General features: G+C 52.0%; 7 protein-coding genes, 1 long non-coding RNA gene and 1 pseudogene across 17 annotated transcripts; 3 read left to right on the forward strand and 6 right to left on the reverse strand.

Annotated features, from left to right (window-relative positions):
- Positions 1-5071: 5071 nt before the first annotated feature.
- Positions 5072-7082, reverse strand: LOC138846281 (secretoglobin family 1D member 1-like). Its single transcript, XM_070061651.2, has 2 exons — positions 6851-7082; positions 5072-5310 (listed from the first exon to the last, which is right to left on the reverse strand). The coding sequence occupies exons 1-2, from the start codon at positions 6903-6905 to the stop codon at positions 5087-5089; spliced, it is 279 nt and encodes a 92-aa protein (XP_069917752.2). The 5' UTR covers positions 6906-7082; the 3' UTR covers positions 5072-5086.
- An 8880-nt stretch (positions 7083-15962) lies between these two features.
- Positions 15963-19069, reverse strand: SCGB1D1 (secretoglobin family 1D member 1). Its single transcript, NM_001082139.1, has 3 exons — positions 18943-19069; positions 17231-17418; positions 15963-16111 (listed from the first exon to the last, which is right to left on the reverse strand). Exons 1-3 carry the CDS (start codon positions 18995-18997, stop codon positions 16064-16066), a joined length of 291 nt encoding a protein of 96 aa, NP_001075608.1. The 5' UTR covers positions 18998-19069; the 3' UTR covers positions 15963-16063.
- A 54082-nt stretch (positions 19070-73151) lies between these two features.
- INCENP (inner centromere protein) lies at positions 73152-104480 on the reverse strand. 4 transcript variants are annotated; one of them, XM_008274395.5, is made up of 19 exons: positions 104319-104480; positions 100453-100603; positions 100038-100151; positions 98562-99322; positions 92078-92129; positions 91273-91327; positions 91046-91163; positions 89941-89992; positions 89468-89585; positions 89265-89399; positions 88780-88791; positions 83420-83529; positions 83226-83346; positions 82754-82876; positions 81763-81917; positions 80125-80203; positions 79871-79978; positions 77381-77531; positions 73152-75510 (listed from the first exon to the last, which is right to left on the reverse strand). In XM_008274395.5, the coding sequence occupies exons 2-19, from the start codon at positions 100590-100592 to the stop codon at positions 75296-75298; spliced, it is 2619 nt and encodes an 872-aa protein (XP_008272617.4). In that variant the 5' UTR covers positions 100593-100603; positions 104319-104480; the 3' UTR covers positions 73152-75295. The 4 variants fall into 4 exon arrangements, with proteins under 4 accessions (XP_008272617.4, XP_051689170.3, XP_008272619.4 ...); XM_051833210.3 differs by lacking the exon at positions 104319-104480 and adding an exon at positions 103652-103781; XM_008274397.5 differs by lacking the exon at positions 88780-88791.
- A 14558-nt stretch (positions 104481-119038) lies between these two features.
- Positions 119039-119566, reverse strand: LOC100341380 (heterogeneous nuclear ribonucleoprotein H3 pseudogene; annotated as a pseudogene).
- Positions 119567-130106: 10540 nt separating this feature from the next.
- On the reverse strand, positions 130107-134071 carry LOC127487478 (uncharacterized). Its single transcript, XR_007914322.3, has 2 exons — positions 133582-134071; positions 130107-132422 (listed from the first exon to the last, which is right to left on the reverse strand). It is a non-coding gene; the product is annotated as an uncharacterized LOC127487478 (long non-coding RNA).
- Positions 134072-177279: 43208 nt separating this feature from the next.
- On the forward strand, positions 177280-179973 carry FTH1 (ferritin heavy chain 1). The gene is made up of 4 exons (XM_008274404.5): positions 177280-177591; positions 178986-179132; positions 179434-179559; positions 179656-179973. The coding sequence occupies exons 1-4, from the start codon at positions 177478-177480 to the stop codon at positions 179818-179820; spliced, it is 552 nt and encodes a 183-aa protein (XP_008272626.1). The 5' UTR covers positions 177280-177477; the 3' UTR covers positions 179821-179973.
- Positions 179974-180062: 89 nt separating this feature from the next.
- On the reverse strand, positions 180063-192358 carry BEST1 (bestrophin 1). 3 transcript variants are annotated; one of them, XM_070069666.2, is made up of 11 exons: positions 192187-192358; positions 191039-191204; positions 189573-189667; positions 188973-189206; positions 188293-188447; positions 187851-187928; positions 187342-187494; positions 185164-185244; positions 184754-184905; positions 181233-181862; positions 180063-180428 (listed from the first exon to the last, which is right to left on the reverse strand). In XM_070069666.2, the coding sequence occupies exons 2-11, from the start codon at positions 191188-191190 to the stop codon at positions 180410-180412; spliced, it is 1749 nt and encodes a 582-aa protein (XP_069925767.1). In that variant the 5' UTR covers positions 191191-191204; positions 192187-192358; the 3' UTR covers positions 180063-180409. The 3 variants fall into 3 exon arrangements, with proteins under 3 accessions (XP_069925767.1, XP_069925768.1, XP_089163909.1); XM_070069667.2 differs by lacking the exon at positions 187851-187928 and having other exon boundaries at positions 192187-192317; XM_089307783.1 differs by having other exon boundaries at positions 180063-181862; positions 192187-192317.
- Positions 192359-214374: 22016 nt separating this feature from the next.
- On the forward strand, positions 214375-235576 carry RAB3IL1 (RAB3A interacting protein like 1). Of its 4 annotated transcripts, none has more exons than XM_008274398.5 (11): positions 214451-214671; positions 226728-226980; positions 227636-227731; positions 227817-227894; positions 228432-228650; positions 229264-229410; positions 229821-229949; positions 230052-230164; positions 231646-231745; positions 233538-233604; positions 234589-235576. In XM_008274398.5, exons 1-11 carry the CDS (start codon positions 214517-214519, stop codon positions 234669-234671), a joined length of 1440 nt encoding a protein of 479 aa, XP_008272620.4. In that variant the 5' UTR covers positions 214451-214516; the 3' UTR covers positions 234672-235576. The 4 variants fall into 4 exon arrangements, with proteins under 4 accessions (XP_008272623.4, XP_008272620.4, XP_051689178.3 ...); XM_051833217.3 differs by lacking the exon at positions 214451-214671 and adding an exon at positions 217634-217776; XM_008274401.5 differs by lacking the exon at positions 229264-229410 and having other exon boundaries at positions 214375-214671.
- Positions 235577-242116: 6540 nt separating this feature from the next.
- Positions 242117-258163, forward strand: FADS3 (fatty acid desaturase 3). Of its 2 annotated transcripts, none has more exons than XR_016216480.1 (12): positions 242117-242578; positions 250298-250408; positions 250927-251124; positions 252817-252918; positions 253048-253170; positions 253412-253472; positions 253841-253917; positions 255756-255853; positions 256116-256365; positions 256487-256566; positions 256692-256817; positions 257805-258163. XR_016216480.1 is itself a non-coding variant. In XM_089307854.1 (12 exons), exons 1-12 carry the CDS (start codon positions 242354-242356, stop codon positions 257854-257856), a joined length of 1350 nt encoding a protein of 449 aa, XP_089163980.1. In that variant the 5' UTR covers positions 242117-242353; the 3' UTR covers positions 257857-258163. The 2 variants fall into 2 exon arrangements, 1 of the variants encoding a protein (XP_089163980.1); XM_089307854.1 differs by having other exon boundaries at positions 256269-256365.
- The last annotated feature ends 3520 nt before the right edge of the window (positions 258164-261683 follow it).

A 261683-nucleotide genomic window follows, 5' to 3' on the forward strand; every position in this document is an offset into this window, starting at 1 on the left:
CTGGAGCTAGAGAGCTTGGCAATGCAATGCATATATGAATGGCCTGTGAACAACTACACAGATCAGAGAGCTCCTGGGTGAAGAGGGAGATGAGGTAAGGGTGGGAGGCAGAAGCTGAGTCTCGGAAGTCCCCAGAAACACAGTGTCCCATGGGAAGAGTCAGTCCTCTAGGAGTAGTCAGGTCTGGATTTCTTAACGTATTACAGGGTCCTTACGAATCCTCATGACCACCAAGCATATAGACTGAATGCGGAATGAGTTTCACACATTTAGGTACTGTTTAAAGTGTTCATGTGCCCTCATGTGATTAAAAATCAAATTTTTTCTAATCAATGTTAAATTCATAAAACTTCTGTGTACTCTTTTCTCAAATAATTGTGCAAATACACGAATCATGATATGACAGGGCGCTGAGGAATAAAATGAGGCCTCTTACTTGAAACTTGTGGCAACTCTCTCTCGAGTCCTTTGAGGGCTCCTGAAAATGTAGCAGGTCCACATTTTGAACGGAGAACACTCACTTCCACATAAATGGGAGGATGTGTGCAGGAAGGGTGCCCCATGAGGAGGAAGGGTGCCCCATGAGGAGGACGGGCCTTTGAGAGACTTCCTCTGAGCCTGAAAGCACACGGATGAGACTGTGACGATGGCTGTGTGCGTGGCTGGGCAGGACTCGCAGAGGTGATGCCATTGCAGTGTAAGGTCAGGGAATGTTAGGGCCGACCGCCCGAAAAACGTCACCAAGACACGTCTCTTACGCAAACAGCAAGGGGAAGCTTTATTGATTACCCAGCATGCTGGGACTGTCTGATCATACATGAGCAGAGCAGCCCCGAATAACCAAAGGTTAGGGTTTATAAAGGCAAAAACTGCAAAACCGGGAAGGGGGAGAGAATACACGGTTGCTAAGCGGTTGCTAATATCTTACAATCAGCAATTATGATCTTAAGACATAGACAAATCACATCTTCATTATTAGCTCAGGTAACCCAGGTGTAACCTTTTTATTTTTAAGCTTGAGCAATCATGCTAGGGGGTTTTTGTGCGTTGCCAAGGGTGATGTAGTGTACTGCTATTGTCTGACTATTTGAGATCATAGTTTCAGACCAGAATCTCACGGGGGCCGGAAGGGGGGGGGGGGTTGCTTTCCCAGAATGCAGTCTCAAGTGCTCCAAAATGGAGTCCCTACTGTCAAGGTGCTACTTTACTCTTATTTTCACAGCTGCACCAGGAAGGTTTAAACCTGTAAGCTTAAGCTTAACTTTTTACACTCGCACATATACAAGTTTAACTCTTCAGGAACAGGGTCAGGGAACAGCAGGGGTCAATGCTGTGGCATAGGAGCCTAAGCCTCTGCCTGCAGTGCCAGCATCCACATTGGCACTGGTTTGAGTTCCAGCTGTTCCACTTGTAATTCAGCTCCCTGCTGATGCATCTCGGAAAACAGCAGAGAATGGCCCAAGTCCTTGGGCCCCTGAACCCATGTGGGAGACCTGGAGGAGGCTCCTGGCTCCTGGCTTCATATTGACCCAGCTCTGGCGATTGTGGCCATTTGGGGAACAAACCAGCAAATGGAAAACCTTTCTCTCTATCTCTATCTCTATCTCCATAGCTCTGCCTCTCGAATAAATAAAATCTTTTTAAAAAAGAAATGAAAAAATAGCCAAAGCAAATATAATAGATGGAGTGTAGCCCCTCAAAAGTTATCCATATCCTAGCCGGCGCCGCAGCTCACTAGGCTAATCCTCCGCCTAGCGGCGCCGGCACACCGGGTTCTAGTCCCTGTTGGGGTGCCGGATTCTGTCCCGGTTGCCCCTCTTCCAGGCCAGCTCTCTGCTGTGGCCAGGGAGTACAGTGGAGGATGGCCCAGGTGCTTGGGCCCTGCACCCACATGGGAGACCAGGAAAAGCACCTGGCTCCTGGCTCCTGCCATCAGATCAGCGCGGTGCGCCGGCCGCAGCGCGCCGGCCACGGCAGCCATTGGAGGGTGAACCAACGGCAAAGGAAGACCTTTCTCTCTGTCTCTTTCTCTCACTGTCCACTCTGCCTGTCAAAAAAAAAAAAAAAAGTTATCCATATCCTAATGCCTGGAATTTACAGATATTCCCTTACATGACCAAAAAAAAAGAGTTTATGGATATGATTAAGGATTTTGAAATGAGGAGTCTCATCAATGATCCAATGTCCTTTAAATGCAATTCTAAATATTTTAGAAGGTGGCAGAGGAATAGTTAACCCAGGAAAGATGATGGCATAGATTATAATGATGCATCCAAAGACAAGAATGGCCATCAGTTATCAGAAGCTGCAAGCAGTCATGAACATGTCCCACCTAGAGCCTCCAATGGAGTGTGACCCTGATGACAATTTGATTCTGCCACAGTGACACCAATTTGGACTTTGTCTTCCAGGGTTATGGGAGAGTGAGTTGTTTAAAGCAATCAAGTTTATGATACTTTGTGAGAGCATCATGGGAAACTAAGATTAGTATAAAATGTCTCATATTACTTGTTGGGTGGTAGATCCATTAGCCAGGATGGAGTTCATGGAAGGAAGAGTAGATTAAAGATTCTCGGTTTTTATACTTTCCTTCTGGAATGACGGTACAGTGCTTTAGTGAAACTGTCTAGCTGACAGCTGGGTGCTTGTTTATGGGGCCCTTGGCAGAAGTTGAGGGAGAAGGCATTAGCCTAGGATGTGAGTGAGTGATTAGATATTGATTAATTCTCCTACAGGGTAGAGTGAACAAAAGAAAAGCTAGTTCCACCTATGATTGTGAAAAATGTCAAATAGGGGCCGGCACTCTGGCTCAGTGGGTTAAAGCCCTGGCCTGAAGTGCCAGCATCCCATATGGGCGCTGGTTCTGGTCCCGGCTGTGCCTCTTCCGATCCAGTTCTGTGCTGTGGCCTAGGAAAGCAGTGGAGGATGGCCCAAGTCTTTGGGCCTCTGCACCCACATGGGAGACCAGGAGGAAGCTCCTAGCTCCTAGCTTCGGATCGGCGCAGCTCCGGCCATTGCGGCCATCTGGGGAGTGAATCAGTGGATGGAAGACCTTTCTCTCTGTCTCTACCCCCTCTGTGGCTCTGTCTCTCAAATGAATAAAGTAAATATAAAAAAAGAAAGAAAAAAAGAAAAATGTCAAATAGTTGCCACCAGACATGAATAGGGTCAGACCATAGTGAGGAGGAGGGGACGACCAACAAATTCAATTGCAAGGATGATGAAGACATCACACTACAGCGACTACAGGAAGTAAACAAATGTGATGCCTAGGTCATGTCTAAACCTGGAAGTGATCTTCGTACAAAACCAAAAGAGACATTTTTAGAGAGTTTTATTTAGTTATTTATTTGAAAGGCAAAATGTGAGACAGATAAACAGACAAGGAGGTAGAGATCCAAAATGGCTTCAACATTCAGGAATGGTCCAGGCAAAAGCTAGGAGCCTGGAACACCATCCAGGTGGGTGGCAGGAACACAAGTACTTGGATCATCATCCACTGCTTTCCCAGGTTCACTAGCAGGAAGCTAGATCAGAAGTAGAGCAGCCAAGACTCCAACCTGCACTCGGATATGGGATGGTTTAACTCACTGGACCACAATGCTCGTCCCCAACAGGAACATTTTAATTGCTTTTTACCATCATATTTACTCATTGCCATATGAATGGCATTCTGTGAAATAACACAAGATGACTCCTGACCACATATGTGTTTTTGTGATGCCTGAACCTCAGACACCCATTGGTGTCTCTGCAATTGATCACTACCAACACCAAAAGACCGCTGGATTATTAAAATCACTCTTTACTGAAGACCCAAGACTATGGGGCAATAACAAGACAAACAAAAGTGCGAGATAGTGCAAGATAAGTAATTTATTAAAGCAAGATGTTGAAACCTTTACATTTCCTGTAAAAATCAAAGTATCCTTGAAAGATAGTAGAAAGCAAGACTAAATATTTGCTTCATCGTACGCAGAACATTTAGCCAATACTTTTCCCTGGAAAAAAAAAAAAAAGAAGGAAGGGAAGGTTAGTCATGCCACTCATGGAGATAACAGGTTCACACAATCAAGATGGAATTATGCCTCAAAAGCTATTTTCTTTGGAAGGCCAGAGGGAGAAAAAAAAAGGCGTGTGTGATTAGGCATGGCCCTAGTACAATTATAACAAACCATGCACATTAGAAAGTAGCCTTCCCAAAATCAAACAAATAAACACTGAGATGATCCAAGAGTGTGGTTTAGGTCACTTTGGAAGTAGGAAGGAAGAGCAATGGACACAGCAGTGCAAGAAGTACTTTCTCTGGTGTCTCAGGATTGTGGACTCTTCTTTGTCTTCCAATAGGGAACCCAGGGCTGAGAGACCAGGAGCAGAAATTGGAGGGGACTTTGCAATGCACTGGGTTCAAGAGATTCCCAGCTTCCCAAGGGGGGAATTCTCCTTCACAGCCTATGTTCTTCTCAGTATTGAAACTCCAGCTTCTGAGAGCATTTTCAACTGAACCTCACAGGTAGACAGACTCAAGGATCCCTTTAAAAAGATCTGATTGCTTAATACATAGCACAGATGTTCCAGCTTTGCATGCAACTACGGGAGCTAATACAGTCAGGGTGTCTGCCCACTGGCAGTTATAAGGAAGACAGTTTGAAGGACAAAGGGCAAAGGTGGAACACTGGGAACTAGGAGTGAACTCCTGGCTCTGCAAGAAGCTGGCAGAGAAACCCACCAAGCCGCTACTGGCAGGCGCTGGCTTCAATTCCCTCCTTCCCATCTGTCTCCACGTTTAACTCTCCCCAGGAGATTTCACATTGACTGTGACCTAATTCATCCTCAAGAAAGCTCTCAGGCAGCAATACTTGACCCTTTAGCATCTCTGCCTGGTTCCCCAACTGTCCTCCTCCTCAGGACACCGTGAGGAATGACCCAAAGAGGGAATTCCCCCAGGATGCTGTGTGCACCTGAGTATAATTCAGCAGGCATACTACTAGCATCCATCCTGTGGACTGGGTCCACGGTCAAGATGTAAATGGCACAGTATGTGTTCCCCATACAACAGCCACCTCATTCTTGTCTAAGTTGCTGATCAGAATCTTCCATATGTAAAAAAGAAAGAAATTACCAATATTGTATCTATAAGGAGTAGTTTCCCTCTGGATAACTCATCTACGCATCTCTTCACATTCATCTTTGCTTCAACAGCTTCTGCAGGAGCATTAAATATCTCAATTTGTAACCTGAACAAAACGTCGGAAGCCAGTAAGAAGCCTGTCAATTCAGTAGCAAAGGCTGGGCAGACCGATGAATTGGCTGGAATATGAGAGCAAAAATAGGGGCAAATTTTATTGATAGAATTAATTTTAGAAAAAAGAAATGCTGGTTCTCATAGTTATACTAGTTCTGTTATTACTAGCAAGACTAGAAAACTAGTAGTACTATAGATATATTGAGCGTTGATTGTTCACAAAGCCCATTGAATTGTTCATTATTCAGAGATACAGCAAACGTTTGCTCTTCTTCGTCTGGAAGTCTCCAAATAGCCTTCCAGCTGCAACATTTTATGCATCTGAATTAATGAGTTAGAAGATGTGGACTGGCAATGGTGGCATCAAGGGTTAAGCCACCACCTGCTCTGCCAGCATCCCATGAGAGCTGGTTTGAGTCCTGACTGCTACCCTTCCAATCCAGCTCCCTGCTAATGTACCTTGGAAAGTAGAGGAAGATGGCCCAAGTACCTGGGGCCCTGCCACCCGTATGGGAGACCCAGATAGAGCTCCAGGCTTCAGCTTGGCCCACTGTTTCAGCCATCTGGGGAGTGAACCAATGGATGGCAAATCTCTATCTCTCTCTCCCTCTCTCCCTCTCTCCCTCTCTCCCTCTCTCCCTCTCTCCCTCTCTTTCTCTCTTTCTTTAATTTTGTCTTTCAAATAAATAACTCTTTTTTAAAAAATAAGAAGATGTGGACTCGATTGGCATCCAAACGTCTTTGAGGAGGAGACTATCTGAGAAACACAAATCCTTGCCTGATGTCTACAGCTGGGCTCTTGAAATCGTCTCACTCCATTCTCACAGCTACACATCCTGGTAGCCATAAGCACCAGAGATAAGAAGGGGCTCATGGAAGTTGAGCAGTTGAGCATGTGACTCCAAGTCAAAGGGCTGGCGGGGCAGAATTGAGATTCATGCTCAGGCTTCCCATCACATTGTGCGGCATCGAAAGCACAGACTGCCATCAAAGAGTGAGGCTCCAGGCAGAATTGGTATAATCTATCTGCAGTGCTTTCTCTTGCCAAAGTTCCTAGATGTGGGGGGCCAGCATTGTGGTGCAGCAGGTAAAGCCACTGCCTGCAGTGCCAGCATCCCATATGGGCGCTGGTTTGAGTTCCAGCTGCTCCACTTCCGATCCAGCTCTCTACTATGGCCTGGGAAATCAGTAGAAGATGGCCCAAGTCCTTGGGCCCCTGAACCTGCATGCTTCGGAAGACCCAGAAGAAGCTCCTGGCTCCTCACTTCAGACCAGTACAGCCCCAGCTGTTGTGGCCATCTGGGGAGTGAATCAGCAGATGGAAGACCCCTCTCTCTCCCTCTCTACCTCTGCCTATGCCTTTCTGTAACTCTGTCTTTCAAATAAACAAATAAATCTTTTTTTTAAAAAAAAGTTCCTAGATGTTGTAAAACTGATAAAAATGAATCCTTGGCCTTTGGGGAACTACTTCAACAAATTCCAGGAAAAGTTTAGAATTTGGGTCTTTTCCAGATTTCGGGCCCCAATCCAAGTAAGTTTACCTAGTGTTTAGCAAAAAGTAATTAACCAGGGGCTGATGGTAAACTCGGTAGAAATGATACTCACCCTCATAGCAGCAAAGGGCCAGAGTGATCAGCAGGAGAGACACCGACAGCCTCATGGTGGCTTATATTGCTTTGAGCTCTCAGCTTTAGAAGACAGTGAGGGATTTGTCCTCTACTGTAGGAAATGTGGAGCCACAGGAGCCCAGGGCTATTTGTATGTAGTGAGCCTCACTGGCCCTGCCCACAGAGACACTTGGCAGGTCACAAGGCCTGGCTTCCAGTCCTGCCTCACTGAAGGCTGATGCTATCCATCAGTATCACATACCTACTTCTCCTGCCAATAGGACTGGGGCAGAGAACAGGAGAGAAACCCTGAGAGAATTCTGCTTTGCCCTCAAGGAGAACAGCCAGTGGCCTCTAGAAATGAGTCCTGGAGCTTCACTTTGTGTTGGTGCTTTAATGATTTTTGTTATTTGTGGCAATGCAGTGGCACAATGGGGTTGGACATCAGAACAGACTCTGCGGGCAGATGAAACTGGGGGTCTGCACTTTGGTTATGGGAAGGCAGGTGCCTAACTGCCCACTCTGACCCCCTCTGCCTGCCTGCCTGCCTGTCAATCATGTTTGATCATGATTAAATAAACCCATTTTTTTCATCTACAAAAGGTCTACTATCTGCCTGTATTATAGTACTGATAGATGACTTAGTTTTAGCTGTGCATTGATCAAGGTCAAACAAAGCCTAAGCCTCTTCCATCACCACTATCTCCCTCACTCCCTACCAACACCACCTTAAAACATTGCTGAATACAGCTAGCTTTGGAGACTGTCTTTGGGATAAAAATAACTGCTACCTGTTCTCTACCTGGCCTCTCTCTATGACCTGAGTCAGTCTATGGGTAGAGTCCTCATTATAGGCCTGTTTATTTATTTTGGTGACATTGTAAATAGGATTTTTTTTAACTTTTATTTAATGAATATAAATTTACAAAGTACAACTTATGGATTACAATGGCTTCCCCCCAATACCGTCCCTCCCACCCACAACCCTCCCCTTTCCCACTCCCTCTCCCCTTCCATTCACATCAAGATTCATTTTCGATTATCTTAATATACAGAAGATCAGCTTAGTATACCTTAAGTAAGGATTTCAACAGTTTGCTCCCACACAGAAACATAAAGTGAAAAATAACAGATGATTTTTTTTAAATGATGATGAAATCAGATCAGACCTATTGTCATGTTTAATCCCAGTGAGAGTCAAGTTGGGAATTGATAATTTCTTTTTTTTTTTTTTTTTTTACAGAAGATCAGTTTAGTGTACATTAAGTAAAGATTTCAATCGTTTGCACCCCCATAGAAACACAAAGTGAAATATACTGTTTGAGTACTCGTTATAGCATTAAGCCTCAATGTACAGCACATTAAGGACAGAGATCCTACATGAGGAGTAAGTGCACAGTGACTCCTGTTGTTGACTTTACAAATTGACACTCCTGTTTATGGCATCAGTAATCTCCCTATGCACCAGTCGTGAGTTTCCAAGGCTATGGAAGCCCCTTGAGTTCTCCGACTCTTATCTTGTTTAGACAAGGTCATAGTCAAAGTGGAGGTTCTCTCCTCCCTTCAGAGAAAGGCACCTCCTTCTTTGAAGACCTGTTCTTTCCACTGGGATCTCACTCACAGAGATCTTTTTGCCAGAGTGTCTTGGCTTTCCATGCCTGAAATACTCTCATGGGCTTTTCAGCCAGATCCGAGTGCCTTTAGGGCTGATTCTGAGGCCAGAGTGCTATTTAGGACATCCGCCATTCTATGAGTCTGCTGAGTATCTCACCTCCCATGTTGGATCACTCTCCCCTTTATTTATTCTATCGGTTAGTGTTAGCAGGTACTAGACTTGTTTATGTGCTCCCTTTGACTCTTAGTCCTTTCATTATGATCAATTGTGAACTGAAATTGATCACTTGGACTAGTGAGATGGCATTGGCACATGCCGCCTTGATGGGATTGAACTGGAATCCCCTGGTATGTTTCCAACTCTACCAACTGGGGCAAGTCAGCCCGACCATGCCCCAAATTATACATCTCTTCCCTCTCTTATTCCCACTCTTATGTTTAACAGGGATCACATTTCAGTTAATTTTCAACACTTAAGAATAACTGTGTGATAATTACAGAATTAAACCAGTCATATTAAGTAGAACAGACAAAAAAAATACTAAGAGGGATAATGTATTAAGTTGTCCATTAACAGTCAGGGCTATGCTGATCAAGTCACCATTTCTCATAGTGTCCATTTCACTTCAGGAGGTTTCCTTTTTGGTGTTCAGTCAGTTGTCACCGATCAGGGAGAACATATGGTATTTGTCCCTTTGGGACTGGCTTACTTCACTCAGCATGATGTGTTCCAGATTCCTCCATTTTGTTGCAAATGACTGGATTTCGTTGTTTCTTACTGCGGTATAGTATTCTAAAGAATACATATCCCATAATTTCTTTATCCAGTCTACCGTTGATGGGCATTTAGGTTGGTTCCAGGTCTTGGCTATTGTGAATTGTGCTGCAATAAACATTAGGGAGCAGACCGCTTTTTTGTTTGTCAATTTAATCTCCTTTGGGTAAATTCCAAGGAGTGGGATGGCTGGGTCGAACGGTAGGGTTATATTCAGGTTTCTGAGGAATCTCCAGACTGATTTCCATAGTGGCTTGACCAGTTTGCATTCCCACCAACAGTGGGTTAGTGTCCCTTTTTCCCCACATCCTCTCCAGCATCTGTTGTTGGTAGACTTCTGTATGTGAGCCATTCTAACCGGGGTGAGGTGAAACCTCATTGTGGTTTTGATTTGCATTTCCCTGATTGCTAATGACCTTGAACATTTTTTCATGTGCCTGTTGGCCATTTGGATTTCCTCTTTTGAAAAATGTCTATTGAAGTCCTTGGCCCATCTCTTAAGTGGGTTGTTGGTTTTGTTTTTGTGGAGTTTCTTGATCTCCTTGTAGATTCTGGTTATTAACCCTTTATCTGTTGCATAGTTTGCAAGTATTTTTTCCCATTCTGTCGGTTGTCTCTTCACTCTCCTGACTGTTTCTTTTGCAGTGCAGAAACTTCTCAATTTGATGCAATCCCAATAGTTGATTTTGGCTTTGACTGCCTGTGCCTCCCGGGTCTTTTCCAGAAACTCTTTGCCTGTGCCAATATCTTGAAGGGTTTCTCCAATGTTCTCTAGTAACTTGATGGTGTCAGGTCGTAGATTTTGGTCTTTAATCCATGTTGAGTGGATTTTTGTGTAAGGTGTGAGGTAGGGGTCTTCCTTCATGATTCTGCACGTGGAAATCCAATTTTCCCAGCACCATTTATTGAATAGACTGTCCTTACTCCAGGAATTAGTTTTAGATCCTTGATCAAATATAAGTTGACTGTAGATGTTTGGGTTGATTTCTGGTGTTTCAATTCTGTTCCATTGGTCTATCCATCTGTTTCTGTACCAGTACCATGCTGTTTTGATTACAACTGCCCTGTAGTATGTCCTGAAATCTGGTATTGTGATGCCTCCAGCTTTGTTTTTGTTGTAAAAGATTGCTTTAGCTATTCGAGGTCTCTTGTGCCTCCATATGAATTTCAGCACCATTTTTTCCAGAACTGAGAAGAAGGTCTTCGGTATCTTGATTGGTATTGCATTGAATCTATAAATTGCTTTTGGGAGAATGGACATTTTGATGATATTGATTCTTCCAATCCATGAGCATGGAAGATTTTTCCATTTCTTGGTATCCTCTTCTATTTCTTTCTTTAAGGTTTTGTAATTTTCATCGTAGAGATCTTTAATGTCCTTGGTTAAGTTTATTCCAAGGTATTTGATTGTTTTTGTAGCTATTGTGAATGGGATTGATCTTAGCAGTTCTTCCTCAGCCATGGCATTGTCTGTGTATACAAAGGCTGTTGATTTTTGTGCATTGATTTTATACCCTGCTACTTTGCCAAACTCTTCTATGAGTTCCAATAGTCTCTTAGTAGAGTTCTTTGGGTCCCCTAAATAAAGAATCATGTCATCTGCAAAGAGGGATAGTTTGAGTAGGATTTTTTTTAAAGATTTATTTCTTGAAAGTAAATTTACTTGAAAGTCAGAGTTACACAGAGAAAGAAGGAAAGGGAGAGAGAGCAAGAGATAGAGAGAGAGAGAGAGGTCTTCCATCCACTGGTTCACTCCCTAGATGGCTGCAATGGCCGGAGCTGTGCCGATCCAAAGCCAGGAGCCAGGAGCTTCTTCTAGGTCTCCCACCCAGGTGCAGGGGCCCAAGGTCTTGGGCCATCTTCTACTGCTTTCCCAGGCCATATCAGAGAGCTGGATCGGAAGCAGAGCAGCCGGGACTCAAAACAGCGCCCATATGGGATGGCAGCACTCCAGGCGGTGGCTTTTACCTGCTATGCCACAGTGCCAGCCCCTGTAAATAGGATTTGATTTAGGGGCTGGTGCCGTGGCACAGTAGGTTAATCCTCCACCAGCAGTGCCAGCATCCCATATGGGTGCCGGGTCTAGTTCCAGCTGCCTCTCTTCAATCAAACTCTGTGCTGTGGCCTGGGAAAAAAGATGGCCCAAGTGCTTGGGCCCTGCACCCGCGTGGAAGACCAGGAAGAAGCTCCTGGCTCCTGGCTTCGGATAGGCGCAGCTCCAGCTGTTGTGGCCATCTGGGGAGTGAACCAACGGAAGGAAGACCTTTCTCTCTCTCTCCCTCTCATTGTCTGTAACTCTACCTCTCAAATAAATAAATAAATAAATAAAATCTTTAAAACAAAAAAAAAGAGAGAAATTTATTTCTCACAATTCTAGAAACACAAAAGTTCAAGACCAAGGTGCCAGCAGGCTTTGTGTCTAGTTCAGGTCTAGTTCTGCATCCAGGGTGGAGCCTTCAGTGCTGTAGTCTGCAGCAAAAAGGAACACTACATCGTCACATTGCAGAAAAGAGGAGAGAGAGTCCACTCCCTCAGTCCTTTTCAGAGTGGTGCTGATGCCTCCATGATGTTAGAGCCCTTGTGACCTAAACACCTCTCATTAGGCTCTAGCACCCAGTAGTGCTGAACTGGGGATTAAGCTACAACCTGAATTATGGAGGAGACAAAATATTAGCAATATATTTCATTTCCTTTCTATGGGGTGTGGTACATGTGTGTGTAGTGTGTCCAAATATGTGTCTGTGTATAGAGATATAAGAGGGAATCTCAGAGAACATTTTGTAGAGGAGAAGACATGCGTAAGGTATTCCACAGCTATTTCACACAGGGAAGTACAGAGAGGCTGAGGGAGAACTTTGCATGCTGGAGCTAGAGAGCTTGGCAATGCAATGCATATATGAATGGCCTGTGAACAACTACACGGATCAGAGAGCTCCTGGGTGAAGAGGGAGATGAGGTAAGGGTGGGAGGCAGAAGCTGAGTCTCGGAAGTCCCCAGAAACACAGTGTCCCATGGGAAGAGTCAGTCCTCTAGGAGTAGTCAGGTCTGGATTTCTTAACGTATTACAGGGTCCTTACGAATCCTCATGACCACCAAGCATATAGACTGAATGCGGAATGAGTTTCACACATTTAGGTACTGTTTAAAGTGTTCATGTGCCCTCATGTGATTAAAAATCAAATTATTTTCTAATCAATGTTAAATTCATAAAACTTCTGTGTACTCTTTTCTCAAATAATTGTGCAAATACACGAATCATGATATGACAGGGCGCTGAGGAATAAAATGAGGCCTCTTACTTGAAACTTGTGGCAACTCTCTCTCGAGTCCTTTGAGGGCTCCTGAAAATGTAGCAGGTCCACATTTTGAACGGAGAACACTCACTTCCACATAAATGGGAGGATGTGTGCAGGAAGGGTGCCCCATGAGGAGGAAGGGTGCCCCATGAGGAGGACGGGCCTTTGAGAGACTTCCTCTGAGCCTGAAAGCACACGGATGAGACTGTGACGATGGCTGTGTGCGTGGCTGGGCAGGACTCGCAGAGGTGATGCCATTGCAGTGTAAGGTCAGGGAATGTCAGGGCCGACCGCCCGAAAAACGTCACCAAGACACGTCTCTTATGCAAACAGCAAGGGGAAGCTTTATTGATTACCCAGCATGCTGGGACTGTCTGATCATACATGAGCAGAGCAGCCCCGAATAACCAAAGGTTAGGGTTTATAAAGGCAAAAACTGCAAAACCGGGAAGGGGGAGAGAATACACGGTTGCTAAGTGGTTGCTAATATCTTACAATCAGCAATTATGATCTTAAGACATAGACAAATCACATCTTCATTATTAGCTCAGGTAACCCAGGTGTAACCTTTTTATTTTTAAGCTTGAGCAATCATGCTAGGGGGTTTTTGTGCGTTGCCAAGGGTGATGTAGTGTACTGCTATTGTCTGACTATTTGAGATCATAGTTTCAGACCAGAATCTCATGGGGGCCGGAAGGGGGGGGGGGGGTTGCTTTCCCAGAATGCAGTCTCAAGTGCTCCAAAATGGAGTCCCTACTGTCAAGGTGCTACTTTACTCTTATTTTCACAGCTGCACCAGGAAGGTTTAAACCTGTAAGCTTAAGCTTAACTTTTTACACTCGCACATATACAAGTTTAACTCTTCAGGAACAGGGTCAGGGAACAGCAGGGGTCAATGCTGTGGCATAGGAGCCTAAGCCTCTGCCTGCAGTGCCAGCATCCACATTGGCACTGGTTTGAGTTCCAGCTGTTCCACTTGTAATTCAGCTCCCTGCTGATGCATCTCGGAAAACAGCAGAGAATGGCCCAAGTCCTTGGGCCCCTGAACCCATGTGGGAGACCTGGAGGAGGCTCCTGGCTCCTGGCTTCATATTGACCCAGCTCTGGCGATTGTGGCCATTTGGGGAACAAACCAGCAAATGGAAAACCTTTCTCTCTCTCTATCTCTATCTCTATCTCCATAGCTCTGCCTCTCGAATAAATAAAATCTTTTTAAAAAAGAAATGAAAAAATAGCCAAAGCAAATATAATAGATGGAGTGTAGCCCCTCAAAAGTTATCCATATCCTAGCCGGCGCCGCGGCTCACTAGGCTAATCCTCCGCCTAGCGGCGCCGGCACACCGGGTTCTAGTCCCTGTTGGGGTGCCGGATTCTGTCCCGGTTGCCCCTCTTCCAGGCCAGCTCTCTGCTGTGGCCAGGGAGTGCAGTGGAGGATGGCCCAGGTGCTTGGGCCCTGCACCCACATGGGAGACCAGGAAAAGCACCTGGCTCCTGGCTCCTGCCATCGGATCAGCGCGGTGCGCCGGCCGCAGCGCGCCGGCCACGGCAGCCATTGGAGGGTGAACCAACGGCAAAGGAAAACCTTTCTCTCTGTCTCTTTCTCTCACTGTCCACTCTGCCTGTCAAAAAAAAAAAAGTTATCCATATCCTAATGCCTGGAATTTACAGATATTCCTTTACATGACCAAAAAAAAAAGAGTTTATGGATATGATTAAGGATTTTGAAATGAGGAGTCTCATCAATGATCCAATGTTCTTTAAATGCAATTCTAAATATTTTAGAAGGTGGCAGAGGAATAGTTAACCCAGGAAAGATGATGGCATAGATTATAATGATGCATCCAAAGACAAGAATGGCCATCAGTTATCAGAAGCTGCAAGCAGTCATGAACATGTCCCACCTAGAGCCTCCAATGGAGTGTGACCCTGATGACAATTTGATTCTGCCACAGTGACACCAATTTGGACTTTGTCTTCCAGGGTTATGGGAGAGTGAGTTGTTTAAAGCAATCAAGTTTATGATACTTTGTGAGAGCATCATGGGAAACTAAGATTAGTATAAAATGTCTCATATTACTTGTTGGGTGGTAGATCCATTAGCCAGGATGGAGTTCATGGAAGGAAGAGTAGATTAAAGATTCTCGGTTTTTATACTTTCCTTCTGGAATGACGGTACAGTGCTTTAGTGAAACTGTCTAGCTGACAGCTGGGTGCTTGTTTATGGGGCCCTTGGCAGAAGTTGAGGGAGAAGGCATTAGCCTAGGATGTGAGTGAGTGAGTGATTAGATATTGATTAATTCTCCTACAGGGTAGAGTGAACAAAAGAAAAGCTAGTTCCACCTATGATTGTGAAAAATGTCAAATAGGGGCCGGCACTCTGGCTCAGTGGGTTAAAGCCCTGGCCTGAAGTGCCAGCATCCCATATGGGCGCTGGTTCTGGTCCCGGCTGTGCCTCTTCCGATCCAGTTCTGTGCTGTGGCCTAGGAAAGCAGTGGAGGATGGCCCAAGTCTTTGGGCCTCTGCACCCGCATGGGAGACCAGGAGGAAGCTCCTAGCTCCTAGCTTCGGATCGGCGCAGCTCCGGCCATTGCGGCCATCTGGGGAGTGAATCAGTGGATGGAAGACCTTTCTCTCTGTCTCTACCCCCTCTGTGGCTCTGTCTCTCAAATGAATAAAGTAAATATAAAAAAAGAAAGAAAAAAAGAAAAATGTCAAATAGTTGCCACCAGACATGAATAGGGTCAGACCATAGTGAGGAGGAGGGGACGACCAACAAATTCAATTGCAAGGATGATGAAGACATCACACTACAGCGACTACAGGAAGTAAACAAATGTGATGCCTAGGTCATGTCTAAACCTGGAAGTGATCTTCGTACAAAACCAAAAGAGACATTTTTAGAGAGTTTTATTTAGTTATTTATTTGAAAGGCAAAATGTGAGACAGATAAACAGACAAGGAGGTAGAGATCCAAAATGGCTTCAACATTCAGGAATGGTCCAGGCAAAAGCTAGGAGCCTGGAACACCATCCAGGTGGGTGGCAGGAACACAAGTACTTGGATCATCATCCACTGCTTTCCCAGGTTCACTAGCAGGAAGCTAGATCAGAAGTAGAGCAGCCAAGACTCCAACCTGCACTCGGATATGGGATGGTTTAACTCACTGGACCACAATGCTCGTCCCCAACAGGAACATTTTAATTGCTTTTTACCATCATATTTACTCATTGCCATATGAATGGCATTCTGTGAAATAACACAAGATGACTCCTGACCACATATGTGTTTTTGTGATGCCTGAACCTCAGACACCCATTGGTGTCTCTGCAATTGATCACTACCAACACCAAAAGACCGCTGGATTATTAAAATCACTCTTTACTGAAGACCCAAGACTATGGGGCAATAACAAGACAAACAAAAGTGCGAGATAGTGCAAGATAAGTAATTTATTAAAGCAAGATGTTGAAACCTTTACATTTCCTGTAAAAATCAAAGTATCCTTGAAAGATAGTAGAAAGCAAGGCTAAATATTTGCTTTATCGTACGCAGAACATTCAGTCAATACTTCTCCCTGGAAAAAAAAAAAAGAAGGAAGGGAAGGTTAGTCATGCCACTCATGGAGATAACAGGTTCACACAATCAAGATGGAATTATGCCTCAAAAGCTATTTTCTTTGGAAGGCCAGAGGGAGAAAAAAAAAGGCGTGTGTGATTAGGCATGGCCCTAGTACAATTATAACAAACCATGCACATTAGAAAGTAGCCTTCCCAAAATCAAACAAATAAACACTGAGATGATCCAAGAGTGTGGCTTAGGTCACTTTGGAAGTAGGAAGGAAGAGCAATGGACACAGCAGTGCAAGAAGTACTTTCTCTGGTGTCTCAGGATTGTGGACTCTTCTTTGTCTTCCAATAGGGAACCCAGGGCTGAGAGACCAGGAGCAGAAATTGGAGGGGACTTTGCAATGCACTGGGTTCAAGAGATTCCCAGCTTCCTAAGGGGGGAATTCTCCTTCACAGCCTATGTTCTTCTCAGTATTGAAACTCCAGCTTCTGTGAGCATTTTCAACTGAACCTCACAGGTAGACAGACTCAAGGATCCCTTTAAAAAGATCTGATTGCTTAATACATAGCACAGATGTTCCAGCTTTGCATGCAACTACGGGAGCTAATACAGTCAGGGTGTCTGCCCACTGGCAGTTATAAGGAAGACAGTTTGAAGGACAAAGGGCAAAGGTGGAACACTGGGAACTAGGAGTGAACTCCTGGCTCTGCAAGAAGCTGGCAGAGAAACCCACCAAGCCGCTACTGGCAGGCGCTGGCTTCAATTCCCTCCTTCCCATCTGTCTCCACGTTTAACTCTCCCCAGGAGATTTCACATTGACTGTGACCTAATTCATCCTCAAGAAAGCTCTCAGGCAGCAATACTTGACCCTTTAGCATCTCTGCCTAGTTCCCCAACTGTCCTCCTCCTCAGGACACCGTGAGGAATGACCCAAAGAGGGAATTCCCCCAGGATGCTGTGTGCACCTGAGTATAATTCAGCAGGCATACTACTAGCATCCATCCTGTGGACTGGGTCCGCGGTCAAGATGTAAATGGCACAGTATGTGTTCCCCATACGACAGCCACCTCATTCTTGTCTAAGTTGCTGATCAGAATCTTCCACATGTAAAAAAGAAAGAAATTACCAATATTCTCTCTATAAGGAGTAGTTTCCCTAAGGATAACTCATTTACGCATCTCTTCACATTCATCTTTGCTTCAACAGCTTCTGCAGGAGCATTAAATATCTCAATTTGTAACCTGAACAAAACGTCGGAAGCCAGTAAGAAGCCTGTCAATTCAGTAGCAAAGGCTGGGCAGACCGATGAATTGGCTGGAATATGAGAGCAAAAATAGGGGCAAATTTTATTGATAGAATTAATTTTAGAAAAAAGAAATGCTGGTTCTCATAGTTATACTAGTTCTGTTATTACTAGCAAGACTAGAAAACTAGTAGTACTATAGATATATTGAGCGTTGATTGTTCACAAAGCCCATTGAATTGTTCATTATTCAGAGATACAGCAAACGTTTGCTCTTCTTCGTCTGGAAGTCTCCAAATAGCCTTCCAGCTGCAACATTTTATGCATCTGAATTAATGAGTTAGAAGATGTGGACTGGCAATGGTGGCATCAAGGGTTAAGCCACCACCTGCTCTGCCAGCATCCCATGAGAGCTGGTTTGAGTCCTGACTGCTACCCTTCCAATCCAGCTCCCTGCTAATGTACCTTGGAAAGTAGAGGAAGATGGCCCAAGTACCTGGGGCCCTGCCACCCGTATGGGAGACCCAGATAGAGCTCCAGGCTTCAGCTTGGCCCACTGTTTCAGCCATCTGGGGAGTGAACCAATGGATGGCAAATCTCTATCTCTCTCTCCCTCTCTCCCTCTCTCCCTCTCTCCCTCTCTCCCTCTCTCCCTCTCTTTCTCTCTTTCTTTAATTTTGTCTTTCAAATAAATAACTCTTTTTTAAAAAATAAGAAGATGTGGACTCGATTGGCATCCAAACGTCTTTGAGGAGGAGACTATCTGAGAAACACAAATCCTTGCCTGATGTCTACAGCTGGGCTCTTGAAATCGTCTCACTCCATTCTCACAGCTACACATCCTGGTAGCCATAAGCACCAGAGATAAGAAGGGGCTCATGGAAGTTGAGCATGTGACTCCAAGTCAAAGGGCTGGCGGGGCAGAATTCAGATTCATGCTCAGGCTTCCCATCACATTGTGCGGCATCGAAAGCACAGACTGCCATCAAAGAGTGAGGCTCCAGGCAGAATTGGTATAACCTATCTGCAGTGCTTTCTCTTGCCAAAGTTCCTAGATGTGGGGTCCAGCATTGTGGTGCAGCAGGTAAAGCCACTGCCTGCAGTGCCAGCATCCCACATGGGCGCTGGTTTGAGTTCCAGCTGCTCCACTTCCGATCCAGCTCTCTACTATGGCCTGGGAAATCAGTAGAAGATGGCCCAAGTCCTTGGGCCCCTGAACCTGCATGGGAATACCCAGAAGAAGCTCCTGGCTCCTCACTTCAGACCAGTTCAGCCCTAAATGTTGTGGCCATCTGGGGAGTGAATCAGCAGATGGAAGACCCCCTTCTCTCCCTCTCTGCCTTTGCCTATGCCTTTCTGTAACTCTGCCTTTCAAATAAACAAATAAATCTTTTTTTAAAAAAGTTCCTAGATGTTGTAAAACTGATAAAAATGAATCCTTGGCCTTTGGGGAACTACTTCAACAAATTCCAGGAAAAGTTTAGAATTTGGGTCTTTTCCAGATCTCGGGCCCCAATCCAAGTAAGTTTACCTAGTGTTTAGCAAAAAGTAATTAACCAGGGGCTGATGGTAAACTCGGTAGAAATGATACTCACCCTCATAGCAGCAAAGGGCCAGAGTGATCAGCAGGAGAGACACCGACAGCCTCATGGTGGCTTATATTGCTTTGAGCTCTCAGCTTTAGAAGACAGTGAGGGATTTGTCCTCTACTGTAGGAAATGTGGAGCCACAGGAGCCCAGGGCTATTTGTATGTAGTGAGCCTCACTGGCCCTGCCCACAGAGACACTTGGCAGGTCACAAGGCCTGGCTTCCAGTCCTGCCTCACTGAAGGCTGATGCTACCCATCAGTATCACATACCTACTTCTCCTGCCAATAGGACTGGGGCAGAGAGCAGGAGAGAAACCCTGAGAGAATTCTGCTTTGCCCTCAAGGAGAACAGCCAGTGGCCTCTAGAAATGAGTCCTGGAGCTTCACTTTGTGTTGGTGCTTTAATGATTTTTGTTATTTGTGGCAATGCAGTGGCACAATGGGGTTGGACATCAGAACAGACTCTGCGGGCAGATGAAACTGGGGGTCTGCACTTTGGTTATGGGAAGGCAGGTGCCTAACTGCCCACTCTGACCCCCTCTGCCTGCCTGCCTGCCTGTCAATCATGTTTGATCATGATTAAATAAACCCATTTTTTTCATCTACAAAAGGTCTACTATCTGCCTGTATTATAGTACTGATAGATGACTTAGTTTTAGCTGTGCATTGATCAAGGTCAAACAAAGCCTAAGCCTCTTCCATCACCACCATCTCCCTCACTCCCTACCAACACCACCTTAAAACATTGCTGAATACAGCTAGCTTTGGAGACTGTCTTTGGGATAAAAATAACTGCTACCTGTTCTCTACCTGGCCTCTCTCTATGACCTGAGTCAGTCTATGGGTAGAGTCCTCATTATAGGCCTGTTTCAAATTTTCTGTGCACTAAGAGCAATCTTTCCCTGGCAATAACCACCCACATTTCACGGGGCTGATGTGACAACTAAATGACCCATGCTCCTTCCCAGGAAGTGCCTGGTGTGTCAGGAGCCAGGTGAGCATCGGAGCTGTTCAATGTTCATCTGTTTGTGGCTTCCATGCAAGGAACAAGGGGAGTGAAAAGACAGATGAGCAGTGTGGGTGCTCACTACCCCTTACCCCCTTGAGCTCAAGTCTTCCACTTCAAACCTAGCCTTGCTGCCTGGGTCAATCTCATTCTTTGGATGACAAAGTTTTCCCTGCCAGAGCACCACACTCCCCACCTGCCATTCCACTATTGAGCTATCATGTTTTCTGTGAGGAGGAAGAATTGTCTATCATTAGAAACTACCTGCTTACATGAAAATATATTAGGGAGAAGTCACAGCCCTGGGCAGAATCTTCCAATCTTGGCTTTACAATAAAATCACTTGGGAATATTTTTAAAAATACAGATTCCCTGGTCTCCCCCTCTGGAGATTCATCCAACAGGTCTGGAGTCCAGGGCCAGAAACCTGTGCTATTTAAATCTCCTCTAGTGATTGTGTTGGGCAGGAGAACTGAGCACCACTGATAAAGCTCTCTACTAACAAAGATAGTCTCATAATTCAAAGTATACATTTGATTGTTATGTGATGTGACACAAGAATTCAATACTAAAAATTACTTGCCTATTAAAAATTTTTGTAAACATATTTATAAATATGAGTATGCAAACTTTAAAAAGATATTTATTCTCAAATTAGCCTACGCATTTAAATAGCTCCAAACAGAATCTTAATTGAATGGTTGCATGCCTGTTTTGAATTTTTAAGTGCTGTTTGGATCTTTTAAAATTAGAATGCATTCATTGACTGAGGAGAGGGAAGGTGCCCAATCTGGGGGCAAGAGCACCTCGATTCAAGTTCAGTTCTAGTATTTTCCACTAGTAGAATCTTCAAGAAGTTGCCTAAAAAATATCCTACACAACGGATCTCTGTGAGACCCCAGTGGAAAGAAGGGGCCATCAAAGAAGGATGTACTTTTCTCTGAAGGGAAGAGAGAACATCCACTTTGCTTATGACCATGTCCAAATACTGATGGAGTCTATGGTCACAAAAGGCTTCCATAGCCTTGGCAGCTCATGGCAAGAGCCTCAGGTAATCGCTGACATCATAAATGAGAGTGTTATTTGTTAAATGAACAACAGAAGTCACTGTGCACTTACTCCCCATGTAGAATCTCTGTCCTTAATGAGTTGTACTGTGAGAATTAACTGAAAAACTTGTTCTCAAACTGAACTTTATATATGTTGGGGGGGGGCGCAAACTGTTGAAATCTGTACTTAGCATAGAGTTGATCCTCTGTGTATAAAGTTAAACTAAAAATGAACCATAAGGAAGAATGGGATGGGAGAGGGAGTAGGAGGTGGACGGGAGTTGGGGTGAGAGGGTGAGTACGGGAGAAAGAACCACTATATTCCTAAAGCTGTACCTATGAAAAATACATTCATTAAATAAAAGCTTTTAAAAATATATACAGTGACTCTAGAATGCAAAAATTTTTGAAAGTCTCATATATATTACATTTTACAATACAATAAGAAGGCTGTATTCTTTCTCTCTTATGCTACCTCTTGTCAAATTTGTTAGTACATGATTATCCTATTTTCCAAAGTATGGAGCTTAGATTTAAAGATTTCTTTTTTTTTTATCTTTTATTTAATGAATATAAATTTCCAAAGTACGACTCATGGGTTACAATGGCTTCCCCCCCCCAACACTCCCTCCCACCCACAACCCTCCCCTTTCCCACTCCCTCTCCCCTTCCATTCACATCAAGATTCATTTTCGATTATCTTAATATACAGAAGATCAGCTTAGTATACCTTAAGTAAGGATTTCAACAGTTTGCTCCCACACAGAAACATAAAGTGAAAAATAATAGATGATTTTTTTTAAATGATGATGAAATCAGATCAGACCTATTGTCATGTTTAATCCCAGTGAGAGTCAAGTTGGGAATTGATAATTTCTTTTTTTTTTTTTTTTTTACAGAAGATCAGTTTAGTGTACATTAAGTAAAGATTTCAATCGTTTGCACCCCCATAGAAACACAAAGTGAAATATACTGTTTGAGTACTCGTTATAGCATTAAGCCTCAATGTACAGCACATTAAGGACAGAGATCCTACATGAGGAGTAAGTGCACAGTGACTCCTGTTGTTGACTTTACAAATTGACACTCCTGTCTATGGCATCAGTAATCTCCCTATGCACCAGTCATGAGTTTCCAAGGCTATGGAAGCCCCTTGAGTTCTCCGACTCTTATCTTGTTTAGACAAGGTCATAGTCAAAGTGGAGGTTCTCTCCTCCCTTCAGAGAAAGGCACCTCCCTCTTTGAAGACCTGTTCTTTCCACTGGGATCTCACTCACAGAGATCTTTTTGCCAGAGTGTCTTGGCTTTCCATGCCTGAAATACTCTCGTGGGCTTTTCAGCCAGATCCGAGTGCCTTTGGGCTGATTCTGAGGCCAGAGTGCTATTTAGGACATCTGCCATTCTATGAGTCTGCTGAGTATCTCACTTCCCATGTTGGATCACTCTCCCCTTTATTTATTCTATCGGTTAGTGTTAGCAGGTACTAGACTTGTTTATGTGCTCCCTTTGACTCTTAGTCCTTTCATTATGATCAATTGTGAACTGAAATTGATCACTTGGACTAGTGAGATGGCATTGGCACATGCCACCTTGATGGGATTGAATTGGAATCCCCTGGTATGTTTCCAACTCTACCAATTGGGGCAAGTCAGCCCGAGCATGCCCCAAATTATACATCTCTTCCCTCTCTTATTCCCACTCTTATGTTTAACAGGGATCACATTTCAGTTAATTTTCAACACTTAAGAATAACTGTGTGATAATTACACAATTAAACCAGTCATATTAAGTAGAACAGACAAAAAAAATACTAAGAGGGACAATGTATTAAGTTGTCCATTAACAGTCAGGGCTATGCTGATCAAGTCACCATTTCTCATAGTGTCCATTTCACTTCAGGAGGTTTCCTTTTTGGTGTTCAGTCAGTTGTCACCGATCAGGGAGAACATATGGTACTTGTCCCTTTGGGACTGGCTTACTTCACTCAGCATGATGTGTTCCAGATTCCTCCATTTTGTTGCAAATGACTGGATTTCGTTGTTTCTTACTGCGGTATAGTATTCTAAAGAATACATATCCCATAATTTCTTTATCCAGTCTACCGTTGATGGGCATTTAGGTTGGTTCCAGGTCTTGGCTATTGTGAATTGTGCTGCAATAAACATTAGGGAGCAGACCGCTTTTTTGTTTGTCAATTTAATCTCCTTTGGGTAAATTCCAAGGAGTGGGATGGCTGGGTCGAACGGTAGGGTTATATTCAGGTTTCTGAGGAATCTCCAGACTGATTTCCATAGTGGCTTGACCAGTTTGCATTCCCACCAACAGTGGGTTAGTGTCCCTTTTTCCCCACATCCTCGCCAGCATCTGTTGTTGGTAGACTTCTGTATGTGAGCCATTCTAACCGGGGTGAGGTGAAACCTCATTGTGCTTTTGATTTGCATTTCCCTGATTGCTAGTGATCTTGAACATTTTTTCATGTGCCTGTTGGCCATTTGGATTTCCTCTTTTGAAAAATGTCTATTGAGGTCCTTGGCCCATCTCTTAAGTGGGTTGTTGGTTTTGTTTTTGTGGAGTTTATTGATCTCATTGTAGATTCCGGTTATTAATCCTTTATCTGTAGCATAGTTTCAAATGTTTTTTCCCATTCTGTCAGTTGTCTCTTCACTCTCCTGACTGTTTCTTTTGCAGTACAGAAACTTCTCAATTTGATGCAATCCCAATAGTTGATTTTGGCTTTGACTGCCTGTGCCTCCCGGGTCTTTTCCAGAAATTCTTTGCCTGTGCCAATATCTTGAAGGGTTTCTCCAATGTTCTCTAATAACTTAATGGTGTCAGGACGTAGATTTAGGTCTTTAATCCACGTTGAGTGAATTTTTGTGTAAGGTGTAAGGTAGGGGTCTTGCTTCATGCTTCTGCACGTGGAAATCCAGTTTTCCCAGCACCATTTATTGAATAGACTGTCCTTGCTCCAGGAATTAGTTTTAGATCCTTGATCAAATATAAGTTGGCTGTAGATGTTTGGATTGATTTCTGGTGTTTCAATTCTGTTCCATTGGTCTATCCATCTGTTTCTCTACCAGTACCATGCTGTTTTGATTACAACTGCCCTGTAGTATGTCCTGAAATCTGGTATTGTGATGCCTCCGGCTTTGTTTTTGTTGTAAAAGATTGCTTTAGCTATTCGAGGTCTCTTGTGCCTCCATATGAATTTCAGCATCATTTTTTCTAGATCTGAGAAGAAGGACTTTGGTATCTTGATTGGGATTGCATTGAATCTATAAATTGCTTTTGGGAGAATGGACATTTTGATGATGTTGATTCTTCCAATCCATGAGCATGGAAGATTTTTCCATTTCTTGGTATCCTCTTCTATTTCTTTCTTTAAGGTTTTGTAATTTTCATCGTAGAGATCTTTAACGTCCTTGGTTAAGTTTATTCCAAGGTATTTGATTGTTTTTGTAGCTATTGTGAATGGGATTGATCTTAGCAGCTCTTTCTCAGTCATGGCATTGCTTGTGTATACAAAGGCTGTTGATTTTTGTGCATTGATTTTATATCCTGCTACTTTGCCAAACTCCTCTATGAGTTCCGATAATCTCTTAGTAGAGTTCTTTGGATCCTCTAAGTACAGAATCATATCGTCTGCAAAGAGGGATAGTTTGACTTCTTCCTTCTTGATTTGTATTCCTTTGATTTCTTTTTCTTGTCTGATGGCTCTGGCTAAAACTTCCAGAACTATGTTAAATAGCAGTGGTGAGAGTGGGCATCCCTGCCTGGTGCCAGATTTCAGTGGAAATGCTTCCAACTTTTCCCCATTCAATAGGATGCTGGCTGTGGGTTTTTTATAAATTGCTTTGATTATATTGAGGAATGTTCCTTCTATACCCAATTTGCTTAGAGTTTTCATCATGAAAGGGTGTTGAATTTTATCAAATGCTTTCTCTGCATCAATTGAGATAATCATATGGTTTTTCTTCTGCAGTCTGTTAATGTGGTGAATCACATTGATTGATTTGCGAATGTTGAACCATCCCTGCATACCAGGGATGAATCCCACTTGGTCTGGGTGGATGATTTTCCTGATGTGTTGTTGTACTCTATTGGCCAGAATTTTATTGAGGATTTTTGCGTCTATGTTCATCAGGGATATTGGTCTGTAATTTTCTTTCAGTGCTGCATCTTTCTCTGGCTTAGGGATTAAGGTGATGCTGGCTTCATAGAAAGAATTTGGGAGGATTCCCTCTTTTTCGATTGTTCTGAATAGTTTGAGAAGAAATGGGATTAGTTCTTCTTTAAATGTCTGGTAGAATTCAGCAGTGAATCCATCTGGTCCTGGGCTTTTCTTTGTTGGGAGGGCCTTTATTACTGTTTCAATTTCTGTTTCAGTTATGGGTCTATTTAGGTTTTCTATGTCTTCATGGTTCAATTTTGGTAGATTGCATGTGTCCAGGAATCTATCCATTTCTGATAGGTTTTCCTGTTTGCTGGCATACAGGTCCTTGTAGTAATTTCTGATGATTCTTTTTATTTCTGTGGTGTCTGTTGTTACGTTTCCTTTTTCATCTCTGATTTTATTGATTTGTGTCTTTTCTCTTCTTTTTTTAGTTAGTTGGGCCAATGGGGTGTCAATTTTGTTTATTTTTTCAAAAAACCAGCTTCTCGCTTGGCTGATTTTTTGTAATGTTTTTTTGGATTCAATCCTGTTAATTTCTTCTCTGGTTTTAATTATTTCTCTTCTCCTACTAGATTTGGGTTTGGTTTGCTGCAGTTTTTCTAGGTCCTTGAGGTGTGCTGAAAGTTCATTTATTTGGTACCTTTCCAATTTCTTGGTATAGGCACCTATTGCTATAAATTTGCCTCTCAATACTGCTTTTGCTGTATCCCATAAGTTTTGATATGTTGTGTTGTTGTCTTCATTTACTTCCAGAAAGTTTTTGATTTCTCTTTTGATTTCTTGAATGACCCAGTGTTCATTCAGGAGCATGTTGTTCAATCTCCATGTGTTTGCATACTTTCTGGGGTTTCCTGAGTTGCTAATTTCCAGCTTCATCCCGCTGTGGTCTGAGAAGCTGCATGGTATGATTCTAATTCTTTTAAATTTGCTGAGACTTGCTTTATGGCCTAGTATGTGGTCAATCCTAGAGAAGGTTCCATGCACTGCTGAGAAGAATGTGAAGTCTGTAGATGTAGGGTTGAAAGTTCTGTAGATATCTGTTAGATCCATTTGGGCAATAGTGTCAATTAAATCTGCTATTTACTTGTTGATCTTCTGTCCGGATGATCTGTCTATTTCTGAGAGTGGAGTATTGAAGTCCCCCAGTACTATTGTATTGAAATCTAAATCTCCCTTTAAGTCCCTTAACATATCTTTTAAATAGACCGGTGCCCTGTAATTAGGTGCATATACATTTATAATAGTTACATCTTCCTGTTGAATTGAACCCTTAATCATTATATAGTGTCCCTCTTTGTCTCTCTTAACAGTTTTTGTATTAAAGTTTATTTTGTCTGATATTAATATGGCTACACCTGCTTTTTTTTGGTTTCTGTTGGCATAGAATATCTTTTTCCAACCTTTCACTTTCAGTCTGCATGCCTCTTTGTTAGAGAGATGTGTTTCTTGTAGGCAACAAATAGTTGGGTTGTGTTCTGTGAGCCAGTCAGCCAAACGGTGTCTTTTAACTGAAGAATTCAGACCATTAATGTTCAATGTGACTATTGATACGTAGTGACTTTGCCCTGCCATTTTCCCGGAAATATTTTCTAGTATATGCTTTGAGCTTCCCATGCTCTTTTACTGGTAGGTGTTCTTCCTTTCCCTTCTTTCATATTGATGGCCGTGTTTCTGTGTTTCTGAGTGTAGCACATCTTTAAGTATCTTTTGCAGGGCCAGACGAGTGGTCACAAAGTCTTTCAATTTCTGTTTGCTATGAAAGGTCTTTATTTCACCTTCATTCACAAATGAGAGCTTGGCAGGATATAATATTCTGGGCTGGCAATTTTTCTCTCTTAGCACCTGTGCTATGTCTCGCCATTCCCTCCTAGCCTGTAGTGTTTCTGATGAGAAGTCTGCTGTGAGTCTGATTGGAGATCCTCTGAGAGTAATCTGACGTTTCTCTCTTGCACATTTTAGGATCTTTTCTTTATGTTTCACTGTGGTAAGTTTAATTACCACGTGTCGTGGTGAGGATCTCTTTTGGTCATGTTTATTGGGGGTTCTATGAGCTTCCTGTACTAGGATATCTCTGTCCTTCTCCAAACCTGGAAAGTTCTCTGCTAGTATCTCACTAAAAAGGCCTTCCAATCCTTTCTCTCTCTCCATGCCTTCAGGAACTCCTAGAACTCGAATGTTGGTTTTTTTAATAGTATCCTGTAGATTCCCAATAATATTTTTTAAGTTTCTAATTTCCTCTTCTTTTCTTTGGTTTGACTGTATGTTTTCCTGTGCTCTATCTTCTAAGTCCGATATTCTCTCTTCTGCTTCACCCATTCTGTTTTTAAGGCTTTCTAATGTGTTTGTCATTTGATCTATTGAGCTCTTCATTTCATTTTGATTTCTCTTCACTATAACACTTTCCTGTTCTACTAGTTTCTGAGTTTCATTTTGACTCTTCCTTAAAATTTCATTTTCACGGGAGAGATTTTCAATCTTGTCCGTTAAGGATTTCTGTAGTTCAAGGATTTGCTTTTGAAAACTTCTAAATGTTCTTATCATAAATTTTTTGAAATCCGTATCTTGCATTTCTTCTATCTCATCATCTTCATACTCTTGGCTTGGGGTGTTTTGCTTATTTGGAGGCATCATAGTGTCATCGTTGATCTTGCTCCCTCTATTTCTGTGTTTGTTACTTGGCATAGTTAATTCTTCTTGCGTCACTGTGCGTTTTTTTTTTCTTTTTTTTTTTTTTATACTGTGTCCGTGTTAAGTGGACTGCCTGCTGTTGGAGGAGCCTTGGAGGCTTGAGATGGGTGCGGCCTGAGAGCTCTGCCTGGTTCTTCCAGGTTAAGGGTGTGCAAAGGTGACACCCTCAGGTTATGCGTGGTAAATCTCTCTCTTTTTATTTATTTATTTATTTTATTTATTCAGGGGGTAAGTAACACCGCAGGGCACGGCTGTGCAGAATTGATGGTATTTAGGTTCCAGTCTTTGGCTCCTCTGGACTCCCACTGGGTTGCCTAGGCTACTGAATTGTAGTGACTCAGTTCCTTAGCTCTCCCCCATTGATATGTAAATCCAGAGAGGAGGCCTGCTCTTTGTCTCTTGGGATTTCTTCTAGCCTTGCAGCCTTGTAACCTTTGCAAGGTTAGGGGGAAGAGAAACCCCGAAGCTTTTTTTTTTCCCTTCTTTCCGGTAGTGAGTTTGCTGCACTTTCCGGCCCCCCTCTAGATTCTGACCCCCGTTTCCCCACCAATGTCTCGGGTTATTGAGCTCACCTCCCCTTCCAGCGCCGATGTGTGGACTCGGAGCCCTGAGCGTCCCAAGTCTCCCCGCTGTTGTCTGTGTGGCATGCACTCCCCTTGGAGCACTGGGGCTTCTGCGGCTCGGTCCCGCGACTTGGCTTCCGCGCGGTGGGCAACCTTGTTCTCCAAGTAGGTCCTCCGATACACGATTCCCGTGCAGTTTTTCCTGGTTCTTTTTTCTGCGGCTACCGTAACTCCCCTTTTATTAAACTAAATTTTCCCGGACTATTGGTGCGCGCCCTCACTATTCCGCCATCTTGGCTCCGCCCCTGTTGGCATAGAATATCTTTTTCCAACCTTTCACTTTCAGTCTGCATGCCTCTTTGTTAGAGAGATGTGTTTCTTGTAGGCAACAAATAGTTGGGTTGTGTTCTGTGAGCCAGTCAGCCAAACGGTGTCTTTTAACTGAAGAATTCAGACCATTAATGTTCAATGTGACTATTGATACGTAGTGACTTTGCCCTGCCATTTTCCCGGAAATATTTTCTAGTATATGCTTTGAGCTTCCCATGCTCTTTTACTGGTAGGTGTTATTCCTTTCCCTTCTTTCATATTGATGGCCGTGTTTCTGTGTTTCTGAGTGTAGCACATCTTTAAGTATCTTTTGCAGGGCCAGACGAGTGGTCACAAAGTCTTTCAATTTCTGTTTGCTATGAAAGGTCTTTATTTCACCTTCATTCACAAATGAGAGCTTGGCAGGATATAATATTCTGGGCTGGCAATTTTTCTCTCTTAGCACCTGTGCTATGTCTCGCCATTCCCTCCTAGCCTGTAGTGTTTCTGATGAGAAGTCTGCTGTGAGTCTGATTGGAGATCCTCTGAGAGTAATCTGACGTTTCTCTCTTGCACATTTTAGGATCTTTTCTTTATGTTTCACTGTGGTAAGTTTAATTACCACGTGTCGTGGTGAGGATCTCTTTTGGTCATGTTTATTGGGGGTTCTATGAGCTTCCTGTACTAGGATATCTCTGTCCTTCTCCAAACCTGGAAAGTTCTCTGCTAGTATCTCACTAAAAAGGCCTTCCAATCCTTTCTCTTTCTCCATGCCTTCAGGAACTCCTAGAACTCGAATGTTGGTTTTTTTAATAGTATCCTGTAGGTTCCCAACAATATTTTTTAGATTTCTAATTTCCTCTTCTTTTCTTTGGTTTGACTGTATGTTTTCCTGTGCTCTATCTTCTAAGTCCGATATTCTCTCTTCTGCTTCACCCATTCTGTTTTTAAGGCTTTCTAATGTGTTTGTTATTTGATCTATTGAGTTCTTCATTTCATTTTGATTTCTCTTCACTATAACACTTTCCTGTTCTACTAGTTTCTGAGTTTCATTTTGACTCTTCCTTAAAATTTCATTTTCACGGGAGAGATTTTCAATCTTGTCCGTTAAGGATTTCTGTAGTTCAAGGATTTGCTTTTGAAAACTTCTAAATGTTCTTATCATAAATTTTTTGAAATCCGTATCTTGCATTTCTTCTATCTCATCATCTTCATAATCTTGGCTTTGGGTGTTTTGTTTATTTGGAGGCATCATAGTGTCATCGTTGATCTTGCTCCCTCTATTTCTGTGTTTGTTACTTGGCATAGTTAATTCTTCTTGCGTCACTGTGCGTTTTTTTTTTTTTAATACTGCGTCCGTGTTAAGTGGACTGCCTGCTGTTGGAGGAGCCTTGGAGGCTTGAGATGGGTGCGGCCTGAGAGCTCTGCCTGGTTCTTCCTGGTTAAGGGTGTGCAAAGGTGACACCCTCAGGTTATGCGTGGTAAATCTCTCTCTTTTTATTTATTTATTTATTTTATTTATTCAGGGGGTAAGTAACACCGCAGGGCACGGCTGTGCAGAATTGATGGTATTTAGGTTCCAGTCTTTGGCTCCTCTGGACTCCCACTGGGTTGCCTAGGCTACTGAATTGTAGTGACTCAGTTCCTTAGCTCCCCCCCATTGATATGTAAATCCAGAGAGGAGGCCTGCTCTTTGTCTCTTGGGAATTCTTCAAGCCTTGCAGCCTTGTAACCTTTGCAAGGTTAGGGGGAAGAGAAACCCCGAAGCTTTTTTTTTCCTTCTTTCCGGTAGTGAGTTTGCTGCACTTTCCGGCCCCCCTCTAGATTCTGACCCCCGTTTCCCCACCAATGTCTCGGGTTATTGAGCTCACCTCCCCTTTCAGCACCGATGTGTGGACTCGGTGCCCTGAGCGTCCCAAGTCTCCCCGCTGTTGTCTGTGTGGCATGCACTCCCCTTCGAGCACTGGCGCACAGACCCTGGGGCTTCCGCGGCTCGGTCCCGCGACATGGCTTCCGCGCGGTGGGCGACCTTGTTCTCCCAGTAGGTCCTCCGATTCATCCAGAAGGGTTTCCCCTGCAATATTTTCCTGGTTCTTTTTTCTGCGGCTACTGTAACTCCCCTTTTATTAAACTAAATTTTCCCGGACTATTGGTGCGCGCCCTCACTATTCCGCCATCTTGGCTCCGCCCCCAGATTTAAAGATTTCTTTTCAATTATAATATTTTAATGTAAGTCCAAGAACTGTATATGACTATGTATAAATTTCTACATAAATTTATTCTCTTTCATTATCTATTAATTGCTTATGATTTTTGCATTCACATCTTTTAAATCATTTTAGTGACATATTATTCAAATGTTAAAAATAAAGTGACTTTCAATCACTTAATCTGTATCTACATAACATGCAAAGCTGTGGAATGGGGGGTGAACCAACGGCAAAAGGAAGACCTTTCTCTCTGTCTCTCTCTCTCACTGTCCACTCTGCCTGTCCAAAAAAAAAAAGAATATAAATACATAAGAGTTGAAGGATTACATAAATAAAATAAAACCAGTTCATTTTCCACCTGTGGAAATTAAAGTTGCCTAACCTTGTAGTGTTTCCTCACCTGTGGAAAAAGAGATGATAATAATAGTTCCTGTTTCATAGGAATTGTGAAAGAAATAAATGCATTAACAGAAAAAATATTCAGCACATGAAACTTAACTGAAAAGTGATCGCTGTTAAATATAAGAGTGGGAATAAGAGAGGGAAGAGATGTGCAATTCGGGACATGCTCAAGCTGACTTGCCTCAAACGGTAGAGTTAGAAACATACCAGGGGACTCCACTTCAATCCCAACAAGGTGGCATGTACCAATGCCATCTCACTAGTCCCAGTGATCAATTTCTGTTCACAATTGATCATAATGATAGGACTAAGAACCAAAGGGATCATATAAACAAGAACAGTGTCTGCAAATACTAGCTGATAAAAAAAGGGGGGGGAGAGAATGATCCAACGTGGGAAGTGAGATACACAGCAGACTCATAGAATGGCAGATGTCCTAAACAGCACTCTGGCCTCAGAATCAGCCCTTAAGGCATGCGGATCCGGCTGAAATGCCCATGAGAGTATTTCAGGCATGGAAAGCCAAGACACTCTGGGGGGGGGGGGCAAGGAAAGAAAGGAGGTACCTTTCTCTGAAGGGAGGAGAGAACTTCCACTTTGACCATGGCCTTGTCTAAATATGATCAGAGTCGGTGAACTCAGGGGGCTTCCATGGCCTTGGCAGCTCATGACAAGAGCCTAGGGTGATTACTGAGGCCATAAACAAGAGTGTCAATTTGTTAAGTCAACAACAGGAGTCACTGTGCACTTACTCCTCATGTAGGATCTTTGTCCTTAGTGTGCTGTACATTGAGATTTAATGCTATAACTAGTACTCAAACAGTATTTTTCATTTTATGTTTCTGTGTGGGAGCAAACTGTTGAAATTTTTACTCAATGTATGCTAAACTGATCTTCTGTATATAAAGAGAATCGAAAATGAATCTTGATGTGAATGGAAGGGGAGAGGGAGTGGGAAAGGGGAGGGTTGTGGGTGGGAGGGACGTTATGGTGGGGAAGCCATTGTAATCCATAAGCTGTACTTTGGAAATTTATATTCATTAAATAAAAGTTAAAAAAAAATTAAAAAAAAAATTCAGCACAGTATCTGTCAGTAGAGGTCAATTACTACAATTTTGCAACAAAATGCAGGAGAAAGTCAAACAAAATAAATCACCTAAATCCCACAGTAAAATATGACACTGGATTTCACTGACTCAATCAACAAGGGATGTTTCTTTATACGGAACATTTATTTATAACTAAATGTTAATGAAATATGCTTCAGACTCTGGCTCTCGTACCACTGACATCCTGCACACTTAAGATGAGATGATAACTTTTTGATAACTTGATGTATTGCTTAAAGTCAAATATAAGGAATATTTTTAAAAGGTGGTCTCATAGAAGATAAAAGTATAGTGGTGGTTACCAGAAGCTGAGCAGGAAAGTGAAAAGTTTCATTACCGGGTACTATATTACAGTTAAATAGGAGTGAGACATTCTGGGGTTCTATTTCTCAACAGGGTGACTATAGACAACGTAAATGTATTGCACCATTCTCTATTAAAACCTAGAAGGTATGATTTTGAATGTTTTCAGCATAAAGAAATGTTGAATGTTTGAGTCGATATATTTACCCTGACTTAACATTATGCGATGTACTACATAAATATGTACAGTTTGTATGCGTTTGCCAAACACTTTAATAAAGGATTAAATATTTTGAAATAGACATCATAATGAATATTAAAACTCAGGATGCAGGCCATCGCCACGTCTCACTAGGCTAATCCTCCGCCTTGCGGCGCCGGCACACCAGGTTCTAGTCCCAGTCCGGGCGCCGGATTCTGTCCCGGTTGCCCCTCTTCCAGGCCAGCTCTCTGCTGTGGCCAGGGAGTGCAGTGGAGGATGGCCCAAGCACTTGGGCCCTGCACCCCATGGGAGACCAGGATAAGTACCTGGCTCCTGCCATCGGATCAGCGCGGTGCACCGGCCGCAGCGTGCTGGCCGCGGCGGCCATTGGAGGGTGAACCAACAGCAAAAGGAAGACCTTTCTCTCTCTGTCTCTCTTTCTCACTGTCCACTCTGCCTGTCAAAAATAAAAAAATAAAAAAATAAAAACTCAGGATGCAAGTGGGAGATGAGGAAGGGTAGATACTGTTTCTTCCCAAGGAACACAAAGTCTCTGAACTCATGTTCTCAGCAGGATGTGCACAGTCGTGTTCTCTTTGGCTGAGAGTACAGTCCCAAGGGTTCTCTAAATATTGGTCTTCCAAGGGATAGACATGTTTGGCGGTTGCAGGGCTTAACGTCCACAGAGATCTTTAATACGCATGAATCATGAGCTCACTTGGGTTCTTGTTGCCAGATCCACTTTCACATTCATTCTTGTTCCAATTTACCAAAGACAGAGGTACATACATTCTCCATTTGAATCTTGACACACAGCACTGGCTCTGCATGGAGAAATCTCTAGACTTCAGAGACAACTTAAAGTAATATTTTGTGATACACAAAATTTTTCTATATCAAGTGGTTTCTGTTTCCTTGCTTACAATAAAATCAAAGGAAGTTTGACTTCCAATGACTGAGAAATCATTGAGAATAATTTTTCCCAGAAACCTTTTATTGAAGGTATTCAAACTTCATGCATTTCATCAACACAAATTTAGGAACACAGTAATTCTTCCCACCCTATCCTCCCTCCCACTCACACTCCCACCCTTCTTCCTCCTCTCTCTCCTATTCCCATTCTTATTTTTTACTAAGATTTATTTTCAGTTAACTTTATACACACAGATAACCCTACACTAAGTACAGAGTTCAACAAACAGTATGGAAAAGAAATTGCTCCTCAACAGTCAAGATAAGGTCTGTTCAAAGTCATCGCATCTTAATGTAACAATTTCACTTCTATAGATTATCTTTAAGGTACTCTATTAGTTACCACAGATCAGGGAGAACATATGGAATTTGTCCTTTTGGGAATGGCTAAGTATGATGTTTTCCAGTTGCATCCATTTTGTTGCAAATGATAGGACTTCATTTTTTTACCACTGTGTAGTATTTCATGGTGTACATATCCCATAATTTCTTTATTCAGTCTTCAGTTGACAGGTATCTGGATTAATTCCATATCTTAGCTATTGTGAGTTGAGTTGCAGACAATAATTTTGAGGGACATATCCCAGTCATTTTTACCCTATAGCTCAGAGGAATTCAGAGTAGAGGATATCATGACCACAAAATTCATTCTTTTCTCACCTGCCTATTTATATGATAATTATCCTCAAAGTTTATGTATAAAGGAGAAAGCATGAATTTCACAATAAATAACATTAAATAAATTTATTTCACAATAAATAGCATTTTTCATGGATATATAATTCAAAAATGCTTTATTGTGCTCATTATTAGATGTACTAACATTTTACTTATTTAATGCTTGTCAAATATGAAAATATGTATGTCAAGTCAAAGTAGTCATAGTCAAAGCTGCGAGAATCTCTGGTGGGACCCAAATCACCAATTCACCTTACGTTCAGGATGTCACTTCATTACTTTTCCCTTTTACCACTGCCACCCTGATTCTACAAAAGTCATGCCATGAGGTTCACTGGAGAAATGTGTGAGTTGATACGGCCACTACCTACAGCTCTCACTGACCAGCTGCCAGCAACTCTAGCAGATCTAATGCCCTCTGAGGCCTTTCGCTGCTAGCTAAGGGCTGCAGAGTAAGGCCCATGGCCTTGTAAGGGTCATTAGACAACTGAGATTATTTCCTTCACCTATTCGCCAACTCTTGCTATGATCACGTGGTCTCTGAAGTCTGCTATGCCCAAGCAGCAAGAATGAGGCGGCAAAATTAGAAATGTCTGATTTCTCCCTTAATTTCCAGAATAAGTGCACTGCCCTACTTATGCTGTTCATAACTCTGGGAGACAGTCCTACTTCCATTTGAGCCACACCTAGGATCTGGGAACATTCTATCCACCAGAAAATTGGCTTCATGCGTCATCTCCTACCATTCAGGTACCCTCAAGACCCAGCTGTAACTTGTATGTCTGGATGGCCTACGTAGTCTCAGCAAAACAGAAGCTTTCTCATCAGGATACATTTTGTCTCAATCGTACAAATCTTGACTTTGTATTTGGAAATAATTTCATAGGAACATTGCAAGAATATGCATCATTGAATACCTGTTACACCTTCACCCAAATTCATTTATTGCTAATGTGTTGTTCCTTTTACTTCAGCAATACAGTTTCCTTGGAGAAAATTCTACTCGACAAAGACCTGGGGCAAGGTTCTTAATTCACAAGAAAGATTTCCCAACAGGTACGCAAAGCCTTCAACATCAAGTTACAACCATATAATATCCCACACCATCCCTAGAGCTCTTGCAAAGTCATGCACCAATCCCATAGCCAAAGATGAAATAAACTGCAATGAACATGCCTCCCTGAAGCCTTCCCCATGTTATGATGGACCTGCAGACTGAATCCAGATGAGCTGTGGGGTTCTGATCGTGTGATACTGTCACCAGATCATGAGAGATCCAAGTAGCATCCCAGTGATCTTCCTTAACCACACGGAAGATACGTGCATGTCAAGGACACTCCTTCCATACTAAATTCTTTTCCCACATGAGTCAAGACTGTCAGACTGATCTGAGCCTCTGTTTCAGCACACATTCTACCTGGGAGACCAAATTACATAATAATTCCAGAGGGCAAACTGCATTTCCATGATCTGTTCCAATCCAGTTCCCTGCTAATGAACCTAGGAAAGCAGGTGGCTCAGGTCCTTGGATCCCTGCACCCACAGGGGAGACCCAGGTGAAGCTCCTGACTTTGGCCTGGTCTAGCCTGGGCCATTGCAGCCATTTGGGGAGTGAACCAGTGGATGGAATACCTCTCTATCTCTCCATCTCTCTTTCTCTGTAACTCTTCCTTTCAAATAAGTGAAATAAATCTTTAAAAAATAAGAAGAATGGGACCAGAACTGTAGGTTAATCCTCTGCCCGTGGCACTGGCATCCCATATGGATGCTGGTTCTAGTCCCAGCTGCTCCTCTTCCAATCCAGCTCTCTGCTGTGGCCTGGGAAAGCAGTGGAAGATGGCCCAAGCTCTTGGGCCCCTGCACCCATGTAGGAGACCCGGAAGAAGCTCCTGGCTCCTGGCTTTGGATCAACGCAGCTCCAGCCATTGCAGCCTTTTGGGGAGTGAACCAGTGGATGGAAGACCTTTCTCTCTGTCTCTCCCTCTCACTATCTGTAACTCTATCTCTCAGATAAATTTTTTTTAAAATCTTTAAATAGTAATAATAATAACAACAAGGACAAAGTTTGAGGGTAAAGGAAAGAGAACATTTAATGTATTGATAGATAAGGACAATAGCAGACTTCCATCTCAAGAACTACTGTTCCCCTTAGGATTGTCTGGGGCTTTTAAGGAGGCTGCAAAGGATTTCAGGATACTGAGCCTGGTGCAGGTCTGATAACACGTATCTCAGGCATTAGTGCAGTTTCTTGGGAAACCTGATGGCTTGACTTTATCATGGGGCAGGAATGGCAGGATATTATATACAACTAAGCAGCTACAAATCATTATTTGGTTGAGGTCTGCAAGAAGCATAGTATTGTAGGGCCGGCACCGTGGCTCAATAGGCTAATCCTCCACCTTGCGGCGCTGGCACACCGGGTTCTAGTCCCGGTCCGGGCGCCAGATTCTGTCCCGGTTGCCCCTCTTCCAGGCCGGCTCTCTGCTGTGGCCAGGGAGTGCAGTGGAGGATGGCCCAAGCACTTGGGCCCTGCACCCCATGGGAGACCAGGATAAGTACCTGGCTCCTGCCATCGGATCAGCGCGGTGCACCGGCCGCAGCGTGCTGGCCGCGGCGGCCATTGGAGGGTGAACCAACGGGAAAAGGAAGACCTTTCTCTCTGTCTCTCTTTCTCACTGTCCACTCTGCCTGTCAAAAATAAAAAAATAAAAAAAAAACTCAGGATGCAAGTGGGAGATGAGGAAGGGTAGATACTGTTTCTTCCCAAGGAACACAAAGTCTCTGAACTCATGTTCTCAGCAGGATGTGCACAGTCGTGTTCTCTTTGGCTGAGAGTACAGTCCCAAGGGTTCTCTAAATATTGGTCTTCCAAGGGATAGACATGTTTGGCGGTTGCAGGGCTTAACGTCCACAGAGATCTTTAATACGCATGAATCATGAGCTCACTTGGGTTCTTGTTGCCAGATCCACTTTCACATTCATTCTTGTTCCAATTTACCAAAGACAGAGGTACATACATTCTCCATTTGAATCTTGACACACAGCACTGGCTCTGCATGGAGAAATCTCTAGACTTCAGAGACAACTTAAAGTAATATTTTGTGATACACAAAATTTTTCTATATCAAGTGGTTTCTGTTTCCTTGCTTACAATAAAATCAAAGGAAGTTTGACTTCCAATGACTGAGAAATCATTGAGAATAATTTTTCCCAGAAACCTTTTATTGAAGGTATTCAAACTTCATGCATTTCATCAACACAAATTTAGGAACACAGTAATTCTTCCCACCCTATCCTCCCTCCCACTCACACTCCCACCCTTCTTCCTCCTCTCTCTCCTATTCCCATTCTTATTTTTTACTAAGATTTATTTTCAGTTAACTTTATACACACAGATAACCCTACACTAAGTACAGAGTTCAACAAACAGTATGGAAAAGAAATTGCTCCTCAACAGTCAAGATAAGGTCTGTTCAAAGTCATCGCATCTTAATGTAACAATTTCACTTCTATAGATTATCTTTAAGGTACTCTATTAGTTACCACAGATCAGGGAGAACATATGGAATTTGTCCTTTTGGGAATGGCTAAGTATGATGTTTTCCAGTTGCATCCATTTTGTTGCAAATGATAGGACTTCATTTTTTTACCACTGTGTAGTATTTCATGGTGTACATATCCCATAATTTCTTTATTCAGTCTTCAGTTGACAGGTATCTGGATTAATTCCATATCTTAGCTATTGTGAGTTGAGTTGCAGACAATAATTTTGAGGGACATATCCCAGTCATTTTTACCCTATAGCTCAGAGGAATTCAGAGTAGAGGATATCATGACCACAAAATTCATTCTTTTCTCACCTGCCTATTTATATGATAATTATCCTCAAAGTTTATGTATAAAGGAGAAAGCATGAATTTCACAATAAATAACATTAAATAAATTTATTTCACAATAAATAGCATTTTTCATGGATATATAATTCAAAAATGCTTTATTGTGCTCATTATTAGATGTACTAACATTTTACTTATTTAATGCTTGTCAAATATGAAAATATGTATGTCAAGTCAAAGTAGTCATAGTCAAAGCTGCGAGAATCTCTGGTGGGACCCAAATCACCAATTCACCTTACGTTCAGGATGTCACTTCATTACTTTTCCCTTTTACCACTGCCACCCTGATTCTACAAAAGTCATGCCATGAGGTTCACTGGAGAAATGTGTGAGTTGATACGGCCACTACCTACAGCTCTCACTGACCAGCTGCCAGCAACTCTAGCAGATCTAATGCCCTCTGAGGCCTTTCGCTGCTAGCTAAGGGCTGCAGAGTAAGGCCCATGGCCTTGTAAGGGTCATTAGACAACTGAGATTATTTCCTTCACCTATTCGCCAACTCTTGCTATGATCACGTGGTCTCTGAAGTCTGCTATGCCCAAGCAGCAAGAATGAGGCGGCAAAATTAGAAATGTCTGATTTCTCCCTTAATTTCCAGAATAAGTGCACTGCCCTACTTATGCTGTTCATAACTCTGGGAGACAGTCCTACTTCCATTTGAGCCACACCTAGGATCTGGGAACATTCTATCCACCAGAAAATTGGCTTCATGCGTCATCTCCTACCATTCAGGTACCCTCAAGACCCAGCTGTAACTTGTATGTCTGGATGGCCTACGTAGTCTCAGCAAAACAGAAGCTTTCTCATCAGGATACATTTTGTCTCAATCGTACAAATCTTGACTTTGTATTTGGAAATAATTTCATAGGAACATTGCAAGAATATGCATCATTGAATACCTGTTACACCTTCACCCAAATTCATTTATTGCTAATGTGTTGTTCCTTTTACTTCAGCAATACAGTTTCCTTGGAGAAAATTCTACTCGACAAAGACCTGGGGCAAGGTTCTTAATTCACAAGAAAGATTTCCCAACAGGTACGCAAAGCCTTCAACATCAAGTTACAACCATATAATATCCCACACCATCCCTAGAGCTCTTGCAAAGTCATGCACCAATCCCATAGCCAAAGATGAAATAAACTGCAATGAACATGCCTCCCTGAAGCCTTCCCCATGTTATGATGGACCTGCAGACTGAATCCAGATGAGCTGTGGGGTTCTGATCGTGTGATACTGTCACCAGATCATGAGAGATCCAAGTAGCATCCCAGTGATCTTCCTTAACCACACGGAAGATACGTGCATGTCAAGGACACTCCTTCCATACTAAATTCTTTTCCCACATGAGTCAAGACTGTCAGACTGATCTGAGCCTCTGTTTCAGCACACATTCTACCTGGGAGACCAAATTACATAATAATTCCAGAGGGCAAACTGCATTTCCATGATCTGTTCCAATCCAGTTCCCTGCTAATGAACCTAGGAAAGCAGGTGGCTCAGGTCCTTGGATCCCTGCACCCACAGGGGAGACCCAGGTGAAGCTCCTGACTTTGGCCTGGTCTAGCCTGGGCCATTGCAGCCATTTGGGGAGTGAACCAGTGGATGGAATACCTCTCTATCTCTCCATCTCTCTTTCTCTGTAACTCTTCCTTTCAAATAAGTGAAATAAATCTTTAAAAAATAAGAAGAATGGGACCAGAACTGTAGGTTAATCCTCTGCCCGTGGCACTGGCATCCCATATGGATGCTGGTTCTAGTCCCAGCTGCTCCTCTTCCAATCCAGCTCTCTGCTGTGGCCTGGGAAAGCAGTGGAAGATGGCCCAAGCTCTTGGGCCCCTGCACCCATGTAGGAGACCCGGAAGAAGCTCCTGGCTCCTGGCTTTGGATCAACGCAGCTCCAGCCATTGCAGCCTTTTGGGGAGTGAACCAGTGGATGGAAGACCTTTCTCTCTGTCTCTCCCTCTCACTATCTGTAACTCTATCTCTCAGATAAATTTTTTTTAAAATCTTTAAATAGTAATAATAATAACAACAAGGACAAAGTTTGAGGGTAAAGGAAAGAGAACATTTAATGTATTGATAGATAAGGACAATAGCAGACTTCCATCTCAAGAACTACTGTTCCCCTTAGGATTGTCTGGGGCTTTTAAGGAGGCTGCAAAGGATTTCAGGATACTGAGCCTGGTGCAGGTCTGATAACACGTATCTCAGGCATTAGTGCAGTTTCTTGGGAAACCTGATGGCTTGACTTTATCATGGGGCAGGAATGGCAGGATATTATATACAACTAAGCAGCTACAAATCATTATTTGGTTGAGGTCTGCAAGAAGCATAGTATTGTAGGGCCGGCACCGTGGCTCAATAGGCTAATCCTCCACCTTGCGGCGCTGGCACACCGGGTTCTAGTCCCGGTCCGGGCGCCAGATTCTGTCCCGGTTGCCCCTCTTCCAGGCCGGCTCTCTGCTGTGGCCAGGGAGTGCAGTGGAGGATGGCCCAAGCACTTGGGCCCTGCACCCCATGGGAGACCAGGATAAGTACCTGGCTCCTGCCATCGGATCAGCGCGGTGCACCGGCCGCAGCGTGCTGGCCGCGGCGGCCATTGGAGGGTGAACCAACGGGAAAAGGAAGACCTTTCTCTCTGTCTCTCTTTCTCACTGTCCACTCTGCCTGTCAAAAATAAAAAAATAAAAAAAAAACTCAGGATGCAAGTGGGAGATGAGGAAGGGTAGATACTGTTTCTTCCCAAGGAACACAAAGTCTCTGAACTCATGTTCTCAGCAGGATGTGCACAGTCGTGTTCTCTTTGGCTGAGAGTACAGTCCCAAGGGTTCTCTAAATATTGGTCTTCCAAGGGATAGACATGTTTGGCGGTTGCAGGGCTTAACGTCCACAGAGATCTTTAATACGCATGAATCATGAGCTCACTTGGGTTCTTGTTGCCAGATCCACTTTCACATTCATTCTTGTTCCAATTTACCAAAGACAGAGGTACATACATTCTCCATTTGAATCTTGACACACAGCACTGGCTCTGCATGGAGAAATCTCTAGACTTCAGAGACAACTTAAAGTAATATTTTGTGATACACAAAATTTTTCTATATCAAGTGGTTTCTGTTTCCTTGCTTACAATAAAATCAAAGGAAGTTTGACTTCCAATGACTGAGAAATCATTGAGAATAATTTTTCCCAGAAACCTTTTATTGAAGGTATTCAAACTTCATGCATTTCATCAACACAAATTTAGGAACACAGTAATTCTTCCCACCCTATCCTCCCTCCCACTCACACTCCCACCCTTCTTCCTCCTCTCTCTCCTATTCCCATTCTTATTTTTTACTAAGATTTATTTTCAGTTAACTTTATACACACAGATAACCCTACACTAAGTACAGAGTTCAACAAACAGTATGGAAAAGAAATTGCTCCTCAACAGTCAAGATAAGGTCTGTTCAAAGTCATCGCATCTTAATGTAACAATTTCACTTCTATAGATTATCTTTAAGGTACTCTATTAGTTACCACAGATCAGGGAGAACATATGGAATTTGTCCTTTTGGGAATGGCTAAGTATGATGTTTTCCAGTTGCATCCATTTTGTTGCAAATGATAGGACTTCATTTTTTTACCACTGTGTAGTATTTCATGGTGTACATATCCCATAATTTCTTTATTCAGTCTTCAGTTGACAGGTATCTGGATTAATTCCATATCTTAGCTATTGTGAGTTGAGTTGCAGACAATAATTTTGAGGGACATATCCCAGTCATTTTTACCCTATAGCTCAGAGGAATTCAGAGTAGAGGATATCATGACCACAAAATTCATTCTTTTCTCACCTGCCTATTTATATGATAATTATCCTCAAAGTTTATGTATAAAGGAGAAAGCATGAATTTCACAATAAATAACATTAAATAAATTTATTTCACAATAAATAGCATTTTTCATGGATATATAATTCAAAAATGCTTTATTGTGCTCATTATTAGATGTACTAACATTTTACTTATTTAATGCTTGTCAAATATGAAAATATGTATGTCAAGTCAAAGTAGTCATAGTCAAAGCTGCGAGAATCTCTGGTGGGACCCAAATCACCAATTCACCTTACGTTCAGGATGTCACTTCATTACTTTTCCCTTTTACCACTGCCACCCTGATTCTACAAAAGTCATGCCATGAGGTTCACTGGAGAAATGTGTGAGTTGATACGGCCACTACCTACAGCTCTCACTGACCAGCTGCCAGCAACTCTAGCAGATCTAATGCCCTCTGAGGCCTTTCGCTGCTAGCTAAGGGCTGCAGAGTAAGGCCCATGGCCTTGTAAGGGTCATTAGACAACTGAGATTATTTCCTTCACCTATTCGCCAACTCTTGCTATGATCACGTGGTCTCTGAAGTCTGCTATGCCCAAGCAGCAAGAATGAGGCGGCAAAATTAGAAATGTCTGATTTCTCCCTTAATTTCCAGAATAAGTGCACTGCCCTACTTATGCTGTTCATAACTCTGGGAGACAGTCCTACTTCCATTTGAGCCACACCTAGGATCTGGGAACATTCTATCCACCAGAAAATTGGCTTCATGCGTCATCTCCTACCATTCAGGTACCCTCAAGACCCAGCTGTAACTTGTATGTCTGGATGGCCTACGTAGTCTCAGCAAAACAGAAGCTTTCTCATCAGGATACATTTTGTCTCAATCGTACAAATCTTGACTTTGTATTTGGAAATAATTTCATAGGAACATTGCAAGAATATGCATCATTGAATACCTGTTACACCTTCACCCAAATTCATTTATTGCTAATGTGTTGTTCCTTTTACTTCAGCAATACAGTTTCCTTGGAGAAAATTCTACTCGACAAAGACCTGGGGCAAGGTTCTTAATTCACAAGAAAGATTTCCCAACAGGTACGCAAAGCCTTCAACATCAAGTTACAACCATATAATATCCCACACCATCCCTAGAGCTCTTGCAAAGTCATGCACCAATCCCATAGCCAAAGATGAAATAAACTGCAATGAACATGCCTCCCTGAAGCCTTCCCCATGTTATGATGGACCTGCAGACTGAATCCAGATGAGCTGTGGGGTTCTGATCGTGTGATACTGTCACCAGATCATGAGAGATCCAAGTAGCATCCCAGTGATCTTCCTTAACCACACGGAAGATACGTGCATGTCAAGGACACTCCTTCCATACTAAATTCTTTTCCCACATGAGTCAAGACTGTCAGACTGATCTGAGCCTCTGTTTCAGCACACATTCTACCTGGGAGACCAAATTACATAATAATTCCAGAGGGCAAACTGCATTTCCATGATCTGTTCCAATCCAGTTCCCTGCTAATGAACCTAGGAAAGCAGGTGGCTCAGGTCCTTGGATCCCTGCACCCACAGGGGAGACCCAGGTGAAGCTCCTGACTTTGGCCTGGTCTAGCCTGGGCCATTGCAGCCATTTGGGGAGTGAACCAGTGGATGGAATACCTCTCTATCTCTCCATCTCTCTTTCTCTGTAACTCTTCCTTTCAAATAAGTGAAATAAATCTTTAAAAAATAAGAAGAATGGGACCAGAACTGTAGGTTAATCCTCTGCCCGTGGCACTGGCATCCCATATGGATGCTGGTTCTAGTCCCAGCTGCTCCTCTTCCAATCCAGCTCTCTGCTGTGGCCTGGGAAAGCAGTGGAAGATGGCCCAAGCTCTTGGGCCCCTGCACCCATGTAGGAGACCCGGAAGAAGCTCCTGGCTCCTGGCTTTGGATCAACGCAGCTCCAGCCATTGCAGCCTTTTGGGGAGTGAACCAGTGGATGGAAGACCTTTCTCTCTGTCTCTCCCTCTCACTATCTGTAACTCTATCTCTCAGATAAATTTTTTTTAAAATCTTTAAATAGTAATAATAATAACAACAAGGACAAAGTTTGAGGGTAAAGGAAAGAGAACATTTAATGTATTGATAGATAAGGACAATAGCAGACTTCCATCTCAAGAACTACTGTTCCCCTTAGGATTGTCTGGGGCTTTTAAGGAGGCTGCAAAGGATTTCAGGATACTGAGCCTGGTGCAGGTCTGATAACACGTATCTCAGGCATTAGTGCAGTTTCTTGGGAAACCTGATGGCTTGACTTTATCATGGGGCAGGAATGGCAGGATATTATATACAACTAAGCAGCTACAAATCATTATTTGGTTGAGGTCTGCAAGAAGCATAGTATTGTAGGGCCGGCACCGTGGCTCAATAGGCTAATCCTCCACCTTGCGGCGCTGGCACACCGGGTTCTAGTCCCGGTCCGGGCGCCAGATTCTGTCCCGGTTGCCCCTCTTCCAGGCCGGCTCTCTGCTGTGGCCAGGGAGTGCAGTGGAGGATGGCCCAAGCACTTGGGCCCTGCACCCCATGGGAGACCAGGATAAGTACCTGGCTCCTGCCATCGGATCAGCGCGGTGCACCGGCCGCAGCGTGCTGGCCGCGGCGGCCATTGGAGGGTGAACCAACGGGAAAAGGAAGACCTTTCTCTCTGTCTCTCTTTCTCACTGTCCACTCTGCCTGTCAAAAATAAAAAAATAAAAAAAAAACTCAGGATGCAAGTGGGAGATGAGGAAGGGTAGATACTGTTTCTTCCCAAGGAACACAAAGTCTCTGAACTCATGTTCTCAGCAGGATGTGCACAGTCGTGTTCTCTTTGGCTGAGAGTACAGTCCCAAGGGTTCTCTAAATATTGGTCTTCCAAGGGATAGACATGTTTGGCGGTTGCAGGGCTTAACGTCCACAGAGATCTTTAATACGCATGAATCATGAGCTCACTTGGGTTCTTGTTGCCAGATCCACTTTCACATTCATTCTTGTTCCAATTTACCAAAGACAGAGGTACATACATTCTCCATTTGAATCTTGACACACAGCACTGGCTCTGCATGGAGAAATCTCTAGACTTCAGAGACAACTTAAAGTAATATTTTGTGATACACAAAATTTTTCTATATCAAGTGGTTTCTGTTTCCTTGCTTACAATAAAATCAAAGGAAGTTTGACTTCCAATGACTGAGAAATCATTGAGAATAATTTTTCCCAGAAACCTTTTATTGAAGGTATTCAAACTTCATGCATTTCATCAACACAAATTTAGGAACACAGTAATTCTTCCCACCCTATCCTCCCTCCCACTCACACTCCCACCCTTCTTCCTCCTCTCTCTCCTATTCCCATTCTTATTTTTTACTAAGATTTATTTTCAGTTAACTTTATACACACAGATAACCCTACACTAAGTACAGAGTTCAACAAACAGTATGGAAAAGAAATTGCTCCTCAACAGTCAAGATAAGGTCTGTTCAAAGTCATCGCATCTTAATGTAACAATTTCACTTCTATAGATTATCTTTAAGGTACTCTATTAGTTACCACAGATCAGGGAGAACATATGGAATTTGTCCTTTTGGGAATGGCTAAGTATGATGTTTTCCAGTTGCATCCATTTTGTTGCAAATGATAGGACTTCATTTTTTTACCACTGTGTAGTATTTCATGGTGTACATATCCCATAATTTCTTTATTCAGTCTTCAGTTGACAGGTATCTGGATTAATTCCATATCTTAGCTATTGTGAGTTGAGTTGCAGACAATAATTTTGAGGGACATATCCCAGTCATTTTTACCCTATAGCTCAGAGGAATTCAGAGTAGAGGATATCATGACCACAAAATTCATTCTTTTCTCACCTGCCTATTTATATGATAATTATCCTCAAAGTTTATGTATAAAGGAGAAAGCATGAATTTCACAATAAATAACATTAAATAAATTTATTTCACAATAAATAGCATTTTTCATGGATATATAATTCAAAAATGCTTTATTGTGCTCATTATTAGATGTACTAACATTTTACTTATTTAATGCTTGTCAAATATGAAAATATGTATGTCAAGTCAAAGTAGTCATAGTCAAAGCTGCGAGAATCTCTGGTGGGACCCAAATCACCAATTCACCTTACGTTCAGGATGTCACTTCATTACTTTTCCCTTTTACCACTGCCACCCTGATTCTACAAAAGTCATGCCATGAGGTTCACTGGAGAAATGTGTGAGTTGATACGGCCACTACCTACAGCTCTCACTGACCAGCTGCCAGCAACTCTAGCAGATCTAATGCCCTCTGAGGCCTTTCGCTGCTAGCTAAGGGCTGCAGAGTAAGGCCCATGGCCTTGTAAGGGTCATTAGACAACTGAGATTATTTCCTTCACCTATTCGCCAACTCTTGCTATGATCACGTGGTCTCTGAAGTCTGCTATGCCCAAGCAGCAAGAATGAGGCGGCAAAATTAGAAATGTCTGATTTCTCCCTTAATTTCCAGAATAAGTGCACTGCCCTACTTATGCTGTTCATAACTCTGGGAGACAGTCCTACTTCCATTTGAGCCACACCTAGGATCTGGGAACATTCTATCCACCAGAAAATTGGCTTCATGCGTCATCTCCTACCATTCAGGTACCCTCAAGACCCAGCTGTAACTTGTATGTCTGGATGGCCTACGTAGTCTCAGCAAAACAGAAGCTTTCTCATCAGGATACATTTTGTCTCAATCGTACAAATCTTGACTTTGTATTTGGAAATAATTTCATAGGAACATTGCAAGAATATGCATCATTGAATACCTGTTACACCTTCACCCAAATTCATTTATTGCTAATGTGTTGTTCCTTTTACTTCAGCAATACAGTTTCCTTGGAGAAAATTCTACTCGACAAAGACCTGGGGCAAGGTTCTTAATTCACAAGAAAGATTTCCCAACAGGTACGCAAAGCCTTCAACATCAAGTTACAACCATATAATATCCCACACCATCCCTAGAGCTCTTGCAAAGTCATGCACCAATCCCATAGCCAAAGATGAAATAAACTGCAATGAACATGCCTCCCTGAAGCCTTCCCCATGTTATGATGGACCTGCAGACTGAATCCAGATGAGCTGTGGGGTTCTGATCGTGTGATACTGTCACCAGATCATGAGAGATCCAAGTAGCATCCCAGTGATCTTCCTTAACCACACGGAAGATACGTGCATGTCAAGGACACTCCTTCCATACTAAATTCTTTTCCCACATGAGTCAAGACTGTCAGACTGATCTGAGCCTCTGTTTCAGCACACATTCTACCTGGGAGACCAAATTACATAATAATTCCAGAGGGCAAACTGCATTTCCATGATCTGTTCCAATCCAGTTCCCTGCTAATGAACCTAGGAAAGCAGGTGGCTCAGGTCCTTGGATCCCTGCACCCACAGGGGAGACCCAGGTGAAGCTCCTGACTTTGGCCTGGTCTAGCCTGGGCCATTGCAGCCATTTGGGGAGTGAACCAGTGGATGGAATACCTCTCTATCTCTCCATCTCTCTTTCTCTGTAACTCTTCCTTTCAAATAAGTGAAATAAATCTTTAAAAAATAAGAAGAATGGGACCAGAACTGTAGGTTAATCCTCTGCCCGTGGCACTGGCATCCCATATGGATGCTGGTTCTAGTCCCAGCTGCTCCTCTTCCAATCCAGCTCTCTGCTGTGGCCTGGGAAAGCAGTGGAAGATGGCCCAAGCTCTTGGGCCCCTGCACCCATGTAGGAGACCCGGAAGAAGCTCCTGGCTCCTGGCTTTGGATCAACGCAGCTCCAGCCATTGCAGCCTTTTGGGGAGTGAACCAGTGGATGGAAGACCTTTCTCTCTGTCTCTCCCTCTCACTATCTGTAACTCTATCTCTCAGATAAATTTTTTTTAAAATCTTTAAATAGTAATAATAATAACAACAAGGACAAAGTTTGAGGGTAAAGGAAAGAGAACATTTAATGTATTGATAGATAAGGACAATAGCAGACTTCCATCTCAAGAACTACTGTTCCCCTTAGGATTGTCTGGGGCTTTTAAGGAGGCTGCAAAGGATTTCAGGATACTGAGCCTGGTGCAGGTCTGATAACACGTATCTCAGGCATTAGTGCAGTTTCTTGGGAAACCTGATGGCTTGACTTTATCATGGGGCAGGAATGGCAGGATATTATATACAACTAAGCAGCTACAAATCATTATTTGGTTGAGGTCTGCAAGAAGCATAGTATTGTAGGGCCGGCACCGTGGCTCAATAGGCTAATCCTCCACCTTGCGGCGCTGGCACACCGGGTTCTAGTCCCGGTCCGGGCGCCAGATTCTGTCCCGGTTGCCCCTCTTCCAGGCCGGCTCTCTGCTGTGGCCAGGGAGTGCAGTGGAGGATGGCCCAAGCACTTGGGCCCTGCACCCCATGGGAGACCAGGATAAGTACCTGGCTCCTGCCATCGGATCAGCGCGGTGCACCGGCCGCAGCGTGCTGGCCGCGGCGGCCATTGGAGGGTGAACCAACGGGAAAAGGAAGACCTTTCTCTCTGTCTCTCTTTCTCACTGTCCACTCTGCCTGTCAAAAATAAAAAAATAAAAAAAAAACTCAGGATGCAAGTGGGAGATGAGGAAGGGTAGATACTGTTTCTTCCCAAGGAACACAAAGTCTCTGAACTCATGTTCTCAGCAGGATGTGCACAGTCGTGTTCTCTTTGGCTGAGAGTACAGTCCCAAGGGTTCTCTAAATATTGGTCTTCCAAGGGATAGACATGTTTGGCGGTTGCAGGGCTTAACGTCCACAGAGATCTTTAATACGCATGAATCATGAGCTCACTTGGGTTCTTGTTGCCAGATCCACTTTCACATTCATTCTTGTTCCAATTTACCAAAGACAGAGGTACATACATTCTCCATTTGAATCTTGACACACAGCACTGGCTCTGCATGGAGAAATCTCTAGACTTCAGAGACAACTTAAAGTAATATTTTGTGATACACAAAATTTTTCTATATCAAGTGGTTTCTGTTTCCTTGCTTACAATAAAATCAAAGGAAGTTTGACTTCCAATGACTGAGAAATCATTGAGAATAATTTTTCCCAGAAACCTTTTATTGAAGGTATTCAAACTTCATGCATTTCATCAACACAAATTTAGGAACACAGTAATTCTTCCCACCCTATCCTCCCTCCCACTCACACTCCCACCCTTCTTCCTCCTCTCTCTCCTATTCCCATTCTTATTTTTTACTAAGATTTATTTTCAGTTAACTTTATACACACAGATAACCCTACACTAAGTACAGAGTTCAACAAACAGTATGGAAAAGAAATTGCTCCTCAACAGTCAAGATAAGGTCTGTTCAAAGTCATCGCATCTTAATGTAACAATTTCACTTCTATAGATTATCTTTAAGGTACTCTATTAGTTACCACAGATCAGGGAGAACATATGGAATTTGTCCTTTTGGGAATGGCTAAGTATGATGTTTTCCAGTTGCATCCATTTTGTTGCAAATGATAGGACTTCATTTTTTTACCACTGTGTAGTATTTCATGGTGTACATATCCCATAATTTCTTTATTCAGTCTTCAGTTGACAGGTATCTGGATTAATTCCATATCTTAGCTATTGTGAGTTGAGTTGCAGACAATAATTTTGAGGGACATATCCCAGTCATTTTTACCCTATAGCTCAGAGGAATTCAGAGTAGAGGATATCATGACCACAAAATTCATTCTTTTCTCACCTGCCTATTCATATGATAATTATCCTCAAAGTTTATGTATAAAGGAGAAAGCATGAATTTCACAATAAATAACATTAAATAAATTTATTTCACAATAAATAGCATTATTCATGGATATATAATTCAAAAATGCTTTATTGTGCTCATTATTAGATGTACTAACATTTTACTTATTTAATGCTTGTCAAATATGAAAATATATATGTCAAGTCAAAGTAGTCATAGTCAAAGCTGCGAGAATCTCTGGTGGGACCCAAATCACCAATTCACCTTACGTTCAGGATGTCACTTCATTACTTTTCCCTTTTACCACTGCCACCCTGATTCTACAAAAGTCATGCCATGAGGTTCACTGGAGAAATGTGTGAGTTGATACGGCCACTACCTACAGCTCTCACTGACCAGCTGCCAGCAACTCTAGCAGATCTAATGCCCTCTGAGGCCTTTTGCTGCAAGCTAAGGGCTGCAGAGTAAGGCCCATGGCCTTGTAAGGGTCATTAGACAACTGAGATTATTTCCTTCACCTATTCGCCAACTCTTGCTATGATCACGTGGTCTCTGAAGTCTGTTATGCCCAAGCAGCAAGAATGAGGCGGCAAAATTAGAAATGTCTGATTTTTCCCTTAATTTCCAGAATAAGTGCACTGCCCTACTTATGCTGTTCATAACTCTGGGAGACAGTCCTACTTCCATTTGAGCCACACCTAGGATCTGGGAACATTCTATCCACCAGAAAATTGGCTTCATGCGTCATCTCCTACCATTCAGGTACCCTCAAGACCCAGCTGTAACTTGTATGTCTGGATGGCCTACGTAGTCTCAGCAAAACAGAAGCCTTCTCATCAGGATACATTTTGTCTCAATCATACAAATCTTGACTTTGTATTTGGAAATAATTTCATAGGAACATTGCAAGAATATGCATCATTGAATACCTGTTACACCTTCACCCAAATTCATTTATTGCTAATGTGTTGTTCCTTTTACTTCAGCAATACAGTTTCCTTGGAGAAAATTCTACTCGACAAAGACCTGGGGCAAGGTTCTTAATTCACAAGAAAGATTTCCCAACAGGTACGCAAAGCCTTCAACATCAAGTTACAACCATATAATATCCCACACCATCCCTAGAGCTCTTGCAAAGTCATGCACCAATCCCATAGCCAAAGATGAAATAAACTGCAATGAACATGCCTCCCTGAAGCCTTCCCCATGTTATGATGGACCTGCAGACTGAATCCAGATGAGCTGTGGGGTTCTGATCATGTGATACTGTCACCAGATCATGAGAGATCCAAGTAGCATCCCAGTGATCTTCCTTAACCACACGGAAGATACGTGCATGTCAAGGACACTCCTTCCATACTAAATTTTTTTCCCACATGAGTCAAGACTGTCAGACTGATCTGAGCCTCTGTTTCAGCACACATTCTACCTGGGAGACCAAATTGCATAATAATTCCAGAGGGCAAACTGCATTTCCATGATCTGTTCCAATCCAGTTCCCTGCTAATGAACCTAGGAAAGCAGGTGGCTCAGGTCCTTGGATCCCTGCACCCACAGGGGAGACCCAGGTGAAGCTCCTGACTTTGGCCTGGTCTAGCCTGGACCATTGCAGCCATTTGGGGAGTGAACCAGTGGATGGAATACCTCTCTATCTCTCCATCTCTCTTTCTCTGTAACTCTTCCTTTCAAATAAGTGAAATAAATCTTTAAAAAATAAGAAGAATGGGACCAGAACTGTAGGTTAATCCTCTGCCTGTGGCACTGGCATCCCATATGGATGCTGGTTCTAGTCCCAGCTGCTCCTCTTCCAATCCAGCTCTCTGCTGTGACCTGGGAAAGCAGTGGAAGATGGCCCAAGCTCTTGGGCCCCTGCATCCATGTAGGAGACCCAGAAGAAGCTCCTGGCTCCTGGCTTTGGATCGACGCAGCTCCAGCCATTGCAGCCTTTTGGGGAGTGAACCAGTGGATGGAAGACCTTTCTCTCTGTCTCTCCCTCTCACTATCGTTAACTCTATCTCTCAGATAAATTTTTTTAAAATCCTTGAATAGTAATAACAATAACAACAAGGACAAAGTTTGAGGGTAAAGGAAAGAGAACATTTAATGTATTGATAGATAAGGACAATAGCAGACTTCCATCTCAAGAACTACTGTTCCCCTTACAATAGTCTGGGGCTTTTAAGGAGGCTGCAAAGGATTTCAGGATACTGAGCCTGGTGCAGGTCTGATAACATGTATCTCAGGCATTAGTGCAGTTTCTTGGGAAACCTATCTGATGGCTTGACTTTATCACGGGGCAGGAATGGCAGGATATTATATACAACTAAGCAGCTACAAATCATTGTTTGGTTGAGGTCTGCAAGAAGCATAGTATTGTAGGGCCGGCACCGTGGCTCAATAGGCTAATCCTCCACCTTGCAGCGCTGGCACACCAGGTTCTAGTCCCGGTCCGGGCGCCGGATTCTGTCCCGGTTGCCCCTCTTCCAGGCCAGCTCTCTGCTATGGCCCGGGAGTGCAGTGGAGGATGGCCCAGGTGCTTGGGCCCTGCACCCCATGGGAGACCAGGAAAAGCACCTGGCTTCTGGCTTCAGATCAGCACAATGCACCGACCGCAGCAGCCATTGGAGGGAAAACCAACAGCAAAAGGAAGACCTTTCTCTCTGTCTCTCTCTCTCTCTCTCTCTCACACTGTCCACTCAGCCTGTCAAAAAAAAAAAAAAAAGAAGAAGAAGCATAGTATTGTATTAACATATTCCAGTGACTCCTGTGGAACTGTGGTTTGTCTACTTTTTACTTATTCAACATTATGGATAGTGGTGCATTAAGCCTGTCATCGTGGAGTGGATTGAAATTATGTTTTTGCAAAAATTACAAAACAAAAGAAAGGAAGGAAGAGTGCATTGAGGGAGGGAGAGAGAGAGAAAGAAAGAAATTCAGTTAGCTTCTTAGAATTGTATCTATGAGCCGGCGCCGTGGCTCAATAGGCTAATCCTCCACCATGCGGCGCCGGCACACCGGGTTCTAGTCCCGGTTGGGGCGCCGGATTCTGTCCCGGTTGCCCCTCTTCCAGGCCAGCTCTCTGCTATGGCCAGGGAGTGCAGTGGAGGATGGCCCAGGTGCTTGGGCCCTGCACCCCATGGGAGACCAGGAAAAGCACCTGGATCCTGGCTCCTGCCATCGGATCAGCGCGGTGCGCCGGCTGCAGCGGCGGCCATTGGAGGGTGATCCAACGGCAAAGGAAGACCTTTCTCTCTCTCTCTCTCTCTCACTGTCCACTCCTCTGCCTGCAAAAAAAAAAAAAAAAAAAAAAAAAAAAAAAAAATTGTATCTATGAAATACATGAAATCTGTTCTCTTTATGTTAATAAAAAAAAAAACTTTTTAAAAGGCCAGCATTGTGGCACAGTGGGTAAAGCCACCAACTGTGATGTCAGCATCCAATATGGGTGCTGGTTCATGTTCCCACTGCTCCACTTCCAATCTAACTCCCTCCTGATGAGCTGGGGAAAGCAGCATAAGATTGCCCAAGTGGCTGGGCCCTTGCTACCCATGTGGGAGACCTGGAAGAAGCTCCTGGCTCCTGGCTCTTGGTTCCTGGCTCCTGGCTTCAGCCTAGCACAGTCCAAATCATTGCAGCCATCTGGAGAATGAACCAGCAGATGGAAGACCTCTTTCTGTTTCTCCCCCCAACTCTCTTTCTCTGTAGCTGACTTTCAAATAAACAAAATAAATATTTTTGGAAAAAATTAAATAGAACAGATTGCAGTGTTTTGTTAATCAGGATGAAGTCCACTCAGTCTAGAGCCCATGTCCTTAGTTATTCATACCTCTGCGTTTTGTCACAACAATTTCAAACATCAGGCCCTGCTAACCAGGGAGGGCCAGATTACCTTGTAACCACAGCTGGCTTTCTCAAGACCAGTGTCTGGAATTCACAAGCAAGCATTATTTATCTGTTTGAACAGACACTCTAGTCATCACAGATTCAGAAGTTTGCCTTTGTTCATCAGAATATGAAAAGGAAAAGAAACACATATATTGGTCCAGTTCCATTAAGACACCATGTCCCACATGACAGTGCCTGGGTCCAGTGCCTGGCTCTGGCTCCTAACTCCAGTTTCCTGTTAGTGCAGACCCTAGGAGGCAGCAGTGATGGCTCAAGTAATCGGGTTCCTGCCACACACACAGGGGGAACTTTGATTGAGTTCCTGACTCCCAGCTTCAGCTGTGGGCATTTGGGGAGAAAACCAGTGTATGAGAGTTTGCTATTTCTGTCTGTCTCTCTGCCTCTCAATTAAATAAACTTTTTAATGAAGTAAAGGAAGAATTCTGGGAAAAACTGCTCAGAGAAGCAGGCCAAATAACCTCAGAGCTTGAGATAGCAACAAAGAAACGTCTGAGCTGACACTCACTTTGAATCGTTGGTGCTGTCTGCTTTGATGAAGCGCACAGTTTGCTATCATTGACCAGAAAGACCTCTCTCCCCAGTGCTCCTTTGCACTGAACAGGACCATAAAAGCCCTGTGTGAAAAATCACATATTGAGAAAGACATCAGGAATTGGAATTCCATCAAAGACATCTGTTCATGTGTTTTTACTCTCATTCTTCCCCGTTTGCAGTTTCAATAATTATTCAAGTCCAAACCTAAATCACATTTTCTCTTTTCCACAAAAAGCTCTTGCTCTAAAGGTTTTTGCCTCTGCCACATCTGTATTCCAGTTTCCTCCATTCATTTCTCTGCAGGCTTCACGCCATCTGCACTCCGTCGTCATGAGGATCTTTGAACAATTCTGATTGAATTGTGGCACTTTCTTTCCGCTACTCTCTAGAGCATACTGTTTTCTATTTTTGTTGTACTTTCGACTTCATTTTGAAAGTGTTTGAGATTTCAAAGGAGGTTGGGAGGGAGATCAAACTCAGGCTCACTCTGAGGGCCTGATCCACTTTCAGGTGAGGCACTGTTCCTGTTGATTTTCGTTGTGGACATGTGCTTGCACTGACAGGTGCTTTGACTGATGATCCTAGATTACGGTGGCGAAGGCACAAATTACCCCCCCCCCCCGTAAATCTCCTTTTGACGCTTTCATCAGTACACAGAAACCCTGAGCTTCCTTGATCTGTGGTTTTGACAAAGAGGAAGACAACTCCAGGGGAAACCATTGCAGCAACTTCAGGGAAAGGTGTTCCAATACAGTTTACTAAAGACAATAAGCTCAGATTTCCATCATCCAATGCAGAATTTGTCTATCAATAAGACACCACTAGCTGGGTGTCCTGATGCCTTCCAAGGTTAGCAGGGAAAAGGCAGGGAGGCCATCAGTACAGCCAAGGGTCTGGAATCTGGATGTAACTTTTCCTCACTGGGTTATGTGGAATATATGAGCTTGAAGAGCCATATATTTCTAAACCTTAGTAAATGAAGACTATACTGTCTTTACAGGAAATCTCTAGAGATTTAGTATCTGTGTCAGTCAGCATCCCTTTAACATGAACTTTCCAAATAAGGCACTTCTGGGGGCCGTGCTGTGGTGTAGCAGGTAAAGCCGCCACCCTGCATTGCCAGCATCCCATATGGGCACCGGCTCGAGTCCCACTGCTCCACTTCCAATCCAGCTCTCTGTTATGTTCTGGGAAAGCAGAAGATGGCCCAAGAGTTTGGGCTCCTGCACTCATGTGGGAGATCTGAAGGAAGCTCCTGACTCCTGGCTTCAGATCGGTGCAGCTCCAGCCATTGCAGCCAACTGGGGATTGAACCAATAGATGGAAGACCTCTTTCTCTCTCTCTCTCTCTCTCTCTCTCTGCGCCTCTCCTTTTCTTTGTGTGTAACTCTGACTTTCAAATAAATAAATTTAAAAAATAAGGCACTTCTGAGCTATCCTCATTCTCTTCCTTGTTTCATCTTTTAATTCCTACTTCCTCTACCTTCCACACAACACCAGCCATTTTCCCTCTATGTCCCCTTTGCCAACAAGGGCCAATCCTTACCATGGTCTCTATCAGTTTCTGTCTCACAATTTCATCAACCCCTGCTGCTTTTGATTTCTTATCTCTGCTTCGTGAAACCCAAGAACCATTATATACACCTGACATCATAATACAGAACTCTCTTCTGTCAAGAAAAAGTGTTCAGTTGCTTCTAACTGATGCAAGTTGACATCTCATTTTGGTCACTTCTAGCGTAGTCTCTAGAATTGGAACCTAAGAGCTCCCCCTAGTGTTCAATGGTGAATTGGAAATGCTCAGCTTCTCCCTGAAACAATGCCACCTTGTGGTTCAAATCTTACACACTTGTGTTTGGTTTATGAAAAAATGCGCACATTTCCTACTTTATACCAATTCCTGTGCTAGGCTTTGGTGATTAAAAGCATGAAAATATCCATTCTTATGGGGGAAGCAGATATATAAATACACAAATGGTCTTCAAAAAGTTCATGAAAATGTGTATTATGAAAAAACTACATATGAATTTAAGATTTTTATTAACAATACTGTACATACTATGGGATTCCTCAATAAAATGTAATCAGGGCTCTGTGCTGTGGCGTACCAGGTTAAGCCACCACTTACAGTGCCAGCATCCCATACAAGTGCCAGTTCCAGTGCCATCTGCTCCACTTCCGATCCAGCTCCCTGATAATGAGCCTGGGAAAGCAGTGGAGGATGGCCCACATGCTTGGGCCCCTACACCCTTGTGGGAGACACAGCTAAAATTCCTAACTCCTGCCTTCAGCCTTGCCTAGCCTTGGCCACTGTGGCCATTTGGGGAGTGAACCAGTGGATGGAAGATTCTCTCTCTGTAACTCAGCCTTTCAAATAAATAAAATGAATCTTTTTTTTTTTAAGAAAAAATGTTATGATAAAATCAGGATAAGTATTTCCTCCTCCTTGATACTGCTTTGGGATTAGAGCTGTGTAGCTCCTCTTTTCTTTTGCTTATAAAATAAATAATAGGTTATGATGAGCTATAGTCACCCCCACTGTGCTGTGTAACACCAGGAATTATTCTTTTTACATAATCTGGTTTGGTACCCACCATCCAACCTTCCTCTATGCCCCTAGACTCTAGTAACTACTAGACCATACTCACATTGAAGCTTTTTTAAGCTTGCACATATGAAGGAGAACATGCAGCATTTGTCTATGTCTGGATTATTTCTCTTAGTGTAATGTACTCAGGTTCCAGCCAGTTTACTACAAATGATATTATTTCATTCTTTCAATGGATGAATAATATTCCATTGTGTACACAATACATTTTCTGCATCCACTCACCTGTTGATGGACACCTTTGTTGACTCCATATCTTGCCTATTGTGAACATTGCTGCTGTAAGCATAGTAGGGCAGCTAGCTAGCTCTTTGATAAAATGCCATGTCTATTGGATATGAAACCAGTAGTGAGATTGCTGGATCATATGGCAATGCTATGTACAGGCTTTTAAGGAAGCTCCACTACCTTTTCCATAGTAACTACCAATTTACATTCCCATCACCATTATATGAGTTCCTGTTTGTCTCCATCCTCGCCAGCATTTTTTAAAATGTTTTATTTCAATTTTCAATTAGTTTTTAACAGATTCAATGTGATTTGTAGATACAACTCTAAAATTTGACTATGGCCTTGTCTAAATTAAGATTGGAGTTTGTGAACTCAAGAGGCTTCCATAGCCATGGCAGCCCATGACAAGAGCTTCGGGTGATTACTGACGTCATAAATACGAGTGTCAGTTGTTAAATCAACAACGGAAGTCACTGTGCACTGACTCCCCATGTAGGATCTCTGTCCTTAATGTGTTGTACTATGTGAATTAACTGTAACACTACTACTCAAACAGTACTCTATATTTTGTGTGTCTGTGTGGGTGCAATCTGTTGAAATCTTTACTTAGTATATACTAAGTTGATCTTCTGTATATAGATAATTGAAAATGAATCTTGATGAAGAATGGGATGGGAGAGGGAGTGGGAAATGGGGTGGTTGCGGGTGGGAGGGAAGTTATGGGGGGAAAAGCCGCTATAATCCTGCTGCTAGTCACAGGGCAGCAGGTCTGATAGAGCTCCTCAGGGCCAGCCTGGGGAGCTCAGGGGCCGAACGGGATGATGAGTGTCGACGGCAAAGGAACCACACCAGAGCCAGGAGATCAGTCAATGCCCAGGGTGCAGCCGGGTTCTCAACTTTATTGGGAGGGAAGGAGCCTTTATAGACACAGAAAGGCGGCTCTCCAGGGCACAAGGGAACCGAGCCAACCAGCAGAAAGGTAAGGCAGGATACAAGCAGGGCACGCCCTCAAGGGCCTATCACAGCTGAGCACACATATTGTTCACGAATACGGAAGTCTCCTGTCAGGCTAGGTACCTCCCCCGTGGGCCATCTTAGATTGTTGGAAACGCTGAGTCACTGGGATGCGAAGTGCAGCAAACTCGAGCAAAGGCTTAGCGGCCTTGTCGAGCGAAGATTTAGCAACTTTGTTTCCTTTTTGATTGGAGCCCCCGCATAATCCAAAATTTGTACTTTCAAAATTTATATTTATTAAATAAAAGTTGAAAAAAATAAAAACATAATGATATTCCCTTTCTCCCCCACTTCCTCTCTCCCTCCACGCCTCTTTCCTTCTCCCTTTTTTTTTGTTTTTGAGAAAACATATTTAAAATTACATTACAGTAAAAAGGCTTAATATTTCACCAAATAATATTAACAAGTAAAAAAAAAGCCATGGATCACTAAGCTAATCCTCCACCTGTGGGGCCATTACCCCGGGTTCTAGTCACGGTCAGGGTGCCGGATTCTGTCTTGGTTGCTCTTCTTCCAGTACAGCTCTCTGCTGTGGCCCAGGAGGGCAGTGGAGGATGGCCCAAGTGCTTGGGCCCTGCACCTGCATGGGAGACCAGGAGGAAGCACCTGGCTCCTGGTTTCAGATCAGCGCAGTGCACCGGCCATAGCAGCCATTTGGGGAGTAAACCAACGGAAGGAAGACCTTTCTCTCTGTCTCTCTCTCACTGTCTATAACTCTCTGTCTCTCTCCCTCACTGACTAACTCTGCCTGGCCAAAAAAAAAAAAAAAAAAAAAAAAAAAAAAAAAAAAAAACCCTGGTTTAGTGGGAATAGAGACAGAACTATAAACAATAATTGAATGTAAAAATTAAAAATGATCATTTCACCCATGTATAGTAAATTTTAAAGTAACCACAAATCATTACAACTATAGTAGTATAACATTCTTAACCACTGATTTGACAGTTATTAAACAAAGTTTTACAAAACTATATTTGCAGCAACACTGATACACACAGATATCTCTTTCTTTTTTCTTTCTTTTGGGTTTGTTTTTTAAATTTTAGTTCCCACATAAAAGGGAGAACATTCTCATTCTGGGACCAGTTTATTTCATGCAACATGACGTCCTCCAGTGGTGTCCATTTTGCTGCAAATGGTAGAATTTCATTCTTTTTTGTAACTGAATATATACCACATTTTCTTTATCTTTTCATCTGATGATGGATACTTTGGTTGGTTCCAAACTTTGGTTATTGTGAACATTGCTGCTATAAACATGGTGGTGCAGGTATCTCTTTGATACATTGCATTCAAGTCCTTTGGGTATATACTCAGTAGTGGGATTGTTGGATCATATGGCAAGTCTATTTCTAGTTTTTTAAGAAATCTCCATATTATTTTCCACAGTAGCTGCACTAATTTACATTCCTACCAACAGTATATAAGTGTTCCCTTTGTCCACATCCTCATCAGCATTTGTTTCTCTGTTTTGGATTTTAGTCATCCTGATAGGGGTGAGGTGATGTCTCATTGTGGTTTTGATTTGCATTTCCCTGATGGCTAGTGATGTTGAGTATTTTTTCATATATTTGCTTGCCATTTGTATTTCTTCTTTGAGAACTGTTGATTGAAGTCATCTACCCATTTCTCAACTGGATTGGTTGTTTTGTTTTTTTGTTGTGGAATTTTTTGATAGTATCTCTTAAATCTCAAACTGTTCTTAATTTTTCTGATGTCTCTTTTCTTTTTTTTTTTTTTTTTTTTTTTGGCCTGACAGATATTTCTAAAGGTTTGTGTTCTAGCTCAGATATTCTTTCTTCTGCCTCACCAAATCTGTTGTTAAGGCTTTCCACTGTATTTTTTATTTGAAATATTAATTCCTCATTTATAATATTTCAGCTTATTTCCCTTAAAAATCTCAATCTCATGGGAAAATTTTTCATCCATGTCATGTATAATTTCTTTAACTCATGAATTTGTTTCTCATTGCCTCTGAATAATCCTATGATCATTTATTTGAATCTCTTCATCTTCACATTATAATATTGAAGTGCCATTGTGTCCCTTTGAGGGAGTCATGTTGTCTTCTTTGCTCTTGTTTCTTGTATTTCTGCATTTATCTTGGGGCATTTGTGGAAATACTTGGTTTTCTCCTCTGATGGGTTTTATATTTAAACTATGCCTTGCGGCTTAATGGAGTGTCTGCTCTTTTAGTGAATGCCCAGAGGCATGTGCAGGGTGGGGCCAGGGAACTCTGGTCAGTGCTCAAGGGTGAGATGAGAATCCAGGGTAACACTCAAGTTGGTCATAGTAGACCTCTGTTGTCAGCAAGGGAGAGAATATCATCATGCCTGTTGGCATAATCACAGCCTCTCCACCTCTCTTCCCAGGTGATCAATGATCAGCATTAGCCTAGAGTGGATACAGCTCCCATCCATGCTGGCACATGAACATCGCAAAGTCTTCAGTGTGAGCAAAGAACCATCTGCAATGACACACTCCAAGCCGCCAGGGAGCCCTGAGCCCCTGACACCAGATAGAGTGATTGCCCAGAGACCCAGCAGCACCCTACGCCATACCGTGCCATGACAGAATTCCCACAATCACAGTGCACAAGGTTCTGTTGTTGATGCATTTGGGATATTAATCCTTTGTCAGATATGTAGCTCAAAAATATTTTTGCCCATTCTGTTGGATGCCTCTTCACTCTACTGATTGTTTCTTTTGCTATGCAAAAGCTTCTGAATGTGATATAGTCCAATTTTCTTTGTTCTGCTTTTGTTGCCTATGCCTTAGAGGTCATGTCCAAGAAGTCATTCCCTACACCAACATTGTGAAGTGTCCCCGTACATTTTCTTCCAGCAACTTCATGGTCTTAGGTGTTTGATCCACCTTGAGTTGTGTTTTTCTTTTTAGTTGACTTTTGTGTATGGTGACAGGTATGGATCTAATTTCATTCACACACATCCAATTTTGCCAGTACAATTTGTTAAAGAGATTATACTTACTCCAATGTATGGTCTGGGCATTTTTGTCAAAAATCAGTTGGTTATATGTCCATGGATTAATTCCTGGGCTCTCTATTCTGTTCCATTGATCTATGTATTGTTTTTTATGCCAGTACCAAGCTGTCTTAATTATGATAGCTTTGTCGTATGCTTTGAAATCAGGTGTTGTAATGCCTCTAGCTTGGTTTTTCTTGCTCAGGATCACTGGGTCTTCTGTGTTTCCATATGAATTTTAGAAGCACTTTTTCTAACTCTGTTAAGGATGCCACTGGTGGGGCTGGCGCTGTAGCATAGTGGATAAAGCTGTCACCTGCAGTGCCAACATCCTATATGGGCACAAGTTCGAGTCCTGGCTGCTGTACTTCCAATCCAGCTCTCTGCTGTGGCCTGGGAAAACAGCGGAAGATGGCTCTAGTTCTTGGGGCCCTGCACCCACATGGGAGACCGGGAAGAAGCTCCTGGCTCCTGGCTTTGGATTGGCCAAGTTCCATTGTTGTGGCCATCTAGGGAGTGAACCAGCAGATGGAAGACCTCTTTCTCTCTCTCTCTTTCTCGCTCTCTCTCTCTCTGCCTCTACTACTCTGCAACTCTGCCTCTCAAATAAATAAATAAATCTTTATTTAAAAAAAAATGTTATTGGTGTTTTGAGAGGTAGATAGTATAGATATTTTAATGATATTGATTCTTCCAATCCATGAATAAGGAATAGCTTTCTGTTTTCGTGTCTTTAATGGATTCTTTTATTAATGTTTGATATATAATTTTCCTTATAGAGATTTTCCACATCTTTGATTACATTTATTCCTAAATATTGGGGGGGGGGGGGGTTGTGGCTATTGTGAATGAGATTTCTTTCTTGATTACTCTTTTGTGTGATTTCATCAATAGCATACAAAAAAGCTTTTCTGCATGCTTGTTTTATAACCTGCAACTTTACTGAATTGGTTTATCAGTTCAAGCAGCTTTAAGATTCTATTTATTTTATTTGAAATTCAGAGTACAGAGAGAGAAGAGGAGAGACAAAGAGAGATATTCCATCTGCTGGTTCACTCCCCAGATGGCCACAATAGCCAGGGTTGGACCAGGCCAAAGCCAGAATCCAGGAGTATCTTCCAGGTCTCTCACATGGGTACAGGGGCCCAAGCACTTGAGCCATCTTCTGCTACTTTCCTAGGTGCTTTAGCAGGGAGGTGGATCAGAAGAAAACAACTGGGATCTGAATTTTGTGTCTGTGTGGGATGCCAGCATTGCAGATGGAGGCTTAACCCACCTTGCCACAGCACAGGCCTCTCAATCAGCTTTTCAATGGATTGTTTAAGGTATTCCCATGTACATTGTGTCATCTGCTATCATGGATATTTTGGCTCTTTTCCAATTGTGATGCCCTTTATTTCTTTCCCTTCCCTAATTGCTCTTGCTAATACTTCCAATACAATCTTGAATAAGAGTGGTGAAAGTGGGTATTCTTGTCCTGTTCCAGATCTCAGGGAAGTGATTTCAGTTTTCCCACAATCAGTATGATATTGGCTGTTGGTGTGTGGAATATAGCCTTTGTAATTTTGAGGAATGCTCCTCCTATGCTTAATTTATGGAAAGTTTTTCTCATGAAAGGATGTTGAATCTTATCAAATGCTTTCTCTGCATCTATTGAGATGACTATCTAGTTTTTGTTCTTCATTCTATTGATGTTCTTTATGACACTTATTGATTTGCAAATCTTGAACCACTGTTGCATTTCTGGTATAAATCATACTTGATTGTGATGTATGATTTTTTATGTGGTTTTGGGTTTGACTTGTTAGTATTTTGTTGAGAATCTTTGCATCTATGTTTGTTAAGGATACAGGTCTATAGTTTTCTTTCTGTGTTGTATCTTCGGTTTTGGTATCAAAGTAATGCTGGCCTCATAAAAAGACTTTGGCAGAATTCCACTCTGTTCAATATTTTGGAATAGTTTGAAGAGTATTGGAGTTACTTCCTCTTTGAATGTTTTGTAAAATTCAGTAGTAAAGCCATCAAGTCATAGACTTCCTTGATGGAAGACTTGATTATTGCTTTAATCTCATTGCTTGTTACAGGTCTGTTTAGGTAGTCTATACCTTCTTGATTTAATCTTGGTAGACTATATGAATCCATGAATTTATCCATTTCTTCGAGGTTTTCCAGTTTATTAGCATATAGTTCTTCACAGTAGGTTCTTCTGATCCTCTGTATTTCAGTGGTGTCAATTGTAATGTCCCCTTTTTCATCTCTAATTTCTCTATTTTTCTTTGTCTGCCTAGAGGTTTATCTATTTTGTTTACCTCCTCAAAACAACAAATGGTTTTTTTTTTTTGTTGATGTTTTGTATTGTTTTTAGCTTCAATTTCACTTATTTCTCTTCCGATCCTTATTATTTCTCACCTCCTACTGATTTGGTTTATTATTGTTTTTCTAAGTCTTCAAGATTCATCATCAGATCTTTAACTTGAGACATTTCCCTTTTTTTAATGTAAGCACCTAACGCTACACACTTCCCTCTTAATATTGCCTTTGCTGTATCCCATGTTTTGATATGTTGCTTTCATTTTCATTTGTTTAATTTCTTCAATTACCCATTAATCATTCAGTAGCCTGTTGTTTAATTTCCAAGCATTTGTGAGTGTTTTATTGATCTTCTTGTTGATTTCTAGTTTTATTCCCCTATGATCTGAGAAGACACTTGGTATGATTTCAATCTTTTTAACTTTGCTGAGACTTGATTTGTGGCCTAATATGTGGTCTATCCTAGAAATGTCCCATGTGCTGATGACTAGAATGTGTGGTCTGTAGCTGCTGGTGAAATGTCCTGAAAATGTCTGTTATGTCCATTTGCTCCAGAGTATGTTTCAGCTCCAATGTATCTTTTTTTTTTTTTTTGACAGGCAGAGTGGACAGTGAGAGAGAGAGACAGAGAGAAAGGTCTTCCTTTGCTGTTGGTTCACCCTCCAATGGCCGCCGTGGCCGGCGCACTGCGGCCGGCACACCGCGCTGATCCGATGGCAGGAGCCAGGTACTTATCCTGGTCTCCCATGGGGTGCAGGGCCCAAGCACTTGGGCCATCCTCCACTGCACTCCCTGGCCATAGCAGAGAGCTGGCCTGGAAGAGGGGCAACCGGGACAGAATCCGGCGCCTCGACCGGGACTAGAACCCGGTGTGCCGGCGCCGCAAGGCGGAGGATTAGCCTAGTGAGCCACGGCGCCAGCCAATATATCTTTATTGATGTTTTGTCTGGATGATCTGTCCATTGATGAGAGTGGGGTTTTGAAGTTACCCACTATTATTGTATTGGATTCTATCTCTCCCTTTAGGTCTAATAGTATTTTCTGTATATATCTGAGTGATCTTGTGTTGGGTTATATATATTTATGATTGTTATGTCTTCTTGCTGAAATGAACCTTTTCTCAAAACATATGGTCCTTTTTAGTCTCTTGTAACAGTTTTTTATTTAAAGTATGTTTTATTTGCTATCAGGATAGCAATCCTGCTCAGTATTTTTTCCAATCCTTCACTTTCGGTGTGTGTGTATCTTTGTGAAGTGAGTTTCTTGCAGGCAGCACAGAGTGGGATCATGGTTTTTTTATCCATTCAGCCAGCCTAAGTCTTTTGGTTCATGAATTTAATCCATTTACATTCAAGGTTAGTATTTATATATATGAACTAAGACCTGTCATTTTGTTGACTGGAAGATGATTCTACCTGCTCTGTTAGTGCATTTGGTCACATGTTTTCATGTCTACCACTAATGCAGGATGTGCTTCAGAACTTCTTGTAAGGTTGGTCTGGCGGAGGTGAATTCTCTCAGTTTTTGCTTATCTAGAAAATATTTTATTTTGGCTTCGCTTTCAAGGAATAGCTTCACTGGATATAATATTCTTGGTTGGAAGTTTTTGTCTTTTAAGACCTTGGATATGTCATCCACTTTCTTCTGACCTGTAGGGTTTCCACTGAGAAGTCTGATGTTAATCTAATTGGTTTTCCTTTATATGTAGCTTGATGCTTTTCTCTTACTGTCTTTAGGATTCTCTCCTTGTCTTTAACTTTTGACAATTTGACAATATGCCTTGAAGAAGACCTTTATTGGTTGAGTCTTTTGCGGTTCTTTAAGCTTCTTGTATCTGAATGTTCATGTCTTTCAAGACCTGGAACATTTTCAACTATTATTTCATTTAGCAGGTTCAGTTCCTTCAGTTCAGGATCTAATTTGTTGGAGTAGTATTATGGCTTTTTGGAAACATCATTCTTCATGTCTCCTGTGTCCCTATGTTGATGTCTTCTCATCTGATATATTTGTCCCTTCTTCTTTATGCAATAGGTTTTATTGTAAAAGAGTTTATGGTTAGGGGCCAGCGCTGTGGTTTATCAGGTAAAGCCACAGCCTGCAGTGCTGGCATCGCATATGGGCACCAGTTCGAGTCCCTGCTCCACTTCCAATCCGACTCTCTGCTGGTGGCCTGGGAAAGCAGTAGAAGATAACCCAAGTGCTTGGACCCCTGCAACCATGTGAAAGACCTGGAGGAAACTCCTGGCTCCGGCTTCTAATCTGCCCAGCTCTGGCCATTGCAACCATTTGTGGAGTGAGCCAGCAGATGGAAGACTTTTTTCTGCCTCTCCCTCTCTTTCTGAAACTCTGCCTCAAATAAATAAATAAATCTTTTTTAAAAAATTTATGGGGCCAGTAATATTGCATAGCAGGTAAAGCTGCCCCTACAGTGCCAGCCACCCATATGGCTGCCAGTTCAAGTTCTGGCTGTGCCACTTCTAATCCAGCTCCCTGCTAATGCACCTGGGAAAGCAGTGGAAGATGGCCCAAATCCTTGGGTCCCTGCACCCACATGGGAGACCAGGAAGAACCTCCTGCCTCCTGACTTTGAATCTCTCTCCCTCTCCCTCTCCCTCTCCCTCTGCCTCGCTATAACTCTGTCTTTCAAACAAATAAATCTTTTTTAAAAAAAGTTTAGGGGCCGGCACCATGGCTCACTAGGTTAATTCTCCACCTGTGGTGCCAGCATCCCATGTGGGTGCCGGGTTCTAGTCCCAGTTGTTCTTCTTCCAGTCCAGCTCTCTGCTGTGGCCCAGAGGGCAGTGGAGGATGGCCCAAGTGCTTGGGCCCCTGCACCCACATGGGAGACCAGGAGGAAGCTCCTGGCTCCTGGTTTCAGATTGGCATAGCTCTGGCCATAATGGCCATTTGGGGGTGAACCAATGGAAGGAAGACCTTTCTCTCTGTCTCTCTCCCACTGTCTAACTCTGTCTGTCAAATAAACAAATTTTTTTAAAAAATTAAAAAAAATAAAGTTCATGGTTTAGCTGGTATGTAGAGTAATACTGGGCTTGTTTCTTTGACTTTGGTTCTAGATGAGCCCAAGAGTGCAGTCTCTGAGTAGTTTCCTCTTCTTGATGGCCTGTTCTTGTTGCTGAGGGAGACAGGGGTGGCTGCCCCCTTGTCCTACTGACAAGCATGGGTGAAGGTATGGCGTGTGGCACCAAGTGCTGTCAGACTAGGACTGTGTGATATGGATGGCCCCTTCCTCAGGTCCTGCTCAGGTGCTGTGGCTTAAAACACCCACATCCCTAGTCCCAGGACTAACAGACGTGAACTTGACCCTGTTCCAGTCCTACGGGGGGGGGGGGGGGGGGGGATAAGGTACACAGGAGATTTTACTCTAGAGGATATGAGTTCAGAGAGGTGGAATGCAGGTAAGTTCTTTCCTATGTCCAGTGGGTAGATTCCAGTGACACCAGAAAGGTAGAATGAATTGTTACAGTCCTGGTGAGCAGGGTATAGTGGATTCGTCACCCAGATCATCCAGGGTGGAGCAGAGTTTTTTACAGGCTGCTTCTGGTATTAGTCCCCAGAAGCTAAGGTGAATCCCTCTTGCACACAGAGTTCATAAGCATAGCTCTGGAGCTAATGCCCCAACTGCCACAGTTGCATAATGCAGATCTGTCCTTTGCCCCTCACACTGTCTGACTTTGAGATGCTGGTAGAAATGGAGCATGCTGCACAACTTTTCCCTGCTGAGTAGGGCACTCTGCACGAGTCAGGAAGAGGAAGGAAGCCAGGAAGCTTCCCTGCTCCAAGCCCAGCTCTGACCCCACTCAGCTCTTCAGACAAGTAAAAATCAGTGGTGACTGTGGAATTCCTTCTCAACTAAAGCTGTGAGCAGCAGGGCACACGGTGTGGTAAGACGGTGGCTCGGGCTGCAGTGGTGTCTGACTTCTCTCCTCTTGTACAGGGAGCCTCCGTTGATTTTATCACTTCTTCACTGAAAATTCCCATTGGTCAGATCCTGGAAACAGAGCCTCTTCCTTTGTTCTTTTCATATCCCAGAGCAGCATAAGTTAGTGTGGCAACACCCTATTTAGCTATCTTGGATCTCTCTACATTTTATCTTTCTAATAACAGTCATTCGAACTGAGGTGAGGTGATATCTCATTGTGATTTTCATTTGCATTTCCTTCACAGCTAGTGATCTTGAGTATTTCTTCATATATATACATTCCCCCACCAATAAATCCTCTCAGGACAGAGACAAAGCTGCAGGGAAAATAAACAGAGAACTAAAAAAGTATCAAAACACTCAATGTTATTGCCTCTTGTTCCTTTGTAGGAAACCACAAAATGGTTAACCTGGAATCAATCTGATATTATCAAGTTTCCTATTTCTTAAAAGCAGAGAGATGGAGATTATTTTAAAAAACAAAGTGACAAAAGTAGGAGTGTGTGTGGATTTTTCTTTGTGTAAAAAAGACAAAAGTTTCATGGATTTAGACAACTACATCTGAATCATGTCAGCCTTCATGTCTACTCTTTCAGGTTTACTAAATTGCAATAAAAGTACCCCTACTAAGTAGGTACGATTTTAAAACACCCTGAAATTTCCACCTTATAAGAGAGTTTGGGGCCAGCATTGTGATACAGTGGGTAAAGCAGCCACCTGCATCCCATATGGGAGCTGGTTCAAGTCTCAGCTGCTCTACTTCTGATTCAGTTCCCTGGTAAAGCAGCAGAAGATGGCCCAAGTGCTTGGGCACCTGCGCCTGAGTGGGAGACCCAGAAGAAGCTCCTGGCCCCTAGTTTCAGACTGGCCCAGCTCTGGCCATTGCAACCATTCGGGGAGTGAACCAGCACATGTTAGACCTCTCTCTCTCTCTCTCTAATAAATAATTTTTTAAAAAATTAAAAAGAAAAATAAAGTGAGTTCACTTCCTCCCTCCAATGTGCACAGGAGAGGGGATGTGGTTGAGGTTGGCCATGCAACTCATTTTCTACTTTGCTGGCTGGAGACACAAGCTCAATAAGAAATGCAAGCATGTGCTAGGCCTCTTTTTGATTCTTCAGATGTCTAGGAGAGCCTCAAAATTGAGCTTATGAAATCTCAGGTAAGACAGTAACCTGGATCTCTATAGTTTGCAGTCCCCTCGAAGTCACATTAGTGCCTTCTTCCCTTCCCATGCCTGCTCTCCCGTCCCTAAACCTTCAACAGAGATGTTTGCATCAAGGAAGCCCAGAGGGAGACAAACTGCTCTGGCTCTTGCTCAAGCAGAGTTTACCCAGCATTCACTGTTGCTCAGCAGACCCAGTGACAGGGAATGCCCATGGCTGATGGCCACAACCCCGCTGCAACACATGGATTTAGGCTTGTGCTGCTAAATGCCCAGAGCAGTCAGAAGGAGCTATGCTGTGGTCCACCTGATTAGACACAGGAAAAGCCTCACAGAGCAGGTCACCACCTGTGGCTCAGGAAGAAGTGTGCAGGTGGATAAGGGCCTAGGGGAACCTGTTTCTTCCCCATTCTGAGCAGATGGTTAAGTTGGGCCCAGTTCTATTCCTAGAAATACAGTAGGATAGGTTATTCCCTTCCATGGGAGAATACATGAAAGAAGCTGAATAACCGACTTTAATAGAGCCAAGTTTTTAACTTGATGAAGTCCAATCAAATTGGTTGACTTTCTATTATAAGTCACACTTTTTGAATCCTAAGAAATCTCTGCCAAATACAAACACACTAAAAATTTGGTTCTGTTTTCTTCTTCTTATAATTTTAGCTGTTAAATTTAATCCTATGATATTTTATGAATTAAATCTGAAATACAGTGTGAGGAAAGTTTGGAGATATTTTTAGACATACATATTTAATTGTTCCAGGACAATGTGTTGAAAAAAAATCATGCTTTCCACGTTGAACTGCCTTTTGACCTTTGTCAAAAACCAAAGTGATGGTTTATTCCTGGACCCTAAAAATTTCAGGGGCTGGCATTGTGGCACAGTGAGCTAAGCTGCCACCTACAACACTAGCATCCCATATCAGAGCATAGGTTCGAGTCCCAGCTGCTCCACTTACAATCCAGCTCCCTGCTAATATGCCTGGGAAAGCAGTGGAGAATGGTCCAGGTGCTTGGGTTCCTGCACCCACAAGGGAGACTTGGAAGAAGCCTCTGGCTCCTAGTTTCAGCTTGGCCTAGCCCTGGCCATTGTGGCCATCTGGGGAGTGAACCAAAAGATGGATGACCTATCTGTCTCTCTCTCTCTCAGTAACTCTGGCTTTCAAATTTAAAAAAAAAAAAAAAAACTTGGGGCCAGCGCTTGGCACAGCAGGTTAATGCCTGGCCTGAAGCACCAGCATCTCATATGGGCACCGGGTTCTAGTCCCGGTTGTTCCTCTTCCAGTCCAGCTCTCTGCTGTGGCCCGGGAAGGCAATGGAGGATGGCCCAGGTGCTTGGGCCCCTGCACCGGCGTGGGCGACCGGAAGAAGCTCCTGGCTCCTGGCTTCAGATCACCGCAGCTCCAGCCATTGAGGCCAATTGGGAAGTGAACCATCAGATGGAAGACCTCTCTCTCTTTCTGCCTCTCCTCTCTGTTTAACTCTTTCAAATAAAATAAATAAATCTTAAAAAATAAATAAACAAATCTTAAAAAAAGTTAAATCTTTCTGGGGGAGATTAACACCTTAAGAACATTATATCCGGGGCTAGCACTGTGGCTTAGCAAGTAAAGCCACATGGCCTAAGATGCTGGCATCCCACATGGGTGCCAGTTTGAGTCCGATTGGACGCTGCTCCACTTCCAATCCAGCTCCCTGCTAATGGCCTGGGAAAAGCAGCAGAAGATGGCCCGAGGACTTGGGCCCCTGCCACCCATGTAAGAGACGCAGAAAAAGTTCCCGTATTCTTGGCCTCAGCCCTGGCATAGCCCTGGCTGTTGGGGCCATCTGGGGGTGAATCAGCAGATGGAAAATCAATCTCTCTCTCTCTCTCTCTCTCCCCCTATCTCTCTAATGCTTTCAAATAAATCTTTTTAAAAAACCATTAAATCCATGAACATGGTATATATCCCATTTAAGTCTTGAATAATTTTCTAATCAATGTCTTGTGGTTTTTCTCCACACACATCTTTCAGACTGTAAAATTTACCACTAAAACTTTTTGCAATTGTCAACATCATCATAAATTATTTTGAGTGCACATGGCAAATACAAGTTTTTTTGTGAAAGTCTTACATACTACAGTCAAGCTAAACTGATTTATTTGTCCCAACAGCTTTTTGGTAGCTATCAGATTTTCCAAAAATTATCTCTGAGTTTTAACTGTTCTTTTCCAGTGCTTTTTGTTTGCTTTTTGCCCTGCTGCACTGTCTTACACCCTCTGGTAAAATGTTCACAAGAGTGGGCATCCTTGCCCTGGAGCTGGTAGTAACAGGAATGCATCCACATGAAGTATCACGTTGAGATTTTTGTAGAAGTGCTTTATCAAACTGAGTGAATTTCCTTTGACCCCTACTCACTAAGGACTTTTTTTTTTTTTTTTTTGACAGGCAGAGTGGACAATGAGAAAGAAAGACAGAGAGAAAGGTCTTCCTTTGCCGTTGGTTCACCCTCCAATGGCCACCGCGCTGTGGCCAGAGCACCGCGCTGATCCGATGGCAGGAGTACTTATCCTGGTCTCCCATGGGGTGCAGGGCCCAAGCACTTGGGCCATCCTCCACTGCCCTCCCTGGCCACAGCAGAGAGCTGGCCTGGAAGAGGGGCAACCGGGACAGAATCTGGCGCCCCGACTGAGACTAGAACCCAGTGTGCCGGCACAGCAAGGCGGAGGATTAGCCTAGTGAGCCGCAGAGCCGGCCCATTCACTTAGGACTTTTATTGTGAATTGTTAGTGTTGAACTGTCAGATTCCTGCCTCTGTTAACCATATTGTTTGTTTGCACAGTTAACATAGTGAATTATACTAATAAGCTTTCAAATGTTAAACATTTTGCATGCCTCGGGTAAACCTCATTTTGTCAAGATGGTCTTTTTTTATAAGGATAATTTATTAAGGATTGGATCTGCTAGAACTTTTGTGTTAATATTTCTGCAATGTTTGGTTGGGGGTCAGGGAAATGCTGGCCTCCCAGAATCGAGAACTATTCTTTCCACTTCAGTTGGCTGGCAGAACTTGTGTAGACGTGGTACCATTTTTTCAAATGTGTGGTAACATTTACCAGTACAGCCTTCTAGGCTTACAGCTTTCTTTGTGAGATTTTTAACTAAAATTTCTATTTCTTTCATTGATAGTAGTGTTTAGGTTTTCTATTTTTTTCTTGAATGACCTGAGATAATCTGTATCTTCCAAGGAACTTGTGAGTTCATTTCACCTAAACTGTCAAACATATTAACATAAATTGTTCAGAACAGTTTAACTCCTAAAAACTCTGTAGTTGATGCCCCCTCTCTCATTCCTGGCACTGGTAATTTTTATCTTGTCTTTTTCCCCTGATCAGTCTAGATACAGGTTTGCAAATTTCCCTAAGCTTCTCAGAGACCCAGCTTTTGGGTTATCCATTTCTACAACACCATTTATCTTTCCATTGTCACTGATTCCTGCTCTTTGCTATTTCTCTTGTCTTCCATTTTTTTAAATTTACTCTTCTTTTTCTAATTTCTTAGAGTAGAAGCTAAAAATCACTGATTTGAGACCCTTTGTTCTAAACCAGGCATTTAGTGCTATGCATTTCCCACAGAGTCCTGTTGTAGATGCATCAGAAGGCACATCAACACAAAAAAATCAATTGTTTTCTATATACCAGCAATAAACAAGTAGAAACCAAAGTCAGAAAAATAACACATTTACAACAGCTCCAAGAAAACAGCTATAAATCTAACAATGTATGTGTAGGATCTGTGTGCTGGAACTGCAAAATGCTGATGAAACTTGAGCTGTAAATAAACACCTTCTGTTCATGGATTAAAGGCTCCCTGTCATAAAAATGTGGATTCTTTCCAAATTTGACTTTAGATTTAATGCAATTCCAATCGAAATCTCAGGAGAAATTTTGTACAGATAAACTGATTCTAAAATTCACATGGAAAAGTAAAACCTGATAGAATAGCTGAAACAATACTGAAAAGGAAAAATAAAGTTGAAGAAATTTCACTACTAGGTTTTTAGACTTATTACAAAGCTACAGTAAACTTGACCACATGGCATTGACCAAAGGAGAGACACAGATCAATGGAAGAGAATAAGACATCCAGAAAACAGGCCCAACAATATGGCTAATTGGTTTTTGACAAAAAGGCAAAAGGGATTCAGTATCGAAAGGCCAGCCTTTTCAACAAGTGGTGCTGGACCAACTTAGACATCCACGCATATGCACTCAAACACAAACAAAAACCATAAACTTCACACTTTTAAAAATGCTAACTCAAAATAGATCATAAATCAAAATGCAACAAGTACAAAAATAAAACACTTACAGAGTCTTTGGTGGTAGACCAAGATTTTTTAGTCATGACACCAAAAAATCACAACCCATAAAGGAAAACAAAATTGATAAATTGAAATTCGCCAAATTAAAAGTTCTGCTCTGTGAAAGACACTGTTAAACAAAAAGATACACTGCAGACTGGGAGAAAATGCTACAAAGCACAAATCCAACAACAGACTTGTATTCATAATAAGAAAGATTCATAAACTCGACAGTGAGAAAGAAAACATCCCAATTTAAAAAGGTACAAAAGACTTGAGAACACTCTTCACCAAAGATACACAGACGGCAAATAAATACATGGGAAAACATTCACCCTCCCCAGCCATAGGGAAATGCAAATTAAAACCATGAGGAGTGATCACTACACACCTGCTAGAATGGCTAAACTAGGAGCACCTGGAATTACCTTTCTGCTGAGTAACAACCTTGTCTTGAACACACTGCATCAATATGCACACAAAAATATTTTGCTACTGGCTTTTAGACAAAAACACACCCTCCAGCTTACACAACTATCCATTCAGAACATAAGGAACAAATGTAAATTGGATACCATATTCCAATCAACCATAAATGCTTTGCTTTGCATTGATAATGCTCCCAAGTCAGGAAGATGTTTAAACCCGTCTCATATCAATGGCGTCAGAGGGGCAATGTGTGATCCAACTGAAGGCAAGGTCTTTGGGAAGTGACTGGATTGGATTAGTTGCTAGGGTGGAGTCCCCAGGATCAAATCACGGTGGCTTTATACAGACTCGTGGACATGGACAGATGAGTGAGCTCCAGGTCTCTGCTCACCGTGTGATGCTCCCTCTGCACTCACTCCACCATCCACCTCTGTTACCACCCACAAACCAGTGAGGCTGCCCACCTTGGACCATGAACCTCCAAAGCTGTCATCCAAAATACACCTTCTGCCTTCCTAAAAACTTCCTCTCAGGACAAAAGGCTTCCTAAAACAGGTAGAATCTTCCAGACTCCAGTCTACTGTTCTGTGTTCATTATTTTCTCACTTATTAAAGGCTCTGGTGTTTAGCCTTTATTTTGTCCTGAAGCAAGGGTCAGCATGCTTTTTCTGTAAAGGTTCAGATCATAAATGTTTTCAAGTCTGCAGGCCACCTGGCTTCAGCTGCATGACCCATCTGCCCTGGAAGCAGAGCATCTGACGTAACCAGTGAAGAAGGACAGAGTTCCCATTAAATGTGTTCCAAAAAACTTCAGAAAGCTGAATGCAACTTGACGTGGCCCATGGGTTCTGGCTTGCCAGGCCCTCTTCTACGGATAGAGCAGCAGAGGGTGTGCACCAAGAACGCAGCAGGCAGCTAGTGGGCAGGACCAGGGCCAGCCTACACTGCCACTAAGCACTGAGTTAGTGGCTGTCTGCTTTGGTTGGGGAAACCTCTCAGCCTGCAAGCACTGGTCCCAAGATGGTTCTGGGGGACCCTCCCCCCTTCCTAAGGTCAGCCATGTTTCAGCAGTACACACAGACTTCCTCAGGTTCCTTGACCACCATGCAGCGAGGGTGAAGCTTGGGGAACGACAGAGCTGTCAAGATCCAGGTCTTTCCCAGGGAACAAGCTCCTCTTGACAAACAAGGAGCACCAGAAATACAGGAAGCACCTTCACCTGCTCCATCGTGAAAGGAACGGGTGTGCTTTTCCCAGGGGTTGTCCAGGCACCAGGATTCCCACTACATCACTATCTCTGGGGGTAGGATCTCCCAACAGGCAATCTTGATGCCCAACCTCCAAGGGGCCCCCAGCTGCAGGGCATGGTGCTGAGGCCCCCCAGTTTTCACAATACCCACGCAGGCTTGAAGGAATACACTTTATTAATCTAGCTCTCAAGACACTAGAGACAAAAACTCAGCTGAATTACAACCTATTTACAGAGTGCTGCCTGTGGGCAGGCTGGGGCTCAGCCTGGTTCCTCCCCAACCACCCACCACACCCATCCTCCAAACAAGCCTGGAGCCACCTTCCACCTACAGCAGAAACATCTGGCACATGGAAGACGTTTATATAAAACTCACCAAGCCCTCAGCCTGGCACACCAGGCGGGCGGACACCAGACCGACACAGAGAGACAGACGGACAGCGACAGGAGCAGAGACTGCCAAGGAGGCCGTAGCCTGCCTCAGTGCTTCTTGAGGCTGTAGGTCAGGCTGCCAGGGGCCCTGGGGCCCTGCAGAGGAGGTGAGTTCCAGACAGCAGAGCTGGTGCGCTTGTGATAACGGGGCTTGCTCTTTTTGAAGATGTCCTCCAAGTCCAGTGGGAGAATGGTTCCAAAGAGCTCCAGAAGGTTTGGGGGGTGGTAGTACTGGTGGACGATGGCCTGGCTGAGCTGGGTGCCTGCAGGGGCAAGTGGAGGTCCAGGTCACTCTCCATTAGCCTCCTATCCCTTCCCTGCTACCCACAGTGCCCTGGCATCCTCTTCACCCCTGCCTACCCCAACCCCAAAAATCAGCTCGTCTACCGGAGCCCTCCCCCGCCCACCCACACCAAGCACTGGTAATGCTCTTATTCACATCCTTACTGCCGGCTGCTTGCAGACAGACCACAAGAGCTCACATGAGCCAGGCTCTCGGCTGACCTCTCCACCACATGAGGTCACTGTCCTCACCATGACTGGGACGCAGGGGCTTTATTCTCCCCAGAGGCCAAGGCTAATAACTGCAGCCCCAGCAGAAAGATGAGTCCATCTCCAGAACTCGAGCATGAGAGGCTGCTCTCGACCTCCCTGTTTGCTGCTTCACATCACAGTGCAGCCTGACAGAGGCCCCAGGGCGGGGCCGTGGGAGGGCACTGCTCCACCAATGAGGCTAGGGAAGGCCCTAGGGTGTGAGGGAGCAGGAACCTGCCTTCAGTGCTTGCTCTGCACCAGCCCTGTGCTAATTCAGTTCTTTCTCAATAACCCTTCCTGGCTAGGTCTCAGCACCCCCGTGCTGTTTCAGCAAAGCCACCCAAGGCCAGCCATGATTAGGTGCTGTTGCTGCTGGCCTGGCTCTGCAGTGACACCTGCTCACTGCCACTTCCCAAGTGACTTAACACTAGCACTAGGGACACCAAGCCGGAACCCAGTGACTGAGGGGCTCGAATGAGGTGAAACCCACACCAGCAAGCCGTCCGCTGTAGAATGTTGATCCCTATGGGAAGTCCAGGCCCTTCCCTCTGGGGAAGCTGCCTTCCACTGCAGCCTGTACCTCAGAAAATGCTGCAAGGCACCTACTGTGTGCACTGATGCCTACTCCCTCCAGCAGCACCTACTGTGTGCCAATGCCCCTGCTCCATCCAGCACACCCCACACCCAGGTCTGAGACAGCACAGTCTCACTTGCCCACACCCAGTTGTTTTTTTGGTTTTGGTTTTTGTTTTTTTGTTTTTGTTTTTGTTTTTTTTTTTTTTTTGACAGGCAGAGTGGACAGTGAGAGAGAGAGACAGAGAGAAAGGTCTTCCTTTTGCCGTTGGTTTACCCCCCAATGGCCGCCGCAGCCAGTGCAATGCGGCTGGCGCACCACGCTGATCCGATGGCAGGAGCCAGGAGCCAGGTATTTATCCTGGTCTCCCATGTGGGTGCAGGGCCCAAGCACTTGGGCCATCCTCCACTGCACTCCCGGGCCACAGCAGAGAGCTGGCCTGGAAGAGGGGCAACCGGGACAGAATCCGGCACCCCGACCGGGACTAGAACCTGGTGTGCCGGCGCCGCAAGGCGGAGGATTAGCCTAGTGAGCCGCGGCGCCGGCCCACACCCAGTTTTAATGCTGGGGTCTGTGAACTCCTGCATCAAATCCTGCTCAAGTGCCCCAGGCCCTTCCTCATCCTTGCAACTTCCCCAGCAGGATCCAGCTCTCAGCATTCTGCCTACATCCAGTTACCACTCCCAGCTCTACTCCCACCCCAGGTGTTTATTTGGGTCCAAGTTTCAAGAGCCCTGCTGGGCAAGACTCCAAGGAAGGGCCTCAAGTCCATGTCAGAACACCCAGCAGTGGATCTCACTTAGTCCACCCGCACAGGTCTCCTCCTCAGATGAGCCCTCAGGCCACAGGACGCCACACCTTCCCCAAGGCCTGATGCAGGCTCAAGAGGCTGATGCCTCAAGCCACCATCCCACAGCACAACAGCCTGCTGCCACCTGCAGTAGCTAAACCACCACCCTCAGGCCCCTAGAAGGCGAGGACGGTCAAGGACCAGAGTCTCCCGGGGAGCTTCGGGCCCTGCTCACCTCGGGCCCAAGTGGGGATGGGCTTCCGGGGATGCGCCTCGTCATCAGTGGAGTCATCGCTGTTGAGGTCCATCCCGTAGTTATCTGGGTTGATCTTGGGGGGAGCCCTGTGCCCTTGTGGAGTCATCTGATACGAGGTGCAAGCTGGAGACTGAAAAAAAACCAACACAGCCGTCATCTCCTCCTCTGTGCACCCCTGCAACTCTCACGGCTGAGGGGCACTGGGGCTCATGACCTCCCCTCATTTCACAGGAGACTAGAAGGTTCAGGAGCCAGCGCTGTGGTATGGCAGGTGCTACCACCTGCAGCACCAACATCCCACATGGGCACCAGTCCAAGTCCTGGCTCTCCACTTCCAATCCAGCTCCCTGCTAATGTGCCTAGGAAAGCAGAAGATGGCCCAGGTCCTTCAGCCCCTGCCACCCACATGGGAGACCTGGAAGAAGCTCCTGGCTTCAGCCTGGCCCAGCCTCAGCCATTGCAGCCATTTGGGGAGTGAACCAGTAGAGAGAGTCTCTCTCTCTCTTTCTCTCTATTTTTCTCTCTCTCAGTCTCTCACCTCTCTAACTCTGCCTTTCAAATAAATAAAATCTTAAAAAGAAAAAAAAGTAATAAAGAAACTAGAGGTTCAGGGGTCACTCTTTCATTGTAAAAAAGTCACAGAACACACACTACTCAGTAGCTTCCTTTTTCACGTTACAATAGGTGGCAAATTTTCTTCCAGGGGCCAGCGCTGTAGCGTAAGCAGGTAAAGCCTCTGTCTGCGGTACTGACATCCCATACGGGCATCAGTTTAAGTCCTGGCTGCTCCTCTTCCGATCCAGCTCTCTGATATGACCTGGGAAAGCAGTGGAGGATGCCCCAAGTGTTTGGGCCCCTACACCCGCATGGGAGACCCAGAAGCTCCTGGCTCCTGGCTTCAGATCACCCAAGCTCCAGCCGTTGCAGCCATTTGGGGAGTGAGCCAGAGGATGAAAGATGTCTCTCCGTCTCTCCCTCCTCCTCTCTGTCTATAACTGTACCACTCAAATAAATAAATAAATAAATCTTTTTAAAAAGTTTTTTTCTTCCAAGTCAGCAAGACAAGGCTTACTTCCTTTGATACAACTCCGGGAGACTTCAGGAATCGCAATTTCATGTCCATCAGATGTGAGCATTCAGCAAACTCCCAAGTTTTCAACATCTTTTTTTTTTTAAGATATTATTTTATTTGAGAGTTAGTTACAGACAGTGAGAGGGAGAGACAGAGAGAAAGGTCTTTCTTCCGTTGGTTCACTCCCCAAATGGCCGCAACGGCCGGAGCCGTGCCGATCCGAAGCCAGGAGCCAGGAGCTTCTTCCCAGTCTCCCACGCGGGTGTAGGGGCCCAAGGACTTGGGCCATCCTCCACTGCCTTCCCAGGCCATAGCAGAGAGCTGGATTGGAAGAGGGGCAGCCAGGACTAGAACCGGCGCCTATATGGGATGCCGGCACCACAGGCAGAGGATTAACCTACTGCGCCACTGCACCAGCCTCTCAACATGTTAGCTACATTGCCAGGAAAGCCCCTGCCCATTCCATGTTTTATTTGGTAATGGCACTGAACTAAAAATAGCAAAAATGATCATCAACAGGTGCTAATAACATCCCAGTACAACTAACTGGAACATAGCCACCAAAAAGTAGAAGTTTACACGTGCTGAAACAGAGAGACGTCTACAATACGCAAAGGAAAGAGAGCATCCAAGCTGCCAAGTGGTTTGTTTGGTCTGTGCCCATGTGTGCATGTATCGGAGACTGTGTAAACACTTAATGGTCATCTCCGCAAACAGACACTGAGCTTGGTAGTTTCTCCTGTGGGTACCTTTCCAGCTTTCTATATAGTTTGGAATTTTAACAAATTCTACCTTCAGAATAAGAATATACATGCACAACATATGTACAAAACATAGTACAGGGGCCAGTGCTGTGGCTAAGCGTGTAAAGCCACCGTCTTCAGTGCCAGCATCCCATGTGGGCACCCATTTGAGCCCCGGTTGTTCCACTTCCGATCCAGCTCTCAGCTATGGCCTGGGAAAGCAGTAGAAGATGGTCCAAATCCTTGGGCCACTGAACCCATGTGGGAGAACTGGAAGAAGCTCCTGGCTCCTGGTTTCAGATCAGCACAGCTTTGACTGTTGCAGCCAATTGAGGAGTGAGCCAGTGGATGGAAGACCTCTCTTTCTCTCTACCTCTCCTTTCTGTGTGTAACTCTGACTTTCAAATAAATAAATCTTTTTTAAAAAATAGTATATATAAAAACTACAATATGTATAAAATACAGAAAAGTAGAAATTATACTAAAATATAGTATGTATAGAAAAATAGTAAAAACCCCCATTGGGCCAAGAGCAACCTTCATATTTCTTAAGGCCCTAACACATATAGCTGGCGCCTGCAACTACTGGGAAGCTAACAAGCCAAGAGGGGCCCTCCCACCCCGAGTCCTTCTCATCAGAGGCCCAGGCCTCACCTGCACATCCATGGTCACATTCAGGCCCTTGCTGGTCCCCGCGGCTTCCCTGGCTTTCTTCTCCTGCTCCTCCTGCAGCCTCCGCTCTGCCAGACGCTGCTGCTCTTCCTGGGACACAGCCAGCACCGGTGGTAGAGGTGGGTGTGCCTCCCCTTCTCCCACTGCCACCCACACAAGGCAGGCCAGGCAGCCCCCCCTTCCCAGGGCACGGCTCAGTGTGGAACCTGCCAGGATGGAACCTCAGCGCTCCTCACCTTCTTCTTCTTCTCCTCCAGTTCCCTCTGCAGCCGCTCCTTCTGCAGCTGCAGGGCCTTCTCCCTCTCCTGCAGCTCCCTGAGGACCCAGAGAGAAACGTCACGGCAGGAGGCAGAGCCCTGGCCCTGTTCCCATCCCTGCCAGGGAAGCCAGGACCCACACGGCAAGGACAGCAGAATGGGCACATGGGCCAGAGGCAGCGTGCAGGGTGCACAAGCCGGACCGCGGCTTTGGAGGTGGCCAACACGCGGCCCCTGCTCTTCCACACAACCTAGGTCTCTGAGCCTCTCTCTTCTTTTTTCTTTTATGTGATGTGGACTACAGCACCTTTACTCCAAGACAGTCCTAAGAATCAAATGGGACAGTTCGTGCTGCCCCCTACAACACCCTGTCCCACAGGGCAGACACTTGGCTCCAAGCACGAAGCAGGACAGGGGCTGCCGACTTCTGAGCTCATGACCCTGAACAAGGCATGGACGCGTCTGACTTGCTTCCCCACTGTCAGGGACAGCTGATGGCTCCCAGACTCCAGTGGGCTTCAAGCAAGGATTAAGCAAGGAAACGTGTATTAAGAATGTAAGCCAGTACCCACCAAAGCTGCCCATCACGACCATCACTCTGCTGACCCCCGGCCCCCACCCAGGCCCCCAGCACTGCCTGGCACCACCCACTGCTTTCAGCCCCCCTACTCCCCTTGCCAGACTCCTATCTCTGACTGCCCACAGGACCAGGGACACCCGGGTACCAACAGGCACAGGAGATGAGCTGACACAGCCCAGGCCTCTGGCTATGAGTCCTCTTTCTCCATGAAGCCTGTTTCCCGAGCGGGGCAGCACCAAGGACAGTGCTGGGCCTGCAGGTCTGCACACCCAGGGCACTTTGCTGTGTCTGCACTCACAGCCACAGGACCCAGAGGTCTCCTGGCCAACACTGAGTGTGGCTCCTGGATAAAGACTTCTAAAACCAACAGCAGCACTACTGTCTGCCCCACAAGGACCACTGTGCTGGAGAACTGCAGGTGCCAATCAGGGACCGCCTGGAAATGTGGGGGGCAGGAAGTACCAGGGCCATCATGGCCGGGGAGGTACACGTAGTCAGCAGTGGCCAAGGTTGCTGAGCCCCTGGCACAGCTCACAAAGCTCTCTCCTGCCAAAGCGCCCGTGCGGACCCTACTGAGAATGCGCTCCTGCTACCAGACCCCGCCCGTGTTGGCTGAGGAAGGCTCCAGGCACGTAGGCAAGGGCCACATCTACCCACCCTCACACACTCAGCGCAGGCCCGGCCAGCCCCGCCCTCACACAGTCAGGGGAGCCCAGCCAGCGGCCGCCCTCACACTCAGGGGGGGCCTGGCCTTGGCCGCCCTCGCACAGTCGGGGGAGCCTGGGCAGCGGCCGCCCTCGCACTCAGCGCAGCCTGGCCAGCGGCCGCCCTCGCACAGTCGGGGGAGCCCGGCCAGCCCCGCCCTCACACTCAGGGGGAGCCCAGCCAGCGGCCGCCCTCACACTCAGGGGGTGCCTGGCCTTGGCCGCCCTCGCACACTCAGGGGGGCCCGGCCGGCGGCCACCCTCGCACAGTCCGGGGAGCCTGGGCAGCGGCCGCCCTCGCACTCAGTGCGGCCCGGCGGCAGCCGCCCTCACCTCTCGGCCTGCAGCCGCTCCTGCTCCCTCCGGCGCTCCTGCTCGCGCTGCTCCGCCAGCCGCCTGGCCTCGGCCGCCTTGCGCAGCCGCTCCTGCTCCTCCTCCTCCTTCCTTTTCTTCTGCAGCAGCTCCTGGTGCCTCCGCTCCTCCTCCTCCTGAGATGGCAACAGGGCAAGGTCAGGACGCTCTGGCCAGGCCTGGGCACAAAGGGAGGGAAGAGAGGCCGGCAGGAGGCGCAGAGGGCCGGCGCCCACCCAGCAGCCGCCACTGCAGAGGACGGCGGGGGCCGGGCTGCAGGATGCCCCAAGCCAGACGCTGCAGAATCCCCAGGGGCCAGCCTGACGCCTGCAGGCAGGGAACCGACCCGGAGTCAGACTCGAGCTGGGTGAGGCTGGGTGGGCCACTTAACTCCTCATGCAAACACAGGAACGCAGCACCCACACCCCGGGGGGCTGCCGGGGCTGCACACAGGACACACTTGGCACAGGGTAAACAATACACCCTAGTTATCAGTGGCAGAGCACTTGGAGTGGGACGGTTCCCCTACTCTCACAGGCGGAGCATCCTGGGACAGATCGTGCGGAGAACACAGCATTCGCCAGACAGTGCCCGACCACTACGCACACTTACACAGTTAGCCACCACAAGGACTCCATCGGGTTAATACCACTGCTACACGAAGTAACAGAGCACAGAGAGGTCGAGTGACCTGCCCAAGGTCACACAGCTAATAAATGGCAGAGCAGAAATGAGAAGCCTGGCTCCAAGCATGCACTTCACCCTCCAATTGCTGACTCTACAGAACACGAGAGGCAGGCTGTTGTCACTCTCCCTGCCCCCACACTTTGCTGGATCTCCTCTGGGCTTAAGGCAGCAAGAGCCACCAGGATCAGTCCTCACAGCAGGGTGTGCCGGCAGGGCTTCCTGGCACTTCCTGGACGGCCGCGGCCCTCCTGCTCCACCCCTACCTGATGGCCACCAGCATTCGCACCTGTTGCAGCCACCGGAGCCTGCGGGCCTCCTCCTCCTGTTTCCTGCGCGCCTCCACCTCCTCCATCTTCTTGGCTGCTGCCTTCCTTTTGGCTTTCTCCTCGGCCAGCCGCTCCTCCTTGGCCTGCAGGGCCCACCCACATGTGCTCAACGGGGCAGCCCCTCTAGGCTGGGGCCTGGAGCTCAACACGATGGGCACCCATTCCCTGGGCACCCTGCTCACCCCCCGCTGCCACAGCCCAGGGGGAGGGCACTGGAAGCCAGTTCCGCCCAGGAACACCTGACCCCACCTCCCTGCCAGGAGCAGCCAGGAGACCCACGGCAGAGACCCTCAACCCTCAGCGTGCCCATGGGGAAGGCAGCAAAGGGGTGCAGGGTCTCAAACTCCACGCGGCCCACTGGGTCCACTCTGAGTCTCTCCGGCCCAGGGGCACGGCCCCGACCCCCTGGCCGCCAGCAGCCCAGGCTCTCACCTTCTCGGTCTTCTCATCGATCTGAGCAAACTTCTGCTCAATCTGCTTCTTCTTCTCCTCCTTCATCTGCTCCACCCGCTCGCGGGCCTGCAGCACCTTGCGGAGGCGCTCCTCTCGCTTCCTGCGGGGCACAGGCCGGTCAGGGGAGCCCGGCTGCGGCAGCGCGGGCCGGGGGCCGGGGCCAGGCCACTTACAGCTTCACCTCCTCCAGCCGCCGCCGCTTGTCCTCCTCCACCTTCTGCCTGCGCAGCTGCTCGGCCTCCTCCTTCCGCCGCAGGTTCTCCAGGCGCTGCCGCTCCTTCTCCTTGGGGGGCAGGGGGCGTGGGGACGTGAGCGAGGACAGCGCTGTGACCCCAGCAGTGCCCCACGGCCCTCGGCCAGGCGGGCAGCAGCAGCAGAGCCCTTCCCACAGGCATCGCTCCTGCGAGCCCTCTGTGCCCACCTGGGCCAGGCCTGCGCCTTCAGCCCCGCCACCCCCCCAGTGCCTCCAGAGGCCTGAGTCACCAGCGCTCTCTGCTGGGCCCTGCAGAGCCATGGGCAGCACAGACACTCAGCTCAGAAGGACGTGCTGATGGTAACTCCACACATTGTACCACTGAGAAGAGAATGAAGAATGAGATTGGGAAGGGACAGCAGGGCAGCTTCAACCGTCCAGGATAATGCTCTGCTTAAGGAGGTTCTGGGTACCCAAGGGTGGGGCCAGCGCTGCGGTATAGCAGGATAAGCTGCCGCCCATGACACCAGCAGCCCATAGGAGCACCAGTTCGAGTCCTGGCTGTTCCACTTCTGCTACAGCTCCCTGACAATGCACATGTGAAGGTGGCAGAAGATGGCCCAAGTGCTTGGGATCTTGCCGCTCATGTGGGTGACCCAGATGGAGTTCCAGGCTCCTGGCTTCTGCCTGGCCCAGCCCCAGTCATTGTGGCCATTTGGGGAGTGAGCCACCAAATGGAAAACCTCGGTATCCCACTCTCTCTGTAACTCTTTCATATAAATAAATAATAAGTCTTTAGAAAAATAATAATTAATATACTTCATACACAGAGTGAATGTCTCTTACCCCAAAGGCTAAGTCTCAAAGAGTTTCAGATTTGGGGATAACTGCACAGACTACCAGTCAAGCATCCCTGATGTGAAAATCTGAAAAACCGAAATGCTGCAACTTGAGTGCCACGTTGTGCTTGGATACACAAAAACATACTCTTTTGTATATGTGCATTATTTCCTACGAGTTGAAAAAAAAATCAAATCAAATAGAGCCAAATGCTAACCAGGACTTCCATAGAGAGACTGACTTTATTTTGCAAACTTCCTGGGATACTGCTACTCTAATGCTAAACCCAGCTCTTTAACAACAGTAGCTGGTTGTATAGCAGACTGATGCTGGCACCCCCTCCTGGGCAAACTCACAAAGCCCTGAGGGGCAGGGCCACAGCAGCGAGCCAGCTTTAGGGACAGGCAGGGGTTCTGGTCAAGGACACCACATTTCGCCTGAATGATCTTGTGTGGGCAGTGGCAGCCTGGAGGCCTGCGCCCACCACGCCAACCTGGCTCTCACCTCTGGGCTCAGCCTCAAATAGCAGCCTCGCTCTCCCTGTGGTGGTTACTAGGGATTTCTCCCTGGAGGCTGGCTCTTGGCCCCGACTTCAGGAGCATTGCCATCCAGAAATCTGGTCCCCCACCTGGAGATGGGGAGGACACTCGGTTACAGAGAGATGGAGCGGACGCTCCACCTGTCTCTCCACTGCACCTGTCCACACACCCTGGACAGATTCAAGGAACAGCTATTTGAGGCCTCTGAAAAGCAAATGCAGCAGGCAGACTGGAGAAGACCTGACTTTTAGACACCAGGGAGTTCGCCAGGTTTTTTTTCCTTGCAGCCTAAACTCAGAGCAGCCTGAAACCCTAAAGGGGTCAGCAGGGCACAGACAGAGAGAAGGCTGGGGAAAGCCCTCTGGTGCTGACTCAGGGAGTGGAAGGGAACGTCTGTGCTCAGAGGACCAAAACCTCGTTTCTGCATCTTCCTCTTTTCCTCTTTCCCTGGCGGCCTGGCCCACAAGCAGCCCCACGGCAACAGGGCAGCAGCGGTCACAGGAAGCTGCAGAGGCGAGACTCTGAAGCAGAAGCTCCTCTCCAGACGCTGACGCTGTGACCCCCAAAGTCTGGGCCAAAGCCTGTTTGCTGCTCTCTTCCCTATCCCCTGCCAGGGGGCCCTGGACGTGGCAGTGAACACACGGCAGAGCAGGGTCACTACAGCCCCAGCCACAGGACACGAAAGGGAGCCCCCAGAAAACCACCAAGTCCTGGAGAGACCAGGAAGGGATCCCATAGGTTACCGGTGAACTCCTGAGCTCAGCTCCAAGCTGCGAAAGGAAGGACCTGACCCTAATTATGACACCAAAAACATGGAGAACCAAAGGAGCAGACAGACCCCTGTGCAGGGCCCAGAGCAACTGCTGTGCAGCACACATACCAGAGACTGACCCAGTGCACAGCAAGGGTGTTGCTGTGGGAACCACACTCCCTAGAAGCCAGGTTGGAATCTACCCAGCTCAACTGCTATTCAACTGCAACGTGCATAAAAATATGAACATTCTCCACAAGATTTGAACAAGACCCAGGTCTCACAGCACAACAGCTCAAAAGTCAAGGACACAATCCAGAATGCACAGAACCAGGAAACCTCAACATGCATGGGAAAAGGCAATCAGCAGACAGAATGGCCGGGGGCAGAGATGCTGCAATTACCTGATAAAGACTTTAAAGCAGCTCCTACAAAAATGTCCTTCAGACATCTTAACACAACCAGGAAAAAATTTCAACACAGTAACTGAAGTTTTAAAACCCAATGCATGGGGGCCGGCACCGTGGCACAGTAGGTGCCAGCATCCCATGTGGGCACCAGTTCTAGTCCCAGCTGCTCCACTTGCAATCCAGCTCTCTGCTATGGCCTGGGAAAGCAGTAGAAGATAGCCCAAGTCCTTGGGCCCCTAAACCCATGTGGGAGACTGGGAAGAAGCTCCTGGCTCCTGGCTTCAGATCAGCACAGCTCCAGCCATTGCAGCCATTTGGGGAGTGAACCAATGGAACAAAGACCTTTCTCTCTGTCTCTCCCTCTCACTGTAACTCTAACTCTCAAATAAAATAAATAAAATCTTTAAAAAAAAAAAAAATGCATGGTCTCAACAGTAGAATGGAAAGGACATTGCAAAGATACAGCAAGAAAGTGACTCAATCAGGCAGGTGTTCGGGTCTCCAGCACCCCATACTACAGTGACTGAGTTTGAGTTCCAGCACAGCTCCCACGCCAGCTTCCTGCTAATGCACACCCTGGCACGGAGCTGGTGACCACTCAAGTATTTGGGCTCCTGCTCCTCATCCATGTGAGAGATGCAGACAGAGGCTCCGGCCTGGCCCAGTCCCAGCTGTTGTGGGCATCTGAGGAATGAATCAGCAGATGGGAGATCTCTGGGCCTATTGTCCGTCTCCTCGCTTTTCGGATAAAATGAAAATAAAGCTAACACAGCCTCAGGAAACTGGGAGACACCACCAAAAGGTCTACACGCTTGGCACTGGCATCCCAGAACAGGACAAAGGGTGATGCTGAAAAGAACATTTCAAGAAATAACAGCTAAAAAAGTCTCAAATCTGATGAAACACAGAGACCTATGATTCAAGGTCAGCAAACCACAAACACAATAAACCCTAAGAAATCCAACACCAGACACATTAAAGACAAAGGAAAATGCCAAAAGCCACCAGAGAAAAAGGACAAGCAGCTCAGAGTAGAAGATTTCCCATCAGAAATCACCGAGGCCAGAGGACTTTTTAAAGTGCGGAAAGAGGGGCCAGCACTGTGGCGCAGCGGGTTAACACCCTGGCCTGAAGCACTCCAGCTGCTCCACTTCCAATCCAGCTCTCTGCTATGGCCTGGGAAAGCAGTAGAAGATGGCCCAAGTCCTTGGGCCCCTGTACCCCTGTGGGAGACCTGGAAGAAGCTCCTGGCTCCTGGCTTCAGATCGGCACAGCTTCGGCCTTTGCAGCCAAGTGGGAAGCAAACCAGTGGATGGAAGACCTCTCTCTCTCTCTCTCTCTCTCCCTGCCTCTCCTTCTCTCCCTGTGTAACTCTGACTTTCAAATAAGATAATAAATAAATCTTTAAAAAACAAATAAATAAATAAAAATAAAGTGCAGAAACAAAAGAGCTTTATATCCAGTGGCATATTCTGCGGAAAGAAAACAGGAACCAGCAATCTTCAGATGAAGGAAAACTAGAGAATCAGCTGCCAGCCAACCTGTTCCAAAAGAATTGCTACAGGAAGTGCCTCAGGGAGAAGAGAAACGATACCAGAAGGAAACGCTTAAAACACCAGGAACAAAGGCAGAGCGACAGAAGTGAAGACTTGAAGAAATATAATAGAGTAGCCTTGTACTCTTTTCCCTTTTTGTTCAATTGGTCATTAATTCGGGGGGGGGGGGGGGGGGCGGCCAGACAGAGTTCTCATGTGCTGGTTGACTCCCCCAAATACCCACAACAGCCAGGATTCAGCCAGACTAAAGCCAAAACGGGGAGCCCGGGACACAGTCCAGGTCTGCCATTCAGAGGCAGGAGCACAGTCACTGGAGCCTCCCAGGGTGTGCATCAGCAGGACGCGGAGTCAGGAGCAGAGCAAGTACTGAACCCAGGCACTCTGACGTGAGTGAGGCATCCCAACCACTAGGCAAACGCCTGTGCCCTAATCGTTCTACAATTCTACAACTGAAAGAAAAATTACAACACGTCTAACATGGCAGTGACCATCGGTAGAAGTGATGTCTTAGACTATCACAGCACACAGTGGGGGACAGTAAAGGGGCAGGTGTGGTGCTGGGTTCTGCACTCCAGCTGAACAGCACGGACTCTCGATACCATCAAGGGCTGAGTATGGAACACTAGAACAACCACTAAATGACTCTAAAGTGCTAGATGTCATTTGGTCAAAATCACAACAGACAAGTTAGAATGGAACGGTGAAAATATTCACGAAAACCCCGGAAAGGACCAGGAGAAGTAGACAGGAGCAGACAGAGGCCCTGAGGTGTCTGAGAAGAGAGCAGCTTCTGCAGCCAGGTTTCCAGAAGCCACGGCTGACAGCCCCACTGCCACCCACACAGCAAGACCCAGACTCCAAGCACAGTGCAGTCAGACCTGCCCTGCCCTGCCCCCTCCCTCTGCGCCTCCGGGCTGCACTCAGGCCCAGTGGCTCTGGAAATCCCAGAAAGTTGTCTGTTCTCTTCACAGACCCCAGAGGGACCCAGTGCTAGAGAGGGGCAGGGAGGAAACACCGCAGGTCACACCCTTGCTCGCCTCCCTCTGGGAGCAGTGTTACAGGCAGAGGGGGCGGGCTCTGCAGAGGGAGGACACGCGGCCCCCAAACTGCGGTATCTCCAGCCAGCCACCCCCACCTCCCAGCACGATGTTAGCGCTTCTACAGTGCGTCAGTTATGTAACAGGGCTATGGCGGGAAAGCACCCGGTGGAGCTCAGTCACAGGACAGGAAGAGGCTTTACTTACGACAAAGCTGCTCTGTGGAGGAGAAGAGGAGACAAGGAGAAAGCCAAGAGTTAATGCCAGGCTGGGGGTCGTCCTGCAAGGCACACCACACGCCAGCTGGGCCAGTGGGTCTGCCCGGGGCTCACACCCTTTCAGGACCTCCTTCCTTGTCTCAGCTCATGCACCCCCTCCAATTGTCCCATAAAGTGAAGGCAAACATGTGTGCCTCTCTCCCCACTAAGACTGGGGGATCGGTGGGCAATGCAGGGGGTCTGCTTAGCCAATCCTGCACCTTCCCAGCACAGGGCCTGAGACCCAGCTCACACCAACTGGCCCAGCCCCTGGGCTATGACTGCAGCCCAGGACAGTGTCCCCAAAATACAGGGCTGCCCGCGGCCACATGGCTAAAGCTGGCCCTTGACCAGGGCCAGGCCATGCCCTCCTCTACCCCAACCCATGCTATTCACAGCAGCCTCGTGCCAGCTGTGGGGCGGGGGCCCACTCACCTTGGGGTCCACGCGCAGGGGAGTGTTGCGCTTGATGAAGGACTTCATGACGCTGCTGCGCGAGGCCGAGGTCGGGGTCATGAGCATCTGGTTCCTCTGCACTGTGTGCAGGAAGGTCCGGAGAGGCCGCACCACCTGCAGACCAGCAAGGTCAGGTCTCGGCAGGTGGGGCGGACCCTGAGTGGGGCAGAAGCCTGGCTCACCTTGCTGGCGGGGCAGGGCGGGGAAGGGGTCTTGCTCCTGGGGGGCTGCAGCTCCTCGTCCTCCAGGTGCTGCTCCTCATCCAGCTCACACATGGCCTGCTTGTAGCTGCGTTTCCTCCTGTCGAGGTGCAGGGAGCAGCAGCGTGGGGTCACAGGGCTGATCACTGCAGCCCAGCCACTCCCCAAAAAGCTGGCCCCAGTGAAGAACCAGGCCCAGGCCGTAGGGCTTGCTACTAAAAGGGGCTGCACCCGCTGCTGCCCAGGGGTAGGGAGGTGGCTGATCTGAGGTCACACAGCCAGCAGGTCAGAGGGATGCGGCCAACACTCTGGTCACTGACTCCCACGCCAGCACCCACCTGCAGCATCAGCACCAGGCTACGCCCCAGCAAGAGGCCACAGAGCCTCAACCACACACCGCCCTCCCTGAGCCAGGACCCAGGTTCGTGCCTGCATGCCCCCTCCCAGATGCAAACCTGACGCTCTGAGGTGGCTCTCTGGGTTCATCTGCTTGGTCAGCCGTGGCCTCTGTGGAGAGAGCAATTTCAGCGGGGCTGCAGGAATGGCGGGGGGGGGGGGGGGGGGTGGCCGTGGAGGAATTAGAGAGGTGCCCACCAGTGGCAGCAGCATTGGTGGGGGCGCAGCTCCCTTACTGGCAGCCCCCAGGGTAGCCAGCAGCAGACGCATCAGTCTCCGCACTGATGGCCTTGAGGAACCCAGGGGTGTTCAGAGCCCAGCGCGCTCTCCCCAGCCCAGTCCCCTCACCCCGGAGCCTGGCTTTCTGCAGCAAGGACAGAGGAGCAGCCTCCGGAGCCAGCCCCAGGCCATGCTACCCACTCCAGCGCTGCGTGTACAGTTTCACACCACCGCAGCCCCAACATCTCCCCACACAGATGCCGGTCCCACCCCTGGTCCTTTCTGCTGGTGCCGCCCTGACAGGAGGTGGGGAGAACTCCTGCTGCCGGGTGGCCATGTGGGGTGTGGCACGTTGGGTCAGTGCACTGTTTCACTATTAGGAAAAAGCACCCCTTCCTCCACAGGGCGCTTGCATCAACCCTGAGGGCCATGGAGCTGGCATGACCACCGCACTTGACCCCACTATAAAGAGGAAGAAGCCATGTTCAAGTTCTCACAGCTCCAGCATTCTTCCTACCAGAGGGGGAAGCGCTCTTCCCAGGGAAGCGTGAATCAGCACACAGGACACCCCCACCCCCAGGCTGGGAAGCCGGGAGGGCTCCAGGCCAGCTCTCCTGCATCTCCCAAGAAGGGCCCACAATGACAGCAGTCAGCCTCTGGCAGAGACAAAGCAAGAGGCTGGGAGGGTGTTCAGTCCATGGTTCTTCCCACTCAAGGCCTTGATCCGCACCTTCACACAACTGTCTCAGTGCAGGCCCTCTACCCCGCTTCCTGCTCCAGCCGGCCCTGGCCACTCCACATGGCACTCAGCAGCAGCTCCAGCCGAAACTCCCAAGTTCCTTGCACCTTTGGCCTGCTATCAGCCCAGGGAATCCTGCCCAGAGAGAGAGCCAGGCCGAGGCCAGTGCAGCTCTGGGTCTGCACACAACAGGTCAGGAGACTCACCTTGCTGCCCTTCAGAGGGCGTGTCCTGGCCACCAGCTGCAGGCTTCGAGCCTGGTGTACTAATGGTGGTCTTGGTGGCACTGTGTGGCCACGAGGTATTCCCTTCATTGCTGGGGACCTGCGGGAAGATCCAGGGTATCTGCGTCCCCACCTGGAACCTGAGCTCAGGACGGCCATGGGGCGCAATAGGGCCCAGAGTCATCCCACCCTAGGCCTGCCCACCTTACCTCCGGCTCAGCTGCCTCCAGGGGCTCGGCCTCCTTGCTGGGCTCCTGTGTGGGGCTGAAAGCAGAGCAGGGGCACTCTGGGGACTGGCTAGAAAGCTCCAGCCCTCTCCACAGGGGCAACATGAGAGGCCCCGGCCTGGGCCGCAAACCCACAGCCCCAGTCAGGAGGCAGGATGGCAGCTGCAGCCAGGGGCTCCCTGGGCTTCCACAGCTGGCTCCCTGTCACCCCCGTCAGAGCTCTGATTCAGGATGGAAACACCATCCCCACTCTACCTCAACCTCTTGGGCCCCGATGAGTCTCTTTTGAGGTCTGCCCTCTACTTCCCATGGCGCAGCAAAGCCAGGGCTGCCCAGTCACCATCCCCCAGCCTAGGTGCTGACCCACTGCTCCAAAGCCAGGAGGGAGAGGCCAGCTTAGTGCTGGCAGCACATGGCCCCAGGGGAAGGAGCCATAACCCTGCCCTCAGCAGCACCAGGTGCCATCCTGGAGCAGGGAGCACCCCCACCCCTGGGCAGCCCCCTTTCTGCCCCACTCCCATCTGAACGTGGCCCCTCATGGCTGCTCTTCGTCGTCCACAACCCATGGAGCTCCCCGCTCATGCCCAAAGGACCAGGCCAGCCAGAGCTGACCAGCACTGCAGGAAGATCTGAAACCCACAGCACCACCTGGCCGGTCAGCCCAGAAGGCAGACGGCAGAAAGCCGGGTGGCCAGGCTGGACAAAGGCTCCGCGCCAGGAAGTGCCTCCACACTGAGGTTCACCCGGACTCCCTGGGAAGGCCCCCAAGGCCTAGGACGCAACTCACCTGACTTTCTGGGGTACCTCGACATTCAGGAGCCTCTCCAGGTAACTATGGCCTGCGGGGAAACAAGGAAACAAAGCAGGCATCAGAGAGCAGTCAGGGGCCACTCCAGGAGACGCGGGCAATCGGTGGCTAGGCTGTGGCTCCCTTCACCGGCCTGGGGCTCACCCTCAGCACTCATGCGCCATCCCCAGTGGCTCTGGTAGGTCTCCTGCTGTCTCCTGGCAGGGAGCATGGTCCTCTCAGGACAGAAATATACAAAAGCATCCCAAAAAAAAAACTAAAATATCTTGGGAAGAAGGCCAATGATACAGCTCCAGGTCCCCAGCTCCCAGCACTGGGCCCAACACAAAGCAAGCTGTTCATTCAGGAATCCTCACCGAGTGCCTACCATGCACTGGGCCCTGGCCCAGCCTCTAGGGACCAGCGGTGAGCAAAACGTCAGGGCTGCCTTTCAGTCCTGATGACCGGCGTCAGTCCCAGAAACCACACTGCGACACGTGCAGTGACAGAAAAGGGCAGAGGATAGCGGAGTCAGCCCGGAGGACCGACACACAGACCAGGAATCCACAGACAAGACGGGAGGAGGCAGCAGTTCCCAAAATGCCTTCTCCAACCCCTTGCAAGATCCAGGAGACGGACACTACTTTCATCACAATATTAATATGCTATTTTCCTCTCACTGCAAAGACACCAGCCTTCACAATGCAGACGACGAGAGCAAATGCCCTGGTGTGAGTCAAGGGCGAGGCATCCAACGCTGTGTCAGACATGGTTAAGGCGCTGACACAAAGACAGCAGCTGTCCTGTCTCACGCTCACAGCGAAGCACTGTCCAGCTTCATCTGAGAATGTCCTTGTCAAAGAAGTAAAATATTTATTAAATCCAGACTCAAGTGCATGGCTCATTAATATCCTGAGAGATTAAGTGGACAGTGTGCAAAAATGCCCTGATGCCACAGATCCGAGTCTCCAAGGGCGCGGTGTGAGTAGCCAACTGAACTAGCCACTCTTCCTCATGGGCCTCATGCGTAATCAAGAGAACCCACAAGCCCTGGCGATTCCATCTTCGGTATCAGAAAACATTTTGTTAACAATGAATGGAGTGATGCTCTCACTTAAAACAATAGTATTTGTGGGGCCGGTGTCGTGGCACAGTGGGTTAAGCTGCCTGAGAGGCTGGCATGCCATACAGACACCAGTTCAAGTCCCAGCTGCTCCACTTCTGATCCAGCTTCCTACTGTATTTTCCTAGAAAGGTAGCAAGATGGCCCAAGTGCTTGGGCCCTGCCACCCACATGGGAGACCCAGATGGAGTTCCCTGATGCACTTCAGCCTGGTCCAGCCCTGGTCGTTACAGCCATTTGGGGAGTTAACCAGCAGATGGAAGATCAATCTCTCTCTCTGCCTCTCCCTCTCCCTCTGTAATTAATTCTGCCTTTCAAATAAGTCTTTTTTTAAAAAAAGTATTTGCTTTAAAATTGTTGCTATTATTGGCAATAAAAAAACTGAACCAAAAAACGTCAAAGGCAGACTGTTGGGAGATGTGTATCCACCAGCAGAGGCTTCACAACTCCTGCTATCAAACGACTTTTCTGATGAAATCAGAAATGTGCTTTTTATTTTTTATATTATACAATGAAGTATGTTGACATTTAAAAGACATGAGGCCGGTGCCGCGGCTCAGTAGGCTAATCCTCCACCTAGCGGCGCTGGCATACCGGGTTCTAGTCCCAGTCGGGGCGCTGGATTCTGTCCCAGTTGCCCCTCTTCCAGGCCAGCTCTCTGCTGTGGCCCGGGAGTGCAGTGGAAGATGGCCCAGGTGCTTGGGCCCTGCACCCCATGGGAGACCAGGATAAGCACCTGGTTCCTGGCTCCAGATCAGCGTGGTGCGCCAGCCGCAGCGCACCGGCCACTGGAGGGTGAACCAACGGCAAAAGGAAGACCTTTCTCTCTGTCTCTCTCTCTCACTGTCCACTCTGCCTGTCCAAAAAAAAAAAAGGACATGCACAACTTGGTAAAATAATCTTTTCCAAATAACCATACTGGAGGTTATAAAGATCACACATGGCTAAAAGACACATTGCAGGTGTGCGGTGGACCAGTGTGGGACCGGCAGAGTGCGCCCTGCCGTGAGCCTCGCAGAAGGACCCCTGTGCTGGTGGGTGTGGTGACAGTGAATACGCAGTTCCTGAAAGTGCTACCATGAAGCTCCCGCTCTCCCAGCTGCCCCTGTGTGAGGGGTCAGGCGTTCCCCACTTCAACCCCAACATCGCAGCACAGACCTGTCTGCCTTCCGCCAGGCCACAACAGAGGGGTTACGGAGTGCAGAGTAACAAGAGGCTCCTCGCTACATCTTTACTCTGGAGAAGTCATTTTTCTGAGAAATCTGAGGTTAGCAGGCAGCAGGCCTGGTAGCGCTCCTCTTGGTGCTGTGCTCCATGGCTGTGCAGCACGATGGCCACCAGGGAACCTCGCGGCAGGGTTGGCTGCGCAAAGGAAGAGCCGGGCCCGAGCTCTGAACGAGCAAACACAGCTCAGCCCCGACCCGCTCAGCAGAGCTGCCTCGCCTGTGCACCCACAGTGACGTCATCAATCTCCCCAATAATCAGCACACAGAATGGGGGTGCCGGTGGCCAAAGGGGATCACAAGGAGCCTTTTCTAGAGCCTTCCTGCCCTCTGTAAACATGACCCGGCCGGGGTAAAGACAACTGGGCTTCTCAAAGGCCAGCAGGGGTCCATAACAGTCACATGTTCTACACGATTCTCCGGGGCCCTAGGTGTTCTCCTTTTTCAGAATAAAATAGTAAAGAATGCTTTAAAATCCTCTAATACTAAAGAATTAACTAATATTCAATAAGTCTTAAATAATATTTAAAGGGCCGGTGCTGTGGTGTAGCAGGTAAAGCCACCACCGGCAGTGCCAGCATCCTATATGGGTGCCGGTTTGTGTCCCGGCTGCTCCACTTCCCATCCAGCTCTCTGCTATGGCCTGGGAAAGCAGTAGAAGATGGTCCAAGCCCTTGCTCCCCTGCACCCGTGTGGGAGACCCAGAAGAAGCTCCTGGTTCTTGGCTTTGGATTGGCACAGCTCCAGCCACTGTGGCCAGTTGGAAAGTGAACCAGCGGATAGAAGACCTCTCTCTCTCTCTGCCTCTCCTTCTCTCTGTAACTCTTTCAAATAAATAAATAAATCTTTAAAAAATAATAATAATATTAAGAAATTTTTTAATTCCTCAGTTTTCATTTCTAATACAGTAACTATCAGTACATAAAAACTCATTATCAAAAGCTTTTCGGGGGCCGGCGCCGTAGCTCACTTGGTTAATCCTCTGCCTGTGGCACCGGCATCCCATATGGGCACCGGTTCTAGTCCTGGTTGCTCCTCTTCCAGTCCAGCTCTCTGCTGTGGCCCAGGAGGGCAGTGGAGGATGGCCCAAGTGCTTGGGCCACTGTACCCGCATGTGAGACCAGGAAGAGGCACCTGGCTCCTGGCTTCGGATCGGTGCAGCTCCGGCCATTGTGGCAATTTGGGGAGTGAACCAGCGGAAGAAAGACCTTTCTCTCTGTGTCTCTCTCACTGCCTGTAACCCTACCTGTCAAATAAATTTAAAAAAAAAAAAAAAAGCTTTTCTATCTCCTTGGTTATTTTTAAAACAGGAAGCAGGTGCTGAGACCAAAACGTGAGAGCCACTATTCTAGAAACAAAGAAAAGCATCTGGCAAAGACATGAGGCATGGGCCTGGCGCTGTGGTGCAGCGGGTTAAGCTGCCACCTGCAACACCGACATGCCACATGGGCACCAGTTCCTATCCAGGCTGCTCCACTTCTGATCCAGCTACCTGCTGGCAGCCCAGGAAGGCAGCAGAGGATGGCCCCTGCACCCACGTGGGAGACCTATAAAAAGCTCCTAGTCTTGGCCCAGCGCAGCACCAATCATTGTGTTTTCTCTCTCTAACTCTGCCTTTCAAATAAACAAATCTTTACCAAAAAAAGAGCAAAAAAAAAAAAAGCCACACGAGGCAGGAAAAGTTGTTTTCGGAGGACGTCTGAGTCAGAAGAGTGACAGGCAAGGCTGAGAGGCAGCCACGGTCAGAGCAGAAGCCAGCAGGAGGGAGCAGCTGCGAGACTGGGACGTGGCCCAGGCCCTCCCCACACAGCCCCAGTGCTCCTGCACAATTCTGCACCTGCACCAGGACTTCTCTGGAATGGTAAGTGCCATCTGCACGCTATTCAGGCTTCCAGGGCAGGTCTGGAGGCAGGGAAATGGCCCAAGGCAGGGGTGAGGAATGTCCGGCCCTTAGGCCAGTGAAATCACAAGGTCTGGCCCTGCCAAGTCCTAATGCAGGCAGGATTCGAAATTCAATAAATCTACAGCAGGTTAAGGTTATAAATATCCAATGGCCCTTGCTAGAAAAATGGTTCCCACACCCGGCCAAAGGCCTGAGGCCTGAGGGGCTGTTCCCCAATGCAGAGGCAGCTGGGGAGCTCCAAATAGGAGCCTGGCCCTTCGGAAACCTAAAACAGCAGCCCCAGGCCTCTGCCCAACCCCCTCAGAGCCCACCTGCCAGTCAAAGACAGCCCAGTGGCCCTCTCTGGCTGATGCATGGAGCAGTCCTCACCCAGTCCCCACACTGGCTCCCAAGGTCCCCACACCCACCTTTACCACAGTCTTTCCCTGCCTGACTTCCCCACGCCCCTGCTCCAGGTGTTTCCTTTGCCAGAAAATTCACAGGTTGTACCCAGGGGCTGCTTGCAGGGGGACTGAAACAACATCCCATCTGACTTGCCCTCCCAGCCACACAGCAGAGCCGCTCCCCTAGGGACCCACATCCAGACTCCCTTGCAGTTCCTCATTCAGGACCCCCTGGCCATACCTACAGTGAGCTGCAGGGGCACAGCCCTTACAAAACAGTCACTGAGCACACACCATACCCAAGCACTGAGGTGGGTCTCTTTACCCCAGGCAAGAGGTGTTGCTACCATTTCACGGATGGAAAAACAGAGGTTGGGAGAAGGGGTGAGCAAAAGGTCAGTCAGCGAGCCCGTGTGACTCCAGATGCTGGACCCTGCCTCCTCCTCTCCCTCTTTCTTCTGCTGGGGGGAGCACTGGGCTTAGAGTCAGACAGATCTGGAATCAGAAGCAGCCCAGACAAGGACGTCTGCTCCGCATACACGGGTGTTCCAGAGTCCATCTCTCCCCCGCCATCTGGCCCTCTCTCTGTTGGGGAGGAAGTCAGAAATGAGCCTTCGTGTATGAGAGGGGCCGAAGGAGAACGCATCACCCACAGAAGCGCACCTTGGGGGTAGCCCAGGATTTTACACAAGCTAACAGTGCTGCGGCAAGGACCAAATGAGATGATGTTTTCTTTCATAAATGTTAAAGACGCCAGCTGCTGTGTAACACACACTGATATAAAACCCAGCCCATCCTCCACCTGCCCTCCCTCCCACCTTTCCCCTTGGCCAGAATCCTGTAACAACCATCACCAGGCCACTTCCACTCCAGTGGGGTCCAGCCCATGCTCCTGGACATGAGCCCGCCTGTCATTCACCTCAAGGCTGCACCAGCTGTCTCCCCTGCCGGGGCTGCCCACCCCCAAATTTCCTTCCACCTGGCAAAAGCCCAGCCCACCTTCAAGGCCCTCCTATCTCAGGCTCCGCCTCCTCACTCAGCCAACCCTGGCTCTGAGGTGCCTGTCTCTGCTCTGGGGCTCACAACACCTGCTCCCACCAGGGCAATGTTGGGCTGAGGTTGGTTTTGATGATGACAAAAGCAGCGAATGTTACCCATCGATTCTACGTGCCAGGCATGGTTCTAAACACCCTCATGGGCTAATCACAGAAAACCACACAACCATCGTGGCAAAGGAGTCTAGTAGTAGCCCAGAGGGATACAAGCAAGAACTGAGGCCCGAGGGTGCAGGTGGGTGACCGGCACCCAGCTCAAGAACCTTTGCTGCACCCCCTCCGGCTTCCCCACGACACTCAGCCACGGGTTCCCACAGGAGCCGGCTGTGCTGAGTTGCCAGGGCAAACAGGTTTGCTCAGATGAGGTAGCACGCACCAGCACAGTGATGCCACCGCAGCTCCTGCCCGACCGGGGAGCAGGGCGCAGGCTGGCCCTGGAGAAGGGCTCAGGTCCCAGCCCCCAGGTGCCTGCTACCCAAAAGGCACTGGGGCCAAGCCCCTGGGCCTCAAGTTTTCTCACTTGCTTAACAACAAGGCTGCACTAGGTCTGCTTCCTTCACTATTGTAGCCACTGGCTCTATGCGGCTGTTATCTAAGATTCAGTTGTCAGACCAGCCACGTTCCAAAGGCTCAACAGCCAGACAGGGCTCGCTAGTGGTCACGGGGTAGGACAGTCCAGAGAGGGACTGCAGGAGTGTCCTAGGCCAGCCCCTGGAGGCACGGTTCTCAGAAATTCTGCTCAGCAGCCAGGGTCAGCCACCAGCCACCGCCTCCCTCACCCCCGGCCCCAGACTCACAGATGATGCGGGCAGAGGCAGCTGGTTCCTGGGCAGCTTTCTTGGTAATCCTGCTTGACCTGCGGAGGTTGCTTTCCTGTTTGGCCACCAGGGAGTACTTCTGGGCCAGGGAAACGCGGGCACGCGGGGAGGTGGAGGCGATGAGGCTGCGCCGCACCGGCCGAGTCTCTGCACGCTGGCCCGTGGGCGTGGAGCAATTACCAGGCAGGATGGGAGCCAGCACCCGCTCCCGCCACGGAGAATCCCGAGAGTCTGGAGAGCCCGGGGAGGCCCGCGCGATCCTCAGCTTGGAGGCCGACCGCCCTGCCCCAGCCCCTCGGCTCCTGGGGTCCTGGGGGGTGGCCACCAGGGAGCTCACTGTGACCAACTCCAGTCTCCCGGCCTCAGCCTTCTTGGGTGTGGCTTCCTCATCGGATGTCGGGATGGCCTGGGAGGCCGGTGTCCTGGCCGGAGACCCAGACCGCGCCCGGACGGCCAGGACCTGCTGCAGGTGCTGCTCCGCGCTGCGGCGCTCGCTGGCGCTGATCTCCACCAGGGGCACGGCAGGCTTCCTGGTGGGCTCTGTGGGAGACTCGGCGAGCGGCGAGGGGGCCGCAGACGGCGCCGTGGAGGCGGCAGCTGCGGCTGCGGCGGCGCGGGTGACCCGCCGCAGCACGGGCGAGCAGTTCTCCCCGACCACCGTGGCCAGCTTCTCCACCTTGTCCTTGCTGCGCAGGTGCCGGGAGCTCCGCAGGCTGCTCCGTGTCCTTCTGCGCGACAACCTGCAGGGGGCAGCAAAGCAGCGGCTGAGCTGGTTCAGCATGGGAAGGGGACAGTCCAGCTTCGCCAGGAGCCCCTGGAATGGCCGGTGTACAATTCAGAGAGCTTGGAGGCAAAAGACCCGGGGTCCAGGCCAGGCTCTGCTCCCTCCAGCCGTGAGACCCTGGGCTGCTCCTCTTCCAGCCTCAGTCTCCCTAAGGGAAACCGGGGACAAAGCTACAGAACTCACAGAAGTGCTGAAAAAATGAAATTCCCATGAGACCGCCTGCAGAGAAGGCTCTTCACACAGGCTCTCTCTCAGTCCACAGAATAGCCCCGCGGGGCAGGCATGGGCATTCCCACTTTAGAAGTGCGCACTTAACCCGGGAACACACAGCTGCCAAGGGCCAGGCCAGGGTTCACGGCCAGGACCACCCGACCCCAAGACCCTGCAGCCTGACATCCCTATGGGGAATTACAACAAGCGTGGCAACAGGCTTGGTCATGCTCCCCGGAAGAGCAGCGGCTTCTCTCTCCTCCCCACCTCCGGCTCAACACACACTGACACACCCCACTCTGACCTCCACAGTCTGGGCTAAGGCTTCATCTCTCCGTGGCATTCACCCACGGCCTCTCCTGCAGGCTGCTGCCCCCGTGAACACCTTCAGAATCAAACTCTCCCAGGACCCACCAGCCCAGCCCAGCCCAGCCCAGTCCAGCCTCCCCGGCCACTCCTACCTTTTCCTAATGGGGTCTCTATTTTCATCCTGAACATAAGAAATCCGTCTCTTCTTCCGTCTGTTCTTCTGAGAAGGTGTTTTGGGCATCAGCTCCGGCTCTTTGCTGAACTCTCTACTTGGAACAGGGAGGGTGACACTCAGGGCTGCCTGGGAACCCCCAGCCCCCTCTGCCAGCTGGCTTGGCACCTGCCCATCTGTTGGCAGCAACAGATCAAGCCGCGGTGACCAGCACCAAGCAAGGACTGGGACCCGCCTGGCTGTGCAGAGCCAGGCAAAGTAGGCTCCCGGCACCCAGAGGGAATGGAACTTGGTGGGGAGCCCAGACAGGGATGGCAGGCAAGGAAGTCCCCCATGCCACAGCGGCAGCCCAGGAAGCTCTGTGCTCCCCACTGCACCACACAGCCCGGCATCACCTGGTAAACATGCGTTCAGCCTCCTCCTCGATCTCCCTGAGCCACACCAGGTCCTTATTGTCCATGTTGCACACGAAGTCCATGAGCTTCTGGTCACAGAGCTCCAGCAGGTGAATGGGGCCCGGGGCTGTGGTCCCCATGGTGGCTCTGGCTGGTGGACAAGAGGCACAAGGGCTCAGGGTTGGGGACCAAGGCCTTCTCCAGGGAGAGCCTGCCAGGCTGCCACTCCCACGCACAAATCACCACAAAACATCCAGCACCCAGCCCAGGGGTGCCCCCTGCTCACAGCCATGCCCCGGGGATGTAAAATTCCAAATGCCAATCCACTGGCTGCATTCCTACAGAGAGAAGGGCATGCTCCTCCACGTCCCCTGCACCACACACACAGTATGGCCGTCCAACCTGAATGGTCTTCCTTACAATCGGCCCTTCGGGTTGTACGATGCAGGACACTGTCCCCTACCTCCCCAGACCAGGGAGAAACAGTAGCCACCACAAGACCTCTCCCACCCTTGCCCAAACACAGGCCTGCTCCTCCTTTGTGGGTGACTAGGCCAGGGCTAAGACACAGGCACCCTGCCCTGTACACTGGGTGACCTCAGACACGAAGAACATGGAACTGCCTCTAGAAGAGGTTCTGCCTCCACAGGCGAGCACAGACAAGGGTGGGGCCAGAGACAAGCTCTCCCCCTCCACACCTCTCCCTGGAGCTAGAATGTCCTATAAACGGATGAAAGAGCATGAGCACTGAAAAACAGCAAGGCCTTGCTTTAAAAAGAAACCAGGCTACAATATCAGGCGAGGGAAAACACAACAGCAGCTTGTTACTTTTTGCAAAATAACCAGAAGCTGCGCTGTCTTCCTTAAGATTTGGCTATAGAGCCGGCGCCGCAGCTCACTAGGCTAATCTTCCACCTGCGGCACCGGCACACCAGGTTCTAGTCCCAGTCGGGGTGCCCGATTCTGTCCCAGTTGCTCCTCTTCCAGTCCATCTCTCTGCTGTGGCCCGGGAGTGCAGTGGAGGATGGCCCAGGTCCTTGGGCCCTGCACCTGCATGGGAGACCAGGAGAAGCACCTGGCTCCTGGCTTCAGATCAGCATGGTGCGCTGGCCACAGCGTGCTGGCCACAGCGGCCATTGGGGGGTGAACCAATGGCAAAGGAAGACCTTTTTCTCTGTTTCTCTCTCTCTCTCTCACTATCCACTCTGCCTGTCCAAAAAAAAAAAAATTAAAAAAAAAAGATCTGGTTATACTGGGGCCAGCGCCGTGACACAGCAGGTTAAAGCTGCTCCTACAGTGCCGGCATCCCACATGGGGGCCAGTTCAAGTCCCGGCTGCTCCACTTCCGATCCAGCTCTCTGCTGTGGCCTGGGAAAGCAGTAGAAGATGGCCTAAGTCCTTGGGCCCCTGCACCCATGTGGGAGACCTGGAAGAAGCTCCTGGGTCCTGGCTCCTGATTGGTGCAGCTCCAGCCATTGTGGCTATCTGGGGAGTGAACCTGCGGATACAAGACCTCTCTCTCTCTGTGTGTCTCTCTGTCTCTCTGTCTCTGTCTCTCTCCTTCTCTTGGTGTGTAACTCTTTCAAATATATAAATAAATCTTTTAAAAGATGATTTGTTTATAAAATCATTTCAAGGCCGGCGCCACGGCTCACTTGGCTAATCCTCCACCTAGCGGCACCGGCACACTGGGTTCTAGTCCCGATCAGGGCGCCAGATTCTGTCCCGGTTGCTCCTCTTCCAGTCCAGCTCTCTGCTGTGGCCCGGGAGTGCAGTGGAGGATGGCCCATGTCCTTGGGCCCTGCACCCCATGGGAGACCAGGAGAAGCACCTGGCTCCTGGCTTCGGATCGGCGCGGCGCGCCGCGCCAGCCATGGCAACCATATGGGGGGGGGTGTGAACCAACGGAAAAAGGAAGACCTTTCTCTCTGTCTCTTTCTCTCTCACTGTCTAACTCTGCCTGTCAAAAAATAAAAATAAATAAATAAATAAAATAAAATCATTTCAAAAGCCCCAAGCAAAGAAGCAACCACAGTAGAGATCAACAGATTCTGCCTGGTGAATCGAACAGCAAATAAACACAGGATCCATGCTCTGACTGTGGTGGCGGTCCGTCACCTTGACCTACACCAAAGAACCAAGAAGAACCAGCTCAGTCTCCCATCGAGGACGGAAGGTCCCGGAAGGAGGGGTCGCACGGCTAACCCTTTGACCCCTTATGTAGGCAACTTCCCCAGGCTGGATTTTGGGGGCACCCCAGTCTCTGCTCCCTGAATAAACTCTGCCCTCCGGCTGAGCCTGACAGTCGGGTGACTGGTCTCTGCCCAAGGTCAAGCCCACATCTGCAGCGCTCACTGCTGACAGCCCAGAGCCCTGCATGGCGTCAGCAGAGGAGCAGTACCTGTCACATGAACTAATCCGTCCACACACAGAGACACCCAGTGAACTCACTCTGCACAGGCTGGGACAGGCCCACAGCCCTGCTCCCAGCTGCCAGGGGCACTAACCTGGGCAGGGCCAAACAGGCAGAAATCACACGGGCTTGGGCACAGACCTCTGCCCTGCAGCCAGCAAGTCACGGGCCTGGCCTCTCCACAGCCATCCGTCACTCCCCGGAGCCCACCTGCACCCAGACCACAGCCCTGGCGAAGTGCAAGACCCAGTTCAAGGCCAGCTAAGAGAAAACTGCTTCAGGGAGAGACAACGGTTTGCAGAGGCACTACAGAGAGCAAGAACTGGCTGACTTTTCTAATATTTGTGCAAATCGGCAAGGTGGGTGAGAACTTCTTTGACAAAGTCCAAAGCAGCATTTGGACTTCTTCCGCAGGGAAGTGTATACTGGGCCGTTTAAAAGAGGTCCCCACATGTAAGAACACAGGTGCATGTCCCGGAAAGGCGAGTGGGGCCTGCGTACAAAGAATCAGACCCCAGGGAAGAGCAGCAAAAACCTCATCTTCAACCCGGGTAACAACCCGTGCAGACACACAGCACCGACACTCCTCCAAGGAAGAAGGGAGCCCCGCTGCCTCTCCACAGTCTCCCTTCCACTCCAAACCCAGCCTGCACGCCCCACAGGCCTTCCCGGGCCCTCCTCCCCGCTCCTGCTCCATTTAGAGCTGCAAAACGGTGGACACGGCTCCACCGCAATGGTCCTGGTAGCTGCTCCCTGAGCCCCGGCATCGCCTCTCGCGCTGCTCACCACACTCTGCAGCACACGCATGTGCAGATGCGAACCAGGCGAAGAGAAGCGAAGTCACAGTCGCCCAGCAAATCAGGAGCAGAGCCCGGATTTAAACTCCGCTCTTAACCACCTGCTAGACCAACCCCCGGATATCAGCTTCCGCAGGCCGGCGCCCAGGCCGGCTCTGGACGCCCCGGGGACAGCCCACGGGGGCCGGATGGAACGCAACGCGCCGGGCAAGGGACACATCAGGGGCCGCACGGGCAGTTTAAAATGCTGCCCGGCGGGGTGCGGAGAGGGGCGGGCGACGCAGGGGTCTGACGGCGATAAAACGCCGAGTGGCGCGCATCCGCCCAACAAGCCGGTCGGCTTCGGGCTTCCTGCGGCCCTAAGTCAACACAGAGCCTCCGAGGCAAGCGACGAGGTCTGGGCACCCGGTGGGGGAGGGGACGGGGTTATTCTCGGGGACCCCGGGGGCCCCGGGAGGAAGTGGAAGCGGGCGGCGGCATCTCGGACCGCCGGACCAACGCAGGTCACCTCGCCGCTCGGAAGAGATGACCCCTGCATGCCCAGGCCACTTGGGATCGGGGGTCACGCCCCTGACCCGGAGCGGGCAGTGAGGAGCCCAAGAGGCTGGGAACCAATGCCAACCTCCCCGGCGCCGGCGGCGGCCGCGCGCACTCACCTGACTGCACCGCGTCTCCCGAAGCTGCTATCCACGTCCGGCGGTCTTCCTAGCCGGGAAGCCGCCTGCCCAGACCCACCCAGCTCCCGGTCTTCAGGGTTCGCCGCACCAGAGAAGCAACCGAGCCGTGCAGCGCGGGCGAAATCTACGATTTTCAAAACTGAAGGCTCAACCAATCGTCGGCAAGTTTATCCGGGCGGTTGCAAAAATCTAAGCCAATCAGGTAGCAAGAATTACTACTCTGGCTTTCTATTGGCTTTCTGAGATGGCAATCTCCGGGACTAAGAGGCGGGGAAAGGAAGCGTAGACGCTTTAAGCCTCCTCCACTTCCGGGAGCCGGCTGGTGTCGGACTGAGCCGGTAGCGCTGGGTCCGCCGAACGGGCGCAGCCTCGCAGGCTCGGAACTACAAGCCCCAGCGTGCACTGCGAAGGCGCCCGGCGGCGTGGGGAAGGGGGATGAAGGGGGAACCCAGCGGCTGGGCGCAGCGCTGTGCTGGCTTTGCGTCCAAAGTTGTTCCCCCGAGCGTGATGACAGCCTCGCGACATCTGTCACTCGCTTTGTAAAGCCTCCCGGAGCTTGAGACTAGAGGGCGCCTTCTGTCGCCTCCGGGGGACAGTCACCTGCGTCCCCCCCCCCCCCGGGCTGTCCTCCAAAGGCGGGCTTGCGTGCACGCACATACCTTGTGCACAAGGGGCAGAGGCCAGGGACGCCTCTGCGAGGAGAGCAGGGCAGCCCGGCTCAGCAAAGGGCTGGCTGTGGGGCCCCAAACGCCAGGGGACTGTCCTGCTGTCTGGAAACCCCGATTTAGACGACCCTTTTCCTCTGTGCGTCGGCGTTGCCGGTCCTTGGGAAATAAGGCAGTTAAATCCGGGAGAGAGTTGCACAGTTGCGTTTTTTGCAGCTGTATTCACGATAGCCAAGAGGTGGAAGTAACCTAATGTCTGTCAACAGATAATGGAATATTATTCAGCCCTTAAAAAGGAAGGAAAAACACATCATATGCTACAGCATTGATGAACCTTGAGGGTATTCTTTTTTTTTTTTAATTTATTTATTTGACAGAGTTATAGATAGTGAGAGAGACAGAGAGAAAGGTCTTCCTTCCGTTGGTTCACTCCCCAAATGGCTGCTACGGCCGGCGCTGCGCCAATCTGAAGCCTGGAGCCAGGTGCTTCCTCCTGGTCTCCCATGCAGGTACAGGGCCCAAGGACCTGGGCCATGCTCCACTGCCTTCCCAGGCCACAGCAGAGAGCTGGACTGGAAGAGGAGCAGCCGGGACTAGAACCCAGCACCTATATGGGATGCCGGCACTGCAAGGCGGAGGATTAACCAGGTGACCCACAGCACCGGCCCACCTTGAGGGTATTTCACTAAAGGAAATGAGCCAGTCGCAAATAGACGTTGCATGATTTCCATTTACCTGAGATGTCAACAGTAGCTAACTTTTTTTTTTTAAGATGTAATTATTTATCTGAAAGAGAGAGAGATGTCTTCCACTCGCTCACTCCCCAGATGGTCACAAGAGCCAGGGCTGGACCAAGCAGAAGCCAAGAGCCTGGAACTCCATCCTAACCTCCCTCGTGGGTGCAGCGGCCCAAGCCCTTGCGCCATCATCCGCTGCTTTCTCAGGCGCATGAGCAAGGAGCTGGATGGGAAGTGGAGCTGCCTGGGAGGCATCGGCACCTGTGTGGGATGCTGGCGCTGCAGGTGGCGGCTTACCGGCTGTGCTGCCAGTGTGGCCCTGCGAGTAGCTAGCTTTGGTGAGCATGTAGAGCTGTGTTTCTGCTTCCAGAGGCTGGAGGTGGTAGAAAGTGGAGTTGTTCAAGGGATAGAGTTTCAGTTTTGCAAGGTGGCAAAGTCCCAGAGATCTGTTGCACAGCACAGTGGGCACAGTGAATGCTACTGTGCTGAACTCTTAAACATGGTTACGGGGCGGGTATCTGTCCTAGCAGTTAGACAGTGGTGAGATGCCCCCATCCCATGTCAGAGTGCCTGGTTTGAGTCCTGTCTCCACTTCCAAAACTGCGTCCTGTCAATGCAGACCCTGGGAGGCAGCAGTGATGGCCCAAATAGCTGGGTCCCTGCCACCCACATGGAAGACTCCGATGGAGTTCCCAGTTGCCAGCTTCAGCCTGACCCAGCCCCAGCAGTTGCAGGCATTTGGGGAGTGATAGGAGATAAGTAAGTTTTTTGAATGGTTACAGTGACAAATTTCCTGGTTTTGGCTGCACAGCTCCCCCAGGGGGCAGTCTCCTCCGGAGATGTCCTAGACTGCTGGCGTGCCAGCCTCTTCATGGTTGCCAAAGCAGTCAGTGACTTTAAAGCCAGCTGGGGGGCATGACGAGGGAAGCAAACAACTGCACCAAAGGGGTGCACCTTGCCCTGCACTGGAGCCCAGGTCTGTCCTGCAGGCTGGGCACTGAAGCACAGCCTGGGACAGTATAACCAGGACAGTAAGGGGCAGAGGCCTTGTGTCCAAGCCAGCACCACCAGAGGGCCCACCTGGTGGCAGACTTGGTGCCCTTGCGGTATCTCCTCGCTGCAAGGTGTAAGGCGGTATCGCCACGTCATCTGATGAGCTAACCATAGCTACAAGTTGTGGGGACCTGGGACCAAGCCATGCCTCCAGAGGAAGAATTATGTAAGGGATCAGAGAAGCCATATGGAGGCAACGGGGCTGATTTAACTTCCTCCAAGTAACAGAAAGGCCACCTCCCTGAACGTGAACCCATGAGACCTGAGTGACCACCCATGTCGCCAGCCCTGCCTGTCCAACACCAACAACTTCGCCTGGGCTCGGGATGCAGCAGGGAGCCTCAGCACATGTGACCCTGCCCTCATGGAGATCACAGTCGGGGGGCTCTGGGTACAGTACTGGGGTGTTGGGATATTAGAGAGGGGGTCCTGGCAGGGACACAGGGGCAGAGGGGTGACCAGGAGGAAGATGGCCATGGCAGAGTATACTTGAAAACAATGAGCACACCCCCTGTCGGATGGGCACTGGAGCCCTCCAGTGCCAGATCCCTTGGTGACAGAGCTGGGGACCGGAAATGTGGATTCCCCATGAGTTCAGGGGACACTTTTCCCATGTTTCTGCCCCAAGGAGAAGCTGGTATCTAAGGGTCTCTGGAGCAAAACAGAAGTCCAGATTTCTATAGGAGTGGTCTTCAGAATCATTTTCCTCTACCATTCAGTTAGAAAATTTTAAAACGGGGACCAGCACTGTGGCGAAGTAGGCTAAGTCTCCGCCTGCAGAGCCAGCATCCCATATGGGCACTAGTTCAAGTCCCAGCTGCTCCTCTTCCATCCAGCTCTCTGCTATGGCCTGGGAAAGCAGTGGAAGATGGCCTAAGTGATTGGGCCCCTGCACCCACGTGGAGACCCAGAGGAAGCTCCTGGCTCCTGGCTTCGGATCAGCGTAGCTCCAGCCATTGCGGCCAATTGGAGAGTGAACCATAGGATAGAAGACCCCTCTCTCTCTCTCTGCCTCTCCTCTCTCTATGTAACTCTGATTTTCAAATAAATAAATAAATCTTTTAAAAAATAAACAAAATATTTTTTAAAGTAAAAAATGGAAATGAATCTCAATGGTCTAAATAGGCCTTTTTAAAATGTTTTCATATTTGTATTAATGGTGCATTAATGTTACTGATTGATAGAATGAGACCAGGCTCAGCATAAGACGTACTTCTGGCTGGCGCCGCGGCTCACTAGGCTAATCCTCCGCCTGCGGCGCCGGCACACCAGGTTCTAGTCCTGATTGGGGTGCCGGATTCTGTCCCAGTTGCCCCTCTTCCAGGCCAGCTCTCTGCTGTGGCCAGGGAGTGCAGTGGAGGATGGCCCAAGTGCTTGGGCCCTGCACCTGCATGGGAGACCAGGAGAAGCACCTGGCTCCTGGCTTCAGATTGGCACGGTACTCCGGCCCCAGCGGCCATTGTGGGGTATTGGGGGTACTTCCATCTTTCCCCTTTTCCTTGTTTCTGTTTTGTTTTTGTCCCTGGAGGAGCAGGAGGCTGTCTCCACCCCGTCCCACTGTTGGTGCTGACTCTGAGGTGACTCACTCACAGGAAGCAGGAAACGGAGCCGCAGACGCTGACGCAGGGGTTAAGAGACCTCTTGGAACGCCGACATTCCACAAGGAGCCCGGACTCCACTCCCAATTCCAGCTTCCTGCTGATGTGCACCCTGGGAGGCAGCAAGGGGTAGTTCCAATACATGGGTCCCTGCCATGCACTTGGGGGCCTGGATGGAGTTACCTGTTCCTCAGAAGAGCAGGTGCGGGCTGCCAGATTCCTCTCCTGGGGCATCTGTGTTTTTTTGTTTGTTTGTTTGGTTGGTTGGTTGGTTTTTGACAGGCAGTGGACAGTGAGAGAGAGAGAGAGAAAGGTCTTCCTTCCATTGGTTCACCCCCTAAATGGTTGCTGCGGCCAGCACACCATGCTGATCCGATGGCAGGAGCCAGGTGCTTCTCCTGGTCTCCCATGGGGTGCAGGGCCCAAGGACTTGGGCCATCCTCCACTGCCCTCCCAGGCCACAGCAGAGAGCTGGCCTGGAAGAGGGGCAACCGGGACAGAATCCAGCGCCCCGACCAGGACTAGAACCTGGTGTGCCGGTGCCACAGGTGGAGGATTAGCCTAGTGAGCCACGGTGCCAGCCTAGGGTATCTGGAGGCTCTGTCTTAGACAAGGGAGATGCAGAGAAAGCCCCTCCCTGAGTTTGTGGAAGTCAGCCCGGTCGTTCCAAATTCTCGCACTTTCTTTTGCTGCCCACAGAAAGAGAGTAACTCAGGAAAGTCTAAAAAAACAGTCGGAGAGGGGCCGGTGTTGTAGCACGGTAGGTTAAGCTGCCACCTCTGATTCCGGCAGCCTATATCACAGCACATTTCAAATCCTGGATATTCCATTTCCCAATGAGATCCCTGCTAATGTGCCTGGAAAAGCAGTAGAAGATGGCCCAACATGGACCCCTGCCACCTATGGAGGAGGCCAAGCTTTGGCCTGGCCCAGACCTGGCCATTATGGTCATTTGAGGAGTGAACCAGGCAATAGAATATATCTCTCCCTCATGCACACCTGCATGGGCACTTGCTCTCTCTCTCTCTCCCTCTCTCTCTCTCTGCCTAATAAATAAAATAAATTAATTAAATTAAATAAATCTTATTACTAACAGAAATACTTGGAGAACAAGAAGCCTAAGGAAGCTGTGTTGTGAGGTAGTGGCGTGGACCCCAGACTTAGAATCATAAACCCTGGGCCCAATTTTTTTGACTTAAAAAGCCTGGGTCTCCACGTGGAAAATGCAGGCGTTGAAACAGCTGTCTTCTGAGATTCCTCCTACTGTAAAGATGAATTCTCTCTGCCGGGAAGCCAAGCATTCAATCTCTGGGTTCAGGACTGCACCCATGCTGGAAGTCCACTAGGGGGCAGTAACTGTCTGCATTTGGATCCATGGCCCTTGAAATCGGTGACGCCTTTGTGGGAGAAAAAAGGAGGGTGCATAGGATAAGGAATCTCTTTGGTTTTCTCCTGAATACCAAGTTACTGGACACTAAAGGCTTGGAAGTCAGGGCCATTTAGGGCAATGAGAAAAAATGAGATTACTTTCTGCATCCACCTTTATTTTCCTACCCTTGACCCTTGACCCTCGACCTAAAGCAACCCTTTTTCCCTGATGTGATTAAGTTAGAGCGGGAAGGCTTGCAGCTGGGAACTGCAGTTGGAGAACAAAGACGGCACAGCGGAGTTTCCTGGCTGTGTGGTGACTGTAATCTCTGACGTTCCTCCCGGCAGCAGCGTCTGACTCCTGTCCTGTTTACCCAGCCAGGGAGCCAGGGGCTTCTGCTGCCCCCTGCTGGTCCCAGCCAAGCATTCAGACATGCTGGTGGGTTGACTTTAAATCAATCTGTCCTGCTTACCCAGCCAGGGAACCAGGGGTTCTGCTGCCCCGTGCTGGTCCCAGCCAAGCATTCAGGCTTGCTGGTGGGTTGACTTTAAATCGATCTGTCCTGCTTACCCAGCCAGGGAGCCAGGGGTTCTGCTGCCCCGTGCTGGTCCCAGCCAAGCATTCAGGCTTGCTGGTGGGTTGACTTTAAATCGATCTGTCCTGCTTACCCAGCCAGGGAGCCAGGGGTTCTGCTGCCCCGTGCTGGTCCCAGCCAAGCATTCAGGCTTGCTGGTGGGTTGACTTTAAATCGATGGAGCTGAATTCTTCAAAACCTTCTGCCTCAGAATGAGGTTGAGTTACAGCTCATTAAATCCGTGAATTACATCTCAGGTTGAGTCCCTTAAAGCAGCATGTGTCAGCTTATTGACGCTATAACAAAATACTAAAGGTAGCGTAACTGTAGGGAAAGAGGTTTACCTGGGCTGGCGGTTTTGGAGGTTCGAAGGCCGGGATCAGGTAGGCTCCCCTGGTTCAGCCCCTTCTCACTGGCAGAGTCACTTGGCTTGCCAAGAGAGTGAGTTTGTACCTGCCTTTGTCTCTGACCTCATAAAAGCACCAGGATTTGGCCTAATCCAATCTGATCACTTCCCAAAGACCTCACCTGTAAATACCATCATCATATTTAGCTTCCACCCTCTTTTGGGGTTAAGTTCCCAAAAGCATTCAAACTAGAGCCTTCTGCCCCTGCCTCCACACCAAAATACATGTGCTTCTTGCACACAGCACACAATCATCGCACCCCAACAGCTCCAAAGTCAGCATTCAGCTCAGCATTCATTCGGAAGTCCAAGGTCTGATCTGAGACCCCAGGCAAATTCCTTGAGCCGTGAGCCTTTAAAAGTCCAAGTTACACACTCCCAAGATGTAACAGCAGGATAGACACAGAGCACATTTGTCTAATCCAAAGAAGGGGATGGAAATAATTGAGCCAAAGCAAGACCAAAACCCAGCAGGACAAACATTGAATTTTGTAAAATATTTATTTATTTATTTATTTATTTGAAAGGCAGAGTTACAGAAAGAGAGGGAGAGACATAGAGAAATATTCCATCCACTGGTTCATTCCCCTAATGGTCACATGGGCTGGGGCTGGGCCAGGCTGAAGCCAGGAGCCAGGAGCTTCTTCTGAGTCTCCCATGTGGGTACAGGGACCTAAGCACTTGCGCCATTCTCCACTGCTTTCCCAGGCCATTAGCAGAGAGCCGGATGGAAAGTGGAGCAGCCGGGACTTGAACCAGTGTCCATATGGGATGCTGCACTGCAGACTGCAATTTAACTCACTGTGCTTTAGCACTGGCACCCACACTGAATCTTTTTGATTTTTTTTTATCTTTTTTTTTTTTTTATTTGACAGGTAAAGTTATAGACAGTGAGAGAGAGGGAGACAGAGAGAAAGGTCTTCCTTCCATTGGTTCACTCCCCAAATGGCCACTATGGCCAGTAATGTGCCAATCCGAAGCCAGGAGCCAGGTGCTTCCTCCTGGTCTCCCATGCGGGTGCAGAGGCCCAAGCACTTGGGGTCCATCAGAAAAAGCACCACGCTGGGACAGTCTGGGGAAACAGACCAGCAAGAGGCATGAAAGGCGATGCAAAGATCCCACTGGGAGCAGCACCTGCCTGTCTGTGGGACAAAGGGGACAGTCCCAGGCTAAAGGATTAAGCAAAAATGAGCAAAGAAAGCGGGAAAGTGGGCAATTCTTCCACCCAAAGGTTGTACCAAGGGAAAAACAGAAACGTTAAAAAAGGGAGGGGGAAGAAGAAAGTGCAGACAAGGGTGGTCTCTGGTAGCAGGTTCGTTGACGACGCCTGTTTGCAAAAACTACCTGCGTAGCAAAGCTCTTCCAAGTCAGCAGGCTTACGTTTCCAGGAGGCTCCTGCCTCCGTCTGGTCTGTGTTGCCGGTGAGCAATCCCTAAGGCAGAGCACGCTATAAAGAAAAGATGACTACGGGGCTCCTGATGCCGGTGCCAGAACCTGTACAAGGGCCGCTGCCTGAGTCCCAGCACAGCAGCGAAGGGGCCAAGAAACAGGCCATGGACAGAAGGGGCCACGCATGTGGATGACCCCACTTTGTAACAACCCACCCTTGTGGAAACTCTCCCACTCCTGGGAAATGGATCTGAAGCCCTTCCAAGCACGGTAACCCCTGACCCAGTCACCTCCCACTGAACCACACCCCTTAGGTCAGCATCATGACCTTGGGGACCAAGGTCTGTGTGTGTGTGTGTGTGTGTGTCCATCAGCAGACAGACCACAGCCAAACCACGGCCATCCACGCAACACACACTGACCCCAACGCCACCTCTTGCCTATGCATGTTTGGTGTCAAGAGAACACTGGGTGTGATCGCTGAAATGAAACTGAGTGAGTTGGGACTTGTGATGCAAGGAAGCAGGCTGATCTGGGGGAAATAAGGCTAGATCGCCGGCGATCCTGGAAATTCGGGATAGCAGTATTCTATAAGTAATTACACATAATTAGGGAAGACAATACAGCAAGCAGGGAACACACTGTCCTTGTGTTGTTTCTGGGCACAGCAAACAGCCTCACATGTCTGCTATCATCCACAGACTGTGAAAGACGTTAAAATGGCCAGTTTTATAAATTTGGTCTCCATTTGGGGATCTGCTTAGGGGTTAGAAGTTCATAAAATCAGAGGCCGGCACTATGGCAAATAGGTTAAGCCTCCACCTACAGTGCCATCTTGTGTCCCACTGCTCCTCTGCCAATGGCCTGGGAAAGCAGTAGAAGATGGCCCAAGTGCTTGGGCCCCTGCACCCACGTGGGAGACCTGGAAGAAGCTCCTGTCTCCTGGCTTTGGGCAGGCTCAGCTCTGGGCATTGTAGCCATCTGGGGAGTGAACCAGTGGATGAAGACCTCTCTGTAACTCTGCCTCTCAAATAAATAAGTAAATCTTTTTTTAAAAAAAGAAGGATTAAAGAAGCAGTTATATAAATCTCCTGCTTTGTCAGTATCTATATTAATGAACAGATAACTCAGCAATGCATCATTACTGAAAAAACTGCCAGTGTAGTTGAACACATCTCTTTTCTACAAGTTAATGTACATTTCAACATGGGGCCTAGGCTAGGAAACTGTCATGTCTGAGATCTTCCCTGAAATCTATTCCACCTTATTTTTCATCATTAAATCTTCTTTTCTCTTAAGATTGATTGATTTATTTGAAAGGCAGAGTTACAGAGAGAGTTAGAGAAAGACAGATCTTCGATCTGCTGGTTCACTCCACAGTTGGCTGAAACAGCCATTGCTGAGCCAAGTCAAAGCCAGGAGCCTGGAACTCCATCTGGGTCTCCCACATGGGTGCAGGGGCCCAAGCACTTGGGCCATGTTCCACTGCCTTCCCAGGTTTTTTTGTTTTTTGTTTTTTTTTTGGTGACAGGCAGAGTGGACAGTGAGAGAGAGACAGAGAGAAAGGTCTTCCTTTGCCGTTGGTTCACCCTCCAATGGCCGCCACGGCTGGCACGCTGCGGCCGGCGCACCGCGCTGATCCGATGGCAGGAGCCAGGAGCCAGGTAGTTCTCCTGGTCTCCCATGGGGTGCAGGGCCCAAGCACTTGGGCCATCCTCCACTGCACTCCCTGGCCACAGCAGAGAGCTGGCCTGGAAGAGGGGCAACTGGGACAGAATCCGGCGCCCCGACCGGGACTAGAACCCGGTGTGCCGGCGCCGCTAGGCGGAGGATTAGCCTAGTGAGCCGCGGCGCCGGCCGCCTTCCCAGGTTTGTTAGCAGGGAGCTGGATCAGAAGTGGAGCAGCCAGGACTTGATCTGGTACTCAAATGGGGTGCCAGCCTTGCAAACAGTGGCTTAAACTGCTGCACCGAAGTGCCAGTCTCTGGTCATCATTATTTCTAAGAAATGGTAATATTTGGAAAGTTTGTAACACATTTACACTAAAAGTATTGAGAGAAGGCACACCACACTAAACAGAGATGCAATGCAGAAGAACTTCCCATCTCTGTGATTACCCTAAACTTCTTCATCAATAAGTTGGGAAATTAGTATTGTAAATATTTCCCCTCTCATTCATCATATATAGTAATACCTACTGGTGCTATATTTTCTACCTGACACATGAATAAGAAATATACAAACATATTTAATACATTTAATATTTTAACATGTTTAGTATTTTCTTTTTTAATTTTTAATTTTTTTATTGTTTTGAAAGGCAGAGAGACAGAGACAGACAGAGATTTGCCATCCCCTGGTTCATTCCCCAAAATGCCCAGCACAGCTGGGGCTGGGCCAGGCTAAAGTTAGGACTCCGGGACTCAATCCAGGGCTCCCATGTGGTTGGCAGAGACCCAAGTACTTGAGCTATCATCTGCTGCCTCCCAGCATGCACTAACATCGGCAGGAAGCTGGATAAGAAGCAGAGAAGTGGAACTCAGACCTTCCACACTGATAAGGGGTGCAGGTATCCAAGCGGCATATTAATCATCAAGCCAAACACCTGTCCCACCTTTAGCATTTTCCAGATTTAAAACCTAGAAGAGTGTATTTATTCTTTCAGAATGAAATCAAAATTTGCTTATGGGGCCAGTGTTGTGGCGCAGAGGGTTAAGCCACTGTTTATGACACTAGCATCTCATATCAGAGTGCTGATTGGAGTCCCAGCTGCTCTGCCTCCAATCCAGTTACCTACTAAGGTGTGTGGGAAAGCAACAGAAGATGGTCCAGTATTGGGTCCTTGCCACCCACCGCAGGAGACCCAGAGGTCCTGACTCCTGGCTTCAGCTTGACCCAGGCCTGGATGTTGCAGCCATTTGGGGAATCAGCAGATGAAAAATCAATCTCTCCTCTCCTCTCTCTCTCTGCCTTTCGAATAAAAATAAGTAAATCATTTTTAAACTGGTTTAAATAACTCCAGCTTAGTTTTTTTAAAATGGGATGAGGTGGGCTTCTCTCTTTTTTAAATTTATTTACTTATTTGAAAGAGAGGCAGAGGCAAAGAAAGGGGTCTTCCATTCACTGGTTCACTCCCCAAATGGCCACAACAGCCAGAGTTAGGTCAATCTGAAACCAGGAGCCAAGAGCTTCCTACAGGTCTTCCCACCTTGGTGCAGGGGCCCAAGGACTTGGGTCATCCTCTACTGCTTTCCCAGGCCATAGCGGAGAGCTGGATAGGAAGTGGAGCAGCTGGAACTGGAATCAGCGCCCACCTGGGATGCTGGCACTGCAGACCGGGGCTTTAAGCCACTGCGCCACAGCACAGGCCCCTCCAGCCTAGTTTTAAAAAGAAAAAGACTGTACTGATGCCCTTTACAGAAATGTATTTGCAATTCTATATAAAAGCTTATGCTTCAGGCTTGCAAGTTTGCCAAAGCACTTTTTGGTTTGAATTATGTTTATGAAATTGTGCTTTAAGATCTCTACATAGAACACTAATCCATAATCAAAAACTAAAAATAAAAGCACCCTGTTTATTTTTGCCCTTTTTGAGAGGAATTATGGTGGAAGAGTTCTTCTCCCTGCCCCCTCCAACAGTGTCCATGGTCTACCCACAGGAACCTGGGACTGTGACGCCCTACATAGCAAAGGGAAATTGGGGCTCCACAAAGAATAAAGGCTGATAATCAACTGGGTATAAACAGGAAGATAAGGTGGGCATTTGGCTTAGCAGTAAAGACGCCAAGTAGGATACCCACACCCATATTTGAGTGCCTGGGTTTGAGTCCGGGCTCTGCTCCCAATTCTGGCTTCCTGCTGGTGTGAGCTCTGGGAGGTAGCAGGTGATGGCTCAAGTAGCTGAATGCCTACCACCCATGTAGGAGACCCAGATGGAGTTCCTGGCCCAGGCTTTTTCCTGGTCCAGCCCTGGCCATTGCAGGCGTTTAGGGAGTGAACTAGCAGGTGGGAACTTACTTTCTTACCCTCTCTCAAATAAATAAATTAAATTAAAATAGATGTCTGATATTATCCGGGCATTTTTTAATTAATTAATTAATTTGTTTGAAAGTCAGAGTTACACAGAGAGAGGAAGAAAAAAGTGAGATCTTCCACCCACTGGTTCACCCCCCCAGATGGCAGCAATGTTCAGGGTGGGGACAGGCCAAAGCCAGGAGCCAGGAGCTTCTTCCAGATCTCCCAAGTGGGCACAAGGGCCCAAGCACCTGAGCCATCCTTCTCTGCTTTCCCTGGCACATTAGCAGGGAGCCAGATGGGAAGTGGAGCAGCCAGGTCTCGAACTTGCACCCATATGGGATGCCAGCATCACAGGCAGCGGCTTTACCCATTTCGCCACAGTGCCAGCCCCATCTTTATTTGTTTAACTGACTACTTTCCTTTTTAGAAATATATCTGTATTGATTTATCTTTATTTTGTTTAAAATGATCCTCCATCTGCTGTCACTTCCCAAATGCCCACAACAGCCAGGGCTGGGCCAGGAGCTCAGAACTCACTCCAAGTTTCCCACGTGAGTGGCAAAGATTCGAGCACTTGGGCCATCATCTGCTGCCTCCCAGCCACATTGGCAGAAAGCTGGACCAGAGGCAGAGAAGCGGGGACCAAACCAGCCACTGCGATATGGGATGAGGCCAAACGCCCACCCATCACAGTCGGCCGAGAATGTGAAAAAGGGAGGCTGGAACAATCAGACTCAGCCCACCAGTGCCGGCTTTGAAACGGCAGGTGCCCCGCCAGGGAACACAGGCTGGGAACAGCCATGAGGATGTGGATTCTTCACTGGGATCCCAGGAAGAATTTCCCAGAAAGGAACACAGCCCTGAGGCACCCAGGTTAGCCAGGGAAGACTTCCAACCCACAGGGCTGTAAAATAATAAACACGTTCTGAAGCCACCATGTGCGTGGTAACTTGTTGTAGCAGCAAAAGGAAACACTCAGGAATGAAAAACACGAAGGGCACTAGGCAGGGACATGGTATAGGGCATTGATTGTCCCTCTAACCAGGCTTGCACCTTGTTGGCTGCTGGGGTCTGAGTGTTTTCCCCAAAGCTCTGTGTGCCAGAAGTTTGATTCCAGGCAGTGCTGTTGAGGGGGTGGAATCCTTGAGAGGTGGGGCAAAGAGGTCATGGGGTCACAGGCACCCTGTACTCCCAAGAAATTCATGCAGCCAATTCCCTTCCCTTTCCTCCACCACGTTGTGACACAGCCAGGGGGCCCTCACCAGGACCCTGGTGCTGTGTGCTTTGGATCCTCCAGCTATAAGAACCCAGAGTCAAATAAATCTCTCCATAAAAGTACCCAGCCTTGGGGATTTTGTTACTGCAACAGAATTCGGACTTTCCTACATGATTCCTCCTCTTACCTATAGGTAACCCAGAGGGTTAAAAAAATGGAACCTTCTAGAATATAGAAGATCTGCAACTGCCTCCATCCTGACTTGAAAGATAGGAGAAATCACTACCCATTCATGGACACGACTCAGTGAAGCCAATCTTGGGGACAGAGGGGCAGTGGGGGAGTGCCTTAGCTTGATCGGCCAACTCCAACAAGATGCCTTAAACTGAGTGTTTATAAATAATGGAAATCTATTTCTCAAAGTTCTAGAGGCTGGCAAGCCCAAGGTCAAGGTGCCGGCAGACTTGGTGTCTGGTGGGGGTTCGTGCTCTGCTCCCCCCTCGTTGCGTCCTTGCCCAGTGGAAGAGGGCGGGGCTGCTCCCCTGCAGTCTCCTTTGTGAAGCCACTAACCCCACTGCACGACAGTCACGTCCCCAGAGGCCCCACATCTCCACAATGCCACACCAGGGGTACACAAACACCCAGACCACAGTGGGGAGGAAATGGACGGCACTCTCAGTCCACTGCCCAACACAGGACGATCACCCAGGGAATGCCAGACGCCTAGCCAGATTATAACTTACCTATGTGACCGTTCCTCCTCCCTGAAGGGTCTCCCATTCAGCTTCACCCTGCAGTGTGATAACAAGGGGACCACCCACTAAAGAGCAGGCCCTTGAGGCAGGCTGAGTGGTTAAGACGCTGCAGGGGACCTCACATCCTTCACAGGGCTGCCTGGGCTCCAGTCCCAGCTCCACTCCTGATTCCAGCTTCCTGTGTGTGCAGGCCTGAAGAGGCAGCAGGCGGTGGCTCAAGCGCGGGTCCCTGCCATCCATGTGGAGACCAAGACTGAGTTCTGGGCTCCCAGCTTCAGCCTGGCCCAGTCCTTGCTGTTGTGGGCATTTGGAGAGTGAACAGCAGAGGGATCTCTCTCTCTCTCTCTCTCTCTCTCTCTCTCCCTCCCTCCCTCTCTCTCTCCCCCCTCCCTCCCTCCCTCCCTCTGCCTTTCTAATAAATACATTTAAAAAAAAGAAAAAGACATGATCTCAATCCTGAGTTAAATCTGTTAATTTAATCATTGGAGACTCCCCAGGCCAAGGTCTCTCCCCCTCCCGCTGTCTTCCCACTGTCTGCAGAGCTCTGCGGTTTGAGTCTTAGCTCTTCTAGGGTTTCAGATGGAGACATCAGATGCTCTTCGTCCGTCCTTCAGCCGAATGTCTCTTTCCATAATGGACTCTCCTACGCACCAGAGGACGGGGCTCTTCAGGTTAGTGTCAAAAGGATTTGTGTGTGTGTGGTTTGAATATGGAATGTATTTTTAAGTCAAAGTATGCAACCAATAAAACCTACAGAAAACAGATTTTCCCATCACAATCTTCTGCTTTACCAAACAATATTTTGAAAACACATTCCTTCAATCACTATAAAGTTTTTAAAATACAAAAGAAATCTGTAAGGACGTCTAGTAGACCAGATACTGTTGTTGGGACTTGTATGTTTGCTGGTGGTCATGTTTTCAGTACGTCCCACACCACCCACCTCCACTCAAGCCGCCTTGTCCCTAGTACCGTCCACTGCCTCCACCACCGTGGCCATAACCACCCAAGCCATCAGGAGGGCCGTATCCTCCACGGTCATTGTTCCCCATCCCCATTCTTCCAACAGATCCATACCCTCCCCGATTACCCATTCCATCTCTGCCGTAGCCTCCCATTCCAGAACCTCCCATGCCAGAGCTGCCAGTAGACTTCAGGAAGAGTTCTATGTATCGATGTTGCACACTATTTTTATCTTTAGATATGGCAGCTACTGAGTCTTCACGTATCACGAACTCTACGTTTGCTTCTCCCGTTGCTTTGGCATCAGCTCCAATATCACCATGAACTTGTACTGGATTTAGTGGTGAGAAGAAAATAGCAATGTCATTTTCAGTTGCATAAAAAAGTAATGCTCTCATATATACTAAATGACCACCATAAAACCCTGAACTTGCATCACCAGCTCCCCAAGAGCCATGCCCTCTCATGCCACCTCCATCTCTCATTCTGTCATCAAAGCTATCATTTCCATAGCCATAGTTATTATAGCTGCCACAGTGTCATCAAAGCCTCCAGAGCTTTCTCATCCAGCTCCCTGATAACCCCCTCTACTTCCTATTGGTCTCTCATATGCTCCCGGTCGCTGTCCCAGCAATCTTCCTGGTGGGTCTTGATTTCACTCCTGCTACTTCTAAAGATCTCAATACACCTTGAAAGAACCGAGCTATTTCCCCTTTGCTGCATTCCAATGGTAGTCCATGAAGCTGTACCGTCCCATCACTAGCGTCATTTGGACGATCAACCTTAATCCACTGAGAACCTGCCTGTGCATGTGCACCGAGGACACGGGTCCTTGGTTCTAACTGAGGGAAGGAAAGAGGAAGTTAACGCATCAGCACCATGCCAGGAGTTTTTCTAGACTCTGCTAGTGCAGACACAAGAGAAAAAACAGACAGATACTGGGCCGGCGCCGCGGCTCACTAGGCTAATCCTCCGCCTAGCGGCGCCGGCACACCTGATTCTAGTCCCGGTCAGGGCGCCGGATTCTGTCCCGGTTGCCCCTCTTCCAGGCCAGCTCTCTGCTGGGGCCAGGGAGTGCAGTGGAGGATGGCCCAGGTGCTTGGGCCCTGCACCCCATGGGAGACCAGGAAAAGCACCTGGCTCCTGGCTCCTGCCATCGGATCAGCGCGGTGCGCCGGCCGCAGCGCACCAGCCGCGGCGGCCATTGGAGGGTGAACCAACGGCAAAAGAAGACCTTTCTCTCTGTCTCTCTCACTGTCCACTCTGCCTGTCAAAAAAATAAAAAAAAAAAAATTAAAAAAAATCAGACAGATACCACGGTCCTCATCCCCCACCCACCACAAACACTCAGAGAAGATGGGAGCCTCCATCAGGGATGGGCCCTGACCTACAGTAGCACCAGCTTCTGCAAACATGTCCACACCTTCTACTGCCAACAGAATCTGGTGAATACTTAGCTTGCCCAAGGCACAAACCCTACACAACAAAGCTCTGGAAATGACAAGGGTTTGGCCTAGTGGTTAAGACTTCAACAGGGAGGCCCACATCCCACGTCCAAGTGCCTAGATTTGAATCTCAGCTCAGCTCCCAGTTCTAGCTTCCTACCAGTGCAACATGTCCCAGCTGCCTTTTCCCCGTAGCCTTATTCTTTCATATTTTCTTGCCTATTTGTCTAATGACGCATTGTCCATCTCCTGCTCTAGAATGGAAACTCCACGAAAAACTGGAGCCTGCACCGCTGGGTCCCTGGCACCTAGAATAGTCCTGGGCACGTAACAGGTGCACAACTATTGCTGAGTGGATTGGTGGGGGATTAAAGTGCATTTTCCAAACATCAGAAATACCTCACACAGGGAGAGGATGGTGCTCCCCAACAAGTTACGCCCCTGCCCCAGAACCTGGGGACGTGCTCTCACTTGGAAAACCCATCTTTGCAGATAGAATTAAGGGTCTTGGACCCTAAATCCAGTGGCAAGTGTCCTTAGAAAACACAGAAGAGGAGATGGCAAGCAGATAATGGGCTTTGTTCAGGGTTCACGTGCTCCATCTGCCGGCCATATCCAAGGCCAGCTCACCAAGGCCTTTCCATGCAAAGAAAAGGGACAGTGGAAGAGAAAATCAAGGGGGAGGGGGCAGGGAATAGCCCACAAGGAAACAGAAGAAAAGGAAAGTCCAAGGCAAATGTAAGAACTCTGCAGTCGGTTGGTGGGTAAGAGTGGCTCTGGACAAAACAGCTCTGACCTTGGGGAAGAGCCAGGCAGAGGGAGCCCCTGTGTGCAGTTAGGAGATGGCAGCCGGCAAGGAGGGGGTGCGGGGGACAGCACACGCTTTCTTCCTGAGCCCACACCCTCGGTGGTTCTTTCTTTTTCGATTCTGTGTTGTTGTTGTTGTTGTTGTTGTTTCTCTCCCGCTTTCTCTTTCCTGCCCAGGCTTCTCTGGGGCCCTCATGTTGCTCCGCAGCTGGGTTGCTTCTGCTCACCTTGTCAGAGAGGAGGGATGGTGTCTGTGTCCCACAGGGTGCACGGGGACAGAGGGGCCCCCCATGGTACCTGCTGAGGGTGGAGGGCAGGGTGGGTTGACTTTTCTGCACCAGGACCGTGGAGGACACAAGTGGCCAAGGGGATAGCATCTGGGACAGAGATTGGGAGGGGTGGGGTCTTTATATTTCCCATAGATTTCCTTTTTTTTTTTTCTTTTTAAGATATACTTCAGGCCGGCACCATGGCTCACTAGGCTAATCCTCCACCTTGCGGCGCTGGCACACCTGGTTCTAGTCCCGGTCAGGGCGCCGGATTCTGTCCCGGTTGCCCCTCTTCCAGGCCAGCTCTCTGCTGGGGCCAGGGAGTGCAGTGGAGGATGGCCCAAGTGCTTGGGCCCTGCACCCCATGGGAGACCAGGAGAAGCTCCTGGCTCCTGGCTTCGGATCAGCGCGGTGTGCCGGCCGCAGCGCGCCGGCTGCGGCGGCCATTGGAGGGTGAACCAACGGCAAAAGGAAGACCTTTCTCTCTGTCTCTCTCTCACTGTCCACTCTGCCTGTCAAAAAATAAAATAAAAATTAAAAAAAAGATATACTTCAAAGTCAGAGTTACAGAGAAAGGGCGAGAAAGAGAGAGATCTTCCATCTGCTGCTGACTCCCCTAAGCCAGGAGCCAGAGCCAGGAACTCTATCCTAATCTCCCGCATGGGTGACAGGGGTCCTGGTCTTTGGGCCATCCTCTGCTGCCTTCCTCTTGCGGGATGCTGGTGTTGCAGGCAGCAGCTTACAATGAAGGCCCCACTTTTTTCTATTTCAAAATGATTCTTTTTAGTTTTTTTAAATTTATTTATTTGACAGGTAGAGCCACAGACAGTGAGAGGGAGAGACAGAGAGAAAGGTCTTCCTTCCATTGGTTCACCCCCCCAAATGGCTGCTACAGCCGGAGCTATGCCGATCCGCAGCCAGGAGCCAGGTGCTTCTTCCTGGTCTCCCACGCAGGTGCAGGGGCCCAAGGACTTGGGCCATCCTCCACTGCACTCCCGGGCCACAGCAGAGAGCTGGACTGGAAGAGGAGCAGCTGGAACTAGAACCCAGCGTCCATTTGGGATTCCAGCGCCGAAGGCGGAGGATCAGCCAGTGAGCCACAGCGCTGGCTCTTCTTTTTCTTCCCAAACACAGAGAGGAGCAACAATTAGTGTGAAGCAATGAAGAGAGGAAAATGGCAGGTGGAGGTAGGAAGGTGGCGCTCGTGTTATACAAATGGGAGGCTCACCTGATGATCAGGCATAAAAGGTCTTTACAGTCCCTGCAATTTAGAGAGAACTTTACTCTGAGTCACGTGGAGGGGTGGTCAGCAAGCAGACAGGGCACTAAAGATGTACCAGAGAGTACGACCAGTTGTGCAACTCTGGGATCCCACTTGAGCACTGGTTTGAGTCCTGGCTGCTGCACTTTGGATCCAGTGCAGTTCCTGCTAATGTATCTGGGAAAGAGGATGACCCAGCTGCTTGGGCCCCTGCCACCCACCTTGGAGACCCAGGAGTTCTAGGCCCCTGGCTTCAGCCTGGCCCAGCCCTGACTGTTGCATCCATTTGAGGAGTGAAACAGTGAATGGAAGATCTCTGACTCTCACACACTGCCTTTCAAATAAGTAATTTTTTTTTGACAGGCAGAGTGGACAGTGAGAGAGAAAGACAGAGAGAAAGGTCTTCCTTTGCCGTTGGTTCACCCTCCAATGGCCGCCGCGGCCGGCGCACCGCGCTGATCTGATGGCAGGAGCCAGGTGCTTCTCCTGGTCTCCCATGGGGTGCAGGGCCCAAGCACTTGGGCCTTCCTCCACTGCACTCCCGGGCCACAGCACAGAGCTGGCCTGGAAGAGGGGCAACTGGGACCGAATCGGGCGCCCCGACCGGGACTAGAACCCGGTGTGCCAGTGCCACAAGGCGGAGGATTAGCCTAGTGAGCCACGTTGCCGGCCCAAATAAATAATCTTTTTAAAAAAAAAATCTCAGGTTGGACTCTGTCTTTAAGAGTCAGTTTTCTTCACCATCAAGATTGGAAGTGGCCACTGAAGATGCAGATGATGGGAGTCAGGCAGACACACATCTTGGCAAGTGGTCTCTCTCAGGCCTCTCTTACATGGACACCAGAGGTAGAAGTCACAAGCACTTCACCTCCCAGCAGCATCAGCCTGCAGATTGGGTTTCAACTTTACTACGAATCTGGAGAGGACACGTTCAGGTCCCAGCACCTTTCTTTCTTATGCAGATGTAAGCTCAACTTGCTTGGCATTAACACTAAGTGGATCAGCAAGGGCTGGGAGATGATTGTGGCACTACAGCAGCCATCCTGGCCTGCGAGGCTGTGAAGTCACAAGAAGGGACAATGTGAGGAATGGAGGGAGGGATCAAAGCACTGGGACATCCTGGTATCACTGGCTTAGAAACCGTGAGAAACTGGCCTGGGCATTGTATCAACACCCCCATCCCACATCAGACTGTCAGCTTCGAGTCCCGGCTGCTCCACTTCCAATCCAGCTTCCTGCCGATGCCACTGAGCAGCAGCAGATGATGGCTCAAGTACTGGGGTTCCCGCCTCCCAAGTGGCAATCAAGATGGATTTGGTGGTTGGTGGCTTTAGCCCAGCATAGCTCCCACTGTGGGAGTCGTTTGGGGCAGTGAACCAGAGAATGAAAGCTCGCTCGCTCGCTCTCGCTCTCTCCCTCTTTCTCTGCCTCTCTCTCACTCTGCCTTTCATATAAATCAATCATTTTCCAAAAAGCCTGAGAATCACCTGTGTCTCTTAATTTCTGTCTTTCTCTCTCCCCACTCCCTCCTTCCTTTGAACGAGCTGTGAAAGCCCTTGGCAACTTTCAGGGTTCAAATGTGGTTTGGGAGGGTCCCCAAAGGCTCCCGTGCCGGAAGCTGTCTCCAGTGTGCTGGTGTTGAGCGGAGGAACTGTGGGGAGCAACTTGGACTAGACGAAGTTACTGGAATTAAGACTTATTCTATGCATCTGCTCTCCCACAATATGGCGCTGAGAAGGGAGTAACAACTTCTACGCAGCTGCCTCTCGCCAATTTGATTGAGCTGCAGGAGCTGATCTTGCTCCTGATTGGAGGAGAGCAGCGTACTCGGCGTGTGGGCAGCCGAGTTGGGATTGGTGGAAGAGGACCGCCCCTTGACCAGATTGGCTGGTCTTGGCTATATAAGATATAGTTCCAACTGTAATAAATGAGTCTGCGGACTGTTCGTCTCAAGCCTGCTTTCACCCGACTCCCGGGGTCTGTGTGGTGACTCGGCGCCTCTTGCCCCTACCACGCTGCTCCTCTCAGAAACAAATCCACTGCAACGTTGTTGAGAAATCAACGGCATCAAGGGTGGGCATTTGGTGTAACAGTTAAGACCCTGACACTCGCATCCTGTATCAGCGCTCCTGGGTCAGTGTCCTGGCTTTGTTCCCAATTCCGGCCTCCCTGGGAGGCAGCAAGTCCCAAGTGCTCGAGTCCCTGCCATTCCATATTGAGTTCTCAGCTACTGGCTTCAGTCTGGACCAGGCCTGGCTGTTGCAAGCATTTGGAGAGTGAACCAGTGGATGGAAGATCTGTCTCTGTCTCTGCCTCTCTGTAACTATGCTTTTCAAAGAAATAAAATAAGACTTTCTGAGAGAGAGAAAGAAATGGTGAGAGCCTGGGTCGTGCATGTAACACAGCAGAGGGGACCAATCTAAGAAGCTTTACTTGTTGATCTTTTCTTTATTTTCCTGTTTTGGAAGGAGTTGGATTCACCCACAAGCAGAACCTCCGCTGTTAGCATTTCACAACGAACGGTTGTAGCTGCTGGGGCTGAGGCAGCTCCTTCACTGATTAGACCATGCAGGTGGGACGGGGGTGGAGGAGGGAAGAAGCAGGGTGGTCTCCCTGACTCTGGCCTGGGTCCAGCAGGGAAGGGAGGCAGCCCCTCTGGAGCGGAGCTGGAGACAAGGCTCTCAGGAGAGTGGTAGCTGATATTTACTGGATAAATAAGCCAAGGACTCTGAGCCTCCCACAGGACTGACCCAGCCCAAGCGGAGCCGGCTGCACATCCCACCTGAGAGCCACGCCTTTGTCCTTGTGCTGGCTTTACCCCTTGAGGATCTCTGAAATGAAAACGTAAGCTCACAGCCAAGAGACATTTGGGACATAAACAGGACACAAGACAGTGTGTTCTGGGAGAGGCCTGGGCGATGGGAAGTTTAGGGGGATGGCTGTACCTTGTGGGCTGCAGCCTGGCCTCTCCCTGTAGAGCCTCTTTGCTGGGCACAAGAATAAAGCACCCACTAGTAGTCACCCACACTCTGTCTCTGCTGAATTTCTGGGGATCCATTCAGGAAATGTGATGAAATGGACAGGAGGGACCCCAGCAAGCCAAGGACAAGGGAGGCCACCCTGACCTCCAGAGAGCCTGGGATGAGAACCAGGTTTCCTCCCACACAGCACAAGCAAGAAACTGCCTGTCCTACTCGGGTCTGGTGACAATGACTGGTCTCCTTGGATCCAGGAGGCTCCTGCTTCTCTGCCTCTATTTGTAAGCAGGAATGCAACCACCCGGGGGCTGCTCTGAGCCATTCCAAAGCAACCCCTCCTTACTGCAAATCGGGCAATTATGGGCAACAGCACGGGTGCTCTTTGAGTCTGCTTGTATAACCCTTGGGGTGTAAATAACTCTGAGAGAGGGAACCATTTTTACCCAAGAAGCCCCTTGGCATTCCAGTCAGTCCTACACCATTGCATTCTTTGCTGTGCCTTCCAGCCAGAAAACAAAACTGACAAGTTGTTCCATCTCTGTTCAACATGTACCAGCCTTCTAGACACATCTTGTGATCTTCAAAGTAGCTTCTGTCTACTTGGGAAATCAGTTTGAACTTAAAGGACCTGCTGCCTTGAGAGGGCCGCGTTTGATCCATTGTCCCATTGTTCTGGGCGCTTTCAGTCTTGTTTCCCAATTGAATTCAAAGCTCCTTGAAGACTTGCATCCTCCTCCTGCCCTACTTACGACGACGTATGGGATCTTCACCAAGTTTGTGTCAATAAGAGGTGGGTCATCTGATTTTTGGTGTGGGAAACCTCAGGCCCAAAATATTGAGATGGAAGCCTTAAGGAAGAATTTCCTTGGCACAATCCATGACTTTGTTTGAGAGGCAGAGAAAGAGAGCTCCCATCTCCTAGTTCACTCCCCTCCTAGTGCTCTCCCCAAATCCCCATGTTGGCCCCAGGGCTGGGCTGGGCTGAAGCCTGGAGCCAGGATCACATTCTAGATCTCCCACGTGGGTGGTAGAAACCCAATGACTTGAGCTATCACACTTCCCAGAATCTGTTTTAGCGGGAAGCTGAGGTCAGGAGTCTGAGTTAGGAATTAAACTGGGAGAGGCAGGCATCTTAGCCCCTTCACCTAGGCCAGATGCCCACTCCTAGGGCATTTTTTTTTTATTTTAATTTTTATTTAGTTTTTAACAGATTCAATGTGATGTGCAGACACAACTCTAAGAACATAATGATATTCCCTTCCTCCCTGCCACCCTCCTTCCTTTTCCGTTTTTAATTGATTTCAACAGCAATGCTTGGGAAGATGTGGCTCCAGGATGAACCTACTCTTAGAGTCCATTTTGCCTATTAATACTTGCAGCATTTAGGAACTTTGATCAAATGCCCCCTCACTCACCCAGAAGCTACTCTCAGATTGAATGTGGCTGGGGGAGATGAGCAAGAAGGGTGGGCTACTTCCTGCACCCCATTCCTCTTTTTTTTTTTTAAAAGATTTATTTATTTAAAAGTCAGAGTTACACAGAGAGAGAAGGAGAGGCAGAAAGAGACAGAGAGGTCTTCCATCCACTGGTTCACCCCCAGTTGGCTGCAACGGCCAGAGATGCACCAATCTGAAGCCAGGAGCCAGGAGCTTCTTTCGGGTCTCCCACATGGGTGCAGGGGTCCATCTTCTACTGCTTTCCCAGGCCATAGCAGAGAGCTGGATCAGAAATGGAGCAGCCAAGGACATGAATCGACGCCCATATGGATGCCGGCACTGCAGGCAGCAGCTTTACCTGCTACACCACAGCACTGCCCCCCCACCTCTTTACTCTTAGGACAACAGTGGGGACATGTGATGCTTCTCTGGGACTGTCCATCCTCTGTTCTTTGTGAGAGCCCCTCCCTTCTCTCTACCTAATCCCAACCCACCAATCCCTTCATAAAGCTCACATACGAATACCACCTCTACTAGGGTGTCATAGTTCTTCTACAGCTCCCCAAACTGGGCTCAGTGTTCCTCTAAGTCCCTGGGCTAATGGACCAGGCAGTTCTTCTTATTTCTGTATGATGCATTAAAAATTTATGATGAAACACTAAGAAAAGACTTAGAAAACACAAGCCCTGGTTTTTTTGTTGTTTTTTTTTATTTTTTTATTTTTTTATTTTATTTTTGACAGGCAGAGTGGACAGTGAGAGAGAGAGACAGAAAGAAAGGTCTTCCTTTTGCCGTTGGTTCACCCTCCAATGGCCGCTGCGGTTGGCGCGCTGCAGCCAGCGCACCACGCTGATCCAATGGCGGGAGCCAGGTGCTTATCCTGGTCTCCCATGGGGTGCAGGGCCCAAGTACTCGGGCCATCTGCCACTGCACTCCTGGGCCACATCAGAGGGCTGGCCTGGAAGAGGGGCAACCAGGACAGAATCCGGCACCCCGACCGGGACTAGAACCCGGTGTGCCGGCGCCGCTAGGCGGAGGATTAGCCTAGTGAGCCTCGGCGCCGGCCTAAGCCGTGTTTTTAATATTAGAGCCACCAGACAAAAAAACTGTGATTTCAAACTGCTATGAAACTTTCTGAAGAGTTTCTCTTAACTTCTGTACTGACTTCTTCTTGGACTGGCAACAAGCAGTTCTGGGATCAGCTCCCATCCCAAGTACACAGTGTATGTAGCACTGGTCTAGCCCACCTTGAAATAATGTACTGTGTTTTACTAAAACACCTGATTTGTTACAGTATTATATTTGTTTCCAGTTTTTAAAAGTGCATGTGTTTCCTTGCCCTAACCCTTACTCTCCCCAGCCAGCACGACTCCCTCCTCCTCCTCTCCCTCTGCCATCCCTCTTGTTTCCCCAGGATCCCAACAGCAAAGGAACTGGATGCCTTGGCCTTTTTGCGAGCTCCTTTATCTCTGTGTGTCGCAACTTCTCCAAAGAGCAGGTAGGAGCAAGCCAAGAACATGTTGAGTAGGAGTCGTGCCTCGTGGCTCATACCTTGGGGCAGAGGCAGTGTTGACAGCCACTAACATAGCTGACATTGCTGCAGGAGAGATAAGAGACACTCACTCTTTGTTAAGTAACCGCAAGATGTGTTTCCAGCTTCCAGCTCCCGCGCAGAGAGAGTCCAGCCCTGGGTGCCTCTAGCTCACCCTTATGGAACAGTGTGGATGCCCACTATCCATGAGGCTGCCCATCTCATCCCCGCCTGCCTTGTCTCTTCCATACCTTGTGGGTCCCAGCTCTGGCTCAGCCACCTTACTAGCCTGTGGCTTTCCCGGTGACCCAGCCTGCAGGCTCCTCCTATGGTCGTTTCTTAATCTCCACCGTCAGGTTGGTGCCTGCCCTGCCCATCTCCAGGCTGGGTGGCAGATAACAGATTCAGTGGCATATTCTTTCCTTCAGGCCCACTCCACGGTCTGTGGTAGGCAGTAGGATAAAGATAAGAGCCAAAGAGAAGAGTTGTCTCAGCGAGGGAACAGATGTGGGGCAGGCGTCCCACTTTATCCCTGTCATACGGCGTGGAGCCTCCTAATTTGGGGGTGGGAGAGTGAGGAAGGAATCCCAGCAGGCAGTGTGTCTGAAGTGTATTCCTGGGGTAGAGAAAGAGAACTGCAGAAATGGGTACGGGATGTGCAACGGATGAGAGCAGGCAAGGCTGAGAGACCCAGGCAGGCACCAGGAGGATGGAGCTGTGGGTATCCAGAGGTGACACAGACGGCGATATGGAGAGGGAGGTTGGCCCACGCCCCTGTTAGTCTCATGGGACCCCTGCAGGAGCCTTCTGCCTGTTCTCTCCACCTCCTCTCTCGTGAGCCTCTGAAAGCATAGCTCAGGTTTGTCTCTGCTCCACTTCACACTTCCCCCATTGATTTGCTATTACACAGAGAATCAAATCCGAACTCCCCACCCAGCCTCAATGTCCAGCATGGCCGGCCTCTGTGCTGCCTTCTCCAGTTCACTGCCACCGGGAGTGGGAGGGGAGCGAGAGCAGGGTGGCAGAGGGCCCAGGTCCCATGTCACTTTCCCCAAGAAGCAGGGTCCCTCAGGCTCCATTTGCTTGAGGAGACACAACTTCCATTTTCCACAAGTGACTCTAAGATAGGGCATCGTTCTGTGAGGCTACAGATATGCAAACCATTGCAGTTGGTGAAATGTTTATCACATGCACCAAGCAACACAGACAGCAGAGGTCAGCAAACTACACCCCAGGCCAGGCCAAGCCCAGGATGGGTTTTGTACAACACAAAAGAAGCTAAGAACAACTTTCACATTTTTACTTCTTTTTAAGTTCTTTTTATTGTTGTTATTTATTTGAAAGGCAAAGTTACACAGAAAGAGGGAGACACAGAGAGAGAAAGAGAGATCTTCCATCCACTGATTCACTCCCCAAATGGCCACAGCTGAGCCAGGCCAAAGCCAGGAGCCTGGAACTCCATCCAGGAATTCCCCGATGGGTGCAGGGACCCAAGCACTTGGGCCATCTTCCACTGCTTTCCCAGGCACACTAACAGGGAGCTGGATCAGAAGTGGGGCAGCCAGGTCTCGAACCAGCACTGACAAGAGATGTTGACATCACATGTGGCAGCTTAACTGGCTGCGCCACATTACTGGACCTTTTTTTTTATTTTTATTTTTTTAGATTTTATTTTATTTATTTGAAAGAGTTGCTGAGAGAGGTAGAGACAGATAGAGAGGTCTTCCATCTGCTGGTTCACTCCCCAGATGGCGGCAATGGCCAGAGCTGTGCTGATTCAAAGCCAGGAGCCAGGAGCTTCTTCCGGGTCTCCCACATGGATGCTGGGGCCCAAGGACTTGGGCCATCTTCTACTGCAATCCCAGGCCATGGCAGAGAGCTGGATAAGAAGAGGAGCAGCCAGGACTAGAACTGGGGTCCATATGGGATGCTGGCACCTCAGGCCAGGGCTTTAACCCGCTTTGCCACAGCACAGGCCCCTGGCCCTATTTTTACTTCAATTTTATTATTTTGTTTATCTGAGAGGCATAACGAATATTAATTTGCATATTTATATATTTTTAAAATTTATTTTATTTGAAAGACAAAGCAATAGAGACAGGGAGGTACAGAGAGAGAGATCTTCCATCCACTGGTTTATTCCACATCTGCTGGGACTGGGGGCTGAAACCAGGATCCAGGAACTCCATCTTGGTCTCCCACATGGGTGGCAGGGGCCCAAGCACTCGGGCCATCTTCCTCTGCCCTTCCAAGTACATTAACAGGGAGCCGGACCAGAAACAGCTGCCAGGGCTTGAACCGACACTCCAAAATGGGACGCTACCAGCACAAGCGGCCGCTTAACCTACTGTGCCACACCACAGCCCCTACACCTTATCTTCATGTAAGATCGCATTGGTTGGCTGTTGCCACACTAACATCGCAGAGGAAGCTTCCACAATATCCAGGGACTTAAAATCGTAACCTCTATTCTCACAGATGTGGGCTCAGCAGTGGCCCTGGTCCCTCCACTCTGCTTCTTGCTTTAGATCTGTAGGTTGGTGAGGACAGCTTTGCCCCTGGGAATCGACAGCTTTCCGGGGAGCCTCTTCTCATGGCAACACCAGGGCACACTGCCACATCCACCCTCACGTCACTGGCCAAAGCAAGCTGTACAGCCAACCCCAATCAAGGCATGGGGAGTATCTCCTGGGGTGAGGACTTGGGGCCGGTAATACAACTGTATTTGTCCCCCACAAAAGCATTAACTTTAAGGGGGATATTGGGGTTGCTTTGGGGCATCCAGTTAAGCAGTCGAACTTCTTATCTGGAATATCTGGAGCTCAGAAAGATCTAGAATGTAGACCTAGGCTCAGCTCTTCTGCATGAAGTGGCAAGCAAAGACCCTCAGGTGACTGCACCTGGATGAAGTTAGAGCATCACCAGGGTGATCAGGCGCAGGAAGATAATCCAATGAAGGAGATTCAGACAGGGAGAGGCAGAGGGGCAGGAATAAGAAAGGAGAGAGTTTAGAAACTGGGTACTGCAGGGGCAGGTGCTGGGCACAGCAGCTAAGACATTGCTTAGAATACCCACATCTCATATCAGAGTGCTTGGGTTCAAGTCCTGACTCCACTCCCAATTCCAGCTTCTTGCTAACGCACACCTTGGGAGGCAACAGGTTATGGCTCAAGTACTTGGGTCCCTGCCACCCATGTAGGAGACCAGGATTCGGTTCCAGGATCCTATCACCAGCCTGCCCAGCCCTAGATAGTGCACATATTTGGAGAATGAAATGGCAGATGGAAAATCTGTCCATCTGTCTTTATTGCCTTTCAAATAAATTTTGACAGAAGGCTAAAGAAAGCTGGAGAATGCAAATAGTACTGAAGGCATCGAGTTCCGAGCAATGTGCCAGACTTCTGCTCGTGGAACATCACCCTTAGAGGAAGGACTCCCGGCAGCTCTGACGGGGCCAGATCCCACTTGCTGTAGGGTGCGGCAATGCTGGGTGGACCAGGGCTTTTCTTTCGAGCTCTGTAGCAGCCAGGCATTTCTTCTACTCCATCCCACACTAGATCTGTACCTGCCACTTCCATCAGGAGCAGGGATGACTTGCAACTCTGTTACAAAACCTGGTGGAGAGAGGGGGTGGCTAGGAAAGGCTGCTTGGCTCGGTGAGGATGTGAGGATATCTATTTAGAGGCATCTGGTTCCTGCCCTGCACGAAGCTGAATCCCTGGCCGGTGCCCTTAAGGACCTCACCACCGGGGGTGAGGGAGGCAGGGGGCAGGGGGCAGGCAATACAGAAAGGACATCTCAGGGGGAAGATCATGAACTAGACCTTACTCTGCCGGCTCCTCTGCTCAGGAGCCACCAACCTGAAGTTGGTTCAGTGTTTGTATACGACACTGACCTGAGGACCCTGACCTCTGAAGTGAAAACATGCCTTTGTGTTACATAAAATAATCCTCCTTTTCCGCCCGTCACGATGTCTGGGCGGCCCCCTTTGGCTCCTCCTGTAGCAGCTGAGACGGGTGTCACATCCTGTGGGCGTCAGCTGACTGCAGAGAGCGCCTGCTGACTTCAGCTTTCCTGATGAACCAGCGAAGCTGTCAGATGTCTCTTCACCCAGAGAAGCCAGCAGCCCCTTCTGTTTTGAAATCCATGTGTGGCAAGACTGTGACTCATTTCCCTCAGCCTGCTGAGTCCCACTGCTTCCTTCTTAATCCAGACTCTGGGGTACCTTCCGCCCCAGAACTCACTGCCCGGAGTGGGCGGACTCTCAGACTGACAGGGAGCCCAGCTGCTCCTGATATAACAACTCTCTGGGTAAAAAAAGCATGTGCTTATTTGAAAGACAAAGACATACAGAAGGAGAGGCAAAAAGATCTTGAATCTGCTGGTTCACTCCCCAAATGGCCACAATGGCCAGCGCAGGGCTGGGCAGAGGCCAGTATTCTGGAGTTCCAGCTGGGTCTCCCTCGTGAGTGGTGGGGACCCACCTACTTGGACCATCCTCCTCTGCTTTTCCAGGAGCATTAGCAAGGAGCTGGATTGGAAGCAAAGCAGCTGGGACTCAAACAAGTGCTCATTTGGGATGCCAGGTGGGCATAGCAGACAGCAGCTTCACCCAGTGGGCCTTAATCCCTCCTGAGGGCAGCATCCACCTGTTAGAGGTGCCATTCCCCGCCCCCCCCCCCACCCAGTAGCACCACACTGAAGACTCGTGGGGGACATCCAAACCATAGCACCTGTGCCTCACAGCCCTGAACCTCTCCCTCCTCCACTCACCTAAAGTCTGAAGTGGAAATGTGGTTAACCAGAGAGCCCCATGTCTTGGCCCAGCCACACAGCAGGGCACTCGGCATTGTGTTCGGCAGAGGTTCTTAGTCCCTTTGAGTCCCCGGGGACAGCAGAACGGCTCCTTTGTTCCTCTCTCCCAGGACTGTTGTTCTCAGAGCCTCTGCTCCGGCTTCATCATCTTGCTTTGACCCCGTGGTGGTTACTGATCATCCCTTCTGACTTCCCCCACTGTTCTCCTCTTGTCTCCAGTTTTTCTCTCTTCTTGTTACCTCTGTCCTTCTCTGTTAGAATAGCATTGATGTCTACCTGCCCTTTCTTCACCGTTCTTGTTCCTGAGCCTTTAATTCCTACTGCTGTGTGGAGCTGGCCTTGGGCAATGCCAGGTCTTCTGCTTCCCTCCCTGTCCCAGCTCCTTCTCCCTCCAGGAAGCTCCTGCTCCCTGGCTTCGGAAGCTCCCGTTCAGTGCGCCTCTGTGGATGGCTCTCCATCGCTTTGCACGCCTCCTCCTTACTGTCTGGAGCACTAAGGGAGGCGGGGCCTCCTCTGGGCTGTGACCCTGGCTCTAAATTGTCCTTGGATCAGACCTGAATGCAAGCAACCAAACAGTTGTGGCTGCAGTTCTGATGGCTCACTCTTCTCTGGGGAGAGAGCCTGCACGTGCATCCTACGGTATCTCTTTCACTTCCTGGGAATAATCTCCCTTGCTCAGCTGTCTTGCTTGACCTCTGCTTAGTCTTCACTCCCCGTCTCCAGCGAGCCTTTCCACGCATGTGATTAGAAGACTAAGGCTTCCTTCCTTCTTTCTTTTTTTTCTTTTTTTTTTTTTTTTTTTGGACAGGCAGAGTGGACAGTGAAAGAGAGAGAGAGAAAGGTATTCCTTTGCCGTTGGTTCACCCTCCAATGGCTGCCGTGGCCGGCGTGCTGCGCTGATCCGATGGCAGGAGCCAGGTGCTTATCCTGGTCTCCCATGGGGTGCAGGGCCCCATCACTTGGGCCATCCTCCACTGCACTCCCTGGCCACAGCAGAGAGCTGGCCTGGAAGAGGGGCAACCGGGACAGAATCCGGCGCCCCGACCGGGACTAGAACCCGGTGTGCCGGGGCCGCAAGGCGGAGGATTAGCCTAGTGAGCCACGGCACCAGCCTAAGGCTTTCTCCTCATCCTCTTCAGACCACCTGTCAATGCCGGGTCTCTGCCCGACCCATTCTTCCTCTCTCTCGCCTGAAGATTGAGGGGGTACTCAAGGGCACAGACGTGCCACCGAAGGCACACTTGGGTTTAACTTAACAGACTAGACGTTTCCCAGCACAGACCCTGCCCGCCCTCAACTGCTCCTCCCCCACCCAGAATCATGAATCCAGAATCATGCTCCAGCACCTTCAGACTTTCGCCCATCCTGTCCTTTTTCCTCTTGAAACTCTGACAGCACACCCCCAGTTCCAGACACCATCACCCCACCACTACCCCTACGGCTCCAATCCCCGTGCCTCTCCCAGTACAATTCTAGGACCTTAAGCTGGAGGTCCCCTGAAAAGCCCTCAGTGCTGTTCTCTGCCCCCAGTAGCCTCATCTGCAAGGCATAGACCTTACACTGTCACCACTAACACCCAACATGGCCTGGGCAGTTTTATTTACTTGAAAGGACGTTTTTTATTTGTCTTTGCCCATCTCTACCATGTTGACACCCAGCCAAGGGTGCCCTTACCAGAGCCAAGCAGGTGCTGACACCATGTTCTTCTTTTTTTTTTTTTAAGATCTATTTATTTATTTATTTAAAGTCAGAGTTACACAGAGAGGAAAGGCAGAGAGAGAGAGAAAGAGAGAGGTCTTCCATCTGCTGGTTCACTCCCCAGTTGGCCACAATAGCTGGAGCTGCACCGATCTGAAGCCAGGAACCAGGAGCTTCTTCTGGGTCTTCCAAGGGGGTTCAGGGGCCCACAGACTTGGGCCACCTTCTACTACTTTCCCAGGCCATAGCAAAGAGCTGGATCAGAAGTGGAGCAGCCAGGAGTTGAACCGGAGCCCATATGGGATGCTGGCACCACAGGTGGTGGCTTTACCCAGTATGCCACAGCGCCAGCCCCACCATGTTCTTAAATTCCCAAAACTGGGGCTGACCTGTGGCACAGCAAGTAAAGCCACTGCCTGCAGCACCACATCCTATATGGGTACCGGTTCAATTCCTGGCTGCCCCGTTTCCAATCCAGCTCCCTGCTAATGTGCCTGAGAAAGCAGCAGAGGATGGCCCAAGTGCTTGGGCCCTTACACCCACACGAGACACCAGGAAGAGGCTCCTAGCTTTGGTCTGGCCCAGCTCTGACCATTGCAACCATTTGACAAGTGAACCAACTGATGGAAGATCTCTTACTCTCTCTGTCTCTCCCTCTCTCTCTGTAACTTTGTCTTTCAAATAAAATGAACAAACCTTTTAAAAAAAAAAAAAACCTCAATAAAAAAATTCCCAGAACTTTCTTCATTAATACTCAACCCCAGGTTTTTTGTTATAGCCACAGAAAAGTGACAAACACAGCCATCCTATGTTGCTGCTGCTGACCACATGCTTGGTCAGGAGACTTAGGCACCTTGCGTTCCTGCAACAGACACATAGAGCTGTCCAGACCACAGTGCAAGCACAGGACTGACAACTCCGACTCAGAAATGCCAGCCCTGCCATCCTGGGCCAGAGGAACACCTTCCTCCTGCTGCCACACTGAGAAGTCATGACCACCGCCTGGCGTGGCGGCGCTCCTGTATGGGCTGCTCACCGGGCCTCTATGGGTCACCCATTGCTACCGCAGCAAACCGCCATGAAACTGTGGCTGAAATACACAGATCGATTATCTGTGGCAGGCAGAAGTCAGCAGGGCCGTGCCCCTCCTGGAGGCTCCAGGGGAGAATCTGTCCCAGAGGCTGACCGGCCATGTTCACTGAGGACTCGTGGCCACGTCACCAGGGTTCTGCCTCCGTCTTCAGATCTCCCTTGGCTGAGCCTGCTGCCCACTCCTTCTCACAACCGTGTGCTTACAGACGGCATACCCAAATAATCCAAGCTAATCTCTTCCATCTCAAACCTTTAACTTCATTGTATCTCTGAGGCCTCACTGGGCACTTGAGGCAACATTCACAGGTTCTGGGATGAGGACATCAACATGTCTGGGCGCTACCACTCAGCCTCCCACAGTGCCCCACAGAGGGACAAGCACGGCCATCACATTAGTACTTGGGAACTAGTCCAGACTAATGGGAAAGCACAAATGAGAATGTAACAGAGACCTCTTTGCTCACCACTCAGCTATGTCCAGTGTAATGTCCAACATTGCACCATGTTTGCTGCCTATTGTTTCAAGTATTAAAACAAAATATTGAAGATTCAGCAAAAGCCCCCAAGGTAATCTCCCCAAGCTTTTCCTCTTTTCAAGGGGGTTCAGAAGCCAGCGTCGTGGTGCAGTGCTTTATAGTGCTGGCCACAGTGCTGGCAGCTATTGCACCGGGGACAACAGCAGAAGATGGCCAGGTTCTTGGATCCCTGCCAGACACATGAGAGACCAGAATAGAGCTCCTGGATACTGGCTTCTGCCTCGCCCAGCCCTGGCTGTTGCAGCCATCTGGGGAGTGAACCAGTGAATGGACGATCTCTCTCTCTCTTTGCCTCTGTGTGTGTGTGTTTCTCCCTCTCTTCTCCATCACTCTACCTTTAAAATAAACAAATACTAAATCTTTTTTAAAAAAAACATATAAAAAGAAAATTCAGGCATTTTCTTAAATTTAGCAATACCACCTGTAGGCATACCTTCATATTTTATATTTTAGAGTCTCTTTGCCAAATACAACTCGAAGTTGAAGTCTAATCAGTTACAGGTACACATGATGCAACCCCACAGTAATCACCTTCAGGAATGATCCTTGGCTCCACCCCTCCTGCCCCGGCCGCCACTCCACTCAGAGAGCACCAGTCCCAGGGTGGGGGTGACGTGGAAGCCGGAGTCAGCTGTTTTCTCCAAGACAGCGGTTGCCACACACAGGAAAATTCTAATACATGACACAGCCCCTAAATGCCTGGCAACCACCTCACGTGAGGCTCAGCAGGAGGAAGACAGGTGGCGCAGGGCTGGGGGAAACCCTGGCTGAGTCAGCTCCACACTCAAGCAGGACGATGGCCTCGGAGTTCCTCCTTGTTCTTTGATTGTGAAACTTAACTCTCCCCTGAGATGCAGGCCCAGGGGAAGGAATCAAGCCTGAAGGCTCTGGCAGAACTTACCCAAGAGGAACGGGAGGAGTGGGAGGCGGAGGGGGGGTGTCAAGGACGCTCCTGGCATAGGGAACAGCTCATGCAAAGAAAAGGTGGCCTGGGGCAGGTGTCTTGGCTGAAGCGTGGAGCAGATGAGAAAGGGGGCGGAGCAGCTCTTCTAGGGCCCTGTGTGACCCCCTGCAGAGCCTGCATCTTATCCTCCAGGTGATGGGGAAGGTGGGCCTGACGTAGAGGAGGGGGTCAATTTACCTGAGTGCGGATTCTGGCCATGGTACTTGATTGATGTTTATGTGGGGGAGACAGGCAGGAAGATAGGTAGGAATAGGTGAGCTGGAAGATGTCCCTGATAACGTCTGCCTCTAGCCCTTCATTGTAACTCCACCCCTTACCCATCAGTCTAGCATACCCACTTTCCCATGATGCTCCTGGTTCTCATCCATGCCCAGGAAGGAGGAGATGCCATTATGGCCGTGTGAAGGAGCGAAACTCCCAGAAAGCCTCGCACATACTAGACCTCACCCAGGCCGCACTCTATTTGTATGTTCAATTAGGGCGCCACTCTCTACCCCATAAAAGAGGCCCGAAGCGGCCTGTTTGCCTTTTGGCTTCTTGGCCCTCGTTGGTCCTTCTCCAGCCTCTCCTCATCACCATGGTCCCCGCAGGGGATCCTCTGGCCCACTCATGGCAGTGTCTCCCTGTGAGGGGCAGCCCACTCTCACACGGGAAAGGATATTCACTCTCTAAATCCCGCTGTCACTTGCGAGCTGTGTTTGTGCCTCTGCTTTGAATTCTTATCTCTGAGTGGGCAAGAACTTGGAATAAGAAAATGGAGATAGGCTGGCACCGCGGCTCACTAGGCTAATCCTCCACCTGCGGTGCCAGCACCTGGGGTTCTAGTCCCGGTCGGGGCGCCGGATTCTGTCCTGGCTGCTCCTCTTCCAGTCCAGCTCTCTGCTGTGGCCCAGGAAGGCAGTGGAGGATGGCCCAAGTGCTTGGGCCCTGCACCCGCATGGGAGACCAGGAGGAAGTGCCCGGCTCTTGGCTTTGGATCAGCGCGTGCGCCGGCCGTAGCAGCCATTTGGGGGTGAACCAACGGAAGGAAGACCTTTCTCTCTGTCTCTCTTTCTCACTGTCTAACTCTGCCAGAAAGAAAGAAAAGAAAAGAAAAGAAAAGAAAAGAAAAGAAAAGAAAAGAAAAGAAAAGAAGAAAATGGAGATACAGAGGACCATTCGATGTGACCCCTGGGAGGTCACTTGGGCCCTGTGATCCTGCCTCCTCGGTAGAACCAGCACAGCTTGCTGAGACAAGCCCCGAGGTGATGCAGTAAGAACTGCCCGGAATGGAGAATCTGGGCACCCAACGTCCTTTGCCTTCCTGTTTGTTGCTGTTACTGGAGGCGTCCACCCGGGAGGGGCGGGAGCTTTTTCCTGGCTCACTGCCAGGTTAGAGAAGCGAGGATTTGTAGCCGCAGGGCTCTGCGGGCAGATCCTTTCTTGGCGTGCCCTACAGAAGGTTCCGGGAAAGTCGCCAGGCGGTGCAGTGTGTGGTGGGAGTTTCCCAGCAGCTCAGCCTCCCAGAGAGCCAGAGAGCAGAGCTCAACAAAGCAGTCCCAGAGGCCAGGACTCCCAGCTTGCTGGGCTCCCTACCCCAGCCCTACCTTAGGCCCCCATCGCTGCCAAGTGGGTCTCACAGCAGAGCCTCGATCTTAGGAATTCGGGGCCTTTCCTTACTCTGTGTCAATCAGGGCAGAATCCACCTCTGATTTGTCTTTGTCTCCCAGCCCCGCCTCTCCTATCCCCTAGGCAAGCTAGCCGAAGCCCGCCCTGGAAGTCGCGTGACTTGGAGCTGCTGGCAGCCTCTGGGGGAGTCTCTTGTGGAGCTGGGTGCTTGGGGGCTGCTTGCTGAATGCTGCATGTGAAGCAAGCCCATTAGTGACTCCCCTGGGCCTCTCACCTGCCAGGATTACTCATGGTTCTGAGAACCGGCACAGAGGCCAGGGGACGGGGGCAGCAGCTTCCCCGTGAACACACAGCATCCTATTCATGGCTGCGGGCTCAGGGTACTGGCCCTGGGGGAAGAGGTTAGGGTTCTGGGACACACAGGCTATTAGCCCAGACTCCTGGCTTGATTTGCCATCCACAGCTAGTGCTGTCTCCTGTCCCTGCCCTGCCCACCAGCAGTGTCAGGAAAAGCTTCCTGGCACCCAGTTCCAGGGGAGGCAACTCAGCCTAGGAACTGGAGCTTGGGGAGACCCCCCGCCCCCTGCCCCACTCCTGTGGTGGGGAGAGCAAGTACTGGCCTTCATTGTCAGAAATTCCAATATCCCATCCTCTGTTTTAATCCTAGTTCAAGTTCGCCTCGTGACTTTGTGGGTGGGCACAAGTCTCACGGGGTTAGATGGAAACAGGTTCCCTGGTGATCTCCCCTTGGTAAGAAACTGTGGGCCCCAACCCGACTGAAGCCAGGTGAGGGAGTCTAAGTGTTATCTGTGAATGGCAGGGTTCTTGTCTTCGTGCAAGAAAGAATTCAGGTGTGAGACAGAGAGTAGTGGAAAGTAAAGTAGCAGAGTTTATTAGGGAAGGGACATCCATAAGAAAGGATGGGCACCTCTCCAGACAGAACCTGAGAGAGAGCGCCCAGTCGCTCAGACTGGGGGACGGGGGGAGCGAGGTTACATGGTTGAGTGGAGAGATTACACCTAACCAGGCCAGGCGGCGGCTCGGCAGTGAGGCAGAGGGCTGAGCGCGCAGTCCGGTTGAGGTCGGGGTTTTTAAGGAAATGGGTCTTTGTCTTCACACATCTCCTCCTGAAACAAAAGACTTTATGGATATAAATAGAAAAACTCCTATCTGAGTTTTCTCCCTGAAGTTATCAGACAGGGGGAAGTCTGGCTGGCGCCACCCCGTTGGAGGAAAGGCAGGGAGGGCATTTGAAGTGCAGATACTGGGCTGCACCTGGAAGGTTATCAGTCAGAAGGGGCAGGGACCCCCACCTGGCAGGTTATCAGGTAGGAGGGGGCAGGGCAGGATGCAAACACTGGGCTGCCCCTGAAATGTTATCAGGATGACTTTGAGATGCATCTGCTGGACATAGACATCTTCCCTTTAGGCCTTTGTCACACACACATAAGCTCATATCTGACTTCCTACCTAACGCAAGCATGAGCAGCAGCCCTGTGCAACTCCACCTTCCAGGCAGAGAAAGCCAAAACATCCTCATTATGTGAAATCCACCCCCAGCTTGTTACCAAAATTCTGCTCCTTATCAACAGTGCTGGATCAGAATCCCAAGGACTAGGTTTGGGACAAGAGTCGCATCTATCCACAGATGAGGAGGCAGCAGATGGACGTCTCGAGAACTACCACCCTCCCCTATGAGGGCAGCTCAGGGTTTGTAAGGAGTTTGGAGAAGGAGGCGGCGCCTGGGAGCCATGACCCACAGCTCATCAGGAAATAGAGATGGGGAGCAGGAGTAAACAGCCAGACACTGAAACTGGTTGCAGGCCCAATAGCAAAGCATTTTTTATGAATTTCAAATATCAGTGCAGTTTCTTGAGAAACATGCTGAGGGAGAATTGATAGCTTGATCTTTTTTTATTTTATTTTATTTATTTGAGAGGTAGAGTTGTAGACAATGAGAGGGAGCAACAGAGAAAAAGGTCTTTCTTCCGCTGGTTCACTCCCCAGATGGCTGCAATGAGCAGAGCTGGGCCGATCCAAAGCCAAGAGCCAGGCACTTCTTTCCAGTCTCCCACATGGGTGCAGGGGCCCCAGGACTTGGGCCATCTTCCACTGCTTTCCCAGGCCATAGCAGAGAGCTGGATTGGAAGTGGAGTAGCCGGGACTAGAACCAGCTCCCATATGGGATGCCGGTGCGGCATACTGAAGATTAACCTACTGCGCCACAGCGCCAGCCCCAGATAGCTTGATTTTTAAGATTTAGGGACTGGCACTGTGGCGCAGCAGGTTAAAGCCCTGGAATGCAGTGCCAGCATCCCATATGGGCACCAGTTCGAGTCTCAGCTGCTCCACTTCCCATCCAGCTCTCTGCTATGGCCTGGGAAGGCAGTGGAAGATGGCCCAAGTCTTAAAATTAAAAAAAAAAAAAAAAAGATTTATTTATTCATTTGAAAGGCAGAGCAACAGAGAGAGGGAGAAACAGAAACAGAGAGAGGTCTTCTCTCTGGTTCATTCCCCAGACGGCCACAACAGCCGGAGTCAGGTGGAATCCAGGAGCCTGGAACTCCATCTGAGTCTTGCACCATCTTCTGCTGCTTTCCCTGGCGCATCAGCAGGGAGCTGGATCAGAAGTAGAGCAGCCAGGATTCAAATCAGCCACTTTTACACCAACTTCATTATCTGTTCCTAGATAACAAACCTCTGAAAATACAGTGGCTAACCTCATCAGTTGTTCTTACCTCATGATCTATCAGTCAGCTGGGCTCAGCAAGTCAGTTCTCATTTGGAGTCTCATGAAATTATAGTCAGATGACCGTGAAACCACAGTCATCTGAAAACTTCCTTTAAAAAAAAAAAGATTTATGTATTTATTTTGCAAGTCAGAGTTACAGAGAGAGAGAGATTCCATCTGCTGGTTCACTCCCCCTCCCACCAGATGGCCACAATGGCCGGTGCTGGGCCAGCCCAAAGGTAGGAGCTTCATCAGAGTCTCCCACATGGGTGGCAGGTACCCAAACACTTGGGCCATCTTCCACTGCCTCTCAGGCCATAGCAGGGAGCTGGATCAAATGTGGAGCAGCAGGGACATGAATCAGCACCCATATGAGATACAGACATCACAGGGGACCACTACCAGCTATGCCACAAAGAAACTCCTGAAAGTTGTTTTTTTTTTTGAAATTTTATTTATTTTATTTGAAAAGCAGAGAAATGAAGAGAGAGAGAGAGGCCTTCACATCTGCTGGTTCATTCTCCAAATACCCACAACAACCAGGGCTGGGCCAAGCCAAAGCCAGGCGCCAGGAACTCACTCCAGGTCTCTCCTGTGGGTGCAGGGACCCATGTACTGAACCATCCCCCGCTGCCCCCAGGGTGTGCATCATCAGGAAGCTGGAATCAGGGGCAGAGCGGGGACTCCAGCCCAGGAACTCTGATGGGGGGGTGGGGTGGGGGGGATACAGGCGTCCTAAGCAGTGTCTTCACCGATGCTCTACAAGCCTGCCCCAGGTTTCTTCACTTCGTGGTCTGGCTCCTGGGCCGGGGTAGCTGGGACAGTTGGAGAAGGTCATGCATCTCCCTTTCCATGCGTTCTCATCACTTGGCTACCTTGGGCTTCCTCCCAGCATGGTGGTCCTAGGATGGTTGAGCTCCCTTCCAGACAACTGGCTTTGTCTTAAACAAGCATCGGTAAGAAGTGCTCCATAAGAACCTGCAAGGATGGGGCCGGCGCTGTGGAGCAGTGGGTTAAGCCGCCACTGCAGTGCCAGCATCCCATATGGGCACCGGTTTGACACCCTGCTGTTCCACTTCCAATCCAGCTCTCTGCTAGGGCCTGGGAAAGCAGTGGAAGATGGCCCAAGTCCTTGGGCCCCTGCACGCACGTGGGAGACCTGGAAGAAGCTCCTGGGTTTTGGCTCCTGGCTTTGGATCTCTCAGCTCCAGCCATTGCGGCCAACTGGGGAGTGAACAAGCAGATGGAAGACCTCTCTCTCCCTCTGCCTCTCCTTCTCTCTCTGTGCAACTCTGATTTTCAAATAAATAAAGAAATCTTAAAAAACAAACAAACAAGCAAAAAACCCTGCAAGGCTTCTTATGGCCTTGCCTGGAAGAATCTGGAATGTCACTTCACTTCTGATGGGAAGTCTGCAACAAGGTTGTAAAGAGGTCATTGAACTCCTGATGTGAGGAAGGGAGGGGCTTGTTGGTACCCATCTTTGGATTCTATCTGCTCTGTCATCTTAGGGCCATAAGGTGATCTCAGTGTGGACACGCCTGAGCTAATCTGCAGTAAAGGAGGGAGGAAGACTGTGGCCTTTGACTCAGCCCTGAAAAGAAGGAAGTGAGCAAGGAGTGGCAGGAGAATAGGGGCTTGCAGAGTCCAGAGAAAGGTATGGGTGCTGAAACACTGAGCTGGCCCAAGGGGCTACCCCAGAGGGGGCTCTGAACAAGAGGCTCTGATTCGGTGAAACTCAGCAGAGTTGTGGCCAAATCTCCCTCAAAACCCACGGAGGATAAGAAATCACCCTGGGAAGTCCTAACCAGGGCAACTCATGGTTGGAACCAGTGATGATGAATTGTGGTCAAAATTGAAATAACAGGCCAGCGCCGCGGCTCACTAGGCTAATCCTCCGCCTTGTGATGCCAGCACACCAGGTTCTAGTCCCGGTCGGGGCTCCGGATTCTGTCCCGGTTGCCCCTCTTCCAGGCCAGCTCTCTGCTGTGGCCAGGGAGTGCAGTGGAGGATGGCCCAAGTGTTTGGGCCCTGCACCCCATGGGAGACCAGGATAAGTACCTGGCTCCTGCCTTCGGATCAGCACGATGCGCCAGCCACAGCGCGCCGGCCGTGGCGGCCATTGGAGGGTGAACTAACGGCAAAAAGGAAGACCTTTCTCTCTGTCTCTCTCTCTCACTGTCCACTCTGCCTGTCAAAAAAAAAATTGAAATAACAGAAGGGTAGGCGTTTGGACAGTAAAGTCACTGCGTGGGACACCCACCTGCCATATGGGAGTGCCTGGTCCAAGTTCTGGCCCAGCTTCCTGCTAATGCACACCCAGGAGGCAGTGGTGACGGCTCCAATACTTGGGTCCCTCACACCCATGTGGTGGATCTGGGTTCAGTTCCCAGCTGCTGAACTCGACCTGGCCCAGTCCTGGTTGTTGAGGTCATTGGAGAAAAAAAAAACAAGGGATAAAACCAGTGAATACAAGACCTCTCTCCATCTGCCTTACAGATAAAACAATGAAAATAAACAAAAAATGTTTAAGTTGAGTGACAGAAACGCTTTGTGATGCGTGCTCTCGTATCTCTTCGGAGAGCTGTTCTTCCATCCATCTTTTAAATCAGGGATTGGCTAACTGAAACCTATGGGCCAAACCCAGTCCTGGGCCTGATCCTTTACAGCTGGGAATTTACAATATAAAATATTGTAAAAAGAAGAGGGGAAAGAGGAGGAGGGAAGTGGTCTTCAAAACCTAAAATACTCACTATTCAGCCCTCTGCAGAAACAATTTGAGGCCCCCTGTTCAAACAGAGTGTATGTTACAGCTGATAGGAACCCTGGGAACTTGCTCTGTCTGCGACAAAGAATGAGGCGGATGAACGAACAGAGAAGGCAATTTTTCGCACATGAGTTTTATTGAAAAGAGCAGAGGGAAAGCAGCCAGGAGGGTCTCCTTCAGCAGAACGAAACTCTTTATGTCTCTTGCATTATCCCAGCTAGGTTGAAACAATGTTCCACATTACCCCCTCATTCTCATTTTCCCGCTAACAGAACCACTCAGGTGCAGCTCCTGCGAGTGCTGGCGGGCTGGTGTCTCAGCTGGTTGTAGCTTGGCAACAGGAAAGTCATTTCCTCTTCAGTCGTCTGGCACTCCTGAGTTCTTCAAGGAGCGAGTCCAGAAGGGGACTGGTACATCTTGAATGCCCCAGCAATCTTTGCAGGCCCTCTTTGACCAAAGGAGGCACAAATATCTAGCTAGCATTGTACGGTGTTGTTTTCATTTCCTTGTATTTACGGCAACTCTGATGATTTCTCATTTATTAGGTAAATTTCACTGTTGTATAAATTTGCATTGAGTTGAAAGTGAGGCAGCTTAAAGAAAAACGTTAGATAGAAAATAGTAGAGGTAGTCTACTGATACAGCAAAGTGAAGATGGCAAATGAGAGACGGAGCTCAAACACGGTCTGGGATTCAGTCTGCTTCCTCCTCAATCCCTCCATATCATTCCCAGCCAGCTTGTCCACTCACAAGGTGCTAGGGTCTGAATTTTTAGTGTCTCCCCAAAATGCCTGGTTGAAATCTAAACCCTAAAAATGATGGGGTCAGTAGGTGATGTAGTCATGGGGCAGAGCTCTTATGAATGGGAGTGGGGCCATAGAGATGAGATACCCCTCATATCTCCCCTACATGAAGACACACAGAACGCCTCACCCATGAACAAGGAAGAGGGCCTCACCAGACACTGAACCTGTCAGCACTTTTTCTTTTCTTAATTTTTATTTATTTGAGAAGCAGAGAAACAGAACAGAACAGAGAAAGAGGCAGCGACAGACAGAGACCTTTCATCCACTGGTTTGTACCCCAAATGCCCACAACAGCCGGGTCTCAGCCAGGCGGAAGCCTGGAGGTAGGAACTCCATCTGGGTGTCCCATAGGGGGGCAGGGACCCAAGCACCTGAGCCATCATCTGCTGCCTCCCAGGGTGCACTGTAGCAGGTGGCTGGAATCAGAAGCGGAGCTGGGACCCACACCAGACACTATCGTGAGACGGAGGTGTCCCATGCAGCATCTCAATCCATGTGCCAAATGCCACACCTGACAGTGCTTTGGCTTCCCAGCCCGAGAACTGTGACAAATACATTCTGTTGTTTATAAGACACTTGGCGTATGGCCTCAGTCCATAATCAATATGGATGCTGTAAAGTATAAAAGAGCTTTATTTGGGAGAGATCTCAGGAATTGCAATTCAGGAGACACAGATTTGCATAAAGCCAAAAGAGTGTTCTGAAAAGAGAACAAAGGGGCTGGAATTTGTGAGGGCACACGTTGTTTTGAAAGAATTCTGATGGCTGCAGATGAGCGCTACATCCACGAGGCCGTAGCGGATTGGTCAACGTGCAGTTACGGCTGCAGGCAGCTGAGCCAGTGCAGCTGTCAGAGGCCTCCAGGCTCCAGTTAGAACGCTGTCTCTGACCACAGTGATTCCAGCCTCGGTAAAATTGTCCATGGTTTCACAATTGGGTTGTTTGGTTTTTTTAGTTTTTAATTAATTTATCTATTTGAGAGACACAGATACAGAGAGACAGATGCAGAGAACAAGAGCTCCCACCTGCTGGTTCACTCCCCAAATACCCACAACAGCCAGGATTGAGCCAGGCCTGGACCAGGAGCCAGGAACTCAATCTGGGTTTCCCATGTGGGTGGCAGGGACCCAACGACTTGAGTCATCACTGCTGCCTTCCAGGGTGTCTATTAGCAGAAAGCTGGAATTGGAAGCAGAGCCAGGACTCAAACCCAGGAACTCCAATATGGGATGCAGGCATCCCAAGTAGCATTTTAACCACTGCACCAAATGTCCATCTCTACAGTAGGGTTCTTGATGCATGGAAGCCTAAAATTTTGAAGAAATCAAATTTATCTCTTTTTCTTTTGTTGCTTGCTTGTGCTTTTGCTATCATATCTAAGGATCTGTAAATCTAAGGTTATGAAGATCTCCCTCTGTGTTTTCGTCTAAGGATTTTGAACTAATAGCTGTTACCTGTAGGTCTTGGATCTGTTTTGAGAAAATTTTGTACACGGCGTGAGGAAAGGATCTAATTGCTTTTACACACTAAAAGCCAGTGGTCCCATGATTCACTATTACTGAATAGTGTTGGCAGCCTTTCTGAAAAGCCAGTTGGCCTTATGTGTGCAGGATTATTTCTGGATGGCTAATTGTGTTCCATTGATCTACACCATTCACCATTAAGGCATGGGAGAAAGAGACAACTAAACCCAGCCTTAACTCCTTAGAGAGACAAATTCAATAAGGCAGAACACTCTCCTCATTGGACCTGATTGATGTGGGCAGGAGTTTTTAGATTCATGATGGAGTTTGAGCCAAAATATCCTATTTGAATCTGGAGCATTATGGCCATGGTTTCTATTTTATTCCCAGCAGAGAAGTTTGCCTGGGGAGGAAGCCATACATCTACTGAGACCAGTCTCTCCACGTTCCTTCCCACTGGCTGTCTACATCAGATGAACACAAATTAACTTTGAGAGGTCCTGGCCTAGAAGGCACCCTCCCCAGCAGCTGGCCACTCTAACGTTTTGTCAGTGCCCCTCCTGCCAATCCTCCATAGGGCTTCCTAAAAAAAAAGCACTGAGTTCAACCGTAAGGTTTGAGGGGGACAAAAACTCTTGGTCCTTGGGTGGTAGCAAACGGCAGACCCAAGGGTTGACATGGATGTTTGGCTGAGGTCACCTTGACATTGGCGTCTGACATTGGTCTGAGCTGAGGTCGCCTTGTGCTGCGCGACCTACAGCTTGCCGGCAGCTGGCAGGGCGGAGACCAGCAGCCAGTACTCCCACTGCCCACTCCACACCTATCAGGGGCAGGGAGGCTGTTTGTGGCCGTGAATAACCTCTTTCTTTGCACTCTTCCTCCAGATTGGTTTGGCGGCACAGCTCAGCTGCTGCCTTGGCTCTCGGTCAAAATCATTGCCGCTGGGCCTGAGATGTCCTAGCTCCATAAGAGAGCAGGGAGACATTCCTGGCCTCTGACTCATCTTGGGGGCCTCTTTTCTGCCTTTTGGCTGTCCTTGCATACATCCCTGGTTACCAGACAGCTGGCTCCGAGGGAAGCCACTCACTTGGGAGTGAGGGAGGAAGAGAGAGACCCTCTTCGGTGTCAGAAGCATGAAGTCTCTGGCGAAGTCCCTGGCCAAGGCCTGGTGTCTCTCTCAGGCCCTCAAGGCGCACACTGTGACCGTGGTGCTGACGTGTGGCCCAGCCCTGTGGACTGCTGGGGGCTCTTAGGTTTTGGCTCAGGGGAAATAAGCTGAGTCTGGGTGGCGGAGCAAAGCTGACAGTGGAGGCGGGCTGAGGCCAGCTGGTCTGGTGTCCATGCTAGTGCTGAGGGCGAACTTTCACTTCCTCCGGAAATCCAAAACATTTGACCACTGAGGCTTCTGCAGCGAGTGTGTGTGTGTGTGTGTGTGTGTGTGTGTGTGTCTTCATTGCCCTGGGGATTTTGGAGCACGGGGTTTCCGAGCAGCGAGTCAACTCCAATCAGATCACACGCAAAGTTAGAGCTTTCCAACCCGGGAGGGCAAAGGTGACAATCCCAGCAAGGGTAACACCCAGAAACACAGAACACACTGGAACCAGATGAGTACGTCAGAAAATATGCACCCGCAACAGGATCTGACAGAAGAGGGCTCCAGTGGGTTGTGGGTCTCAGCCACCCTACAGCCCAGAGAACTCGGGCAGGCCCCAGGTGGTGGCCTTCTGAGCCAAGCGTCCTCTCAGTTCAGTTGCGCCCCTGAGAGTCGTCTCATAGGCCCCCAGCTCTGGGCAAGGCCCTAACAGAGAAAGAGCTGGGGTTGACAGGCAGAGACAAGACCTACAGAGACCACACAGGTAAAGGAGAAAACTTTCCAGGCAGTGGGAAGGGGACCTCAGAGCCAGTGTGGCAGAGTGGACACACCACCAGGGAGGGGCGTGGTTCCTTCTGAGGCAGCAGGAGGCAAGGTTGGAGGCTGAGGCGCCCCACCCATGTCCCTATCACCAGCAGGTGCACTCACTCCCCGGCAGCTAAGACTGTTGGCAGGAACAGGCTCATGGAATTGCCTTTGGCTGCCAAGAGCCACCTGCTCATTATACTCCCCAGGGGTGACCTGCAGCCAGTGGCTGTGTGACACAGGGTTGTAAAGGCCCATCCCCTTGCCTCAAGGTGGAACAGTTCCATGGAGGTCTTTATTCATACCCAAAAGCACCCCAGGGATCAGGCTGAGGTCCTAAGTGGAGCTGAAAACAGCTTCACTTGGTTTCTGCACCTGCCATCTCCTGCTTCTTCCACCCTCAGAAAGAATCTTCCTCTCAGGTTCTGCCTCTAAGAAGCTCTGCCTAGTTAAGGACAGCCTTGGGCAGCGTCCAGGGGACCCTGGATGCTGGAATAACTAAAAGGGGTTTGCAGGCTGCTCAGCCAGAAGAAAACCTGGCTCTTCCACCTGTCCCCTCCTACTGCACTTACTCTAGGAGATCATCAAGCTGAGTGTGTTCAGCCTGTGTCTTCCAGCCTGGGGTACCCTCATTCCAGCCCCATGCATACAGAGAAGAACTTCCAGTGTGTTTGGTCATGGGGTCTTAAAGTCTGAGTTTAGGTGAGAGAGTGGCAGGTGTGAATTTGCTGCCCAGAAATCTCTTGGTGGGGGGAATGCAGCCTCTGCAGGCCCCCGTCTATAGGGAGCATCAGCGCCTTGTTGGTAAAGGTGCTTAAAGGGACAAACACCGTGCGATGCCTCTGTCTTCACACAATCCCTTGGGAGGCACAGGTGGAGAGGCAAGCAGATAGGAAGAACAGTCCCTAGGGCCAGTGTTGGGGCACAGCGAGTTCAGCCTGTGATGCAGGCATCCCATTTGAGCACTGATTTAAGTCCTGGCTGCTCTGCTTCCAATCCAGCTCCCTACTGGTGTACCTGGTAGGGCAGTGGAAGATGGTCCAAATGCTTGTGCCCCTGCCACCCAGACAGGAGACCTGGATGGAGTTGCAGGCTCCTGGCCATTGCAGCCATCTGGAGAATAAACCAGCAGATGGAAGATCTCTCTCTCTCTCTCTCTCTCTCTCTCTCTCTCAACTTTGCCTTTCAAATAAATAAATCATTTTCTTGAAGGTTAGGGAAGGGGAGGGGAGGGAAGAGGAGGGGAGGGGAGGAAGACAGGCCATCTCCCACCCTTGGCTCCACTTCCCTCTCCAAGCCAGCTCCTTCACACCATGTGCCATCAGGACAGTTTGCTGAGCTCTGAGTGCCACACTGTAGTCAGTGCAGGCTGAAAGGGGGAGATATATTACACAGAAACGGTATTAATTATGATACAGAAATAGACGGAGACTGAGTCCCAGGGGTGGCGGTTTCTTTGGTAGGGGTCAGGGAAGCCACTAGAAGCTGACATTTGATCTGAGCTCTTGGTGCTGAGAAGAGACCAATACAGCAACGATTTGCAGGAAGGGCATCCAGGCATAGGGAACTGCAGACATGGAAGTCCTGAAGTGGGCTGGCCTGCAGTGCCGGCATCCCATGTGGACGCAGCTTTGTGTCCCAGCTGCTCCTCTTCTGATCCAGCTCTCTGCTTGCAGCCTGGGAAAGCAGTGGAAGACGACTCAAGTGCTTGGGTCCCTGCACCCATGTGGGAGACCCAGAAGAGGCTTCTGGCTCTGGGCTTCAGATTGGCTCAGCTCCTGCGGTTGCAGCCATTTGGGGAGTGAACCAGCAGATGGAAGACCTCTCCCTCTCTCTGCCTCAGTCTCTCTGTAACTCGTCCTTTCAAATAAAATAAATCAATCTTAAAAAAAAAAAGGTTAAGAAGGTAAATTTTATGTTATACTGTATTTTGCCACAACAACAACAAAAAGGAGGAAAAAAAAAAACATTTTACTGCCAGCGCCTGTGAGCGACACAGAGCGAGGCCCAGTGCTTCTCTGTTCTCAGCACCAGGCACGCCTCGGGCAGGTGGAAAAGCGGGGCTGGTGAGGGAGCGGGTGGGAAGCATACCAGGTGGGATGACGCCATCAGATCACCGTGAACGGAAGCAGTGGGCGGCATCCCAGCAGGGGCCCTCAGAGGACGCGGGTGCGACTATGGAGAGCACAGAACTGAGTCGTGGGTGGAAGGGACAGGCCAAGGGCTCTTCGTTCAAAGAACAGCTCCACTCTGTTTGCCCAACACAGGAAGGAGCGACATCACCGACAACCCCCCACTCCCTGCTCGCAGCACCTTTGGTTGTCCTGGGCCGAGAGGACAGTCCAGGAGAGCCAGTGAGAGTCGCCGGCCTGGTCCTGGATCTAGACGAAGCCTGCACTGGGGGTGGCCTGGGCTAAGGCAGGCCCCCTGGGCAACTGTTCTCTCTGCACACACCTGAGGGACAGGATACATCCCCTCTGTCTGCACTTCCTTGAGAGAGCGAGTCTCTTCAGAGGTGCAGGTGGGGCAGCTCCAGGCCCTGAGGACTGCTGGCCGCATCAGCCCTCAGCCATGGCTGATTCCACGGAGCAGGCTTCGGAGAGCTAAGGGAGGCACAGGCGTCAGGCTGCTGCACGGCAAATGGCTGCTTGACAGTGGAGGCGGTGGTTGTAAAACCGTGGCCCTGGAACAGTACTGGGAGGATTTCCAGGTGTCCACACGTGGGTCGTGTGTATGTCGTGACCAGCCCTGACATTTGCATAAAGTATCTTCACATGGGTGCCTCTTCACAGTGACCCTGGGAGGTGAGCAGAGTGACAGACGTCCAGACAGAGGAGCATGATGGGCCTCTGCTTCCTCTCCGCCCCCACCCACCCACCCAACTGTGCTCTAGACCTGGGGAAGTGGGAGCTAGAGCGCTCCCAGAGGACGTTCCCCACGCAGCCCGCACTGCAGGCAGGCGCCCGCACTGAAAAGCAACCTGCCCCAAACCAACCCACCGAAACAACTCAGCCAGTGGCCCTGCAGCCCCTCCGCTGGCAACGACTTCTCCTCCCCTAAACGTCAAGCCTGCTCTCCACAAAGTATTTTTTTGTTTATTTCTTTATGTGTTGATTTTTTGAAATTACAGATTATGGCAGGTGTTTGGTGCAGCTTGGAACACCCGGATTCCATAATAGGCTCCCTGGGTTCAAGACCCAGCTTCATGTCCAGTTCCAGCTTCCTGCTGACGCAAACCCTGGGAGGCAGCAGACAACAGCTCAAGGAGTTGGGTCCCTACCACCCACGTGGGAGACCCAGACTGAGTTCCCAGCTCCTGCTTCAGTCTGGCCCAGCCCTGACTGTCACAGTCACCATGGTGGTGAGCCAGTGGATGGGTGCCCTTGGGTCTCTTTTTCTCTCAATATAAATAAATAATTGTAACTATTTTTATTTTTTTTTTATTTGAAAGGCAAAGTACAGACAGAGACAGACAGACATAGACAGAGAGACAGAGAGAGAGAAGGATCTTTTATTCTACCTACTGGTTCACTCTCCAAATGGCCACAATGACCAAAGCTGGGCCACGCAGAAGCCCACGCAAGTGCGGAGGCCCTAGCACTTGGGCCATCTCTGCTGCTTTCCCAGGTGCATTAACTGAGAGCTGGATTAGAAGTGGAGCAGCCAGGGCTCGAACCCGTGTTCATATGGGATGTCCATGTTACAGGCAGAGGCTTAACAGCTATACCACGTCAGTCCTCCTAGTCCTCCCCTCCTCCCAGAACTTGTTTTCCTGCCCAGCGAAGCTGAGCCTTGAGCGCACGGGTTCACGGGTTTATGTAAGCACATTGTTGACCGTTGCTCAGATTTATTGACCATGCCTCTTTTTATGGTGTTTTCAGCACTCAGAGTCACGGAGCCTCTGCTCTCATCTCCCTGGGGGAGGGCGCCGTGGGCAGAACAGCAAATCCACTCTCTTCCCTCGGACCAAGCCTTGTGTTTGCTGTGGATGTGTGGGTAGCTGAGAGATGATTGTTCTTTCTTCCTTAGGAACAAACACTCCTTCAGGGGCCACTGCTAGCCGGGATCTGATCCTCCCCAGGCCCCCGCATGGGCTGCAAGCCTAGAGCGTTTGGTACCACCCACCACTTCCTCGGGGGACAGAATAGGGGTCTCCTTATGCAGCGAGACCTCCTCCCTGAAGGGGATTCTCCAGCACCTCTACCTGCAGGGTGGGCACCCACGCGCATCCAAGCCTTGCAGATCTTCTCAATGCCGTTTGCTCCCAAAGCTTCATCTCCGAGCCCTCCCCTGCCCAGAAGCCAGCCCTGCACCTCCCCTACAAAGGCTGTGCCTGGTGCCATATGATCCACGAGAAGCTGAGATTTCCCTGGCAGAGACCCCTAAGCAGGGGTGAATGAAATGAGGCGATTCCTCTAGGGAGCAGGGTACGAAATCTACAGAGCACACTGCCCCCCACCCCCACTCAGGGCCTGTGGAAAGGAGTTACATGATGAAGGCAGCATCACAGCCGCGACGGAAGAACGGGTGACTTAGTGGGTGCTGTTGGGTGCTGGGGGAGCCACGCGCATTCAGAGACAGTTGGAGGTGCTCCTCATGCTGGGCACCAAGCTGTGTTGCAAAGGGACTGGAGATTTAAATGCAAAGTTTTGCATGCAAATAATAATAATAATAATAGCCAAATTAAAATAAGCAAAAACACAATGACCGAGGTAAAAAAAATTTACAATCTACAGTCATGAAGCATATGAAGAGCTAAAGTAGATTAAAAGGTTAACAGCCTGATAGAAAAATGCACTAAAAGGGGCTGGCATTGTGGCACAGCGGGTTAAGCCGCGGTCCACATTGTCAGCTTCCCATATGGGTGCCGGTTTGAGTCCTGGCTGCTCCACTTCCAATCCAGTTATCTGCTAAAAGCAGCAGAGGAGACCCCAAAGAAGCTCCTGGCTCCTGGCTTCTGGCTCCTGACTTCAGCCTGGCCCAGCTCCAGCTCTTGCAGCCATTTGGGGAATGAATCAACAGTTGGAAGATCTTTCTCTGTCTCTCCTCGCTCTTGGTAACTCTGCCTTTCAAATAAATAAATCTTTAAAAAATGCACTAAAAGTACAGTTTATAGGAGAAGAAAGGCAAATATTTTAAAACTATATTTAAAAAAACACTCAACCTCACTTACAGTAAGAGAAATGCAAATTGCTCCAAGAAACTATTTCAAGCTGATCAGGTTGGCCCAGATCCACAAGTTTAACAAAATGCTCTCTTGTCCAGGGTGTGAGAAAGCCCACAGTCTCACAGGTTGCTGGCGGGCATGGGAAATGACACAATCCCTGTAACAGGGACTTCGACAACATCTAGAAAAACGCCTGTGTTTGCCTTCCAATCTGCAGCAATCCCACTTCTAGGAATCTGTGGCTCAAAGCTACTGACACTGTAGCAGCCGAAGCCCAGACAGAAGCCAAGCGTCCCTCAGAAGGGTCTTGGAGAAATAAACATCCACACAATGGAGCACTTCACAGCCAGACAAAGAACACAGATCTCTGCAAACAATTCCAGTGGGGTTCTCGGGACACTTTGTTAAGGAAAAGAGCACAGTGGAGAAAGTGTGCATTATGTATTCTTTAAGAAAGGACAATAAAAATATAAGCAAAAATGTAAATACATATATTCTTATAATTAAAATATAAATATTAGTGGCTTAGAAAAGGAGTAAGTTAGGCAGAAAAAAAAAGATGCTAGATTCCTTTTAATGTCTTTTTTTAAATTTGACTTTGATCATATTCACATTTTGCATTAATTATAAAACTAAATAAATTTATTGAAAGCAAAATGAAATAAATGCCTCCAACTATGTAATGAATTGGTAGCATAAACACAGAGAGGAACTATTCCAAGTACCGTTAGCAAACATTAATTTGACTGTAACTTTTTAATGGAATTTACCCCCAAGAAAGAAAACTACAAAGAGAAAATATTAAGATGTTTTCAATGACTGTGTAGTGGCAGTCTTGGGGTTATTACCCTAAAACTGCTGTGTACGTAATGGAGAAAATGTTCCTTCAGAAACGGAGATTTAGAGCATGGGAGAGCTGTAATTCAGATGCAAATCCTGTAAAATTAAGCAAAACCTCCCAAATCTGAATTGAATCAAAAGCCTCAGAATGAATTCATATTTCTTCTTAAAAAAGAATGTCCTACTTCTGTCCTCTGAAAAAGGCCTGGCATCACAACACAGGAATAATGAGCACTTCTACTATCCAAATGTGGCTTCTTTTTTGTTTGTTTTTAAAGATTTATTCCGGGGGCCAGTGCTGTGGTTTAGTGGGTTCAGCTGCCATCTGCAGTGCCAGCATCACATATGGGTGCCAGTTCGAGTCCCAGCTCCTCCATTTCCAATCCAGCTCCCTGAAAATGAGCCTGGGAAAGCACTGGAAGATGGCCCAAGTGTTTGAGCTCCTGCACCCACATGGGAGGCCTGGATGGAGTTCCTGGCTTCTGGCTTCAACTACTGGCCCTGCTCCAGCCATTGCGGTCTTTGGGGAGCGAACCAGTAGATGAAGATCTCTCTCTTTGTTTTCTTTTCTTTTTTTTTTTTTTTTTTAATTTGTTTGACAATTTGTTTTTAATTTGTTATAGACAGTGAGAGAGAGAAAGACAGAGAGAAAGGTCTTTCTTCGTTGGTTCACCCCCCAAACACCAGCGCTACGCCATTCCAAAGCTAGGAGCCAGGTGCTTCCTCCTGGTCTCCCATGCAGGTGCAGGGCCCAAGCACTTGGGCCATCCTCCACCACCCTCCCGGGCCACAGCAGAGAGCTGGACTGAAAGAGGAACAACCAGGACTAGAACCTGGTACCCATATGGGATGCTGGTGCCACAGGCGGAAGATTAACCAAGTGAGCTACGGCGCCGGCCCCACATCTCTCTCTTTGTATCTCTCCCTCTTTCTCTGTGACTCTGCCTTCAAATAAAGAAATAAAACTTAAAAAACAAAAGTTGATTCCTTAACCAACAAAAGACTTGTACACTAAAACATTAAAAGACACAAAAACATTAAAAGACAAACACACAAAAATTAAGACAAAAAAATTTAAAAATTCTGTGTGAATTGGAAGAGTTAATGTTGAAACTTCAATAACACTCAAAGTGATCTACAGATTCAATGCAACCTCTATTACAATCCTAATGACATATTTTGTAGAAATGGAAAAAATTATAAAATTCATATGGAATTTCAAAGTACTCCCAAATAGACAAAACAATCTTGAAAAAGAATAAGGCTAGAGCTCTCACACTTTCTAAGTTCAAAACGTATTACATGGAGCCAGCCCTGTGGTTAAGCATCCACCTGCAGTGCCAGCACCCCAGATGGGTGCCGGTTCCAATCCTGGCTGCTTCACTTCCAATCCAGTTCTCTGCTATGCCTGGGAAAGCAGTGGAAGATGGCCCAAGTCCTTGGGCCCCTGCACTCAAGTGGGAGACCCAGTGAAAGCTCCTGGCTCCTGGCTTCAGATTGGCACAGCTCCTGCCGTTGGGGTCATTTAGAGAGGGAACCAGCGGATAGAAGACCTCTCTGTCTGCCTCTCCCTCTCTCTGTCTGTAACTCTCCCTCTCAAGTAAATAAATAAATCTTTTCTTTTTTTTTTTTTTTTTTTTTTTTTTTTTTTTTTTTTTTTGACAGGCAGAGTGGACAGTGAGAGAGAGAGACAGAGAGAAAGATCTTCCTTTGCCGTTGGTTCACCCTCCAATGGCCGCCGCGGCCGGCGCGCTGCGCCGATCCGATAGCAGGAGCCAGGTACTTATCCTGGTCTCCCATGGGGTGCAGGGCCCAAGCACTTGGGCCATCCTCCACTGCACTTCCCTGGCCACAGCAGAGAGCTGGCCTGGAAGAGGGGCAACCGGGACAGAATCCAGTGCCCCGACCGGGACTAGAACCTGGTGTGCCGGCGCCGCAAGGCAGAGGATTAGCCTAGTGAGCCGTGGCGCCAACCTAAGTAAATCTTTTTAAAAAATATATTACAGGCTGGCGCCGTAGCTCACTTGGCTAATCCTCTGCCTGCGGAGCCAGCACCCAAGGTTCTAGTCCCGGTCGGGGCGCCGGTTCTGTCCTGGCTGCTCCTGTTCCAGTCCAGCTCTCTGCTGTGGCCCGGGAAGGCAGTGGAGGATGGCCCAAGTGCTTGGGCCCTGCACCCACATGGGAGACCAGGAGGAAGCACCTGGCTCCTGGCTTTGGATCGGCGCAGCGCGCCGGCCGTAGCAACCATTTGGGGGGTAAACCAACAGAAGGAAGCCCTTTCTCTCTGTCTCTCTCTCTCTCACTGTCCACTCTGCCTGTCAAATATATATATATATATATATATATATATATATATATAGCAAAGCTACAGCAGTCTAAATAGTATAGTATTAACATATAGAGGGAAGAGCCCAGAAATAAAAGATCAAATTTTCTTTTCCCGTTTGAGTACCAGATTGTACAATGAGGGAATGACGATCTCTTAAATAAGCGGTAGTGGGGAAACCAGGTATCCATGTGCAAGAAAATGAAGTTAGACTCTTATCGTACACCACTTACAAAATTAGCTCAAAAGATTTGAAGACCTAAGCACAAGACCTGAAATTATGGAACTCAAGACAGTAAATAAGGGAAAATCTTCATAGGAATGGACAAAATTTCTTGACTATGACACCAAAATCCCAGGCAGCAAAAGCAAAAATAGACAAATGGGACTATAGAAAACTGAAAAACTACATGGCAATGAAAATCATCAACAAAATGAAAAAGCAACCTACAGAATGGGAGACAATGTGTACAAGCCATGTATCAGATACAAGGTTAATATCCAAAGCATATGAAGCAGATGTAGGTGTAGGCACTATTGGAACAGTGGTTAAGACACTGCTTGGGACATCCGCATCCCATGTTGGAATGCCTGGATTCAAATCCCAGCTCCTGACTTTGAGCCTGGCCACTGAGGGCATTTAGGGATGGCAGTGCTCACTCTCCTTCTCAAATTAAAAAAAGAAAAAGAAAAGAAGGAAAAGGAATGAAGAAAATTCTGACATGAATAAGCTACAGAATGCCTGAAACTTGAAGATGTTAGGCCAAATGAGAAGAGCCGACCACCAACCACCAAATGCTATACGACAACTTGCATGAGGTTTCTAAAGCAATCTTGAGACAAAAGGTACACTGGTGGAAGCCATGGTGGCAGGAGGGAGAGATGGGGAGATGTTCAACAGGTGTGAGAGAAAGATGTTCTGGACAACTGTACAATAATGTACCCAGAGTAAGCAACACCGTGACACACACTTACAGGGTATAATGAGGGTAGTTTCCTGTTCCATATTGTTACCGCATATTTAAAAAACGTACGTGGTGCCTGTGCGGGAAGGACTGGTCCTTAGCCTCAGGCTGGGTATCCTACCGTTCCCTGGAGAGGAGGCATCCAAGGAGGTGGAGTTCCCGGCTGTGGCAGCAGGGCCACAACAGGCCAGGAGACCACAGTGGCTGGAGCCCTGCAAGAAAGCAATGGGCAGATCCAAGAAGGAAGGGGGCTGGGCACTGTGGCCAGGAGAGGCAACTGAACACTCCCAGGTGTCTACCTGTGATATGGGCCCAGAATAGGCAGGGAGTTGGACTAAACCCTGCCCAAACTCCACTCTGTTTGTATATTCAACTGGGCTCCCCCCCTACCCCATACAGGGGGCTGCTGGACCTGGAAGCCGTCTCCCATGGGTAGCTCTCTGGCTCTTTCATGGCAAGCATCTCACCTGAGTGCGTTCGCGCTTCCTCACTTCAAATATAACCTGCCTTCATTTATGCACTTTACTTAGGTCCTTGCTTTGAATGTCTATCTCACGCTGGGGCGAGAACTTGGAATGGAAACTGGGATATACATTCCTGTAACACCTGACTACTCCTTGAATTGACATGGCTTGGGGATTTCACTCCCGCCCCACCCCCACACGGACAGGACGCCTCCCCTGTTGAGCTCCTCCGAGGCGCTCTCAGGCTCTCAACACACCCTGAATCACCTGCTCCGTCCACACATCTCTGCTGATTCCGAAGCCACCAGCCTGGGCCGCCGGGCACACACAAGCTTGGGCTCAGTGAACCTGGCTGTGAGCTTGGCTCAGCACAGGGCAGTTGGCCAGCGTTAAATGGATCCTGGGGAAATTGAACTTACTTGGCGCTCTGGTCACACCAGCTGGAAGGGGAGAAATGGAGGCATCTCCATCTCCAGTTGATGAACGACCATGCAGAGGCCCAGAGACGCTGGCAACTGTCCCAAGGTCACTCTGCTAGTTCATGGCCTGGGTCCATCTTCTGCAGGTCTGGCTCCTAGGCTGGAGTTCTTTGGGAGTGCACACAGCCGTCCTGACCCACTGGTCTCACCCGGAAAGCTTACTCCTTTAGGCACAACAGGCCCAGGTCCATGAGCTTTGCAAAGGCCCCGCAGAAATGCATTGGTTCCTAGATTCAACAAGAAAACAGCAAAATCCATAAAATTAAATGTGTATGAACTGGAAAGCTGTCACCTACTGCAATTGAAATCCACTCTTCTCTAATTATTTTTCAATCACATTGAACGTGGGATGTAGATGTGCATTAAGGAGTTTGCCATGGTGTGCTGGGGAGCCTCCAGAATTGAGTGCTGAGCCCCTCCAGGTCCTCAGACAGACCCACGAGGGTGCTGGCCTGGGGGTCCCAGCTCCAGGGTTCTGCCCCTGAGCCCACTGTATTAGATTCCAGCAAGTCAAGTCGGAGCACACGGCACTTGGCAGAAGCTCCTCCTGTCTCCAGGGAGCCCTGGGGCCCAAATGCCACTTAGAAGTGCACATGATTGCATTTCCCTGGTTTTGTTAAGCAGGCATGTGCAATCAGATACTCTGAGAGGCGGCGCTGGCTCAAGGACAACAAAACCCAAGGCCTTTTTACAGCGCTTGTGAGGGCAGAGAGAGGAGCTGCAGCCCTGGCTGCTGCTGGAGAGTGGGCCTTAGGACGAGACCCCAGGGTGGGAGGGTGGACCCCAGAGAATCATCGAGAAATGGGCCCAGCACCCTGATGGAACCTGAAGTCCACCTCCTCTGGGTTTTTCAGCTACATGAGCCAATACACCCACTTGGCTGCTTAAGCTGTACAGACTGGGTTCTGTTTCTTGAAACCAAGATCACCACACTTATGTGACACCCTCCGTCCCTCTCTTCCACCCACCCGGGGCACCGCGGCAGAGGCCGCTGCTGCCCGGTGATTTTTGCCTGGAATACTTTTACAGGGGCTGCTCAAGAAGCGGCTGCACTCAAGCCCTCCGATCTTTACACTGGCCTTTACAAGGCTTTACAGCCTTTACAAGGCTGCACTGGCAGCCTTGAACCCAGACCTTTTCAGAAACATCCCCCGCCCCGAGCTTAACTGAGAAGTGGTATCCAGGAAGCTGGGCTTGGGGTGGGGATGGCAGTGCCAGAGATCTGACCCCACAGCTAGGCAGGGCTGCAGCATCCTGCACGCGCCTTTGTGGTTCCATCCCTCCCCTCCACGCCCTACCAGGGGTAAGCCCCAAACCCAGTGAGCTTATCCACTTAATGAGCATTCAGTGAGCTGGTGCACTGGATAAGCACCTACCAAACCATCACATGGGAGGGCCCATGCTGGGTCCTGACCAGTCAGGTGACATTCAAGGACTAGGTGTAGCAGAGTGAGCTGGGCCATGGGTGGAGATGAGGAGTAGTCCAAGTGTGGACTCTGGACTGGAAGAGCAGGTGTCCTTGGGTAGATTACTTTGTAATTCTGTGCCTCAGTTTCCTCATCTCTCAAATCACACGTTTGGCCTATAAGTAAGGGCTCAACAGATGCAAAAAGAATTAGCGTGGGGCAGAGTGGGCCTTGTGTCACGGCAGGTTGAATTACCATTGGAAACCTGCATCCCATATTGGAGTGCCAGGGATCAAGTCCTGCCTCAGCTTCCCATCCAGCTTCCCACTAATGCACACCTTAGGCTCAAGTTCTTGGGCCCATGCCACCCACATGGGAGACCCAGATAGAGCCCTTGGCTCCTGGCTTTGGCCTGGCCCAGCCCCAGCTATTGCAGTCATTTGGGGAGTAAACCGGTAGATAGAAGATATATCTATCATCTACATATCTGTCTGTCTATATTTTTCTCTATCTCTTTATCATTCTATCTTTCAAATAAATAAAATAAAAACATTTTTAAAAATCTGGTCATTGAAATTTTAAAAAAGAATTAGCTTTGAAGACGGTCAGAGGGCAAAGGAAATGTCCTCTGGTTCTAAAGAAGATGAAGGATCCCGAGACTAGAAGCTGGCTTGTAACAAGGGCTGACCTGTCGCAGCAAAGAGTTAGTGAGAGACAGAGAAAGGTCTTCCTTCAGTTGGTTCACCCCCCAAATGGCTGCCATGAACAGAGCTACGCCAATCCGAAGCCAGGAGCCAGGTGAATTTCAGAATATGCTTGTCAATTTTTACAAAGAAAACCTATGGGATTTTGACCGAGACTGCATTGATTCCCTACATTAAATTTTAAAATAAAAAATTCTTAAATGGCAGCCACCATCCACACAGCTCTGCACCTGGCTTTTCTCACTTCACAATGAATCATGGAGCTCGCTCTTCTGCTGTCGTCCCCACTGTAGTGTTATTGTCTTCTGTTGTCAGGATGGGCCTTACTTCATTCCCTGGGATGGATGTGTTGTTTTGCTGCTACAAATGGTGTTGTGTACAATCATTGTGCATGTCATTTGCCTTATGGGCAAATATGTTTGTGGGATAAATTTGAGAAGTGTGATTGCTGGGTCAGAGAGTATATACATTAGAAATTTTAATGGATATTGTTAAATTGCCCTCCCTGGAGCTTCATCAACTTACATTCCTATCAATAATAAAATATTCTGTTTTGCCACAGAAAAAGAAAAAAAAAAGAATTAGCTTTTACAAGGCTACTTCAAAATGAAATTAAAAGGTAGGTTTATTTGGGTACAAACATTTTTGAAATTCATGCATAGCATTCTCAGAATATGGATTTTCCATTAACTTTGAAGACTCTCTTATTATTAATTATTAGCTTAAATTATCGAGTCCTACTTTAAGAAAAGACTGAGTGTAACCCACCCAGCTGGGTGGACCTTGGGCTTGAGGGGAAATAAATATAGGAGTTTGGAGATAAAGGGCTCATTTAACTGCCTAAGCCTACGGCAAATTCCAGAGACCAGTCCCAGTCCCTGAGATTCTCATTCAGGCCCCTCAAGGAGAACCTGCAGGAGTGTTCCAGGGTTACAGGTATCTTAACTTTCATTCCGAGTTCTTGTCCGCACAGAGATAAGAGTTCAAAGCAGAGGCGTAAATACAGTGCACAAGCGAGAGCAGCATTTATTTAAAAGAAAGAGAGTGAACATGCATTCCCACATGAGTGTGGGCTTCCCCACACAGGGCGGGGTCTTCCCTGAGTTGAGCCAGAGAGCCGCCCCTGAGAGGGAGAGGGAGGAGGCCAGGGTAGGACCCATAAGCAGGGTCCAGCAGCCAAGAGCCAAAGAAGGGCCCCTCCCTCCTTACAGTCCCTTTAAGAGATGGGGGTATGCCCTAATTTAATACACAGTGGAGTGGAGTTTAGCATGCCTGAGGGCTCATGGGAACTCCACATGAAGCTTAACATCCACGTGGCCATCATGGCATCGCCTCCCTCCTGGTCCTGGATGAGACACAGGTGCATCATGGGAAACTGGGTGTACTGGATTGACAGGAAAGGGGGTGGAGTTACAACACAGGGCAATACAGAAATTGTGAAAAACAATTCTTCCAGCTTTATTTGTTCCTACTTGACTCCTTGGCCTTGTTCACCCATATCAGGAGAGGCCCTCCCATCCAATGAGTTAGTGCAAAGAACCATATCTCAAGGAACGAAGGGCTCCTCCCTTTCACAACAACTCCATGACCTCCAGCCCCAGCTGGAGCCGGTGTGTATGGGATCTGTGTACTGGGAGCAGAGGTGAAAATGAGGCCCTATGTCCTTGATCCCACAGTCTTCCTGTGGCACCAGAGGAATGGCGACGCCATGGCACAAGGGTCTACTGTCACTAGGTAAAAACTGAAGGAATGAATGTCAGCACGAGAACACGGCAGAGAATTAGCTCCAAGCCCAGGAAGACTCCTTGTCAGAGGCAGGCTTTGGATGGAGTTTAGAGAAATAATAAAAGGGAACAGCTTTGGGAGCAAAGACAGAAAAAGACAGAGTAGGGGCCGCGCAGGACCTGAGGGGCTCTGCAAGGGGCTGCTGCGGATCAAGCAGAGAGCTGATGGGCTGAAGGAGCCACGCCAGGAATGAGATCCCGAAGCCCAGGCTGTTCTGCCATGGGCCAGGCCTCCGTGCCTGGCACACAGCAGCAGCTGCCGACCGGCAACAGCTGAAAAGTGAGGACACTCAGCAGTGGAGCTAGCGGCACCAAAGAGAAGGGCAGGCCAGGTCAGGGTGAGCACACCAGTAGACCTCCCAACGGCTCCCTCCCTGGCCTGGTCTCTGCTCTTGTCCCACCCACCCACCCACCCCCGCGACTCCTGGTTGGAAACCCTGCACACTCAGACCTTGTTCTGCTCATCAGGAGACAATGCTGCCTCAGGCCTCACTAGGTTGCTCCTTGCTGCTCACTTAACCCCGGGGGTCCCAGTGAGGGGCAGCACATGTGGGCTCCGTGCAGTCCTGGCTGCAAGCCAGCATGGTGGGGCATTGGTGGGAGAAATGCTGTGACCACCTGAGGACAGATGTGATCTGACCACTGTGTCTTCACTGCCTGACCCCAGTGCTGGGCCCAGGCCACTCCCTTGGAAGACACTTACTGAATGAATAGCTTGATGGATTTTTTAACATTTTTATTAATTTGAAAAGGTAGAGTGAGACAGAGAGGCAGAGAGAGATGTTCCACTTGCTGGTTCACTCTTCAAATGCCCACACAGCTGAGACTGGGCCAGAACAAAACTAAGAGCTCAGTCCAGGTCTCCCACACGGGTGGCAGAAATCAACTATTTGGGCCATCAGCGGCCTCCCACTATGCACATTAGCAGGAAGCTGGAGGAGAAGTGGAGCTGGGACTCAAACCCAGGCACTCCAACATGGATGTGGGGGTCTGAAATAGCTCCTTAACTGCTGTGCCAGATGCCTGCTCTGCTTGCTGAATCGCCCCCTTCCAGTCATTCACTGCGTGTGCAAAGGAAGTTGTGTACACAACTTTCATGTCCACACACAGTCATGCATTGCTTAATGGCATGGGTCATTCTAAGAAGTGTGTTGCATCACTGTGCAAACATCATAGAGTATGTTTACACACACCTAAATGGGGTAAAGGTGGCCTCTTTTTTTTTTTTAATTTTTGACAGGAAGAGTGGACAGTGTGAGAGAGAGAGAGAGAAAGGTCTTCCTTTGCCAGTGGTTCACCCTCCAATGGCCGCCGTGGCCGGCGCACTGCGGCCGGCGCACCGCGCTAATCCAAAGGCAGGAGCCAGGTGCTTCTCCTGGTCTCCCATGGGGTGCAGGGCCCAAGCACCTGGGCCATCCTCCACTGCACTCCCTGGCCACAGCAGAGAGCTGGCCTGGAAGAGGGTCAACCGGGACAGAATCTGGCACCCCAACTGGGACTAGAACCCGGTGTGCCAGCGCTGCAGGCGGAGGATTAGCCTAGTGAGCCACGGTGCCGGCCAAAGGTGGCCTCTTGATGCAATCCTGAGATACAGATGAGATGAATGGGGAACTGGTGTTATGGTGCAGCGAGCAAAGCCACTACCTGCAGTACAAGTATCCCATATCAGAGTGCTAGTTAGAGTCCCAGCTACACCACTTCCAACCAAGCTTCCTGCTAATGTACCTCGGAAAGCAGCAGATGATAACCCAAGTACATGGGCCCCTGTCACCTATGTGGGAGACCATGATGGACTTCTCAGGGATGCAGAGAAAGCGGAGGGTGGGCTCAGGCTCCTTTGAGGAGCTGGCATTGCTGGGGTTCACAAGTTGGTCCCACTACACTCCCGGGGTGTGATCAGAGTCAGCTCCAGGGACCCTCAAGGCTCTTTCAGGCAAGTTTCCCTGGTCCTCAGCTCCCACCCAGGACTGAGGGGCCATGATATCCCCCAGAGGGGTTACTCGCAGCTCCCTAACATGCTAGGAACTCCAGTGGAAGAGCTGGGGAGGCCCCAGGGTCCAGACGAACAGCCAAGCCCATAGGAGCATAGCATTGCTGAGTCTTGAGCCCTATTGTCAGACACTGGAAGATGTGCCCTCAGGGCTCCAGAGTGGGCCCCTGCACAGCCGCCCTGCTCAGGGACACCAGAACAGCCAGGGGCCTGCAGGTCCCCCAGTCACCTCCTGGGAGTGCCAGCCACCACCACCACGCTCAGGAGACAGCTCAAGACCAAGTCCACTGTCTGATCCCCTACAGTGCCTTCCTTCTGAAGAGCCCCAGAATCTCCACCAGACAGGCCCAAGTCACTGACGGAATCAGCGTGTTCATTTTAAAAATCACCGGTTGCAGGTTGGCCGTCGACGGAATCACAGACTGCTATGGAAGTGCCAACGGTCAGGTCAAAGGCAGGCGTTGGCTGGCCTGCGCCTGAGAGTCCAGGCCTCAGGAGCCGCTCCCCACCTACAGGGATGCAGTCGGCCCTGCGGATCTCTTGTTCTGCACCCTAGCTTTCAACTAATGGTGAACCAAAAATATTCGAGAAGAAAAGAGTTACGACTGCACAGAAGATGGCCCTAGTGCTTAGGTTCCTGAGACCTGGATGAAGTTCCAGGATCCTGGCTTTGACCTGGCCCAGTCCTGACCATTGCAGCCATCTGGGGAGTGAACCAGCAGAAGGAAAATCAATTTCTCTCTCTCTCTCTCTCTCTGTAATTCTGCCTTTCAAATTATATAAGTAAATATTTTTTAAAAAATTATGGAGGCCGGCACTGTGGCATAGCAGGTAAACCCACTGCCTGCAGCACCGGAATCCCATATGGGCACCAGTTCAAGTCCTAGCTGCTCCTCTTCTGATCCAGTTCTCTGCTACGGCCTGTAAAAGCAGTGGAAGATGGTCCAAGTGCTTGGGTCCCTGCACCTGCATGGAAAACCTGAAAGAGGCTCCTGGCTCCTGGCTTTAGATCGGCCCAGCTCCAGCTGTTGCAGTCGTTTGGGGAGTTAACCAGCGGATGGAAGACCTTTCTGTCTCTCCCTCTCTCTGTAACCCTACCTCTCAAATAAATAAATAAATCTTTTTTAAAAATAATTATGACTGCATGAAATGTGTACAAACTTTATTTTCTTATCATTCCCTAAACAATGGAGTGTAACAACTATTTACATAGCACTTACATTGTTTTAGGTATTATAAGCAATCTAGCAATCACTTACAGTATACAGGAGGGTGTGCAAGGTTTTATGCAAATGTTCGAATCATGTTATACGAAGGATCTGAGCGTCCTTGGGTTTTTGTACCCTCAGGGGAGTCCTAGAACCAGCCCCCCATGGGTACCAAGGGACACCTGCAGTTCACAGACCTCCAGGCAACGGACTCTCCAGTGTCGTCTTCCTCCGTGCCTCAAGATCCAGGGTCACAGACTCTACCGGTGTCAGGCTTGCAGTCATGGCTGCCTCATTTGCCAGGGCTGGAAAATTGCCCTACATTTAGAACCCAGGTTCTGGTAAGGTAGCAAGGTAGATATTAGAGTCCAGGGCTGTGGTGCAGCAAATTATAAAGACCTGGCCTGCAGCACAGGCATCCTATATGGGCACAGGTTCCAGTCCCAGATGCTCTACTTCTGATCAAGCGCCCTGCTAATGCAGATGGGAAAGCAGTAGAGGATGGCCCACATGTTTGGGCCTCTGCACCTGTGTAGGAGACCTAGAAGAATCTGCTGGCTCCTGGCTTCAGATCAGGTCAGGCTGTAGCCATTGTGGCCATTTGGGGAGTGAATCAGTAGATGGAAGACCTCTCTCTCTCTTTCTCTCTGTCTCTACCTCTCTCTGCAACTCTTTCAGATAAATAAAAATCCATCTTTTTTTTTTTTAAAAAAAAGGTAGATATTAGATATTTGGCTGGTTTACTCCGCACATGACTGACTGGGCCAGGCCAAAGCCAGGAGCCACGGACATCATCTGGGTCTCTCACATGGGTGGCAGAGGTCAAGGACTTGGGCCATCTTCTGCTGCTTTCCCAGGCCATTAGCAAGGAAGTGGATCAGAAGTGGAATAGCCAGGACTCAAACCGGCATCCATACAGAATGCTGGCATTGTAGGCAGTGGCTTAACCTGCTGCTCCACAATGCTGGCCCTGTCATGGGAGAAAAGAGCCGTGAAAGCCTTAAGGGTTCTTGTCTTCATGCAAATGTCCTTGTTCAGTAACCCTGTTAGCTGGGGTTCAGCCCTCTCCCTGGGGGCAGCTCAGGGGACTCCCCCTGCCCTGCACCAAGAGGGCCATTACGACCAGCAACACTGTGCTGATAATAAGGTCCTAGGAGGATTTTTCTGGAACTCCACAGCCAGACAACACCTTACCCACAATCTCCTAGAAGAGGGAAGAGGGGAGAAGAAACGGGGGATCCATAGTGGTGTAACGGGGGGTCCACCGTGGTGTGCTTAACGGCTCCTTTACCAGGCCCTTCACTGAGCAGCCCGCCTGGTCTCTCAGGTTGTACCTTCTCCTCGTTAAAGCTCACCACCTCTCTCACTACTGCTGTCTCACAGCTGAGCCTAACAGCAGCCATCTCTGGGAACAGCTCCACACAGAGCCCTGTGTGTCCCCAGCTCTGCAAGTGGAAGCCGGGAGCCGCTTGACCTCTCTGACCTGGAGCTTCCTGATTTGAGAAAGGGAGCCACTGCAAATCTGCAAACCGTACAGGCTGGCTGCCCAACCTGCTCCTCTTCTGGGCAGGTTTCTGCACCAGGGTGTCAGCTTGCTCGGGGCACAGTCATCCTGCTCGGCCCATTCTGTTTCTGAAATGACAATGACGCCAAGAATGCTGGTTCATCCCCGGAAGCCCGCGGTGTTGTTTTCTAGTAGTGAGCTGGTCTTTCGCCAATCCTTCTTCACTTCCTCCCAGACCCCTGTTGACAGTCCCTGAGTTCCCCCAGCTGAGGAAACACCGGGACCACAAAAGCAGCCAAAACAAGGCTGTGACCACCGCATCCCTATTCCCACAGCCCTGCTTCGCCCAGCCCACCGCCTCGCTGCGTCCTCGGGTCTCTGCTGGGGACGAATCCTCCAACCCCAGAAAGACTTGCTTGCAGTCTGCATCTGCCACATGGGAGTAGGTCTTAAGTAAAGATGGAAAAACCAAAACTATGAGGCAAGGGGTACGGGGTGGCCTGTCCCTCAATAACAGGAAAGGTGAGTAAGAGCTGGGCTGTGCGTTCCGGCCAAGTTAAATCCAGCCCGAAGTTCTCGGCAGCCTGTGAGCCCAGCGCTGTGCTGGGCAGGGGTGGGGAAGGGAGGGGGAATGCCCAGATGGACAGGACAGGAGTCTCTTTTCCGTGCAGCATGACGGGGCAGTGAGACATGCATGGTCACAGTGCTCGAGGCATAGAGCGGACACTCTCAACCCTGTAGGGAGACGGCAGCCCCTGGGCAGGTTTTAGACAGAAAAAGTCAGGGGCAGGGGCTGGCGTTGTGCTGCAGCAGGTTAGGCCGCAGCTTGGGACACCCACATCCTATGTCCTATGATCCATCTTCTGATAACACATGGGGCAGGGGAGGGGGGCGGGGAGGCAGCAGGTGATGGCCCTCTCCTCCCCATGTAGCAGGATGAAGGGTCGGACTCTTGGCCTTGGCCTCGTCCAGCCCTCGCTGTTGTGGGCCTTTGGAAAGTAAACCAACAGGATAGAGGATTCCCTCCCCATCACTTTGTCTTTAAGTCGTGGCAGGCAGTGTGGGCAGAGTAACCCAGCTGTGCCAAGTCCTGGGTATGAGAGGAGCGCTGGCAGGCTGGAGAGAGGCCCCAGGAGGTGAGTGGCTGACGAATGGGACCCATGTCAGGGCTGCAGTTGTATCTCTAGGGCAGTGGGGAGCCTGGGAACCTTTGTGTTTCATAATGCTGAGACGGGCAGGAAAGGGACACGCGGGAGAAAGTGAGGCCGCCAGAGGTGGCAGAGGCGGGGAGGGAGGAGCCTGGGACACCGGAAGCAGCCACAGGTTGATCGAGGCCTCTTCGGCACTCACGGTGAGGTGTTGGGGGTCCCGACTGCCTTGTGGGACGTTCAGCGCTCCGCAGTGCTGGTCATGAGGCCTCAGCTTCCGGCCCAGCCGGATTTGTGGGCGTGCTGCGGCAGCACCTAAGGCAGCTTCCTTGTCGTGGTGAGGAGGCTCCCGGGGTGGGGCTCTCGCCAGCGGCTTCATTCTGTGACTCCAGCACTGTCCCCAGGCTGCCCTCTGCTTCCACCTCCCCTGGGCCTCAGGCTGCCGACTCTCACATTCCTAAGGAGCTTCTGTGTCTGGTCCCCTACTCCCTACACCTGCCACCAGGGAGTCTCCCCACCCCCACCTGTGCAGCGGGACCTCCTGCTCAAGGCTTCTCCCTCAGCAGCTGAGCCCCCACCATCATTCAGGGCACTGGGTTTGTCCAGGTGCCCCCTAGGTGTTGGCAAAGTGAATGAGAGTCTACACCATGAAAGGTCAAGGCAGACATTGATGGAAAAGTCAGGGAGACAGACATTTCATGAGCTGGAGGCCACACCTCCCCTACCCCCATGTAATGCTATCCACCCACCTGTCAGTCAGATGACCCCTTACCTGGGGCTGGGGGCAGTACTACGTAAGCACTCTCCTTTTTGAAGCTCATAAGAAGACTGATAAAGGGGAGGGGGCTCTCTCTTTCTCTCTCTCTCCCCTCCCGGACCCAGGGAAAGCAGGGTAGGGAAGTCCCTCATCACCCTTCCTGGCCCACTCTCCCTAAATAAAGCCCTCATGTGCCTGCGTATTCTTCCCACTTTGTAAATAAACCTTATCACGCTGCATGCCGTGTTTGTGCATTAGAATTCTCTGGGGCCACTGCTGTGGCGTAGCGGGTAAAGCCGCCGCCTGGAGTGCCAGCATCCCATATGGGTGCTAGTTTGAGTCCTGGCTGCTCCACTTCTGATCCAGCTCTCTGCTATGGCCTGAGAAAGCAGTGGAAGATGGCCCAAGTGCCTGGGCCCCTGCACTCACGTGGGAGACCCAGAAGAAGCTCCTGTTTCCTGGCTTCAGATCGGCACAGCTCTGGCCGCTGCAGCCATTTGGGGAGTGAACCAGTGGATGGAAGACCTCTCTCTCTCTCTCATTTCCTCTCTGTGAGACTCTTTCAAATAAGTAAATCTTAAAAAAAAAAAAAAAAAAAAAGTCTTCTCTAAGTAAAAGGCAAGAGCCTGGAAGAGCAATTTGGGCCTAACTTTCTCCACAACCACATGCGTCTCCATATCCGCGAGGAAGCGCTCCTAGGCCTCCTAGGTCCCGGCTACCCAGGGCCCTGGCCAAGCGTGCGAGCCATTTTTCTTTTCTCCTCCTCTGTGGCTGCTGGCTGTTGGTCCTTACCTGTCACCTTTGTTTTGTTAGGCTGGCCTGTCCTGAGCACAGACAGCCGTGTGGACATGCCATGTGGCTGGGTGCCAGTTGCTAGGGTGCAACATCTACTGTCATGAAGGGGGTACTTGGGGGACAGGGGGACACTCAGCAGAGCAAGGAGATGGCCTGGCTTCAATGCTGTAAAGAAATGCAGGACTCCAAGTTCAGAAAGTCAGTAGAAGGCTACAGCAGGGGCAGGTGAAGGTGGGACCCTTGGCCTGCAGGCGCCTGTAGTCCTAAGGTAGGGACCACACATGCGACCAGGGAGGATTCCAGGACAGCCACCGAGCTACAACCGCTAGAACTGGAAGGGCCCTGGCGCTGTGCTGATATCTGGGGACATAGCCTTTAGCTCGAAATCCAGAGGGAAGGCAGAAAGCAAGCCAACAGCCAGGGCCCAGGTGATAGGTCGATGGCAGGCATGTGGAGTGCTGGCTCTCCCAGCCAGAACGCAGTCCAGCCTCTCAGGAAGCCGCAAGGTGACTTAAACACATGGGTCTCCCTTTCACGGGGGTCCACTAACATTCTAGGCCGCGGCTCTTGGCACCCTCTAAGAAGATGGGAATTCGATTTTTTTTAAGTGACTTAATCTTCATATACTTATGTTCTTTTTGGAATTTTTAAATTTTCATTTACTTGAAAGGCAGAGAGGACAGAGATAGACGGACAGAGAAAGATCTTCCATCCATGAATTTGTTCCCACAGCCAAAGCCAGGAGCCAGGAACTCCAGCCAAGTCTCCCATGTGGGCAGCAGGGACCCAGGTACTTGAGCCATCATCTGGGGCATCCCAGAACGCACATTAGAGGAAGCTGGATCAAAAGCAGAAAGCAGAGCCGGGTCTTGAAACCAGGCGCTCCAATAGGGGACACATGCCTCCCAGTGTCTTAACCGCTACAGCAAACACCCCTCCCAACAGGGGAATCCTGAGTACCTAGACTTTGAGCCTACATGGTCTCATAGGCACTCACTAATGATGTAAGGACAAGCTCTCCAAATCAGGGCGTCTCTACAGAGGTACCCGAGTCGGACTGAGCATTGCTTTTCCCAGTCCCTGAGTTTCTGAACTTCCTGCATGCTTCACTTTACTTGACTCCAGGGGAGTTCCATAGGAAAACTCTTGGGTTAAAATGTCGCCCAAGGGGCCGGTGCAGCTGCGCAGTAGGTTAATCCTCCACCTGCAGCACCGGCATCCCATATGGGCACCAGATCGAGTCCTGGCTGTTCCTCTTCCAATCCAGCTCTCTGCTGTGGCCTGGGAAAGCAGTGGAAGATGGCCCAAGTGCTCGGGCCCCTGCACCCACACAGGAGACTGGGAAGAAGCACCTGGCTCCTGGCTTCAGATCGGCACAGCTCCAGCTGTTGCGGCCATTTGGGGAGTGAACCAACGGAAGGAAGACCTTTCTCTCTGTTTCTCCCTCTCACTGTCTGTAACTCTACCTCTCAAATAAATAAAAATCTTTTTAAAAAAATGTCGTCATGCTCTCCCAGTTCCAGCCCTGTAGCTTTTGTTCCTTGTGCTCGGCTTGCAGGGTGCATTGTGGGCTGTTTTTCACTTCACATTGTTCCGTGTACACATTCCCACACCACATTTACTGTGCCGTTTTCCACAGGGGGGTCCATCCTGGCAGGTCTCAGCCACCTTGGACAGGCCTCGCCTCCCGATCTGTAAAACACGGGGCTTCAGGCGCCCTAAAGCCCCTTCCAGGCCAGGCCTTTAAAATTCGAAGAGTCTACAGTTTCCTAGCTGTGGAATCCCAGATTCTATCTGCAGAGCCAGCACCCCTGGAAAGCAAAGAGGCCCAACATCTACCGAGAACTCACAGAGGCGGCAGGGCACTGGGAAGGCGACAAGGAGGGAAAGTGACACCCCCACCCCACCTTTTGGCAACAGAAACACCCTCAGAGACCAGGCTGGAATTCCCCAGACACCCCAGGCCAGCCTCTGGTCTTCGTCCCATTAGGAAATGCCCACTCTTTCCTCCCTCTTCCCACAGTTAGGCCACGGCCCTCCAGGCCTTCCGACTTCCCCTCCCCACCATGACAAAGCACTTTTGCAGGCCGGCCTCAAGCCCTGCAGCCCTGCAGACTGCTGAGTCATGCAGGGGCAGCAGCTCTCCACAGGAGCCCCCACCACGGCCCCCCTGCGCCGGCAGGCAGGCAGCGTGGGCTGTTCTCCTCCAGAAACAAGGGGCTGGCTCTTCCCTCCACCGCAGTCCCTCCCGCTGGGAGCGGTTGTCCTGGGAGACCAGCCAAACTCCACGCCTCTCAAAATCACGAGGAGCTGGGGCGGCAGTGGGGGTGGGGACGGGATACCGCTCAGCCAAGGTCCAAAGGCCAGACCGCAGCTTCAGAACAGTCCGGAGGCTTGGATGTAGCAATTTCGACATGTAGGTTCCCAAAAGGTGGGGCCTGGTTGTACGTGCGTGCGTGCGTGCACACACACACACACACACACACACACACCAGCCAGCCTTTCCCAGCGCTTCTGCAGCCGTAGTTTTGCCATTCACTGCAGCTACCTAGGTGTCTAACCAAGTGTGGAGCCAACCCTAATTCATGAGACCTCCCCTACAACACACCAGCTTCCCTCCTGTGGGTCCGACTCTATGCTGCCTCTGTCTACCTGGAGGCCCTGGAATTCAGCACTTCCAGGCCAAAACCAAACCGGCCTCCCCAGCAGCCTTTTCCCAGACCTGCAAGTCCTGGACTTCTGGCTCAGGGATGGCAGCGGCAACCCGGCTGCCAGTCTCCAAAAAGCTGGGGGACTCTCTGACCCACTCCCAACCCCCGACATGATCCATTCAGCCACCTCATCCTGTCTTCTCCTTGCCTCTCAAATCTGCTTTCTGCCTCCTCTGCTCTTTGAGAACTAGGATAGGTGTCTCCCAGCTGGTAGCGGCCTTCTTGCCCAACTTGACTCCATCCTGAACATGTCAGCCATGCATCCATCTGTTTGTGCAAGAACCACTGAGCACCAAGGGACAAGTCCTTTGCAAAATGCTAGGAGGGCAGGGGGTGCAGAGACCAAGAAAGAAACAAGGCCCCTCTTCCAGGGGCTCACAAGTGACAGGAGCAGGGAAGACAATCAAAAAGCCCTTAGGAAAAGGTGTGGTTTATATGTTTATAGCATTATATAAGGGCCTTCAGAAAGTTCACAGAAAATGCATTTTATTAAAAAGATATGCATGGATTTAAAAAATTTTTGCACCAAAACAAACATCTTTTTTTTTTTTTTTTTTTTTTTGACAGGCAGAGTGGACAGTGAGAGAGAGAGAGACAGAGAGAAAGGTCTTCCTTTGCCAGTGGTTCACCCCCCCAAATGGTCACCGCGCTGCGGCCGGCGCACCGCGCTGATCCGAAGGCAGGAGCCAGGTGCTTCTCCTGGTCTCCCATGGGGTGCAGGGCCCAAGGACTTGGGCCATCCTCCACTGCACTCCCGGGCCACAGCAGAGAGCTGGCCTGGAAGAGGGGCAACCGGGACAGAATCGGGCGCCCTGACCGGGACTAGAACCCGGTGTGCCGGCGCCGCAAGGCGGAGGATTAGCCTAGTGAGCCGCGGCGCCGGCCTAAACTTATCTTTTAATTCTACTTTCTCATGAACGTTTTTGAGGTATTATCATGTATGTAAACACATATATATACACATGTATGTATATATCTTGGTTATTATTCAACACTTATATGACCTACAAATATCAACCCAACTTGTCATTTCAATTTTAAGTGTTTACATCTCCCGACTCACAGTTTTCCATTTTCAAGTGGTCAAACCTGCCAACCATCCTTCTGACAGCCTTGGAAGAACTCTCTCTATCCCAAATTATGAAAGATAATTTCTATATATTCTTCTCGAACTTCATAGGGTTTTTTTTGTTTTAAGGCTTGGATTTTTTTAAAATCCATCTGGAAATGTATTTTTAAATACAGAGTGAGTCACCTTTTTGCACATGAGTATCAATTGTTTCAGCATCGTTTGCTGAAGCCGTTCTTTCCTGAACCTGAAACATCACTTTAGTACACGCCGAGTTCCCATATATATAATATATATATATAGTTAGCGCTCTTACTGCATAAGCGAGTCATCCCCTGCTGTGCCAGTACCACACTGCTTATAGTACTTTCTTGTATTTTAAGTATCAGGGAAAGCTAATTAACTCTCATGATCTTTTTTTTTTTCCAAATATCTAGCAGCTCTTCTACACACTGACTCTTCCAAATGTACTTTAGATCCTTGTGTCAAGTTCCCTGCCTACACACACATGTGCACACACACGCGTGCGCACACACACACACCCCTAAAACAAACCCCACTGTTTTATGGAAATTACGTTGAATGGATAGGTTTATTCAGGGAGAATTGACATCTTTACAAAACAAAGACTGGCCACTCATTTATGGAAGTTTTTACTTTTTTTTTTTAGTCCAGCAGTAAACCTTTATAGCTCTCTTATTACCTGCTTTTTAAAAATTGATTTAGTAGCAGTTACAGAGAGACAGAGACACAGAATGAGAAGAGAGATTTTCAACTGCCGGCTCACTCCCCGAATGGCCACAACTGCCTAAGCTGGGCCAGGCCAAAGCCAACAGCCAGGAGTTCAACCTGAGTCTCCCACAGGAGTGCCAAGGGGCCCAGGCATGGGGATCATCTCCTGCTGCTTTCCCAGGTGCATTAGCAGGGAGCTGGATGCCAAGTGGAGCAGCCGGGACTCGAGCGGGGCCTATATGGGATGCCGGAGTCACAGACGACAGCTTAACCTGCTGCACAATGTCTTCATACATTTCATACTAACTTTATTCTTAGGTACTTTGAAGTGTTTGCTGCCAATAGAAGTGAAGTTGGCATTCTTTCATCCACACTTTTATTTTATTACCCATTCTAGCTGCTGGTTACTTTTACATAGGAAGACTCTGCATCCTGTACAAGCATACGGTGCCTACACTGGATTTTTATCCTAATAGTTTTTCCTCTGATTCAGTGCAAGGTTTCTAATAACAAAACCAACGTAGCTACTGTGCACTTTACACATGCTGTTCCCGCTGCCTGGAATTCTCTTCCCACCTCCCTCCCCTATTGCACCTTCCCGCTAACTTTTTTCTTCAAAGCTAGCTCAAGGATCACTTGCTTAGGGAAACCTTCCTAGCTCAAGGATCACTTGCTTAGGGAAACCTTCCTAGCTCAAGGATCACTTGCTTAGGGAAACCTTCCTAGCTCAAGGATCACTTGCTTAGGGAAACCTTCCCTGAGCTGGCCAGACTGGGTAGGCGTCCCATTGCCTGGCAACATCTTGCTCTTCTGCAGCCCTAAAGCCAGTAACTGTTTTTCCCGGTGAAAGTAGCCTCGATTCATTTTGAAATGAACATGGTAAAACCCCCTAAGGAGAAATCACCCTAATTCTAGCTCTTCTAGTATTTCCATAGAGTTGCTTTTCAGTGGTTGGGGGGGGGGGGCTGCAAGTCCAGCTTTATTGAGGACCCTTTTTATGTGAAACAGGCCTGCTTGGAAAACGCGTCACCTCCCAGCCAGGGCCTAGCCCGGGGCCAGCTCCAGGTCTGCCACCCACAAACGCACACCTGCGCGGCGCCGCTGCAGGACACGGCTGCAAGCCACAGACGGTGGCCCCGCGCGCCGGGCACCTGCCACCAGCCCCACGGCCCTCTCAGCCTGGAGCCCGTGAGAAGAGGCCATCTTGCAGCCTGCCTCCGGCTCCAGTGGTTTCTTCCTTCCCGGTGACCCTGAGGTCCGCCTCTGAGTCCCCAGCGCTCGCCCCAGCGGCTCCGGTCACCCCGCGACTCCCTCTCCCTCGGGACAGGGGTCGCTCCCTAACACGGCCCGCCCAGCTTTTGTTTGCTACGAAGCGCACCAGGAGCCATGTTTGCTTTCTGCTGAAGGCAGCTGTGGTGGCCGGAGCGAGAAGGGCGGGAGGGGAGCGGGGGGCCCGACCCCAAACCGGCGGCCGTGGGGCTCCCTCCGCTTCTGCTGCCCTGGGTCCCTCGCCAGACTCTGGGGAAGAGAAAGTGGCCGTTCCCAGCCCAACTACTGACTCACTCGGCCAGCGAGGCCCCCCGGCCCACGCTGTTACCGCCCATTTTCCAATTTGCTTTACGAGGTAATTGCCTCGGGGTATGGTAACTGCTTCCCCACTGCCACGATTCTAACACCACGTCCCTGGACACCCCCCACCCCGCAGTGTCGGGACCCCCACCCGAGCTTGGGGCTCGAGAATCGTCCCGTTTCCCCCCACCCCAGTTCTAAAGCCCCCCAACCCCACTGGGCTCCAGGACGGGCTTCCTGCCTCTCCGCCCCTCTCCCTCCCAAACCCACTAATCGGGGCCTGGGGGCACAGGGACGCCTCCCCACCTCGGACCCCGGACACCCCTCCTCTGGGGTCCTCCCCCCCCCGCCCCCGCGGGGCGGGAACAGCGCGCCCACCGGAAGGGGCGTGGCCCGGCAGCGGGCAGTGCCGATTGGCCGAGGCGGGCCTGACGCCCGCTCCCGCTATAAGAGCGCGGCGGGCTGCCGTCTGCGCCAGACGTTCTTCGCCGAGAGTCGCCGAGGTTTCCTGCTTCAACAGTGCTTGGACGGAACCCGGCGCTCGACCCCCGCCCCAGCCGGCCACTCAGAGCCAGCCCTCCGCCAGCTTCTCACAGCGCCCTCGGACCGCCCGCAGGCCCTCGCCGCCGCTCCAGCTCCGTGCAGCCGCCGCCGCCGCCTCTCAGCCGCCCGCCATGACGTCCGCGTCTTCTTCGCAGGTGCGCCAGAACTACCACCAGGACTCGGAGGCCGCCATCAACCGCCAGATCAACCTGGAGCTCTACGCCTCCTATGTCTACCTGTCCATGGTGAGCGCGGGCGGGCCTCAGGGGCCCGGGGACAGGGCGGGGCCGGGGGCGGGCTCCCCACCGCCGCCTCCGTGCGCCCGTGTGGAAAATGGAGGCTGCTCGCCTCGCCCCGGACTGCCGCTGGCGCAGGAGTCCGGGCAGTTGGCCCGTTGCACTGTCGCCTCGGAGGACTCCTCCTTGGCCCTGACACCTCTGTATAGAGAGCCCGGCATCCTGAGACTCCAGGGTTGCAAGATTTGCAGCCTGTACAGTCACGGAGGTGGGCCCCTGCCCCCGATCACGTGTCCCGGAGCAGGATCCAGCTGCGATCCCCCTGGGTGCCGCAGGGCCCTCTGGGTAGTGGTGTCTCATGACAGCCTTGGGGGCTGGTGCACAGTGGCTTATCTCTGGGGGCCGACCCCTCTCTGAGCAACCGTCTCCACCTCTCTGCTTATCTCCAAGTCCCACTTGCATTGAACCATATCTCCAGAGATCTCCCTTCCTGCAGTCCCTGCGCCTTGGAGTGCTTTATCTTCTGTCCTTTCTTTGGAAGAGAACCCCAGAGTACTTGGTTCAAGTTGGTTCCCGGGGAAGGAATCCTCCCATGCATTAGTGAGACTGGGTTTCCGTGGGGTGGGGGGCAGTCGGGTCTAGAGTTGCCTTGTGGTTGTGCGAATTGTCCAAGAAGAGGCAGGTTCCAAGCAGAGCTGAAAATGGATGGACCCTGGGTTTCTGTGACTGCCCGTTCCCTTTCAGCATCACTCAAACACAGCAAGTGTCCAAAGCTGAAAAATCTGATTTTTTTTTCCTTTCTGCTGATAATATGTGTATGCCAATATATTGCCCACAGTTGTCATCTTGGTGTTAATATTTAAATCGGCAGCCCGCTGTACAGTTGGCAGGTTGTAGCATGGTTGATCAGGGAGGAAGGGAAGAGGGGACAGAAGTGCCAGGTACATACTCTGCCACCCGCCCCAAACATGGCACTGTGTTAATACAGATGCTTAAGACACTGCTTGGGGCCGGTGTTGTGGCACAGCCGACACGGCTGCAACCGCGGCATCCCGTATGAGCGCCGGCTCCAGGCCCAGCTGCTTGACTTCCAGTCCAGCTCCACGCCACTGTGCCTGGGAAAGCAGTGGGCCCTTGCCACCCCCATGGGAAACCCTAATGGAGTTCCTGGCACCTGGCTGCTGCCCGATCCGGCCCCGGCCGTTGCAGCCATTTGGGAACTGAAACAGCAGATGAAAGATCTCTCTCAGCGCTCCCTCCCTCTAACTCTGCCTTTCAAGTAAATAAATCTTTAAAAAAGACACTCTGTGCCCAAGGCAATTCCATGGTGTACTGCCCGTGGCCATCGGCAGCTTCCTTCCCTGGGGAATCCCTGACGGACTGTGTCCATGTTCTTCTTTCAGTCTTACTACTTTGACCGTGATGATGTGGCTTTGAAGAACTTTGCCAAATACTTCCTCCACCAGTCTCACGAGGAGAGGGAACACGCTGAGAAACTGATGAAGCTGCAGAACCAGCGAGGGGGCCGGATCTTCCTTCAGGACATCAAGGTGAACAGCTCTTGGGGTGCTTTGTGACCAGCAGCGTCCGAGTGTCAGAAATCACTTGGACAGTAGCACCTGCCCTCATTTATCAAACGGCGACGCAGCGGGCTTATGCCCTTTGTGTCTTCTTGGGCCTGCCATCTAGACTCAGGTAGAAAAACAGTAACGGTCAAGGACCGGAAATTGGAAGCCGTTGTCAGGGGAAACTTGGATGTCCCCTTGACCAAAGCGTGGTGGTTGTGGTAGGTGCCTGCTGCCCTGAGTTGGGTTAACTGGCAGATGCACTGACCTGTCTCCTCCCATTCAGAAACCAGAGTATGACGACTGGGAAAGTGGACTGAATGCAATGGAGTGCGCACTGCACCTGGAAAAAAGTGTGAATCAGTCACTGCTGGAACTGCACAAACTGGCCACGGACAAAAATGACCCCCACGTGAGTATGGGCAACCCAGGGAACACGTGGAGGAAGTTACTTGCCTGAGGGTTGGAAAGCTGACCAGTTACCGTTCTTCCCTGCCCTGTTTTCCAGTTGTGTGACTTCATTGAGACGCATTACCTGAATGAGCAGGTGAAGTCCATCAAAGAACTGGGTGACCACGTAACCAACTTGCGCAAGATGGGAGCCCCCGAATCTGGCATGGCAGAGTATCTCTTTGACAAGCACACCCTGGGACACAGTGATAACGAGAGCTAAGCCTTAGGCTCGCTTCCTGGCTGTGCACCACAGCAGTGCCTGCATGTCGGGGCTGCCTTTACCTTTTCTAGACATTGTACCAAACATCCACCTGCATACTTTAATTTGTACCATTCCTTCAAATAAAGAAATTTGGTACCCAGCTGTCTTGGAGATCACGGGATGGGCCTGTAGTCTCTTTAGGCTGTCTTCCACATCCATTAAATGTCAGGAACAGTCAACACCAATCAAAATGAGACACCTAGGAGAATATTTGTTTTTATTATATTAAACTCTTTAGTTTGGGAAAGATACTAAGGTACAGGTATGATCAATTCAGGTAAGAGTAAAGACTTGGGATTCGGGTTCTGTTCTGAATTGTGTGTTTCCAAAGATTCATTCTCACTTCCACAGTGTGCAGGGCAGAAAGACTGAAGTAGTCCAGGACTGCTTCCTTTTGTTAACCGTTCAGCTAACCGTTAGTAATCCAGGCCATCATAGGAATGTGGTCTTCAGCACGGACTGCTGTGTGGCTGTAACTCATCAGTGTCCTCCTAGTGGACACGCGGGTGAGGACCAGGCGGGAGAAGAGTCTCCCCTAGGAAACAGGTCAGGAATGTGCTTCATCCCTGTGGGTAATTTGAGACAGTTAACAGCGTGCCTGTCGGCACCCCCTTCATTTCAGTACTAGTTTCGTGGTAGGAGGGCTAAGCTAAGGTTGAAACATCTTAGAATTCTTAACATTCCCTGACTGACACCCCAGGTCATTTAGAGAATTTCCTGTCTAGCCCTAGGAGCAAGCCTAAAATTGGTGCCCTTTTTAAGTTTTTCCAATCATGATAGCGGCTATGTGTTCTGACCACCAAACAACTGCTTGTCAGTCAAGAAACAGGAAGTTACACTTCCTCCCCACACAAATGTGGGTTGAATGAAAGTCTCCAGGGGATCTGAAACCTGCTGAGAAGTTTTGGGGAAGCCCACAAAACAGAAGATAGCTCAGGGGCACTGGATGCTTCCACTCACCCCTACCATCTGCCAGTTGCCAGTGCTGGCCACCCGCAGTGCTTTGCAGCCTTTGCCATCTAAACCCATGCAGCAAGTCAAATCCTTGGCTACAACCCAGAGCACCCCCAGTTGTGCACTGGAGTTTCGTGTCAGCCACACCTGCCCGTCTAGACCTGTCGGCCAGCCCTTCCAGCATCAGTGTTGGTGCAGTCTTCCTTCACCTCACTCCCAGGGAATTTTTCCTGGTGATGTCAGCTCCCTACCACTTGGCTAGTAGGGTTCCCTCCCGCTGAGGTAGGCGGGTAGGTATATACCCTAAGCTGGTGCTGGCATAGGCCCAGCATGCTGGAACAGGAGAAAGCGGTGAGGGCTGGGGAGGAGGGCCATGCCCAGGGGAAGGCAGTGGCTGCTTTAGGTGGAGGACACACCTGTTTTCCAAGCTAGAATAAGGATTCCCATGATCTTTGAGGATAGATTGTATGTTGCCCCTTGAACGTTCCACATGGGGTTCTCTTGGATGGCCTTCGGGGACATCTTGTATGTTGACCAGGTTAAACTCCACAGTTTTCCTCCTCACGTGACCTGCTGGGTACTCTGTCGAGGCCTCCGTACTCGCCGTGCTCACCAAGGCCAACTCCAAACTGCTCTTGGTCCCAGAACTCAAGGACTTTAGGCTTTGGTATTCAGCATCCGTGCCTGGGACCCCGTAGGGCTGTGAGGGATCGGACTGTTCTTGGGGGAAGACCGTGGGCGTGCTGCTGGGAGCTGTCTGAGGAGCGCTGGGGTCTGCAGCGAACAATGGAACCGTCTTGAAGGCCTGCACCAACAGAGGCTTCCAGGACTTGCTGTCTTCCCAGTGTTTGGAGTTCTGTTTGGTGTTCTTGGGCTGGGCCTCATAGACACAGGACTCCTTCCTGGGCCACAGCGGTTTGGTGGTGTCGGGGGCTGTCCTGGGCGGAAGGTGGTTGTGGGACTGCTGCCCTAGGAAGCGGCCAATGATGCCAGTGTGCATGTTTTCCGCCAGATTTGGCTGAAATTTCATCTCTTCCTCCTGCAGACTAAAGGAGGGGGGTGCTCAGCACTGAGTGTGGGGACACAGGACTGAAGCCTGACCTTCCTTCGCTCTTACGCCCTCCACTGCCGCCCCTTGGCCCAAGGTCAAGGCCACACAGTCTTCCTCACATTGCACAAGCTTGTGCTCCTCTCCTGATCACCTCCCAACAAGGCCCAGCTCAACTCACTGTACCTTAACTCACCCTTGGCTGCAGCCTACAGCCAAAACCCTCAGCCTGGCATGACAGAGCCTCCTCTTTATCACCCACCTTCTCCCTTGATACCTCTTCCTCCAGGAAAGCACAGCTGGTCCCCGTTATAAATGGTTCAGATAAGGCCCAGGAGCCACTCCGGCAAGGACGGGGATTTGCAGTTCCTTCCCAGAGAGAAGTTTGGCTTCCTGGGAGCACAGCAGCTTTGCAAAAGAAAGCTGACTGGGGCGGGGTGGCACTGTGGCACAGCAGGTTAAACCACTGCCGTGCATCCCATCCTGTATGGGTGCCGGTTCGAGTCCCAGCTGCTCCACCTCCAATCCAGCTCCCAGATAATGCACCTGGGAAAGCAACAGAGGATGGCCCAAGTGCTTGGGCCCCTGCACTCACATGGGAGACCCAGATGAAGCTCCTGGCTCCTGGGTTTGGTCTGGTCCAGCCCCACCCCGGCCTGATGCAGCAATTTAGGGAGTAAAAGAGTTGGGGGGCCAGCATGGTGGCACAGCGGGTTAAAGTCCCGGCCTGCAGCGCCAGCATCCCATATGGGCACCGGTTCGAGTCCCAGCTGCCCCGCTTCCGATCCTGCTCTCTGCTATGGCCTAGGAAAGCAGTAGAAGATGGTCCAAGTCCTTGGGCCCCTGTGCCCACATGGGAGACACGGAAGAAGCTCCTGGCTCCTGGCTTCAGATCAGCACAGCTCTGGCCATTGTGGCCATTTGGGGAGTGAACCAGCAGATGGAAGATCTCTCTCTCTCTCTCTCTAGCTCTACCCTCTCTGTAACTCTGACTTTCAAATAAATAAAATAAATCTTTTTCTAAGAAAAAAAGGGGGGGGGGCTGATGGAAGATCTGTCTCTGTAACTCTGCCTTTCAAGTAAATAAATCTTTAAAAAAAGGAAGCAAGCTCACTTACCCCAGCCCTTGTCCGTGACCCCACTACCCTTGGGTCCCAGCTCTCAGCTCCAGGCACGGCCAAGGCAGCCGGAGGTAACATCTGTTTCATGTTCTGTCCCTAGGTGTCTAGTATTTTGTCCCCAGAGCTTGAACCTTGGGCTTGAGCTCCCTCACTACCTTGTATATCGCCTGCAAACAAGGTCTATGGGTTTTGCATCAATGATCCACGCCTCCCAGCTCCCACCTTCAGCTGCTGGGACACAGATCACGTAAGGCTCAGACATCCTCTAGAAATGTTCCTGACCTCAGCGAGCCCCCAGCCTTCATGGAATCACTTTCCCAGCCTCCCTCACACTGATTATGGACTCCAGTTTAGTCCCAATTACAGTTGCATAGGCCACTTGTTTCTTCAAAGAGCAGGGAGAAAACTGTGGAAGAAAATCTGAGTAAAGCCCCCGACAGGTGCCAAGCACTCTCCAAAGCCCTCTCAACTCTGTCAAGGGACACAGGGACACTGAACCGGCTGGGAAGGCCTTCCTGCCCGACCGCAGCCAGGAGGAATGCAGACTGAGGCGGGGGGGGGGGGGGGGGAATGCAAACGGGTGACTGAAAGTCTGCTGCTGTGGGAGCCTGCAGGGTGAAGTTCACAGGGGAAGCACCTGTGATTGCTCAGCCCCCACTGGCTTGCTGCCCCTCCCCGGCCCCAGGCCCTCCCACTTCCGCTTCCCAGCCAAACAGCTTGGTTCAGAAAACTTTGTTCTGATCAGAGACGGGAACCAGGCCTTCATCTCCATTGCATCACCCACTGGCTGCCCTGGAATGAGTCCCTTTCCTCTCTGGACAAGGGAGAAAAGCACTTCCAGCCTACAGGGTCCTTAAGCAGCACAGGTAAGGGTTAAAAATGTGGAAGCAGGATCAGTGGCGTAGTGAGTAAAGCCGCTGCCTGCAGCACCGCATCCCAAATGGACTGGTTTGACTCCTGACCGCTCTGCTTCCAATCCAGCTCCCTGCCAATGCACCTGGGAAAGCAGCAGCAGATGGCCCACGTGCTTGGGCCCCTGAACCCACATGGGAAATCCTGACGAAGCATCTGGCTCCTGGCTTCAGATCGGCCTAGTGGCCATCTGGGGAGTGGACCAGCAGATGGAAGACCTCCCTCTCTCTCTAACTCTGCCTTTCAAATCTTTTTTTTTTTTTTTTAAAGATTTATTTATTTGAAAGAGTTACAGAGAGGCAGAGGCAGAGAGAAAGGTCTTCCAACTGTTGGTTCACTCCCCAAATGGCCACAATGGCTGGAGCTGCACCGATCTGAAGCAAGGAGCCAGGAGCTTCTGGGTCCCCAACGTGGGTGCAGGGGCCCAAGGGCTTGGACCATCCTCCATTGCTTTCCCAAATCATAGCAGAGAGCGGGATTGGAAGAGGAGCATCTGGGACCTGAACCGGCACCCATATGGGAAGCTGGCATTACAGACTGTGGCTTTACCTGCTACGCCACAGCGCCAGCTCCATAAATAAATCTTTAAAAAAAAGATTGGCGTGGCTTAAGTGTGCCCTTTGTCAGCAGTGGGCTGGACAACTCACCCTCTCTGAACCTGTACGTGACCACCAGAAAATCGGGGGTAACGAGCCGGGATTATTTGGAGGAGAAAATAGGTACTGTACTGTCTGTAAAGAGCGCAGTAAGTGCCCAGCCCTTTCAAGGCACTCAGTAAATGCTAACTAGTATCGCTCTAAGTTCCGAGACCCCTGCACTTGGTGGGGGTCTCACCCAGCTCCCTGGCATTGCCTACCTGATGTCGAAAGCAGAGCCCATATACGAGGCTCGCCGAGTCTGGGAGGCAGCCACCGTGTAGGGGGGCTGTGGTTCCGGGTCATTCCAGTATATGTCCTGCTCCAGTGGAGGCAGGTCCTGGTGCATGTTGTCCACAGACAGCAGGGACACCTGGTCAGCAGAGACAGAAAGGCAAGTCCCCAGGAGAGGTCACCCCAGGCAGGACCATGAACTTGTCTGATGACTCAGAAAACTCCTTTCCCTCCCTCCGGACCACAGTCTTAGTGCTTGTAAAGTGCAGAGAGGCTGTCGCCCACCCACAGCCTCGGACTGTGAGTGAAAGGTTGGCTGTGGAAACGCGGGGTCCCCAACCTTGGGTCCAGTTTAAGCAGGGCCCAGGGTGTAGCTTCCCTTCCCCCCACCTCATACCTGCAAGTTCCTGTCAATTATCCAGTTGACCTCAAAGTCATCATCATCCTCACCAAAAGGGTTGATGAGCTGCTCTGCCACCTGGGGGATACGTGAGGCTCTGCAAACCCTCAGGTAGACGTCCTCCAGTCCTGCCGCTCCCTCGGATCTGCCCGCTCCATGCTCCCAGGATGCGCTTCCTGCCTGAGCACCGTCTTCAAAGCCACAGGGCAGGGGAACCACACCCATGCCCCTGCGTTGCAAGGCACTGAGCCAGTTCTTCCCTGGATGCTCACTGTCTCTCGGATGAGTCACCACCTTTGTCTCACCTTGCTTATCTGGATTGCATACTTTGATTTGCTCTTGTTTTTTGACAGGCAGAGTGGACAGTGAGAGAGAGAGACAGAGAGAGAAAGGTCTTCCTTTTGCTGTTGGTTCACCCTCCAATGGCCGCCGCGGCCGGCACGCTGCGGCTGGCGTACCGCGCTGATCCGATGGCAGGAGCCAGGTGCTTCTCCTGGTCTCCCGTGGGGTGCAGGGCCCAAGCACCTGGGCCATCCTCCACTGCACTCCCTGGCCACAGCAGAGAGCTGGCCTGGAAGAGGGGTAACCGGGACAGAATCCGGCACCCCGACCGGGACTAGAACCCGGTGTGCCGGCGCCGCAAGGCGGAGGATTAGCCTAGTGAGCCGCGGCGCCGGCCGATTTGCTTTTTTGAAAGGTTGATTTATTTATTTGAAAGTCAGAGTTACAGAGAGGGAGAGGCAGAGAGAAAAAGAGAGAGAGAGAGAGAGAGAGAGAGAGAGAGAGAGATTTTCCATCTGCTGGTTTACTCTCCCATCGGCCACAACGGCCAGGGCCGGGCCAGACCAAAGCCAGGAGCTTCATCTGGGTGTCCCACATGGGTGCAGGGGCCCAAGGACTTGGGCCATCTGCTGCTGCTGTTTCTGCTGCTTTCTCAGGCACATTAGCAGGGAGCTAGATTGGAAGCGGAGCAGCTGGGTCTTGAATCAGTGTCCATATGGGATGCTAGCACTGTAGGTGGCAACTTTACCTGCTGTGCCACAGCGCCAGCCCCTCTTCATTGTTTTCTGATGTCACATGGATATATGCTCTGGGGCTGGGCTGAATTAAGGGGTGGTCCAGGGGAACAGAAGCCTGGATGCTAATCTCTAAAGCACCCTGAGGGGCCGGCGTCCTGGGGCAACAGGTTAAGCCACCACCTGAAACACAGGCATCCCATATCAGAGCGCCAGTTAGAGTCCCAGCTGCCCCATTTCTGGTCCAGTTCTCTGCTGATGCACCTGCGAAAGCAACAGAAGTTGGCCCATTACCCACGTGGGAGACCCAGATGGAGCTCCTGGCTCCTGGTTTTGGCCTGGCCCAGCCCCAGCTGTTGTGGCCATTTCGGGAGTGACCCAGAGGAGGGAGGATCTGTTCCTGTCTCTCCCTCTCTCTCTCCGTTACTCTCCCTTTCAAATAAATAAAACAAATATTTGAAAATAATAATGAAACATCCTCCACAGAGGTGATGAGCTGCCTTAAGGGCCTAGGGGACATTTTTGCAAGCCACTGGTGCATCTTAGAGAACATCTAGCATAGAAGTGCGGAGATCCGGAGATCTGGGGACAGGTATAGGAGGAACGGCAGTGCGTGTGCGTGTGTGTGTGCGTGTGCGTGTGCATGCGTGCATCCCACATCACCACTACCAAAACATAAAGGAAGAAAGGAAGAGAGGGTAGGGGAAGAGGGATGAGCTCTGCAAACAGGCCTCTTGAGTGAGGAGTGGTGGTGTCAATCTGCCCTCTACAGGACGCGCTGGGGATGGTCAGCCTCAGAGCTTTTGTGTCAGCAGGGGACCCATCTGGGGCCAGAGCTGAAGAAATGAGGTTGGGCCTCTTTCATTCCACGCCATCCCCCTGTTCTGGACACACATGGGACGGGCACCAAGGGTTAGAGCAGCCAAACTTTCCCTGTCTCTCGTGCCGGCTGACGTCCGGGCCTTAGGTCAAGCCTGGGCATCAGACCCAGGCCTCGAGCACACCCCCCTCTTCCTTGGGTCTCCGTAGCCTCTTAGGCACCTGTAGACCAGAGGTCTACACCCTACTGTTCCCATTGAGAGTCTCCTTTCCTGGCTGGCCATCCTCATCCCAGGCCAGCTGGCCACGCCCACAGCTCCCCAGGTCCTGGAGAGCTCACCTTCAGCCAGCCGACATAAAAGAAGAACTGCAGGAACGTGAAGACAGGCACAATGAAGTCCAGCTCATGGCCGGGGTAGCCCTTGATTGGGTTCAGGAATTGCCGTCCAAGCAGGCAAGCCAGGAAGAAGCTGTACACGGCTACGGTCACCACCTGGGAGGAAAGAGAGGAAGGGGTGGCAGAAAGGGGCTGAGTGGGGGCCCTGGGATCGGGAAGCTGCCCAGGTTGGGAGTCTGAGGCCTTGCCGTGACTTTCACACGCCAAGTCATGCGTGTGACTCCCTGTCACCGCCCCTTTAGGACCCAGATAATCCAACTGCCGTCTCTGGGCTGCAACAGGCAGGAGCCCAGACACTCTGAACTTGCCACTGCCACCGAAGTCCAGACCCAGCTCCCAGGATGAGAGCTTCCTTAGGCTCCAGGTGAGCCCTTCTTCCCATCACAGGCTGTTTCCTGGGTGCTCCTAGCCTGTTTCCCAAAAAGAGACAGCCTCACCAGCCTGGTCCTCACCTGGGTGTACACCAGCGGGATACTGATCCAGTCGTAGGCATAGAGGTGTCCACACTGAGTACGCAAAGTGCCCATCTCCTGCGGAGCAGGAGGCAGGGATGGGGTTCTGACCACCACCTGCTCTCATGGGCTCAACCCCAGCTCTTGCCCCCCACCCCACCCCCAAAACCAGGATGTGGTGCTCGTGGTCCAGCTCTGGCTGTGTGGTCATGGGCAACTCACTACACCCCTCTGTGCCTTAGCCTCCTCATCTATCAAAGAAGAGTCAGGTTCTTACAGTCTCACTTGGAGAGCAGACAGGAGGGACCTTTGAGGAGGGGCCGCTTTGGGTTGGGAGCTCCTGTTGGATAAGATGCTACAACCCCATTGCAGACTCTGGGGAGACCCTCAGGGGCTTGTTCCACCTGGACCACAGCCCTTCCCACCCATGTATCAGGCTCACATTCAGCAGGCCCTGGAGCAGGACAGGGTCCCGGATTCGACCTTCCACCCAGATCTTAAACGCCAGGTTGGCAAACCACACCCAGGGCACCCAGAACATGTTGTGTGGTAAGGTCAGTTTCTCCAGATGCTTGTGTTCCGCAGGGGTCATAAAACCTGCAAGGTGGAATGAAGAGGACATGGTGGAAGGAGCCGCAGAAGCCGGGCCGGCATCCGGTGGCCAGGCCCGACCTCCCGGAGCCCTCCGAGACCTCCGCGCCCCTTCGGTAAGCTCTTGCAACAAACATGACCGAGCGTCTGCCGCGTGCTGTTGAGGGCTTCGAAAAGGCCCTACGTCATTAACTGGGACCGCCAAGGTCAGGCCCAGGGCGAGGCCAGAGACTGACGTCATGGACCTCCAGAATGGACCCCGGAGGTCAGGAGGGGGAAGGTTGGAAGGAGGTAAGACCCTGGGGCCTCACCAGTGCTCAAGCCCCCACCCCTCCTTATCCCCCGGGAGTCCCAGTCCTGGCCTCCTCTCGGCAAGCACCTGACTCCGCCCCGCCCAATTCCGCCCCAGGTCGTGGCCCCGCCCTTCCCTCAGACCCACCCAATCCTCAAGTCCGAGGGACTCGGACTCCACCCACTGGCAACCCCTCTCCAGCCTCCGGCCCCGCCCCGTTCGGGCCTGGCCCCGCCCACCTGCTTGCACCAGGTGTTGGGAGGTGGGAAAGCGCTTGTAGACCGCGCGGCTGACGCTGCGCAGGATGAGCAAGATGCCCAGGTTGGCGTAGCGGATGAGCGTGCGCCGCAGCAGCCGGCCCTGCTCGTCCCTGCCCTCCACGCAGCTGGACACCAGGCTCATGAGACGGTCCGGCCACGGCAGGTTCTCGTACTGGTTCCACCAGCGGGTCACCACCAGGGTCACGTAGAAGCCTGGGGAGAAGGGACGGGGGCGAGGGCCGAGTGCCCGGGCTGCAGCCAGAGCCCGCGGCACCTCGCTTTCTCCTTGCTGGTTGTGAGCCGGCCCAGCCCCAGCCCTCCTGGAAGGCGCAAGGGCCTCAAGAGTTATCTCAGTGTCCGGCCGGGCCCAGAAACCCGCTGGCCCCTCCCCTCAGGCAAGGGGCTTCCCTCGAATTCCGGGGTTAACAGCCGGACTCCTGCCGTCTAACCTGAGTCTCCTGTGCCCACCACCGACCTGCCGCGGCCCAACCCCCGCCGGCTCCTCTGGCCCACCCCAGGGCTTGTGTGGGGGCTCGGGCGACCGAGCGGTCCCAGGACAGCTGGAAGAGGGAATCTCACCCAGTACGAAGGATATGGGGATGAGTTGGATGTAGCTGTCGCAATACAGAGTCAGCTTCTCAAAGAACAGCTGCTGGTTCTCCTTGAGGACCACTCTGGGGATGTGAGGAGACGGCCAAGGTGACTGCTGGGGCCATCCTCCTGTCCCTTCCACTGGCCCACGGCCCCAAACCCAGAGAGCCTGGCGAAGGTCCCCTGGGGAGAATCCTGACCGTGACCCCTGGCTCAGCAGGGGGAAGAAGGTCCAAGGTCCCACACTGCTGACCTCTGAAAAGGTCAGTGTTAAAAGCAGGTGGGAAGTGTGTTTGGTCTTTTTGCTTTTTTAAAGATTTATGTATTTGAAAAGACATAAATCAGAGTTACAGAGAGAGGGAAAGACAGACAGAGAGAGAGAGAGAGAGAGAGAGAGAGAGAGAGAGAGAGTTCCATCTTCCATCCACTGGTTCACTCCCCAAATGGCCACAGTGGCTGGGGCTGGGCCAGGTGGGGGCCAGGAGTCGGGAACTCCATCTGGATCTCCCACAGGGATGCAGGGGCCCAAGTACCTCCACCATCTCCTGCTGCTTTCCCAGGCCCATTAGCAGGGAGCTGGATTAGAAGTGGGACAGCCGGGAATCGAACCAGCACCCCTGCAGGATGCTGGTGTCGCAAGCATTGTGACCACTGCACCACAACGATGGTCCCACTTCTTTGGTCTTTTAAACAATGTGTGGTGGACAGGGATGAAAAGGTGGGGCATAGAGGGTTTCTCCCCCAGTGAGAGTAACCCTGGTGCTGCTGCAACCATGGATACAAGCCACATTTGTCCAGACTGGAGAATGGACCTCATTGAGAGGGAGCCCCAACTGTGGCCTTTATGTGACAGTGATGTGTCAGTGCAGGTTCATCGAGGGGCACAAATGGACCACTGTGGCGTGGGTGTCGGGACAGGGCCATGACAACTGTCTTGACTTTATGTTTCATTTTGCTGTGACGTGAATCCCTAAAGTGTAATAATCAAAGACGACCCAGGGGCTTTGTCGTTAGTGTTATTATGAACTCAAGACTGTTAGGCTTCGGTGCTTTTTAATCCATCCTGGTCAGCAAAATGCTTTTTCAGTCTAAAATACTATTATATTTTCTGGGATTGTGTCTGTCCCTCCTATTATTGAAATTATATATTTATTTAAAAATGTACAGTGTAGGCTTACAAGACAGTGTGGGAGACAGTGAAACAATTCTGACCAGCCGGACCAGGGAAGGCCTGAGTTCCAGATCCCTCCCTGGGTCAGAGGAAAGGGGGTCTGGGACACCCCACCAGGGTTGAGCTGCCCCCCATGACCTGCCACGAGCTCTTTCTGGGGGTTCACTGATACATTGCCCCCCCTGCTGCCACTGCCGCCCCAGCTGGCTGGGAGGGCGCTCGGGAGCTCCAAGCCCCAGGCCCCTCCCCCTGAGGCTGCGGCCCCTGGCGCTGCCGCCTGTACCTGTAAATGAGCCGAACGATGTAGTAACAGAGCACGAAGATGAGGAACTCGCCGTAGAGCAGCTTGTAGATGCTGCCTCGCCAGCACAGCAGCAGGCGGGAGAAGGAGCCTAAGCGGGCGTTCGCCACTCGGTTCGAGTAGGTGACGGTCATGGCCAGGCAACAGGCTGCAGCAGGTGGACAGACAGACAGGGACACTGAGGCTGGGGGAGGGGAAGGCTGGAGGGATCAGAGGCTTTGGTGGGAGCCCTGTCTGGGACTCGTGTTGGCCCTTAGCCAGGACATCCTGCTCAAGGCCTCGGCTCTCCGGTGCGGACACTGGGAGAGGCACGAGGAGGTCTCCCAGATCCGCCCAGCTCTGACTGCCGGTGGGGGGCAGGACCCAAGAAAGTGATCCCAGAGGCTGCCCCAAAAGCCTCGGCACGGAAGACGCGTGAGCCCGGAATTTTGTAGACTGACAAAGTCAGCGACAACCACAGCGCCCGTGCACTGAGCTCCTCTCATTCTGCAGCTCCCCAGGCTCCCTCGGGAAGGGGCCAGGTCAGCCCTGCCCACCACTGGACCCTCGTTCCCAGGACAGAGCCTGGCAGGCAGGGAGGCGCATGTGCTGTCCGCTGAATGGTGCCCCCCCCCGCCCCTTTGCACCTGCTGATCCTGCTGCCTGGGCATGCTCTTCCTGAGACAACTGCAAGGCTCATTCCTGCATCTGGTCACCTCCTGAGAAAGGATGCCCCGGCCACCCACCTGGAAACAGTTCCCCATGGGTCCTCTGACTGCTTGATTTTCCTACAGAGCACTTATCATTACTCCAGATTACGCTATCTGCCGTTGATTGCCTGCTTCCTTCTCAGAATAGAAGCTTGCATTGTGTTCTCACTGGAGGTACTCAATAAAAAATTACTGAAGCCATGACTGATGCTCCCCCACCTCCACCCCACCCCCGCATTCCAATGCTGCAGCACTGACTCCCTCTGTTCCTGGTGCACACCAAGCTCATCCCTACCTCAGGGCCTTTGCACATACAGATGCCCACACTCCCGTATGTGGGCCACCCGTGCATACACAGCACCCCCTCAAGTACAAGGACAGTCATCCACTCCCGAGGCCTCATAGACCCAGCCCTGCCCACCTGGGTCACCCCCTACTCACAGGTAGGGCTCCAGCTGGCCAGGTCATTTCCCAAAAGGTCTGGCTATCGGGCTGGTAGATCAACAGGTCTGGGACCCAGGAGGTGGTGCCCCTGCCCATACTCGGGGGCTGGCCCTGCCTGTGAAGCAGGCGTGCTGAGCAGTCAGTTAACTCCCTAAGCCAGCGCGTCCACAAAAGAGCCCTTGTCTTGGCCCACCGTATACTCTGCTCATGAGGCGCTGCCCACACAGCCTGGCCAGGGTCCCTCTAATTCCTTCCTGGGGAGCACTAGGCTGAGACCAGGACTGGGATCCGGAGCTGCCTCGCATGGGTCCTGACCTCTGAGGTCTAGCGAGGGGAGCTGGCAGGGGGCTGGAGGGCCTGAGCCTCATGCCGGGAGCAACCCCAGGAAGGGGAGCCCCTAACTGGGCTCTCAGCAGTCTCATGGGCCGTGGCAAGAACGCTGAGCTAGGTCGGGGGTCCTGGCTTCTGTCCCGGCTCTGCGGTGAACCCCACGGAGCTTCTGCTCCCCTCTCTCTGTGTCCCTGTCTGAGAAGGATGCAGATGCTTTGGAATTTCATGGCCTCCGTGAAGAGGGACAGAAATCTGCGTCTACTGGTGAGGAGCTCTGATTGGCTACTAGTGACATCATGGGTTACTCTGGCTGTGATTGGTTGGTAGGACCTCTTTGTGGGTTGCTTCAGAGCTGTGGAAGGAGAAGGGGGCAGGGAGCTGGGTGCGGGGGCAGCCTGGTGGGAGATGACATAGCAGCTTTGGGATGTATGCTGCCGGCTCCCAGCCAGCTGGTGCGATGTGGGAGCCTGTGCCCAGATCCCCACGGGCAGCTGGTTAGAATCTGAGCGGCTGACGCCATACATTCCGGTGCTCATGCATCAGTGCCTGGAGTGTCTCCTGACACACTCACGCACACCATAAAGCACAAAGAGCAGAACTCCGGGCAGCGATGGTTCTCGGTCTTTAGCGTCACTGAGAATTTCCCGGAATGTTGGTTCGGTGCGCAGCTTCTCAGATCTTTTCCCTGGAGCCTGAGCTGTGGTCTTGGGGATGTTGCATTTTTATCAAGCACTGCAGAGGGTTGTGATGGGAGTGGCCCTGGTTTGCACTGTGACCCTGAGCTACAAAACAAATCCCTCTTCTCCCTCCTCCTACATCCCCTCCTTCTTTTCCTCTCTCCTTCTCTGCTCCCAGCCCTGCCATACTAAGAGTTAACCATGCTAAGATTACAGGTGATTTTTGTATATACCAACTTTACCCTTATAATTCTCTTCCTGAAAAAAAAGGGTGCTATTTCACAGTGACCTTGTCTACTTTTCTATTCATAGCAAACAATAAAGCTGTCGGTAGGAGATAGTCTGTCTCTTCCCACATCAGAGGAGTGTTAGCTGCCTTGCCACTGCCCCCATTGAAACAGGGAAAGGAACACATTCACCTGGCCTCAATCTTCTCATCTGCAAAATGGGGTGGCAATGCCTAACCTGGCAGCCAGCTGAGATGGCAAACATGGTAATCAACTCTCCAGCCAGGTTCTCATGCCTGGCTGTCCGTGCACTTATTCGGGTTGGGGGAGGGAGCAGGGAGGCACTTATAAATCGCCAATTCTTGTGCCCCATCCTTATGCATTTGGATTCAGGAGATCCGGATGGGGTCCAGGGGGTGGTCCATTCCCAAGTTCCCCAAGTGACCCAGATGTACACAGCCTGGGCTGTCTCTGTTGTAAAGAATTACTTTCCTGTCTGTACTCCCTCTGCCCTTCCAGCACATATTAGAACCCAGGAGACACATTTTCATTTAGCAGATGATTAATGGACATATTTTTAATTAAAGTTAAGATGTACCTGGCACCATGCCGGCACAAGGATGCTCGCGTTGTATTGAAGGAACCATAAATGAAAATCCTGCTTTTGTGCAGATAGGCTCCTGCCTCCCCTGTGGTGGCCACCAGAGGGCGCGCTTGACTAGCTGGCTCTGGTCTGGGTCAGGGTGGATCTACAGGGTCAGTGTAGATAGATCGAGGGCTCCATTTGCCTGAGACTGCCCAGCCCGTGTGGAGCTTTGAGCTGGGAAACAGGCAGTTGGTCCTTCCTTTCCCCTGACCCACAGGTTTCTCAACAAAATCCCGTAGGTCCCAAGAGGACCTCCCAACAGTGTGAACCCGGTCTCCACCCACTCTCAGATGACCCAGGGTATCCCCCAAAACATCCCATGAGCAGCTGCTCCTGACCTAACCCTGAGACATGCACACCCAGGCACAAGTCGTCCTCTCTCCTACCAGGTGTCAGCCAGGAAAGTGTCCCCAGCCAGCCAGGCACAGCTCAGGCACACAGGACAGCCACAACGAGCCATGTGGCCCCCCGACTCAACTCTGCAGCTCCCAGCTCAGTCAGGGACGCCCTCTTCTGCTTGCTGTTGCACAGACAACGACCTATCTCTGGTGGCAGAACTGGGCTTGATCTGATCCCTGCTCCGAGAACTCACAGGCAAGTGACAATCGGGAAGCACCTATGCAGCTCCAACACAGACCGGCAAGGCTCAGGATCTGCACCCGATGCAGAGGTCGGGGAAACTCTTACAGAAAAAGGGACATTTGATTTGGGACTTGACGCATGAGTAGGAGTCCACTAAGCTGAGGGTAGAAGAGCATTCGATGTCAGGGGAACAGCCCACGACGAGTTACAAGACATCCCCCCAGGGAGGTTCAGAACCGTGTTCCTGCTCAAGGAGGGCCCAGGAGCTCAAGATCTGCTTGGCTCAAGGTCACGGCTGTCAATGACTCAGGCCTGGAATCTGGGCCTCCGGGCTTTGAATCCTGTGCCCGTTCCACTCCCCATCATCACCTCTGCAGTGCAGGGTCAGCTTCTGTGGGGTGGAGTCTTACCTGATGGGCAGTGGTGTCTCTGTTGGGGGTGAAGGGACAGCCAAGGGCAGGGGTGTAAACAGGAGAGTCTTTGACTGCAGCAGAATCTGCGCCCTGGAGAGCCGCCCAGCAGGAAGCCGTCCCTGAGGCCGGCAGAGCAGGGCTGGCGGGAGCAGAGGGTTCCACGCACGGAACGCTGCGGCCTTCTTACCTAGGGTTGCCATGGCAACAACAGCATCACAGAGGGCCCGCCAAGGCACGCTTCCAGGTCCTGCCTCAGCTGGGCAAGCAGAAGGGGACCCGGCTTGGCTGGGGGAAGTGGGCAGGGGCCCCTGGGGTGGGGCCAACCAGGCCTGGTCACTGCCTCCCAGGCTCTGTGCAAGGCACCTGCCAGCCCACACCCTTCTCTTGGGACAATCACAGAACAAACAGGGTGGAAGCCAAGCCTGGAGAGGAGGGGGCCTGGCACAGCTGGACAGGCAGGGGAGGGCCACGGCCAGTCCAGGGCCAGGAAGCAAGACAGATGATGACACCTCTGCCCTGAGGTCAGGCAACCCTGGTCCCCGGAGGGTCAGGGAGACTCAGCACTCAAAGGGATGAACACAGAAGCTCTGGCCACAGCAGAAGGACCACAAGGAGCAGGGGAGGCAGGAAGAGGCTGGGACATGCCTGGGTCCAGCTTCACCAAGCCCCAGCCCGCCAATGACAACAGAATAGCATGGGATAGGCCAGAGCGGGCCCAACCGGAGACACGAGGCGAGAGGACTCACCACAGACTTTAGGAGAACACTGGGACCCCCATGGACTCTGCCCCACGGAGGCCAGCCAGGTAAGGCCCTGACCCTGTCCACGCCCACACAGAGCTGAGGCTGGTGGGCAGGTGAGGGGCAGCAGCAAGGTGGGTCAGAGAACCGGCTGTGCACTCACCCTCGGCAGGCTCCATTTTTGCTTCTCTGCTGGGCACATGGTGAACAAGCCATGGGAGGGAGTTAATGGCTTCCCAGCCAAGGAAAATGACCTCGGTCATGACAAATCAGAGGCAGGGGTGGACAAAAGGAGCTCACCTGCCTGGTCAGTGCAGGGCCTTCTCACTGTTTCCACGTGTCCCCATGGGGCCGATCCAGAGGCAGGCGCTAAAGCCACCGTGCTCAGCGCCACATGGGGTAGCTGGACACAGACGTTCCTCCCACCTTGTGGGTACTTCCTAGGTGCTAGGCAATGCGCTAAGTGCTTTTTTAGGAGTGAGCACCAACCCCTGGTACAGTGCACAGATGTGGGGGAGGATGGGTAAGGGCAGGCCAGAGGGGGAGTGAGCCGTGCTGGTGACTCTGTTGGGTCAGTGGGATCACCCGATAGGCAAGCAGCCACCTGTCTCAGGTGCAGGTGGGCGGAGCTCCTGCAGCTCCAAGGCCAAGGCTACCAGACCTGGGCCATCAGCTGAACATGGGTTTCAGACAGTGCATGATTTTCCAGGGTGACCTGAGGGAGAGGGTCCGGAAGCATCGGTGGTCTTTTCTCTGTCGGCCCCACCCCACCTTGTAGTCACTGAGTTACTTAAGCAGCACCCCTCCCCCTTCAGAATCTACATTTCAGCAAGGTTCTGGGCACAGTTTAAGTTGGAAAGGCTGGCTTTAGACCATGACCAGAGACATGGAAGTTTATTCTCATATCCACTTCAAAAGTACCCCAGCTTGAGGAAGCTTTATCCAAAATGCTTGGCATCAGAAGTGTTCTGGATTTTTTGGACTTGGGAATATTTGCATACATGTAATGAGATATCTTGGGGTTGGAAGTCAAAAAAAAAAAAAAAAGAACACCAAGAGCTGTCATTTTGATATATTTCCTCCCAGTCTTTTTTAAAAAGTTGAGGAAAAATTCATCTACCATAACATTTGCCTTTTCCATTTACTTACTTATCTATCTGTATTAAAAGCCACCCTAGGAGGTGTGTGCAGTGTGGTTGTGATATGCACCCCCTCGACTGACAAATGGTATTGAGCATCTTCACTGGAGAAATATGTGGTTTCTTAGATTTATTTATTATTTCTCTGAAAGGCAGGATTACAGGACAGAGGGAGAGAGCAACAGAGGTAAAGAGATCTTCCATCTGCTGGTTCACTCCTCAAATGGTTGCAAGGGCCAGGGCTGGGCCAGGCCAAAGCCAGGAGCCTGGAACTCCATCCGGGTCTCCCATGTGGATGGAGGGGCATCTGCAGCCTTCCCAGGGGCATTAGTAGGGGGCTAGATTGGAAGTGTAGAAGCTGCATCTCAAACCCTCTGGTATAGGATGCAGGTGTTCTAAGCGGCGGCGGAATTCCCTGCACAACAGTGGCACCTGTGTCTATCCAAATCTTCTGCCCAGTTTTTTGTTTTGTTTTGTTTTGTTTTGTTTGACAGGCAGAGTTAGACAGTGAGAGAGAGACAGAGAGAGAGGTCCTCCTTCCATTGGTTCACCCCCCAGATGGCTGCTACGGGCGGCGCACTGCATCAATCTGAAGCCAGGAGCCAGGTGCTTCTCCTGGGCTCCCATGCAGGTGCAGGGCCCAAGCACTTGGGCCATCCTCCACTGCCCTCCCCAGCCACAGCAGAGAGCTGGACTGGAAGAGAAGCAACTGGGACAGAATCCGGCGCCCCAATGAGGACTAGAACCCGGGGTACCGGCACCACAGGCGGAGGATTAGCCTAGTGAGCTGCAGCACCTGCCCTGCCCAGTTTTTAGTTGATGTTTTATCTTCTTGTCCAGTTGCATGAATTTCTTATGTTTTTCACACTAGATCCCTATCGGATATATGATGCACAAATTATCTTCTCCAGTTCTGTAGGTTGTCCTTTACTTTCTTGAGAATGTCCTTTGATGTGTTCAATTTTGATGAGTTTAAAACTCTTTTTAAAGTTATATTTATTTACTTAAAAAGGCAGAGTTACAGAGAGAGGGGAAGAGACAGAGAGATCTTCCATGCACTGGTCCCCCCCCCCCCCCGCCACAAATGTCCATGAGCCAGGAGCCTGGAATTCTGTCCCGGTCTCCCGCATGAGTGGCGGGGGCCCAAGCACTGCTGCCTTCCCATGTGCATTAGCAGGAAGCTGGATCTGAAGCAGAGTAGCCAGGATTCAACCAGCCTGATTTGGGTGCTGGCTGTCCATAAGCAGCAGCTTCATCGGCTGTGCTACCACACCGACCCCTACAGCTGAATTTTGCGTGTTGATCTTGTATTCTGTAACTTCGCTGCATTCGTACACTAACTGTCAAAGTTTTTGTGTGGATTCATCGGGATTTTCTATATATAAGATCATGCCATCTGTGAGTATAGTTCTGTTTCTTCCTTTCCACTTTGGATATCCTTTATTTCTTTGTCTTGTGTAAGTGCCCTTGCTGAAATGTCAGGTAGACGTGACAAAGCCAGCTGTCCTCACTCCTGACCTTAGGCGGAAAGTTTTCAGTCTTTCTTGCTGAGTTCTCCCAGATGCTGTCTCCTTCTCCGGTTGAGGACATTCCCTTCTATTCCTACCTTGTTTTTGTTTTGTTTTGTTTTTAATTTGAAAGGCAGGAGGAGATAGAGGTAGAGGTAGAGATAGAGATAGAGATAAACATAGGGAGGGGAGGAGAGGGAGAGAGCTCCCATGTGCTCAAATGCCTGCAACACCTACACACGTAGGGCTGGGCCAGGCTGAAGCCAGGAGCCCGGAACTCAATCCAGGCCTCTGATGGGGATAGCAGAGACTCGAGCACTTGGGCCACCACCTGCTGCCTCCTAGGGTGTGCAGTAGCAGGAAACTGGAATTGAGAACAGAGTGGAGCCTCAGACCTAGACATAGCAATATGGGACGCAGGCAGCAACATAACAACCACTGTGCCGAACACCGGCCCTGTGAGTGTTTCTATCATGAAGGCTGTTGTTTTGTCGGATTATTTTTCTGCATCAGTTGAGATGGTCATGTGGTTATTTTTCTTCATTTTAAGAGCTTGCTCTATCGCACTGGTTGTCATACATGGATCCCTGCTTGCATTCCTGGGATAAATTCCACCACCATAAATTCCAAATATGCCGCTGGATTTGATGTACTAGTGTTTGGTTAAGGATATTTGCGTCTGTGAGGGGTCTTCTAAAAGTTCATGGTAAATGCATACTATGAAAAAAATGCATGAATTTCAAAAATTTTTTGCACCAAACTAAGCTTGTCTTTTAATTCCATTTTTCTTTTTCTCTTTTTTAAAAAAGAAAATAAGCCATCTTTTTTCTTTTTACTTCATTATTCTTTTTATCTATTGAGTGACAAAAGTAGATAGACATATCTTCCATCTGTTAGTTCATTTCCCAAATGCCCACAATACCCAGGGCTGGGCCAGGCTAAAGCCAGGATCCCAGAACTCCCTCCAGGTCTCCCACGGGGGTGGCAGAGACCCAAGTTCTTGAGCCATCACCTTCTGCCTCCCAGACTGCACGTTAACAGGAAGCTGGGAGTGCAGGTAGGACTCGAACCCTGGCACTGGGATATGGGATGCAGGCATCCCAAGGGTAGCTTAACCCACCGCCCCAGAATGCTGCCCCAATTCCGTTTTTTAAAAACTACTGATTTCATCTTGTGTTTGAGGTCTAGTTTGGTTTTCTGTTTCTTCTTGAGTCACTTTTGGAAGTGTGTGCATTTCCAGGATTTATCTAGGTTGTCTAATTTAGGTTGTTTATCTAGTTTGTCTAATTTTTAAAGACTTATTGATCTATTTAATTATAAACCAGAATTACAGAGAAAGATAGGGAATGAAAGAGAGAGAGAGAGATCTTCCGCCCACTGGTTCATTCCCCAGATGGCTACAATTGCCAGGCTGGGCCTGGTTGAAGCCAGGAGCCAGGAGCTTCCTCCAGATCTCCTACACGGATGCAGGGGCTCCAGTACTTGGGCCGACCTCAGGCACAGGCACATTAGCAGGGAGCTGGATCGAAAGTGGAGCAGCCAGGACTCAAACCCGCGCCTAAGTGAGATAGTGGCTGCCTGATTTGTTGACATAACAATTGTATATGATAGTCTCTGCCAATCCTTTTTATATCCGTAAGGCTGTAATATTTTCCCTACTTTCATTCCTAATTGAAGTAATTTGTGTCTTTTATTTCTTGGTTATTCTAACCTAAATTTCTTTTTTTCTTTCTTTTTTTTTTTATAAGCAGGCAGAGTTAGACAGTGAGAGAGAGACAGAGAGAAAGAGAAAGGTCTTCCTTTTCCGTTGGTTCACCCCCCAATGGCTGCTGCGGCCGGCGCACCGCGTTGATCCGAAGGCAGGAGCCAGGTGCTTCTCCTGGTCTCCCTTGCCGGTGCAGGGCCCAAGGACTTGGGCCATCCTCCACTGCCTTCCCGGGCCACAGCAGAGAGCTGGACTGGAAGAGGAGCAACCAGGACAGAATCCGGGGCCCCAACTGGGACTAGAACCCGGGGTGCCGGCACTGCAGGTTGAGGATTAGCCTATTGAGTTGTGGCGCCGGCCCAGGCCAGTGCTTTAACCTGCTGCACCACAGCACTGGCCCCTATTATTTTCATTTTATTTGAAAGTCAGAGGGAGACACACACATACAGACAGTTAGAAGGAGATCTTCTGGGGCTGGCACTGTGGCGTGGCAGGTAAAGCCGCTGCTTGCAGTGTCGGCATCACATGTGGGTGCTCTTGGCTCCTGGCTTCTCTCTCTCTCTCTCTCTCTCTCTGCCTCTGCCTCTCTGTAATTTTGTGTTTCAAATAAATAAATAAATCAAAAAAAAAAAAAAAAAAGACTACAGTCTTTAAAAAAGAAAGCACTGGGGCCGGCACTGTGGCGCAGTGGGTTAATGCCCTGGCCTGAAGTGCCGGCATCCCATATGGGCCCTGGTTCTAGTCCCAGCTCTCTTCTGATCCAGCTCTCTGCTATGGCCTGGGAAAGCAGTAGAAGATAGACCAAGTCCCTTGGGCCCCTGCACCCCTGTGGGAGACCCGGAAGAAGCTCCTGGCTCCTGGCTTCAGATCGGCACAGCTCCGGCCGTTGCGGCCTACTGGGAAGTGAACCATCGCATGGAAGACCTCTCTCTCTCTCTCTCTCTCTTTCTCTCTCTCTCTCTCTTTCTCTCTCCCTCTCTCTCTCTGACTCTCCTCTCTGTGTAACTCTGACTTTCAAATAAGTAAATAGATCTTTAAAAAAAAGAGAGAGAGAGAGAGAGAGAGACCCGTCCACAGGTCCACTCCCCAGATGCGTGCAGCAGCCAAGGGCTGGATCAGGCTGCAGCCAGGACCAAGAACTCCATCTGGGTCACCCATGTGAGTGGCAGGGACCCAAGTACTAGAGTCACCATTGCCTCCCAGAATGCGTGCAAGCAGGAAGCTGGAACTGGAGCAGAGCTGGGGCTCAAATGCAAGCATTCCCGTGTGGGATACAGGCCTCCTAAGCAGCAGTTTATCCACCGCACCAAGTGCCCACCCCCTTTCCTCCCCGTTTAAAAATTATTTTCTATTTATGCCAAAGTAGTCACCAATGTATGTAATTTAAAAAGTCAAAGAGTCTCAAAAATGGCTTATAGCAGAATAGAATCATCTCTTCAGCCCTGCATCCCCGCCAGTGCCCCTTCTGGGGTTCACACACCTTCATGTCTCTAGATCGCCACGTGCAGTCCAGCTGTTTATTGATCAGTCTGAGACATTTTCTATCGACCTCGTATTTGACGAGGATATTGTTTCTGTGGGTTAAAACAACCAACAGTAGTTATTTAACATTTATATTTTTATGCCTACTCAGTGTTAGTCATAGTTGGGCAATTCTCAAACTATGACTTTTTAAGGTTGGTTTATTTATTTGAAAGTCAGAATTACAGAGAGAGAGGGAAAGACAGATATCTTCCATCCACTGGTTCTCTCCCCAGATGGCTGTGATGGCCAGGGCTGGGCCAGGTTAAGTCAGGAGCCAGGAGTTTCATCCAGGTCTCCCACGTGGGTACAGGGACCCAAGCAATTGGGTCATCTGCTGCTGCTTTCCCAAGCGCATTAGAAGGGAGCGGGATTGGAAGTGGAGCAACCAGGACTTGAACCAGCACCCTAGGTGTTGCTAGCACAGCAGACCATGGCTTAAACCACTATGCTGGCCAGCGCCGTGGCTCACTAGGCTAATCCTCCGCCTTGCGATGCCAGCACACCGGGTTCTAGTCCCGGTCGGGGCCCCGGATTCTGTCCTGGTTGCCCCTCTTCCAGGCCAGCTCTCTGCTGTGGCCCGGGAGTGCAGTGGAGGATGGCCCAAGTGCTTGGGCCCTGCACCCCATGGGAGACCAGGAGAAGCACCTGGCTCCTGGCTTTGGATCAGCGCGATGCGCCGGCCGCAGCGCGCCGGCTGCGGCGGCCATTGGAGGGTGAACCAACGGCAAAGGAAGACCTTTCTCTCTGTCTCTCTCTCTCTCACTGTCCACTCTGCCTGTCAAAACACACACACACACACACAAAACACCAATATGCCACAGCTCCAGCCCCTCAAACTATGATTATATTTTCTTGTTTTAGTTTTCTCTAGTTTATCCTCTTTTTAAAAAATTGCTCAGGTTTGCTGTGTCTATTGCTAATTCTTCCCACAGCTGTCAATGGCTTCAATCACATTCGTTAATCTCTAAGTCCCAATAGATTTCCTTGAAGGCATCATTCCTAGTGACTGCCATTCTCCTTTCTCTACCTGGCTGCTCCTCGCATGGCTACACAGCCCTTGTCACAGGACCTTGCTGCTGGGCTGGGCTAAGCTGAAACCAGGAACCTGGAACTCAGCAGGTCTGTCAGTGACCCAGTTTTTCAATCCATCACCTGCTGCCTCCCAGGGTATACAGTAGCAAGTAGCTGGGATCTGGGGCAGAACTGGGATTTGAACCCAGGCACTCCAATAGGGGATGCAGCTCCTAACCACTGTACCAAATGCCTGCCCCTGTGCCAGCCTCTTGCTCTTCTATGTTCTAGTTTGCACTGATTGCCCCCTTTGCCTACACAGGATCTCAGGGCCTGCCCTCACTACCATCCTGAACATTCCCCTCCCTTGGTCCTGGGCTGGCTTTTCTGTCTTCCAACCCTTGGTCTTACTCCGTTCCTGCTGCTGGGACAATGTGCCTTAGACTGGGTCATTTGAATCTCATTTCTCACAGTTCTGAAGGCTAGCAAGTCCAAGGTCAACGTGTCAGCAGATTTGGGTTTGGCAAGAGCTTCCCCTGTGCTTCCAGAATGGGCCGCATGCGGAGGCAGGGATGAGCACTCTGTCTTCACAAGACAAAGGGGAAAGGGGGCTGCTTGCGCAGGGCGCTCACGAATCCCATACACAGGGGCTCTGACCTCACAACTAAAGTCCCCACCTCTTTTATTACTTGTTTTGCATTTTTATTTATTTATTTGAAAGACAGAATTAGAGAGAGAGAGAGAGAGATCTTCCGTCTGCAGACCAATGGCCAGGGCTGGGCCAGGAGCCAGGAGCCTGGAGTTCCATCTAGGTCTGCCAAACAGGGAACAGGAGTCCAAGTACTCTGGCCATCTTCCACTGCTTTCCCAGGTGCAATAGCAGGGAGCTGGGTCGGAAGCGGAGCAGCCAGGACTCAAACCAGCGATCATATGGGACGCTGGCATCGCAGGCAGTGGCTTAACTCGCTGAGTCGCTGCACCGGCCGCTGGTCCCGCCAACCCCCACCTCAGCAACACTGCATCGGCAATTGTTTCTGCGTGGGCTGAGGGACCCGTTTGGATCACAGCAGCATTCCGCAGCAGTTTCTGAGAAATAGGCAGATTACAGAAGATTATAGAGTTAAGTTCTCAGAGACTCAGGCCGGCGCCGCGGCTCACTAGGCTAATCCTCCGCCTAGCGGTGCCAGCACACCGGGTTCTAGTCCCGGTTGGGGTGCCGGATTCTGTCCTGGTTACCCCTCTTCCAGGCCAGCTCTCTGCTGTGGCCAGGGAGTGCAGTGGAGGATGGCCCAGGTGCTTGGGCCCTGCATCCCATGGGAGACCAGGAAAAGAACCTGGCTCCTGCCATCGGATCAGCGCGGTGCGCCGGCCGCGGCGGCCATTGGAGGGTGAACCAACGGCAAAGGAAGACCTTTCTCTCTGTCTCTCTCTCTCACTGTCCACTCTGCCTGTCAAAAAAAAAAAAAAAAATTCTCAGAGACTCTAAAATACAACAACGTCCCTCAGACTTGAGTGACGGCTTGAGTCCTCCGCGGTTGGAAGGCGTCATCTTACTGTCCCGTCACGTCTCCTGCCACCGCCGAGAGGGCTGGACCCACTCTGCAGCCAGACGCTCGGCTGTGACTGTTCTCTTTCCTGAAATCGCGCAGTCTCGCCCCCGCTGAGCAGCGGGCGAGCGTCCCCGTTGACAACACACGTGCTTGCGGCCGGGGGAAGAGCTCAAGGGTGCGCTGGTGCTCCGTGCGCTCCACTTTCTCGCGCTGTCTGCGGCTGGATTCCTGGTTCTGCAGATGTTACAGCCCTACACGGGCCCTCTACCTGTCTTACCTCTTCTCTGTTTCCCATTCCTTTCTTTTGTTTATTTCTTTGGCTATCCTTTCAATGGTGTTTTCCAACCCTTCCCCGGAGATAATCGTTTTTGCCATCGTGATTTTTTTCTTTAAAAGATTAATTTTCAAGACATCTTTTTTTCTATGTATGTTTGCTCTCAGAACTGTATTCTTGTTTCATGGATGCAGCGCCTTTTGATCTCACTGCGGATATTAAAAACGGGCGTCCGTCTCCCCCTCCTCCACTTCCTCCTCCTCCTCAGTTGCTCTTCTTCTGCTTCCTGGGCTCGGCTTCTTTCATGTCAGGGCTTCTCCTTCGTTGCCTGATGGTCGTTGACTGTTGGCTCCGTATTAAGAATGGGAGCTTAGGAGCTGCCAGTGATGCTGCAGGTTAAGGTGCCACCCACAATGCCAGCATCCCACATGGGCACCAGCTCGAGTCCCGGCTGCTCCACTTCCAATCCAACTCCCTGCCAATGCACCTGGGAAGGCAGCAGAAGATGGCCCAAGTGCTTGGCCCCTGCCACTCACCTGGGAGACCTGGATTAAACTCCTGTTTCTTGGCTTCAGCCTGGCCCAGCGCTGGCCATTGCAGCCATCTGGGGAGTAAACCAGTGGATAGAAGATCTGCGTGTGTGTGTGTGTGTGTGTGTGTATGTGTCTTCCTCTCTCTCTCTCTCTGGCTGCCTTTCAAATAATCCTTATTCAAAAAGGAATGGGAGCTTAAAAATTGGCAGAGAGCAATCTGCCTGGAGCACATCTAGATCTGTCTGCTTGGGCTGGCCGGACTGGAAGGAGGAGGCCTGGCTGCCACCATCCTGTCTGCCGAGGCAGAGGGAAGGTCTGGGGGTCTCGGTTTGCAGCTTGTATACAAGCAGCTAATCTCTGCAGTCAGCTGCTGGCCCGAGCACCAGCAGCTCTGTTTTACAGCTCCAGACAGCAAATGTCCAGTCTTACGCTAGACTCAGACAGGAGCCTTTTCCCAGTGGCACGAACCAGGGAAGGGATCTAGGGATCTAGGGAAGGGATCTAGGGATCTAGGGATCTAATGCCCCATGCTCCACCTTGGCCGCTGGTCTTGTTGCTGCCATTTTGTCTCCTTGGTCTCCCCATAACTGAGAGAGGTTTGATGATATCTCAAACCACAATGATAGCTTTGCCTATATTCTCCCTGTACCACTCATGGCTTTTGTTTTGAAATATTTTCAGGGTGTTTACTAGACATGTATTAATTTAGAATTGTTTGTCTAATGTCATCACTTTATTGTTATTGCATAATGACCAACTCTTCCTCTAATGACTTCTTTTGTCTTGAATTTGGTTTGTAATATAGGTATACCACCTTTCCAAAAGAATTCTCTATAATTAATTAATTAATTTGTAAGGTGGAGTGACAGAGATGGGAGGAGAGAGAGAGAGAGGTATTCCGTTTGCTGGGTCACTCCCCAAACAGCTGCAACAGCTGGGCTGGGTCTCCCACATGGGTGGCAGGAACTCAAGTACTTGAGCCTTCATCTACTGCTTTCCACGCTCATTAGCAGGGAGCTGGATTGGAAGCAGAGTAGCCAGGAGCTGAACCTGTACTCTGATACAGGATGTAACATCCTAAGTGGTGGTATAACCTATGTGCCACAGTGCCTGCCCCCACCACCACAGTTTCTGTTCCATATTTTCCTAGTATAACTTTAAATCTCAGTCTTGCCATATCCTTTTGCTTAGCTGTGTGAGATCTCTCTCTCTCCCCATTTTAATCTTTTTTTAAAAAAGATTTGTTCATTCATTTGCGAGGTAGAGTTACAGACAGTGAGAGGGAGACAAAGAGAGAGTGCTCTTCCATCCACTGGTTTACTCCCCAAATGGCCGCAACAGCTGGAGCTGGGCTGATCTGAAGCCAGGAGCCAGGAGCTTCTTCCAGGTCTCCCTCACGACTGCAGGGGCCCCAGCACCTGGGCCATCTTCTGCTGCTTTCCCAGGCCACAGCAGAGAGCTGGATCGGAAGTGGAGCAACCAGGACTACAACTGGTGCCCACATGGGATGCTGGCACCACAGGCAGAGACTTAACCCACTGTGCCACAGTGCCACCCCCATTTTAATCATTTTTAACTGTGCGGTTTAGTAGCATTAAATGCAGCCATCATCCATCTCCAGAACCTTTTCAAGATTTATTTTCTGTTTATTTAGAAGGCAGGGTTGCAGAGAGGGAGAGACAGAGATTTTCCATCCACTGGGTCACTCAAATGGCTGCAGTGGCAGGGGCTGGGCCAGGCCAAAACTGAGAGCCTGGAATTCTACCCAGGTCTCCCATGTGGGTCCAAGGTCCATCTTCTGTTGCTGATCAGAAGTGGAGCAGCTGGGACTCCGAAAGATACTCATTTGTACTCACATTGGCTGATGATGTTGGCAGGCGGCAGCAGCTCAGCCCACAAGCCGCCCCTCCAGACCCTTTTCTGTCTTCCCAGGCTGAAGTCGTAACCATTAAACAAATACTGTCTCTCCCATCCTCTGCTTTCTGTTCTTGAATTTCATAGACTTCATAAATCTGTGCTCAGTATCTTTTCAGTTTCTTTTTCATATTTTTCATCTCTGTGTGTCTTACTATGCTGGTTTCTGGTTCTTTCCTTTTTTTAAAGTGTATTTATTTATTTGAAAGGCAGAGCTGCCGGCGCCATGGCTCACTAGGCTAATCCTCCGCCTTGCAGCGCCGGCACACCGGGTTCTAGTCCCGGTCAGGGTGCCGGATTCTGTCCCGGTTGCCCCTCTTCCAGGCCAGCTCTCTGCTGTGGTCAGGGAGTGCAGTGGAGGATGGCCCAAGTGCTTGGGCCCTGCACCCCATGGGAGACCAGGAGAAGCACCTGGCTCCTGCCATCGGATCAACGCGGTGCGCCGGCCGCAGCGCGCCAGCTGCAGCGCGCCAGCCGCGGTGGCCATTGAAGGGTGAACCAACGGCGAAGGAAGACCTTTCTCTCTGTCTCTCTCTCTCACTGTCCACTCTGCCTGTCCAAAAAAAATAAAAAATAAATAAATAAATAAAATAAAAAAGAAAGGCAGAGTTACAGAGAGAAAAGGAAAGGGAGAAGAAGATGGAGAGGGAGAGGGAGAGGGAGAGGGAGAGGGAGAGAGAGAGAGAGAGAGAAAGGGAGTGAATCTGCTATACACCAGTTCACTCCCCACATGGCCGCAATGCCTGGAAGGCCAGGCCGAAGCCAGGAGCCAGGACTCAGGAGCCAGGAGCTTCAACAAGGTCTCCCACGAGAGTTCAGGGACCCAGACACTTGGGCCATCTTTAGCTGCTTTTCCCAGGCCATCATCAGGGAGCTGGATCAGAAGTAGGCAGCCGGAACACAAACTGGCGCCCATATGGGATGCCAGGGGCCATAGGTGGCAGCGATACCCGATATGCCACAAAGCCGGTTCCCTTGTTGGTAACTTTAAAAATCTGTTTGGTTCTCCTTGATAATCCCCTGTTCCCTACTCATTTTCACATGGCCTTTCTGTATTTCATATAGGAATCTGGAGTCCTATAGCATCCACTATGGTTTGGAAAAGAGTTGTCTCCCAAAATCATGCAGATATTTAAACTCCAGAGTCATGAGACGTTGGAAACTTAATCTCTTTAGGCTATTAGGGAGAGGGACCTAGTGGGAGGACCTCAGATCTCAGAGATGTACCCTCCAAAGGTAGGGTTTGAAAGAGTTACTTACAAAAGTCAAGTTAGGGGGCCGGCGCTGCAGCACAGTGGGTTAAGCCACCACCTGCAGCACCGGCATCCCATATGGTGCTGGTTTGAATTCTAGTTGCTCCTCTTCCAATCCAGCTCCCTGATAGTGCACCTGGGACAGTAGCAGAAATTTGCTCAAGTGATTGGGCCCCTACACCCACATGGGAAGCCTGGAAGAAGCTCCTGACTCCTGACTCCAGCCTGGCCCAGTCCTGGCTATTGTAGCCATTTGGGGAGTGAACCAGTGGATGGAAGCTCTCTCTCTCTCTCTCTCTCTCTCTCTCCCTTTCAAATAAATAAGTAAATCATTTAAAAAGAAAAAAAAAAAAGGTTTTTAGGCCTAGCCATGCTCCACTTTCTGGCTCCACCACCCTCATCAGACATGAAGCCAGTGGGATGATCCAGCCTTGAACTTGAGGTTCCAAGGTCGCGAGCTAAATAAACTTTTTCCTGTTTATAGTTAGCTATTCATGAGTATCTCATTGTAGCAATAGAAAGCTGAGTGATAGAGCATTTAGATGTCTTGTGTGTTCTCTCTGCCAGCACTCAGGGTGGCTAGCATCTTTATGGGCTGGTGATTTAGGACGGCAAGCTCATTGCTTGGTGATGACCAAGGGGAATTCTCCAAGCCCAAATTCGGACACTTTCCAAAGAGGACTTGCACCTGCTTCTGCCAGAGCCAGAGGGGTTCCCTCAACATGGAGCACCTCCACTCCTCTTGTGGTCCTAGTTGGAGGTAGTGGCTCAAGATTCAGCCCCCCAACCTTCCTCCTGGTCGGGCTCCCAGCTTCATTCTCCCCTTCTTTTGTGGGTAAGGAAGTGGCTTTGGAGGTCGTGGTAGACAAGGCCTCAGGGAATCACAGCCTCGCTTTCCAAGTCCACCCGCATCACTAGAAGCAGAAACTCTCCAATCCGTTCCACACACAGCCACACAAGCCAACTTCAAGGCACGCCACACTCTGCTGAACCTGTCAATGGCCCCCTGTGTCCCTGAGTCTAAAGCGTGATGCCTCCCCAGCATTCAGAGCCCCACTGGATCTGGCCCTGATTGTCTCGCCAGCCACAGCACCCTGTGCTGTCCCCATCCTTGCACCTGTCTCGCAGGTGAGACATCAGTCTCCTTATACACCTCTGCCTCCCAGAGTCATCCCTCATGAAGGCAGAAACTTTGTCTTGCCCCACTCAGTATATCATCGGCACCAGGGACAGGTGCTCACTAAATATTTAGTGAATGAATGAGCGAATGAGCACGGCTACTGTGCTCCCTGTGTTTTTCTTATTGATGTCTGTGAGTCCTTTGTCGGGAGATGTTAACACTTTGCCATTGGCTGGGCATATTTTCCCAAGGTTACTTGCCTTTTAATTTGGGTTATTTTTTTTCATGCTGAGCTGGGGGAGGAAGGGTTTTAAAGTTTAATGGAAACAGATCTATTGATTTTTTTTTCTGTTGAGCTCTCTTCAAATGCTTCCAAGTTTAGAAAGTCTTTCCCTCACTGGATCTATGATAAGTGCTCACTTTTATTTTCTATGCACACAGTGTTAATTTTATTTCACTTCTCTGCCCCAGGGTTAGGCTCCTTAGGGCCTTGAAAAACCCCCAAGTTCTTTACCTTGGCCTTCAAGGCTCCTCAGGATTCCACTGAGCCTGCCTTTGCAGCCTTTTCTTTTACGTTCTTTTCTTCTTTTCTTTCTTCTTCTTTCCTTTCTTTCTTTGACAAGAAGACAGGGAAAAAAAAAAAAGAATAAGAGCACTCTCATCTACTGGTTCACCTCCCCAGATGCAACAGCTGGGGCTGGGCCTGGTTGAAGCTGGGAGTCAGAAACCCAACCCAAGTCTCCCGCTCCGGTGGCAGGAACCCACTGCCTGGGCCATCACCCCTGCCTCCCAGGGTCCATTAGCAGGAAGCTGCAGCTGGGAGCCCAGGCCAGGAACGGACTCAGGTGCTCCTCTGTGGGATGAGGACCTTAACCTCCAGGCCAGATGCTCACCCAGAACCTTTTCTGTATCGTCCCCCAACTTAACCTGCGCTCCAGATAAAAGAAAGGCTTCGGTTCCCTCTCTCTGTTCTCTGCTCTTTCCCACTCACAGCCATTGCTTCTGTGGGTCCCTCGACATAGAATGCCCATCGTCCACTTACGCTGCTTTTTTTTCTCAATGCTTCTTTTATTTTGTTTCATCTACTTGAAAGGCAGAACAACAGAAAGAGAGAGAGAGAGAGAGAGATCCCCCATACATTGGTTCACTCTCCAAATGCCTGCAACAGCCAGGGCCGGGCCAGGCTGAAGTCAAGAGGCAGGCACACCATCTGGGATCTGGGTCGCCCACCCGGGGGGCAGGGGCCCCCATACTTGGGCCATCATCTGCTGCCTCCCAGCGTGCATTAGCAGGAAGCTGGATCTGAAAAGATGGAAGCAGAACTTGAGAGCAGTCACCGGGGGTGTGGAATGGGGATTCCCAGGCAGTGGCTTCACACCTGCTGTGCCACAGGGCTTGCCCCTTTTCTGCAAGCCGTACTTTCTCTGAATGGTTTCACCTTGCCCTTCCCCCTCAGGGTGAATGGTGGAGGGATGAGAAACCGAGCTCTGGGGTCACACAAACTTGGACGGAAAGCCAAGTTCTGGGGCAGGCGTTGTGGTGCAGCAGGCAAAGCCGCTGCTGGGGACACCGCATCCCACATCGCAGCGCCAGTGTGACTCCCAGCTTCTCAGTGCTTCCAATCCAGCTTCCTGCTGATGCTCCCGGGAACAGCAGAAGACGGCCCGAGTGCTGGGGCCCCTGCCACCCTCAGGGAAGGCCTGGATGGAGTTCCTGGCTCCTCGCTTCGGCCTGACCCAGCCCTGGCCATTGTGGGCATTTGGGGAGTGAACCAGCACATAGAAGATTTCTCTCTCTCTCTCTCTTTGTCTCCCCTCTCTGCCTCTTCCTCTGACTTCTGTCTTTCTAATTAAAAAAACCACTTTTTTTTTTTAAACATCCAGTCACTTGTTGGCTGTTGGCCAAATCCTTTAGCCTTCCCAAGTGTTCTTTGTCCCTCCAACAGGAACAGAATGCTGAAAAAGCATATCGGGGGTTACGGGGGTGAGCTGAGTCTCCGTGAATAAGGGCCTGCACACTCCCTGCCACAAGCCGCCATCCGCCCCTTTGGAAGGGAGTCACCAGCTGCACAGGGCCAGACCTTCCTCCACCAGCCCCATCTTCCCTGGAGGGCTTGGCTGGGTCTGGAATTCCATGAAGTGGCTGGGCTTTCCTAAGGGGTAGATGGGACAGGGCTAGCAGGTTCCACCGCTGGGAACCAGCCCAGGCCCTGGCCCCTTGGCGGAACTCCCACACCCATCCGGGCCGATCCGTTCCTCCCTTCCTTCCTCGTTGGAGCTCCCATGTCCTTCAGAGCTGCCTGTCTCCAAAGCGGAGCCCCCAGGCACCCGCTGCTCCTCGCCGTCTGCATCCCACAGTGCGAGGATGCGTTCACTGGGGTCAAGATCATCCTCTCCATTTTAAGATGGGCAGATGGAGTCCCGGACCAGCTTCCTCGCCGCTGGGTCTGGAACGTGTGTTCTTTGCAGCCAGAGAAAGGACGTACTCAAGGAGCCCGCTGAGGTGGGGAACAGGGGGCGCCTCTGTCCTGAACAAGTTGGATCAGGCACACTGGCCCTTCCACCACCTCCACCACCAAGAATCTTCCCCTGGGGCTCAGCGTCTGTGCGTTTTGTTTGTGAACCTGGAGTACTGTGCTTATTGGATGATTTTGCCCCTGTTGTTTGTGGAAGGCCGGGGATGAGGATTCCCTGGCCCCAGTACGTGTGGCCTCTAGGGCTGAGGGTGGGGCCGGGTCCTTCCTGAACAGTGAGAACAGCAGACTTAGCAGCAGGAGGCCTGGGGCCCAGAGGCTGCATTGCGGAGCACCTGCGCCCTCTCTCCCGCACCTGCCCTGCGTGTGAAAGGGGCTGCTGGGTGGAGGGACGGTCTGGGTGCTGGGATCTCCCTGCACTCAGGGTGGCTCCAGCCCTGCCCCTCCCTGAGCCCCGACTGTCCCCCAGGACCTGACCTCACCACACCGGCCCCAGCAATTCTCTGACACCATTCAGATGCCTCCAGCCTGGGTCCTGCCCTGCCCTGCCCCGCCCCAAGGGACCTACTCAGGACTCTGACTCCCCACCCAGCTGGGGCTGGGCAGGCCTGGAGGCCATAGACGCCTCCAGGCCCACTTTTGATCTCTGGAGTCTCCCCTCTCTCCCTCTTCAAAGCCGAGCTCAAAGATCCAGGGAAGGGCTTTGGCAGAGAAACATTCCAGCCAGTCATCCAAACACGGCACAGCTGGCGGAGGGAGGGGCAGCCCGCGGCCTCAGCCTCGGCCTCGCAGGAGCTCTGGAGCCCAGGCGGCCCTGGGGGGGAACCTTCTTGGGGCTAAGCGACAAATGCAAAGACACCACCACCACCAAACACCCACAGCCTCCTGGCCCTGGCCTCAGCCCTGCCGGGGAGACCCGGCTGCCCGGTGGCCGGGTATGCATCTGGAGGTTGTGAGTAGTGGCCTTAGCAGTGGACCAAGCGCTTGGGGCAGGGGAGGGCAGGCAGGAGTGACGCCGAGATCACAAGCTGGGGAGGGGACCTGAGGCGGCCACTACCGCTGGCAAACTGTGCGAGACCCCAGCGCGCCTTGACCCTGGCTCACCAGTGAATCAGATCTCTCGGACGTCACAGCCAAGGCCCAGCTGTGTCCAAATGTCCAGAGACGTCCATCTTCCCTCCCCCACCCCTGAGGGGCTGGCTGGGGCTTGGCAGGGAGGACACTGATTCCCACCCACTTCCACCAGCCGGCCTGAGCCCCCTCCCCTCCTGCTATCTCGGGGTGATGGGGAGACCCCTCCCCCCCACATCCTGTTTTTTCCATTCATTGTTTCCAGGTGAACCTGAGGTCTGAGCCTGGCAGAGGAAGGTGGGGCCATGGGGGAATTTAGCAAGGGGACCCGCGAGGAGCAAAAACAGGAAGGGGGTGGGAGCCAGCCATGGAAAATTCGCTGCTGGGAAAGGGAGGCCAGCATCTGGTTTGCATTAGGCGGAGAAGCTCCGAAGCCCAAAGCCCCGAGGGGCGTGGTGTTGTCCAGCGGACAGGGTGTGGCGCTGTTGGGGGACCAGAGCTGCTCCCCTGCAGGGACCCGGGCAGGCAGACGAGAAAGCAGGAGAGAGAAGGGGAAAGACAAGTTCCCGTGCAGCCTGCCCGTAGGCAGACTCTTAGCAAACGCGTCTTCTTGGACACTCACAATGGCTGGCTGAGTCCCAGAGAGGTTAAGTGAGCTGCCCAAAGTCACACAGCAAGGACTGGGGTCAGAATTCAGGCCAAGGGCGGCAAGGTGGCGCGTTGCAGCCAAGCCACAGCTGGCTGGAGGCAGACCCTGAGCCAGCCCAGGGGGCACTGAGTTGGGACTGGTGACAGGGGCCGGCCAGCCTCTGGCTGAGGGTCACTCTGTGCTGCTTGGGGGTGTCCAGAAGTTTCCTGACAAAGCTAACCACATGTCCTTGGGCTCTAGTCCAGTGCCTGCGGAGGAAGCAGGCAATCCACATGGGAAGACTTCCTGGAGGAAGGGGCATGAGCCAGAGAGGAGTTAATCAGTGAGGGTGGGAAGGCATGGAGGCTGCAGATGAGGCATGTCGGGGCAATGGCAGCTGGCCGGGGGTGCCTCAGAGGGTGAGGCACCACTTGACAGTTGGGGAAACTGAGGCATGGTGACGCTAACCTGCCCAAAGCTTCATAGACGAGAAGGGGAGTTAAAACAGCCTGTCCGACTCCAGATCTGTGGTCTCTACCGCTACACTGAGCTGCAGGGGGATCTGAGGCCGGGGGTAGTGGGGGAAGGGCCTGTGCAAGGCCTGGTCCCATGACAGGACCAGGGCGGGACCAGACTTTCCAAAGCCACAACCTCGGCGAAGTGGAGACAAGCGCCCCATCGGGGGCCTGGCTGAAGCCTGGGGTCCCAGGCTCCTGGAAAAGCTTCCGACCTCCCGACCCGCCCCCAGAAGTGTCTCGCCTTCCCCAGCCCAGAGCCCAGTAGGTTGAGTAGGTTGGCCCCAGGGACTTGTGCCGCCCTGCTGAGCCGCGGGAGTTAATAATTAGGGGTTGAAGGAGGCAGAGGCCTGTCTGGGAGGCGCCTCCCTCCCAGGCAGCTGCTCCAGAGAGATAGCAAAGGTTAGTGTAAGGCTTGGCCAGTCTGCAGAGAAGGCTCCGCCACCTGCCCTCCTGCCGGTCTCCGGAGAGACCCTCTGGCTGGCTCCTCACGCATGGACGACACCACCGAGGAGCCCTCCGGGTGCCCCGCCAGAGGCTCATGCCCAGTGTTCCTGGCCATGAGTTCAGGGGCCGTCCGCTATGCCCCATCAGGCCTGGGCCCTGCGCTGGAGGGGAGCTTGGGCAAAAAGTTCTGGGGCACAGACAGGTGAGCCAGGGACTTGGGTCGGGTGGGGGCAGGGGGATCGCGTCACCCCCAGGGGGAGGGGGCACAGCAGGGATGAGGTGCCAGGTGCCAGGTGCCAGGCACAGGAACCAGGAGAATTGCCTGAGTCTCCTACAAGATCAGCTCCGAGGCGGGGGTGGGGGTTGGGGGGTGGTCTTGATTGTCTTCTCCAGCAGGTAGGGAATGGGGCTCAGAGAGGGCAGGACACTGGCCCTGGGTCGCCCAGTGAGCTGAGGTCAGATCTAAGAGTCAGGGCATGGGGCAGCCAGGCTGAGGGTCTCCTGCTCTGCATCTGCCTTCAGCCGTGGGTGAGAAGGGGGTGACCGGACAGAGGGAAGAAGGCTGGGAGGGCAGTGGCCAGTGGGCAGAGACTCACCTGCATGCTTTCTTTCTTTTTTTTTTTTTTAATTTATTTTATTTATTTGAAAGAGTTACAGAGAGAGAGAGAGAGAGAGGTCTTCCATCCACTGGTTCACTCTCCAAATGGCCACAATGACCAGAGCTGAGCCAGCCTGAAGCCAGGAGCCAGGACCTTCTGCAGGGTCTCCCATGTGGGTGCAGGGGCCCAAGGACTTGGGCCATGCTCTGCTGCTTTCCCAGGCACATTAGCAGGGAGCTGGATCAGAAGTGGAGCAGCCAGGACTCAAACCAGCAGTATGGGATGGCAGCACTGCAGGCCAGGGCTTTTAACCCTCTGCGCCACAGCGGCAGCCCCATCACCTTCTATTCCTCCCTCCCTCCCTGCCTGCTGGGCCCGGGGCACCTGCCTGACCGCCTCCACCTGCCAGATCCCAGGGAACCCTCTGCTTTCTGGGTTGTCTTTATGGAAAAACAGGTGCAAAAAAATTGGACCCTTCCACCCCTGGCTGTGTGGCATCAAGCAGTTTCCTTGGCCTCTCTGAACCCCTCTTTTTCAGATGAGGGGCAGGGTTTGCCATGCTGGGGTGGGGGCAGGGGAGGCCCAGGAACCCCTGGGGCTGGATGCACAGAGGACCGGATATTTTGGGTTAGTGACTGTCGTCAGCGTTGGCAGAGTGGCGAGCACACACTTGTCCTTTCAGGCCTTGCTCAACAGCCTGCCAGGCCCGAGGACTGGGGCCACAGGCCTGGGTTGACACCTCCTCCACTCTTATCTCCCAGGCTCTCTGCTACCACGGTTTATCTCCCTCCTGGCATGGAAAGCAAGGGCCTGCTCCTGTGTGTCTTCCCCTCCTTCCCCTAAACAGAGCGAGGAGCAGGAAGAGAGCAGTTGCTCAACACTTGCTTGGTGAAGGATTCGGGCCAGCAAACATATGCTGACATCTGCTTGGGGCCAGACCCTGAGCTGGGCTGGGGTGGGTGGAGGAACACAGCTCCAGGAAGGGGCTGGTCCCGCCTTCTGGAAGCAAAAGTCATGGAAACACTTGCCCTGCAGAGTGAAGGGCATGCGAGGCCTGGGGTGATGATTCCGGAAAGTTTTCGCAAGGTGTGCCATGGAGGGCTGTCCAGGTTGTTTACTGCACAAGATGAAGCAAGGCGTGACATCCAGCCTGCCTCTACTCACCGTCCCGTACCTTGGTGTAAGCTGCTCCCAGCTGGGAAAGGCGTTGTTTTCTATTTTTTTCTTTTAAGATTTATTTATTATTTGAAAGGCCGAGTTACAGAGAGGCAGAGGCAGAGAGAGGCCCTCCATCCGCTGGTTCACTCCCCAATTGGCCACAAGGGCCAGAGCTGGGCCAATCCAAAGCCAGAAGCCAGGAGCCAGGAGCTTCTTCGGGGTCTCCCACATGGGTGCAGGGGCCCAAGGACTTGGACCATCTTCTACTGCTTTCCCAGGCCATAGCAGAGAGCTGGATAAGAAAAGGAGCAGCCAGGACTCGAGGGTCTCCAAGCCAGGCAGTGGCTGTATCCGCTAGGCCACAGCGCCGGACCTAGGAGTTGTTTTCTATTTCCAACAGAGACACCATTGGCTCTGCAAGATGTGCCCTGGGCAAACAGTGGCTCTGGCAGTGGAGGTCCTTAGAGTATGCTCCCTGCCACCATCCCCCATGCCCCCATGACCAGGAGGGCAGTGTCTGCGTCTGTGTGGCCTCCCCCTGGGTCCCCATCCCTTGCATTGGTCCATGGTTTGTGCTCACAAGGGGAGTGAATGAACGAATGAAATGCATCCCCAGATGAAGACCTGATACACTCAAACCTGGGTCCCAGGGCCAGTGAGCCTGGAGTGGAGCACCCAGGGTGCTAGTCTCATCTAGAAGGGGAAGTGCCTCCCCTGACACCCTGGCCTCCTCCAGACAGGCAGGGTGGGGATGGCACCCCCAGCGGGAGAGAAGGGTTACGGATCCAGTCCCAAGTTTGTGGAGGTCTGTTAAGGCCCGGTGGCGGCTCAGGGCAGGTGGTACAAAGGGACCGGGAGCGTGGTCAGGGATGCAGGGAAAGGTTTTACAGGTGCAGGGAACAGACAGGTGTGGGGCAGGGGAGGGGACTTGGGCCAAAGCTGGACACTTGTCTGGGCAGCACCAGGGCAAAGACTCATTTTAGGACTTGCCCCTCCCTATCCATTCCCATGGCAAGATGTTGCTCAGGGCCAGATACAAAGGGGGTGGGGCAGAGCAGGGCGAGGTTGAAGGGCCAGCCGAGGGGGTGTCTGCTGGCCTTGGGCGACAATCCGTGAGAGGCAGGGGTCTGGAAGCCAGGGAGCCATGGTAGGTTCCTGAGCAGGGGGTGGCCCAGGGTGTGCCGTGCGGGTGCCTGGAGAGAGTCAGCCGGGAGAGAGAGCAGCGAGGGCTGCCGGACCCCTGGGATCGTGCGCCCCATCCCCCACCCCCTCGGCGCTCGCAGTCCCCGCGCGGTCGCCCCGGCGGGCTGGCGGGGGGCGGGGCCGGGCACGTGTCCTCGGGCCGCCCCCTGGGCCACGTGACCCGCCCGGGACAGGGGCGGCCCGGACCGACCCAGCAGCCGCGGGCGGGACTGACAGGCGGCCGGCAGCCCGCGGACCCGGGACGGAGTCGGCGGAGGGCGGCGGGCGGGGACGCGGCGCAGACAGGACGCGGCGGCCGTGCGGGGAACCGACTCCCGGGCGCCCCGAGGCGCCGGGATGTGGAACGGGTAGGTGCGCGCGCGCGCGTGGACTGCCGGCGCAGGGGCTGGGCCGCGGCCGCCTCCCGGGGCCGGAGTGTTGGGGCGTCCCCGCTGGGTCTGCGCCCCGAGCCCGGCCTGCGGCGGAGCGGTGCGTTGCGGCTAGGGGGGAAGCGGGCCGGGCGATGGAAGGGAGTACGCTCTGGGGGAGGGAGGGATGGGGTCTCGGGGTGGGCCGTCCCGCCGTGACAGCGCCAACTCCCTCCAAGGAAGCGCAAGTGAGAAGTGGGGCTGGGGGACTGTGCGGCCGCCGAAGTAATTCTGGGTCCTGCGCCTGGAGGAGGGACCCCGCGCTGGGACGAACTCTTGGAAAGCCGCGTGGCTGGGGCAGGGGGGCCGGGTCCTGGTCAAGGTCGCCGGCCAGCGGATGGGCGAAACTCCTCCTCCTGGGGCTCCCCGAGCGTGGGGACGCTCGGAGGTGGAGAGGGGCAGCCCTGGCCCCGGGCCCTGGGCTGGTGGCGACATCTGCTCAAGACATTGGTTCTCCCTGCTGATTCCCACCCCTGGCTACTCTGATGGGGAGCACCCCTGCCCTGTTTGTCGGAAAGGTTGTCCTGTGGAGTGCGGCAAACACTTCCTCTTCCCCGTGGCCTGGGAAGACCGGGTCCTGGAGGAAATGCGGCTAGAGTGGGGGTGGGTTGTGGCCAGGGGCAGGCTGGATCGCTTTCCTCCAGGCTTCTGGGAAGCGTGAGCCGAGATGCTGGGGAGCAGTGGGGGCCGGTCCCCAGCAGGGGGTGCTGATAGCATGGGCTCCTGTAGGGGTGAGGTGTGGGGAGGAGTAGACGCAGAGCCGGGTTGGAATTGCGCCTCGGGGAGGGAGGAGGGGGCTAGGGAGAAAGAGTTGATGTGGCTTTGCTGTGCCTGGAGAGGTTAGGGCAGTCCGGTCCTGCCAGCTGTGCAGTGCCTCTGAGAGCAGCTTGGCCTGGGGAAGCTTGTGACCCCTTCTGCTGGGTGGACCCAGGCGAAACAGCTGTGTGACCTCCCTCTCTGGGCCCCAAGGTGAGGTAAGTAGGTTATTCACCTGCCCTTCCCTGGAGGCACACAGGCCAGGGCCCAAGGAGGCTCAGTTGATGGAAGAAACTCAAGGTCCCTGGCAAAGCCTCTGGTGCAGCCTCCCTGCCGTATTGCCAGGATCCTCCTGGATAAACCAGGCTACCAGTCTGACCCCCATGCAACCCTCAATACCGCGACTTCCTGTATGTAGCTCCTGTCGCCACCCCCACCCCGCCTTGCTGAGTGCACAGCACACAGTGGGCGCTTCATCTGTGCAGATGGAAAGCATGATGGCAGAGTACAGAGCTGGGCACCCAACCGGGGGGGTGCAAAGTTTGGGGGTTACCTTGAGCTCTGCATTTAAAAAAATACTTATTGATTTGAAAGGCAGAGTTAAACAGAGATCTTCCATCCACTGGTTCACTCCCCAAATAGCCACCATGGCTGGGGCTGGGCCAGGCCGAAGGCAGGAGCCTGGACCTCCATCTAGGTCTCTCATGTGGGTGGCAGGGGCCTGAGCACTTGAGTCATCTGCTGCTGCTTTCCCAGGGGCATTAGGAAGGAGCTGGGTCAGAAGTGGAGTAGCTGGGACTCATGTGGGATGCTGGCATCGCAGGTGGTAGCTTACTCTGCACCACAATGCCGGCCATTTGTAGAGACCTCTCATTTTATTTTGTTTTTGTTTTAATTTTGGTTTCGTTGAGAGGCAAAGAGAGAAACAAGAAAACAAGAGATTTCCCCATCTGCTAGTTCACTGCCCAAATGCTGAAGCTGAGCCAGACCCAAGCCAGGAGGAACTCCATCTGAATCTCTCCACTTGGGCGGTAGGGACCCAAGTTCTTGAGCCATCACCTGCTGCCTCCCAGGGTGCGCGTTAGCAGGAAGCTGGAACTGGAAGTGGAGCCAAGGCTTGGATCCTGACACTCTAGATGGGTGTCTCAAGTGGCATCTTTTTATTTTAAAGATTTATTTATTTATTTGAGAGGCAGAGTTACAGAGGAGAGACAGAGAGAGAGCGTGTACTCTCTCTGCTGGCTCACTCCCCAAATGGCTGTGACGGCCAGAGCTGGGCTGATCCGAAGCCAGGAGCTTCTTCCAGGTCTCCCACATGGTGTAGGAGCCCAAGGACTTGAACCATCTAGCACTGCTTTCTCAGGCTCATTAGCAGGGAGCTGGATTGGAAGTGGAGCAGCCAGGACTCGAACTGGCGCCCATATGGGATGCAGCACTGCAGGCAGAGGCTTAACTTACTATGCCACAGCACCAGCCCCCTGCCAAGTGGCATCTTAACCGCTGTACCCATCACCCAGCCGGCTCTGGACCTCTCATTTGGACATGGAGGCAGCTCCTGCCAGCTCTGGGAGCTAGGTAGGAGTGACTGGTGAGTCAGGGACCTGGCCACATTCTGGGGCTCTGTCCCCTCTCAGTAAGAAAGACTGAGGCGTCTTCTCCTGGGGGACTGTGCTCTGTCAATGGCCAAGTCCCAGTGGCCCTGGGGTCGGCAGCCCCCACTGGACTCTGCAGAAGCTCGGGTGGCTCCTCTTCCCTGGGACTCCCGGGCATGGGCCCTGAACTGTGAACTCAGAGAGGCAGCTTCAGTCTGATGGGAAGATGCCCCCTCCCAAACTGGGCCAGCCCCCTCCCTTCTCCTCAAGTGCTGGATGCCAGCCCTGCTCGGGGCTGGTGGGGTGAGCAGCATCGAACACGGTGCTGGGCCCTTGAGCCCCTGTCAGCACAGGCCAGAGCTCAAGTTCTGGGCTGGTTTTCTGTTCACCGAGTGACCACATGGCATAGGTGCGGCTCTACGGTCTTAGTTTCCCCACCTGATAGAGGGGGCTCATCACACCTGTCTCTAAGGAGAGCTGTGCCCTGATGGACTGCCCAGGAATGAGGAGAGATCACCCCAGCCTCCCAGAGATGGGGGACTGTCTGCCCCAGCAGGATGTTGGGCTGCTCCAGGACTGCAGGTGCCCCGTACCAGCTGTGTGATCTGGAGCAAGCCGCTCGGCTGCGCTGGGTCTTCGCTACCCTAAGAGGCCTGGGTCTGTGAGCGCCTGCCTGTGAAGTCCGAGTCACAGGGTGCTGCAGGCCCTGAGATGGCATCTGACGTATGGCCTGAGGGCTCCAGGCTCAGGCAGCTAGGCCTGCTCGTTGGGAAGGAGTTGTACAACTTTTACTGTCGCTGCCTCCTGGAAGCCCTCTGGGATTCAACTACTTCCCTTATCCCCCCCAGCAGGTGGAAGTATCTTTCCAAGATTCTCCCAGCATCTGCACAGGAGTCTGTGCCAGCAGGCCTTGGGAAGTGAGGGGTGAGGATGCAAAGGAAATACAGTGTGTGGAGAAGGGGGCTCGACGATGCTGCCAGATTCTATTTTGTGCAGGTTGGAAGGATCCAGCCTAAGGGGAAAAGGGGGGTGGCACAGGATAGACGCTCACTGTGGACGCTGTGGAGATCCGAGGTCTGGGGTGCCTGCTCTGCTTAGGCTCCATGCACAGGGAGGCCTGGCGTGGATGTGAGGTGTGTGCTATGTTCCCTGCCCTGTACCAGCAGAGGGAGGAGACCCCCGCACATCACGTGGCCTAGTGCTGGCTGGATTCCCTCTTCCCGGCTGGGCTGGGCTAGCTGACCTGGCCACCCACCTGGGTGATCCTGACCTCCCTGCTGACCATCCCATGCTGGTCCCGACTCCTCCCTTCTCCCCTCGCCCAGGGCCTGCTGCTTGCTGCCCCTGCACCCCCACCCACCCCACCCCTGCTTCCTCCTTCAGACCCACTCCACTCCCTCCTCGCCTTGTGCTCATCTTCCCCTGGGAGACCCATTCCTGGGTCCTGTTCCACTTGCCTTCCTGGCGCCTGTGGCACAGGGGTACGCGCAGTCATCCCGTTGTCCTGGCTGGTTCTCGGGCCTGTCCCCTCTGTCATCCACTCGCGGCCCTGCCTTTCCCTCCTGCCGCCTACGGGACAGACCTGCCACTTTTTCCCCAACGCCTCTGTCACTCCTTCTGCCTCTGCTCCCCGGTTCTCAGCCTTCCCTTGGTTTTTAGTTACCTTAATTCATTTTTGTGCCCCACTCACCGGGACCCCGCAGTTCCCCCTCTGTGTGTCCTCTGCCAGCCCAAGGGGCCTGCCTGGCTGCTGCAGTCACCCCTTCCCGCTTTGGGCACTGTCTCTGACTTCCTCCAGCCCAGTCCACATCCTGCCTCACTTCCCTGAAACCACCATTCATCCCCTCTCCCCGGAGGCAGGGTGACAGGTCACGTGACTCGCTGTGCCTGCACTCTCGGTTCTCTTCCCATCCTGCCACTGTGTGCTGTGTGTTCCGGCCAGGTTGCTTGTGGTTAAAACCAGGCTGGGAGTGCATTTCCTGGCAGTGCTGTGAGACCCTGCCCAGTGACACCTGTGCACGGTGGGCTGAGAACTTATGGCCCAGGGCTGAAGGCAGTAGGCCAAGCCTTGCTAGGGTTGCAGCATGGCCAGAGTCCCTTTGCTGGGGTCCCCTGGGTCACTAGACATGAGTCATGCAGCTGCCACCCTCGGCCTCCCCAGTCCCAGCCTGGACAACCCGAGTGTGCACCTGCACCAGGCCCCTGTGCCGTGGTACTGCCCTTTGGTGCCGGGCAGGAGTCAGGGTTCCACAGCCTCAATGGAGCCTGGGTCTGGTGGCCCAGGACAGAAGGAGTGCGTGGTCCCAGTGCGCCCTCCCGGCCCTGTCCTTGCCCAGTGTCGGCGCTGCCCCTGCCGAAGCCAGTGTGTTCCTTGGCACAGGGTGTGTGGTTCCAGGTGGAGACTGTGGAGGGTCTTTCCGGGCTCTGGCCGAGGGCACAAAGACCTCACAGCAGGATTGCCTGGCTGGACGGGGAAGGATCAGAACCCTCGTGGGCCTTGTGGGACCTTCTTTGGCCTCTGGCCAGGCCCTCCCGGCCCAATCTGGGTTACCGAGTGGCCAAAGGCCACTGTCTCTGGGTGTCCGCGTTCTCATCCTGCTGTGTTTCACGGGTGGGAGCAACAGAGTCGCTGGCCTGGCAGGCCAGGAGGGGGTGGGCGAGGCGTGTGGCCGTGGAGTCTCCCGGGGTGGGTTTCCTGGGGAAGTGACCGGCAGGGCCCTTCCTGCATGCGCTGTGCGGATGGGGATGTGGGCTCCCCCTGCTGCCACTGGCCTTGACTCCCCCTGCCCGAGCAGCCCCTTCCCCGTGGCCTCTGCAGCTTCTCCCAGGTGCTAGGCCCTGTGCTTCTGCAGGGAGGGGGCCTGGGGAGGGACAGGGACAGCAGGCAGAGCCTGAGCAGTGGCCGGGGCCTGCCCAGGACTGAGAACCACCCCTCCACCACTCAGGTATTCCCACGGGGGCTTCCCTGTGGTGTGTGGGGGACAGGGCGCTCAGGCTCAGGCTGGCCCAAGAGCCAGGGTCCCACTTTTTCCTGAGTTTTTGGAGTCGCCGGAGCCGCCCTCGCGGCCTGGATGTGTGAGGGGGGAGGTCTGCAAGTGCCCCTTCTCTCCCCTCCTCCCCCTCCTGCTCCTGCCACCCCTGGCCCAGGCCTTGGGAGGTCTGCAGCTGCGGGTGGCCCTGCTCTTCCCACGCTTCCTGCAGGTTTGGCCTGCAGGCTTTGACCGGGGCAGGGAGGGTGAGAGGTGCCTTGGAGGCGCCATCTCAGGTCTCCCAGGCCCCTGTGTCCTCTTGGCTGTCAAACAGGGCCCCACGGGGACCAGCACACAGTGGGTCAGTGTGCTCAGCTGTTAAAACAGGGCCCCGGCCCCCACCGAAGGCGGATGGTGGGGACTGTGTGGCCACTCCTCCATCCGGTGCCCTTGGACTCCTTCAGGGTGGCCAGAGGCCCAGACCACACAGGTGGCCAAAGCTCAGCTCTGTGGGAGGTACTGGAGGCCTTGTTCTCCTAGGAAGAAGCTGTAGGTGACGGCAGGGCTGGGCCGTGCCGGGAGAAAGGCCCCAGGACTGCTGTCTGGGAGCTGGCCCCCTGCCCCGTGTCCTAGGCTGTCCCTGTGGGTCACCCTTGCCTTGACCTGCAGCTCTTTCTCCTTCTACGCTCCTGGGTAGGGTCCATCATCCCAGGCCTGGCCCCAGTGACTTGGCCACCGTCCCCTACCCAGGGACGGAGATCTGCAGCTGCGGGACCCAGAGCCCGTCCACGCGCCCAGTCGCCGACTTCTCACTTGATTCCCAGCGCGCCTCCTGCAGGTCTTAGCCACCCGGCAAGCAGGTCCCCAGAGCCTGCAAGGCTCCCAGGCTGTGGGCTGCAGCTCTCCCCAGCCAGGCTCCTCCTGGGAAGGTGGTTCCCGGGCCTGAGCTGACAGTGAGAAGCCAGTCTAGGCCGGAATGAGGCCAGATTTCCCTGCTGCAGCCGAGGAGGAGGCTTCCCCCAACCCCCTCCTCCGAGTCCACCTGGACCCAGACGCAGCCTTTGCTCTGAAGGCAGAGGCAACGATGCCAACCCTCACACTCCTCCCCCACCCGCCGGCTGCGGTGGCTGGGGCGCCTCGGGCTGCGGCTGGAGACCTGGGCAGCCAAGCCAGCGCTGTGTGACTCCAGGCCCTCTCTGGGCCCCCTCTGTAGAGCGGGGACAATGCCATCAATGCCGTTGAGAGAGTGTTGTTCAGTGGGGCGGTATGTCGGGCACCCTGGGTAGGGCATGGAACAGGGTGGGTCCCCTGGGTACAGGCCCCAGCCCATGGGGGCTAAGACTCTTGGGAGTGTCGGGGAGCCCTGGCCAACAAGACTCCCATAACCCACCCAGGGAAGGGTCTTGGGGGCCTCCCTGTCCCACAGACCCTGTTGTGGGAGGGAGTGGCAATCAGTGTACCCAGCTTCGTCCTCAAGTCCAACTCCCCGCCAGACAGACCCGGCCCCAGGAGCTTAAGGCTGTACAATGGGCCAGTTTCAGAGCCCAGGGCAGGCTGAGCTGGGCAGCTGGGAACAGGCTCACTGCTGCACTTGCTGGCTGCTGGGTCCCTTTGTGTTATCAAGAGGGAAACTGAGGCTTGGGAGCTGCTTGGGGGCCTCCCAGAGTCCCGAGAACAGGGCGCTGGACCCCAGACTTGCCTTTCACCCTTGCCCCTCAGCGCTCCTCAGTCCCACCTTTCGCTTGGCCCTGTTTCTCCTCTTGTCTCCTTCCGCAACTTCCCCTTGGTTATCAGCGCCCTGGCCCAGCCCCAGCGGTCAGAAGCTGCTGGCTCAGGAGCCGGGGCTTTCTGCTGAGCAAGCAAGTCCAGAGGTGCTGTCTTGGCACAAACCACCAAGCCCTCCCCCCTTCCCTTTCCAGGGTCTGTGGAAGCAGGGCGTGTGCATGGGGGCAGAGCGAGGACAGAGGCCCCACGCTGCCTCCAGGGTCTTCCGCTTCAGCTTCAGGAAGGAGGGCCCCAGACCCAGGAAAAGGGGTGCCTGCAGGAGGCTGCCAGGCAGGCCAGGAGTCCAGGGGTGGGGGTGGTGCCGCGACTGCTCCCTGCAAAGCACAGGAGGGGGATCTGCCTTGCCAGGGCTCTGCAGGACCTTCCTGCCCCAGCCCTGCAGCTCTGGCCTGCCCCTCCGCTCCACTGTGCACGGGAAGGGGCAGACTTTCCATGAACTACTTCCCACCAACATTTGCAGGAACCGCATCGTGGTGACTATGCCAATGAAGGCAGCTCTCACTGGAGCGACTCCGAGGGCTCAGATCTCACCCACACCCCCCACCCCCATCCCTGGGATCCACCATCACTGGGTGGGAGGCTCCCACTTGGTGAAACAGGGACTCCAGTTCTCAAGCTCTTTTGTTTTTCTCGTTGTTCATTTTTTAAAAAAAAATTGTAATTAGTTTTTAACAGATTCAGTATAGTTTGTAGATACGGTTCTAAAAATATAATGGTCTTTCCTTCCTCCCTCCTTCCCATAACCCTCCCTCCCCTTCCCTTTCTTTTTTTCAGTTTTTGAGATAACATATTTTATTTATTTATTTATTTATTTATTTATTTATTTTGGACAGGCAGAGTTAGACAGTGAGAGAGAGAGAGAAAGACAGAGAGAAAGATCTTCCTTTTTCCGTTGGTTCACCCCGCAAGTGGCCGCTACGGCCGGCGTGTTGTGGCCAGTGTGCTGCGCCGATCCGAAGCCAGGAACCAGGTGCTTCATCCTGGATTCCCATGCGGGTGCAGGGCCCAAGGACCTGGGCCATCCTCCACTGCACTCCCTGGCCACAGCAGAGAGCTGGCCTGGAAGAGCAACCGGGACAGAATCCGGCGCCCCGACCGGGACTAGAACCCGGTGTGCCGGCGCCGCAGGTGGAGGATTAGCCTAGTGAGCGGCGGCGCCGGCCTTCAAGCTCTTTTTTTTTTTTTTTTTAAGATTTGTTTATTTATTTGAAAAGCAAAGTGATGGAGAGAGATCTTCCATCTGTTGATTCACTCCTCAGATGGCTGGTGGAGGCAGAAGCCAGGAGCCTGGAACTCTAGTCGGGTCTCGCACATAGGTGGCAGGGACCCAAGTATTTGGGCCATCTTCTGCTACCTCCCCAGGCGCATTCACAGGAAGCTGGATTGGAGGCAGAGCAGCCAGGATTTGAACCAGCACTCCGATTTGGGATGCCTGCATTGCAAGCCGCCTTTAACCCACTGCGCCAAAACGCCAGCCCCTGGATTTCTCAAACTGTACACTCACCTGTTCAGCAAAAATGAGTTGTGTGATGGCTGTGTGTTGACCACCTGCTGTGTGTCAGGCACAGATCTAGGTGCAGGGCTGGAGGGGGTGGTTGACGGAGATGCGGGAGCCCTGTCAGAGACCTCACACGTGGCCACTCTGCCTCAGTGACAACCCTGGTGATAGCCGGCCCCATGTCAGAGATGGAGAGACTGAGGCCCAGGTGGGAGGTGTGCTGCCCAGGGCTGGCCCTCCAGGTCTCAGGACCCCATCCTGCACCTGCTGATGCCTCTGTTTGCCTTGCAGCTCGCCCCAGCCAGACGAGGGCCTCCCATCGCCCCTCCCAGCTGTCCCTGTCCCCTGGAACAGTGCAGGCCCCTGCAAAAGCCGCAGGGAGGCCCCAGGAGCCCTGGTGGAGGCCTGCGTGAGGGAGGAGGCCCAGGGTGAGGAGGGCCCTGCAGCTGCCCGGCTGGACATGTCACGGCTGCGCAGCTCCTCCATGGAGATCCGCGAGAAGGGCTCGGAGTTCCTGAAGGAGGAGCTGCACAAAGCCCAGAAGGTGAGGCCTGAGGCCGCGCAGAGCCGGCCCTGGGCGGGTGGACGCAGCCTGGGGACGCCCAGAGATGCCCCAGGGAGAGGGGTCGTGTGCTGCATCCGAGGCCCGGGCCAGGCACGCAGGGGGCACAAGGCAGAGAGCGATTCTTCTTACGTCTTTTATTGAACATTTTTAAAAATTTATTTGAGAGACAAAGAGAGCTCCCCAAACGCCTGCCCTGGCCCTCAGGCCAGGGCCAAAGCCAGGAGGCGGGAACTCATCCAGGTCTCCTGTGGGTGGCAGGAATCCAATCACCTGAGCCGTCATCACTGCCTCCCCAGGTGCACATCAGCAGGAAGCCAGAGTCAGGAGTCAGAGCCGGGAGCGGAACCCAGGCCTTCTTATGTGCGATGTGGGGTCTTAGCCCCTAGGTCAGACATTCACCCCATACCTTTTAAATGGTGTTCACGAGCCTTGCCTATTCTAAGACCCCTCTAACCTGCGATGGATTGATGGGCAGGTTCCAGCCTTTCACTGTGAGCTAAAAATGGACCATAAACTCACACCCGAAGAAGTGAGCTCAGGCCCAGAGCTCCACATAGGATGTCCAGAGGAAGCAGCCCGGTCGGGTGCCGTCTGCCCTGCCCCGGAGCTCCCAGCCCCTACCCTGTGCCCCCAGGAGCTGAGGCTGAAGGACGAGGAGTGCGAGCGGCTATCCAAGGTGCGGGAGCAGCTGGAGCGGGAGCTGGAGGAGCTGACGGCCAGTCTGTTTGAGGTACGCTGCGGCACAGCCCGGGGAGCCCAGGCCTGGGCTGCCTTCGGCTCCCCACCAACCCACACAGAGGCTGCCCTCTTCCCAGGAAGCCCACAAGATGGTTCGAGAGGCCAACATGAAGCAGGCGGCATCCGAGAAGCAGCTGAAGGAGGCGCGGGGCAAGGTGAGGCCCGGCCCCTCCTGCCCTGGCCCTCCTGGGGCACCCGCCCAGCTCTGCCAGCTTCGGCCTTTGCTGCCCGATTAGACCAACCCAGGGCAGGAGGGCAGGGCGGTGGGGGGCTCTTGATCACACAGCCCAGGCCCCGGACTCTGCCAGTGTGTCTGCTGCTCCAGTGAGACTTTTCTGGGGCTTTCCAGGGGCTTCCGAGTCCCTTTACAAAGCAGAAACCCCAGTGAGCCTGGGAAGTAGCTCCCAGCCTTAGAGCCTGTTTACCTATCTGTAAAACGTGTGGCCTGGGCCCTCCTGGCTCCCAGGGCCCCAGGACTCTCCAGGAGACCTGGCCCCTCCCACACACTTGCTCCTATCATTCCTGCTCATCGGGAGACCTGGGGCAGGCCTCCTCTCCTCCGTGAGCCTCAGCCTATCTGTGGCATGGCTGCCTGGGCCCCTGCCTCAAACGCTGTTCCAAGGGTGATGGGTGGGGTTAGGTGCTAGTTGCTGCCCGGGGCTGACCCTGATGGGTGATGGCATCCCGTCCAGATTGACATGCTGCAGGCGGAGGTGACAGCCTTGAAGACGCTGGTCATCACGTCCACGCCGGCCTCTCCCAACCGCGAGCTCCACCCCCAGCTGCTGAGCCCCACCAAGGCTGGGCCCCGGAAGGGCCACTCGCGCCACAAGAGCATCAGCAGTGCCTTGTGCCCCGCTGTGTGCCCCACCGCAGGGCACACTCTCACCCCAGACAAGGAGGGCAAAGAGGTAAGGGCGGGCTGTGGGCACGGGGGCAGGAGACGGCCCCCACGGTCAGCCGGGTCGGAGCCCCACACGGTGTGACCTGGAACCTGTCCTGCCCCTTTCTGAGCCTGGATCCTGGGCTATGAGGGCTGGACACAGGCTACTGGGCCTTGTGTGGCCACAGCCCCCGTGAGATGCTCTGTAGCACCCTCTGCCTATCCAAGTGTGGCCTTTGGAGGGTGTCTGCCTCCCACCTGGGCTGTGCACACGGGGTCCTGGTCCAGGCTGGGCTGACACTCCTGGCACTGGGTCCCTGAGCCACTGAGGCCACCTGTCAGGGGCTCGGTTTCCTTGTCCTCCAGTGGCCAATGGGCAGGCGAGACAAGGGTGTCAAGAGCCAGCTCTGTGCTACTTCCGGGGGACACTGGAAAGACAGTTGGTGCAGCGCAGCCGCCTGGGTCCCCAATGCCAAACCCAGCCAGGCGCCGTCCTGCCGTCACCTCTGTCCCTGCAGCTGTTGGGGAAGAGGCACGGGGCAGCCCCTGCATCTCCTTCTGAGCTCTAAGCTTTCTGATTGGTCACTGACGTCTCCTCCTTCCTCCTGTCTGTCTGTCTGTCTGCCTGTCCTCCTGCCCAGCCGGGGCTGCCCCCTCTTCTCTCCCTGCTCCTGTGCGTGATCCCCAACAAGGCCGTCCACCTCACCTACGAGCCGGCCTGGCAGCTCCCGCCCGGGGAGCCGCCTGCAGCCCCCACCTCCGCTACCTCTCTCTCCTTGTCCCGGCAGGTAATGGCTCCAGAGAGGGGCCCCCCGCTGCTCCGGGCAGCCTCATGCACTGTGCATGCCGCCCAGGGCGGGCCTGTGTGGTCCCTGTGAACTTCCCCCCACCCTGTGTGCATGCGCCTGTGAGTGCGTTGTCACCTGCCTGGGCGCGTGGGGTCCTGCTGGTTTGCTCTCAGCAGTGAGGGACCTCTGGCAGGGTGCTTATCCTGTAGCACGGAGAAACAGGAAGCACGTCTGGAGTCAGAGCTGGCAGCTTGCAGCTCCCAGGGGCAAGGAGGCACAAGGAACGCTGCTCCCTGCTCGGCCAGCCTCTGGGGACAGACCTCACCACCCCCTCCCCGGCACGTTCTTCCCCTGGATCTGCCTCCTCTGCCATGCTGGCCCCCAGCACCCTGATTGCCCCTCCCCGGCAGGTGGACACGACCCTGTTTGCAGAGTTCCAGGCCTGGCGGGAGTCGCCCACCCTGGACAAGAGCAGCCCTTTCCTGGAGAGGGTGTACCGGGAGGACGTGGGCCCCTGCCTGGACTTCACCGTGCAGGAGGTGAGGCGGGTAGATGGCGGCCAGGCGGGGGGCACAGCCCGCACCCTACAGCAGGGGCCAGGCCCCTCACCCCCACCCCCACCCCCGCCCTGGTCTCTGCAGCTCTCGGCGCTGGTCCGGGCCGCCGTGGAGGACAACACGCTCACCATCGAGCCCGTGGCTTTGCACACGCTGCCTGCTGTAACGGTGGCTGCGGTGGAGTGCGGCAGCGCCAAGTAAGCTCTGTGCTCTTTCCTGCCCACGCGAGAAAGCCCTGCCCAGCAGGTGGACAGTGAGGGCTGAGTCTCAGCGTGGAACCCCGGGGGGATGGGCGGGGCTCAGGTATGACTGGCTCCTGACGGGAGACGGACAGCTGTGGCTCCCTTGCAGGCAAAGGAGGCAGCTTTGATGGGTCTTTGGGGAGCCCCAGGCCCTCCAAGGGAGTGCCAGAGCTGGACTCCTCCTTCTGCTGGCTGGCTGACCCCTGCTCCCCCTACCTCCCTGTCCCCCTCACTGAGTTCTGACACACACACACATCCCCACTGACACAGAAGTGATGTTCAGTGGCTGGCAATGCCTCCTGCCAATAAGTAGTCCAACAACCCTGGCATCTTGTCCCCCATACTACACAGGCAGCACTGAGCAGGGGCAGCAGCCAAACCCGCTCGCCAGGGTAGGTGGAACAAGGGGCAGAGCTGGGGAGGATTCCCTCCGAGGTCTGGCCAGGGAAGCTGACAGCATGGTGGGAGCCTCACCATGGAAGGGGACTTGTGAGCTGGTTTTGCCAGGTAGGGGAGGGAACAGAAGGAGCGGCCGTGTGAGGAGCCGGGGCAGTGGGCTGGACAGGGAGTCGGCCAAGCCTGCAGAGGGTGACTGGGGCCAGAGTGGAAAGAGGTTGGGGCTGGTGCTTTGTCAATCCAGTCACCTCCAGTCTGTTCAGACAGCCACCGTGACCCAGAGAAGTCCTGCACCCACGCAGCTGCTTAAATCTTTCACCTGGGAGTCTCCCTAAAGCCACTGGGAAGGCGAGGGAGGGTGTTGGGAGGAGTCGCTGGCTGGGATGCGGTTGAGAGGGGCTGGGAGGGGGAGGAGGTGTCGAGGCAAAAGGCCTGACCCAGCCTGGGGATAGTGACCCTGTGCTGGGGTGGTCACCCAGAGGTCTCTGTCCAGGCAAGAGCTGGGTTTGGAAGTGGGAGACCCAACGGGAGGCCCTCAAGCCGCAGAGACCCGCTGTGCGGGTGGCTGGACATGCCTGGGGGGAGGAGACAAGGTGGCCTGGGAGAGGGGCTCTTCGTGGGGCCTGGCTGGCCGAAGCTGAGAACCATGGGGGAGCTAAGGGGGCTCAAAGAAGGCAGGATGGGCAAGGCAGGTAAGCACTGAGGGGTTGGGGTCAGGGACAGACCTTGGCTCCTGCGATTGGGTCTGACGTTCCCAATAACGTCTATGGGGGCACTTTTAGAAGGTGGGGCTTTGGTACACCTGACAGGGCTCCACCAAGCTCTCCTGCCCAAGAGGGACGAGGCAAGGGGTCTCGGGGCCGGGTCCAGCCAGAGCGAAACATTTATCCTGGGGGTGGTTGCCCCCGGGGGAGGGGAATCCAGGCCCCCACCACTGCATCTGCTCACTGCCCCTCCCTCTGCATCCTGTCCGCACGATGGGGGAGGGTGAGCCCCAGCCAGCCCCCACAGCCCTCACGGCCCCCTCTGCTTTCCCCCAGCACCTGTGCCCTGAGCGGGCTGGCCCGCGCCTGCCGCCACCGCATCCGGCTCGGGGACTCCGAGAGCCACTACTACATTTCACCGTCCTCCCGGGCCAGGGTAAGTCATCCTGCACAGGGGTCACTAAGGGGCCACCAGGGCTGACACTCTGGGAGCACAGTAAGGATGCCACCTACATGTGCAGCAGGTGCAGGCTGAGAGGTGTGGAGCAGGCACGCAGCCCACCACGGGTGTGAGTGTGCACGTCACAGCAAACCGCAGCTTAAGCCACGCACACTTAGCATCCCACGGTCCCATGCCAGGAGCCCCGGCACCGCTCAGCTGGGTCCCCGGCTCAGGGACTCCTCTGGCTCCGATCGGGGTTCAGCCGAGCCTTGCTCCTGTATCCAGGGTCATCCTCCAAGCTCACATGGCTGTTGGTAGAATTCAGGTCCTTGTGATCAAGGTCCCTGTCGCCTGGGGACACTCTGAGGTCCCAGAGGCTACTGGCAGCTCCAAAGCCAGGACACAACCTCCCACCCAGCTTCCATCACCTCTGCCGTCCGACACAAGCCTGCAGGATAACGCAGGGCCCTTTTAGGCGGTTCAGAGGTGCCTGCCCCATAGCCCTTGTGCCCTCCCGGGGTGCGACTTCCAGCTGTGTGCTGAGTGCCCCCTTAGCAGAGGAGAAAGGGGGTGTGAGGCTGAGCCACACCACCTGGACCCAGGGTCTCCCCATCCTGCATGCTTGGGTCCTGTCGCTGCAGCCCCTGCCCCAGGGATCTGTGCCCAGAACCTGGTTCAGTGGCCACAGGTCCCCTTTGCCCCTTTCCCAAACCAACCAGGGCTCAATAAAAGCCCCCCTACCATGCCTCCAGCCATTGCCATGCCCAGCAAGATTTCACCTGGCACCTTCTCTTCCTGGGGGTCCAGCTGGGCTGGGCGAGGCTGGGGCGGAGATGAGCTGAGAAGGGTCTGAAGTCCTAGAGAGCAAGGGGTATGGAGTTGATGAGCGCGGGGGCGGGAGGCTCTCTGCAAAGCACAGCCCTAGGAGAGACCACCCCTATTCCCTGCCACGCCCTGCTCACCAGCCTCCCGACTGCCCGGCGCCTTAGCATGGCTCCTGCCCCACCTCCGCCCTGCCCCGCCCCACTCACAGCTCCAGGGGGCACTGCCCCTCATAACAGCATGCCCGGCTCCCCTGCCTTCAGGCAGCCCCCCCCCCCCCCCGGCCACACGATGCGCTTTCAGCCTGGTCCCCTGTGCTCAAGACCCTGTGCGGCAGGAGGCTGGCCTTGTGTGTCCTCCATGCCTGGCAGTTATGGGCTGGGGTCCGCGGAGTGGAGCCTGCAGAGGGGGCACCAGGGGAGAGTCCTCCAACCGTGAGAATACTCGAGGCAGTTCCTGAGCCGGCACAGGGTCCCCAGGGCCTGGCACAGTGTCTGGCATGGTTGAGGGCCTCAGGCCATACTGGGGGCTTCAGGCACAAGGACCAGGGCAGCTGTGGCCCCTTCGCCTTTCCTGGTATCAGAAGTAGCTTGCAGGCTGGCCCGTGGGGAGTGGGGAAGACTGAGCCAGCCTGGTTTCGTGTCTCAGTGTGGCCACCTAACTAGCCACGGGATCTCCGTGGTCCTGGCGTCCGTCCTCCCCGCGTGTCACGTGGGAAGGAGAGCATGCCTGCCCCATTGGCTGCACGTGCCTGGTTTTGCAGGCAGGTGCTGCTGTTACAAGGTGTAGCACCTGTCTGGCTGTCATTCATTAAAACTTGGCAGCCGTGTATGAGTCAGGGAGCCCTCTCTAGCCTCACGGGGACCTGGGGACTTCCTGCTCTGGTCTTGGACCCGTACCAGCTTGTTGGGGGACCCCAAGCTTGGGGGCTGGTGGGTCACACCCCACCTGCTTCTGCCCACAGATCACCGCAGTGTGCAACTTCTTCACCTACATCCGCTACATCCAGCAGGGCCTGGTGCGACAGGATGGTGAGTGCCCCCTGGTGGCCGGCAGAGGGATGGCACCCACAGGATAGTCTGGCCGGGCATGTGCTGTGGGTATCCACCTGCTTTGTGGCCCAGACAGGACTACAGAGCTCCTCATTCGGGAAGGCAGCAAAGGGGCGACTGTGGAAAGGGCCCACAAGCGCCCTGGGTGCTGAGCTGTGTGGAGAGGCGTACTGCTGAAGGAGCCTACCAGGATGGCATTCCTGTTGCTTGCCATGTACCTAGTTCCTCTGCCCCTTCTCCTACCCGGAAACTTCACCTGGCCTGCAGGGATAGCATTCCTGCCACGGCCTGGCATTCGAGGCCTTGCACAATGGGGCCTCCTCTGTGAATCTCCCCCCTCCCAGTGTGGCTGTCTGAAGACCCCTGCCAGCCATTGTCCCCCACCTGGCACGTCCTTCATCACCCACTGCCCTCTGCCTCCATTCTCCAAGGCCTAACTCCCACTCCTCCACCAAACCTTGCTCCCTGGGAAACTTCTCCTGATCCAGTTTGGTCTACATCCCCTCACCCTGGGTAAGGAGCTCCCCAGCTTGGGGGTCAAGACCCCTTTGGGGGCCAAGGCCAAGGCACACTGAGTGTTTACACCTGCCAAGCCAGAGGACACAGGGACTGACACTGTGAGGCCGCTCACCGCGCAGGGGCAGGGCGGGGAAGTATCTGTAGCCTACGGAGTGTGATTCCCGGGCCTGGGCTCGTCAGGGCTCAGTGTGTGGCAGCTCCCACAAGTATGTCTGCACCAGGATGTGCAGTGGCTGTCATGAATGGGAGCAGGTCCCTGCAGTGAGCTCAGGGCTCAGCTTCCAAGGCTCCGCATCAGAAAGCCTCAGCCACTCGCCAAGGTCACCTGTCCCAGGGCTTGGGGTGTCCTAGGGTGCAGCCATGCCAGCTGCCCTGCCCATCGCCAGGGGAGAGGGCCAGACCATGGGCCTGGGGTGACCCTGAGCCGTCCCTGTCTGCCTGCAGCGGAGCCGATGTTCTGGGAAATCACAAGGCTGAGGAAGGAGATGTCGCTGGCCAAGCTGGGCTTCTTCCCGCAGGAGGCCTAGGCCATGGCCCAAGGCCTAGGGCTCTGACCTGAACACCTGCCCTGGGACAGATGGGAAGACACAGTCCTGGAGCCAACCTTGAGCCACGAGCTGAATGGACGGACAAATGGCCAGGCCACGGGGCAGCACTGAGCCAGCACCAGATGTCCGTCTGGGGACCACAGGCTTGGACTTCACGAGATGCCTCTTCTCTCACCCCACTGGGCTCTGCAGCCACCAGACAATTCCAGGGAAGCACCAAAGACCAAGCAGCTTGAAGCCATACTCAGGGGACTCAGTGCTTGGGAAGAGACCCCTGGTGCAGCCGGCACCCCCTCCCCAGCCCCAGGAGCTGCCGCCTGCAGTGCCTTGTTGCTGCCTGGTCTCCAGAAAGGGACTGTCCTGGGGTGGCCAGATCTCCAGGCTGTCTTCCTCCTAGGTTCCCAAGCCCCGAGTCAGCAGCGCCCCCTTGTGGCCATCTGAGCCCAAGTGCCCTTCAGTGGGAGTGCCCACCAATGGCCTCTGCTTTCCTAGGCCCCACGGGACAGCGGGGCTGGATGGAGGAGCTGGCCCGGCTAGGAACAGCCCCAAAGCAATCTTAAAATGAGTCAGGGCCCCTGCTCCCTCTGTCCCTGCAACCTCCCTCCCCCAGCTCAGCCCTGAGGTCCAGAAGACTCTGCTTCCAAAGCCACTAGGATTGGGGTCCTTTTTTCCCCAAAGTAAGACACCGGTAGGGCCCCAGGACACCCATGCCTGTTTGCAGCAGTGCATGGCGTTCAGACAGCAGGGCCCTCGCACGTGGGGCTGGGAGAGGTGAGCAGGGCCTGGGGTGCTCACCAGGGTAGGGGCTCCCACCTGGACGCATCCCTCACCACGCCTGGATTTCTTTTGTCGGATGGAATGTAACACGATCTCTATTTCATAAAGGAAGGCTTTGTTGGTACAGCCGGGGCCACGCGCAACTCCACGCCTGCACCCTGGGGCTCCCGCCAGGTCTTGGGCATCTGAAGGAATGAAACCAAATCCTCTCCTCACCCGCCCTCGTGCTTGGGATTAAACCCAAATCCTAAGGCAGCCACCCCCCTCGCCCCCGACAGCACCACTTACCGTGGGGAGGACGTTTCAGGCCTCCCGCCTTGGGGTTCTCTGGGGGCTGTGGGCTGCCCCTGGGAGAGGAGGCCGGCATCCCACTCCCTGCGAGCTGCCTGTTATGGGGTTGGGTGGGGGGAGTGCGTGGAGCCCAGGCTGCCTCTCCCACTGCCTCGCTGTAGCACCAAGGGTGCTTCCCTCCTCTGGGTCTCCTTGTGGTCAGGCATGGCCAGCTCCAGTCTCACAGAAGCCTGGAGCTCAGGATCAAAGCATCGAGGCTGCCTGGGTCTTGGCAAGACAGTGGCAGGTTTGATTGGTGATGTCTGCCTGTAGCAACAGCACGGGATTATAGAAACTCCGGGTTTTCCAGCCCAGGTCTTGGATGGGTTCTTAGCAAGGGGTAGCAGTGGAAGGTGGGGCTGAGGAGGTGACTCTGGTGCCTGACCCCCCCACACACACCTGTACAGGTGTGGGCTCGGGCCGGCAGGTGTCTTTCCTGGCAGCATCTGGGTTGGGTGTCTGTTGGGGCTGGTGACAGCTTGTGGGGACTTTTCCATTGGGGTGTCTGGGACATTGGGGTCAGCCGACTGGTAGGCCAGGCCAGCTACGGGCTGGCCAGGACTCTGCCGAGGCCCTCTGCCCCATCACCACCTCTGGCCCCTCCCAGGACACTCGTGCCTTCCAATCCTCTTCTGTTCCTGCACCTGCCTCCCTGTTCACCTGCTTTGAATCCTTCCCTCTCTCCCCACGCCCCTTGGCTAACCGCTGGCCAGGCCCCCTGTCACAACCCTGTTACAACTCAATACCAGCCGATTCCTCTGTGCCACTCATAGTGCTGGGCACACTGCTGGAGCTGAGACTCGGGGAGCAGGCTGGCGATTAAAAATAAATAAGTAAAATAAATAAAGCACCTGTAGCATACCCGGGGGCGGGGGAAGAGGAAGACCCCCATGTCCTCTCCTGTATTGCAGTCTCTCCTGCTCACATCAGTCCTGGGTCAGCCAGTCCAGAGGAGGATACAGGTCTGGGCCTTGGCCTGGCCACCCCTGGGCCTAGCTGCTGTGTGCCTGGTCCAGCCACACCCAGGACCAAGTGGACACCAGGCAACATTCCAGGGCCTGGCAAATGGACCCAGACATGTGATGCCTGCTTCCAGAGGCTTCGCCTGTTGGCCACCCCAGGTGGGGTTAGCTGACATCAGCCACAGAACAGCTGTTCCTCTTAAGTGTATTTTCTAGATAGCCTCCTGGAGCCTCTCTAAGTGCCCTGGGCACATCTGAGTCATTTTCAGCCTCCTTGGCTACCTCCTAAAAGCTAGCACCAACGCTGGCCTCTGAGGGTGGTGCAGGCGTTGAGCTTGGCCTTGTGCATATCTCCTCCTTTGCCACACTGGACAGCCTGCCAAGCCTGCCCTGACTGGAATCCTGCTAGGCCTGGGTCCCCAGGGCAAGTCACTCCTGCTGGGGCCTGAGTGTTCTCGTCCATGAATTGGAAAGATTGGGCAACATGGCCTTCACAGCTTCCCCCAAAAACATATAAAATAGACCATTTTTTAAAAAAGATTTATTTGTTTGGAAGGCAGAGTTACAGAGAGGCAGAAGCAGAAAGAGAGAGGTCTTCCATCTGCTGGTTCACTCCCAAATGGCCACAATGGCCAGAGCTGGGCCAACCCAGAGCCAGGAGCCAGGAACTTCTTCCAGGTCTCTCACATGGGTGCAGGGATCCAAGGACTTGGGCCATCTTCCACTGCTTTCCCAGGCCATAGCAGAGAGCTGGATCAGAAGTGGAGGAGCTAAGCCAGCGCCGTGGCTCAATAGGCTAATCCTCCGCCTTGCAGCGCTGGCACACCGGGTTCTAGTCCTGGTCAGGGCGCCGGATTCTGTCCCGGTTGCCCCTCTTCCAGGCCAGCTCTCTGCTGCGGCCAGAGAAGGCAGTGGAGGATGGCCCAAGTGCTTGGGCCCTGCACCCCATGGGAGACCAGGAAAAGCACCTGGCTCCTGCCTTCGGATCAGCGCGGTGCACCGGCCGGCGTGGCAGCCATTGGAGGGTGAACCAACGGCAAAAGGAAGATTTTTCTCTCTGTCTCTCTCTCACTGTCCACTCTGCCTGTCAAAAATAAAAAAAATTTTTAAAAAAAAGTGGAGGAGCTGGGACTCAAACCAGTGCCCATTTTTAAGTGTCCAGTTCAGTAATGTGAAGACCATTGACACTGTTCTGAAATAAATTTCCAGAACTTATAAAACTGAAATGCTGGGGCAGGTGTTTGGCCTAGAGGTAAAGACTGGGAAAGATGCCTGCCTCCCATGTTGGGTGCCTGGGTTGGGTCACCAGCTCCTGACTCCAGCTTCCTGCTAATGCAAACCGGGGGAGGCAGCGGCGGTGGCTCAAGACATTGAGTTCCTGCCACCCACATGGGAGGCCTGGATGGAGCTGCTGGCTCCCAGCTTCAGCCCTGCCCAGTCCTGGCCATTGCAGGCATCTGGGGCGTGAACCAGCAGATGGGAGCCAGTGCTGTTGCTCTCTGACTTGCTGTCTCCCCCTCCTCAAAAAACCAGAAGAATATATCAGAAACGGAAACTTGGTACCTGGCCAACAACTCCCTGTTCCCTGCCCTCGGCCCCTAGTGACCGTTCTGTGTTCTGTCTCTGTCAGGTTGACTACACCAAGGACCTCCTGTGAGTGAAGTCATGCGTATTTGCCATTTGCACCTGGCTTATTTCACACAGTGTGGTGTCGTCGATGTTTACCCATTGTGCAAGGGGATCGGAGCACCCTGTTTTTGTGGCTGACCCCGCACTGTTGTGGGTGTAGCCCACCTCTCACTCATCCCTCCCCCTGTGGGTGGACACTTGGGTAGTTTGCCCCCCTCCCCCGGCTATCGTGAATGATGCTATAAATGTGGCTGCACAACTCTCTTGAGGACCCTGCTTCCACTGCTGGACCACATGGGAGTTCCATTCCTAGCTTTTGGACACGCTCCATGTGCTGTTGGCTGCACCAACAGCGTCCCGGGTGTTCCCGCAGCCTTGCCACCCTGTCTTCTCTGTGTGTGTGTACCTGGTAGGTCCTATCCTATCGTGGCTTTGAGCTGTCTCTCTCTGCTGACGAGTGATACTGAGCACCCGTCTGCGGTTGCACGTGTGGTGGCCGGCTGTGTGCAGCTCCATTTTTCTCAGCGGTGTTCCAAGAGCTCAGTCCTGCCACCATGGTGGTCCCTTCAAGGAGCCCCTCTGATGGCCAGCAGGGCTGCAGTCCCTGCCCTGAATGCCCCCCACCCCCACCCCGTGGCTCCACAGGCCCTCCCTCCTTGGGAGGACTGTGTTCAGGGCCCAATAACCAAGTTCACGGTGCAGCGAGCTTTGGCTCGAAGCCAAGCCCTAAAGCTCTGACCTGAGTCCACTTTGTGCATCTGCTGTGGAGCCAGCGTCCCGGCTTCAGGATGGCTCTTCCTGGCTTCAGCCTGGAGCGCTTCCTTTCAGGCGTCCCCGCCAGGCGGCTGCCCAGCCTCTCCCGCTTGCCCAGGCCTTGCTGCACTGTGCACACAGCTCTTGGCCCCAGGATGTAGCTGGTGGCTCTGTAGCGGGTGGGGATTTCACACGTCCAACAAAGAGGCCTGGGTGGCAGCTCACAGCAGGGAGAAGACCAGCAGGGCTTGGGGCGGGGGCTACATTTGGAGACTTCCCTTGAATCTCAAGGTTGCCTGCTCCGCCTGGCCAGTACCCCGCCCCCCCACCCCCACCCCGCCAACACACACACACCCCTACAAACCCTGGCAGTTCAGGAATGTCGAGTGATGCCTCTCCCCTTCCAAGCAGGCTTGAGACGCTGTGGCTGCCCTGACTTGGGGGTTTAGAGACAATGGAGTCCCCAGCTCCCCCTACCCCACCCTGACTCTCTGAAAGTTGAAAGGTCCACTGGGGTGAAGCCTCTGGGAGGTCACAGGCGAGCTGTTTGTCTGAACAGGAGACATAGTAAAGGCATTATGGGAACAAACTCCCGGTGGCAGGAGGGCCCACCCATCTGTCTGCTGTGCTGGGCTCAAGTGGCTGGAGGGGACAGCTTGGCCTGAGCCCTGTCTTCCTTTAACCTCCTGGGAGACCCTGTCCGGGCCTTCGTCTTCTCCATCTCTCCTGGCGTGGTGGGAGTACCTAACACACCCCATTCTCAGCCGCCTCACACCCTGGCTGGACCTAGGCCAGGACCCCAGGGAAGGAGTCCCTGGATGGCCCCAGTGCTGGCCACATCTGACCACTGAGGACTGCTGAAGGTGCAGTGGGGGCCATGTCCCCTGTGGGTGGGCTGGATTCTGGTTTGGGGAGGGGGCCTTTCCTACAAGAATCTGCCACCTTCATCCACACGCTCAGTGCAACCCTGTGGGGTCAGGGGCACTGTGTCACCTCCAGTCCCGGCCACCTCCCCGACACGCAGTCCCACGTGGGGCTGCAGTTTTGGTGGGAGCCACTGTGGAGAGGGCTCAGGCAGCCTTGGTCCATTGGCATCACAGGCCTACCCACCATCCTGACTACCCAGGGGAGGTGCACCTGGTACCCAGGAGGAAGAACCAGAGGCCTGCTCTGCCCTTCTGCAGTGCCTGGTTCATCTGTGGCACAAATACAATCGGCCATGTAGTCAACTCACTCCAGGTGGAAACTGCGCCCCCCCCAAAAAAATTCTAGAAATTTCCAAAATGCAAAACTTGGATTTGCCGCCCACTGGGCACTGCGCCGGTTCCACGGAATGTAGGATGCAGAGGCACCTGCAGTAGCAGCCTCCACGGGCTCATGGTCTTGATTCCAGCACTCGCTGTTGGAACACTGTACGCCCTGCCTCTCACCATGTACATGTGGTCAGGCCTGTGACGCTTGGGTCTGTACTGAACGGGTATACGGATTTTTTTCTCATCCTTAGTCCCAGATAATACAGCACAACAACCATTTCTATAGCATTTGAGCTGCCCCGGGGAGGCAGGTATTCTAGACCTGACAAAGCGTGTGGAAAGATGTGCACAGGTTATGTGCAGATCCCATGGCATTTTACAGGAGGGACTTGAGCACTTGAGGATTTTGGCCTTTAAAGAGAATTTTCTGGCCGGCGCCGCGGCTCACTAGGCTAATCCTCCACCTTGCGGCGCCGGCACACCGGGTTCTAGTCCTGGTCGGGGCGCCGGATTCTGTCCCGGTTGCCCCTCTTCCAGGCCAGCTCTCTGCTGTGGCCAGGGAGTGCAGTGGAGGATGGCCCAGGTGCTTGGGCCCTGCACCCCATGGGAGACCAGGAAAAGCACCTGGCTCCTGGCTCCTGCCATCGGATCAGCGCGGTGCGCCGGCCGCAGCGCGCCGGCCGCGGCGGCCATTGGAGGGTGAACCAACGGCAAAGGAAGGCCTTTCTCTCTCTTTCTCTCTCTCTCACTGTCCACTCTGCCTGTCAAAAAATAAAAAATAAAAAAAAAATAAAGAGAATTTTCTGGAACCAGTCCCCCAAGGAACCTAAAGGACAATTGCATTAACTGGTGATTTTCAACAAATTGTTAAGACCAGGACAAAATGTTAGCATATCAGAGAAATACATTCAGGGTTCTCCAAGTGTGTTCCCCAAACGGAGACATCAGCTTCACCTAGGAACTTGTTAGAAATACTTTTCTGCCCCCAAACCAGATCTGAATCACATTCTGGATTTTAGCCAGGTGCAGAACCTTAGCCTGGTCTTACTCATTCCTGCTGACGAACTGTTAACTCTGGGGACCCGGCGTCTTTATCCCAAACACGTTCCTAAGGACTTGAATGCATACATTAAAAAAAAAAAAAAAGTGTCGCGGTCAGGTAAGCAGGGTGGGGAGGAAAGAAGCCGGCCACCCCGCGCGGCACCCTTCCCCCATAGGAGCCACCCCTGGGCATCCCCGGCCCTGCAGCCGGACGCGAGGCTGCCTCCAGCAGAGGGCTCCGCGTGAGCCGCAGCGTTGGAGGAGCGGCCTCGCCACGGAGACCGGGGTTGGGGGTGGCCGTTTGCAGTCACCCCCGAGGTAGCGTCCCCATCTGTGGGCGCTCGGGCTTCAACGTTCCAGGACGCACGGCTGAAGGCCCCTACGCCCCGCACCCGTCATCGCCACCCCCCACCCCACGCCCAGCCCCGGGCGCTGACCCCCGAGGGCGCGGCGGGACGCACACCGGCTGTGCACTGGGTCCCCATCCCCCCCTCGGCCAAGCCGGGAGCCGCGAGCCGCGGGAGCTGGGGGCGGGACAGTGTCCTGGGGGCAGGGCCGGGCGTGGTGGCCGCGGCCCTCCCGGGTGGGGCGAGTCCGCCTCGACACCGCCCTCCCCGGCGGGCCAATGGAGGCCGAGGCGCCGCGCTGGGATTGGAGCGGCGCGGGGCAGCCGGCCGGGGGCCGGAGCGAGGGGAGGGCGAGGCGGGCGCTGTCAGCGCGGTTATAAGGGAGGGAAAAGTTCCCTGCGCGGAGAGCCGGGCAGGCGCACGCTCGTACGGCGGCCGCAGCGGCAGGGCGGGGCCGGGCGGCGCGGGCGGCGGCGCTGGAAGCCCCCGGGAACGCCACCTCGCTTCCCTCGGGGTCTCGCTCGCACCTCGGCAGCGGCCCGGGGTCTCCGGGACTTTTGCTTGCAACCATGGGAGGCGTCGGGGAGCCCGGCGGGGAGCCGGGGCCGCGGGCGGGGCCCGCGCAACCGGGGGCGCCGCTGCCCACCCTCCGCTGGGAGCAGATCCGCCCGCACGACCTGCCGGGCGACAAGTGGCTGGTCATCGAGCGCCGCGTCTACGACATCAGCCGCTGGGCTCAGCGGCACCCAGGGGGCAGCCGCCTCATCGGCCACCACGGCGCCGAGGACGCCACGGTGAGAAACCGGGCTCCCCGGGGTGGAGCCGGGCGCCTGCAGGGGCCTGGGTCGTGGGCACCGTGCCGATCTACCTGCTGGGGTGGGGGGAAGGGGGGCGTAGCATCCTCCCCTCGCTGACCTTTGGCCTCCACAGCCAGGAACCAGAATTGCGTTGGGTTGGGCGGGCCAGGGGCCTGACGCGGGGTGGGGAGGCTACTTCCCCACTTGGAGAGGGTCCGTGGTGGGGGGGCAGGGAGGCAGGGGCCCTCAGAGGTGGGTGTGCCACGACTAACAGGCTCCCATCTCGGTTCTGGGTTCCCCCAGGCCCCGCTGCCGGAGCTGGGCGCTAGGGCCCGGCAGGGTCCCCATGGCTGGCAGGGATGTGCCCTCGGAGCTGGGAGCTGGGCAGGGCCCCGAGGTCTGTGGCTTTCCCAGGAGCCTGTAAGCTGCTGTGAGGGGCAGTGACTCACCTCTCCTGGGCTGGCAGCTGCACGTGGGAGGGCTCCCCAGCCACCATGGGTGGGCTCCCCGGGGAAGCAGTCACCAAGGAAGAGGCCGGCCCCTGGGGACCCCCGTTTCCTTTCCCTGGTCCATATCCAGACAAGGAGGGCCCGAGGCCTGGCCCCGTGGGAGCGTCTGGCAGGAGCCCAGACCAGTCCCTCGGGAGGAGACTTATCAGCCCCTGCCCTCGGCCCCCCACCTGTAGAACGGGGGTTGGGACCGCCGTGCTCCGTCCTTGACCCTCTGGGATGCCAGGCTGGCGGCACTGGGTAACGGGATGAATCACTAATGGTGGAGCTTCAGGCGGCAGGAGTCTGTGCCGTCCCCGGGCTGCCCGGCCATCCCTGCTGCTGTTGCCTTCTCCCGTGGGCTGGGCCACAGTGTTCCCTGGACTCTCTGGGGAGAAAAGTCTGTGTCCCCACTTCCATGCCAGGAAGCTGAGGGATTAGAGTGAGAAACCTGAAACTCTGAGAGCTGGGGCACAGGGCCCCTGGGCACCCAGGGGCCGGGTTGGTGGCCCTGGGGGACAGCCTGGCTGTGGGTTGAAGCAGCCGGTGGGCCAGCAGGGGGGTGGGCATGGGCAAGCCTGCATTTGCCAGCAGGTGCGAGTGTGGCTGCCTGTGTGTGCTGCAGCCCCTCCCTCTGAGCCCTGGCTGCCCGGCCGGGGTCTTGGAGATGCTGGCTTTGGCTGTTGTTAGCCAGGAGGGCAGAGTGGGAGCAGATGAGGGCGAGGACTCCAGAGAGCGTTTGTTGGTTGCCTTTTCCTGCTCAGGGCCAGGCTTGGGCCCGGGGCCGCCAGTGTGGGACTCCTGACACACTTAGTGCCAGACCTCCATCTCATAGTTTTCTCATTGATTTGCGCGGCTCATAAGGTCTGTTTAAAAAAAAATCTGTTCCCTGGGGTTGGTGCTGGCTCTGCCATTGGAGGCTTGGAGTGACCTTGAACTGGGTGTGTCGCTCCTCTGAGCCTCAGTTCCCTCCCTGCGGGGCCAGGACTGTGCCTTCTCAGCTCCGGGGCCCCAGGGCTCTCACGCAGTGGGTTGTTGTGTTCGGTAAACGTCGATGATCGCACCGTGAGACAGCCTCTGGCAGAGCTACCCCGCTCTCTCGGGCGACCCCGTCAGGCTCTGACCCTCTCTGTCATAGGAAGGGGTTGCTTCAGGCGGACTCTTAGCTCCCTCACCAGGCTGCAGTTGCCAAAAATACCTGGTCTGTTCAGGCCGCAGGGGCTGTGAGTGGCTGGGATGGACCCAGGATGGATCCCCGAGGCAGACCAGGGGTTGCACTGGCCCAGTGCCCTGTGTGGTGGAGCCCACATGCCAGATGCCCCAGCCGGGGCCCTGGAGCTCAGGTGGGGGTGGGGCAGCCCCTCTCACCACCCCAGCCGCCCATCAGCTGTTCATGTCCAGGCAATTGAAGCCTTCCTGCCAGGAAATTCCCAGAGTTCCTGGGCCATGAAGTCAGCCAGTGGCCATCCTGGGATACAAAGCCGGGTGCCCTGGGGAAAGTGCTGTAGGCCCTGAGCCAGGTTTTTCTAAGAGTCACAGGCGTCCTGAGACTAGCAGAGCTGGCTGTGGTGGGGCAAGTCTCCGCCGCCCGCCGCTGATCCCAAACACACAGCGGCCATGCTCGGAGCACCTACTGTGCACCAGGCCTTGAATTCAACGCTTGACTTAGTGATTCTCTTTTAGTCCTCAGGATACTCCCATGAGGCAGGCACTGTTTTTGTCATCCCCGCTTTACAGATCAGAGAACTTGGGCTCAGAGCAGGGAAGTGACCCGAAGTCACATGATGGGTCTGGAATGTGAATGCATAGCCCACTGCTGTTAACCATATGCTACACTTCCACTTGGCTGTTGACTCTAGTCATTAATTCCTTTTTTATAAAATGCTTATGTATTTGAAAGGTGAAGGTACAGAGCGCATGACAGAGCATGTTTCCATTCCCTGGTTCACTCCCCAAAGAGCTGTAACTAACTGCCAGGACTGGGCCCGGCCAAAGCCAGGAGCCCAGAACTCAATCCAGGTCTCCCGTGTGGTTGGCAGGGACCCAACCACTTGAGCCATCCTCTGCTGCTTCCGAAGGTGTGCATCAGCAGGCAGCTGGGGTCGGGAGCAGAGCCAGGACTCTGATATGGGGTGCAGGCCTCCCCAGTGGCAGCTTAACCTGTACCAAACGCCCGCCCCATTCATTCATTACGTAATAGTTGGGTCATTCGCTTGGTCAGCGTGCACCCCCATGTGCTGCTCTGTTCTGACACCGAAGTAGCTGTGAACCAAACATCTGCAGAGAAGAAGCTCCCGGCAGGGGGATCAGCAGCACCGGAAGCTCAGAGGTGGGACTGGGTTTGCCATATCCAAGAAATGCAGCGGGGCCGCAGTAGAGGGCAGTAGTGAGCAGAGCAGCCACGTGCGCTCTAGGGGCAGCAGAGACTGGCTCCTGCCGGGCTCTGGTGCCCTTGGAAGGACTTGGGTTTTAGTCTAAAGAGGAGGGGGAGCCCTGGGAATCTGATGCGTTCCAAGGGGCCCCTAAGGGAGAGAGCAAAAGCACGGCCTCTCAGCAGAGGGGCTGCGGCACTGGAGGGGTGATGGGGACCTGCCTGCCCGAGGGGAGGTGGCCACTCTCCTCCAGTGCTTTAGTGTCAGTGTGCTCGGGGCAGAGGGCAAGGCCCTGTGGGTGCAGGCACCCTGGTGGCAGCCGTTGGCTCTTAGCTCCGGTTGTCCAGAGCTGGCCTAGGCTCAGTCCGTGACCTTGGGTGCATTCCTTCCCGTCTGGGTTTCGGGCTCCCCGGCGCTGTAACAGGGATAGGAATGCTTTCATCCAGGGCACTCCGCGGGGATGGTGCTGCACCCCGGGGCGCTCAGCTGCCAAAGCCCTGTAGCTGTGAGGGTGGCGAGCCCACTGCCTGCCCAACAGCCCCTGGTGCTCTTGCCCTGAATTGTGGGAGGTTCCGGGATCCAGCAGATCTCCCCAGCACCCTGTCCTGGGATCCTGGAAGTAGGAGTGGCCAGTGCCACAGCCAGAGGCTGCGTCGTGGGAACTGCAGTCTGAGGTTGGTCACCTGGCAGCCTTCTAAGGGTTTTGCATGTGGTAACTAACTTAGTCTCCCAGTACCCTATGAGCTCACCCGTTTTGCAGATGAGGAGCCTGAGGCTGAAATGGGTGATGCAATGAGACCTTCTTGGAACTCTTGAAGGGCAGAGTCTCCATCCTTGGGCTTGGGGGGTGGGCTTTGTGCCTGGTGGGAACTGAGGTGGGGCAGGGCTGGGGGTGGGCAGGCTGCAGCCACCCAGCTTCAGAGCCCACGCTCAAGCCCACCCACCACACTAGCTGCCTCCAAAGTCCCCGTGAGTGCCAGCACTCTGGACTCCCATAGGTGTTTTCTGTGGTGCCCCCACCCACCCAGCCGCCTCCCCAGGACTGCCATGCCGCTTCCTGGAGGAGGCGCCCGGCCCTGGCAGGAATGCAGTGTGCAGAAGTGGGGATGCCGGTGGCAGCTTCTGATGCCTAGCAGCCCACCCTCGGCAAGCAGGAGCCTGCCAGAGGGCTCCCGGGGAAGAACACTTGCCCGACCCCCTCCCCGCTGCCGGAGCCCTCTCTCTCAACTCCAGCAGCCCTGTGACGTGGGCCTTGGTGCCTCCCCCCTTTCCCTGATGAGAAAATGCAGAGCGGAGAGTGCAGTCCCGCCAGGGTGCCCTGGCTCCTGAGTGGCAGCTCAGGGCCCACCCCCGGGGCGGGAGGGCTGGCTCCATCGTACCCCCCGGCTGCCCCGTCAACTAGCTGCTGCCCAGAGTGCGCGGTGGGACAGCAGCAGGGCAGCGGCTCTGTGGCCTGGCCGCTCTGAGGCCTCCAGGGACCAAGGCAGGGCTGGGCCTAGGCTGCATCCTGAGAGGGTCCGAGCGTCCCGGGAGACGGGCCCGGCTTCCAGTCCCAGCTTAGTCTCTGCCAGTGCTGCAGCCTGGGCAGGTGTCACCCCTACTCTGAGCCTCCATTGCCTTGGTGGTAGAATGGTTCATTCCCCTGTGTCGGGGGCTAGGGGGAGAGGTTGGCTCTGGTCCCCTGCTCTGCCTGCTCTGTGCCAGCTACTGAGAACACTGCCAATTGGTATCACCAGGAACTCGTGTTTGGGGGTGTTGTGTTGACCGCTGGACCCAGCAGGGGACCTCAGTTGCCACCTTTGACTCATTCAGGGGCAGACTTGGCCACGCGTGGCCCCAGCTGAGTGCTCAGTCAGCACCCAGGGCCTCCCTGGGTGCCCTGAGCCTTGGTCAGTGTGGCCAAGAATCTCCCTCCTGCCCCCAGCAGCCCAGGCTTCCAGATCATGACTGGCCTCGAGGTGGGCCCATTGCCTCCCCTCTGACCCAGGAGTGGCTACCCTGGGCTGACTGCCCAGTGGCCTAAAGCACAGTTTTACAATCAGACCCGGGGTTCTGACCCAGCCTGTGCGAACTTGCGTAAGTGGCTTAGCCTCTCTGAGCCTCTGCCTGGCTCCAGGGTCCTTGAGCAGAGGCCTGGAGAAGACTGGGTCACATGACCCCAACCCGTGTCCAGGAAGTTCACCGTCAGGTTGCAGCCTGAGTGCAGGAAGCTGCCTTGTCGGTGCTCAGTGGCAGCAGGAGAAACAGAGGTCGCAGGCGGCTCCCCCCCCCCCCCCCCCCGGCCCTGGAAGCCCCGCCTGCTTCCCAGGGGTCTGTGCAGCCCTTGCCTTCCTGCCTCTGGAGCCCTGCCCACAAGGCCTGGGGTTTTCTGGGAGCTCGTGCACCTCCTCTGCTGCTCACAGGCACAGACCTGGCGGGGAGACCCTCGCTTCCTCCCCTGGGCCCCAGCTGGGGGAGGGAGGGATGCTGGGGCTGTGGCCACGGTTTGCACGTTTCTGCTGCACGCGTCCTTGTGTATGGTGTGTGTGCCAGGCTGGGTCTGGTTTCTCATGTGCATGTGGCTGAGTGTCTGCGGCAGGCACGGTGCATGTGTCTGCATGGGGGTCCCTCTCGCTCCTCTGCCCGTGGAGATGCCAGGGCATCACCCGGTCAGGGAGGGAAACCGAGGCGACCTTGAGGACAGTGCGCTAGGTGTGGGTGAAGGAAGCCAGGCAGCAAAGAACGGACACCGCCTGAGGCCTCGCACGTGGATCCCGTGTGCTTCCTTTTATATGCGGTGCCTGGAGAAGTCCGACTCCCGGGCAGGCGGGAGAGTGGGGCGGAGGGAGCGAGGTGCTGGCATATTTGATGGGCACAGCGTTTCGGGTGGACATGAGACGGCTCTGCCAGGACAAGGCGGTGATGGATGCCCAGCCGCGGGAGTGTGCTTAATGGCCCCCTACAGATGGCAAAAATGGTGCATTTCATGACTATTTGACTGCAATTTAAAAATTTTTTGTTAAGTGAAGCTCTACAGTTCAGGCCTAGAAGATTCTGGCGTTGGATTGCCCCAGAGGCCAGGCCTGGGACGCAGACGGCACTGGCTCAGGCTCTCGCAGCGAGGGGGCAGCTGGCCCCCTTGTCTGAGTTTTGCGGCCCCTCCTTCTCTGTGTCTCCAGAGGGAGTGAGGTCTGCACTGGTGCTGCCCCCTCCCCCATAGCAAGGTCCAGGCTGCCAAGTCAGCCCCGGTTATCTAGAAGGCCCTCCCTCCCGGGCCCCCAGCCCTACTAGGTGGGGGCCACAGGGCCTGAGCTGCTTCCTTCCCCTAGGACTGTGCCAGGATGTCCTGCAGGATCTAGCTGTCACTTCCGCTTTGGGCTTTGTTTTAATTGACACATGGTGATTATACCAGTAGCAGGGGCATTGTCATTTTTTAAAAAGAGTTTTAAATTTATTTTTATTTATTTGAAAGGCAGAGTTAGAATGAGAGAGAGAGAGAGAGAGAGAGAGAGAGAGAGAGAGATCTTCCATCTGCTGGTTCACTCCCCAAATAGCCACAATGGTCAGGGCTGGACCAGGCCAAAACCAGGAGGCAGGAGCTTCATCCAGGTCTCGCATCTAAGGGCAGGGGCCCAAGCACTCGGGCTGTCCTCCACTGCTTTTCCGGGTGCATTAGCTGGGAGGTGGGTCACGTGTGGAGCAGCTGGGACTTGAACCAGTGCCCATATGGGATGCTGGTATCACAGATGGCAACTCAGCTCACAGACCCCAACACTGTGATATTTCTGCACATGTATACAGTGTGCAGTGGCCCTGGAGCACAGTGCACAGTGTCACACAAGCTGCTAGGGTCATTAGCAGGAGGACAATAGGAGGCCGGTTCCCTGTCCGCTTTCTTCAAAGGTGTTTCCTTAGCAGCTGTGAGGCCCCACAGTCGCCTTCCCACGTCCATGGGGACAGCAGCGCCCCACACTGCCCCCTGCAGTCCAGGCTGCTCCGTGGCGGGCCCGTTCAGAGAGACCTCTGAGAGGGCAAGCATACAGATCAGTGGAAGAGCTGTGAACAATTCATGAGCTCATTACAGTGACACCAGAACCACAGCCCGAGCCAGGAAGGCAAAGCGAGCTGGGCCTGAAGTTCAAGTTTACTGACCCTGCAGCCCCACAGCCTTTCTCTGGCCCTTTGTCTCCCGCTTCTTTCTTTTTCTCTTCCTTTTGCTGCATTGTACCTCATCCCAGCTGTTCCAGAGGCTCACAAATATGTGAGTTTATAATTTTTCTAGTTATATTTCCACTCCTATTTTTTTCTCTTTTTTAACTTTATGAAATTTCTAGCTTTATTGGAAAATTCACTTGTGACTTCATCTGGGTCTCCCGTGGGAATGGCAGGGGCCCAAGCACTTGGGCCATCCTCTGCTGCTTTCCCAGGAGCATTAGCAGGGAGCTGGATGGGAAGTGGAGCAGCTGGGACTTGAACCAGCACCCATATGGGATTCTGGTGTTGTAGCCAGTGGCTTAACCCGCCACAGCACAGCGCTGGCCCCAGAAGTCAGAGTCTCTCTGTTAAGTCTAGACTTCATGCACTATTTCTGGAAGAACCCTTATTCTGAGCAAAGGGGTTGGGGCCCGGCAGGTAGGGGGTACTGAGCAGGTACCTGGGGCCTGGGGAGGACCAGGGGTGGCTCACAGGCAGGACTGTCCACTTGATCCTCTTTCTCTGACTACTGAGCAGCAGCCGACTGTCTGTCTGTCTGTCTGTCTGTCTGCCTGCCTGCCTGCCTGCCCTGCCTGTCCATCAGTAGCCCTGCTACCTGGCCTGCACAGCCGCTGGGAATCTCTGCAGTCTGTCTGTCTACCTGACTGTCTGTCCTCTTTCAGGATGCCTTCCACGCCTTCCATCAGGATCTCAATTTCGTGCGCAAGTTCCTGCAGCCCCTGCTGATTGGAGAGCTGGCCCCCGAGGAGCCTAGCCAGGACGGACCCCAGAATGTGAGCAGGGTCCTGACAGAGGCTCAGCCCCTGAGGGGAGGGGGCTGAGGGGGGAGGGGAGGTTATTGCCAGACCCCAGTAACAGCTGCCTTGCATTACCCTGGGGTTGCCACCCCTCCTGGGCAGACAACTACAGGGGAAGCTGTGGAGAGGCCCCCAGGAGTCCAGGGCTCCAGCTCTGGCTTGGCCAGGCACTTGCTGTGGGTCCACAGTTGAGCCCCTCGGCTGGTCTGGGCCCAGTGTCCCCATCAGCAGTGAGCATTTTGGTGAGCTGGTTTCCAAGGTGCGCTTTGCTTTTCGGCTCCCACACCTCCTAGGTGGGGCAGAGGCCTCAGCCCTCCCACCAGCTCCCCAGCTCACACCCTAGGCTGAGTGCGCTTGTTCCTCCATCCCTGCCTTGGCCACACCCCTCGGGCCTGGCACTGGGAGAAGTGGCTGGGGCTTGGCCAGCTGTGAGAGGCCTCCTGGGACAATGGGGGCCTCCCTTCTGTGGCTGACCGGCCGTTCCACCGTGGCAGGCCCAGTTGATTGAGGACTTCCGAGCCCTGCGCCAAGCGGCCGAGGACATGAAGCTATTTGAAGCCGATCCTGCCTTCTTCGCTCTCCTGCTGGGCCACATCCTGGCCATGGAGGTGCTGGCCTGGCTCATCATCTACCTCCTGGGCCCTGGCTGGGTGCCCAGCACCCTCGCTGCCCTCATCCTGGCCGTTTCTCAGGTGACCCCAGCCTTGCCCAACAGATGTAGGGTCCGGCACACATACGCAGCCGGGACAGATTTGCTGAATGAATGAACAAATGAACCGAGTGAATGAATGAGCAGTAGCCGGAGGGCCTGTGAGGCATGTCTGTGGGTCAGGCTGTGTTTGAAATGTGCTAGGAAGACGCCTTATTTAGTAGATCCTGAGCGAGCACAGGCCAGGAGCCAGAATGCTGCCCCCCCCCCCCCCAGTTCCACGGCCCTAATGCAGGGCAGGAGGAGGGGTGGGCCCTTTCCTGCCCGTCCGACAGCCCTGTGACAGAAAACAGACTGACCAGAGGGAAGCAGAATTGAGCACTCGATCATAGTTTTCCCCACATGGGAGCCTTCAGAACGGAGACCCAGAGACGCGGGTTGAGCTCTCCGCTTTTGTGCTGGGGTTCGATGAAGCAGACACGAGGTGGGCACAGAGGGTCAGGCCTGATGGAAACAGACGGAGCGGGGAGCCCAGCAGCACGGCCGGCCGGCTCAGGTTCTCCCCTTCCTCTCCGAGCCCGTCGCTTTCTCCTCCAAAGCGAGAGGTCTCACAATCCGCTCTCAGGCAGGCGAGGACGGGCTCTCCTTGTGCCGGGGCCCTCTGAGACAGAAGGGCAGGTGGGGAGCAGCCCTGTGGGGCTGTGCGGCTTGCTTTGGGGGCCAGGAGCTCCAGTTTGGGAGCCCTGCCTTGGGGAAGAGAGCTCTTAGCTTCTAGGGCTTTCTTTGTGGGGGCGGAAGGGCAGCAGATCAGGGAGAAACGTGGCTCCTGAGGCCTTCACTTTGGGTGTTTTTGTTCTTTTTTTTTTTTTTTTAATTTTATTTCTTTATTTGAGAGGTAGAGTTACAGACAGAGCAGAAACAGAGAGAAGGGTCTTCCTTCCTTTGGTTCACTCCCCAGTGGTCACAACAGCTGGAGCTGTGCTGATCTGAAGCCAGGAACCAGCAGCTTTTCCAGGTCTCCCATGCAGGTGCAGGAGCCTAAGCACTTGGGCCATCTTCCACTGCCTTCCAGGCCACAGCAGAGAGCTGGATCGGAAGTGGAGCAGCCAGGTCTCAAACCGGCACCCATATGGGATGTTGGAGGATTAACCTACTGTGCCACGGCACTGGCCCCTTGTTCTTTTTAAAAAAGGTTTAGTTACATATTTGAAAGGCAGAGTGACAGAGAGAAGAGACACAGAAAGAGATCTTCCATCCATTGGTTCACTCCCCAAGTGGCTGTAACAGTTAGGGCTGAGTCAGGCCAAAACGAGGAGCCAGGAACTACCCCCAGGTCTCCCACGTGGGTGGCAGGGTTCCAAGCACTTGAACCGTCTTCCGCTGCCTCCCCAGGTGCATTAGCAGGGAGCTGGGTCAGAAGCAGAGCAGCTGGGGACTCGAACTGGCACTCCCACGTGGGATCCAGCATTGCAGGCAGTGGCTTTACCCACTGTGCCATAGCGCTGGCCCTACCTTGTGCTTTTGTTTTCTGAACCCCAATACTTGAAAACTCCCCCATCTCCCCGAAACTCGACTGCTGCCGTCTGTGGGGGTCTGGAAAGGGAGCTTTGGTGTTGGGGGTATCTAGGAGCTGTAAGGGTCCTTGAGGGGCCCCAGGGCTGGGACCCAAGGCCTCTGACGGTCTCCTCTGCCCAGAGCCAGGCCCTGGGGTGGCTGACCCTGCCTCTGTCCCCAGGCTCAGTGCTGGTGTCTGCAGCACGACCTGGGCCATGCCTCCATCTTCAGGAAGTCGCGCTGGAACCACGTGGCCCAGCAGTTCGTGATGGGGCAGCTGAAGGTGAGGGCGGGGCCGCGATGGGCCGCCAGGTGCCGAGCTGGGGTGCTGCGCCGGCCCTACCCCTGTCTGTGGGCGCAGAGTGGGGGCTCGGCCAGCCCTTCCCCTGACAGCCCTGCCCCTCCCGCTCAGGGCTTCTCTGCCCACTGGTGGAACTTCCGCCACTTCCAGCACCACGCCAAGCCCAACATCTTCCACAAAGACCCGGATGTGACCGTGGCACCCGTCTTCCTCCTGGGAGAGTCGTCTGTTGAGGTGGGTGGGGAGGGACGTGGATGCCCTCGGCCTGGCCTGCAGCCGACAGGACTGGTCTGGAGGGGGTCCTCACCAACACCCAGCCCCCCTGACTCCCGCACTCCAGCCAGCAGCCACCAGGGGCCCAGGTGCTAGAATCTAGACTTGCCTTTGACCCTTGGCCCCAGCCAGCCCCCTGACCTTGCCTGGGAGAAGGAGGGCCAGGCAAGCTGCTCCTCCCAGCCACTGCCTGTCTCTACAGTACGGCAAGAAGAAGCGCAGATACCTGCCCTACAACCACCAGCACCTGTACTTCTTCCTAAGTGAGTGTCCCTCGGTCTCCCTGGGGGTGGGGCATGGCGGGGCCACGCCTGAGTCCACACTGTCCTCCCCACCACCAGGGGCAGGGCCATGCTGGTTAACCCCCATCACACGCCAGGCCTTTGTCCTAGCCATTGCCCCACCTGGGGAGCCTCGGCCAAGTGCATTGACTGCCCTTCCCGAGCTTTCCCAGGCCCCATCAGCATCTCTCCTGCCCTCACACCAGGGCAGCCTGGAGCCCTGGAGCGTGCGGGCACTTGTCAGGGGGGACAGGGTGAGGCTGACCTCGACCTGAAGCAGAAGCAACTGGGATGCCCACCTGGCTTGGGCACCCCAGCCCTGCTCCTGCACTCTGCTGCCCCTCTTGCAGTTGGGCCTCCGCTGCTCACCCTGGTGAACTTCGAGGTGGAGAATCTGGCGTACATGCTGGTGTGCATGCAGTGGTCGGTGAGTGGGGGATGCTGGGAACCCCAGGCGTGCAGCTGGGATGGCAGGAGGTGGAGTGTGGGAGCATGACTCGCACATAGGGGTGCACATGGTGTGTGCAGGGGAGGGCAGGTGTGCACATGGTGTGTGTGCAGGACAGGGCAGGTGTGCACATGGTGTGTGTGCAGAACAGGGCAGGTGTGCACATGGTGTGTGTGCAGGGGAGGGCAGGTGTGCACATGGCTGTGTGTGCAGGGGAGGGCAGGTGTGCACATGGTATGTGTGCAGGGGAGGGCAGGTGTGCACATGGCTGTGTGTGCAGGGGAGGGCAGGTGTGCACATGGTATGTGTGCAGGGGAGGGCAGGTGTGCACATGGCTGTGTGTGCAGGACAGGGCAGGTGTGCACATGGCTGTGTGTGCAGAACAGGGCAGGTGTGCACATGGTGTGTGTGCAGGGGAGGGCAGGTGTGCACATGGCTGTGTGTGCAGGGGAGGGCAGGTGTGCACATGGTATGTGTGCAGGGGAGGGCAGGTGTGCACATGGCTGTGTGTGCAGGACAGGGCAGGTGTGCACATGGTGTGTGTGCAGGGGAGGGCAGGTGTGCACATGGCTGTGTGTGCAGGGGAGGGCAGGTGTGCACATGGTATGTGTGCAGGGGAGGGCAGGTGTGCACATGGCTGTGTGTGCAGGGGAGGGCAGGTGTGCACATGGTATGTGTGCAGGGGAGGGCAGGTGTGCACATGGTGTGTGTGCAGGGGAGGGCAGGTGTGCACATGGTGTGTGTGCAGGGGAGGGCAGGTGTGCACATGGTGTGTGTGCAGGGAGGGCAGGTGTGCACATGGTGTGTGTGCAGGGAAGGGCAGGTGTGCACATGGTGTGTGCAGGGAGGGTAGGTGTGCGCATGGCGGTGTGTGCAGGGGAGGGAAGGTGTGCGCATGGTGTGTGTGCAGGGGAGGGCAGGTGTGCACATGGTGTGTGTGCAGGGGAGGGCAGGTGTGCACATGGCTGTGTGTGCAGGGGAGGGCAGGTGTGCACATGATGTGTGTGCAGGGGAGGGCAGGTGTGCACATGGTATGTGTGCAGGGGAGGGCAGGTGTGCACATGGTGTGTGTGCAGGGGAGGGCAGGTGTGCGCATGGTGTGTGTGCAGGGGAGGGCAGGTGTGCGCATGGTGTGTGTGCAGGGGAGGGCAGGTGTGCACATGGTGTGTTTGCAGGACAAGGCAGGTGTGCTCATGGCTGTGTGCAGGGGAGGGAAGGTATGCTCATGGCTGTGTGTGCAGGGGAGGGAAGGTGTGCGCATGGTGTGTGTGCAGGGGAGGGCAGGTGTGCACATGGTGTGTGCAGGACAGGGCAGGTGTGCACATGGTGTGTGTGTGCAGGGGAGGGCAGGTGTGCACATGGTGTGTGTGCAGGACAGGGCAGGTGTGTGCATGGCTGTGTGTGCAGGGGAGGGCAGGTGTGTGCATGGTGTGTGTGCAGGGGAGGGCAGGTGTGCTCCTGTCTGTGTGTTCAGGGGAGGGCAGGTGTGCCTATTTAGAAGGCGGGCCCACGGGGTCTGCCATAGGTCTCTTGGTGATGGTATTTTCTCTGGGGACATTGCTGGGCCACCTTGCCAGGCAGCTGTGTTCTGGCCCCCACCACGTGCACACTCTGCACAGCCTGATGACCTCCGTTGTCAGCCCGTGAGCTAGCAGAGCAGGGACCCTGTCCTGTTGCCCGGCGAGGGGCAGGAGGCTGTCCCAAGCTCTGATGCAGGGGAGTCAGGGGAGGGTGGATGGTCCCAGCTTCCCTCCCACCTCCCTAGCCCCAGGATCCTGGCTACCTGGGGCCACTCAGCATTGCCTGTGCCTCTGCAGGACCTGCTCTGGGCTGCCAGCTTCTACTCCCGCTTCTTGTTGTCCTATGCCCCCTTCTATGGCGTTCCCGGGGCACTGCTCCTCTTTGTCGCTGTCAGGTATGGCCAGAATTGGGGGGGACGGAAAGTGGGGGGGGTCACACTGGCAGCGGGTGCCCTGACCACAGCCCTCCCCAATGAATCTCCATCTCCCCTTCTTCCTCCCGGGGCTGTGGGGATGATCAGTCAGCCAGGGGCATGGGGTGTGGCAGGACCCTGGGGTTGGTGGACCTGGGGAAAGCAGCCTGGCTCGCAGGTGGTGCTACCCCCGTGAGCTGGGCTGCGCTGGGCTCAGTCTCACAGTGGACACTGCTCCGTTCAGCTTCTTTAAACCCCAGGGAGGGAGTAACTCCACAGTCCCATTGTGCACGTGTGGAAGCTGAGGCCCACTTTGGGGGACACCCACACTCCAGCCTCACTGGCAGTGCCTGCATGGTGAGCTGGACATGGGGCAGTGCCTGAGCCTCCCCCACAGGGTCCTAGAGAGCCACTGGTTCGTGTGGATCACACAGATGAACCACATCCCCAAGGAGATTGGCCACGAGAAGCACCGGGACTGGGCCAGCTCTCAGGTGGGTGGCAGGGGGAGGGCATCCTGGTGGTGGTGTTCCAGTGGGGGGCCGTTCTGGGGGTGCCGTGGGGTCAGGGCTTCAGGCCAGCCTCCCTCATCTGTGCCCCGCCTGGCCCTGGCAGCTGGCGGCCACCTGCAACGTGGAGCCCTCACCCTTCAACGACTGGTTCAGCGGACACCTCAACTTTCAGATCGAGCACCAGTGAGTGGGGGCTGTGTCCCGGGGGCCAGGGGCCGGACCCAGAGCCCCTTTGTCATGGAGAGTCCTGGGGGAGGTGGCGTGGGGGCCGGGTCTCCTTCTCAGCTGCCCGCCCGCCCTCTCCCCAGCCTCTTCCCCACCATGCCAAGGCACAACTACCGCAGGGTGGCCCCGCTGGTGAAGGCGCTGTGTGCCAAGCACGGCCTCAATTACGAGGTGAAGCCCTTCCTCACCGCCCTGGTGGACATTGTCGGGTAAGGCTGCGCCCTGCTCCCGGCGCCCACAGGGGTCCCTGGCTGGCGTTTGCGGCCCTCCTGGGCGGGCTGCTGGTCCGCCCTCAGCCGCCACGCCCCCTCCCCCAGCACCTGTCTGCACAGTGAGAATGCAGGGAGCTCTGACAGACGCAACAGGGAGTGCAGGTCAGGGTCCGCTGAGATTCTAGCAGGGGACCAGAAAACAAGCAGTTAAAAAAAAAAAAAAAGAAGGAACTTACAGAAAATCTGAGAAGGGTTTACAGGTAACAATAAAAACCCTAAGAGTGGGGGGCGGATGAGGGGTGCCCTGGCTGAGGGTGGCGGGCTGGGTGGGACCCAGAATCTGACATGTGAGCAGAGACGGGCAGGAGGAGAGAGGCTGGCCGTGGGGGCACCTGGTAGAGGACAGAGCAGTGCCAAGGCCCTGAGGCAGGACAGGGACTGCCTGGCTGGCATTTCTGGGAGATGCTCTGAGTGGGAGACAGGTCGGATTCTGGATCTTGCAGCTCCGTGCCTTTGCACGGCCCCTTCCCTTGGCTGCCTTTCTGCAGAGTTTATGCTCAAACTCCCGCTGCGGTTTTACCATCCTTGCCGGCCTGATGTCTGTGCCCCTGCCGCAGGCACTGTCCTGTTAGAGCGCCAGGCAGTGATGGATATTTGTGGTTTCTCTGCCTGAACGAGCTCCTGGTGGGCAGGTTCCGTGTTCTCTGGGTCGCAGGGCCCAGTGTGTGGGGGGGGGGCAGTGGGGAGAACTGAGTGAAAGATGGGCAGGTTCACCCAGGCTCAGGCCTGGACTTGGCCTTGGCTGCCCCCCGACACTTCTCTCCTTACCCCGACCCCCCAGTTTGGGGGTCCACCATGGCCAATGAGCACCTGGCCGCCTCTCCCATCCACACCCCAGCTGCACAGGGGCTGGAGGTGTCGCCACACGCTCATCACGGGGCTGCAGGAGGAGTGCTGGTCTCCTAACACCTACCCGCCTCCCAGGTCCCTGAAGAAGTCTGGCGACATCTGGCTGGACGCCTACCTCCACCAGTGAAGGCAGCGCCCAGGTGGGCAGAGAAGGGGTAAGGGCCCAGGGCCCCAGCAGCCGCCAGGCCGGTGGGCAGAACGACAGCCCCGTCCCACCGGACCCCAGCTGCGGGTGCCCTGCCAGCGCTCCTGTCTCTGCTGTCTTCCCCTCGGCCCCTCCTCACCTGTCTGCTCCGCCTCCCCACGGCCAGGCCAGGGCTCAGGGGCCCAGCAGGACCGGGGGCAGGGAGGGGGGGTGAGCATGGCATGTTTTCCTAGAGCAAGAATTGGGGGAAAACTGTTATTTTTCTATAAAAACAAAGCCAGAGATGTGACAGAGGAGTGTATTGACTTTGCCTGCATTTGGGAGCTGGAGCCTGCCCTGGCCTCCCCAGAGGCGCTGGGGCTCAGGGCCATGAGGGTGTGTGGAGGTTGGGGGGGGGGTGTGGCTGGGGAGCTCTCCCACCCTCACTGGGGGCTGTGGGTGGGCAGCGGGCAGCTGCCCCTGCCCGGGTCCTCCTGAGGGCCCAGTTACTCCCTGGCAAGCTGGCCTCACAGACCCCCTCTGCTTGGTGGGCCAGGGACAAGGGCCACCCCTGCGGGAAGCTCCAGTGCATGGGACGGGCAAGCCGCCGTCTCTGGACCGGTACCAGCATTCTCGGCAGCCCTCTGCAATGGGGGCCTCCGAGGGCACCAGCCCATCTCGGTGCCACGCCCAGCATCACACAGGTAGCCCACAAGAGGAGGCTCCCGTCTCTCCCCATGCCCACCTGCGCCAGGTGCTTGTCTGTCTGCAGTTGCCGCAGTAGATAAGTGGACCCCCGCCCCCCACCAGGGGTGGCTGTTCCGTCCCTCCGTGCCTGGAGGCTGGGACCTGCCCCAGCTGGCCAGCATCCTTGGGCAGGAACAGTGCCCTTCTCCCGGCCTCAGCCTCCTCCTCTGGATGTGTGTGCAGTTGGACTGTGCCCTGGGGTTTGGAGAATTGGGGAGGCGCTCTGAGTTGCTTCCTGGGTGTGTCGATGGTGGACGAAGGGCTGCCGGGCTGCCGGGCCCCTCTCCCGTTGGCACCCACACGGCAGCAGGTTCCGGTGAAGACACCGGGCCACTCAGACAGCAACAGCGAAGACTGAAAGGCCTTTCCCAGGGAGCCGGTGGGCCCTGCAGCCATGGGGACCACCCTGCTCTTTATCCGGGCTCCCGTTGCTCTGCACTGGGTTCCGCTCCGGACAGCAAAAGGGCACAAATCTTGCGATTCTTGTGAACCCCTCCTGGAGCCCAGCACCCACAGGGAAGCAGCTGGGGGAGCTGTCCAGGCGGCCACCGCAGCCCAGCCCTGCCACAGAGCCACCATGATGGCCACCACGAACTTCTCCCCCCGGGCCAGCTAGCAAGCTCCTCGGAGCCAAAGGCCATCAGGAGAGTCCTTGTCACCGGATGCTGGCTGGGGCCAGGGTTCCCATGACAACCCCTGAGTTACTGACTCACTTGTCACTGGAGATCGCGTGTGTTTCCCCAGGGGACGGCAGGGAGACTGGGTGCTGTGCTTTCCCTTCCCTGGATCAGAAAACGAGGGAGGGGGGCTCTGCACAGCTCACGCCCTCCCCCAGGCCTGCCAGCCCGAGCCTCTCTGGGCAGAGCTGGGGTAGTGGAGGGTGGCAGCCCCTTTGGCTTGATCATAACTAGGGGCTTGCCCTCTACCAGGGACCCCTGATGGAGTTCTACCCCTTCCTTTCTGGAGTCAGGTGGATTTGGGTGAGGGTTGCAGGGTCGAGTCCTCTTCCTTTGCCAGGACTCAATGCTGTGTGACCTGGGGAAGTTGCTAAACCTCTCTGAGCTGTGGCCCCACCGCCTAGAGTGCTGGAAGGTAAAAAGGTGCTGCACGGAGGGCTCTTAGCCAAGGGCCCAGCAGCGGGGCTCAGTTTACTCGCAGGTTTTATGCATACTGTCCAGTGCTCCGGGGTCAGTGCTGCCTCTGTGAACAGGGACACGCCTTTTGACAGTTTCATCCTGAGACTGGCATATGCCAGGGCTGTGCCCCCTGTTCAAGGTCTCTGAACAGGCTGTTCCCGCTGCTCGAAATCCCCCTTTCCTGTCCTGCTGGCTCAGCCCATGCCCTGGCAGTCAGCGAGTTCCTGCAGTGGCTCCGATAAGCCTATTAGGGCGATGATAACACCAAGGACTCCTCCCGCCCCACACCCCGCACCTCCCACCCTGCGGGTCCGCCGAGCGTGTGGCGCCACCTAGGGGCTGCCGGAGCCCGTGTGCAGCCTGGGAGGACGGGCTGTGCTCCATGCCGCCCCTGGTGGTGGCCACGGGGAAGACGCCCTCCTGTGGCTAGCAACTTGCTTAAAGCACTCTTGGGGAGGCCAGCACCGGCAGGCCATCTTTGCTCTGTCCCACCCCGGCCCCTACCGCACTCCAGAACTTGGCTCCCCCTCCTCTCTGGATTTCCTCTACAGACACCTAACACAGGCCAGGAAGAGAGGGAGGCCTTGACAGAAGCTCTGTGTCCCTTCTTGGTTGTAGAAGCGTCTGGGGGCCAGGGATAAAGCAGGACTAGGAGAGAAGCCACGACTTGCTCATTTGTTCCTTCAATCAACCCACATCTGCTGTCTACCCTGGGATGGGTCAGGCACCTGCTGGGAGGCGTCCTCCATAACCAGCCCCTGCTGGGAGTGGCAGGCGGGCGGGGGAGGGGGAGGGCACGTACAGCAGGTGCTGGTCCTCCTGCACTGTCCTGGAGCACCCACCCTGCCACCCCCAGGCTTGGCCCTGAGTTCCTGGGGTCCTCCCACACTACCCTGGAGCACCCTGCCACCCCCAGGCTTGGCCCTGAGTTCCTGGGGTCCTCCCGCACTGTCCTGGAGCACCCCCCTGCCACTCCAGGCTTGGCCCTGAGTTCCTGGTTCCTGCCACTGTTTCTCTTGGAAACCTGCTCGAGACCTCACTCCCATCAGAATTCACAGAAATGAGTTTATAAGTGGAGGACAGTGTGGGTGTGACTGCCAGCCAGGTGCAAGTGCGCTGGGTGGCCACGTGTTCTCTTGAGTGGGGCTGGTCTGGCGTGTGGGGCCTGGAGCAGTTGTTTCAGCCGGTGGCCTCCCAGCCCTACCGGGACCCAGTGTGCCACTCCCATCTCAGGAGCCCGGCTGTCCAGAGGGGGCACCCCCCCAGGGAGAGTGCAGCGGGGCCAGAGTCTGGATGGGCCCAAGTCCTCCTCTCTCTTCCCCACTGGCCAGAGGGCTTCTGAGTGTCCAGCTGGATGCCAGAGGAACTTGCCAGGCCGCCGACTTCCTGCCTCTGGTGCTTGGTCCTGCACAGCCTCTTCTGGGCCTGGTGCCCACACCACCCACAAAGATGACCCTTATATGTCGGGAGCCACCCCATCAGCCTGCCACTGTCTCCCCCACCTCTGGCCAGCTGTGGAGCTGGCCTGGAGCCATCTGACCTTTGACACAGTGGGGGACAGCCCTTTCTGCATGGGAAGTCCAGGGCAGATGCACCAACAGACCACAGAGCCGTGTGCCCTCGGGCCCGCCCCTTCTCTGTGGTTTTGGCCTCCTTGCCTCTGAAGGGAAGCTTCAGGATCGGAGCCTCAGCACCTAGAACAGCCGGGGTCACGACTCTGGCAGGGGGCAGAAACACTTGATTCTGGGGTAGGGGGCAACAGCCCCAGCCTCACAGCCCAGTGCTGGGACAGGACGGGCAGCTCGGAGCGAGCAGGCACGGGTGTCCCCAACTTTGTTACCCCAGGCAAGGCAGCCGCTGGGGGAAGAAGTCACAAGGATCCAGGGCGGGGGGCTCTGGGTCGCGGTTTACCTGGTGCCCTCAGAGCTGCAGCAGCCTCCTGGCCTT

The sequence above is a fragment of the Oryctolagus cuniculus genome, chromosome 1 (genome assembly GCF_051225735.1).
Source record: "Oryctolagus cuniculus isolate XC-2025 breed Fujian yellow rabbit chromosome 1, ASM5122573v1, whole genome shotgun sequence".
In the NCBI taxonomy this organism is placed as follows: domain Eukaryota; kingdom Metazoa; phylum Chordata; class Mammalia; order Lagomorpha; family Leporidae; genus Oryctolagus; species Oryctolagus cuniculus.

Bases quoted from the DNA above. Each gene is read 5' to 3' on its own strand.
- LOC138846281 (XM_070061651.2), bottom strand. From the start codon at position 6,905: ATGAGGCTGTCGGTGTCTCTCCTGCTGATCACTCTGGCCCTTTGCTGC. The intron at 5,311-6,850 runs GTGAGTATCATT...CTCATATTCCAG, and splicing joins GGCCCTTTGCTGCTATGAGG to CCAATTCATCGGTCTGCCCA.
- SCGB1D1 (NM_001082139.1), bottom strand. From the start codon at position 18,997: ATGAGGCTGTCGGTGTCTCTCCTGCTGATCACTCTGGCCCTTTGCTGC. The intron at 17,419-18,942 runs GTGAGTATCATT...CTCATATTCCAG, and splicing joins GGCCCTTTGCTGCTATGAGG to CCAATTCATCGGTCTGCCCA. The intron at 16,112-17,230 runs GTAATTTCTTTC...TTTTTTTTCCAG, and splicing joins TCCTTATAGAGAGAATATTG to GGAGAAGTATTGACTGAATG.
- INCENP (XM_008274395.5), bottom strand. From the start codon at position 100,592: ATGGGGACCACAGCCCCGGGCCCCATTCACCTGCTGGAGCTCTGTGAC. The intron at 91,328-92,077 runs GTGAGTTGCGTC...CTCTGCTTTCAG, and splicing joins GAGGTACCCCAGAAAGTCAG to CCCCACACAGGAGCCCAGCA. The intron at 89,586-89,940 runs GTTTGCATCTGG...GCACCTCGACAG, and splicing joins GAGCCACCTCAGAGCGTCAG to GAGGAAACGCAGCTACAAGC.
- FTH1 (XM_008274404.5), top strand. From the start codon at position 177,478: ATGACGTCCGCGTCTTCTTCGCAGGTGCGCCAGAACTACCACCAGGAC. The intron at 179,133-179,433 runs GTGAACAGCTCT...CCTCCCATTCAG, and splicing joins TCTTCCTTCAGGACATCAAG to AAACCAGAGTATGACGACTG. The intron at 179,560-179,655 runs GTGAGTATGGGC...CCTGTTTTCCAG, and splicing joins CGGACAAAAATGACCCCCAC to TTGTGTGACTTCATTGAGAC.
- BEST1 (XM_089307783.1), bottom strand. From the start codon at position 191,190: ATGACCGTCACCTACTCGAACCGAGTGGCGAACGCCCGCTTAGGCTCC. The intron at 189,207-189,572 runs GTGAGATTCCCT...CCTTCTCCCCAG, and splicing joins CCCCATATCCTTCGTACTGG to GCTTCTACGTGACCCTGGTG. The intron at 181,863-184,753 runs GTAGGCAATGCC...CCCCTCCTTTAG, and splicing joins GGCTCTGCTTTCGACATCAG to TCTGCAGGAGGAAGAGATGA.
- RAB3IL1 (XM_008274398.5), top strand. From the start codon at position 214,517: ATGGACGACACCACCGAGGAGCCCTCCGGGTGCCCCGCCAGAGGCTCA. The intron at 227,732-227,816 runs GTACGCTGCGGC...CCCTCTTCCCAG, and splicing joins TGACGGCCAGTCTGTTTGAG to GAAGCCCACAAGATGGTTCG. The intron at 233,605-234,588 runs GTGAGTGCCCCC...GTCTGCCTGCAG, and splicing joins GGGCCTGGTGCGACAGGATG to CGGAGCCGATGTTCTGGGAA.
- FADS3 (XM_089307854.1), top strand. From the start codon at position 242,354: ATGGGAGGCGTCGGGGAGCCCGGCGGGGAGCCGGGGCCGCGGGCGGGG. The intron at 256,366-256,486 runs GTGGGTGGCAGG...TGGCCCTGGCAG, and splicing joins GGGACTGGGCCAGCTCTCAG to CTGGCGGCCACCTGCAACGT. The intron at 256,567-256,691 runs GTGAGTGGGGGC...CCCTCTCCCCAG, and splicing joins AACTTTCAGATCGAGCACCA to CCTCTTCCCCACCATGCCAA.